Raw genomic sequence first — 288,358 nt, 5'->3', positions numbered from 1 at the left:
AGTACTCTGTCGGGCAAACGTTACGGAAGCCGCTTAAGCCTCACTCCCTCTTATGTACAGTAACAGTCTGAGTGAGACTTAAAGAATCCCCCTCGCCCCCGAGTGCAGTCAGGACCTCCACAACTATAGCTGCCCCGTCATCCTTATATTGCAAATCTAACAGCAGCAGTTAACGCTCAGACAAAGGAATGAGACCCCGTACACCTCCTCTACGTTAGTGAGGAGCAGTGAAAGAATTTATCTGGAAGGACACATCTCATGGAGCCCAGGCTGGCCTCAAGCTCACCGTGTGGCCACAGCTGAACTTGAATGTAGCCCAGGCTGGCCTCAAGCTCACCGTCTGGCCATGGCTGAACTTGAATGTAGCCCAGGCTGGCCTCAAGCTCACCGTGTGGCTACAGCTGAACTTGAATGTAGCCCAGGCTGGCCTCAAACTCACCGTGTGGCTACAGCTGAACTTGAATGTAGCCCAGGCTGGCCTCAAGCTCACCGTGTGGCCACGGCTGAACTTGAACTCCTGATCCCTCCACTTCGGTCTCCTGAGTGCTGAGCTTACAGGCGTGAGGTCCTGTGGCCAGCAGAAATAACAAAGAGAATTCCTTTTGTTGTTATTTCATTTTGCTGGCTTAGTGTTTTAAGACAGAGTCTCGTGTAGCCCAGGCTATCCTACAACGTATGGAGCAGAGAGTGACCTTAACACTTGGTCCTGCTGGTTCAGTCTCCTAGGTTCTGGGATATAGGCATGTGCACCATCCCCTCATAAACAAAGGTTTGGATTCCACCTTATTTTCCCCAGCCACCTTTCATTCTATTCCTTCTGAACAAAGGCTGTGGGGACTACAAGCATGAGGTCAGAAGCCATCAGCCCATCCGCTCCACCCTCCTACCTCCACTTTGCCTCCCACGCATACCCTTTAACTCCTCTACGTCCTCTGGTATTGACAAATAACATGCTTTATAGATATTTTTACTTTCTCTTTATATTCCAACATTAGAAGGGACTGACTTCTAAGCATAGGAGGCAAGAAAATCTCTCTTTCCCTGTCCTTTTCCCTCCCTTTCCCCCCTCCCTCCTGTCTTCCTCTCCCTCTCTTCTCTCCCTCCCTCCCTCCCCACCAACCCCTCCTCTCACGTTCCCAGGGAATTGCTCTCTCCTCAGAGTCTGGTTTCCCATCATTTCTGCTCTGAGCCTTATGATATACTGTGATTACATTTCCTTCATTGCACAACTTTTGGGTTTTGCTAAGAAGGAACACATGGTTTTGGTTTGTTGGGCCCCGCACAGATGAGGGGTCACACACAGCACCACGTTATTTCCCACAGTTCTGGAGGTTGCAAGGCCCAGAAGTGAGCTGCGCAGACAAGGGCCTCTTCCGAGCTGTCAGCTCCTGTCTCCCTCATCGGAGGGGAGGCATCCTTTGCGTTAGGGGCGCTCACCTTATTCTCAGAGGCCTCACAAAGGTGCCATGGGTATTGGTGATTTGTTCCTGTGTGAGGGCCGCTTACTCACCTTCGCCCACGGTCACCTGTACTTCAAATGTACCGACTAGAAATTTCAGGGAACAGACACGTAGGCATTTGAAATCGTGCAGTCTTCTGAGCGGCAGGAGGAAGGCTCCTGTGGGCCCGCTTGGTCCATCCCCGGATGTGACTCATCCTTCACTGAGTATGTGCACGCTAAGTTACTCACTTGTCAGTCACACGTGGCAGCTGGATTGGTTCCACTGTTATGACGAAGCACTATTGTGTTCAGGTGGCTAGCTTTCCTCGGTAGTGGCTCTGAAGAGCACAATGTGCTACTGGGAAAGCGTGCACAGTCAGCGAACGGGTGGGTGTTCTGAGCTCAGTAGGAAAACCTGGCAGGAATAGCACCGCCCATGGTTCCAGGCTCCCACTGGGCAAACGCCTCTTACAGATGAGCTTCCAGCCATCCTGACCAGCATGGTCCCAAGCCTCCTGGGCCACTGTGTGGCAGTAAAGATGGAGTTCCATTAAGGGTAGAAAGGACCCTTTCCGGAGAGCAGGCCATGGGGCATCCTTTGTCATGGCTGAAGCGCTGCCGCTACCATGAACTTCGAGACCATGGGTGCAGATCTGTAAAAATGTTAGGATGAGGAGCTGTAAGGGCCAAGGCCCTTGGGAATAACACTTTATGGCATCCCCGGACCAGTCCATCCCACACTTCAGATCAGAGGGAACAGGTGGCCCTGCTACTGCCCTTCAGGATTTTGCAGCCTTCACTGATGTTCTCTCCTTGCTGGGACTGTTGTTGAGACTAATGCTATCTTTGACTATTTCCATGCTCTCTCTGGAAGCCAGTCTGTCCTTCTGAAAGTCCATGATGGTCTTCTTAACTCTGAATCATTTTCTTTCATAGTGGCTGAACTTTACTTCTGAAAGTAAAAACTCATATACCTCCCTTCTGTAAACTTTTCTTTGTTTGGGGGGTATTTTCTTTGATTTCTGGGCTATTTTATTACCCAGCCTGAACCTCGAAACCTCTTCAACTCTCTTCCTTAGAGTTTCACTGTTTTGTCTTTTTGTACAATTATTTCATATAAATAAGCCTTCTACTAAAAATTTACTTTATTCTATTCATGCATTTTTCTTCTCTCTGGATGATCTAATCTGGATTTCTCTTTCTACATGTTTGTTTTGATTTTCTTTGTTCTGCTGGGACTGGATCTGTCAGATGCATCCCTTCTTGATCACTTTCTTTTTTTGATATTTATTGAGCTTTACATTTTTCTCTGCTCCCCTCTCTACCTCTCCCCTCCTCCCACTAACCCTCCCCCAATGTCCTCATGATCTCAATTTACTCAGGAGATCTTGTAGTTTCTATGTAGTATTTCTCATGTAGATTAGATCTATGTAAGTCTCTCTTAGTGTCCTCATTGTTGTCTAAGTTCTCTGGGATTGTGATTTGTAGGTTGGCTTTCTTTGCTTTATGTTTAAAAACCACCTATGAGTGAGTACATGTGATAATTGTCTGTCTGTGTCTGGGTTACCTCACTCAAAATAATGTTTTCTAGCTCCATCCATTTTCCTGCAAAATTCAAGATGTCGTTAGTTTTTTTTTTCTGCTGTGTAGTACTCCATTGTATAAATATACCACATTTTCCTTATCCATTCTTCAGTGGAGGGGCATGAGAACCCTCAACAGAGGAATCTAAAATGGCTGAAAGTCCTTTAAGGAAATGTTCAACATCCTCAGTCATCAGAGAAATGCCAATCAAAACAACTCTTAGGTTCCGTCTTACACCTGTAAGAATGGCCAAGATCAAAAACACTAATGACAACTTATGCTGGAGAGGTTGTGGGGTAAAGGGAACACTTCTGCATTGCTGGTGGGAATGCAAGCTGGTACAGCCCCCTTGGATGTCAGTGTGGTGATTTCTCAGAAAATTAGGAAACAACCTTCCTCAAGACCCAGTAATACCACTTTTGGGTATATATCCAAAGGATGCTCAATCATGCCACAAGGACATGTGCTCAACTACGTTCATAGCAGCATTGTTTGTCATAGCCAGAACCTTGGTCATGTTCTTATTGAGGAGCAATGTGATTGCAATGTTCATGCAAATATATTAGAAAGTCCATACATGGAGTCTGAGGATAGAGTTCACAAAGAAAGCCTGTGTTTATGTCTTCAGTGTTAAGTGTTGTGCTTCATCCCTATATGACCTGGCTTTCTTCAATCTAAGCCTCTGCAATTTCTGTAAATAAGAATCCAGCCTTTTCCAGTCTTGAAGAGGGCTAGGTACCTGGTAACATGAAATTACAGAGAAGCCCAGTGACATAGGTCTCTTAGAGGAATTTTGACTGAGATTGACCACCCTTCCCCCTTGCTTCTCTTCTCCCTGTCTCTCTTGACACAAGTTATCACTGTGTAACTGGGGATGTCCTCAAATCTGTGATGATTTTACAGCTGGGGTCACCACAACACAAGGAACTGTATTACAGAGTCACAGCATCGGGAAGGTTGAGAGCCACTGCTCTAAAGTATGCAGTATCTCTAAGTACTGCTTCTTTTTCAGGTTCTGCAGTGAGCTGGTGTCATGATTTATGGGGGTGCCCACCCTGGCAGGTTCCCCTGCTGGCATGGGGGACAGACAGATATGCCATGCGGAAAGAGCTCAGGTATAGAGTTTATTTGATTATGGAGGGAGGAGACAGATGACAGACAGACAGACAGAGAGGAGAGAGGAAGGGGGAAGGGAGAGGGAAGAGTCTGTCTCTTCAGAAAAAGAATGAAGAGAAAGAGGAAGAGAGGAGACAGGAGATCAACTTGCCTTGGCAGGAAGGGAAAGATTGGGGGGGGGGGTTGGAGTTTGTCTCTTAAAGGGACAGGGTACCCAGGTGACAGGAAAGATCAGCAGAATTATAATTATAACAGCTGGTTGTTTTTCTGTTCCTAAGACCAAAAAGCTGGTTGTCTTTCTGTTCCTAAGACCAAAAGCGACTTAAGAGGAGAAATGGTTTATTTTGGCTTTCAGTTCCAGAAGGATGGGGTTCCCCCATGGCGGAGAAGGTGCAGCAACACAGAACAAACAATGGCTTATCACATTTTCATCCTCACACAGGAAGCAAAGAGAGCAAACAGGAAGCAGAGGAAGGGACAACTCTCAAAGCCCGCCCCCAGTGGTGATGTACTCTTGTCATCAAGGCTCTGCTGCCTAAAGGCTCCACAACCTCCCTAACGCCGTTACACTGCCGTCAACTGGGGACCACGTTCAGAAACAGGCGCTTATGGAAGACCATTCTCATTCAGACCCATGTGTGGTGCTGCTGGATTGCCTGCTTGTGTTGTTCTGTCTACAGACGGTTGGAGCATTCACATCCCAAGGACATAGAGTGGGAACATGGCCAGTGCACAAGCAGGGTGTCTGAAAGGAGGGAGTCAGTCAGAAAACAGTGCTGGTGGCAGTTTTAATAGGGTCGTATGGGCCATGACAAGGACAGGAGGATCCATTTAAGTATAAGAAGACTCTGATAATTTTCGGTAAGGAGTTCTACCGTTGGGCTTACTCTCTTTGGCCAGTATACGCTCCTCTCTTTCTCTTTGTATTTATGAGCTTGATCCTTTCATGGCAATGTTTGTAAACTTTGGGTATAGAATTCGATCAGTTGCGCCTGGCCGGGCTTTCCAGCCTTCTTATGTCAGGATAGGATGCGTGGGACTTCTGGGCAGAGAGAGAAACTGGGAGGACAAATACAGCTGTGTGGGTTTCACCAGTGGACTTGGAGCAAGACATAAAGTCGGATGTGTCCTAAGGGGAAAGGTAAAGACCTGCATGGCAGATTGTAGCTTTAAAAAGTATGGGTTAATTAAGTTATAAGAGCTAGCTGGAAACAGCTATGCTAAAGGTCAGGCTTTCATAATTAATAGTGAGTCTCTGTGTGGTTGTTTGTGGGCTGGCGCTCCTGATGAGAAAGTATTACTGGATCACTTACAAAGCACAATTCATTCCTCCAAGCCCTGAAGTCTAAGATCAAGACATCCTTGGATTGGGGGCCTGGAGAGAGCGTGCATCCTGGCTCATAGTCAAGCTTCTCTCGCTATCTTTACAAGGTGGGAGGAGGAGGAGGCTGCTGTGTTACAGTCACATTCAAGATGTTCTGACTTCATGGTCCAGTTATGTCCTGAAGGCCAACTTCAAGTACTGTCATCCTCATTGTTATGTTCTCAACCTTGGGGTTCTGGCAGGGGTAGAACAGATTGGAACAACGAGCTGCAGTCCTTGAAGTGTAAGGGACTGAACATTCACACACACACACACACACACACATTAAATAAACAATTATTAGAGAAAAAGCAATATGGCAGATATTGGTATTACTCATGTGTAGTTTTTTCTTGAAACTCGGTGAGTAATGATCGCCACTGGATGGCAGAGAGAGTGGGCGGTGTTGCATGAGCAGGAGGGAAGCCATGACTGCAGAAGGCAAGGCTCTCTCTTGTGGCTGTATGGTCGGTTGTGCAGAGGTCTTGGCAGAGCGCCACAGAGTACAAACAATGGTCTCATTACACATCCCTGACACATGAGCTGTCATAGCTCATGATCACGTACAACTGAGCCCACATGAAGTACCTCCCCTCCCCTTCACAAATGCTGTGGTGGGCCCTGTGACCACTGTGACCTGGCAGGGCAGGTGGGTCTATCGGTAGAAGTTTTGCTTTATTTTTTATTAATCTGTAGATAGTTGATGTTCGTATATGTATAGGTTCGTGAATGCCATGGAGTGCGTGTAGAAGCCAGAGGACAAATTTCAGGGGTCAGTTTTCTCTTTCCACCAAGTGGATTTGGGAAATTAAACTAGGTCCTCAGGTTTGGTGGCAGCCACTTCTACCCACTGAGTCTTCTCACCCTCTTTGGGAGTTTTCAACTTCAGGTCAAAATAATAAACCTGGGCTGACCACCTGGACTCATGCAGCTACAGACCAACCATGGAAAAGCTCTTGGTTTGCATGGCGGCGTTTTCCATGTAAAAATTCAAAGTGTTCCAGAGCCCATGTTTTACTGATCTCCCTGTCATCTTATAAAGTGGATGCCCGTGACAAGTGGATCATAAACGTGGATGTTTGTGACAAGTGGGGCTAAGAAAACTCAGTACATTAAGCTCTGTGGATAAAATCCTGCTAAATGTGAGCAAGACTCTCCCGTTGTTTGTGAATCATAGTGCTGTCTGTCTGCCTCCAGACACATATACATATAGGAACTTTGTGTCTACATCTGTATCTGTACCCGTGTTTCTGGCCATAGCTACACCTATATCCATCAGTCTGTCGTCTGTCTATCATCTATCTACATCAGCAGCAACATCTCTTTCTATTATCTATCTATCTATCTATCTATCTATCTATCTATCTATCCATCATCTATCTACATCAGCAGCAACATCTCTTTCTATTATCTATCTATCTATCTATCTATCTATCTATCTATCTATCTATCTATCTATCATTTATTATCTATCTGGCATCTATCTATCTATCATCTATCTATCTATCTATCTATCATCTATCTATCTATCTATCTATCATTTATTATCTATCTGGCATCTATCTATCTATCATCTATCTATCTATCTATCTATCTATCTATATCTTCTATCATCTATCTATCTATATATCATTCATTATCTATCTGGCATCTATCTATCTGGCATCTATCTATCTATCTATCTATCTATCTATCATCTATCTATCTATCTATCATCTATCTATCTATCTATCTATCTATCTATCTATCATTTATATCTTCTATCATCTATCTGTCTATCTGTCTGTCTGTCTGTCTGTCTGTCTGTCTATCTATCTACCTATCTATCATCTTATAAAGGCCCCTTAAAGCATCAGTTTCAAGAAAGAAGTTACTTGACTACACAGGAGCAATAGCAATATCTACCATATTGTTTTTTCTTTAAGAATTGTTTATTTAATGTGTGTGTGTGTGTGTGTGTGGTTTATACACACTTGAGTGAAGGTGTCTGTAAGGCCAGAGGCATCAGATCCTCTAGAGCTGGAGTTACAGGTAGCTGTGAGCTTTCAATGGGTGCACTGGGTCCTCTGCTGGAGCAGTGATTTTCTATGTTCTGTTCTCATTTACAAAACACAATTATTACACAAAATTATCCACATCATTAAACTATAAAATGAAGAAATAAATGAGAATGAAAATGCCCCCAACAGCCTCCTATGAAGAGACCCTAAGGTAACTAACAGGCACAGACATTTTCAGGTTCCTTGGGAATGCGTAAATGTATCTACAAAAAAGAGTCATTATCATAGTGAGAATATACTGAATAATTCTTTAGTTTGTTTTTGTTTACTGCAGAAATTTTGTGGGCATCTTTCTTTGAATAGTCAATACACGTTCAATGGTATATGAAAAAAATGTTTGCAACATAAAAATGAGAATTGAAAAAATCTAAGAGCAAGCAGGGGGCAGGTTCTAAAGTGGTGTGGGTGGTAATTCTGGAGTTGAGGAGGCAGGAAGGGAGGGAAGCAGAGCTGTCTGTCCTTAGTCTTCTCTCCCCTTCTCAAAATTGTGATTTGCCTGACACCCAAGCTCCCCCTGCCAACTAGTCCCTTCTATTCTTTCTCAGTCAAGAGTCATGGCTTCATTTTCTTTTGCTTTCTGGAAAAACAAATAAAAAATATAAAAATCATCAGAGTATTCCATACAATGATAATTATGGTTATTTTCTGAATTTTTTCTTTATTTTTTCATATCCATATATAAAACGTTTTTCATTTAGAAAAGTCAGATGAACAAGAAAATTAAGTTCTTAAAAACTGTAGGTGAGAAAATCAGGTGTTCGAAGGCCAGTCTGAAGCCACAATCAAAAGCAGCTGAGACAGTTCATGATGCCTGAGACAGCTCACAACAATGCCAGAGACAGTCCACCACCACGGCTGAGACAGTTCACACTCATGGCTGAGACAGTCCATGACCACAGCTGAGACAGTCTACACCCATGGCTGAGACAGTCTACACCCATGGCTGAGACAGTCCATGACCACAGCTGAGACAGTCCACGACCACGGCTGAGACAGTCCACGACCATGGCTGAGACAGTCTACACCCATGGCTGAGACAGTCCACGACCATGGCTGAGACAGTCCATGAGACAGTTTACAACCAAGGCTGAGACAGTCCATGACCACAGCTGAGACAGTCCACGACCACGGCTGAGACAGTCCACGACCATGGCTGAGACAGTCTACACCCATGGCTGAGACAGTCCACGACCACGGCTGAGACAGTCCACAACCATGGCTGAGACAGTCCATGACCACGGCTGAGACAGTCCACTACCATGGCTGAGACAGTCTACACCCATGGCTGAGACAGTCCACGACCATGGCTGAGACAGTCTACACCCATGGCTGAGACAGTCCACGACCATGGCTGAGACAGTCCACGACCACGGCTGAGACAGTCCATGACAATAGTTTTCTAAAGGAAACCACAATTATCTGCTTTAGTCTGAGAATCTAGATGGTCAAGTGTATGGCGTGAAAAACCCAGTGGAGCAGAAAAAGTCAAAAGAGCATCGTCCAGAAGAGAATAATCTGGAGTAATTGGTTAAAAAAAAAATCAATCCAGGTTCCTAAAGCCATGGAGTCACTGATCTTTTACAAATGGAGACCCACTGGGAAGCTCACTGAAGGAAAATGTGCATCTTCATACACTTGGCAGAGAACCTGGGGTCACTACCCACAGGGAAGATAGGGACCGTGAGAGTAAATGAATGGAGAAAACCTTCTGGAACAATAGAATCAGTACAAGATTAGTAAGAGAGAAGAGAAGGTTTAGGACTGTGACTCCAAACAGCTGGACGTTAGCAAGTTCAGCCTCAAATCTCCCTATAAAACACCCTGCCTTTTCTTGCCACAGAGGCAGAGGCCTGAGTTAAGTCAATAAGAGTTTGCTAAACGGCCAGGACTTTTTTTCCATTATAAATTCCAAATGATAGCTTACCATTTAGTATTCCTGTTCAGAATTGGTAATTTAAGGATTTAAGTGGAAATATTAGTGGATAGATTTTTTTAAAAATCATTTGCTGAGATTCAAAAATAACACAAAATGCAACGCTGCACTGCCATCTGTTTCCTGGGCATCGGATGCCTGACTTTGGTTCACGATGGGCAGAGGAGTCATGCTTGGGTTTTGGCGGTTGGTTTCAATAGAATTGGTAATGTCACCCTTTTCTCCAAACAAGAAGAGGAAAATTATTAGGGAGGCTGTGTGTAATTATTGCAGACAGAGAGAGAAAAGATGTCAGACAGAAAGCTGGAAACAGGAAGCAGAGAGAGAGAGATCAAGAATGGTAAGAGACTCTGACCAGGCTATGGTTTGTGAAGTTCTTTATTTGGAGTTCAATTCAGAGCGTGGCTCCTAGGTTTTCTCTGTCTTTTCCAGCCAACATTACCTATTGTCTCGAGGGAAAAAAAAACAATGCCTCTTCCTGATTTTAATGGAAAACTAATTTTTAAATTGCTCTTAATCTGCATTTTGTTGTTTTGATGATGATGATGATGATGTTGTCAGCCTTCCCATTTCCCACCCAGGAATTGGCAGAGATCCTCCTACAAGGGGAACAGCCTTCACTACAGCTGCCCAGCACTGGACTGTTTGAATTAATTGCTTTCTGCTCCAGTAGTTTCCAGAATTATGACAAATCATTCCTTTGCTAACATGCTTCTCTCCTTGTTCCTTTATTGACTCTTCATGATCTCATAAACACCCTTTCTGCTCAGAAGTTCACCTGACCCAGGCTCTGTCCCCCAACCTCCACTCTCCCACACTGAGGTAACATGACCTCGTAGTCTAGACTCGCTGCTGAGGTGTTCGCTGTCACGTATGCCCTCATACAATCCGCAGCCTGCATGTAACTGCAGGCCCACCGAGGTTTTGCAAGGGAGATGGTGACGCACATATCCGTGTTTTGTTCGGTGGACAGAGCTGACTCCACGGGTTGAAAGATGGTTTACTCTTTCCCAAGTATTTCTAGTGAGAGGAAGAATTACCTGTCAGAGGCTGGACCTCACCTCTCATTTCACAAATTAACAACAGAGGGAATTTCTTCTGTTAGTGAATTCAGATTCTCCTGTTGCTCTGAGCAACAATTTCCTTTATTATGATTGTTTTGATTTTCTAATTGTTGCATTATTATATAATTTTCTGCTTCTCTTAAAAATAGTTTTTAAGGGATTGAAGAAAATAATTGTAGGGACTGAGTTACAGAAGTTACAAGCACTTGCTGCTCTTCTAGAGGGCCCTCGTTCTGTTTCTAACCTTATGCCAGGCTGCTCAAAACCTGTAGCTTCAGCTCCAAAGGATCAGATGCCCCTTTCCAGCTTCTGTGGGCACCTGCACACACATGGCGTGCACACACATGGCATACATACACGGAAAGAAAGAAAAGAGGGAGGAGGGTTCCATAAATAAAAACACTTTAATTGAAACTGAAATAGTTGCAGATTGTTGCACATAGTACCAAAGGCACCAGAAATGAGGGCCAAACATTCAATCGGCTATCCTGTCTGGTCACATTTTTTTCTATTCAGTTGTGAGATATTCTACAACCTATTATTATTCATAATTTAAAATGCCTTGAAAAAAGATGTATAAGGCATGCTTCCTGTTCTCAGAGGGCTCAAGGATTGACTAAGACTCTACATGTTATAAACTCCTGTAAAGCGAGAAAAACACTAATGGCGCATATCCTTCGTCATTATGTTCGATGGCCACCAAAAGAAAATGTGCAGGAGTCTGAGGTGCAGGGATCTCAGTGGTTTACACAGCACACAGGCTTGTAAGCTCTCTAGGCAAACATATTAGCCTGTCCTCAACCTGAGCCTCCTCTAGCACAGAAGGTTTAGGGAGCTTCAGTAGAAAGCACGAGAGGATGAACAGGAGTCAAAAGTTACGAGGAGCAAGCAGTCGGAAAGGAAGTTTTACTCATGTGTGATAAAAGCCACAGAAAGCTGTCGGACAAATAGCTACACAGCAAAGATAGGGGCCACAGATTCAAGAGGAGAGCAAGCTGGGTCATTTGGACAGGAGAACCGAGAGGAGGCTGTAGCAACCTTGGAGGAAAGGCAGGGAGTAAGCAAATGGAGAGTTGCCTAGGGGTGGATTCCCCAGGTAGCCTGGGGCTCATCTAGAGCATGACTCACTGCAGAAGCAAGAACGAAGGGAAAGTGACCTGACACAGAAAGGAGGGTAGAGGTTAAGGAGAAGCACATTTCTGCGTTATCAGGGTTAAGGCGCTTCTGAGACACTGCGCAGGATCGACGAGGAGCTCAGAAATAACACGTCAGAAGTTCACGGCACGGGTCTTTGCCGAGGATAAAAGTCCTAGTGTCTCAAGAGCTGTGAGCTGAGGTGTTGCTAGTCCACGGTTGAGGGTGAGCTGGCTCTGGAGAGGCCATAGAGGAGAATGCACTGGGCAGGAGTAAAATTTTGGAGGAAAACCAGAGGGGCAAAGAACCCAGTGTATGAGAGAAGCCAAGTCAGGGTGGGGACAGAAGAAAAAGCTGTGGATGGAGAAACTCTTTCCTCAAAAGAAAAATAAGCGTGTCAAGTGACACTTGGTAAATATTTTTAATTTGAAAAAAAAAATGGAGACAATGGGAAGGGCATCAGGTCTGCAGACAGAGGGTCTGTGGGGGCTGTTTCAGGAGCTGGTTGATGGGAGTGACGGAAAGAGAAGCCAGACCAAGGTTCAGTAATCTGGAGTAGCCTGGCGTGGTGGCACAAACCTTTAGTCCTAGTACTCAGGAGGCAGAGGTAGGCAGATCGCTATGAGTTCCAGGCCATCCAGGGCTACACAGTGTGACCCTGTGCCACCCAACAACAACAACAAAACAAAAAGAGGAAAAATAAAACAAAAAAGGGGAAAAGAAAGACAAAAGGAGGAGGCGTCAGGTGAGCAGCTTTGCAGAGAAGCGTGGAGACAGGAAGAAGGCAGGCTCTTTCCCTTTCCTGTTCTTCCTTCATCTCCTCCCCCATTCTTCTTGCTCCTCTCATCCCCCTCCCTCCTCCACCTCTGCGTCTCTAATTCTAGAAATCAATCATTTTAGACCAAAGAAGGGGGGTGGGTCTTCCGCAAGGATCTCGGATTTGGCGTATTATAAACTGCTTCAAGGGCTAGCTCTTCCACTACAGGCTTCCCTGTCTGTAGTGATGCCCCCTGCAGGAGACCCACCTCCATGACGACAGCCAGCAGCAGGACTTCACCTATGCAGGAGGTGTATTTAGAGGCCTGCTCTCTAGAAACCCAGAGGAGGCCCGAATTGAAACTCACTCAGCAAAACAAAAGTCCCTTCAACTCAACGTGCGTGCATGTGTGCGTGCGTGTCCCAGCTACGGAGTTTGTGTGATTTTTCTCTTAATGAGGTTCATTTGATAGTTCAAACAACGCCAATTTCAAATGCCAGTCAGTAATCGCTTATTTTGTTTGCTGCCCAGACAACTCTCAGTGCTGGGAAACTGAAAACCCTCTTCCAAATATTACATTAGTGGTTGGTCCTCTTCGCTTTGATGAACATTTTCCCCTTGAACTCTACACAGTCCCCTTTAAGTGGGAATGTGATGTGCATTATATGTTAAGTTCTGTCAACCGTCCCAGGACAAATAGCTTTTATTCATAGTTTTAGCTGACTACCTAGTGTTTTGTTTTTGTTTTTTTGAGCCCCACGAAAATGAGCTATTCTGACATCTGCATTTTAAAATAGATGTAAATCTTGAATAAAGGCCTAGGACAATAAAGGGTTTTGGTCAGCAAAACCCTTGCATGCAAGCAAGCACAGGGACCTGGATTCAGATCCCTAACTAAGAATCTGGGTCATTGCAGTGTGCATCTCTCATTTAGGGCTTGGGAGATAGAGACACATGCATCCCTGGGTCTTCCTGGCCAGCTAGTCTAGCCAACTGGTGAATTCTAAATTCAGCGATAGACTCCGTCTCAAAACACACAGAGAGAGGGATGGAGAAAGACACACAATGTTGATCTCTAACCCTTATACACTAGGGCCTGTGACCTGCACACACACACACACACACACACACACACACACACACACACACGCACGCACACACATGCATGCACTCACGCACGCACACATGCATGCATGCACCCACATCAATGAAGTGGAAGATTAACACTGGAACAGAAGGGCCAGAGAATCATAATGTGTGCTTCTCCCTTCAGCAACATGTATTTCCTGAGCAGGTGAGAAAGTAAGACGTGAGGCATACGTGAGTTACCCAGAAAGCACCAAGCTGTGTTATCTAAAGGGCACACAGACTTCAGGAGGAAAACAAAGATGAGGAGTAGAGATCTTCAGGAAGTTTCTGAAGAAGGCAAATTTGTAATCGATTTCAAGAATGGTGATTGTACTTCCCAGGCTGTGAGTTTGTTCTCCACAGGCCAAATCTAGCCAACTTGGGTTTTGATCTTAAGCCGGTGTGTATTATGTACTTTCCCCGTTGTCGTGACAGGTACCTGACCAAAAAACAACTTAAGGAAGGAAGGGTTTGTCTGGGCTTATAGTTTAAGTGCATAGTCAATAATGGCAAGGGAGGTGGGAAAGCAGGAGCCGGAAGAGTCTGGCAGCTCACCAGCCCTCCCCGCCTGGCTGCTGGCCGGTTCTCTGATACTGGCCGCTTGATTATGCTGCTTGTCAAAAAAGAAACAGATAGCTATATGGGGTCTCCTGTGTTTTATTCATTAGAGTATTTTTTTATTTGTTGCTTCAGTGTATTTAATTTACTAAATTGTCCCAAATGGTTTTTATATGACAATGCTAACAAAGAAGGAGAGAGGGACCTCATTTCCTTTTAAGTCTGGTGGAAGAGGAAACATTTTTTCTTCCACGTGTCCAAGAGCCATCAATTTTGTCTTTTGAAACTGTCTCTCCCTGGGACCTGGGAGGCTAGCAGGTCAGTAAGCCTCACACAGGAAGCCTACCTTGGCTTCCCTGGCTATGAAGTATGACTTGTTATGTGGGTGTTAGGGATGACACTCTGGTCTTTGTGTTTGGGAAACATTTAGTCCTAACCTACTGAGTTATCTCCTGTCTGTAGATACCAGTCGTGAGGCTTTTGAATAAGGGCCAAGTTTTATAATGACAGTACATATTTAAACAAAGAACTCATGTGTTTTCTTTCTTTCTTCTGCTCTTGTTGTAACTTTCCTAGTTGTTTTTGTTATTAACTAACCTCCAAGTAATTGGCTCATCTGATCTACAGGGGAAGATGGACATGTAATTAAATGGGAAAATCCATGTAAAAGAAACCTTCGCAAACGATTGGGAAATTCTGAGATATCATCAAGACCTTTTTCAACAAAATTAACCTTCCCAAAGACACATCCATTTCTGCAAGATTCTTGCCAGGGGCATCACAGAACCATCCTCTGTCATCAGCTCCATCCTACAGACAGACAAGAGGACAGAATCTCTAGCCAGCCTGCCAAGTGTGAGAAGTATCTTCAACTACACAGCTCAATAGCCACAGAACACTGACTATGGATGATTCACGCTCTGTGAAGTGCTTCAGGTGAGCTGGCCCACTGTGTCCATCCCACCCGAGTATACACAGCTCAACTGCCACCTTCTGGCAGGTGTGGCTTAGATGAACAGTGTCCAGTTCTTTCCAGTTGAGCAAATGTATTTCCAGATATTTAATATACTTGCATCTAAGGGGCCAGCAAGTCTTCTCTGGTGGCCAGTGCCATGGATGCTTGTGAAACTTTGCAAAATTGATCTCAAGTGAACAAAACCCTGGGGTCAGCCGCTGTTTCTCTCACTCTCCTTCCAAATGTGTTGAGTCAGCGCAGCTTAGGAACATCCTTAACACATGGCCACCACGCTCCCAGGGCGGTACATGCAGGTGGTAGTTAAAGAACAGGCTCTAACTGCAGCCGTGCATTTCCTTTGTTGTGTATATTTAGGTCAGACGCTAACATGGCTTTCCCGTATTTTCTTTGTAGTTTAATTTCCTTTGTGATTATTGCTTTTGCTTAATGGTGGTATAAAAATGTCCCAAGGACTGAAAACAAATTGTGGTCCCCTTTAACATAAGCATTAAGAAGTCCTCCACTCGCTTGCCTTGAGGCCGAGATTAAAAGTAAAATTTCATTTCAGATAAAATGTGCAATAAGGTAAACACTTATGTTTTCTTAACGAAACACGGGGAGCTATCTATATCCACACCGTGTTCGTTCTCATCACCTTGCGCCCCATGTAGAACAAACCAGGAATGAGGACATGTGTGTTCACAGTGGCTCTCAGTGTCTCAGACCCGGGCCTCCCTGGAGATGCCACGAGGCGAGACGCCTGCTAGCAGCACCACCCCGCCGTTCCTAACGACTCCCTGGAGAGCTGGCAGGATCCTGGACACATTAAGAAGGCAAGGCAAAGGAAGGGATCCCAGCTCTACCCAAGGACCACCATGAACTTCACAGCAAGGCAGCGGGTGATGGGAATCCATCTCCTAAGTGTTACATTTGCAAAGATGTTTTCATTTCGTGTTTACTGTCCCACCTATTAACGTGTATTTGCTTCTGACACTTCGTTCATTTTATAGCCTGATAGCGAACAGGTTCGATTTAATGGCCAGTTCTTAGTCAAGGTGTTGAAATGGTTGAAATGTTTGCTTCTTAAACAAGACAGATTTTTACCTGTTTGTTCAGGAAGCAGCATACATACAGTTTCAGAAACTGGGCTTTATGAACAATAACGCATTCATCGGGCCCTGATAGAATCTGATTTGATTTTATTCAGAACGTTACTTCATTCTAGCACCTGTATAGATTCAGAACTCTTTGAACTGCATGAAATCGCAGCTGTGCACAGTTGGAACAGCTTTTTGTAGTTGCTCAGAGGGAGGAAATGTAGTCCACTTCATCCCCTAATATATTATACTGAGAACAATAGTTGAGCTTCCACAAAGGAGTCCCCTGTTTGTTCATTAAAATCTAAGAAGCATCAATTTCCTTAAAAAAAATTTCAATCCTGTAAGAAACACACCTATCAAGACTTTTGCAAACTTTCTTTCTATGAACACCACTGTGTGTGAGAATACAGCTGGGTCTGATATGAAAAAGCATTTCTGAAACGAGATGGTGTTGGAATCATAATGTGCAGCTCCTCTTACACTTTGATAAATCAATGGTAAACACATAGATAATTTTAAATAATTTGTCTTAATTTTTAATTGTATGTGTGTGTGTATATGTGTGTGAGTGTGTATATGTGTGTGTGTATGTGTGTATATGTGTGAGTATGTGTATGTGTGTATATGTGTGTGTATATGTGTGTATGTGTATATCTATCTGTGTGTGAGTGTGTGTGAATGTATGTGTGTGTGTGAGTGTGTGTGAGTGTATGTGTGTGTATGTGTGTGTATGTGAGTGTATGTGTGTGTGAGTGTATGTGTGTGTATGTGTGTGTGTGTGTGTGTGTGTGTGTATCTGCCTGGGGGTATAGGTACATGAGCGCAGGGCCCACAGAGGCCGGAAGAGGGTTGTCAGATCCGCTGGAGCTGGAGTTAAAGGAGGCTGTGAGCTGTCCAAAGTGGGTGCTGGCTGCCGAGCTTCCACCCTCGGGGAGAGCAGCAAGGATGCTGCACTGCATGAGGCATCTCTGCAGCCTTCCTTTGTCACATTTAAAGAGCGGACAGCAGAGTTAAGAAAAGCAGTGTGTGATTATTAAACAGTACCCTAAACCGTGCAAAATCATTAAACAAAATGAGATGGTTAATAGCTGACTTTAAAATTAGTAAAAAACCTTTATAGGTTTTTATTTTCTTCCTCAAGGTTACAACCCTAGCACCTAATTTACTTCTTAAAATGCATTATCCGAACAAACAATTACTTAAAAACATTACTACACAGATTCAGCTCTTAATGGTTAAGATTAACAACGCTGATTTTAATTAAAACGTATTTCCCTAGTAAATTCTCATTAGCCTTTAAAAAAAGAAAAGAAACCACGTTTCCACTGCTTCCAAAGTTCTGGTAATCACTCATGCAAATGAAAAATAATGTATGTGTTCCATACATGCATAAGTTGTTCCACAAACATGTGGTAATGAAACCTTGAAAGCCGCTAGACTCCACCGCAGCCCAGGTGTTCAGCACAGCTTCGCTAGAACCCAGCCATGGCCTGCAGTCATTTGTTGCAACTTGTATTGGCATTTTTACGGCCGAGATGAGGGGCAGGGTGATGACATCATGTGCTGGTGCTATAAAGGTGCCGTGCATTCGCCGAGGAAATCCCATCAATGAGTGATTGTTGCTGAAACCGACTTCATTGGTGGCCGCTGCGTTTTGCCAAGTGAAACATCTGGGCACAAAGTTAGCGGCGGCACACCTTGTAAATAACTTAATTGAAATTAATTGCCAGAAGTTTGCAGCACGCTTGGGCAGCCGTGAGCACCGTTTCTGGTTCTGCCGAGGAGGGGTGTGCTGAAGGATCTGTGTTCACAGGTTCTACTGTAGCAAACAGAAGAGGGGGGCACAGAGAACAGGGATGCAAAGACAGGAGCCTGCAGAAAGCAAAACCACACCACAGTGTGGAGAACACCTTAAGGCCTCTTTCACTGAAAGATATTTTCTTTGGAGAAATAGTTTTAAAAGTTATGAATAAAGCAATTTTAAAAGGTAGAGATCTATATTTCCTCAGAAAGCTCTGTTATTTTGCCCATATTATCAATATAGAAGGTAATATAGTAAGGCTTATAAAAATGTGAAATTATCATGTGTTCTGAAGAGATCAAGAGATTGCATTTTGAAAATACTGCAGATCAATCATGAAATACGTGCCTTATTTTTTCCAGAGTCTTACTAAGGTTTAGAATAATTTTTACACAGTCCCTTCTGCCCTCATAAATCCAGAGAAAAGCAATTTAAAAATTATCAAATTGGGTGGGGAGGTGGAAAGATAACTCAGTGGTTAAGAGTACTGGCTGCTCATCCAGAGGACCCGGGTTCGAATCCCAGCACCCACATGGCGGCTCACAACTGTCTGTGACTCTACGAACCGACATCCTCACACAGACAGACATGCAGACAAAACAGCAATGCACATAAAATAAAAATTAACCGATAAACACAGCATTTAACACAAATCAGCACAGCCTTCCCCGGTCTTAGGAAGTGTTCAGTCTGTGGTAATGCTGGTTTTCGACTCCTTTCACTCTTGGGTCTCATTTCTTCTCAACTTTCCCTTTCTTTCTCAGAAAAATTATGTAAATGTAAACAGTTTAAAGAGCTCCAGTATCAATATTGTAAAAAATTTTCCTCTTTCTCTTCCTCAGATTTTGTGCTTTCATGCTTGCTTCCATAATGAATTCCATCTGAGTTCTCTATGTAAATTAGGATTTAAATGATAAACACCTTAGTTTAACATACATAAAAACTACCGGCTGTTACTCTCCCAAATAACGGGATCTAAGGAGCTTGCTCTTCCTAGAGTTGAGGATGTTTTCCTCGGATCCTTTTCTCCTGCTCACTGTAGGAAGATAACCTGCCTTATCCCAGGAGCATTCTGGTTCATTTTCGACAACAGCCTCTGAAGTCCACAGGTGGGGTTTTGATGTAACAGAGGACCCAGCTCTTAAGGAGAAAAGAAAGAGAAAAAGATTTGGCTCCTTTTGCTCAAAAACAAAATACGCTTCCAGTTACGTCCCTAAAAGTCAAGTCAGTGCTTCCCAGCGTGCATTCTGTTCTGGTAGAGTGGGGCATGTGATACGGAAGGGGAGAACAGGCTCTATTATATAAAATCTTTTTATATTATAAAAGTCCTCGCTTTTGTCAGGAACATGCAAAAAGTGTAGGCAAAGAACATCTTTACCGTATGGTTTTAATCTTAACATTGAATCCCCATGTGCTCCCTTGAGGATAATATTTTAATGGTATCAGACCAGATTAAACACAGTGGAGACGGGAGGGAGCCACATGAAATCAATGACAGTTGCTTTGTAATCAGGTTTCTATTTAGCTGCTTTTTGCTACAAATGTATGTATTTATAGCAAGAATATGTAAATCACTTGGGCTTCTACAGGGGAGCATGCATATGATTTTATGATACATCCTAACATATAAGGATCTCAACATTAATAAAAACAGGTATGTTTATTAAAGCTGTGCTACTTCCCAGAAAATCCAGGTGAGGACTTTGTTCATGGATCACTTACCTGACCGTTCTGCAAGGCAGTATAGAGGCAGCCCTGAGCAGCTCAGAAACCACAAACTGGATCAGGCATAGATGCTAGGGTGGCGAACAGAAAGGCATCTCTCAAAGCAACACGGTTTCAACTCACGTTATGTGGTCTGTTTGTTCTTCCAGGGCTGGGGATTGAACCTAGGACCATGTGCGTGACAATCAAGTGCTCTACCATTGAGCCAAATCCTTAGCTTAACCCATGTTCTGATGCAGGATGTATCCTTGCTGACATTCACACCCTGCAGTGGATAGTGACCCAGCTCCTGCTGAATCTACAGCAGTTGAAGTGACCTGGGGAAGATCACGTGAGGACTGGGGTGTCCTGTGCCGGTGGGGTGTTAGCCTGGCATCTTAGTTACTTTGACACAAGGATGCAGGTGGTGCAGGTCGGCCTTGAACTCCTGATCCTTCTACTTGAGGCTCCTAAGGGCTAAGCTGACAGGCGTGCAGCACCTTGCAACCTTAGAAGCTCTCATAATACTAGTAGGCTGTAGGGATACAAAGGAGAATGGGGTCACTGCATTACCCCATTTAATTAATTAATTTAATTAATATAATATTTGAGTTAGGGATAGATTATTTCATTTATATTGGGTAAATTTTCTTTTAGATAATAATAAAAGGCAGAAAACATCAGGAGCCTCTGAGGTGAGGGGGTGCTTTGTCTCTCATGTGTGTTGTTTGCATGAGTTTATACACTGTGTCAGAATCCAATCAATGATATACAGGATTCATGCACCTGCCTAAAATAATAATAAAATAAAACTTACATGAATTGAAAAGTATCAGGGATATATTTAATGTCTACTTAAAGGATATATGTTTATCAGCCTTTCCTAACTTCCCCCAACACTGGTGTTCTGAAAGAGTACATAACCCATTTAACGATGCTCTCCGGGTGACTACTGGTCGTGGAACTGACTTCGGGTGTCTTGTGACTCCCTGGCTAGTCTCTTCCGTGAACACTTTCTCTTTCTCCTGATGTGGCTTCTGGGATCCCACGCGCTCCTGGTTCTAATTATCACACTGCTCTTTCCTCAGCCTCCTCTGTTAGCTCATCTTCTTCCAACCACTTAAGCGTTGGCCCCTTCTCCGTTGTAGTCTTGCTCCCCCTCCTCTCTTCCTCCTTCCTGGGGGATTTGATTCAGACAAATCTTCCCAGTCTAGTCCATCAACGATGCCCACAATCTTGTCTAAATCTAGAAACCCGAGTTCCTGTTCAGATTCCCAATCATCTCCTTGGCATTTGTGCGTAGTGTGCTGACAGATACCTCAGAGTCTTTGCCAACATAAAATTAGTTTTACACTCCAGAAGTCTGATTTTTCTCCTTTGTGTCTGTGGTTGGAATGAGAATGGCCCCGTAGGCTCATTTATGAGTGTTTGAGTGAAACAGCTTAGGAAGGATCGGGTGTGGTCTTAGGCGAGGTGTGCCGCTGGGAGTGGACTTTGATGGGATGTGAGCTCTCTCTTAGCACCCCACCAGGCCTGCCTGTTACCACGCTTCCTGCCATGGTGGTCATGGACTAACCGTATACAACTGTAAACAAGCAGCCAGTTACATGCTTTCCTTTCTAAGTTGCCTTGGTCTTGTTGTCTCCTCACAGCGATATAACAGCAACGAAGACTGCCCACGTCAGGAATCTACCCAGTTGTCCAAGGTAGATGGATTTTTAAGAGGTCTAGAGGTGAAAATATAATACATGCCAGGCAAGTACTCTACTTTTGTGTTACATTCCCAGCCCCTAGATATCTCAAACCATGGTTCCGTTCTCTCTCTTTCTCTTTTAACCCACATGCAAATAAAACATTGCATTTGTTCTTAGTACAGACTACTTCTCAAGTCCTCAAATTAATCTCTTTTGTTTTCAGCTCCAAGACCATAGGCTTAGTTTGGACTTTGATGATCTTTTTCTCCCTTAAGTATTTTCACAGCCCTTGTCTAAGATTTGGGCAGCCTTCTTTCCTTGTGTGCCCTGCTGTGGAAGTCAACCCACTGCGGATATGCTGGATGCAGTGCCATCCCATGGTCCTTTGGGTTTCCTAAACAAATGATGTCACACTATGGAATTTCCCCTTTGTCTTCGAAATTTCTAATAAATGTAGTCATTAACATTTCTATAGCAAGTTAGCTCAACTCAGACCCCGGGGCCTGTTGGCTTAACTATATACATGTCTTTGCATGCAGTAATAGGAGTGTCTATGGGTGGGAGTGATAGAATGTACTGGACCCAGACCAGAGATATTTACCAACTTCTAACTATCAAGAAACAAGTAGTTCTTATTGATAAATTTTAATTCTTTAAGAATATAAATCATGTTAAAAAATAAAATATAACATTTTAGAAAGAATACAACAGAAACATGGAAGACTTGTCAATTCATCATGTGGAGCAAAATCAGATGAAGATCCCACAGCACAATGAAACTAGGAAAGTCTTTCATAAATAGAATACAAAACACCAAGCTAAATAAAATACACTCTCACAAATTAAATTTGAAAATGTATTAGAAAATATTCCAAGACAAAGTAACTTAGAAGATAAAAGATTGGTATATTAAGAAAATTTAGCAGATTTCATCATAGTCCTCCCCAGAAGTAATGACTTGGGTTGCACAATTGCTACCCTGTTCCTCGTTATGAGTTCCAGGCATTACATAGGAGAATCCAAGGACTGCCTTCCAGTCTCAAGGAGATTCTACTGAAGAACAGGACTCGCATGAGCTTTCCAGGGAGTGTTGACATCTGGAGGTCACCACACACTGACGAGTGAGCAAAGACACCCCAGTGGAGGGAAGGGGTGCCCTCGGGACACCTGCTATGGTGCTCCATGCTGTGGTGTTTTGAATAGGAATGGCTCTTATAGGCACATCTGTTTGAATGCTTGGTCATCATGGACTGGCACTACCAGAGAGGGATGAAGAAGCATGTCTGTTGCAGGAGGTGTGGTCTTCTGCAGATTTGGATGTAGAACTCCCAGCTGCTCCTCCAGCACCATGCATGCTGCCTTTCTCCCAGCTGTGACACAATGCACTGAACCCCTGAGACTGTAAGCCAGCCCCAGTCAAATGCCTTTGTTTTAGGAGTTGCTGTTGTCATGGTGTCTCTTGGCAGCAATGGAACACCAACTAAGTTGCAGGTCATAAACTCCCTGCCCTTTGTTTGATCTTCCAACAGTTGCATAAGCTTATAATTATGGCAATAAATTCTTCATACCCTGAGTACACAAAGTATATTCTGTTTTCCAAGCAGATCCCTCATGGCTATAACACAAGAATTATATTTAATAGGAGTCAACATCTAACATAAACAAAAAACAAAACTCATATATACTTTTCAAACATGGCAATATGATTTCCCTCTGTTTTTCTACCACGTTTAATGATGAAACATCACAGACATTCTGTGAAAAGTCAAAAGTATGTTATCAAGCACGATGCACGCCTTCGATCTTTATTCTGTGGATGACAAGGTATAATTACAGAACCAGAAGAAGACACAGTATCCAGTATTGTCATGTGTGAGTCCCTTATTTTACTCCAAAAATCACAAATGAATTAAGACATAAAATCATGACTTTCCCCAATTTTGAAAATAGGCTGAAAACATTCACAATACTAATGCACATTGGCTATGTACTCTTCAGAGTCAGTGAATGAATATGAGTGAAGAATACAACAAAACCCAGAGAAAAGTCTCTGGATGGATGGAAAAGCATAGTTCATGCATCGTAGAAGAATTGGTAGTGCTATGCAGAAAGTGTTGAGAGCTTCTCAAATCACCTTATACATTTGATTGTTGTTTAAATGGAAGTATTAGTGGTGATTTCTAAAGGTTGAAAGAATATTCATGAAATGCTTGGAAAAGTTATGAGTTAAATCATTTGTGAAAAACTCTGTCGATAATTCTTTCAGTACTAAGTCAAAAGATTATAATAAAATTATGATACTACACCCAATAGAGAAATAGATCAACGAGAGGACAATTAAAAGGGGCTGGAGAAGTCGCTCAGCAGTTAAGAGTACCTGCTGCTCTTCCAGAGGACCAGGGGTTTGATCCCCAGCACCCACATGGTAGCTCACAGTCATCGGTAACTCCAGTTCCAGGGGATAGGGTGCTCTCTTCTGGCCTCCACAGGCACTGCCTAAATGTGTCGCACATATATTCATGCAGGCAAAACATTCACACACAAAATAAATAAATATGAAAAAAATTAAAAATAAATATAAAAGTATGAACAGAAACTAGTACACTCAGGAACTTATCATAAAAGCAAAGCTGCAAGCATTTTTTTGCAATTTTTTTCACCAACGTAGCAAATGCCACCACATATGCTTAAGTTGTTTAATAAATAATAACTCACATTCCATCTTTGGTTTCTTTTTTTTTTAATTTTTTTTAATGATTTATTTAACTATGTACATTGGTGTGAAGGTGTCAGATCCTGTGGACTGCATTTTCAGACAGTTGTGAGCTGCCATGTGGGTGCTGGGAATTGAACCCGGGTCCTCTGGAAGAGCAGTCAGTGCTCTTAACCGCTGAGCCATATCTCCAGCCCCATCTTTGGTTTCTTAAAATGTTATATCATGACCACCTAGATTAGCTGCTCAGTGTGCCATTCATTCAGTAAGTGGGCCTTTTCATTAGAATGCTGGTATTTGTTCCCAGCCTCAGAGGCACATGGAGGTTGGAAGAATGGAGTTTAAGATGGTAATAGCAGACAGCCATCTGACAGGGTGTAGTGGTTTGGATATAAAATATTCCCTTGTATTAGTTGCCGTGACAAAATACCAAGACCAAAAGTGACCGATGGAAGGTGTTTGTTTTGGCTGACAGTCATAGAGGTAGAATCCATGTGGTTGGGGAGACACGGCAGTGCCAGCCATGGCAGCTGGGCAGTGAACGGAGAGACTACGTCTTTAATCATGAGCAGAAGAGAGAAGTAAGGGTAGGGTGGGCTATAAACTCCCAAAGCCCATCATCTGATGTACCTCCTCCAGCTAGTCCACACTCCTGAGCATCCCCCAACAGCTACACTCATCAGGGACAATGTGCTTGCATGCCTGAGCCTAGGGGGCCATCACCACCATATCCTTGCAGGCTCATGTCTGAGTACTTAGTCCCCAGCTAGTAATACAGTCTTGTGAGGCAACAGAGTCTTTGGCCATGGGGTTTATAGGCTTTGTCATTCTTCCAGTCTGGTTATCTAGATCTGTATCTACCAAGATGTAAGGAGTTGTACCACAAACCCTTGTTACCATAAATATAGCCAAACACAGCCGGCCTTTCCCATCATGAGAAACTATATTCTCTAAAACTGTGAGTCACAATTAAATTCTCTCTTAATTTGTTTCCATCCATGATTATGTTAGAGTGATGCGATAAGTAACTAAAATATACAATTGATGTAAGGAGATAGATCACCACTGTGGCATCCTGACGTAGAATCAATGGGAGGAGACAAGTCACCACTGCTGTGCAATGATCCTTCTATATGCTATGACTATGTATTGTTCTCATTTGTCAATAATAAAGCTGATTTGGCCTATAGCAAGGCAGAATAAGGCTAAGCAGGAGAGCCAAACTGAAAATACAGAGAAGGATGGAGTCAGAGGGAGATGCAAACCAGCTGCCAAAAACAAGTGGCAAAATGTAGATGAATAAAAATGGGTTAATTTAAGTTGTAAGAGCTAGTTAGTAATAAGCCTGAGCTATAGGCCAAACATTTTGTCATTAATGTAAGCTTTTTGTGTGTTTGTTTGGGACCTGACAATTGAGACAGAAAAGCTCTGCCTCTGTTTACACACCACTGTGACACCCTGACATAGAATTGGTGTATGGAGAGGGTCACTGCTGTGGTCTTGAGGTCTCTGCATCTGGTTTGGAAGTGTAGTGTGGAAGAGCTCTGGACTAGGAGCTAGGGAAGAGTCAGAATGGCATAAACAAAGATTCATTGGCCCTTGTGGCAGGAAGGCCAGAGTGCCAACAGAGTGCTTATAAAAACTAGACTTACCAGGTTCCAGAGGGGATCATAGACTCTCTGAGAACTGAGATAGATGTCACTCGGTCAAATACTAAGACTGTGTTCTACCCGCATCCTCAAATTTTGGGTAAGGCTTAATGAAAAAGTAAGGAACTGTTTTTCTTAATAGAGCAAACTCCAAGAGAGCACAGCAGACTGTGGCACAGTCACTGCTTACTTCTCCATGTAAGGTTTACAATGAGAATTCTGATGAAAGAAGGGAGGGAGATACGTGGCCTTTTGAGTAGAGAATTGTGAGCACATTTGAAGTTGTGGATGAGCCAGGTGGGGGCATGGCTGCAGCTGCTCAACCTTGAAAGCATCCATGGCAAAGTCACACACCTTGCACCGACATAGGAGGAGCAATGAATGACTTGGGGACAAGAGTCTACAAACACACTGCAAATGCCCAGCCATGACCATGAGAATAAATTCGGGAATATTTTATTTAAGAGAGCACTGGAACAAAAGAGAACCCCAAAAGAGAATGCTCCACAGTGGAACAATCCTCCAACAAGGTCACCCAAGGGGAAATCCTTTCCCCAGGTTTAGTCTTCGTGGACTCAATGGAGGGTTACACCTTGAGCCGGGGAGGAGAGTGTGGCACTGTCCAAGCGATGCCATCTTGCAGGTGTGTAGACTGTAAGAGTTGTAATGCCATTGAAGCTTGCACCAAGGCTCATAGAGGAGCTGATGAAATCAGGTAATGTGTAGCAGCAATAGTCCTGCAGAGAAGCCAGGGTGAGCAGCTTTGAGGGTAAAGCCGAACTTGCAGTGGAGATCCCAGGATGTTGGAGACGCAGGAAGTTGGGATGTCTGCAGTCAGGGTGAACTGGTCTGAGGGAGGTTGTGTGTACGTGGCAGGACTGCAGGGGCCACGCTCTGTAAGACTGTTGCTGCCTATGTTACAACCAGATGCTGTACATGCAGCTGTTGGGGTTGCCGTTTGCCTTGTGGTGGTCGGATATTTCCTCACTACCGTCCAACTCCTCCTTTTTGGAATGGGATTATCTATTGTGTGGCATTTTATATTTGAAACAAGTAATTTATTTTTCATTTTGCAGAGGCCTCAGAGCTAAGAGTTTGCCTTGTTGGAAGATACTTTCTACTTTTGGCCAATGATGAAAGTAATACAGCTATGGAGACTTTGAAGTTGAACGAAGTCATAGTGAACTCTAAAATAGCCATGGGGCGACTGGTGTCTGGATAGAAGGACATAGCTGGAATGTAAAAATGTCTCCCAACAGCTCATGTGTTTGACTACTTTGTCTGCTGCTGGTGGTGCTGTGTGGGAGGTTGTGAACCCTGACCAACTTTATGCTACAGAGGTGGGACTTGAGGGCTAAACACTGACTGCTCTTCTGACCTGGTTGTCTGCTTACCTCACTGGGGTGTGATGAACTCTGCCCCAATTTCCTGCCTCCATTTACATAGCCCCAGGTGCCACCCCTTCCCCTACCATGATGGACTATGTCCCCTTAGGCTGTGAGCCATAGTTTAACTCTCCTGTCCCAAGTAACAGTGATGAGAAAGACACTAGCATACAGATCCAATGTGGTTTTTTTCAGAAACCTGTGACAGTTTTATTATCTCATCAACCAGACTAAGGGATGAGGGGATGACCATGGCACAAGGAGATGGCCTAATTTCCTAAGAGTTCACCCAATGTCATGATGGAGCTGAGTTCCTGAGGTATTCCCTAACACTATAGCACACAAAGGTGATTAAGCAAAATCACATTGAGAAATTGTATAAAAGCCTTTCAATTCTAATTTGATGAGACATACACCAAAATATCAACTATAATACCTACTAAAATGGGAGGTTATTTTTATCCTAAATAATTCTATAGGTGTGGGAGGAGGGTAGAGAGAGCATGAACAAATATAGAAGACTCCCCTTGTAGTATATATAGAGAGAGAAATTTAAGGTATAGGATCACCAAATATGAACAAGAACAATTTGATAAGGATCAAGGAAGCAAGGGTCTTGAACTCAGCGAAGTAGGGGGAATTTGCAGTTAAATGTTTTATTGCATAAGAATTAAGTCACTGCCCCTGGCAATGTCATTTACTTAATCTACATAAATGACAAAACAACAGATTACATCAATATAACCCCCAAACTTCCAATTGATTGATTGGAAAAATAGTCACGAAAGAAGATGTCTCCAGTGGAAAAGTTTGCTTCAGGACTCAGCCTCTGGGTTCTGTAAACTTGCAACCGAGTTGAGGAAAATCTGACAATGCATGCAAGCAAGGGTTCCTTCAGAGACTCTGCAGAGAACACAGTCATGTTTGAGGGTGCCAAGAAGTCTGTGCCTTTTCCTATTTACTCAGCAAAGTTACTACTGATTCTCAAGTGTTCTATCATGTTTCTAATTAAAAGAAAAATAATACATGGACTATGGCTGCACTAGAGGAAGGTTCCAACTCTCTCCTTTTTAAGTAGAAATTCAATTTGCTAAAATTAGATTCATCTTAAAATTTTAATCAGTATAAAGGCTAGTAAATCATACTTTCTTTAGTGTGTGAAGCATAAGTCACAAAACAATCCCACACCAGTTTGGAATTATGATTAATAAAAGGATTATTTATTTAAGGGGAAAACTTACAGAAAACCATCCCAAACAACAGCCCTCTGCACATCCAAGAATGAAATCCAGAAGTAAGAGAGAGAGAGAGAGAGCAAGCGCACAACTACCACTGTTTTTTAAAGCAAAAGAGACCACACCCAAGTGGGCTGGTATCTTAAAGGCTATTGGCTGAAGGAGCCGAAGGAGCTCCCATAGCACCTCCCCCTTTTGTTTAAGTAAGAGAGTTCCAAACCCAATACAAAACAATATACATTAGGAACAGATATCAAGTATAAGATTAGAATTACAATCAGCATAAACAATATTAAGCAGGAACATATGCTAAATATTTTAATAAACATTCTATCTTAAGGAGTCTAAATCTTGTGTTGGAAATGACTTGGCTAGATCATTAGGATGGTAACTATGACTATCTAATCTTCAACCCTATCGAAGGCCTGAGAAGGAAGATAATATTACTTGAGCAGGCAGGAAGTACAATCAAGTAGCTTCCAAAGCAAGCAATATATGACAGAGACAATTAGCTACCTGAGCAATCACCCAAAGTCTCATTTTGCAACATTGAAGCAACCAACTTTGGCTATGTCCTAGCATAATTGACAGACCATTTTCAGAGACATACAATTTTTCAAAACCATCTTATCCTGTCTTGGCAAGATTTGACAGCCCTGCTTATCCATTTCTGGATATCATGTAACTTGTTAGTGGTTGAGGCATTGCCAGTTCCTTGCCCAAAGGCCAGTTTTTCCAAGAAAAAAACAAGCTCCAAGTGGAGTGTCTTTGATGCTCAACATTCTCTCAGAAATAGATTAGTGCTGGCAGAAGCAGTCATGTCTCATATCAACAAAACCCTAAGTTATTTAAAGGCCGTGTTCCAGAGATCTTTGAAGTGGTTGAAGATTCCCTATCTAGACAGAATACAGTCTCTATGTATCTAAAGAACCTAATTGATCTGACTGTATGTACAACAAACATGAACAACAATTGACCTCTAATAATTAATACCTGTATAACTTAAAGACTAAAACTTCATGTTAGAATATTAAATAATCTGTAAATAAATGTGCAACAAACAAGGACAATGACCTCAAAATGTAAACAATCTATAAGTATCTTGATCAGAGGTAGGAGTAATATATAATGCAATATGAAAATATATCCTAAAAGTTGTATCAATATACAAAATGTCCTAAACCGAGGTAGAAACATGCATATATACAATCTGACAAAATAGCATTGCATTAGTGTACAAGTGTAAACAAAAGTAACAGATATAATTTGAACTTGTATCAATATACAAAACTATACCAATATAAATTATCCATGAATAATAGCTCACAAATATTCACTCTATTACTATTACTATCTCCCTTCGTTTTTTAAACAAATATAGTTTTCACCCCAACCCTCTATCTAATACAAGTAATAATCAACAACTCATGAACAGTGTTTCCAACACTATGGATAAACTTTTTTGGGATGGGGGGGCATTGTCTTCTAGAATTGCTTCCCACTGTCATGGGAACAATGTTCTCTTAATGGGATCCTGCAAAAATTAAGTGGTGGTTAAGTTCCAAAATTACTGTCTAGTATAGTTGCAAACAATTTCTGAGCAGTCAATAGGATTTTTTTGTTGTTGTTTTATTTTGTTTTTCAAAATTCTCATTTGGAGTTCTGGCCAGAATATGAGAAGGCGCACCATTTCAGCAGGTGGTACCCAAAATGGTCTTATAGTAGCGCTGTCAGCATCATGATGTCATCTCAACCAGGTGGAGTGGTTGCTGTGGGGCCCCATATTCTTCCTGGAAACGTCAAAGATTACTGCAGGAAAAGGATCTGTAGGAAAATCTATGTTCATCATGAAAAAACTTAAACATCATTCATATAAACATACATTCAATGAAGAATATGGCATAGACAAAATAGGCATGGAGAAAGTAAAATTTTTCTTAAAGTCTTTCTTCTGTCCCACACCAGACGGCTCCTGATATGAGACAGAAACTCTGAATGTTCCTTTTAACAACAAGCTGGATTTAGAGAAGTACAGAGTCATTGTCCAACTCCAAAACCAGCTGTGTGTGTGTGTGTGTGTTTGTGTGTGTGTGTGTGTGTGTAAATGTAAGTGTAAACAGTACCTGGATTCATAAACCATATTTTGTTTTCTAGATGCTCCTTAGTGGAAAGTTATTTTTCTTCTGTAAGCATTCAAACATCAAGGGTCTCTTGAATTTTTGATAATGTGTATTTTCTTGTACAGATAAGAGCAGAACCCTGCCTTAACCCTTATGAGCTTTTCTTTCCACCTGTATGATTGTCACCATTGTGGATGTGGTATCATTTCTCTTTTTCAAGAGCTTTCTCCTATTAATTTTGATGGTATCCATAATTTTTCTTCTCCTGTGGAAACAAGAGAGAAACCCCTTCCCCAACGCATTACACCTCCTGGTTTCCATTGTGAGGTCAACACATCCTTGAAATATACTGGTTGATTCGATTCAGAAGTTTTTTCCATTATCCAATGCCTCTCTGCTGCTGATGTTTCTTTCTCATTAGTGTTGAGAAAATTCAAGGTTAATAAAACATTATGCAATCTATTTCTGATGGTATTTTCTGTCCCTTTCTGTTAATGTTATGTCCCTTTCTGTTTGTTCAGCATATCCTTTATAGTACAATTTGACCTTTCTATAACTGCCTGACCTGTATGATTATTTAGTATACCTATAATGTGCTTTATATTATAATAAGCAAAAAAGCATTTCATTTTCTTAGATACATATGTTGGACTATTGTCTGTCTTTATTTGTGCACATATACCTATGATGGCTGTAATCTCCAATAAATGCGTGATTCTCAAATCAGGCATTTCTGAGCTCAAGGCAGTTGCCCATTGAAAACCTGAATACAAGTCTATGGTATGGTGTACATATTTTAATTTACCAAATTCCATAAAGTGGAACACATCCATCTGCCAGATTTCATTCCTTTGAGTACCCTTTTTAAATAAACACTGACTGGCCAGTAGCCAGGCAGGAAATATAAGCGGGGTGGGTCAATGAGAACAGGAGAATTCTGGGAAGGAGAAAGCCCAATCCTACACAGTCCTGTCCAGACACTGAAGAAGGAAGGTGTGACCTGCCCTGCTGAAAAAGGTACTGAGTCATGTTGCTAACATATATAAGAATAATGGGCTAATATAAGTTATGAGTTAATAAGAAGCCTGAGCTAATGGGCCAATCAGTTTATATAGACTTCTGTGTGATTGTTTGGGATCTAGTAGCTGTGGTAACCGTGCAGGACAGAAACCCCAATGAGCAGGCCCTCATGTTACAGTAATTGAGTTTTATCTTCATAAAAATTTGAGTGGACTCCCTGCTCTACTAGAGGTCAAGCTGGCTGCCAGAAGTCCAGGTTGTCTGCTTGCCAATCTACTTCCCACACTCCCTTAATGTCACCACCACCACTGCAAATGTTTTAGCCCCTGACTCAGGTGGAGAACATTTTCACAACAGGAGGCCACACCTGCCATGCTCTGGGTGCTGCCCCACCCTAACCCTCATTGTCAGCTTGCTCCCAGACCCAGCTTGGGTGGAGACCCCCTGCTCAACCACAGTGCACACCAGCCAAAAGATCATAGAGGAAACAGAAACCAAGTGGAGGGATGCCCATCCAACAAAGACAAACCCATATATCAGCACCTAGACATATAATCCTCACAAACCCAGATGCCTAGTTTCCAGTTTAAGAATACAATCAACAACAGTCAGAGAAATATGTCACCACTAGATACCATCTATTCTACTATTCTAACACAGCTAAAGCTTAAGGAAAAGACCTTAAAACCAACTTAATGAAGATGATAGACATCCTTAAGGAGGAAATGAATAGATACATTAAAGAAATTGGGGAAAGGACAAACAAAAAAATGGAGGAAATGATTAAATCCAGTAAAGAAAACCAAGAAAAAAACAAACAATTGAAGGAAATGAATAAAACTGTTCAAGACCTGAAAATGGAAATCTATAAAGAATACAAAAAAGCACAAACTGAGGGAATTCTGGAAATGGAAAATCTGGGTAAACAAATAGGAACTACAGAGGAAAACTTCACCAACAGAATACAAGAGATGGAAGAGAGAATCTCAGATGCTGAATATATAATAGACAAAATAGATAAATAAGTTAAAGAAATTATCTAAAAAAATTCTGACACAAAACATCCAGGAAATCTAGGACACTATGAAAAGACCAAACATAGGCCGGGCGGTGGTGGCACACACCTTTAATCCCAGCACTCGGGAGGCAGAGGCAGGCGGATCTCTGTGAGTTCGAGGCCAGCCTGGTCTACAAGAGCTAGTTCCAGGACAGGCTCTAAAAAAGCTGCAGAGAAACCCTGTCTCGAAAAACAAAAAAAAGAGAAAAGACCAAACATAAGGATAACAGGAAGAGAAGAAAGAGACGAATCCCACCCAGCTCAATGACTGAGAAAATATTTTTAACAAAATCATAGAAGAAAAATTTTCTAACCTAAAGAAGGATGTGCCTATAAAGGTTCAGAACACCAAATAGATTGGACCAAGAAAGTCCACTTGCCACATAATAATCAAAACACTAAACATACAGAACAAAGAAGACTATTAAAAGCAGCAAGAGAAAATAACAAGTAAAATATATAAGTGGATTATTAGAATTATACCTGACCTCTCAATGGAGCCTTTAAAAGCCAGAAGGGCCTGGATGATGTGCTGCAGACTCTAAGAAAGCACAGATGCCAGTCCAGATTACTCTACTCAGCAAAACTTTCAATCACTATAGATGGAGAAAACAAGATATTCCATGATAAAATCAAATTTAAACAATATCTATCTACAAATTCAGCCTTACAGAAGGCACTGGAAGGAAAGCTCCAACCCAAGGAAGTTAACACCCTTGAAAATACAGGAAATTAAATAATCTCATACCAGCAAAACCAAAAGAAGGGACACACACACCACCACCACCATCACCACCACCACCAACAAAATAACAGGAATTAAAGATCATTGATTATTGATATTTCTCATTATCAATGGGCTCCAATTTACTAATTAAAAGACCCAGGCTAACAAAATGGATTAAAAAACAGAATCTGTAGTGAGGAGCAGCGGGCTGTGTTCCCGCCCGGCTCCCGGCCGCCTGGCTAGCGTATACGAAATAACAACACAAGTATTATTCATTTAAATACTGCCTGGCCCATTAATTTGAGCCTCTTACTGGCTAACTCTCTCTTGCTTTAGCCCATATTTAGTAATCTGTGTAGCACCACAAGGTGGTCGCTTATCGGGAAGATTCTAGCCTGCATTCATCTCAGAGAGGAGAGTCATGGTGACTGCCTAACTTCCCTTCTCAGCATCCTGTTCTGTCTACTCCACCCACCTATGTTCTAACCTATCAGGCCAAGCAGTTTCTTTATTAATTAACCAATGAAATCATCAGATAGATAGAAGACACACCTACATCAAGAATCCATCCTTCTGTTACATACTAGAAACACCCTTTAACGTCAAAGATAGACATTACTTCAGAATAAAAAGTTGGAAAAAGATTTTCCAAATTAATGGTCCTAAGAAGCAAGATAGCATAGCCATTCAAATATTTAATAAGATAGACTTCAAACTAAAATTAATAAAAAGAAACAGGGAAGGACATTTTATACTTATCATAGGAAAAATACAACAAGATGATCTTTCATTTTTTAACATTTATTTCCCAAACTCAAGGACACCCACATTTACAAAGGAAACACTACCAAAGCTTAAATCACACATAGACCCTCATACATTGATAGTGGGAGACTTTAATACACAACTCTCACCACAAATAGTTCATTCAGACAAAAACTAAGCAGAGAAATACTGAATCTAAGAGATATCTACAGATATCTCTGAACATTGCACCCAAACTCAAAAGAATACACCTTCTTCTCGGTGCCTCACAGAACTTTCTCCAAAATTGACATCATACTTGGTCACAAAACAAATTTGAACAGATACAAAAATATTGAAAAAGCTCAAGAGATGGCTCAGAGGTTAAGAGCACTGGCTGTTCTTCCAGAGGTCTTGAACTCAACTCCCAGCAACCACAAAGTGGCTCACAATCATCTATAGGGGGATCTGATGCTCTCTTCTGGTGGGTAGGCACGTATGCAAGCAGAACACTGTATACATAACAACAACAAAAAGATAGAAAATTGAAAAAAACCCTGCATCCTATCAGACCACCATGGACTAAAGCTGGATTTTAACAGCAACAGAAAAAGACAGAAATCCTACAAACTCATGGAAATAGAACAACTCTCTACTGAATGGGAACTGGGTCAAGACAGAAATGAAAAAGAAATAAAACTGTATAGAACTCGATGGAAATGAATATACGACATACCCAAACTTCTATGACACAATGACTGTGGTGCTAAGAGGAAAGTTTATACCACCGAGGGCCTACAAATTGGAGGGATCTTAAACTAGCTGCTTAACACCACACCTAAAAGCTCTTAGCAGAAAGAAGTAAGCACACACACGAGCAGTAGGAATTAGGACATAATCGAACCCAGGGCTGAAATCAATAAAATAGAAACAAAACAATAAAAGGAAGGAATCAATAAAACAAAGAGTTGATTCTTTGACAAAATCAACAGGATAGACAAACCCTTTTCCAAACTAACTAAAGGGTGAAGAGAAAATATCAAAATAAAATCAGAAATGAAAAGGGGGACGTATCAACAGACACCGAGGAGATCCAGAGAATCATTAGGTCATACTTCAAAAAACCCGTATTCCACAAAATTGGAAAATCTAAAAGAAGTGGACAATTTTCTCAATGGACACCACTTACCAAAGCAGATAAGCAATTTAAATAGGCTTATAGCTCCTAGCAAAATAGAAGCACTAATTATAAGTCTCCCAACTAATGGGGCCTGAAGATGTGGCTCAGCAGTTAAGAAGTCTCCCAACCAAAAAAGCCTAGAGCTAGATGGTTTTAGCACAGAATTCTACCAGACATTCAAAGAAGAATACTCCAAAAAGCATTCCACAAAATAGAAACAAAAGGAATGTTGCCAAATTCATTTTATGAGGCCACAGTCACCTTGATATCCAAACCATACCAAGATTCAACAAAGAAAGAGAATTTTAGACCAATTTCCTGTAAGAACACAAATCTAAAATCAATCAATAAAATACTCAAAAACAGAATCCAAAAACACATAAAAAAGATATGCAATATGACTAAGTAGGCTTCATCTTAAGATGCAGAGATGGTCCAACATATGAAAATCAGTAAATATAATCTACCATATAAACATATGGAAAGAAAAAACACATGATCATTTCACTGGATGCCGAAAAAGTCTTTGACAAAACTCAACACTCTTTTATGATAAAAGTCTTAGAGAAGCGAGCCGCGCGGTGGCTCAGCTTGTAGGGCGCATGTGCGTGTCCGCGAGTTCGAATCCCGTGTGTCATGTGCTGCTTGTGCCGACCTGGCGCGCACGTGTGTATAATCCACGCCGCGTCTTGTGGGGAAAAAAAGTCTTAGAGAGATTAAGAAGGAGCATACATAAGCCTAGTAAAGGCAATTTATAGCAAGCCTGTAGCCAAATTCAAATTAAATGGAGAGAAACTCAAAGCAGTTCCACTAAAACCAGGAACAGGACAAGGCTGCACATTCTCTCCATGTCAATTAAACATTATACTTAAAATTCTAGCTAAAGCAATAAGACAATAGAAGGAGATCAAGGGTAAACAGATTGGGAATGAAAAGTCAAAGTATCATTATTTGCAGATTATATGATAGTATACATAAGTGACCCCTAAAATTCTACCAGGGAACTCCGATAGATGATAAACTCCTTCAGCTAAGTGGGTGGATACAAGATCAACTAAAAAAAAATCAGTAGTCCCCCTATATATAAATGACAAATGGACTGAGAATAATATCATGAAAAAAACACCTTTATAATAGCCACAAAAATATAAAATATCTTGTGGGTAACTCTAACAAATCAAGTGAAAGACTTGTATGACAAAAACATCAAGGATTTGAAGAAAGAAACTGAAGAAGATAGCAGAAGGTGGAAGAACTCTGATACTCATGGATTGGTAGGTTCAACATGGTAAAAATGGCTATCCTACCCACAACCAATCTACAGATTCAATGCAATCATCATCAAAAGTTGAACAAAATCTTTTAAGGATTTTGAAAGGACAATACTAGACTTCATATGGAAAAACAAAAAACCCAGAATAGTTAAAATAATCCTGCACAATAGAGGAACTTCTGGAGTTATCACCATCCCTGATTTCAAGCTGTGCTGCAGAGCTATAGTGTTAAAATCCTTATGGTACTGGAATAAAACCAGACACACTGATCAATGGAATGAAGTTGAAGGCCCAGACATAAATCCACATACCTATGGAGGCCTTATTTTTGATAAAGAGGCCTGCAATATACAATGGGGGAAAAAAGACAGCCTCTTCAACCAATGGTCCTGGTCTAACTGGATGTCTGCATATAGGAGAATGCAAATGGATCCATATTTATCACCCTGAACAAAACTCAAGTCCAAGCAGATCAAAGCCTTAATATAAAACCAGAAGCACTGAACCTGATAGAAGAGAAAGTGGGGGAATAGCCTTGAACACAGTGGCACAGAAGATAACTTCCTGAACAGAACACTGATAGCACAGGTACTAAGATCAACAATTAATAAATGTGACCTTATGAAACTTTATGAAAAGCTTCTGTAAAGCAAAGGACAATGTCAATAGGATAAAATGGCAGCTGACAGAGTGGGAAAAGATATTCATCAACCCCACATCTGACAGAAGGCTTATCCCTAAAATATATAAAGAACTCAACTAACTAGACATCAACAAACCAAACAATACAATTTAAAAAATGGGATGTAGATCTAAACAGAGAATTCTCAACAGAGAAATTTCAAATAGCCAAGAAACACTTAAAAAATGTTCAACATCCTTAGACAGTAGGTAAAGACAAGTCAAGACTACTTTGAGATTCCATCTTATATCTATCAGAATGGCTAAGATCAATAACACAAGTGACAGCTCATGCTGGAGAGTATGTAGAGCAAGGGGAACACTTCTCCATTGCTGGTGGGAGTGCAAACTCCTCCAGCCACTATGCGAGTAAATATGGTAGTTCCTCAGAAAATTGGCTATCGATCTACCTCAAGACCCAGCTATACCACTTTTGAGCAGATGCCAAAAAGATACTCTATCCTATCACAAGGACACTTACTCAAGTATGCTCATAGCTGTTTTATTCATAATAACCAGAAGCTGAAACAACCTAGATGCCCCTCAACTGAAGAATGAAGAAAATGTGGTACATTTACATAGTGGAGTATTACTCAGTATTACAATGATATCATGAAATTCATAGGCAAATGGAGAGAACCAGAAAAAATCATCCTGAGTGAGGTAACCAAGACCCAGAAAGACAAACATGGTATGTGCTTTGGGATAATGGTCTTATATCCTGTAAAGTTTGATATTGGTAATTGGTTTAATAAACACTGATTGGCCAGTAGCCAGGCAGGAAGTATAGGCAGGCAACCAGACTAGGAGAATTCTGGGAAGAGGAAAGGATCAGTCTGCAGTAACCAATCATATGTAGAGGAAGCACGATGATACTGCCTCACTGAGTAAGGTACCAAGCCATGTGGCTAAACATAGACAAGAATTAGGGGTCAATTTAAGTTATAAGAGCTAATTAATATATTACACCTGAGCTAATAGGGCAACCAGTTTATAATTAATGTAAGCCTCTGTATGTTTCTTTGGGTCTGAATAGCTGTGGGACCGGGTGGGACAGAAACTTCTGTCAACAAAGGTGTGTACTCACTGTAAGTGGATATTAGATATTAAGAAAATGATAGTCATGCTACAATCCACAGACCCAAAGAGGCCAGGTAACAAGAAGAGCTCTAGGGGAGAATTGATGGATCTCCCTGGGAAGGGGAATAGATTTTATGGGTGGACTGGGGTTAGGTGGGGGTGGGAACTGGAAGGATCAGGTGGGGGAGGGAAGAACGGAGGGAGAGAGACCAGGGAGAGATGACTGGAATTGGCCGGCATTTGTGGGACAATGTGGAAACCTAGTGTAGAAGAAACTCCCTGGAATCTACAAGAGTGGCCCTAGGGGAGACTTCTAGTAATAGAGGATACAGAGCCTGAACTGGCCATCTTCTGTAACCAGGCAAGACTCCCACTGGTTGGAATGGGAAATAACCCACCCACAAAACCTCACAGCCTGTTCTTACTGCAAGATGTGCTGGGGCAATGGTGGCTCAGTGTAACACGAGGGCCAGCTTGTTGGGGTTTATTTCCTGCCCAGTTCCCACAGCCAGTAATCACCCAAAGAAAATCACACAGAAATCTACATTAGATATAAACTGATTGGTCCATTAGCTCAAGCTTCATATTAGCTCTTATAACATATACCAGCCCACTATTCTAGTATATGTTAGCCACATGGCTTGTTACCTTTTTCAGGTCACATCTGCCTTCTTCCGTGGTCTGGGCAGGACTGGGGGAAGAGCTTCCTTCTTCCCAGAATACTCCTGTTCTCTTTGTCCCACCTCTACTTCCTGTCTGGTTGTCCCGCCTGTACTTCCTGCCTAGCTACTGGCCAATCAGCATTTATTTAAAACATAATTGACAGAATACAGAATTGTCCTGCACCAGCTGAGAGCTTTGGAGAGTGGCCAACCAATGACTGGTCTTGTAGCCCATGCCCAATGCTGCCTAGATATCCAGGCGCAGGAGACTGGATAGCCCAGGGACTTAGTGTAGAACCAAACATGACTAGAAAAAGAAATCAATGAAAGGATTCCTCATGATGTTCTGTTATACTCATAGATTGGTGCCTAGTCCAGTCATCAGAGAGGCTGCCGCTTGGCAGCTGATGGGATTAGGTTTAGAGAGAGCCCAGGTTGGAGGTCTCCATTGTGTTCCTTGACTCAGCTTGAGGAAACCTGTGGAAGAGTGGGGGGAGGAATTGTGGAGACTAGATAGGTAGAGGACACCAGGAGAACAAGGCCTGTGTAATCAACTAAGCAGGGCTCATGGTGGTTCACAGAGACTGAAACAGAGCAACAATTGAGGAAGCTGCATGGGTCTGTGCTAGGTCCTCTGCATATAATTTATGGTTGTTTGGCTTGGTGTTTTGGAGGGACTCCTGACAGTGGGACTGGGGCATCTCTGACATTTTGCCTGCTCTTGGGACCCTTTTCCTCTTAATGGGTTGCCACACCTAGTCTTGATGTGAGGGGTTGTGCCTGGTCTTACTGTACCTTGTTGTGCCATGTTCTATTGATGTACCTGGAAGGCCTGCTCTTTTCTGGGGGTTGATGGGAATGGTGGTAGGGGTGAATTAGTGGGAGGGGGAGGGGGCTAGGGAATTGCAATGAGTGGAGGGAGGGGATGCTGTGGTTGGGATATATTGTATAAGAGAAGAATAAATAAAAATGTTTAAAACCTAGAGTGAGACTTTCCTTAATAAGAATTGATAAATGAAGCTGTGTGGTAGTGGCTCCTGCCTTTAATCCCAGCACCCAGGAGGCAGAGGCAGGGGGATCTCTGTGAGTTCTAGGCCAGCCTGGTCTACAGGGTGAGTTGCAGGGCAGCCAGGGCTACACAGAGAAACCATCTCAAAAAACTTCAAAAAAAGAAAGAAAAAGAAAAAGAAAGAAAAAGGGAAATGAATCTGCTTGTTCTCTCTCTCTCTCTCTCTCTCTCTCTCTCTCTCTCTCTCTCTCCTTCTCTCTCTCTCTGTCTGTCTCTAACTTGCTTCTCGTGAGCCCTGTGTCAATGGATGATGTCATCTTTCTCCCACTTCAGCTCAAAACCTCAGACTATGTTTTGACTCTTTCGATCTCCACCCCACCCACAACTACTCAGCTTCACTCAGTCAAAATTCTGCTTTTAAGGCGATCTTCCTTCCGTCCTCTTCAGCCTTAAAGTCTTCCGGGATTTTTGAAAAGCCTTTTAATTGATCCCTTTTCTATTGATTCCCTTTCAAGTGATGACATCTTTTAATTAATCCCTCTTTCAAATGATGCCTCTTTTAACCAAACTCGTTGCTGTTGGACGGTGTGGTTTCTTCTCTGCTTGTCTCTTGAAAATCTTTTTTTGTTTTTACTAACTTTTTTGGTTGTGCAAAATAATGTGTGTGTATGTGTGTGTGTGCATATTTGAAACTACTGTGTGTTTATTCAACACCACTCTGTGTGTGTTCACACATGCTCTCACATGCGTGCGTGTGTGCTTACTGAGCACAGCCTGTGTTCCCCCCGTCCCCTTTGCCCTGTTCTTGCTCATCTCCGCATTCCTTACATTTACTTTCATGCCATATATCCTCCCTTATTCTTCCAGCTCCTTTTAGCCTTCTTTCTCCCCCTCATAGACTCTTTCTACCTTCTTTTCACAATGCATATGTACATATGCATATATATTAATTTAAAGATAAACTTCATACACGAGAAAATTCAGGGTTTGTTTGAGTCTGCCTGTGTGCTTGTTTTTTTTTTTTTTGTTTTGTTTTGGTTTGGTTTTTGTCAGTTTGACACAAGTTCAGATCATCTGGGAAGATGGAACCTCGGTTGGGAAAATGCTCCCAAACGATTGTCCTATAGGAAACCTTGTGAACCGTTTTCTTGATCAGTGACTAATGTGGGAGGGCCTAGCTCACTATGGGTGGTGCCACCCCTGGCAGGTGGTACTGGATGGTATTAGAAAGCAGAGCAAGCCATGGGGAGCGAGCCAGTAAGCGGCACTCCTCAATGGGCTCTGCATCAACTCTGGCATCCAGGTTCCTGCCCTGACTTTTCTTGATGATGGACCTGAGAGTTGTAAGTAAAATAAACTTTTTCTTCCCTAAGCTGCTTTTGGACCAGTTGTTTATCATAGCAACGGGGAGCACAGTAGAGCATCCTGCCTAGGTACTGTCCTATTGCTGTGGTAAGACACAATGGTCAAAGCAACCTAGCGAGGTTTTGTTATGGACTTACCACTTTAGAGGGTTAGAGTCCATGGCCAGTATGGTGACTTCATGCCAGGAACTTACATCTTGAGCCATAAGCATAAAGCAAAGAGAGAGCTGCCTGGACGCCTGCCCCTAGGGACACACCTCCTCCAGCAAGGCACACCTCCTAATCCTTTCCAAACAGTTCCACCAACTGGGCACCAAGCATTTAAAAATATGAGCCATGCGGGCCATTCTTATTCAAACCACCACACCACCTTTGGGCTCTTCAATACCCAGTCCATCCACACAGCTTCGGACAAACTGCCTCGATCTTTCTGTGTGTAGAACTGTGGTATAGTCCGTTCATTCCTACATGACCTTTTGCTGTTGGCTCTGTGTCTGCAGCATGTCAAAGATGTTCTCACAGTTTGAGTCTCTGACATCATTTCCCACAACTCTTGAAAGGCTCAAGCTCTTGGGTATTTTGATTCTGCATATACCAGTGGTTCCTTTATCTGCGGGGGAGGGGCTTTCTTTACACTCAGTAGGTACCTATGACGATGGTGTCTGCCCTGCCTGTGATGTCGGCTCAGATTTGAAACTTAGACCTAGCATTTTCATCTCTCCAGCTTCCTGGTACTTTTATGGTACTACTTCTATTTTTATATAGTTCAACTATATGTTTAATTTTTTATTCTCTTTGTAATCTCATGACAGATTTAAAACTCTTGATGAGGAGGATCAACAGATGTTTGAACTTAATGTTACCATTCCCAGTAGGTGCCTCCCGAATCATCTAACACATAATCAGAAACATCTGAATATTCAGGTGTCAGTTGTGTATAGGGAGCTGCTTCAGGGGTTGGGGAGATGCCTCAATAGGTTAAGAGTACTTGCTATGTAAGCATGGAGACTTGAGTTCAAATGCCCAGCACACACATAAAAAGCCAGTGTTCATCTGTAGTCCTAATGTTGCAGAAGACAGAGAATACAGTGGTCTGCTGGCTGCCAAACTTAGCTCCAGGTTCTTTGAGAGACCCTGTCTCAGAGGAATAAATTGAAGACTATTAGGGAAGGTAGCTTATGTCTTCCTCTAGCCTCTATGTAGACATCTGTACACATGTGTGCTTGTGTGCGTGTTCACACACACACACATGCATACAGGGAGGGGAAGTGAAATTTATCCACTTTTAGATAATAGTCTATACTTTTAAGACTAAAAGGGGAAATCTGTTTAATAATCCCAAAATGCGTATCATAAACTTGAAAGTTTGAAGCACGGGATTGTCTAAAATCTCATCACGCAATAAATATATCCTGAGCTGATTGGTAAATTTCTCACCCTTAAGAATTCATTGTGGCGAACACACAGTGAATGTAGTAACTTCCCTAGACTATCACCTTGTGTGCGGGCTGGTTTCCACCTGAATTTTAATTGACCTGTAACATTTATACTTCTTTACAGGATACAGTATTGTGAGTGATAGTAACATGTAACCATTAGGCTGGGTCTCTTACCTTGACTTAAGCATCAGTAGAGGCACTATGTACAGTGCCCTCTGCTGAACCCCAGGGGAATCCAGAGGGGGAAACTCAAGAGCTGAGTGGACTGTGCATTCGCTATGGCCAGCCTGGCAGCTGGTGCCAAACAATGATGTCACATCTGGTGATGTGATCACTTCTCTCAATTGTGTGCTCTCCTGGGTCCACCAATTCTTTCCATACAGGTCATCGGGCGGTCATCAGTTGGTAAGATTTTCCTCTTTATTTGGCCAAAACTGGATCTGGACTTGTCATGAGTCATCCTAAGCCAGGGCTTTAAAAAATGACTTTGCACTTATATCTCACCTGCGTATGTTCCCAAGTGTCATGTGAAAACCACGATAGGAACAGTCTTCCCAGGGTGCAGAGAAGCTAGCACCATTTCGCATATAAATATCTGGAGGATTCTCACTGCTGCAGAGAAGGCCAAAGACCAAATAGGAATCCAATAGCACGAGAATCTTGGCTCGGACTGGCCACACATCTGCTCAAGCTACCATGTTGCCAGATGTGTTCGTGGATTCATAACCACCTGACTAGGGACCATCTCCAGCTGAATCAACAATGAACAGCTTCCAAACCAGCAGGAGCATGCTCAAATCTCACACCTCAGGATGGATCCCAATAACTCAGGCTCTAATGCAGTATTTCACTAATTTCTGTAATCAACGTTGTCCTGGTCCTCAATGATTTTCAGAGAAGTGACAGTTTTCTTTCTGAAGCAGAGATCAGAAATGAAAAGCAAGCACTGGCTTTAATGAAATTCAAATCTGATGAAAATAACCACTCTGGTATCGATGTTTTTACTTTCCCAGTGCAAGCAATTTATTTATCTACAACTTTCTTAAATAGGAATGAATTTTTCTTGGTATTTTTATTGTGTAATTGAAAATTTAAGTTATACCGAACTTGGATGGTTTCATGAGCCAAAGTCTTCAGCTCCTGAGGCAGTTTACTTGTGGATTTACTAATCTGGATCTTACTCCATATTATTTTGCTTCCAACAAAGAAAAGAGCTCAGTGGGAGGCTTCTGAGTAGCTTCTGCTGATTTGTTGCTTCAATGACGGCAAGTGAATTTCTGATTCTGAGAAATTTAACCGAAATACCTTTTATATTCTCTCAAGTGATAAAATCCTAAGTTTCTAATGCTATACATCAAGGTAATACATTAAGTATTACCACATTGTGGCAGCTTGAATGTAACTGGCCCCCATACGCGTATAGGGAGTGGCACTATTAGAAGGTGTGGCTTTGCTGGAGTGGGCGTGGCTTTGTTGGAAGAAATGTGACACTGTGGAGGTGGGCTTTGAGGTCTCACACGTGCTCAAGCTATGCCTAGTATCTCGGACCACTCCCTGTTGCCTGAAAGTCAAAATGTAGGACTCTCAGCTCCTTCTCTATCACCATGTCTGCCTGACCACCACCACGTCTGCCTGCACGCCACCACGTCTGCCTGCACAGTACCACGTCTACCTGCACAGTACCACGTCTGCCTGCACAGTACCACGTCTGCCTGCACAGTACCACGTCTGCCTGCACAGTACCACGTCTGCCTGCACAGTACCACGTCTGCCTGCACAGTACCACGTCTGCCTGCAAAGTACCACGTCTGCCTGCACAGTACCACGTCTGCCTGCACAGTACCACGTCTGCCTGCACAGTACCACGTCTGCCTGCAAAGTACCACGTCTGCCTGCACAGTACCACGTCTGCCTGCACAGTACCACGTCTGCCTGCAAAGTACCACGTCTGCCTGCACAGTACCACGTCTGCCTGCAAAGTACCACATCTGCCTGCACAGTACCACATCTGCCTGCACGCCACCACGTCTGCCTGCACGCCACCACATTTGCCTGCACGCCACCATGTCTGCCTGCACACCACCATGTCTGTTTGCACAGTACCACGTCTGCCTGCACAGTACCACATCTGCCTGCACAGTACCATGTCTGCCTGCAAAGTACCACGTCTGCCTGCACAGTACCACGTCTGTCTGCACAGTACCACGTCTGCCTGCAAAGTACCACGTCTGCCTGCAAAGTACCACATCTGCCTGCACAGTACCACATCTGCCTGCATGCCACCACATCTGCCTGCACGCCACCACGTCTGCCTGCACAGTACCACATCTACCTGCACAGTACCACGTCTGCCTGCACAGTACCATGTCTGCCTGCACAGTACCACGTCTGCCTGCACAGTACCATGTCTGCCTGCAAAGTACCACGTCTGCCTGCACAGTACCACATCTGCCTGCACAGTACCACGTCTGCCTGCATGCCACCACATCTGCCTGCACGCCACCACGTCTGCCTGCACAGTACCACATCTACCTGCACAGTACCACGTCTGCCTGCACAGTACCATGTCTGCCTGCACAGTACCACATCTGCCTGCACAGTACCACGTCTGCCTGCAAAGTACCACGTCTGCCTGCACAGTACCACATCTGCCTGCACAGTACCACATCTGCCTGCACAGTACCACATCTGCCTGCATGCCACCATGTCTGCCTGCACACCACCATGTCTGCCCGTGCACCAGCACGTCACACCATGATGATAAGGGACTGGACTGCTGAAAATACGGGTCACTTCAGTGAAATGTTTTCCTTCACAAGAGCCGCTGCGGTCATGGTGCCTCTTCCAGCAGTAGAAACCCTAACAAGGACACATACGTAATATGTATGAATTTAGACTCAATCTTTGCATCATTATGTATGATGGAGCTCAAAAAACAAAGCACAATTGGACAAAACCTAAAGAAAAGAAGAGTAACGCCTGTCAGTCAGATGTGCGTGTCTCCATAGTACCCCGACATCCACTTCTTCTTTCACTGTTGTGACCAAATACCTAATAAGAAGCAGCCAAAAAGGAAGAGGGGTTCTCAACTGGAAGGCACAGGACCATGAGGCACTGGTCACATGACATCCACTGTTGGGAAGCTGAGGGAGGAACTCTGGTGCTCAGCTCACTTTTTCCTTTAGATTCAGTTAGGATCCGGCCCATAGTACCGTGCTGCACACCTTCATGATGGGTCTCTTTCCCAAGTTTCTGTGCTGTATGCCTTCTGATAGGTCTTCAGGGATATGTTTCCATGGTGATTTTAAATCTACTCGAGCTGATGGTGAAAGTGAAGGCACACTCTATAGTGTGTAGTTTGGGTAGGTCATCCCTATTCAGGCAGAATAATTTCCACTAGCAAGAACTTGCTTTCAGTTCTTTTTTGATATGCCAGATTAAAGTTTGACATAATTAAAGAGGCAATTACCTTTTATAATTAAAATTATTTAAAACCCAAATCCCCAGAAAGACTAGAAGAAAAAGAAAGATAAGTAAACAGGAAGACCGCCCGCTGTTCCCATGTAATACTCTCCCTTTTCTGGTCAACTTGAAAGGGTGATCAGACTCAGGAGAATGCCGCCTGGGGTTCAATCATGTTCTTTCAAACTCCATTTTTCAAACTTCAGAGTTTTCTCATAATGTGTTAATTTTGTGGTATACCAAAATTTATGAAAATGTTTAGTTCAAACTCAATTTATCTTTGTTGCACCGGCAGCTTTTGCCTGGCATGCTGCCCGGAGTACTGATTGCCGAAGCAGGGTAGCAGCTTTGAAAGACGCAATACAGAGGTCCAATACAGGACGTAAAACTCAACTTCTGTCTAGATTTTCCAAGTGCAGTATAAAAAGTAGCCTTCTGCTGCTGGAAGTGTGCCATCTGCAAAACGATTTGTCATTATCGAAATAGCTTGCCTATTAAAATTCACCTGAGAAATAAGATTATTCCAGCACTAACCCTTTTGATTGTTTGTTCGTTACAGTGATATCAGGATTGTAATTAAACGGTGAGGATAGATGGGCTTTGTTTTCTGGGGATTTGACCCAAGGCTTGTACATGCTAGGCGGGCACCGTCCTGTACTTTATTCCTGCCCTCCCTGCCCCCAGTACTGACTTTAGAAGTTTGTTTGCACAGGAAGGACTCATTTCAAGGATGTGATGTGGAGCTCCAGTATAGGGAGGACGCATGTGCCTTTCAGTACAGGGAGGACGCATGCGCCTTCCAGTACAGGGAGGACGCATGCGCCTTTCAGTACAGGGAGGACGCATGCACCTTTTATCTTCAGTCACCATTTTTGTGTGTTACTCAGACATCCCCGTTAAAAGCAGGTGACCATGAAATACATGTTTATTAATTGATGCAACATTTTATAGATGAAATTATGACTTCTCTTAATTTTTTGGCTTGCTTTTTTTTGGAGTGTTTGCCTTCAGCTATCATGTTTTCAGATATCAATTAGGGGAGAGAGTCTCATTCAGCTGGAATTAGGCTAAGTATGTAAACCAAAAGGTATGTTATGAGGACAGAGCTGGCCAACTGGGCAGGGGTTTCTGTTGACCTCAGAGTGAGAAGCTAGGGGTCACATATCCCCTCTAGAATGGTTGTGTGTTGGGCGTAACTCAGAGGGTATCTAGCTGAAGAAAGATCAGAAAAGATCTAAGCCGTTCTCCAGTCACTATGTTCTCCAGCTGTGCACGTCTCTGATTAGTGTCTAACGTCCTTCTCCAGCAGCGCCACACAAAGAGACAGGCTGTACAATGATGGCATTAAGAAACATCTCCTTCTACAGAAGGAAGTGAGCTCCAGGATACGGTAATGGCACTTGAGATACTTCAGCCATGTTATGAGAATTGGTGATGGCAGGTACCTGAAGATAGCACTACTTGACGGTGATGTGGGAGAGTCTTCTGTTTGTGTTGATTTCATTCGTTAATAAAGAAACTGCCTTGGCCCATTTAATAGGCCAGCCCTTAGGTGGGTGGAGTAGACAGAACAGGAAGAAGGAAGTGAGGTAGAGGGCTCAGACAGATGCCATGCCTCTCCTCTCTGAGCCAGATGTGATGAAGCTCAAGCCCAAGATGGATGTATGCTAGAATCTCCCCGGTAAGCCACCACCTCGTGGTGCTACATAGATTGTTAGATATGGGTTAAAGCAAGAGATGTGAGAATTAGCTAGTAGGAGGCTGAAACTAATGTGTTGTCATTTCGGGGCAAAAGCTAGCCAGGCAGCCGGGAGCCAGGCAGGAATGCAGCCCGCTGCTCCTCATAACATGTAGGAGTGCACAGGATAAGATGAAGAGGAAGCACCGCCCAAAACAAAACAAAACAAAGCAAAACAAAATGCTGGATAGACAGCATAAAGGAAGACTGTGGAACCTTGGGTGTGACAATAACACAAGCACCTAGGACTGCCCAGGTTAGGAACAACTGGAGAACTGCCATAAATGGGCTGCCCATGCATGCTTAAGCATTGCGGAGGCATAATTGAGTGCGATGAATCCTTTCTCATCATCCTATCACAAGCAAATGTCATGTGAATCTGGAAAATAGGTCTGATATGCACCTGCTCAATTCTCACCTCTGTACAGCTCAAACAAGACCAAGGGAAGAAGGCAGATAAGGCCCTTCTGTGTTTTAAGGGGATGACAGCTCACTTCAAATATTTCATTTGAAGCTAGAGATACAAAATCCTTCTACACCATCACACGCTTAGGTGTGCAGGTAACAAAAAACTGAACAGATAATAGATTGGACAATCACACAATGTGAAGGTTTTAGAACTGCTTTAATCAGCCCTTAGTTCTCACCTCCTCTAGAGTCTGTGGCTTTGTCTCGCTGCCTGGACCTGCTCTAAGATCTGTTCCCTGTCATGTTCATGAATCAGCTATAAGAACACTGAGACTCATGCATACACTTCTTCATTTATATTCTTGGAAGAGATGAAGTTCCAGCAACCACTGAGAAGAATCCTGATTACTAGTCCATATGATTCTAGGAAGAGAACTGTGTTAATCCTAGGACTGGTATATTCATTTTTTCTCTGCCCCACCAGCTTCACTGTCAAATAAGTTAGGTCCCTCTGGAGAGCCTTAAAGTCTAGCAATCAATACAGCATACACAACTATCAACTCCTGATAAAGAACAAAATGTAGTGAGAGAAAAAAGATCAAAACAACAATAAATATCATCAACTAAAAGGAAGATACCCGAAGACATTATAATGGAGTGAGTGTTCTTGTCACACATGTGACAGGGTCACGGGGACTCCTTGCTGGCTTAGTTGGTAAAGTGCCCGCTATGGTAGCATAAGGACCTAGGCTCAGATTTCCATTACAAGTGTGGAAACACACATCTGTAATCCAGGTACTGGTAGTGGGGCAGGGCTGAGACATGTGGATCCCTGGAGCTCATTGGCTGGCCAGCCTACCCAAATTAATGAGCTCCCATGGAACCTGGATTGTACAGAAACAAGGTGGAGAGAACTGGAGAAGACACCCGATGTCAACATCTGGCCTCTAGACACACACATGTCCACATACACCTGTATGAACACGCACATGGAGCACACACATAATCAGCAGGCTGATTACACTGTTGATGTTTACCTTTTGAAAACTTTAAATCATACTCTTAACTTGTTACCTGCTGCCATGCATGAGGGCAGAGTGATAAGCAAGCCTAGGTATTCCAGGTTTTGGTGCCTGCAGAAAACTTATCCCTCACAAGCACAGCCCAGTATGGGGATCTTCTCAATAGCTCTATGCCATGGTGAAAAGCCAAAATGAAATGCTAAGCATGTGTGTGCACGCACACGCGTGCACACGTGCGCGCACACACACACACACACACACACACACACAACCACCACCATCAAGCTAAAAGTCTTTCCTAAACTCTCATATTTAGACCCACTTGGGGACTCTCCCCTGAACTTTATGCGAAGCCTCACGGGTAACAAATAATAAACCCTTTCAGATATTCTCAGCTTGCACATGGTATCATACGTCTTGAGATATTACATAATTCTGTTGTGATCCTTGTCATTTCTGTGGGTAACACTTAAACCACCATGGTCAGCAGCAGAACTTCTGAACTCCTTGCTGTGGTCTGTTTGTGTTTCCCAAATCCGCATGAAAGTTTAATTCCCTGTGTGACTATGTAAGGAGGTGGGTCCTTTGGCAGATGATTGGTTCATGGGTTTGTCTAGTGTCTTCAGGTGGAAGGCCGGTTCTACTGTGTGAAGTCAAGTGCCATCTATGAACCAGAAAGCACACTCATGAGACATCAGATCTGCTTTGCACCAAGATCTTGAACTTCCCAACTTTCAGAGCTGTGAGAAACAGCATGTCGTCTCCAAGCCACCCAGGGCTGTGCTGCAGCTGTTAGATGGGACTCAGGGCAATTTGGTGTTCTATGGCCGCTGTTTCCAAATGTATCTCCATCCCTGTACCTCTTTAAACAGCTTCAGAACCTGGACCCATGCTCAGATCTTGATCTTTCCCTCTCCTTTGCTGCCTACAATTCTCCAATAAACGTTTTCGCCTTCATGACCACCTTGTTCATAGAATCTCATCCTGGCTACTTCATGTCTGCCAGTTGCTTTCTTCTGCCAGTTGCTTTCTATTTTAGTCTTGGTAACCTCTCTCCCCCTGCTCACCTCTGCTTCAACAATTCCTCCAGACTTGATGAACACACCCCAAAGTTTCCCATTGCCTTCAGAATAAAACTCCCATCTTTCTGTTGAGTTTGCAAAACTCCTTCTTATCTTGCCTCTTCTAGAGACAGTCCTGTTTTTCCTATGTGATCTCATGGTACCCCCTGGTCCCAATGCCATATCTATGTTGAGGATTCTGGGGACTGACTGATTAAAATGTCCTTGGTTATGTAGCGGTGGCATGTTACAGATCCAGAAATAAAATAAGTTTGGGCTGTCTTTATTCCTCCTTAGTAACCATTTACACCCATGTCCACATCTGATCTAACATCTGCTTTTACTGCCAGGTGAGATATTTGAAATGTATTAACATCAGCATTTACTGACCCAAAGGCTAAAAAAGTCGTAACATCTTAAACATATAGGCAGAGACTTCTTTGCTTAGCTGTAACCTGTCTAGCTGATGTTCCCAACAATAAGTTTGGAAAGTGCATTCATCCGCGACCTTCTTTTGTCCCGTGACCATGAAAAAGTTGCACAATCTCATCCATGGTGGAACATGTCATTTTATTGTAGTATGAACCAGTGCTCCCAGGCCATGATCACTTATATTTGAACACCAATACATTATCTTATTTTCTCTGGAATGAAAGCTGTGTTTTACACTTTCCATGGCTCTTCCCCTTTCCCCCTCCCTTCATGTTTGTTTGAAGTGTGCTCCTGTTTCTTAGCTGCACTTCAGGGCTTATCTTGAGCTTTGTATCCAATGAGCAACACCTCCTGGTTAGCCAGGTTGAGAGGAGCACTCAATGGCTCTGATTTGGTGCAGCCTCATTCCTGATTTGATTGCATCCTCTCTCCACCTGGCCTTGAGGGTGTGGACAATATTGCTCCTCTCAGCTCACTATGAGTACTATGGATCTGTAGACCCATGCACAACAAATGTCAAGAACAGGTTCAGGTGGTTGTAGAGGTAAGTACTGTGCTTAGTACTTAAGATCAGAGTTCCAGAAGTGAGGCCCAAAAGAGACGAAAGGCCTCTCCTCTTGCAGGGAGTGTAAAATGGTGGGGAAGAGAATGGGGATTTCTAAAAGGTAGAGCTAGCATGTGACTCAGCAACTAGAGTCTATTCCCTATCTATCCAAGAGGTAAAGGTGAGCACAAAACTGCTAGATGATCCATAGAAGTATTATTCATGTAAGTGGGCTCAGAAAACACTATGCAGAGAGGAGACCAGGCACAGAAGGTCACACGTTGTATGTATTAGACATATCCAGAGGAAGCAAGAGTATGTGACAGAAAGCGGATTAATGTTGCCTAGGGCTGACGTGAGAGTGGAGATGGAGCAAGGGGTGACGGCTGAAGGGCATGGGTTTTCCTTTGTAAGTCATGAAAATACTTTAAAGTGGATCATGGTGCTGGGGGCGTAAGCGTGAGTGTACTGATACACGGTTCCTATGAGGAATTTCAGAGGTGAGAGTCTGATAACTGGGAAACACTGACTCGAAACGTGGAGTGGTGTGCTGTGGGGGACAATGTGGCTTCCCATCTTGCTTTATAGCATGTTAAATTACCCTTCCTGAGTAGGTGCTCTTATATGAGGTGATTAAATTAATATACCTCTAGTGTAGATTTATTGTACAAATTAAGAAAATAGAATTTCATTCTATTTTGGCCAATGTCATAGGCGCACAGAATGCTCTATGCATGTTTCTATCATTACTATTAAGTCCATATAACACTGAGTTTAGGATTAGGTGGGACAGAGTAAGCGTGCAGATGTTTTGATGGAAAGCCAAAGGCGTTAGAGTGGCAGGCAGAAAAGAGAAGACACAGGCTGACAGAAAGGTATTGATGACAGGTTAAGAATGTTTAACTTCTACTACTAGACTGCTCGATCTAAACGAAATAGGAAGCAGCTTGCCAGATGTACAAATGAGAAGTGTACTTGTTGCTCAACAACAATGTGTGAGAAAAAATGTATAAGATAGCATCAAATTTCTGTAATAGAAATACACTTGTTTGCACAAAGAATGGGGCGGGATAGAAAAAGGGTGAGGAGACCTGCTGTGTCTTACTGCACTGTATTACTGATCTATTAGGTTCACAATCAATCAGCCACTAACGGCTTCAAGTTGCCCAGCTCAGTAGAGGCTTGCCAGGATCCTGGCGATACTTCCTGCTTTGAGTTTAGAGATTATATGCGGTTTAGTCAATTTTGTTCAGTGGAAGAGAGAAAAGAAATTCCCAAGATGTTTAAGAATGCCCTTTATATGATGAATATATGTAGTCCAGAGACTCACATTCAAATTCCCAGAGTACTAGACAGAATGTATCCGGCTCACTACCAGATTGTTACCACTTGATTAGTCCCAAGTAAATGGTAAACATTCAATAAAAATTGTTAAGTGAATGTTGTTCAAATCATCGGGGCAAGTGTGCTACCTGTTGGTCATTTCCACCTAACATGTACGACAGTCTACACAACCCTCTCAAACAAAAATCTTTCAAGTATGTGTGTATTCCCTTCAGAAGCTGTTGACTGAAGGCTTTGAGATAAGGATGTCATGACAGCTGAAAAAATCAACTGCCTTCCACAGAGTATGGCTGAACCGTTATAATAGAGCTGAGAGCAGTAACTACAGTCCTAAGGCAGAGATCTTCAAAACCCATAGCAGTCTAGACAAGTTTTTAGCTTAGGCATGTCCAGGAACTTGAGACTTCTGCTAAGCCATTAGGATCAGATGTCACGTCAAACGTGTCTTGAGCCTGTCATACAGCCAGATGCTTTCGGGTCTCATTTTTAGTTGCTTGTAAGCGAAGGGATTAGAATGTTCTTCTCATGGCAGATCCGAGTTCTCAACAGGAGGAACATTCTGATTTGGTAGGTGATTTTATGCGTCTCGCACTAAGGAAGAATGAGAACCTTAAATAGGAGGTAGCTCTTGAGGAAGGTCAGGAAAAGCGCGAGCCAAAGCCAATCTATTGCAGAGTGCCATTATCTGAGGTTCACCCAACTATGAGTCTCTTCCGGTGGTCCAGCCTGCTGAATCCCTGAAAGGAGGAACATTTGGTGAATGGTTTTGTTTCGAATGGAGCAAAAGATAAGGCACGATGCAGTTTCTGAGGATGGTCAGGGCAGTGTAAGCTAGGTCGGTCCATTTCACAGGTCCCTCCTCTCCTCAAACGAGGTTCAGCTGGCCTCAGACTGTGGTCATGTGATGCGCCCAGGGTGCCTGGAGCGCCGCGCGCAGGCCTGGGCGGGCCTTGGTGGAAATCAACTTCCGGTGAGGAGGTCCTGGACGCCGGGTGGTGCGTGGGCAGCCTCAACTTGGATACCTGGGCCCGCGGTCACCGGGAGGGGGGTGCTGGCCCGCGGCCTGGTGCTCGCGTCCCGGAGCCGGGTGTGGCGCGCAGCAGCGCGGGGAGCACTTGGCGGCGGCGGGAGCAGGTAAATGGGTGCTCGCCGTCAGGGTCCGGGTCTCGGCCGCGCGCGGGCGTTCCCGGGTGGGAACGTGGCCGAGCTCCTGCCAGCCCCGAGGCCTCGGCCGGGCGACTCACGGGACCTGGGTCGGGGAGGCGCCCGGCTCCCGCCCTCGCCCGTGCGGACCTGCACCTGCGTGGGCCCGAGTACAGAGGGAACTTCGCGTGCCGGCCGCGCCGCAGTCGTCGCTCGGGCGGAACGGAAGTGCCGAGCCGGCCGCGGTTCCCGCCGGCGCCGAGCGGCGCACCCCTTCCGGTTTCAGCATTGGGCAAAGGCGCCAGCGGCGCCCGTAGTGCGAGTCCTCCGGGAGAGCCGGCCACGTGACACGCCCACGGCGGTGTGTCGGGTTCCCACCCGAGACGAGCACCTTGCGGAGTGCGTGACCTCGGTCTCTCCGGCAGGAGGCCGCGTCTGCACGGCCGCCGCCTCCGGAGGGAGCTTTGCCGCTTTGCACGCGAGTCGTCCGCTGCTCCAGCACCTCTGGGCCGCCGCGGCCGCGGTGCTCTCGACCCTCAGCGCGCTGGGGGCGGGAAGGCTTTGGGTTCGGCTGAGGCGCCTCAGTGCTCCCCAGACTCCTACTTCTTCCTCCACTGTGTAGACACTGACAGCGTCCGCCCCGATCTTTACCTCCCGGGTCGGTGGATGGCTCAGGAACACATTTGCATGCTATGTGGTTAAGGGATTACCATCTTGTCACTGTGTGGGCCAGCAATCATCTCACCTCAGGGTTTAAGGCTGAAGCCTGCAGATACTCACGGGACGGGGTGGCAGCAGCCGTGAGAAGTGCGGAGCCCTACACTTGTGGTCCTCACAGCCACACTTTCTCCTGCTTTGGGGCGGTCTCCTCAGCACCTGTTGGCATAGATAACCCAGGGAGATGCTAGGCCTGCTTGCTGCACCTCCTTGGTGCAGTGTGGTAGTGTGTGGAGAATTGCCTGGTGAGGAAGTTTGGTTGGTATCTCCCCCAGGATGGCTAGGAGGCAGTTCTGTGGGCTGGGTAATGTGAACTGGTTGCCTAGCAACAGCATAATCCACATGAAATAAACATAAAACAAAACGAGAAAGTTAAGTCGTCTCTTTTATGAAATGGAAAAATGGATCGTCTTAATGGGTATTTAGCCCAGGAATTTTGAGTCTTTAAGAAAAATTTTAATCTTAATACTTCACAGGAAAAGAAACTGCTTAGGAAACCTTTCAGAGAAACATTGGTTGTTCTTTTCTGTCTGATCATTAATTAACTTGTCTCAAACTCGAATTGACAGACAAGTATTTGTTTAGTCGGGCACTTTTATGTTGAACACCCAGTTACAGTCAGGTTTGTAAAGTATATAGAATTTTTATGAATGACGAAGACTTTGAAGGGGCTTTTTCTTGACACAAGCCAAATAGGAATGGATTGAGGTGGGTGAGGTGTTTCTGTTTATGAAAAAGAAGGGAAAAGTAAATTCTAAGTTTCACAATCACAGTGCCCACTGGCAACCTGTTCCTTATAACTTATTAAGTTTTCTCATTTCTTGTACAGTGTAAACTTTGGTGACACCATTCTGTATCGTATGTATCCATGTCTTTGTAATGGTTTTTCTCTTTTGGATTTGGAAACATTTGAAGGGCATGGTTTCTTTCTGTGTCTCCTTTCTTACTCCGGTTTCCAGTAACTTGGATTTAGTTTATTTGAATTGGAGTTTGTACATTTTCTCAAAGGACATTTTTTTTTTCACATTTTAGTTTAGGGAGAACCTTCCACTAATTAAGTTAGTATGTCTTTGTATACACTCTGATAGATGCCTGGTCACATAGCGTCACCAGTTTGCTTGTTGGCATCATCCTGGATAGCTACAGCTTTATTCTCTGTCCATTGTTTCCTTTTCTGGAATTGTGTAAGAGGAATGATATAGGGCTACCCGTTGCTCCCACAGCCTTTCACCAGATACATTTTTGGTGCCTCCTTTAAAAGGGGGGGAGGTAGCATTTCCTTGTGTGAGTAGACCACCCTGTTCTCACTAGTTGGTGGACATTTAGGATGTTTCTAAGTTTTGTATTTTGGAATGAAGCTGCTATAAAAGTCCATTTTGGGGTACATTCATATTTAATCATTAAGAGACATTTGTTTTCATTTCCTTTGGTTAGATATGGAGGTGGAATATTGGACCGCGTGGCAGGTGCACGTTAGCCGCTCAGCACTGTTTTCCATGGCGGCTGCTGCGTACAGTACTCCGTACTCCAGCGAGTGAGGATGGGTGGGCTGCTGTTCATCAGTCAGCTTTCGGCATTTTAGCTCCTGCTTTAGCAGGACTAATTTACTTTCCATTTATTTATTTATTTATTTATTTATTTATTTATTTATTTATTTATTTATTTTTTATTAATTCATTTATTTATTCATTTATTTATTCTATTTTTTTGTTTTTATTGAGGTATATGTTTTTCTCTGCTCGCCTCCTTCCCTCTCTTGTCCCTTTTTCTCTCTTCCAAGGTCCCCGCGTTCTCAATTTACTCAGGAGATCTTGTCTTTTTCTACTTCCCATGTAAATTAGATCCATGTATGTCTCTCTTAGGGCCCTCATTGTTGTCTAAGTTCTCTGGGATTGTAAATTGTAGGCTGGTTTTTCTTTGCTTTATGTCTGAAAGCCACTTATGAGTGAGTACATACACTATTTGTCTTTCTGGGTCTAGGTTACCTCACTCAATATGATGTTTTCTAGATCCATTTGCCCGCAAATTTCAAGATGTCGTTATTTTATCTGCTGTGTAAAGGTACCATATTTTCCTTATCCATTCTTCAATAGAGGGGCATTTAGGTTGTTTCCAGGTTCTGGCAATGGCAAATAATGCTGCTATGAACATAGTTGAACACATAGCCTTGTGTATGATTGTGCATCCTTTGGGTATATACAGAAAAGTGGTAATGCTGGGTCTTGAGGTAGTTTGTTTCCTAATTTTCTGAGAAATTGCCATACTGATATCCAAAGTGGCTGTACCAGTTTGCACTCCCACCAGCAATGGAGGAGTGCTTCCTTTACCCCACAACCTCTCCAGCATAAGTTATCACCAGTATTTTTGATCTTGGCCATTCCAACAGGTGTAAGATAGAATCTCAGAATTGTTTTGACTTGTATTTCTCTGATGCCTAAAATGTTGAGCATTTCCTTAAGTGTCATTTTGTGTTCCTCTGTTGAGAGTTCTCTGTTTAGGTTTTTTTTGTTTTTGTTTTTTTGTTTTTGTTTTTTTTTTTTTTTGTTTTTCGAGACAGGGTTTCCCTGTAGTTTCTAGAGCCTGTCCTGGAACTAGCTCTTGTAGATCAGGCTGGCCTTGAACTCAGAGATCCACCTGCCTCTGCCTCCCGAGTGCTGGGATTAAAGGCGTGCGCCACCACCGCCCGGCTGTTTAGGTTTTTTAAATTGGATTATTTGTTTGTTTGATGATCAATTTCTTGAGTTCTTTGTCTGTTTTGGAGATCAGCTCTGTGTCTTTACTTACGTGCAGCCACTGAAGTCTGTATAGATTATTAGCCACATACAATTATTTCCATTAATGCATAGAACTAATACATCCAGCCTTTTCCAAGGGTCTCTGCATGCTGGTGCACGCCCATAGTGCTCTGGTGAGCACGTGTAACTCATACTTAGCCTTCATTTACCACTGTGCAGAGCCAGAGGTGGAGTCTTAGGGCCATCCTAGGTCTTTCTCCAGCGTGTTCACACAGGACCTTGAGTGTCTATACAGCTCTGTGAACAACCTTGGCAACCTGAGTCAGATCAAATGTCGATAAGCACAGGGCAGCATTTCCAGGGAGCAGCTGGATGGTTCAGGAGTGGCAGCTTCTGAGAATGGGCTTTCGGGAGAGTTCCCGGGTTCCTGTGCTTTGAGTCTGTTGGGTTTTCAGGTCTTCAGTGCTGGGGAGAGCAGGGTGAAGGTAGAAGGGGCTGCAGTGTCTCAGAGCCTTTGTCCTTCCTGGCAGCCATGCTCCCTGTTGACTGCAAGCCATGGTTGAGTGTGTGTTAGGAGAGGGTTGGCTGGCACTTTTGCCAGTGTTGTTCAAGTTGTTTCTGGAATGCCTCTAGCAGTCTTCTTCCTTCCTTCCGCTGTGGGAAACATTGTTCTTAGTGTTGATTCCATTTTCTTTATCATCTGTGTGTATTCGAAGCTTTGCGGAAGACATCGTTTGTGGGTTACTCGAGTTCAGCTAGGGAAAGTTTCCCTTGTGTAGTAAACCACTGATTAGCATTATTAGTTATCGTCTTAAGTGCTGTGAGATGAGTCCACAGAATAAAACCTAGGACCGGCTCCAGAGTATGAGCAATCTATAAACGTGGATTTGGTCCCTAGCTGAGTGAGACGTAGATCTGATGAGGTGGTGCATAAACAGTTAACTGTAAACGCTGGCTGCATCCTAGACAAGAGTGTCGCCAGCTAGGAGGTCACACTGTTCTCTGGAACCCAGTTAGCTTACACAGATATTACTACGGTTTCAGGTGTGTGAATTGCCAGTCATTATGCTCACAGGGAAAGTAGCAAACAAAAGACACCATTTATCGAATTGCGTCCTTTGCCTGAACATACTGCTTAGGGAAGTTGGATTTTCTGCATAAGGAATTTCCCCACAACAGACAACCAGAGCCCACATTCCCTCTTGATTTGTTGAATACATCTAGGTGTGTTTTGTATATTTCTGTGTTTTGTTGAAGGTATCTGCTTTTCCTCATTTAATAGGACGTTACTGTCTTGTCGCATCTGAGTGTCATAACGGAACACAGCGCAGACGAGTCTGCTGCCGCAGACCCTTGGTGTGAAGGTGGGGCTGTCCACTGCATGTCTGTGACCTTTCTCATGATCGCCTTTGTAACTGAGGAAGATGGGAACGATCCGCCGATGGGATCTGCGTCCCAGAATGCATTTCCTTCTTCGCAGAGCCAAGCTGCAGCTCTGGGGAAGCAGTGCCATTGAAAACTCCAGTGCCCCCGTCCTGCAGAGCTGGAGGCTGCAGAGGGACTGTGTCTGACTTGTTCTCACAAGGGTCACTAGTTAGGTAGCCCCAGGTGTATCCTTATCTTGTAGTTTGGGGCTAGGTTTTGACTTGTTGATTACCACGGCAGTGCCTCTCCTTTGGCTCCTGTAGTTGTGTAAGGTTCCCTATAAAATATAAAAACACCAACTGAAGATGTACACAGAATTTAAGTAATTTGTATACATAAGGAAAGGATCTTGAGCAAATGGAAATGAGTGTCATTTCTGTCTCCCTGGAGGTATCATTGTTTGACTTTAATTACATTGATTGACTCAGTAGAGAAGCAGGGCCAGCTGGCATGTCTGTAGGACCCTGAGCACTGTGTCTGTAGGACACATGTGTCTGTAGGACACATGAGCACTGTGGGAATCCTGGGCTCCCCAAGGTGTCAGGTGATGAAGACCACGCCTAGCTGCTGCTTTTGGATTGGGCGTTGTCAGAGTTAAGATAGGAAGGTGTATTTCTAAAAAGGACTTCTTCATGTAATGTTTGAGAGTAATTGTGCTCTGCTGGGCTTGGTTTATGTGTGTTGGAAGTATTATTAGAGTTGGTGCTCAATTACTTACTAGGTGTGGAGGTGAAAAAATTACAGGTGATTCATGCTCAAGTCAGAATCACATGAAAAATATGTGCTGAGGATTTGGGTATTTTTAATTCAAGGGGAAATGAAAATTAGTGGTTAGAATACGTTTTATATCATCTTGGAAAAATGTGAGCAGGCAAGTACTTTATGTGTTTCTCTTGGTGAACAAGTCTGTTTTCTTTTAAAGAGACACTATTAGCAGGTCAGACCTTTGGTGAGAATATAGTCGGATCTGAGCGCTCTCAAAGAGTCTGAACCTTTAATAGTGGGAAGCTGAAGGTGTGGAGATGCACAGTTCCCATCTGCGGTGTTTGCTGAGTCTTCACTTGTTGGGGCCGGCCGACTCGTTCCTAGGTTCCTGAAAAGAGGCGTGGGGACTGAGGAGAGAATAGACAAGAGACAGAAGGTAGAGTCGGGAGGGCTTCCAGCAAATACTGTAACTGCCTCAGGTTTATTACTTACGGTTCTTATTTACTCAAGTCAAAAGGGGAGGGTGAAGGACTTCCCTCCCGTGACACAAGGAACAAAAAAGCGTAATTTTCTCCTACATCTCAGAACACATAGCAACCGTGCCCTAAGCCAGACATCCTGCTGTCTGGTCTTTGGCTAGTAAGACATCCAGTATCCGCACCTTTGACCAGACATCCTGTTATTTGTACTCTCTGACCTTTAGTCAAGATGGAATGGATTCAAACCTGTGGGCTCTACATTCCCTTAGGTTTCAGCTCTTAGCACTGCTGCCGTAATTAAACAAATGCAACACACTTTGCACAGTTAAAGTAATACACTGCAGCATAAACAAAGGCAACATACCTTTCACAGTTAAAGTAATACACTGCAGCATAAACAAAGGCAACACACCTTTGCACAGTTAGAGAAATATCCCACAACGCTAGGAAATAGGACGAAACCCCGATGTAGGTGAAGACTGAACCCTAAAGTGCAATGAGTGACCTTCCTGTCCTTCCTGGGGAATTAATTTCTTGTGCCCTCGAGGAAACCATGCTGGGTATGCTGGCTGCTCACAGCCTCGTCACTCTGTCTCTGGGTCTGTGGCTCGGAGCGTCCATCAGCCCCTAAAGGTGAAGTTCAGAGCGTGCCCTGTGAGGATGTGTTGCGCTCTGAAGGGCTGTGCGAGCTTCATAATTTACACAGAAGGTTTAGGTGGTCTGCAGGGTGTGCCCGACGGGCAGAAAGTCAGAGAGATCAGATTCATTGATGTGCAAGTGTTTTGCAGGGGTTCTGCACTCGAGTTTGGGAGGTTAGGCAGAACCGTGGTACTACACCTGCTCCCCCAACGATAACTGCAGCATGGCCCCAGATGCAGTTTCCTGAGCATGTTGGGAATGCTGCACCTGCTGTGGTGTGACGGCCAAGTTGGGGTCTACAGGGTTAGGAGGCGAGAACGTGAGCCTGTGTGTCATTGAGGATTTACTCAACGAGGTGGGGGGTGATGGTACAGGGGAGGATCAAAAGTTCAGCCATCCTAGGCTACATAGGGAGTTCCAGGCCAGCCTGGGCTACATGAAACGTTGCCTGAAGAAAAGACCTACTCCCTGAAATTGTTGCGATACATTTTTTAGGGGAGCCCCGACATCCTGTAAGAACTCTGGTGGTATGTTTTAAGGCAGGACTTACAGTGGGACTTGCAGCCACTGAACTGGGGAACCTGAACACAGCACTTAGCTGCCAAAGATGAGATGTGAGGGGCCACCAGGATGTACAGCAGAGCCAAACAGGTAGAATAGTCTGACTTCTATAGACCTGTGGTCCCGTCATATTGATTTTGGTGTTCCCAGAAGTAGAATTGATCTGCATAAGTAGAAAGTTTCAGGTCAGGTGAGATAAGTTGTGAGCAGAATAATAAAGAGTGCATCCCAGCTCCTGGCGGTCCCAGACATGGGCCGTTCTCAGCTTCTAAATGAAGGGCAGCCCGGGTTCCCTTCAGCAGTGTCCCTCAAACACCCTTCAAAGTTTATACTTCCAGTTTTCCCCCAGTCCTTTCCGAGGGACCAGTGGTCTTTTACAGGCAGCTGTGCTCTGGGTAGAGGACATAATCACACCCAAGCTTACAGAGTTCACTCACTTTACCATTTTCCATGCTTTCCAAAGTCAGATGGCTTGGTAGAATAGTGGAGGGATCTTTTGCAGGCTCAGTTACAATGCCACTTTGGTGACTAAACCCTGAAGTCTCTGTGCAGGATTCCCCAGGAATCTGCCTCCACTCTCTGTTAGCACCTCATATGCAGTACTGTTCCTCCCTGTGTGAGGATCCACAGGATCCAGAGATTAAAGATGGAGATGAACTTGGCTATTATTTTAGTGACCCACTAGCAAGACTTCTGTTTCCTGTACCCATGATCTTAACCCTTGCTGGCCTAGGGGGTCTCAGTTCCTGGAAGAGGAACACTGCTACCAGATTCTAAGGCTTGCGCTGGTCACTCTGGGAGCAAGTGACTCCCCCTGCCTTTGAATCAGTAGTCAAAGGAGAGACTGCGCCTGCCTGGGTGAGTCCTGTCAAGGAGAAACTGATCTGCTATTCTGCACTGGAGGCACAGAGAGACCAGGGTCCAGGTGACTCTCTAGGGTCGCTCTTCACAGTGCCAAGCTCAGTGCCACTGTTATGGCCTTGGCGCTTCAGAAGCAGGGCTTGGGGTGGTCCTGGCAGGTGAATAGTCACAGCCAGTTGGAGCAGTTGCTGATGGCAGAGGGACGATGAATGGGTAGTGAAGACAGTAGCCATCATATAGCCTGTGAGTGGGGGACCACACAGGCTAGGGCTGCAGTTGCTTGTGGGTTTTCTTACCAATCTGTGATGCACATAAAGTGCTGTCTTGTTTTCTTGTTCTGTTGCCTCATGGGGTAACATGAGATATTTTTACTTCACAGTAGTTAAGTCTTTTTGGTGCTGTCATTGTAAGTTACTGGAGTGAGCCCAGGGCCAGAGGACTGGTAAGTTACTGGAGTGAGCCCAGGGCCAGAGGACTGAGCCTCACTCTGGGACTCACCTTCTCTTTCGGGGAAGGAGTGAGCGTGCGTCAGGCTCTGTGCAAGATGGTCGTGTTGTGTTGTGTGGGAGACCTGGTGTGGCTTGGGAGAACGCATACAGGCTGCACCTTCGATTCTTAGCATCATACGTGAAGTTGACTGGTCCATGAGTGCCCTGATACATGGTCCAGTGTTCTGGCCGTGTCTGAGGGTGATTCTGGACAGCATTGCTGTTGCCCTCCCCAGTGAGAGCGGGCCTCATGCCGTTAATGGGAAATCGTGTAGAGTGACGTTGCCCTGTCAGAGGAGATGCCTCGTTCCCCACTGATGGACTCTTCTGGCCTGTTTGTGGACTTGGTCTCAGGCCTGCACCTCTGTCTCACCAGGTCTCTAGTGCTCCGACTGCAGATCCCAGGACGTCTCAGACCTCGTGATCTTTGAGCCAATCTGTAGTCTCTCTGTGTCTCTTTCTGTCTCTCTCCCGCCCCCCTTTCCGTGTCTGGAGACCCCGACTTCTGGGTCGAATTTCCCGTGCTTTCACACTTTTTAAAGGAAACTTCGTAGACTGTTCATTGGATCCTGTGTTATCTTCCAAACAGCGCATAGAATTAGGGTATTTGTCCATTCCCTTCAGAACTCTGCGGGACGTCTGCAGCTTGTCATTTTCACTTCTTCACTGCACGGTGCTTCTGATTCCCTTAGAGTTTATAATAAGTTATTTAGAAGTCTTTTTTTTTTTGAGTTATTTTAGAACTTGCCAAATTTCATCTTTATTGATTTTTAATATATTTCAACTGGGGTAGTGAGGACCTTTGGTATGATGTCAGTTTTCAAAATCAAGTTGAGACTTGTGCAGGCTCAGAATATCATCTGGCTTTGAACACTGTGTATGTCCTTGAGGGCCTAGACTGACCTTGTTGGGTAGAGTCCACTCCCAAAGCATGTTGGCTATATCAGGGTACTGATAACAGTGTTTGCTTTCTATATATTTATTGACTTTTTCCTCCTCCATATTTAATTGACTACTAAGAGAAGTATTCCCTTTGTCTGTGGTTACCACTTACCCAGCTTGTTGGTTCTTCCACACTGTGTTTTGGAGCATGCTGTTTAGGTGAACATGTGTTTGTGGGTAATGTTGATTTCCTAACTTCTGTCCAGTAATGTTCTTGATCTGAAGTCTAATTCCTCTAATATTTATCTTCCATTTCAGCTTTCTCTTGAGAAGTGCTTGCATGGTGTCAGCTCTTTAGCCTTTAATTTTGTCTTCTTTCCTTTATAAAATGCTGACTCTTACAGTGTAGCCTGTAGTCCACAGCGGAGTCGGCTGGTCAGACTTGTGCTCCGTGCACTTAGCTCCCGCTCGAATCTGAATACCATTTTACTGGTTGTTTCCTGTGTTACATTCTGGTTCACATTCTGCCTCTTTCCCTCCTTTTCCTGGCTTAGAGTTATGTTTGAGTTTTTTTTTCCTTAATAATTTCATGTTATGCCTACAATAGGCTGATTTATATCTTTGCTAACTATTATTTAAGTGATACAGATATCTATAGTATACTTTTAAACTGCATATTTTTAATGTACAGTAAAATTACTTACTGAAATATTGTCATTTCGTCTTCTTGTGGTATTGGTATGCAGTTCTGCAGTCTTCAGATTTTATATTCTGTGAGTCAACAGTGCATTTTTATTTTTGCCTTATAAAGCCAGTTACATTTAAAGTGCTTGTGTCTGCCAAGTTTACCATGCTGGCATTCCGAGTTCTGTTAGTTCTGTTTGTGAGGTCCACGTCTCAGTCTGGTTTTATTTTTTTTCTTCCTGGGGAAATGTCTGTGTGCTGAGTGCAGATCTGGGCAGATAATTCTTCCCATTTTGTTTGTGATTGAAGATAACTCCTTCAAGAATTCTATACTGCCATATATTCTCCCCCTAAGTATTCATGGGCTTTTAGTCACCGTGACAAACCCATGGTTTCAGTGTGTGCTTGGTGCTGCCATTGCTGTGGAACTCCGGTGCTGCACACCAGCCTGGTAGCAGGAATGCATGGTGGAGCGCCTCTTGGTGGACGGGGACCAAGGAGCATCTGCCTGTGCTTGCAAGCTGGGGTGTGCCTCCCCAACTCCAAAGCACACATTACTAGTCTCCTTGGCGTTTCCAGCTCAGGTTGACTCAAGATGAACTATCACATGTGACACCTTGGCTTTTGGCTCATGTGGGTTTTGGCAAGAAGTCTGCTTTATTCTTACTTTAATTCTTTGGTGTGTAATGTGTCCCTTTTCTGGATCACTTAGAATGTTCTGTTTTCTGTAAGTAGGCTGTGGGGCACTCTACACTGTTCTATGATCTCTCTATAAGTAGGCTGTGGGGCACTCTACACTGTTCTATGATCTCTCTGCAGGGCCTGGCCTTTTGGATCCCACAGCTTTTGGACTTCTCATTTTGTGTCTTCGCAGTTTTGGGAAGGCTGTCGTTCACCTGTACTCTGGGCTGCTTGAACTTGCTCTGTGCTCTCAGCCTTCTTCCTCTCTACCTCTTTGGACGTCCTCCACTGCTGATTCTGTTTTCCTGACCTGCTGTGTACTTTTCTGACGCGAGTCTGTTGTCTCCTTTCAGCTCTTCCTGCGGTTCCACACACCACTTCACATTTCACGTCTCTCACTATTTTTCCTCCTTAGAGGAACGGAAAATACTATGGTCTCTTTGGTGTGGGCTTTTTGTCTTGAAGCTATGGCCGTGACAATTGTGGTGGTGATTCTCAGGACTAGAAAGGAATCTTTCCAGGTGTGGGCGGCTGAGGGAGCCCCGCCTCACAGTAGCTGTGAGTTGTTTAAAGCAGCTGTGGCCATGGAAGCTGCTGCGTGATTGACAGCTCTGCGGGTCTGCGGGAGAGTGGCAGGCCTGCCTTGCCTGATAGATCGTCAGGAGTGGCTCCAGTGTCAGTCCACAGACCCAGCATTGGTCCCCAGCTCTCTCATGGGCCTTGACGATGTCCCCTCCTCTTGCTCTGGGGCAGTGACGACTGCTGCCTGACACAGAGGAGGAGCTAACAGCTGTTCACCAAGCGGCTGAATTATGTGCGGTTCACAGCTTCATCTGTTATAAGAAAACACCACTAAGGAGCACTTGCCGTGAGGGGTTAGCCTGGCCTGAGCATCCTTTAATGACCATATCTAACCGCCCTTACTCTCCAGCCAGAGCCCTGGGGCTGATGCTCTCATTCTGTCAATAGATGAGTACCCAGCCCTTTCCCAGCTCCTAAGCTTGGGTTCTTGGCCTTGCAAGTCTGACTGTCTGCTGAGAGCCTCCCTCAGCATGGCTCCTCTGTGCTCCAGCCTGAGCTCTGACCTCTGAGCTCGTGTCTGCTTTGTCGTTTGTGTTTTCCCTTTGATTGGCCACTCCAGGGCCAGGTGATGGTTAGGGCTAACCTGCTGCTGATGTGCAGATGTGCACTTTAATATCAGATTCTTTATTCTTTTATTCTTCATACGTTAATGTGCACTTTATAAAAAGCAAATCTCTTCCCTCACCTGCCATTAAATTTTTAAGTGAACAAGTGCTCTGAGAGGTCGGAGACCCCTCATTTGTCGAGCACTGCCGCACACGCACAAGGCCCTGGGTTTAGTTTGCAGCGCAAAAATGAAAAACAGAAATGAAGCAAGACAGAACAGAATTCACCCTTTGCATCCACTGTGTGCTTCTCCCTTAGCCCCTTCTGGCTTTGCTTGGCTTCGCAGTCCGTCTGCAGTAGCCCAGCATCCTCAGAAGATGCTTCCCTTCTGCATGGAGACTGCTTTTGTGCAGGGTGTATGCTCGTGTGTGTAATAGCTGAAGATGTGAATCTCACCTCTGTACCCTCACCAGGCGGGCAAGACAGGCTTCCTGTCTGTGGCCTCATCTCTCCACTGGGTTAGAGCTATAGTTTGTAACTACACTTACACTTGAATGGGTCTTAATGCATTTTTGAGGCTTTGTTCAAGAATAGCAAAGCCACTGGTAACGTGGTCTGTGAAGAAAGGGGCTAGAGATGCTCAGGTTAAAATGGTTTCTCCTGGAAACATTATTTTTTCCATCCTTCCTCTATTTCCTCTGGAACTTGTAAGTGCTCTTTAGAGTTACACAGGCTCTGACAAGCAAGCTCTTCCCACATATCAAAGAGAAAAGTCAGCACCTCCCATGGATCCAAAAAGGAGGGAAAAACCTCTGTGTTTATGGACTTGTGTCACGAACTTGCAAGCATGGTAAAGGATGTGTGGACAGACACATGCGACTTGCGGCTTGTGATGTGGCTGTCCTTTCTTGGGTTCTGCACTCCTGAGAGGAGAGGATGCCAGTTCCAGGGTAAGCTTGCATTTGCTGTTGCTGTGTCTAGTGCCTGCCTGATTTCTACCTGTGAAAGGACTTTTTGCATAAACTCGACATTTGACGCCAAGCAGAGGTGTGGTCCCAGTGGAGCCTTGGCTCCCTCATCCTCTGGCTTCCTTTTCTGGTTCCCCTCTCTTGTTGGGTGTACCTGTTACAAAGTCCAGCAGCTACCCTGCTTCTAGTGAGTCAGTGTCCAGCAGCTGCCCCTGCTTCTAGTGAGACAGTGTCCAGCAGCTGCCCCTGCTTCTAGTGAGACAGTGTCCAGCACTACCCCTGCTTCTAGTGATACAGTGTCCAGCAGCTACCCCTGCTTCTAGTGATACACTGTCCAGCACTACCCCTGCTTCTAGTGATACAGTGTCCAGCACTACCCCTGCTTTCCCTGTTTCCTGAAAAGTCAGTTTCTCTTTTACTCCATCCTCTGTTTGAATGTACCTAAAAATGCTATTTTTACAAGACTCTTACATATTTTTTTATGCTGTTGCCTCCACTGTTGATGGTGGTGTTAGTATTTCAGGATCAGCCCTCCAGATTAAACTTAGATATCATTAGCATTGCAATAGAAACATTGTGTACAGTTTTTTTTAAAGCCAAATCTTAAGCTTTATTTAGATTTTTACTGGGAAGAAAATATTTTTTTTAATCTTTTAAAATTTTGGCTGCTTTTAAAGTAATTTTTAAGTTAGTCTGTAATGGGTTTCTGCTCTGCCCATCACCTTGGGCTCTCTGACCCGATAGAGGCAGTGCTTCTTGTCTGCTTAGGTGACCTCTTATAAGGAAGGAAGGAGGGTCGTGAAGACTGGTCAGGTGGCTTGAAGCAGCGTGTGATTGGTCCCAGCTTTCTAAGGACTCTGCAACTGGATTTACCATATCCTGTATTTGTGAGTGTATATCCCCCTTTTGTATCTTAATAAATCCTTGATACCTCTTAAGCAGGTGCAAGTGGATTTCTGTTAACCTTAGTCTACGAAGTGTAGTGATGAGCAGCCGGCTGTGTTCCTGCCGCCCAGCTCCCGGCTGCCTGGCTAGCTTATGCCCCGAAATAACAACACACAAATTGTATTCTTTTAAACACTGCTTGGCCCATTAGCTCTAGCCTCTTACAGGCTAATTCACCATTCTGTAGAAGGAGCTGCGGACAGGCCTGCTTTTCATCCTGCCCGGATCCCACACGGCTAGCTTTACACCCGAAATAACAATGCACAAACTGTATTCTTTTAAACACTGCCTGGCCCATTAGTTTCAGCCTCTTTCGGGCTAACTCTCACATTTTGATTAACTCATATTTAGTAATGTGTGTAGCACCATGAGGGGAGGCTTACCGGGAAGATTCTAGCCTTGGGTCAGAGCTTCATTGCATCTGCCTCACTTCCCTTCTTCCCAGCATTCTGTTCTGTCTAACCTATCAGGCCAAGCAGTTTTTTTTAATTAACCAATGAAATCATCAGATAGATAGAAGACCCTCCTCCATCAGTGAAGATACAAAGTAATGGGTTTAATTATGGCATTTTCAGTTTCACAGTGTGTCTGTGATGAAACATTCCAACAAAAAAGCAACCTTGGCAGAGAAAGGTTCACTTGTCCTTCAATTAAAAGTTACAGTGTAGCATTTTAAGAAAGTCCAGACATCAGCTCAGTCAGCTTGTCATGTCACATCCACAGTCAGGAGCAAATGGTGAGCAAACACAAGGATCCTTTCTTGCCTTTAGCTTTTTTCTCTCTTACATTGTCCAGGACCTCTTGCCTAGAGAATGCTGCTGCCCACAGGGGGCTGGACCTTCCTCTAGTAATTAGTAATGAAGACAATCCCTTACAGACATGAGCAAAGGTCAGGGAAATATAGATAACTCTGCTGATGATTCTAGATGGTGTTACATTCACACACACACGCCCCAAAAACAAAACCCCTCACACGTGTTATTTGAACCCTCCCTCACTTCCGTCTCTTCCCTTCCTACTTTTGCTAGACTCCTGCCTGCCCCAGTGGCCTCTCCTTCTGCTTCCCTTGCCTTCAGCTAATTCCATATTCACACGCACATCCTGTATGTGTAAATTTCAGCCTAGGGCCTACAGATGCAAGAAGAGATGCCGTGCTTGTATTTCTGAATCTGGTGATGTCCAGTTCCATGATTCCTTGTATGCAGCCGAGCGAACTCCATCCTGTCCAGGCGCCACATTGTCTGTCCGTCCCGCTGTTGATGGAGTCGAGGCTGGAGAAACAGGTAGCCTCTTGAAGCCTGAAGTCCTCATTGCAGAAGTCACTCCTCTTGGTCCTCAGGCCTTCACCAGGTGTGCTTGGTCCAGTGTGCCTGTCGGGTATCTCTGCATGCGCTCTTCCAGCGTGAGGAATGGTTCCAGCTGCAGGCTCTCAGCGCGCACTCTCCAGATGAGCTGTGACCGGGCCGTTTCATTTTGTGCCCGTGTGGTTTCTCTGGGTGGCTTTAAAAAAAAATAACTTTTTAAAAGAGGTGCATTTTTTTTTTCCTGGCAATCTTGTGTATCCTGTGTAAGTATTTTTCATTATTAATAATTTTGAGAAGAACCAACCCCAGGTCAAACATGGTTGCTAAAGCCCCTGTGTTTTATCCAGGGTCATCCCAGAGGGTTTTGTATCTGCTCTGCCAAAGTCTGTTCATCACACACCCCTCCTGTTCTCGCTGTCAACAACCTGCTCGTGGAAATTATTTCTCTCTGTTTTGCCTAAATCAACAACCATTAAGAGAAATTCAACAAGAAGAGGAAGTTTAATTCACTGAACTTGTAGGCTGGCTTGTGGAGGCACCCCCCACTTTTCACACTATAGAAATTTCCATTTCTGGTTCTGACTCGGGCCCGGCTCTTCCCTGTTCTTTTCCATCGTCTTCTTCCTCGGTTGGGCTTCGTGGTTAGGAATCTCTGTAATCGAATTGCAGAGTGGCTCATTCCTGTCATTTTCCACTCCCCTGTCCAACAGTGAGGGTCTGCGTGTGTAGGTACAGGGCAGTGTTTTAATAATGAATCTGGGCTTAAAGAGAAATTGAATTAAATTTTTCAGTTATTTTAGAAGTTCTAACATCGTGCTATTTACATTTCTGGCCACAGTGAAAGTTTTTGTGAAGCTGGGTTCTGTAGGAAAAAGCTTCATGTGTCATCATGATCTTGGGAGAGCTTTGGGGACTTGGCTTGCCCAGCATTACAGCTTTAAATAGTCCTCATAAATCTTCCAGTTAACAAGTGTGCATTATTTCTAATTAGGAGTTAGCCAGAAATCCGAGCATAATCAGAAATAAGACCCTTCGCTGAGAGGAAGCCGAGTTGTGGATGTATTAGGTGACATGCACGATGACAGAGCTTTACAGGAGAGCTGGAACTGGAGCCCCAGGCCTGCCTGCCTGCCTGCCTGCCTGCCTGGCCAGCACTCTCCCACTGCCATGGGCCTCTCCCCATCCTGTCTCTACCAAAACAGGGCTTCAAAGTACAAACATGTCCTTGGAGGCGGGCATGAGCTCACCCACATGCATTTCAGTTTTGTGATGTAGATGAGAGCCAACTGAGGAGTCTGACCGTCTTCCACCTGGACACACAGACAGGTGCTGACGACCTCTAAGGTTGTCCTTTGGTTTCTGAAAAAGCACATTTATGAATGGAGTTTGTAAAGGTTCTCGAGCTATGGAAAAAGTAAACAAGGACTCCCGTGCTGGCCACTGTTACTGCCAGCTTAGCGTCGGCCCTTCCCTTGGTAGGTTCTCTCTGCTTCAGGCATCCAGCCCTCCTTCCCGTGTCCTGTCGAAACTGCCTGTTCCAGCTTGGGTTTATTAGTGCAAATGAAATACCCGGTCCTTCTCTGCTTGAGATTAGTTCAAGGTCAGGCCGATCAGTGCCTCAAACATTTCTGTGGTTTTGCTTCTAGCTTACGTATGTAGCTCAGGTGGGGAGTTCTAGGGAGTTGGAGCTGAGTGCTAAGTCTCTACCCTGCAGTGCGGTGCCTGTGCTTCCAGGAGACGCAGATTGCGTGTTTCTTTGTTGAAGCCTTTTGGACCCATGGGTTTTCTCTGAATTACTGGTGAATATGTCTCCCTGCTAAGGCTTTCTGCTTCTTACAACTTTTTAGTAGAAATTTTTAGAAACCAAAAGGACAATGCCCACTAGATGTGGGCCTGTAGAACCCCGAAAAGACAGATATGGGGAAATTAGGCTCACGGCTGCCACGAGCCACAGTGTGCGGTCTGTCCTCCGCTCTCCTGACCTCACGTCTGTTGCTGATGATCCCCCCAGCCCAGGGAAGCCATCATTGCCTGTTTTCCTGACTTCCGTGACCCTGGACGTGTTTCTGTCTGTACGCTTACCCACCCAGTTTATGATTTCTGAGGCGTAAATCTTTTGATTTAGCATCAGTTCAGTTCTCTCAATTTCTGTTTGTGGTAAGAGCAGCAGACCTTTCGTTTATTGGACCCACGTTTCTGGCGCAGTGCAGTTTGTCTCCGGCTTTCCTGTGCGTGACGCTCACGCCTGTGCTTGCCCCTCTGTCCTGACCTCAGCCTCCCTTGTCTCTTCCTCTGTATCCGTTGGTATCCCTCCCTTTTTTTGCTTATTCTCTCTCTCTCTCTCTCTCTCTCTCTCTCTCTGCCCGTCTATGTGGGTGGATGAGGTGGATGAACATGGACATGCCATGCGGCATATGTGTGGACATCGGAGGACAGCTTGGGGGAGTTGATGATTCTCTTCTTCCACCATGTGCGTCCCGGGGTTGAATTCAGATCATCACGCTTGGTTGAGCCACCCTTACTGCAGAACTGCTTCATTGTCCCCACTCGTCAACATTGTCAACATTTGATGACACTCCATTTCAGTCTGTCTATCTCGCCATTTGTGGGCATGTATGTTGTTTTCATATTTTGACTGTTAGGAACACTGAACCTGGGAGTTCAGGTATCTGTGACAAACTTCAAGGCCTTAATGGAGCAGAGGAAGCAGGGAACAAAAAGCCTACAAAGCGGGAAGTTGAAGCTGCAGGTTGTGTTTCTGGGGAGGGTTGCGGCTCTCAGACACCGGACAGTTCCTATAGCCGAGCAGTAGAGGAACAATGTCCCGTGAGTAAGTCCAGAGCACCACAACTGACAGAAACAGCTAGCACGTGTGAGGGGATGGGAGTCCGTGATAAAGATGTCCATTAGGACTGAACACTCGGTCTCTTTTTCTCAGTACTCTGGCCAGTTGTCCATCTCTCCGTTGACTGCTGTCCACTGCAGAAGGAAGCTTCTCTGACCGAGGGTGAGAGTGGCCCAGGTTCGTGGGTATAGCTGTAAATGTTTAGAAGGCATCTTCACAACTTGATCATTTCCCACAGTAGCAGGCACTACCCTAGAGCCCATGGCCCTACATCTGTCCTACTTACAGTTGTAGTGATCTGCCTTGTCTCATCGTAGATGGAAGTTTCCTGTCTCAGAGCCACGTGGTCCCAAATACCCGGAAGCTACTTTCTAAATTACCACACAGGGACTTAATATTATTTATAAATGCTTGGCCAATAGCATAGGCTTTTTATTAACTAGCCGTTAAATTTTCAGTTAACCCATATTCCTTACTGATGCTCTTAGTACAGAATGTCCATCTCCACTCTCCCTGCATCTGGTTGGCATCTGCATCTCCTGACTCTGCCCTTCTCCTTTCTGTCATCCTTAGTAGCCTATACTTCCTACCTGGCCACTGACCAGTCAGCATTTTATTAAACCAATTCGAATGACAAATCTCTACAGTGTACAAGAGGATTATTCCACAACATTTTCCCCGTTTTGTCTAATTAAAAAGGAAGGATTTAACTTTGACTTAGTAAAATTATATATAATAAAACCAGCTATCAAGTAAGAATTATAATATACAGTCCATTTGTATTTGGAAAAAATTAAAGAAAATATTTTATTCCATCTTACCTTTGTGAGTCCAAAGTTTTATATCTAATTTATCTTTTATGATAACTAAGGAAAACTATAACTATCTAGTCTTCAACTCCATCAAAGACCCCAGAAGGGTGAAATGTTTCCTAATGACAGAGATCTCAAGCTGCCTGGACAGTCACCCAAAGTTCCTTTGTGGCATTGAGGCATCCACCTCTGGCCTACAGTCCTTGCACATCTGACAGACTTTCCTGTGAAATGGGATTCTGAAGAACTGCCCTGCCTTGTCTTGACAGAGCTTGGCAGTCGCCTTTTTTGTTCCTGCTGGTTCAGTTTGGACAGTAACTGTCAGCAGTTGAGGCAAGCTGGCTAGCATTTGCCATAAAGAAAACAAACTCCATATGAAGTTTCTTCATTGCCCATCATCTTCTCTGAAGTAGATTGGTGCTGCCAGGAGCAGATGTGTCTCACTGTCAGGAAAAGTCCTAAGTTCTTAAGCATTTTAACTGTCATATTCTGTAGGTCTTGAAGTGTTTGATATTGCCTATCTATTTGAAATATATCTCTGTATGACCTTGAAAACATGCCTAACATGACTAAATTTGCTAATATAGATGACTATTAATCTGTATTTCTTAATTATATATTACATTTTTAAATGAGCTGCATAAACACAATACCCTAAACAAGTGTATAAATATACATACATTATAACAAAATTAGTTTTAAATTTGTGTCAATAAGCTAAAATCTATACCAGTGTAAAATATCCTGAGATTAATAGTTATTTTGGATTAAAGTAGACTCAATAATCTATCCTTTTATCATATCATTTCTATATCCTATCTCTCCTTTTTCCTTTAGAAAGAGATCTTTGAATTTAACTTTTTTGTTTGGTTTTTATTTTATTTTTTTAATATTTTTTAATATGACCAATAACAATTTGTAACTAAACCTCCCAAACAATAAAAATCATCCATAACCATTTTTTTTGAATGTGGGCATAGTTTTCTAGATTACTTCCTGCTGATTGGGCCTATGGTAATCTTTGGGGGACCCTGAGAAAATTTAGGATTGCAGTCAAGTCCTGACTGGAGTATTCTTTGGGGGCTGCATCACCTCAGCCAGTCACCTTGAAGGTGACTCAGAGGAAACGGCAACGGAGACTCTCTCAAGACATTCGATCATTTGGGCCATCCGCTTCTATTGGAGATTTTTCAGAGGGTCTTTCTCACCCAAACCTGATTTTTCTTAACCCAGAATAAGTCCACAGCCTCTCATTTCCTATGGAAATAAAAGCAGAACCTCTTTCACAAATTAACATATCTTTTGGTTGAAATTTAGAAATCAAGATATTTTTAAAATATATAGGTTGCTTTAATCTAGTGGCTTTCATATCAGATGTCTCTCAACTGTCATTATTTGCTCATTAACAGTCAAAAACAGTCTAAAGACAACACAATAATATACATAATCCAGACTCTGTATTTTTCATTGTCATGTAGATTATTAAATTTTTTTATTACTGTATTCCTTTTTTAAGGACTTTCTATCCTTTTATCTCTCCCAGGCCTACATATATTTTTTTAATACACTAAAGTGTTTAGAGGTTTTTCTTTTTTACGCACTGAATCTGTCTTTACTGCACATCTCTATCCTTTTCTGATCACGTGACCTTTAAACTGCCATGCAGGCATGACCAGGACCAAAGCCAGGGCTTTGGCAGTTGGCTCCGCCCCATTCCTTAGCTTCCTAAGAGTCTGGCTTCGGGCTGGAGGTACCTACAGGAGTCATGCTTACCACTCCAGCTCTGGGAAGTTTCTGAGTCCATGCTGCTAATGACTAGTGTGCCACCTGCAGCTCACAAAGTCATTTCAGTGTTTGGTGGCCGGGGCTCTTAAGAGAGCCACTTGGGTTTTGCTGTTAATGCTGAGTCAGGAAGCCACCTCTCAAAGGATCACTGCCTCTGCTTGCCACTAGCAAACAGCCTATCCAAGAAAAAGCAGTGACCAGACGCTGGGTATGGATCCATTTTTGTGTGTTCAGAATCCCTTTTAAAGCTTTTTCAGGCTTTATGTGGAAATTCTTGCTGAACATTTGGGCACCATGTGTACATGGAAGTTTCCCATCTCAGAACTGGTTGGTCCCAAGTACCCGGCAGCTGCTTCCCAAATCGCCACACAGAGGCTTACTATTACTTTTCATATGATTGCTTGTCCAATAGCTCAGGCTTATTATTAACTAGTTCTTACATTTTAAGTTAACCCTTATTTGTTATTTACACTCTGCCATGTTTGGGACTTTTTCTCAGTACGGTGTGCCCATCTTGTTCTCTCTGTGTCTGGCCGGCACCTCCTGACTCTGCCCTTCTCTTTTCCGTTATCCTTGGTTTGGTCACCCCACCGATACTTCCTGCCTAGCTACTGGCCAATCAGCATTTTATTAAACCAATTTGAGTGACAAATCTTTACAGTGTACAAGAGGATTATTCCATAGTACACTATGACTATGAAACTTATATAAAATGAAGCATTTAGGTAGTGGCTTGCTCAGTTTCAGAGGGTTAAGCTCATGCTGTCATTGTGGGAAGCATGACATCCTGCAGACAGGAATGGTGCTGGAGCAGTAGCTGGAAGGTTACACATTGATCCATGGGCGGCAGGCAGAGAGTGTGACTGAACCTGGCATGAGCCTTTGTAACCTCAAAGACCCCCTCTAGTGACACACCTCTGCCAGCAAGGCCATACCTCTTAATCCTTCCCAAATAGTTCCACCGGCTGGGAACAAAACATTCGGATGTATGAGCCAATGGGGGCCATTCTCACTCCATGGGCTTTGAGTAGGATAATAGGTACCAAGCTTGAGATCCTTCCCTACCCCTGTGGAGCGGATATTAAATGCAGTCAGAAAGCGACCAGTTTCCCTAAATGCTGTGCCACTCTTGGCCCTGTAAGCACATCTCACCTGGCAGGTCTCTGTTGGATCATGCAGAGTATTTTGATTTCTTTCAAAGGACTTTGTATAAAATACTTTTAGGTTTTTAACAATCATCTTCTTGGAAACACAAATCCAAGAGAGGAGCTTTTCTTGAACCTCCATTCTCACACCAGGGTCAGGTTTCCATCTCTTACTGTGAAGGGTTATGTGGAGAGGGGCCACTGTCAGCTGATGTTAGAGCCTTTGTGATGGGTCGTCTCTGGCCATGGCCATCCATCCCCAGTCTCCTCATGAACTGTGACCCTGAGTTCAGGGGTCATCCCCAGTCTCATCATGAACTGTGACCCTGAGTTTATGCAGACGTCAGGTACATATGGCTCAGTTCTTCCTGCCCTCTCTAAGAATTGTGGTAAAATATTCCTTGCACACAGCTGATGGTTTTCGGGTTCTGAAGTGCACACACCGTTGGTTGTAAGTGCTGTGGTACTGCTGTCATGGTCATCCATCTGTAGAGCTCACCTTGTGAATAGAACCTCATTTCTTAATTTAAAAGCATTTTACAAAGTGAGTACAAGCTCATTTGTCTGGTGTTTAGGCCCAGTAATTTAGTTTATGTAGCTTTAGGGTAGAGGAGGTGGTCATGAAAATGGTGTGCGTATGACTGAAAACATTTATATTCTACTCTGGATTTTGGGCCCAAATCTTTTAGCAGGGGATAGAACGCAGATTGGAATTCGTCCCCCTTCCTCCCACCTTCTTGTCTCCATTCCCTTTTCTGTTTCCTGGTACTGAGGGTGAACCACGGGCATTGTGCATGCTAACCTGCTAGGCAACCATCTCCATGGGCAGCATCTCCAGCTAATGCAGCCTTTTGACGTCTTTCGATGTGTATGGGGTTCGTGTCGTGCTTAGATGCTAGGAATACATAAATCAAGAGACCTTGATTTATATTTTTCACTAATCAGTATCAGTAGAATGTAATTGCCGATGGCAGTGGTTGTATTTTAAATACAACAGTAATGAAAATGCTCTCTTGTGATTGGTACTGGCACCTGCTTCTGACATTGCCAAGAGGAATTGCTTTCAGATGTGAATTCCACTATAACCAAAAGAGATCCTTCTCTCTAGGCAAAGAATGGTGTTTCCAGTGACTTGTAAAACATTGTTATTGAAAATGACTCATTAAATTTCTTATGTATTTTTATTCTATTACATGATTCATGGAAATAAAATTATTTTTTCTAGCCATTGCCTTTGTTCCCATTTTGTATATTTTATATTTGAAGATAGAGGTGTTTCATGTGAAAGTTTTGCTTAATTTTATATAAAATATAAAATTATATATTTACATGTAGACACATAAATATATAATTTATTTATATATAAAGTATATAAGATATAAATTCTCTGAGTGGTTGTATAAAATTAAAATTTTTATTGTCAGGAACCTAGCGGCAGGAACTGAAGTAGAGGCCGTGGAGAATTGCTGTTTAGTGGCTTTCTCCCAGGCTTTCTCAGCTACTTTTCCTAGACAGCCCAGGACCACCTTCCCAAGGGCAGCATCATCATGGACATGACCCTCCCACATCAATCCTGGATCAAGAAAGCCTCCACAAGCTGCACCTGGGCCATTCTCGTACAGGCATTTTCTGAGTTGAGGTTCTGTCTTCCCAGATGACCTTGAGTTTTTTGACAAAAATCTAACCAATGTAACTTTGAAGAGAGTGAGATGGGGACCACCTGCCTTTTCTGTACATGAACATGTGGAGACTCAATTTCAGAGAATCATACACACACACACACACACACACACACACACACACACCAGATACACACTCACTCCGTGTCTGGACCTCAGGTTGCATTGCTGTCGTATATAGCGCACCATTTCCACATGGAAAGACCCAATAAAAACAGCGTGCTGAATGCAGCAGGTCAAATGTACATTCTTTGGGTGAGAGGCCTTTAGCGACTCTGGTAAGCAAGCCGTGGAAAAAGAAAGATATTTGTATGGAACTTAACTTTGGGGTAAGAAATACAAACAGTGCATCGATAAAAATATTTTCAATGTCGAGAACAGACAGGTTTAACACCTGTTGTATGTGGACAGGAAGGAAACAGCAACAGAGGAAAATGAACAAGAACACAGAGAAGCAAGCCTACAAGTCCAGCAATGGAGAAAGATGTAAAGACATCAGGCTTACCAGTGACTGGTGCACTTAGCCAGAGAGGGAGGCAGGGAGGAAGAGGAGGGAGCAGTAGGGTTTTAGTGGCAGAAACTGAGGAGGAAGGTTATTTTTATATTTTGCTCTTGGAAATGTGGATTAGTTGAGGCTTTATGGAAGGTGATAGGACACTAGCTATAAAAATTAAAAATACATATGCCAGCTGACCTGGTACTTCCATTTATGGGCGTCCAGCCCGTAGAAACATACTCAGCATGGAAGGGCTTCTGTCTGCAGGAACATAACTGAACACACAGTCTGTCTGTGAGTCGGGAATTGTCAAATACATAGGTTTACATCGTAGGTTTGCATAGTGCCTTCTTCCTTGTCTGTGTAAAGAATAAATCAGGCAGATGTCCCAACTAGGACACATTTTCCTGCAGGAGTAGCTGTTAGAGAAAAATGTAGGATGATGAAAATGTGTGTTACTTTAGGACCCTGCAGTGTCAAAGCCAACATGTGTGTGCCGTGTGTGTGTGTATGTGTGTGTGTGTGTGTGTGTGTGAGAGAGAGAGAGAGAGAGAGATTTTAGAGTTGTACTATGCATACATTTCTGTATTCTCCCCCCTCCAAAACCTCCCATATATTATTCCTCCACTCTATTTTAAATTCACAATCTCTTCTTTCATCAATTGTTATTGCATGCATTCACACATGCACACATCCACAGATACAAGCACACTGCATGCATTTACATGCATGCACATCCACAGACACACACACACTGCATGCATTGCGCGTTCATGCTAGCACTCCCAAACACACACACACACACACACACACACACACACACACACACACACACACACGCACGTTCTGAGTGCTGACTGACTGGCACTCTATGACCACTGTGCCTACCTCTCCTGCTCCCAGCTCTTAGCTCTGACTTAAGGTCCAAGTGAACATTGATACATTTGAAAGGATTTAAAAGTTGTGTGATAACAAAGTTTAGTTTCTTTGGAAACTTAGTCACATGATCTGTCAGGCAGCCTATAATTTTTGGGTTAATTGATCAGTATCTGGGAGTTTACATTAAATTTATAACCTAAAAGAAAACAAAACTAATGTGTGGAGACATATATTTAATAATTGGCACAAAACTAAATTTGCATACTGATGGAGTATTGGTCAGTAATAGAGCCATGCACATAGCCGTTGTAAGGTCATTAGAAACTTAACCCTGTGTTCTGTGATGCAGTGGACGGGTGTGCAGTCGGGATGTGTTTCTGTGTGCCAGACAGATGGTGGAACGCCGACAGAAAAAGCAGGCTTATGGTGAAGGGCTTCTGCATTATTTTGGCAATAAAATTGGACAAAGAATTGGCAACGTTTGAGAACAAAATTTAGAAAGCTGTAATATGTATGTCTACAACTCCACAGTCTGGATTGTTTTTAAGGGGAGAATGTGGTAGGACAGTTTTGTAATTATGTCTCAGGTGTGTGCGTGTGCGTGGGTGTGGGTGTGCATGCGCGCGTGCCTTTGCCTGCGTGTGCATCGCTTGTGATCCGCTTTGCCTCTGTCTTTACTTTCCCTCCTCTTTCACACGCCTCGCCAGTAGCTCCGTAAATGCCTTTCTTACACTGTGGCTTTTGAGTCACTGGCATTTTCCACTTTACTTTTTCTTACAGTTTTCTTCTGCCTCTTATAATCCTTATGCATTTATCTGTCTTTTCATTGTGTTTTCAGATTGGTTCCATTAAAAACGTTTTGGGTGTTGGCAAGAATACTGAATACTTAGCAGGTAAAGCTGCTTGCTCCTGAGTTTGATCCCTGGGACCGATGTGGAGAAAGTGGAGAACCAGCTCCTGTACCATTTCCTCTGACCCCACACTCTTGCTGTGATACCCATGTGTGCATGTAAACACACACATGCATGTATGCATACACACAGACACGTTGCACACATACAGACACACACATATACACATGCACTCATACATACCGTATACCACACACACACACACACACACACACACACACACACACACACACACACCACACACACCGAGAATGTAAAACAGAGTCCTCCTTCACTATTGTATCCATCCACTCTCTGGGTCTGCCTCATCACTTTAATTTTGAACGTTTTTCATTGTTATTGTTGGTCTTATAGTTTATATCTGTTACTATTTTATTTACTTCTTTTACTGTTTGTGTGGGGAAGTTTTGCCTGCGTGCATGTTTGTACGCCACTTATGCAATGCTTCTGGAAGCCAGAAGAGGGTGTAGATTGCTGGAACCTGGAGGCACAGGCAGTTGTGAGCCACCTTGTATGTGGGCGCTGGAATCTGACTCTGGACTCTGCAAAAGCAGCCAGTGCTCTAACCTGAACAGCCCCAGCCTAGCCCAGCCCATTAATGTTTTTGAATGATTGAGATAATTTATGGCATGAAATGGCATACCTTTTCTTACTCCAGATGACTGGTGTTTCTACAATAGACTGAGTTTATTGGAGAAATACAACCACAACACTAAACCTTGCTCACACACGTCTGACCTCATAATCACTACCCCAACAATCTGACCTCATAATCCCTGTACCCCAACAATCTGACCTCATAATCCCTGTACCCCAACAATCTGACCTCATAATCACTACCCCAACAATCTGACCTCATAATCCCTCTACCCCAACACATCTGACCTCATAATCCCTGTACCCCAACAGTCTGATCTCATAATCCCTCAACCCTTAACACATCTGACCTTATAATCCATTTACCCCAACAATCTGACCTCATAATCCCTCAACCCCAACAATCTGATCTCATAATCCCTCTACCCCAACAGTCTGACCTCATAATCTCTCTACCCCAACAGTCTGACCTCATAATCCCTGTACCCCAACAGTCTGACCTCATAATCCCTCTACCCCCAAAATCTGACCTCATAATCCCTCTACCCTAACAATCTGATCTCATAATCCCTGTTCCCCAACAATCTGACCTATAATCCCTCTACCCCAACAATCTGACCTCATTATCACTCCTAGTTGTTTGTTTGTTTTCCAGGAAAAACCTAGAATTTATCTCCTCCCTAACTTGGTAGAACCCAGATGCTGTTAGCTCTGCCCTATTACTGTGGCTAAGATTTCAACTCATCTTTGTGAATTAAATTAGATAAAAAAGGAAACAGAGACCCATAGGATGTAAAAGATTGAAGTAACATATTGCTCAGTGTATATAAAATCAAAACAATAAACAATAGAAAAATGAGAGATTAAAAGTGCTAACAGGAATAATGTTAATGACTGTATACCAACTGCTTAAAATAAGTTTTCTAGAAAAAATATTACTTACAAAAACTTCTGGAGAAATTACAAGTCTGAATTGTCCCGTAATTATGAGAAACTGAATCTTCCCACAAAGCTAGCAACAGGCCCAGAAGATTTGCTAAGCAACTTATTATTTTTTCTTCCAAAATTCTAAGAAATAGATTATTCCATTCTGATGCAACCTCTTTTAATTACAGTAAAAAAGGAACATTTTATACACAGTTCTGAGAGCCCAACTCCAACCTGATCTCAGTCAGATGAAGATACCGTGAGAGAGGGGCTAGTCCAGCTCCAGCCTGATCTAAGTCACATGCAGAACATGTGATGGCTCATCTATGTGAAGGAATGGGGGACTGGGAGGGGCCCACAGGTGTCCTCAGCACTGCTGTGTTCACGTGTCTGCTGCAGTGACACAGTAGTGTGTTTTTCAGGATGCATTGGCATAGCTTTGCTTTTCATTGTGAGGACTGGGATAGCACAAAAGCTGTCGTCATGTTTCCTTCAATGCAGAAACACAGGGTTAGACATGGTGTTAGGAGATTTGGAGCAGAGACTGACAAGGGCTTAGAAGATTTTTCTCATCAGTCATCATTCCCAAAGTACCAATTAAAAGCATTCTCTGAATTAATAGTCCCGGAGTTGCCCATGCAAGATGCTAGGCAGTAAAGTCCACGCCCAGTCCCCCTGCTCCACATCAGGAGTTCCCTAGCCAATGAGCCAACCACTCTGCTCTCAGGCCACGAGAATTGCAATGCCACAGTCTTTGCCACTGACCACATTTGTTGTGTCTCTTCTTCCTCACCTGCTTTCTTTGGAAAGTCAGATGGTAATGAAGATCTCAGGCAGGCAGGGATGTGATCTGTGAGGGGCTGGCCAGCCTTTTCCTATAAATGGAGTCTGCACTTGGTTTCCTGGCAGCCTAGACCTGAATAATCACACAGAAACTGTATTAATTACAACACTGTTTGGTCAATGGCTTAGGCGTATTCTTTGCTAGCTCTTACATCTTAAATTAGCCCATTTTTATTAACCTATGTATCACCATGAGACTGTGGCCTACTGGCAAAGTTCCAGAGTTTCTCCTTTAGCGTCATGGCATCTCCCAGACTCTGCCTTCTTTCTCCATTCAGTTTAGTTTTCCTGCCTAGCTCTGTTCTGCCCTGCCATAGGCCAGAGCAGCTTCTTTGTTAACCAATGGTAATAAAACATTCAGATCACGCAGAGGGGAATCCCACATCATTTTCCAGTTGGACAGTGATTGCCTTAGGCGCTCTTGCCCATGGTCCAGAAGGATTTCTGAGACACCAGGAGCCCACACGTCTTCTCTAAAGGTTTTTTTCTCTGTTGGGCTTCCTGGTTGTCTTCTTTTGAGCAGCTCTGATGTCAGAGATGTAGTTTGTGTGTGAATACTTGCAATGTAGAACTTGTAGCAGAGGGATATAAAAAAAAATCCAATTTCTTCACTGATAAAATGCTATCTTAAGGCATTTATGCAGCACTTTAGTTTCTAAGAGAAACAAGCCTGCTTTGCCTTCTTTGTTGAGTCTTTTGATGGAAATGCTAGGTAGATTGGATAAGTTGTAAAAGGTGTTTTCCCGCGAGGCAGCCTTCATCTTCTCTGCTTCCTTACACTGCCATGGTTCCCAGGGGCAGGTGCTTAGACAGGTGTATCCAAACTCCGTGCTTATCATGGCTGCGTCTTGATCTTTCCATTGCAGCCTCCCCGCGCTCCGCTTACTCCCTCTACTCTCCGTGGTCGCACGGTGACTTTGGTGCAGTTGGCCACTCAGTGTCTACACATTGCAGTTATGCGTTATTCAGTTTATTTCTCTTGTCCGGCGTGTTGGCTTCTGTTTTCAGCTGACTAGCACTGAACTTCGTAACGCAACCCTAAACTTCCCTGCCATGTAGAAAGCTCCCCTCACGATGGGAAGCCATATGAGATGCTCTGTTAATTTCTTTTGCTTGCAGCACTTCCCAGGAGTGTTCTGACTGTCTGGTCTTGGATGTTCCCGACATGGAGGCGGTTTACCAGCCTCAGTCTGAGAGACGGTATTCCCTAATCTCGTCTTACGCTCTTGCTTTCCATGATTGGCTTTTGTCTTTCTGTGGTACTGGGAAGTGAACCCAGAACCCAGGGCCTTGTGCATGCTAGGCAAGCACTCTGCTCCACAAAACATTTTTAAAACTCATGCTGTGGTGATGGAGGAGGGTCATCTGTCTATGTGTTACTTTCATTGGTTAATAAAGAAACTGCCTTGGCCCTTTAATAGGACAGAAAATTAGGTAGGCGGAGTAGACAGAACAGAATTGTGGGAGAAAGAAAGCAGAGTCAGACAGACGCCTCAGTCAGATGCCATAACTCTCCTCTCCGAGACAGACGCAGGTTAAGATCTTTCCCGGTAAGACACCACCTCGTGGTGCTACACAGATTACTAAATATGGGTTAAAGCAAGATGTGAGAATTGGCCAATAAGAGGCTGAAACTAATGGGCCAGGCAGTGTTTAAATGAATACAGTTTGTGTGTTGTTATTTCGGGTGTGAAGCTAACCATGCGCGAGCCGTGGGTATCGATATGACTTTATTCTTTCTCGAGCTCAGTGAGTTATTGGTGTGGCTGGTTATAGGAATCTGTGTGGTACATGGTTTCCCCTCTGAGTTTTAAAAGCCCCTCACTGCTGCCTTCTGTCTTCCTGCAATGCTGCATGAAGCCTGCATGCTTGGATGAAGCCTGTCTTATGCTTCAGAGGCTCGTTGGATGCTCTGTGCATTGTGCTGTGCTCTGGTGTGTTTTTTTTTTCTTGTTTTCTCACTTACACTGTACTTTTATAAGAGAAAGTTTTCTTAAATTATTTTGCTGATGACTTTGTAGTAAGTTTCTTATGTTTCATTTTCCTATTTTTCTTTTATGTGCTTTATTTTTAAGGGAGTTTCCCTTTATTTTCCATTTTACAGTTCTTCATTTCTACAGTCGTAATTTAAATTTCCAAGACCTTCCAGTCTCAGATCCTCCTTTCCGCTCCCCTTTCCTCCCTTGCTCACTTGGGAGGCCCCGTTCTCATGTCCTGGTGTCATTCCTCGTGTCTCGCTCCTGTTGATGGTTCTCTGAGGATAGGTGTGTGCTTGAGAACCTGCTCACTCTTCCGCCATCTGCCTGCGGTTGTCTGGTCTCTGTGTCCATTCTGTTACTCCCTTCTCTGGTTGTCCTTGATGGAGGGATGGGCTCCTATTCCAAGTGTCTCATTTCTGTTTTAGCTTATTTAATCTCTTAAGTGACCCCTGTAGTGACAAGAATATTGAAGCTACATTGTCCACTGTTACACAGTGCTTGTCAACCCTGGGTGGGATTTGAACCGCAGCAGCTAGACACCATCCTTGAGTCCTTTTAGCGTATATGCTGGCCTGTCCTTCATGGAAGTCAGGAGCTAAAGGGTTTCTCTAGATCTGATAAATTCTGTGTCCTGCTGGGGGAGGAGCTGCAAGTGACTGGCTCTGTGGATTTTGAGAGGGGATTGAGGTGCAGCTTTACTCCGGTTGGATTTTGAGTCTCCCCTGTAAGCAGCTGCTGGTTGCCCATTCTCGAACCTTCTGTGGCCAGCATGAGGGAAATGGAGCTGGGCCTCCTCTCCTCTCCTCACGGGTGCCAGCGCCTCTTCCCCACCGGTGTCCACGGATGCCAGCGCCACTTCCTAACCTCTGCTGCGGGTGCCAGAGCCTCTTCCCCACTTCTGTGGATGCCAGCGCCTCTTCTCATTTATCTTATTTGACTTTAAATCTTGTTTGTAGTTACGAGCAAACACGAGCATTTTAATGTAGCATTTTTTTTTTGTCATTTAAAGAAGATTTTTCAGTGGAAACTTGGATAAAATATAGTTTTTAAATGTTCTATTTAAAATCTCTGTCCAGTCCCTTCTGTCTTAAAGGTCCCCTGATATGTTCTCAGCTAGATAGATCCCCTCTGAAGTCATCGCCCCCACCCTGGTCCGTTTTCTCTCTTGTTGATGGTGCCTTTCCGTGGACCTGTGCCTTCCTCCTCCACCATCTGTGAGGCGGCTCCAGAGGGCGTTTTGCCGTCTGTGTACATGTTTACTTTCTGATCGGTTTTCCTCACACCATTCTTTAAAAGTACCATCAGTCTGTTAGATACTGAGGATGGCAGAACGGGGGATTAAATAAAGCAACAGGCAAGGTTAATTTGCATAGATTTGCATATAGTGAGTTCTGAGATTGTTGAACCTAGATATTGTAGAAGGAGCAGTGGGCTGCGTCCTGCCACCCGGCTAGCTTTACCCAAAATAATTACACGGAAACTGTATTCATTTAAACACTGACTGGCCCATTAGTTTCAGCCTTTTATTGCCTAATTCTCACATCTTGCTTTAACCCATATTTAGTAATCTGTGTAGCACCACGAGGTGGTGGCTTACCAGGAAGGATCTTAGCCTGTGTCCGTCTCAGAGAGGAGAGCTATGGTGTCTGCCTGAGGTGTCTGCCTGACTCTGCTTTCTTTCTCCCATAGTTCTGTTCTGTCTACTCCGCCTACCTAATTTTCTGTCCTATTAAAGGGCCAAGGCAGTTTCTTTATTAACCATTGAAAGTAACACATAGACAGATGACCCTCCTCCATCAAGATATTATAAAGATCTTTAGTCTTGGTCCCTGAACTAACTATCGTAGCTTTGAATTAGAGTCTCATCACTCAGTGACTTAGGTGTCCTTTGGCGTTGGCATATTCTGGGGCTCATTGCCCTTCTAATGGCGATAACACAAAATTGTCGAAATACTTTACAAACCCTTATCACTATGTGCGTAGCTAAAACCAAGGCTTGTGACAGAATCCACAAAGAGCCTCTACTATTTCCTCCCTAGAAATTATTTCTTAAGCCAGGTGGTGGTGGCACATGCCTTTAATTCCAGCACTTGAGAGGCAGAGGCAGGAGGATCTCTGTGAGTTCTAGGTCAGCCTGGTCTATAAGAGCTAGTTCCAGGACAGGCTTCAAAGCTACAGAGAAACCCTGTCTCAAAAAACACAACAAACAAACAAAAAACAACAAAAAACCTTTTTGATCACTAATTTTTGACTCAGGCTCTCTTGCTGAAGCCAGAGCTGGACAGTCATGCTATTCTAGTGGCCACCTCGCTCCAGGGTTCCCTGTCTCTGCCTCCCAAGTGCTGAGATTACAGAAGGACTTTCACATTTGCTTTGTTTTTCTATGAATTCTAGGGACCTAAACCATGGTGTATATACTTGTGTGGCAAATGCCTTACCTATTTAGCTGTTTCTCTGACCCCTGTAAAATTGAGTTTTTAAAGCCAGTGCTGTTGAGGCCAGGCATGGTGGCTCATACCTTTAATCCCAGCATTCAGGAGGCAGAGGCAGGCAGAGCTCTGTGACTCTGAAAACAGCCTGGTCTACAAAGCAAGTTCCAGGCCAGGCCAGTTAGGGCTACATAGTGAGACCCTGTTCCTAAAACACACACGCACACGCACATGCACACACGCACACGCATACGCACACCCACACCCACACAATCAGCAGCAAAGAGCATCTGTCGTCTTTCTTCTCTTACATATTCAAAAGGAAACTGTCATAAGGTTTGAATCCAAATTATTTGGAGAAAGGCTGTGACTTTAAAATGGTGTCTCTGTAACGCCGTATCTTAAGCTATCTAGGACACATTTATTTACTGATAAATAAAATACGTGACTACTTTTTTGACAGTATAGAAGAGGAAGAACCCTGTCTTGTCTCATCCGGTGTGTAGGAGTTACTGGAACCCAGAGTGTAAGTGGTCACCATTCTGCTGTTTTGTGCAGCTCAATCAGAATTTAGGAATCTGCCCCCTTACCACAGGCGAACACGCTGGATGCTTGTGTTGTGGGCTCCCTGGCACCCTTCCCGCCCCGTCCTGTGTTAGGATGTGCCTTGTGAGAACACAGGAGCATTAACTCCGGGTACGCCAGTCTTTAGAAATGAGCACCCGAGCGCGTGTTCATAGATGCTAAGGGGAGTTTGTAATTGGCTCCGGAGGTTGTGGTACCCACGTGAAGGGGCGGCTGTGGTGATTGCAGTTTAACTGTTGGTTATCAGGGTGCCTGTCGTTTTCTCCCGTAGTTTCTCCTCAGTTGAGATTAATGCGACGTCATTTCAGATTAACCGCCATCGACAGTTCTTAGAAGTCTGGCCTATATTTTCTAGGTGCTGGCTACAGATGGCTGGCTTAGCTTTAGTTTCTGAGTTTATAAAGAGAAGTACATCTTTTGGGAAATGTCGCCGGACTGTGAGGCTGCGAGCCAACGGCGGCGGCATTGCTGTCCCCACTGTGTTAGCAGTTCCAGGAACTCAGTGCCATTTATAAAACTATCTTATTTCCGTCCACGAACATTCTTTATATTTTCTACTCTTTGTGAAATGAATTTGCTTGGCTTAGTGAAAACAGTCTGTTATTAGCATATTTCTTTGTTGTGACTTTTTGAAGTGGGTGGAGTTTTCTCGATGGAGTTGTTGGTAAGTGTTTCTCAAGAAGCCCAGCATGGCTGCTGCCGCCCTGGATGTAGCCAAAGCCTAGTCTGCCTTCCTGTTCTCAGTTGTAGGGAGAGAGCATTTAACATAGGTAGCGACTCAGGCTTTCTCCTTCCTGCTGTGAGCCAGAGCCTAGGTGCTAAGCCTTGAGCCTTGACCCCTCTGTAATGTTCTTAGGAAGAAACACAGCACAGACTCTCCCCTGCCTCCGAAGTGAAGGTGTGAAGGATCCAGGGTATTCTCATGTTTTCTGCCTTGTCTCGTGAACACACGACTTGATTTACCTTGACCAGCCAGTAACTTGCTCCACATTTTTCCAGAAGTGCAAAGCAGTTTCAGCTAAAAATACACATATCAAATGCTCCAGAAGTCGTGGCCACAGCTCAAAAATGCTGATCAATTTTGAAAATCTAACTCAGCCCGGCCATGAAACCGAGGGAAGAACCTTTGTGGTGGGGACAGATTTCCAAAAATTCACCACAGTCCTGTTCTTAACTGGAGTTTGTGCTGATGCTGCCAGACAGCTGAGGAGTAGATTCGGAAAGCAGGAAGCATTACTGATGGGGCCTAGCGCCACTTTGGGAAAAGCAAATTAAAATGTAAAAGAATATTTTTCCACTCCTGGAGTCTCAACAGAAAATGGCAAAATGCATTGTTACTGAAAAAGTTCCAGAAACTGCTAATTTTGCCAGAAAGTAAAAGCCAATTACCAGCTGTTTTTTCTAACGTGATTAAAAAATGCACCCATAGAGTTGAAGAAAGCCTTTCATGATCCAAATGAAACAGCTTTAGTTTACAGCTCAGGAGTGTGTGTTCCGAAGTCCCCGGGGTGCTCCTCACAGGTGGCTCATCTCAGCTGCTCTGTGTTTAGTTTACAGCTCAGGAGTGTGTGTTCCGAAGTCCCCGGGGTGCTCCTCACAGGTGGCTCATCTCAGTTGCTCTGTGTTTCAGGTGCTGCGGGAGGAATGGACGATGACGACTTCGGTGGCTTTGAGGTGTGTATCGTGTGTTTGGCTCCTGGTGACAGTGACCCACTACAGAAATGTCCTGGTCTGTTCTCTGTGTGTGTGGCTGCTGCTGCCTGTGCCACGCGAGTGCCTGCAGCCCAGAGCGTGACCACGTGGGTCTCCTCTTTCGCCCTGTTCACTCTACTTTTTAAAGACAGGGTCTTTCAGTGGCCTGGAACTTGTCACGTAGGCTCTGCTGGCAAGCCTCAGGGTTGACTTTCCTCGCACTGGGGTTACAGGCGCACGCCACCATGCCCAGTGGTCCTGTAAGGCAGACAGTTGGCCAACTGAGCTATTGTCCTATCTTCATGATCTACTCTTAATCACTCTGAAACAGAGGCTGAAATGAAGGAAAATGAAGAGGAGTCAGCCACCCAGACACTGACAGGGGTCCTTACTGAAGCGTTGATCTTGCCGTGGCTTAAATCAGGGTAATTAATGTGGCTAGCGAGGCATCAGGAAGAGCTCAGGCTTCCAGCAGAGGATGGGGACACAGCTGTCAGATCGTGCTCGATGAGAGCCCTGACCGCCACAGCCCTGCTCCCGTCTGCAGTGATGGGCGCAAGGATGCCCTGTGTGAGACACATGGACCTCCAGGGTTGCTGGTCGGTGCTGTGCCGCGAGGTTGCTCTCTCAGGTTTCGGTGGACGTTTGTAAGTCGGCGCTGTCGGCTGAAAATGGAGTGTCTTTTTCTTGGTCCTTTCCAACATGTGTTCGTTTTATTGGAGTAGTTTATAACCCAGTTATTTTTTACAGAGCCAGTATAGTCTTGCAGGAAAATCTCTGGGTTAAGAGTCAAATGCCAGGGCTCGAGTCTTAGAACCTCCCACAGGAGGACTCTCTATTCCTCTTTGTTAAAGTCGCTCACCTAGTTTGGACTTGGTAAAGAGAACTGTACCAGTTAGGGAGGTAATTAATGTGAATGGGAGAAGCGCGGGTTACTCAGGAAGAATAACGCGGTTCTTTTCAGCAGGAAGTCGTTTTCCTTCTGCCTTTCGGAGCTGCCAGTGTACAGGCAGGCAGTGTAGACATGTGTGTTCTACATGCGCAGGTAGTAACTACTGTAGACACACGTGTTCTCCATGTGCAGACAACTGCTATAGACACACATGTTCTCCATGTGCAGACAACTATAGACACATATGTTCTCCATGTACAGTCAACTATAGACACACATGTTCTCCATGTGCAGACAACTATAGACACACGTTCTCCATGTACAGTCAACTATAGACACACATGTTCTCCATGTGCAGACAACTATAGACACACATGTTCTCCATGTGCAGACAACTATAGACACACATGTTCTCCATGTGCAGACAACTATAGACACACATGTTCTCCATGTGCAGACAACTATAGACACACATGTTCTCCATGTGTACATGACTATTCTAAGCACACATGTTCTCCCTATCTAGGCAGCCACTGTAGAAATGTGTTTTGTATGTGCAGGCAGTCATACATGCATACATACATGCATTCCATGTTTCATCCCAAACTGGTTTTTAAAAATATCACTGAGTGGGTCATGCTCTTGTTTTAATAGTTTGTGTGTTGACTCTAATATGTTAAATGGAATGTTTACAGTTTGTCAGTTTTCCATTGATAGAGGACAAGGGACAAGGTGTGTTTCATTCTATCACGGGCTGCCGTGGTCCTGGGAAGCCATATTTAGGGCCCCATCCAAGCATATCCTTGTGTCTAAACCGTAAGAGATCCATAGGAAAGCCAAAGTTGGTTGTTGCTTTCTCAACAGCTGAACTCAGTGTCCCTCCTGTTTGTCAGTCTTGTTGACACGACACATTAACTGGCCGTTTCACGTGTTCACCAGACGTGCTCACTCTGCAGTTCCGCTGTGGAAGAGAGGAAGGTCTTCGTTTTCACAGCTAGTGGACAGCACAGCCTTATCCTCTGTGCCCTCTGAGTTGCCTGGCGCTCAGTGCAGAATGGGAATTAAAATGATGAAATTGTGACTCTGATTTCAGTAATAATCTTACTTGATAGTTACCTGAGAGACCGAAACATCGGTGCCCTCACTGTGAGCCTTGTCTTAAGTAGTTGCCACCAAACAGGAGAGCCATTCATTGAAGATGCTGGCTTTTGTAATTCTCTAGTGTTTAGTGAGAGGCCTAAGTAGTTTATTCAAGAAGACAGGCTCACTGCTCTTTCAGATTAGTCTCTAATCTTATGGTAATTTAAGTGATCTTCTTACATCAAAGATTTGCTCAGTCTGTTTTTAAGGAAATGTTGACGCGGATGGATAAATGTGGTGAGTTAAATCAGAACAGGTGATGGAAGGATCACAGTGAAGACGTCATGAAAGATACATGAAATATACATTCCATTGACACGAGGTTGGGATGAGGAAGGGGGCCGTTTACCTGGGACCTGGGACCTGGGACCTGGGCACTGTCGGCAGGGCGTAGTGCAGGGGTAGAGCAGGGAGGTGGTGGCAGTGGGTGTCCAGAGAGTGTGTATGAGCGGCTTGTGGCAGAAGCATGCCTGTGGGGCGGGTGTGTGACCGCTGGTACACAGTACAGCTCTTAGGTCTTAGGTCTTTTCAGGTGGTCTTGTCTTGTCTTACAGGCTGCAGAGACCTTTGATGGTGAACACAATGGGAACCAAGCAATGTCCCCTGCTGTCCCCTGGGCCACCTTTCCTGCAGGTACTACTACCTCCTGATCACTGGATTCTTTTTTTCCTGTATTTAAAGTGATTTTCGCTGTTTTTAAAACCCATTTCTCAAGTTTTTTTTTTTTTTTGATCTGAAAAATATAGTGTCCTAGATTTATTCTGAATCCAACTTTTCTTTTTCCCAAAGTCTGAACTGCATTGTACAGTCTGTGCCAGCTGGAGGCTGGCTGTAAACGGGGATGAGGAGCACTGATCTTACAACACATCGCTCAAATTTACTTTGGTGTAGGAAGGTGTCGAGATGCTTTCTGGGTCACCTGTGCACGACAGGCTCCGTTTTGCGTCTTACTTTGTGATGCTCATCACTGTTTCAAATACAGCAGTTTCTTTATAGTGAAACATTCACTAGTACAGCAAATTAAAAATAACAGTTGACCAATAAATATTTTCAAAAAATGTTCACTATCCTACCCATCTTGAGATGCACGTCAGATCCCCTCTGGGACTCCATCTTATGCTGTCAGGATGCTCATCGTCAGAAAATGAAGGAGCCGCTGGAGGGGATACGAGGGAAAAGGAATACAGTCAGCGTGTTTACGGTCTGGAAAACAGTGGTGGGATTGTAGTTTGTTCGTTATCTAACCAAGCTTGCCTGAAGATCAGAGCGCAGAGTTAAGCCACTAGTTAGTCACAGGGCTGGGCTGTGGTAGTGCACATCTTGCCTCTCAGCACTTGGGAGGCAGAGGCAAGCGGATCTCAGTGATGTCGAGGCTTGCCTAGTCTATGAAGCGAGTTCTAGGACAGTCAGTGTTGTTATACAGAGAAACCCTGTCTTGAACCAAGATATCACTGCAATTGGATACTGTAGGGTGAGAGGAAAGAGGAACTCATAGCTGCTGCTGAGGGGACACAAGCTAATGCAGGCACTCCCTGACGTCGGGTTTGAAGGTTTCTCAGGAAAGTACAAATGGAACCACCATATTCCCCAGCCCTACCACTCCTAGGCATATATGCCTTAACTGCTTGGTGTCTCACTGCCGAGAAGCACACATCCATATAAGATGCTGTAGCTTGGTGGGTTGGCTTGGGCACTCACAGTCAGGGAATAGAAGAGGCAGAATTCTGTGAGGTGGTGGGGAAAGGCTCCTTCAGTGCCTGGACATGAGAGGCAGTTTCCAAGAGGCTCTCGTCCCTGGTGTCAGAGACTGTAGACTGTTGAGCCAGAGACTTCTGTCTTCCCACTTCTCTCCTTCCGTTCCTTCCCCAGAAAAACCTCAGATCTGAAGATGCATTCTTCCAGTTTCTTTATCGGTTTGCAGAAATGACATTAGCAGGCCTGGCTACAGGCTGACCTTCGCTGTGGTCATCTCCCTCTGGCTGCTGCTGCTGCTGCTGCTGCTGGATGCAGGCTTCAAGATTTATCTGCATTTCCAGGAGGGTGGTGTGAGGGGTGATTAGGCATGACGCTCCCTTCAACACCAGACCTGTCTATAATCTGTACAGACAATACGTTTTCAGGGGTATGTCTTGGAAAATAACTCAAACATTTGGTTTAACTTTTAGGTATTTTGGGGAAGATGGGAAGGTTCATTTTCAGGGTCAAGGCAAGACTTTGGTTAAGCAGCGACTATAGGGTTTGTTATCCTAGTGCGTGTACAGTCTCAAGACAGGGCTAGATGCCAGTTTCTAAACACACTGAGGATAATTAATGTCTCTCTTGACATCTTTGAGGCTCCAGTACCTCAGGATGTGTCTTCTGCGTAAGTGCTCATGGACAGGCAGCACTGACGGTGGGATGGATGACTGGCGATATATGTACCGTGCCCTCTGTGCACACCCTCTGTGCACACCTTCTGCCCCATCCTCCTCATTCCTTTGCAGGCTCTGACCGTTGTGGCTCCTTTTCTTGTGATCACATAGCTGATAAGAGACGACTTAATGGGGGAGGGTTTATTTTGGTCCATGATTCGGGTGATACAGCCCGTCATGCTGACAGGAACGGGAGGCAGCTGTCGCGTTGCATCCAGAGGTAAGAAGCAGAGAGAACCATGAATGCTGATGTCCAGCTCACTTCCTCTTTATGTTCAGCCTTGAGACATCCGTGCATGCGATGGCCCCATTCTCTCCTGCCCTGTCCTACACACAGGATGGGTTTTCCCTCTTTCGTTAAACCTCTCTGGGAACTCCCTCACCCAGAAATGGGTCTCCTCAGAGATTCTAAATCTAGCCCAGTTGACAGCGAAGATTATCACATAACCTCAAATGCATAGTTGATATGTATGGCATGGAAGGTGTAATTGAAGGTGGTGACCGTTTCTGCAGCCCACAGCATTGCTGTTGTTACTTCATTCCAGGGAGAGCCGGCCAAGGGGAAATGCTACCTTCTCTGGGACCGTTTTCTAGTTCCGTTGTGATAACTGAAGCACCGTCAGAATGCCATTTTATTCCACCTGCTCAGTGCTTGGTGCATGCTAATTCATATTTGAAGATGGTAATGAAGCATGCATCTTTCTTATCTTAATGTATAGGTTAGTACTGTTGTCTTGTACAACTGACACCGGTGACCTTCCCTCTCCCTTCTCCTCCATTCCTGGAAACCACTGCCGTGCATGGGCTCTCCATATGGTGAAGCCTGTAGGGGCGTTCATGGGCGATCGCTCAGGCTGATTGCTGTGCCTGGCTTTTCCCAATCAGATCAGTGCCCTCAGGTTTCATTCCTTGTTCATCAGCTGCTCCGCTTTCCTTTTTCTTCAATCCTAATATCCCAGTTTTTATTCATTTTTGTGGACACTTGGGTTCCTTTTGCCTTTGGCTGTTCTGAATGGTGATACCATGAGGATAGTGGTTACGTGATTTTAAACTGTAATCTCATGTGTGACATCTTTACATGCCTGCTTTAGTCTTTTTAGGGCAGGAAAGCTGCTCTGAGATTCTTGATGACTGTTGAGTAGATTTACTGCAGTTATCGCTTCTTGGTTATTTTCAGTCCAAGGTGAATAATTAAGTAGTCTTAGTGAGATGATATAAGAGCAGAAAACTCAACTTTGCTTCAAAAATATATCAGCCTTGGAAACCTTCAGTAATTGCTAAGAGCTGGATGTGTGTGTGTCTGAGTTAAGTGTTCAGAGGACGTTCATTTCAGACGCATGACCTGGAAGTGGTGATTGATAGGTGACCGAGTAGTCATGGGGCTGTGACCCGGCTCAGCGAGTAAAACACCCATCCCCTGACGGCTGAGTTCCACCTCCGGAGCCCTGGTAAGAACAGAGGACCAGCGCGTGCAGTGGTCCCGACAGACACGCCATCCGCATGCACACGTTCACGATGGGATCTGTTTCTAAAGAGTGGCCACGGATGCTCAGAAGCACCGAGCCGTTAATATGCTGAGCTTTTCTCATGTCTCCCTGGTTTCCCTGCACGTTAGAGCACAGTGTAGCTCAGTGCAGGTTCAGGAGCGATGGTGGCTGCATCTGCGCCCTGTGCTTCATCGATCACTTCTGGAAAACCATTCAGGACTCACGTGCTGGATAATATAACAACATTCAGAGTGGCTATAATTTTTAGAGAAGTAAAAATTTTTGCTAAGAAATCTTGTTTTATGAAATTATAATTATTTTTTATAAGATCTAAAAAGGAATGCTGTTCTCCTTTCATTTTTCTGAAATTAATGTTTGTCTGCTGATAGTAGACATGTGCAGGTGAACACACACATGTGAGTGTGAAAGCTTGTGTATATTTGGAGACCCTGGGCTATGGAGTCTCCCTCGACTGCCCCTTGTGGAGACCCTGGGATATGGAGTCTCCCTTGAGTACCCCATGTGGTGATGTCTTCCCTGCACCTGCTTTACCCCCTGTGTCAGTTATGCTTGCTCCTCCCCTCCCTTCTCCCCCTCCCCTGTGCTCTTGAGACAGAAAGAAGTGCTCATCTGTACTTGACTTTGTCAGTTCTTAATATTTCATTAGGCATCTGTTTGCCTGCCTGCCTGCCTGCCTTCCTTCCTTCCTTCCTTCCTTCCTTCCTTCCTTCCTTCCTTCCTTCCTTTTTTTTTTTTTTTAAATTGTGCCTCTTCTGGTAGCAGAGCCAGAGTTTCAGAATTCATGGACTTTATTGAGGTTATTTCTGTGTTCACTGGGGACTCACTCCTTTGCCGTAGATGCAGAAGGCTCTTGCAGCGCCTGGCACCCAGGTCTGTGAGTTGCGGACTGGAAGCTGTTGCTAGGAGGACAGAGCGTTTCCCCAGATGCGTTTTTTTTTTTGGGTTGGCAGACCTTCTGCCCCCAATGTGAGCTTCAACTCCTTGATAGTAGCTGCCTACAGTGAGTGCTGGGTCAGGACGTGTTACGGAGCCATTTTGTACAATGTGGGTGGCACAGTTTTAAAAGGCAAAGGAAAAAAGAAAGACGGTTCACTTTTTGCCTTTGACCGTACAAATGTAAGCTGTGTGGAAGCGAGGTGGGGGGCACAGACCTTGAGCAGTGTCCTCCCCAATAATGCCTCCGAGTTCCTTGCCGCTCTGCACAGACCACATTAGAATTCAGTGACCATCAAAGGGAAAACAAGTGGTCCGGATAGATACTTTAATCCAAATTAGCTCCTTCAAAACAGCTTATAAAGAGGGCAGACTAAACTGTCTGTCACAAGCCGGCCCTGCAGAAGGAATGATGGGAATTGGACCAGCAGATGCTGAGGCGAGCGACTTAGATGTGGTTCCTCCGCATCTGGAGCTATTTGCATACAAAGCCAACAGGAAAGCTCAAACATTCCTCCCAAGACCTTGGCAGAGGGGAACCTGGAAGACAGATGCTTTTTTGATTTCATGGTTCAGTCTTTCCGTTCTCCATTCTCCCGGCCAGGAAAGCCTAGGACAGCAAATTGGTCGTCCTATTAATCCCCTGCCTCTCTCCACTAGCCCTGCTCTCCCAGGGGGATCTGTGGTACGCATCTCCAGGGCTCAAGACTCGAGCGTTCACATTTGCACGTTTTTCACGTGGTAGTAAAAAGCACAAGATTCACTGGTCGGATCTGCGTCTGTGGTAGAACTGGAAAGTGACTCCTTGCTCGCTCAGTACCTGTGTCTTACAGGCAGTGTAGCTGGCCTGGCAGGTGACATTTTCAAGAGACTCTCATGTCTTAGTCTGATCGAGACGGGTGAAGTAATGGGCCCTGAAGAAATGAGATTTTCCCGGAAAGTTCATGCTGAGAGGAGGAAAAAGCAGGGGCTACTTGTTCTCTGGAAAAAGATTTCACAGTTCTGACAACTCCTCAGACCCCCTGTCAGACAGACTGGAGCCCAGGGGTGAGCGGTGGGCGGAGCCACTCCTTGATCAGCACTGCTGAGCTGGCCTTTCCTGGGCCCTCTGTTTAATCTTTGTCCCTCTTCCCAGTGTGGCCCCATTGAATATCGTTCTCTCTTCTTTGCTCTGCTTTTAACTTGACTCCTAATTGCCTTAGTGAGGATGTGTGGCTGGCCCTGACCCCCACACTGGATGACAGCAATGTGGAAAACATTTAAAACTTCCTCTGCTTCCTGCTTCCTGCCCATTTAGAGATTCTCGTTAGATCAGACCCTGATCTTTCTTTTCCATTTGTTTTATATATGTATGCGTTTATTGCCTACATATAAGTCCGTGTTCCATGTGCGTTCATGGTGCTTGTGTAGACAAGGCGGGGCATCAGATCTCTTGGGACTGGAATTAGAGAAAGTCGTCAACTGCTATGAGGTTCTGGGAATCTTCCTCTGGAAGAGCAGCCAGTGCTCTTAACTGTTGACCCACTGCAGACCGTAGATTGTCATTGTATTATAATTTTGCTACCTGAGGGAAGGTTGCCATATGGTTTCTTTTTGCTACTTAATGCATTTTCTTCTCAGGCCAAGGCTATTCACGTACCTTACCGTTTGTGATGTTCAGGGCCAGTCTTCTTAAATCGCACTGAGGAAGACAGCTCTGTAGAGCCGTGAGCTGGTCCTGCAGTAGCACACTTGTCTTCTGTGTGGCTCACGTCTTGGTTAATGTGTACACCAGGAAATAGACCGACTTTGCCCATGTGCTCTGCCGTGTGGCTGTGACTACCCTAGTTGAGTTTGTTTCCTGTTGCCATGGTAAACATCATCACCAAGAGCATCTTGGGGAGGAGAGGTTGTCTTATGGTTGTAGTCCATTGAGAGACGTCAGGGCAGGGACCTGAGGCAGGAGCTACTTGCTGATCTGCTCCCCGAGCCTTGCTCAGCTACCCCTATGCAGTCTAATATTGACACTGCCCTCAGCAGTCTGGGCCCTCGTACATCAATGAACAATTAGGAAGATGGCCCATAGACATGCTCTGAAAGAATCCACTAGGGAATTTCCCAGTCAAGCGTCCCTTTTCCAAGTGTATCAAGTTGACAACCGAAGCAGACTATGGCAGTGACCCTTGGTCTCCAGCTGTCTGTGGCTGCTCTGAAATTCTGTCAGACAGTGTGTAAACGGAAATGCCAGGCGACCTTTGAGCTCTGAGCTATTATTTTATTTTTTTCTTATTATAACTCTGTAATTTACAAAGCTTATTCTAGATGAGTTGGGGTACCTGGTTTAAACTACATGGGCCGAGCGAGGTGACACTAATGTCACGACTGTATTCTTTCCAAACATATTATACACTTATAATACAAGCGCTACCATGGAAAGTTCCAGTACTTAAGAGAAAGTGATCCTGTTTTATATGTTTTACTTTTCACATCTGGTCCAAAGCTGCTGCTGTGGATTCTAGAGACCAGGGCCGACCATTGCAGCAGACAGAATCATCTCCTTCCTCGCATTCTTTGTTTCCACACTCTTGGCCTCTTACAAGCCTAGCTATAGATAGATAGAAACAGTAAGTTTTCTGTAGTGGGAATTCTTAAGGAGCGAGGTGAGAGGAGAGGGAGGTGTGAGGCCATCTGGCAGGGGTGCCCTGCGTAGCCGTCAGGGCCTAGCATGATTGTTCTTAGTTGTCAACTTGAATACATCTGGAAGGAGCTACAATCTAGAAATGGAAAGCGCACCTCTGGGGTATTTTTGCCCCGTGTGAAGTGGACGGATCCACTTCTAGTCGGGGCCTTCGAGGTAGGAAAACACCCCCTTTAATCCAGATCTTGGACACATCTTTAATCGGGGCCACACCCTCCGCTGGAAGCCTATGTAAGGACACGCAAGAAGGAAGCTTTTCCTCTTTGCCTGGCTAGCGAGGCCTTGCCTTCGCTGCGTTAAGCCTGCTTCTTTGGGATTCCAGCTGAGACATCAGTCTTGCAGACTGAACAAGTCCTGGATTCGCAGACTTTCTGTTCATTGTCAGCCATTGTTGGATTAGCTGAACCTCAGCCTGTAAGTCATGGTGATCAACTCCCTAGAAAGAGAGATTCATTCTCTGAGTCCTGCTACTCTGAAGAACCCTGACTTAGACAGAACTCCAGCTCTCTATTGTTACCCCGTGTGCTTGTCGTCTTTGCTGATGTGGGTTTAAATCAGCTCTCACTTTGTGCCACAAGGTTGAGTTTTCAGGCTCCTCTTGCTTCCCCTCAGGTCTCAGAGCTTCCTGTCTGCTCTTCCGTGGCCCTGGCTTTTCCACTGGTGAGCTGGCCTCATTTCCCGAGTTTCTGGAATTCTATAAACCATCCCTGTCTCCTCAGTGTGGATCTGTCCCGCACCTCCTGTGCCACACCCTGTCTGCTCTGTGTGACTGTCCTGCACCTCATCCATCAGTTGTCAGCCACATGGGGCAGCCCCTTTGGTTTCTCGACCTCTGCCCACTGCACCAGCAAAGTCATCACCACGCTGCTGCCAGGTGACCACGACCACTCCTACCTGCACCCACGCTGGTTTCCCGTGAGGGCTGAGTGGGCTGGGGCTTACATCTGTGTGTTGTTTGTGGACTTTTATTTTAAAGTCTTTTTTCCTTTTATTTTTGTGGATTCTAAAATACTGAAGTAGAAGACATTTAGCTAATGATTGGTGATTATAATTTGACCTATTTTTATGATATTCCTCCGAGTGTTTTAGCAACCTGTGCAGTGTATTCAAGGCTTGTACCTATAATTACCATGTTCTTCTGAATAAGTCATATAAACTATGCAGTTACAAAATCTCACTTGATTTAAGTATCGCTATTAGGCCTAATAGAAGCCTTTTGATCTCACTTTTGACTTCTGTATTAATTTGCTTGATGCTCTTGCCTTGCAGCTAATAACTACTAAGTTTTTTTCTTGTTAAAGCTTGGCTGATGTGAAGAGGTAATCATTTCACATAACTTCTGAAGCTGGGCTTGATGGCACAGGCCTAGAATCTCAGGTGCTCCAGAGGGCAACGAAGGAGCATCATGAGTTCAAGGCCAGTCTGGGCAACTTAGCGATACCCTGTCTCAAAAAGTGGAAAGAGGACTCGGCATGTAGCCCAGCGGCTGGGCACTGGCCAGGCATATGCGGGGAGCCCAGTTCACCCCGTTCCTAACCTGAAAGTTCCCTTCTTTAGATTAACATAGAAAATATGTTGACCTCCCTCCCTCCCTCCGCCCCTCCTTCCCTCCCTCCGCCCCCCCGTCCTTCCCTCCCTCTCTCTCCTCCCCTTCTCTTTCTGTGAATTTACTGAAGTCTAGTTTTATTATCTATAACTTCAGATAGATTGTTTTTGGCTAACTGGGCCATGCAAAGTAATTTTAGGATAAACAACATAGAACTTGCCTAATATACTAAGAAAATAGGCAGGGATATGTGTGTGTAGAGATATGTGTTTGAACTGTGGAGAAATAATGATAATTTTACCCAGGCTTGGTTCTACAGAAGTGTTTACTGTGGGCAGTTTGAAGTTTCAGCCATTCTGTGCCTAAATAGTAGTAAGACGTTCTGGAGTTGGCATGCATGCTGTAGTGCTCACACACATCACACACACACAACATCAGTGTCACGCCCCCCCCACACACACACACGTCAGTGTCACGCCCACACACATACAACATCACACACACACCTACACGCACATCACACCACACATACACATGCTTTGCTTACATTTTTGTGAGACGTTCTGTCAGTTTGGAGAAGATGCCACTTGAGCTGTAACTGACAGCACAGGCTGGAGAGAGCACTGTGGTCAGGGTCACGGGGCATTGTCCAGCAGTGTTTATTAGCAAGGACCCCAGCAGACTCAAAGGCTGCTGCTTCTAACATTCTCTTAAAACTAAGCATGGAATACCTTTTTCTTTCATTCAGAGGAAGTTGTTGCCGATAGAATCGTCAGTCCCTTTATTGAGTAAGCATTCAGTGACTTCACCAGGGCTCCTTCTGATCTAAACAGCGTTTGCTTTCCTGGGGTGTGTTGATGACGCTTACAGGTTTTACTCTGGCCTTTCTAGATTCTTGCTGGTTCTTTGCCAGTTTGAAGCAAGGGTCCCCACATTTTCTCTTAGGTTGTGTTTAGCACAGGTGGACAGTGAGGAACTGAGAAGAGACCTTCTGTCTGCCTCACGGAGCTGGTAAAACAGGCCCAGATTAAATGTTCACAAAGTGCTGCTGGGTTATAGAACTAATGCAGCTTTCAAGGCAGGAACAAGAGTCGGGGAAGCCCATCAGGATGGAGAAGGGTGTGGGGCTGCACTAGATGAGGGCTGTTTCTCTTCAGATGCAGAGCTAATCAGTTCAGGGTAAGCAGGGGGAGGCTCTGGTGCTGAGAGAGGCAGCCTGGTCGCTTTCATTTATCATGTGCCCTTCATATTTAATCTGATGTAAAACTTGTTTATTGAGTTATTAGTATTTTGCTTTCTCTTTTTATCTTTCACTGACCCCAACCCCCTCCTGTCCTCTGCTCCTCCCCCTCCTGTCCTCTCCTCCCCCTCCTGACCTCTCCTCCTCCCCCTCCTGACCTCTGCTCCTCCCCCTCCTGTCCTCTGTTCCCCCCTTCTGACCTCTGCTCCTCCCCCTCCTGACCTCTACTCCTCCCCCTCCTGTCCTCTGCTCCTCCCCCTCCTGTCCTCTGCTCCTCCCCCTCCTGACCTCTACTCCTCCCCATCCTGTCCTCTGCTCCTCCCCCTCCTGTCCTCTGCTCCTCCCTTCTGACAGGTTCTCATCTCCTTGCTTTCAGGTCACGTTCACCTTGAGCTCCACGTGGGTGAAGGAAGTATGTGGCTAGTTCCTACCTGTTTCTTTTGTGCACACTAGGGCCTGAAAATCAAATTGAGGTTTACAGAAATTGACAAAATTTGTTCATCTCTCTTTTGTTCCTTTGCTTAGTGTTTTGCTTGAATATTTTTCATCTATGTTCAGTTTTGTTGACTTAAATGCTTTCTGTGAGTGGTTTTGCTCCGTACCAGCGTTCTGTTTACTGGAAAGAAAAACAAGAGAGCCTCTACCAGTCTGCTGCTGCCTGACCTGCATTGATTTTGCAGGAAGGGAAGAGGTGCTGCTGTGGAAACAAAGGAGAGTTTCTCTGCACAGCCTGGGCGTGAGTCTCAGCCGTGCCACTGTGTATCTGCCTGCAGGTCACAGCTGGGGACCGTCCCCTTAGTGAACGAGTTCTAGAGCTCTGTGTCTGCAGACCTTGTTGTATCTCTTGGTTGTGTTTAAGAACTTTCTGTCTTTCTGAATCGAAGTAACATCAGTCCTCTGCTTAAAGGGATTGCATCGTACGTGTTTGCCCTCCTGTTCTGAAGAAGAGGCTTTCCTGTTCTAGGAGGACACCATGGTGTGAATGGCTTGTGGTGAGCACAGGTGTGAATGGCTTGTGGTGAGCACAGCTCCTGGCTTCTGTAGTGAGGAAGACTCTGGTGTGAATCTCTTGTGGTGAGCACAGCTCCTGGCTTCTGTAGTGAGGGGGACACTGTGGTGTGAATCCCTTGTAGTGAGCACAGCTCCTGGCTTCTGTAGTGAGGGGAACACTGTGGTGTGAATCCCTTGTGGTGAACACAGCTCCTGGCTTCTGTAGTGAGGAAGACTCTGTGGTGTGAATCCCTTGTGGTGAGCACAGCTCCTGGCTTCTGTAGTGAGGGGGACATTGTAGTGTGAATCCCTTGTGGTGAGCACAGCTCCTGGCTTCTGTAGTGAGGGGGACACTTTGGTGTGAATCCCTTGTGGTGAGCACAGCTCCTGGCTTCTGTAGTGAGGGGGACACTGTGGTGTGAATCCCTTGTGGTGAGCACAGCTCCTGGCTTCTGTAGTGAGGAAGACTCTGTGGTGTGAATCCCTTGTGGTGAGCACAGCTCCTGGCTTCTGTAGTGAGGGGGACACTGTGGTGTGAATCCCTTGTGGTGAGCACAGCTCCTGGCTTCTGTAGTGAGGGGGACACTGTGGTGTGAATCCCTTGTGGTGAGCACAGCTCCTGGCTTCTGTAGTGAGGAAGACTCTGTGGTGTGAATCCCTTGTGGTGAACACAGCTCCTGGCTTCTGTAGTGAGGGGGACACTGTGGTGTGAATCCCTTGTGGTGAGCACAGTGCCTGGATTCTGTAGTGAGGGGGATACTGTGGTGTGAATATTTCTTTTCTGCAAAGTTTTTTTTTCTTTCCCTGCTCCCACTAGATTCCTGTACACACCCTGGGTCACCTGAGCATGGCTGAGGGTGCACTGTGACCTTGGCCTTGCTCAGTTTGATGACAAAGTCACCCTAGTCCTGCTCAGTCTTGGGACAAGTTAATTTTAGTTTTTCTCAAAGTGCACATTTTCAGAGTTTGAAAGTACAGAAATTTAGCTGGCTAAATTTGCTTAGAAAAGCAGTAAAACATTTATTCATTGTTCATCTGTTAAAAATGCTGGTGCAGACTTTTGTACTGGGACAGTCTTCTGTAGCACGGCCCATGCTCGAAGCCCTTCTGCGCAGGTTGAAATTTATACGGGAATTTATATCTTAGAGGACCACGTACAAATCTCTTATGGATGTCATTTAGAGAAATTTCAGCTTTTTGTTTTAGAATTGTAATTTTGTAATTGTTTCACTTAGCTGCTAGATTTACTGGAATTTCACGTTCAGAGCTGCATCTCAGTTTCCCTTAAGCTAATTAAAACCGCATTTCAAGCCTGTGTCTCACAGAGATGGCTGCTCCTATTTGTAAGTAATATTAACATTTCTCTACAAGTTTATGCAGACTCTAGATATTACAATTAATATTTTCAACCCGAAAAAGCCAGTATAAAAATACAGTTTTACCTGACTGAGCCAAACACTTCTTTTCTCTGTAGTAATGGAGCCCTTTCGAGTTGTGTATGCCACGTGGACTTTCTGTGCACAGCACAGCCTTTGAGGTGGTGTTGTGGTGTGACTCCTGGTGTGCAGCAAACAGACTGTAGCCTGGTGGTAGTGTCGGTTGCTTTTCTGTTTCTCGTCTCAGCCCCTGTTGTTTCCATCTCTGCTACGTTCCCGTCCACAGAGCATCTCATCTCCTGCCGCTGACACCTGCACCCCAGCTTCTTTGTCTGCAGGCGTCACGGCGGGTTTTTTTTTTTATGATTAATAAAATGGTCATTTATTTAAAGGGAAAAACTTACAGATCACCATCCTAGACAACAGCCCTCTGCACAACCAGGAAAAGAGTCCAGTAGCCAGAAGTGGGTTCCAAAGCACGAGAGAGAGCACACTGCTACTGCTGCTTTTTCAAGCCAAATAGACCACACCCAAGTGGGCTGGTATCTTTTTTTTTTTCTCATGGTTTATTTTTTTATATTTAAAAATTTCCATCTCCTTCCCTCCTCCTCCCCCTTCCCTCCCATCCTCCTCCCCCCCTCCCTCCCCTCCCCTCCTTCTCTCCCTTCCCTCCCCTCCCCTCCACCCATACCTCCCCTCCCTCCCTCTCAAGGCCAAGGAGCCATCAGGGTTCCCTACTCTATGCTAAGACCAAGGTCCTCCCAACTCCCCCCAGGTCCAGGAAGGTGATCGACCAAGCTGAGAAGGCTCCCACAGAGCCCGTCCATGCAGAAGAATCAGAGCCCAGCGCCATTGTCCTTTGCTTCTCAGTCAGCCCCTGCTGTTGGCCACATTCAGAGAGACGGGTTTGGTCGCATGATCCATCAGTCCCATTCCAACTGGAGTTGGTGATCTCCCATTAGTTCTGTCCCACCGTCTCCATGAGTGAACGCACCCCTCACGTTCCTGACTTTCTTTCTCATGTTCTCTCTCCTTCTGCTCCTCATCAGGACCTTGGGAGCTCAGTCCAGTGCTCCAATGTGGGGCTCAGTCATTTTCTTCATCTATCGCCAGATGGAGGTTCCCTCACGGTCCTGACTTTCTTTCTCATGTTCTCTCTCCTTCTGCTCCTCATCAGGACCTTGGGAGCTCAGTCCGGTGCTCCAATGTGGGGCTCTGTCATTTTCTTCATCTATCGTCAGGTGGAGGTTCTATGGTGATATGCAAGAAATTCATCAGTATGGCTATAGGAACTGGCCTTTTCAGGCTCCCTCTCCTCAGCTGCCCAAGGAACTAACTGGGGGCGTCTCCCTGGAAACCTGGGAACCCCTCTAGGGTCAAGTCTCTTGACAACCCTCAGGTGGCTCCTTAAATTAAGATATATGCTTCCCTGCTCCCATATCCACCCTTCCTGTATCCCAAGCATCCCATTCCTCCGAGCTCCCCCCCATTCTCCCCTTCACACTTTTCTCTCCCCATCTTCCCTTGGCCCAGTCTTGCCCAACCCTCAAGTTCCCAATTTTGCCTGGCGATCGTGTCTACTTCCAATATCCAGGAGGATTACTATATCTTTTTTTGGGAGTTCACCTTCTTATTATCTTCTCAAGGATCCCAAATTTATAGGCTCGATGTCCTTTAATTATGGCTAGAAACCGATTATGAGTGAGTACATCCCATGTTCATCTTTTTGGGTCTGGGTTACCTCACTCAGAATAGTGTTTTCTATTTCCATCCATTTGCCTGCAAAATTCAAGATGTCATTGTTTTTTACCGCTGAGTAGTATTCTAGCATATATATATTCCACAGTTTCTTCATCCATTCTTCCACTGAAGGGCATCTAGGTTGTTTCCAGGATCTGGCTATTACAAATAATGCTGCTATGAACATAGATGAGCATATGCTTTTGTAGTATGATTGGGCATCTCTTGGGTAGATTCCCAATAGTGGAATTGCTGGGTTCTGGGGTAGGTTGATCCCGAATTTCCTGAGAAACCGCCACACTGCTTTCCAAAGTGGTTGCACAAGTGTGCATTCCCACCAGCAATGGATGAGTGTACCCATTACCCCACAACCTCTCCATCAAAGGTTATTATTGGTGTTTTGGATTTTAGCCAATCTAACAGGTGTAAGATGATATCTCAAAGTTGTTTTGATTTGCATTTCCCTGATAGCTAGGGAGGTTGAGCATGACCTTAAGTGTCTTTTGGCCATTCGAACTTCTTCTGTTGAGAATTCTCTGTTCAGTTCAGCGCCCCATTTTTTAATTGGGTTAATTGGCATTTTACCGTCTAGTCTCTTGAGTTCCTTATATATTTTAGAGATCAGACCTTTGTCAGTTGCAGGGTTGGTGAAGATCTTTTCCCAGTCAGTAGGCTGCCTTTGTGTCTTAGTGACAGTGTCCTTTGCTTTACAGAAGCTGCTCAACTTCAGGAGGTCCCATTTATTCAATGTTGTCCTTAATGTCTGTGCAGCTGGGGTTATGCGTAGGAAACGGTTCCCTGTGCCCATTTGTTGTAGAGTACTTCCCACTTTCTCCTCTATCAAGCTCAATGTGTTCAGATTAATATTGAGGTCTTTAATCCATTTGGACTTGAGTTTTGTGCATGGTGATAGATATGGATCTACTTTCATTCTTCTATAGGTTGACATCCAGTTATGCCAGCACCATTTGTTGAAGATGCCCTCTTTCTTCCATTGTGTACTTTTGGCTCCTTTATCAAAAATCAGGTGTTCGTAGGTTTGTGGTTTAAGATCCGGGTCTTCTATACGATTCCATTGGTCAACTTCTCTGTTTTTATGCCAATACCAAGCTGTTTTCAATACTGTAGCTCTGTAATAGAGTTTGAAGTCAGGGATGGTAATGCCTCCAGAAGTACCTTTATTGTATAAGATTTTTTTGGCTATCCTGGGTTTCTTGTTTTTCCATATAAAGTTGATTATTGTCCTCTCAATCTCTGTGAAGAATTTTAATGGGACCTTGATTGGGATTGCATTGAATCTATAGATTGCTTTTGGTAGAATTGCCATTTTTACTATGTTGATCCTCCCAATCCACGAGCAGGGGAGATCCTTCCATTTTTTGGTATCCTCTTCAATTTCTTTCTTCAAAGACTTAAAGTTCTTGTCAAATAAATCCTTCACTTCCTTGGTTAGAGATACTCCCAGATATCTTATGCTATTTGTGGCTATTGTGAAAGGTGATACTTCTCTGATTTCCCTCTCTGCTTCCTTATCCTTTGTGTATAGGAGGGCGACTGATTTTTTGGAGTTGATCTTGTAACCTGCCATGTTACTGAAGGAGTTTATCAGCTGCGGGTTCAGTATAGTCTGTGTTTTGTGTGGCGGCACCATGTGCCTGAGCATACTCACGGTCATGCTTGCTGTTCTGATGGCTCAGAATTGTACAGTCGGGTCCATAGCTCAGTCCTGGCGTCTTCCTGCATCTGGATTCTGTTCTGGCTGGCTCTCTCCCCTTCTGGAATGTTCTGCATCTCTGCAGTGCACCTCACACTTTTCTTGGTCCTTTGTGAACTGAAGTCTCCCCCCCCCCCCATGCCCTGCCTCCCTGTGCATGGGTCAGCCTGGGGAAGGCTCTTCCCTGTGCTACCCCGATTTTCCTGTTGTTTTTTGTGCTGTCAACTGAGTTACAGGTAACACGCCACAGCCTGCTTCCCTCTGCCTCCCCGGCTTCCCCCACCCCATAAGTCCCTTTATCTTCCTCTTGAAGAATTGTCTTTTAGAGTTTTTCCTTGACCCTTCTACTTTTTACATTTATTTATTAATTATTATATTGCTTGTTTCTGTGTGTATGTAGCACAGGGCATGTGGAGGTCAGAGGACACCTTATGAGAGTTGGTTTTCTCCTCGTACTGTAGAACTTGCGAGGCTCAGAGGTGCCTTCTTTACATGCTGAGCCCTCTTGGCATGCTGCAGACTCCTGTCTTCTTGCGAGGTTCGGAGGTGCCTCCTTTACATGCTGAGCCCTCTTGGCATGCTGCAGACTCCTGTTTCTGTCTTCTTGCGAGGCTCGGAGGTGGTTCCTCCACATGCTGAGCCCTCCTGGCATGCTGCAGACTCCTGTTGTCTTCAGTAAGTTGCTGCCTATGCCGTCCTGAGAGCTCGTGGGCTTGCGAGTGAGGCAGCTGATTCCTGTAAGAGAAGCTTGGCTGCTTGTAGACTTGCGGAGGAATTCATCAGGTGTCTCTGGCCTGGCAGAGGACACACACTGGATGCTCATCGGCTGACTTCACCTGTGTGTTTCCCAGCCCTGGGTGACAGCCGTGCAGCGTTCGCCTCCCTTGTGACTCTTGGAATGCTCGCACAAGGAGGAGTTTCTCTGCAGCAGACCTCTATCGAGGAACCTGTAGAATGGTGTCTCAGTTGCCTGGCACCCTCCCAGCCTTGGGCAGGTCTTGGGTGAACCGATAGCTTTGCTTTATGAAAAGCTGTAAGAGCTTCTGCTCTTTTTCTCTATGAACCTTCGCGGTGCTGGATTGAAAAGTTTTCATCGTGTGCTGTCTGTCCACATATATGTGTACCGGGCTTTTTCTTGGGCCACCAACCAGCTCTTAGTTGTGAATGCTTTTTACCTTAGGCTCATTTCTGGCTATCTTTCTTTAAATTAAATCTACGTTTTCCTGCGGGGCTTTTTACTTTACTTTCTATGTGTCTGACTCTGTCTGCTGACTGGTGGCTGCCTAGGCTGACTCATCCTGGGCTTCTCCCGCTCTTTCTCCCTCGCTCTCTTCTCCCTTTTGTTTTTCTGATCTTAGATTTCTCTTCCTATTTATTCTCTCTGTCCACCAGCCCCACCTATCCCTCTCCTGCTGAGCTATTGACCAGTCAGCTCTTTATTAGACCAATCAGGTGCCTTAGGCAGGCAAGGAGAAACAGCAACACATCTTTTCATAAACAAATGTAGTGTAAATAAATGTAATACACTTTTACACAGTTACAGTAATATTCCATAGCATATATGTACACTTATATCATACACACACGCAGATACACAGATGTGTTTATATATTCAGTTCTACACTTTCATCTACACCAGTTGTTCTCAACATTCTAATGCTCTGACCCATTAATTAAGTTCCTCATGTTGTGGTGCCTTCCAATAATAAAATTATTTTCATTGCTACTTCATAACTAATTTTGCTGCTGTTATGAATCCTTATGGAAATCCCTTTGTTTTCTGATAGTGTTAGGCAGCCATGGTGGAAGGCTGAGAACCACTGATGTGCACAGTTAAGGCTTGGCCTAAAACACCACACGTCTCTGCCCTTTTTAGCATGTTACTTACCACCTTTATTTGGGTTGTTGTTAGGAATGTGGAGACGGGTGTGTGGGTGTAAGTCCTTGGGTACGGTACACCTCCAAATGCATTTCTTTCATAGCTCTGTTTCTGGAGACACTGACCCTCTCGGGCTTCCGTTATTTCAGCAATCCGAACGTGGACCAGAACACAGTGTGTGTTTGTCCTTCTCAGGTCTGCCCTCTGCCTGGTCCCCCACACGAGAGAGAGCTGCAAGAACGGAGAGTAATCTACACTTAGCCATATCCTTCTCCCGCGGTTGCCTGTCCGTTTGGTTTTCCATATCCTCTTCTCCTCCCTCATGCTCCTTTGCTTTTCTCTCAGTGTTTATTTACTGTGACTCTTGCACCAAAGGCGCACAGTGACAGTCTGTCCCAAGTAAAGTGTGTTAGTGCCCCACCTTACAGTAGGAGTATTTATTTACTGTGACTCTTGCACCAAAGGCGCACAGTGACAGTCTGTGTCCCAAGTAAAGTGTGTTAGTGCCCCGCCTTACAGTAGGATTGGGGTTTGTCCTAGCTAGCTTCAGTTGGGAAACTCTCTCCATCAGATTTGCTGGTGGGGTTGTCTGTGGAGTGTTTCTTGGTTAGTGATTGATGTTGTAGGAGGGCCCAGTCCACTGTGTGTTGCACCATTTCTGGGCACATGGGCCCAGGTTGAGTAAGTCAGAGGAGTCAGTACGCAGCCTTCCTCCATGTGCTCTGCCTCCGTCCCTGCCTGAGGCGCTTGTCTTTGAGATCCTGGCTTGGCGTCTGTGTAAGCCAGCAAATCCTTTCCTCTCTAGATTGCTGTTAGCTTTTTACTCTTTTTTGGCTTTTTGGGGATCCCGCCATCAGCTCCCAGATTAATCACACACGGAGTCTTATTCTTACTTATGAATGCCCAGCCTTAGCTTGGCTTGTTTCTTTCCAGCTTTCCTTAAATTATCCTGACTACCTTTTGCCTTTTTCCTTTTCTTATTTCTGTGTATCTTACATCAACTTTTACTCTGTGGCTGGTTGTGGCACCTGGTGTCCTCCTCACCCTGTTCTCATGGTACTACTTCTCTATCTAGATTTCTCCTTCTATTTCCCCTCTCTGCCTGTCAACTCCATCTATCCTTGCTCCTGCCTCATTATTGGCCATTCAGCTCTTTATTAGACCATCAGGTGTTTTAGACAGGCAAAGAATCACAGCTTCACAGAGTTAAACAAATACAGCATAAACAAAAGCAACACATATTTATATCATTAAACCAATGTTCCAGAGCTTAAACAAATGTAACACACCTTAGAATAACATTCTGCAGCAGTTACAGATTTACTACCATGGCAGAGAAGGGACAGGGGCAGCCATTTGCAGTATGATTAGCTCCCAGTCTATCTTAGGGTTCAGCCCCCCATTTCTGGCAAATTATATTGCGTATGTGACATGAAATGAGGTTCCAAAGCCCCTAAAGCTGACGTTGAAAGAGACTCATGCCTTCACCTTCTCTTGTTGCCATGGCATTCCCACAAGCTGTCTGCTATCAGGCCCAGTAGCTTCTGTTTCTTCTTTCTGCTGGAATCTCTGTTGTATTTTTTCATCTCATTTGCTTAGTCTTTCAATTTTTTGCTCAGTTTTAAGTTCTTTACATATTAGGAATTAGGCTTTTTTTTTGCATATGTCTACATTTTAGTCTAATTTTTATAAGATCTTATATTTTAAAGATTATTTAGTTTTCTACTTTGTGTTTGTGTGTGCATGCACACACATGTGCAGGTGCCTCTGTATGCCAGAAGAGGGCATTGCATTCTCTGGAGCTGGAGGTAGTTGGGAGCCACATTATGGGTGTTGGGAATTGAAGTTGGGTTCTCTGGAAGATCAGCAAGTGCTCTTAACTACTGAGCCATCTTTCACCCCCTAAACCTTTGATTTTATGAGTTCATTTTGTGTCTTACCTCTTCTGTACATATTTCCCAATGATGAGTGTCTCTTAGGCTGTTCTGATCTGCTTTGCTGCTTCTTCATTGGCTGAAGTTTTGCTGTCTTTCATTGTAACTTCATGCAGGAGTTTTCTGTGGCTACCTCTTTCTGTGGTCTGTAATGTCCATCTCTTTTGCCCCATTGAAAAGCCTGTTAGTCTGTATGGGGATCACACGAAGCCTGTACCTTAACCAAGGAAGGATGGACCACTGGATGGCGTTGAGGTCTTTATGATTGAGGACTGTCTTTGTCTTGGCCTGAGCTTCTCTTTGTGTCCTTTGTCACGGTTTCCCTCACGTTGTTTGCTGAACTTACAAAGTGTTCTATCTTGTTTACAAACTCAGTGTGTCTTTCATCATTGTTCTCATGAGGTATCCAGCCATTTGACATTGGAACAGGACGATTCATTCATATTGAGGTTTCCTTTAATTTTTATTTTAGAGTGTTGGGATTATATAGGTTTGGCCCTGGGTTAAAAAAAAAAAGGCCTTGTGATGTCATTGGAGCTTCATGCTTGTCTATAGGTTATTGCCTATGGCTTAATTTCCCCCAAAGAAAAGCTATATTCCTAAAGAGACCTGTTCTAAAAACTAAACAAGTCAGCTTCATAAGTCGTATTTCTTTAAGCATTTGCCATTTTAATGAAAATTTTAAATTAATTATTTAGAAGTTTGAAGACTTAAAATGAAGAAAATTTCCCAATTTAAAGCTCTGATTGTTGCCATTTAATTGTTTATATTCGCACGTTGCCCATTTTATCGGATTAGCTACTATTATTCTTAGCTCTGCTTTGAACCCAGAATTTAGAAAATTAGACCAATTATTTTACAGATCTTTTTTAATACCCATATTATCTTTTGCAGTTCCCTCATCCCACTCTAAGTTCTCTTTTCCATTTCTTTAGTTTGATCAGAAAAGTAATTAGTTTTTTATAAAAGTTTCTAGATTGTATATGTATGTCTGTACATCTGCATTCCTAATTACTTCTTTACATATAGTGCAGATTCTGGTAAGTAATGTTTTAAGGTCATTTATTTCTTAGATAATATTCTCAAATGAAAGCAGATAATAGATTTACCTTGCGAGTGAGCAGATAATGGGGCTGGTGGAATAATGCAGAGAAGCTGCTCTTCAGTGTTGTGGCAAAGAACACAGTGCGCTGACTCCGTCCACTGCTGTGTGCGCTCACACTCCCCACCCCCCCCCCCCCCCCACGGAGACACGGAGAACACAGCGCTCTGTCCACTGCTGTGTGTGCTCACACTCCCCGCCCCCGCCACGGAGAACACAGCGCTCTGTCCAGTACTGTGTGTGCTCACACTCCCCGTACCTCTGCGGAGAACACAGTGCTCTGACTCTGGCCACTGCTGTGTGTGCTCACACACCCTGCACCTCCATGGAGAACACAGCGCTCTGACTCCGTCCACTGCTGTGTGTGCTCACACACCCTGTACCTTCACGGAGAAGTGCTGTTTTCTTTCAGCTCGGTCAGGCCTTTGATTGTGAGCTCAAGTTGCCTGTTATTTCCCACCTTTTAAAGAGGAAGCCCTGACTGAAGAGTCCGTGTAACTTGTCTAAAGCTGTCCAACAAGGAATTGCCCGTTGTTGACACTGGAGCCAAGTCCGACTCTTGGGTTGGCTTGTGTTTGGAGTGGCACTGTGATGTCATAAAGGCCCTGGGCCGTGTGACAGAACTGTAGATGCCAGCAGAAGTGTGACTGCATGAGGTGGCACTGGCCTGGCAGATCCAGTGTTGAGTTAATGGAGAGTGAGCCATGAGGCTGACCTGGGAGGTGTGAACTGGTAGACAACTGTAGCATGCCTGCGGGACATCTAGATGGATCCTTGTGGTAATCAGGTAGGCACACGGCCAAGAGGGCCAGGAGCGTACGGCGAGAGGGCCAGGAGCCCTCAGTTTCCATTGCTCTCGGGCAATAGTGGGACTGGGAGTGACTGAAGGAAGGGCAGGCTGTGTGTGTGCACTGAAGGGGTCCAGAGAGCAGAGCGAGTGTTCAAAGGGCCAGTAGGGCCTTAAGTAACAGCTGCAGGGGACTGGCCTGAATGGGAGTGAGGAAGGTGGAGATGGGCTACCATCCGCTGAGGAAGTGTGGCTATGAAGGGGAAGGTGCTTGTGGGGGGGGGGGGTGCCTGTCTGAGAGCCAGGCCCTCCTCTCTCCTCCTACTTTTCCTTCTGTAAGCTCCTCTCCTCATGCTCTCTCTCTTTTTACTTTCTCCTTTTCCCATCCTTCAGCTTTTCTACCTAATACTGTCCCCTCTCCTTCCTTCCTTCCTCCTCCCTCCTTCCTTCCTTCCTTCCTCCTCCCTCCCTCCCTCCCTCCCTCCTTCCTTCCTTCCTTTCTTCCTTCCTTCCTACCTTCATTCCTTCCTTCCTCCTCCCTCCTCTCCTCTATCCATCCTTCCTTCCTTCCTTCCTCCTCTCCTCTCTCCTTCTTTCCTTCCTTCCTCCTCCCTCCCTCCTTCTTTCCTTCCTCCTCCCTCCCTCCCTCCCTCCCTCCCTCCCCCTCCCTTCCTTCCTTCCTTCCTCCTCTCCTCTCTCCTTTCCTCCCCCCTCTCCTTCCTTCCTCCCCCTCTCTCCTTCCTTCCCCTCTTTCCTTCTTCCTTCCTTCCTTCCTTCCTTCCTTCCTTCCTTCCTTCCTCCCCCCTCCTTCTCACCCTTCCTCTCTTTCTTCTTTCCTTCCCCTCTCTTCCTTTTTTCATGAGATGAACTTGGGTATTTGGTGTTTGAAGAGTTTCCCTCAAGATTACGTGGCCTCTTGTTTTAAATCATGACCATAGATGTGATCGCCAAAGATGGTGAAATACCCAGGCATTAGGGCTGTCTTAGTTAGGGGTTTCTACTGCTGTGATAAAACACTATGACCAAAAGAAATCTGGGGAGGAAAGGGTTTAATTTCAGCTTACAGACCGGTACCACAGTCCACCAGTGAGAATCAGCGCAGGAACCTGGAGGCAGGAGATGATAGAGAGGCCATGAAGGAAGTGTTTGCTGGGTTGTTCTCCACGGCTCACTCAGCCTGCTTCCTTATGCCATAGAGGATAGCAAATGCGGAAATGCACCACGGGCTTGCCCACGGGCCACTCTGGTGGGGGATTTTCTCAGCTGAGCTTCTGTCTTTCCAGATGACTCCAGCTTGTGTCAGGTTGACAGAAAGCACAGGGTGGTATTGCTGAGTTTGTTCCTGAACACATTTTGTCCAGGACATTTAATATCTGTGACAACCGCAGTGTGCTAAATGCTTTCAAACCTGCTTCGTAGTTTTGTCAGCTTTACCGAAGACACGGAAGGACAGAAGGACAGGCTGCTCTCTGCTGTTCTGCGCTTTGTGTGACATTGTGGTGCCAGGCGGTCCTTTGTTCATGGCTCTCAGAGTTCATCATAATAATGTTTTAACCTTTTTAGACAATTCACTGTAACCAAATATAGGGAGGATTGGGGAAAATTCTGAAAAGTATATATTAAGTTCAAACTTGAATTAAAATTCTACCTTTTTGTGTTTGAGTTGAAAATTTGAAGTACTCCTTTGTGCAGCTAGACACACAGACACACACGCATGCACATAGGCACGCACGCACACAGACACACCTGTGCACACTGATTTAAGTTCAGAAAGAAGCTGATTCTGCAGCTCAATGATTTCCTTTTTTCTTAATTTAATTTTTCTTTTGAGATTTTTGTGTGTGGTTATTATATTTGCATTATTATATTTTTTATTAAATTATATTTATCTCCACTCTCTTATTCAGTGTACACATTTTAGAGACAATAAACTTTTACATAACTAAGCAATTCCTTAAAATAACAATCAGAAATCTGTGCATTTAGCTCATTAGAATTTACTGCCTTCTGTGTGTCTTTCCTCAGGGGAACACGCAATCTCCATTGTGAGCCACCTTCAGAGTTTGTGATAGGACCCGAGGACAGAGCTACCGATGCCAATGTGGAATAAAGGTCATTGCAGTTAGGCCGCTGGGTGTGGGAATGAGGTGACTGCCGAAGATGGCTCCTTACATTCCAAGGCAGATTAGATTCAGTTGACTCCTTGGGAGCATTTAAAATAAAGTAATACAAATACCTGTTTTTTCCTCATTTGTATTTTTGTCTTTTTTTGTACTTGTCAGTCAGCTGCTTCCTTAACCTTCTAGTAAGAGCCTTAATTACAGTGTAACAGTGGTTTATTATGGATCTAATAGCTAAACTGTCCTTCAACATTACTTTTGTGGAAACAGTCCAGTAAGTGAAGATTGACTTTACATGAAAACTTAAAAATAAATTTACTACGAAAGAGGAACTTGCAGGCTTTACAGCAGCCCCCTCCGTCGTCACTTTGCCGCAGAGAATGTTTAGCTGTTGAGCCCTGGTGTGTCGCAGTGTCTCCCCATGCCTCCTGCCTTTACTCCCGGCCACACCAGTACTGTGTGTACTGTGTTGTCAGCTGGACATTTCCTCTGCTGGGAAATGGACATCTCCAGTGCTAGGCTAGTGTGTGTGCTAACGACTTTAAAACATGTTGTGTGTGACCCGTGGAAACGTCACTTGTAATTCAGAAACACTCCTTTGGATGTTAGACGTTAGCCACACAATGTTGGTTTTACACCTCTACTGCTCTACCCCACACCGTCCTAGCCACCATCCCTGTCTCTGTGTTGTCTTCTAACACGGTTCTTGTGCTTCTGTCTTCAGTTTCCGGAGTGCGTCTCTCACCAGCTTCTCCGGAGCTCATTCTGGACCATGACCACTCGTCTCCGCCCTCTGGCCGCCTCCCTTCCGATGCTATCATCTCCTCACCAGATGACACGCGTGCAGACAGCGGCCTCGTGAGTCAGACCATCCCCAAGGCTCAGGTGAGCGCTGGGCTTTCGGAAGGAAGCCTGCACGTAGAAACTTAGAAACTGCATCCTACCTTAATTCTGCGCTCAGGTGCTGGCATTTCTGTCACAGAGGTTGATGCTTTACTCCGATAGACAGCTGTGTGAGTCCATTACAATGGACTTAGCTTTGCATATGATATCTTGGACTTAAAAGGAGAATAGTGAATAAAAGAGAGAGTGATTGTTTTTGCATTTCAAACTTAAACTTCAAAAGGGGAAATATTTATTAGAAAGAATAGCTTTTTCTTTCCTGGGAGTATTAACATGTTTTTAGGGTCAGGAGCATCTATTTCAGTTTTAGGGTAAAGCCCCGAAGGAGAGCGTCATTGCAGTGTGTGCATTAGGGTATCTGTAGGCATCATGCTGGGCTTTGGAGACAGGGTTCCAAATCTCAGTTCTTAGTCACCAGTCAATTTTGCTAGAAGTTGATAAGTTAGCATCATTAATACATGTGAGATTCTGAGTTGCAGTTTAACTATAAATCAGTCCTAAGTCAGTGTATACATTTCAGACTGGGCACGTCTCAGATGTATCGACTCAAAGATCAGGCTTTTGTAATCATGTGAAGTCTTCTGTTGGTTCACTTGGGGGGAAATGATTTCATTGCTTACACGCCAGCTTATTTCTAACTGTGGTTTATGATGCCCTTTGAACATTTCCTTGACGGGATGGTCTAACCCTTCTCTGTTAACATGGCCTAGATTCAGCAGTCAGCACACACACATCTGAATATCCCGCTTTTCCCGCTTGGCCTAACGGATGAGACTAGCCATGGGGCGATTTCGCTGGAGGATGACCCTGAGGGCCCTGGAGCCGGCGTGTCCAGCGCACAGCTGCAACAGAAAATATCCAGTCTGGAGACCAAACTCAAAGCGTCCGAAGAAGAAAAACAGAGAATCAAAAAGGTGTGCGCACACATTTGCCCGGGAATGTAGAATCGTATTTGCTAGCAATTTGATATCCAGTTCAACGCAAAGTGGATTGAAAATTCATCAAAGAATGTATTGTCTTCCTTGGGGTGGGGTTCAGGTCCGTCACATCAGACACTCAGTGGAGGCGCCTTACTAGAAGCTGCCGGTCAGGGGCTAGAGAGATGGCTGGCTCAGTGGTTAAGAGCACTTGCTGCCCTTGCAAGTGGATCCGAGTTTGGTTCCTGGTACCCACACGTCAGCTCACTACTGTCTATAACTCCAGGTCCACACCCTCCTCTGGCCTCCAAGGGTCCTGTATGCATGTCATGCACATAGATACATACATGCAGGCAAACACACATCAATAACAAAAACGAAATATACCTGGAACAGGTCTCTAATCAGTGGTTAGCACAAGCCATACATCCAGCATCTGATCCAACCAGCCAGACACTGGAGACACTCAGGGACACCCTTCTCTCTGCTGTAGGTGCTTGTTTACAGACCTGCATTTCCTGTTGCCACCAGCAGCACAGTGGTTTTATAATTTCCGTTGTGCATACTTTAAGTAGCTGAAGATAATTTAGTGTATATGGTATGGTAAGTGTAGGTTATAAGAAAATATCATATTGTTTTTTATAAAGAAGTTGAGCATCCTGAGACTTTAGTGTCAGTGTGGACCCATATGAACTCAAAAGTTGAATGCAGTTCTAAGGCATGCTCAGCTTTTTCTGGGGCTTTTTGTTGTTATTTCTTGCTCCTCTGTAGGCAGTGTTTTACTGCATGTATGGATTTCAGGTTTGATGTGTTACCTTCTACCTGTGGGAGGTCAGGTACCCTCGGGTATTCAAACACAGCTGTTCAGGGAAGGGAGTGACATATGCTCTCGGCTCTCTTCTGTCCTTCCATCTGTCTGTCTATCCATCTACCTATCTTCTATTATTTGTCATCTGTTATCTATCTTTTCTCTACATCCTTCCGTCTGTTTCCATCCATTTGTCCACCCATATGTATGTCTGTTTATCTTAGCCCGTTCATCAAAAGCACTTATAGAGATTGGGTTCTGTTCATAGTACTCTTTGAGACACTCTTGTTCTTATTTATTTCTTGTTTTGTGTTTGTGCTGTGTACCTATGTACATGGTTACATGCATGTAGCAGGACATGCCCATATGTTCTCTGGAGGTCAGAGGTCAGTTCGCGAAGCCTTCATCTATTGCTCTCTTCCTGACCTGGAGCTCACGTTTCCACTGAGGTGGTTGGCCGGGGGACTCTGTGGATACCCCAGTCTTTGTCTCTCTGTTCTGGAGATGCAGATGCCTGTGGACAGTGTTGGCTTTGTGTGTGTGTGTGTGTGTGTGTGTGTGTGTAGGTGTGGGGGGGGTGGGTGTGTGGACGGTCTACACTCAGATCCTTCATGCTTAGACAGCTAGCACTCTACCCTCTGAGCCACCTCCCCAACCTCTCTCTTGCATATTTATTAGTTTTAATGTTATGTCAATATTCCATATTGGCCTAGAAAATAGTTAACTTTGGCAAATTCATACTTGTGTAATTCTTAGACTTTCAAGCTATTTTTCCTGATGTTTACTGAGGTGTTTTATGCCGTGGGACGTAGCAGAGCTTGTGTTTGTGTGTTCCTTGTAGGATGTGGACTCACTGATGGAGAAGCACAGCGTCCTGGAGAAGGACTTCCTGAAGGAGAAGGAGCAGGATGCCCTGTCTTTTCAAGCCAGATACCGCGAGCTTCAGGTGAGCAGCAAACACGCTCTCGTTTCCAGACATGCGTGGTGAGTGTGCTAGACAGCGCAGAGAGTGGTCCCCTGCTTTAGTCTGGGATGAACTGGGGGTGGCATTCTCTGTTGCCATGACTTTGTGTGATGCAGGCATCATATCACTGACTCTGCGCTAAAGCTTACGGAAGGTGATCGCTTGCAGACAGAGGTCTGGAGGATCTGGGGATGGAGTTGGTTCGCTTGTTAGGAGTCATCGTAGGGAGGAGCATGTCAGACTCTGGGGTATTCGGACCGGGAAACACCTGCCGTCTCCGTGCCTGCTGCTGACTTGCTGATCTTAGTCCTGGGTTGTCCTGGGCTGGGTACTCACATTTCCTGTAGAGTAGGGTGGGCAGCCCATGCTTTTCTATACTTAGCTATCTAACGTGTGCATCTTCTGAGTACATCCAGATAAGAAAGAGGAGCAGCATCTCTCGTTAGGATGAGAAGGGTGTGGAGTGCTGGCTGGGCCTTTGCAGTGGGTATATGAGTGGATCGAAAGCCCTTCTCCAAAAGAAATGCCAGGGTATATAGTTCTAAAATAATATGCTTATTCTGGAAAAAAAATGGGCAGTACAGAACAAGAAAACTCAAATTCTTATTTATCACAAGGAAAATTAAAAATCTTTTCATGTTTTCAAACATTCAGTTTTTAATTGTCAAGTCTGGGAGGAAACCTGCCCTCCTAAGTTCAGCATGGGGCTCACACTGGCAGGGGTTTTCACTGCCCAAGAAAGTGAATAAAAATGGAATGTGTGTAAAACTTCAGCTGACTTTAAAATATAAGCATTGCAGAAAGTTCTGTTATTTTTGCGATGGGCCAGGGAACAATAGGAACACCTCCCTCTCCTGCCGCGCCTAGGGTGTGCAGGCCAAGCGGAGGGAGCCCGTGAGTCAGCTGACCTTGCTAGAACTGAGTGGAGCATGCCTTACCTCTCCCCACGTGGTCCCACAGTGGCTCCAGGTGAATTTCCTACCTTCTCAGAAAGTAGTCACATGGCTGATTTTAAAACAATAACAAACCCAGCCGGTTCCTAAGGCTTCGTTTCTAGCAGCTGTCAGCTTGGGGAGCCGTGGCCAGCTCTGCACCCTCAGTGGAAGCCTTGAAAGACCAAGCTTGCTGCCTTTATTCTGTGATGACCAGTTTCACGTGAGCGTGCACTGATGGCCTAAATTATGACCCTGCCGCATCATGAGCCTTCATTCTGATCCTTCCCCATTCATGCTTTTACAGAAGTGTCCCGTGGTTACAGGAGGTGGAATATTTTCTGCCTAAGAATTAAAAATCAATCAATAAAAAACATACGGAGGCTGTTAGGAGAAAGTGAATTGGATTTTGCAGCATTAGGCCACCACCTGTGTTCTCTTCCTGACTTCACAGACCACGCTAAACTCCAGGAGTGGAGATAATTGTCACACCGGTCATGCTTTATATCTAAGTGCCGAACGCTTGGGCTCGGCCTGACTGCTGTGGTCACAGCATCTTGAGGTGCACAGGAACCTGAAAACAGCACATTTGCTTCGGAGAAGCCATTAAACGTTCAGAGCCCAGTGCACTATTGTGAGAAGGTAGAAGGTATTGCTGAGAGCAGCGCAGGCTGCGGAGCCCCTTACACATTCTACCGGGGCACCCTGTGTTTGAATTAGGAATGGTTGGAGTGAGACTTTGGCTTTTCCGGGACAATCACTACTAGTCAGCTAAGGGTGCAGAATCAGTTGTGTTTAATGTAACATGAGGGGGCTAGCTTGTTGGGGTTTCTGTCCCACCTGGTACCCCACAGCCGTCAAGCCCCAAAGAAAATCACAAAGAGATCTCTATAAGTTATAAGGCTCAAGCTTTTTATTAGTTCTTGTAACTTATATTAACCCATTATTTTGATCTATTTTAGCCATATGGCTCGGTACCTTTTTCAGCTGGCAGATCACATCCTGCTTCCTTGGTGGTCTGTGCAGGATTGGGGGAAATCAACTTTCTCCTTCCCAGAATTTACCTGTTCTCGTTGTATCACCTCTATTTCCTGTCTGTTTTTTCCGCCTATACTTCCTGTCTGACCAATTAACGTTTATTTAAAACATGATTGACAGATTATAGACAATTTTCCCACACCAGTTTAAGAAGAGACCAGCACCGTTGAGGTCAGTTCTTTGGGGAATTGATGCCTCAGCAGGATCAGCGCACGGAATCTGACCCAGATTGGGCTGTACTTTGTGCTGGTACATGAACTTGGTCATGCGTTTCAAGACATAGAAGGGGTCGGAGTCTCTGAAGAGAGCGCCCAGGGGCTGTTGGTGGAGGTGCCGCACAGCAGCCAGCAGCCAGCGCTGGCCCCACACAGTCCCACAGTTAAAGTGTAACAGCCATGGTAAAGAGGAAGCGCTCTGTAAGATGAAAATGAGCGCCCCAGTAGGGGTCTGCCTTACATCGAGGTCTCTAAGTTCACGTGTGATTCTGTATGAAGTCTCTGGAAACGTAGATTCCGGCTGTATATTCACGTAGTCTACAGTTCTCAGTGATTTAGGTCACAGGCCGCTCAGGGCTGGCTGCAGAAGCTTCCTGGTCCTTTAACCCAGGACCTCTTGGGATTGATATTCCTGTAAAGATCCGTGCACAAACATCCCTGAAAACGACGGAGTTGTAGTCATTGATGGGGGTTGGAGCTTTGCTCCATAAGATAGCATAACTTTTCGAGTTGGCCCGATAATACATGATTGACAGCTACTGTGTCTGCTCCGAGGGTCTGTGTGTCCAGTGTCACCTTTCTTCTGATGTGCTGTGTGTCATGGCGAAGCCTCTGGTGTGCAGGGTTTTCTCTCAGTCAGTGTTGTTGGGAAGTGTTGGTAATAGGTTGTTTTTTATTGTTTAACAACATTGCCACAAGAGGAAAACACGGACTTGTAATAGATAAGCCTTGTTCTCTCCCGGTGGCAAAGGAACCTGTTATTTTTGAAAACGCCAGTTCGCAGTCTCTAGGGAGCTCCTGCTCTCTTTCTCTACTTCTCTGAGGTCAGCCTCCGACCTCAGCCATTCTAGAACAAAGCCACAGACCTCAGCAGCCAATGTGGGGATGAGTGTGGGACAGATCTCATAAAATTCATATCGTTTACCTAGCGGCTACACCACAGACTTCTCCTCAGTTACAGAGTTTTTTCATATAGAAGAAAAGATGAGTCTGTGTCCACTGTCAGAAGAACACAGTAAGATGTCACTCCCAAGCTCATGTATCTGAGAAAATGTTGGGACGGGCCAGCTGTTGCCCAGTGCTGTGTTTGTGTTATGACCATTTGAAGGATTCTCAATTTCTGACTTTTCTCAGTTGTAGACATGTAATGGGGAAATAGTTGAAGAATATTTTGCTGTGTTTGGTTTGAGGTGCTCTGCCCTCTACATGTTCGCTGTCGAGGAGGTATTATGCCTTAGCATGTCTGGGAGAACACGGGCATTATGGGAATGAGGAACCACCATTAGAGGGTCATTATTTAGGTCATAGTAATCTTGCAGTTACTTCATGAGACAGTGTTTTTCCAGTGTCTGACTAAGGCTGTCGTCTTCTTCCCCTTTTTCTGCTCCTTTCTTGAAAACTCAGTAGAATCTTGTTGACATAGTCACTGTTTGACTACTTCCTGCCCTGTAGAGTGAGTGAAGTCTTCCTTGACTGTGTTTTGTTGGCATGAGCTGGCCATGTCACGGACCCTGGAGGAGGAGCAGAGAAGCCTTTCGTTGGTATGGGAGTTGGAGTCTGTGGAAGATAGGTGCAAGTGGAGTCTGGAGAGTGGGGCCCTTGTGTTGAGCCTGGAGAAGTCCTCAGCAGAAACTCACCATGCTGCCCCTTTGCTCTTGTACTTCCAGCATCTAGAATTGTGAGCTATTAATGTTTGGTATTTAAGCTGTCCAGTCTTTGGTGGTCCATTAGATTGCACAAGCAGCCTAAGAAACGGGTTGAGAAGTTGGTTTTTAAATTTCAGATTATATTATAGTTGTCCATTTAACATACCCCATTTATCTGTGCTGGGCTTGGGTGACGTTAGTTTTGAAGTAGTTCACAGTGTAAGCTAACCGAGGGAATTTACAACTCATGTAATTTTTCTTTAATATTTATTTTTATGGGTATTATGGGACTTTTGTCTGCATAGGCCAGAAGAGGACATTGGATCCCCTGGGTTGGAGTTGCACACAGTTATGAGCTGCCATGTGGATTCTGGGAGTTGAATCCAGGTCCTCTGGAAGAGCAGCCGGTGCTATTAACTGCTGAACTATCTCCTCAACACCAATTTTGTGATGGAAGCATTACTAATGTTTATTTCATTTCAAGCCAGTATATGCTATTATATAACACCTTCCAAGAAAGTAGTATTTGCCAGGAACTGTGGATACAGTGCAGTGTGGAGTGAAAGCAGGATCAGAGTTCAGCAGGTCTGAACTCTCACCGGATACCGGCTGGCCGCACCGATGCCATCCACAGAGCGGCCCCCAGATCAGAGCAGGCCTTGGTCCTCATGCACACGCTCTCCACTGAACAGGGCTCCACCTGTCTGGCTGTTAAGTCTTCACCCAGGACATCACCCACTTTCATGGACCCCTACTCCCTCACTGCAGACTTGCAGCAGAGGAACCCCCACTAGTGGGAGAACCACTCTTGCTTAGCTGGTCGGCAGCGTCCAGCTTCTGTACTGTTTTCGGTGTATGTACTTTCTAGATGCACCCGGCACCTACTCTGACTTCATGATCCTTTTCTTCCACATTATACATTTTTGGCACACTTTCCCAAAACTGTTTTTCTAGCAACACAGTCTATAAAAGTCTGAAGGTTGGAATATGAAAGATCCTGTGGCCTCCCACGGGTGAGTGGCCTCTTGTGGGCAGAGACTGTTCATTACCCCAGAACTTCATCTACGTCACACCCCAGCCAGCACATGCAGGGGACCCTGCCTTCCATGTGCTTGTCACACCAAACATACGTGACTTTTTTTTCTTATAGTCACTGACTGTTTACATTTTCTGCATTTCCCTTGTCTCTTCTTTCGTTATCTCTATCTTAATTGATATCGTTCACAAAAACCTCCATGTGTCAGGGTTCTCTGTGGCTCTCAGTGCAGTATGGATAGTTTTAAGTGTTCCTACACCATTGTGTTAGAGCTCTTCCTTCCTATACTGGATGCAGGTGTCTGTTGTTCTCTGGCGAGTTGCTCATTTTATACAGGTTCTGACTCAGCTGCATTTCCTACAGGCTGCATAAGACAGTCCCAGCTACTCTTCTGTCCGAATTCTGACTGGTAGCTCTTAGACTGTTTGCACATGCACACATACTCCCCCCCCCCCCCGCTGCTCCCTAACCCCGTGCCCCGATTTGGGTTCTCCCATCCAGCACCCTACCATGTTGAGCTCTGCCATCCTCTCTCATTCCTCGTGTTCACGGGGCAAGGCTCCTGTGTTGCTTCAGTGACTGTCGTGTGGCATATTTAGTTATTTAGTGTTGTTATGTGTCGCTTTCTTGGCTATTCTTGCAACATTGATTTTGTTTGAATTTTGGTGAGAATTATGGCAGTGAGGTCAGTGTCTGCTAGGATAGACTTGCTCTGAGCCCTCCAGCCCGGGACTGTTGACTTTCAGAGTTTGCGTCTTAGCATTCTGATTTTTTGTTGTCTTGGTCCCATGAATTCTAAAGATTGTTCCCTTTGCTTCTAGTAATGGCAACAAATTTAGAAATTAGATTTCCTGTTATCAACCAGAAAGGCTGAAAGTCTGCTAGCACCTCAGATTGCTGTGAGTTCCTGTATCCTCCCATAGGCAGTAGCAGCATGTAAGGTCATGCATGTAGGAGTCCATGTGCATGAAAGGTGCCCTGCTCTTTGTGAAGGCTTCCGACACAGACTGGGAGAAGCCATCAGCGGAGCTTCTGGGCCTTCTAGACTACCAGGAGCTGACTGAAGGGGAGTGGAATGAATGGCACCCACAGCTGCCATGTGCAGTTGAATAGTGAGGGTGTCTGTCTGTCATGTCCATATGGAATCTGATAGGGTGGGAACTGGTTAGGGACCAAATCAGAAGAAGTTAGAGCCTGTCAAAGATGTGCTTCTCTTGCTCTTTGAAGAGACAATTGTTTGGGTGAGTCTGAGGGGATGCCACAGTCAAAGATAGTTTTATAGATTGGGGAGACTACTCCAGGATTGTCACCAGGTGTAAAGAATGGGAAATAAATAAAAGTTGAGGTGATGTAATTGCAGAATTTTAGGCAGAAAATGAATTTGAGCAACTGTCAGAGAAGGAAGGAAAACACCCAGAATGCCTTTGCCTTTCAGTTTATGGCATTTTCCAGGCCTTTCCCTGTTAATCATTTCTGTTGAATGTACATTTCATAACAATAGTGATGGATTTCCTTTGATATATATATATAACGTATTGCAATGGAACTGCAGGGTGGAGGGCAGCCAGACAGCACTACCTGCCTCAGGTTGTCCCACCCTGCACATGTGCTCCCTGGAGTCCCAGCCTCTCTCTGAAGAGCCGTCCTAGGTGGGTGACAGTCACCTCTGCAGGTGCCCAGACTGAAGGCACCATGGCTCTCTGATCATTTCTCCTCTGATGTGAATCTCTCCCTCGGGTCTCTCGCTTTCAGCATCCCTCCAGTCTCTCCCTTTGCGCTTTGCTCAAACAGGAATAGCAGACTTAGCGACGCTCCTCTTTGGCTCGTGGTTCCATGACCGTGAAGTAGTGCCGGGTGGACTTCCGTCCTTACACACCCTCTGCCCTGTGTTTCACTGATGTTTAGTATCCAACACCCCTTCCAGACTGTAGGAATACTAGGATTTAAAATGGTGAGTGCTTTTTGGTTTCATTTTCAGGACTTAGCACCGAGTATCATGTATGAAATGCCTCTTACCTTGTAGTCTGTGATCGGATGTCATCTGGGAACACTAAGGAAGCATTTGGAAGCTGAAGCAGAGGCTGGATCACACTGGAATATACTAAAAGTAGTACACATTGTTAGGCGAAGGGCCGCTGCGATTTGTGCCTCCATTGTATGATGGGGCCATAGAAGTATTTCCTGTGTTCAAATGTTGTATAGAGGCCACTTGTTGGTTCCCAGCCGCTCAGCCCCAGAATAATCACACAGAAACTGTATTAATTAAATCAGTGCGTGGCCTATTAGCTCTACCTCCTTACTGGCTACCTCTTGAATATTAATTTAATCAATTTCTATTAATCTGTGTATCGCCACGTGGTTGTGTCTTACCAGCTAAAGTTCTGTTGTCTGTCTCCAATGGGGCTCCATGGCTTCTCTCTGACTCTGCCTCCTTTCTCCCAGCATTCAGTTTAGAGTTTAGTTTTCCCCGCCTAGCTCTGTTCCCCTATAGCTCTGCTATAGGCCCAAAGCAGTTCCTTTATTAACCAACAATATCACAGCATACAGAAGGGAATCCCACATCATTCGAAGGGAGGTGTCAGATGGAAAGCAGAATGGCCACTACTGCGTCTGAGCAGAGCAGAGGGCCTTTTCCTGGTGTCTGCCCAGAAGCCCAGGGCTTAGGGTCTGTTGGTAAGTGAGACACAGGCATACCTTCTTCCGCAGTAGGTGTGAGGTCAGTTGTAGCATAGCCCAGAAGCAGCTTTTGAGCAAATTAGAATCATGTGTGGGAGTATTTGGAGCATTCCCTGTCTATCCATGCAGCATTATGTAGGTTAAATATTCAAAGTGTCTTTCTGTGTATTCCAAAATGCATTAGTAAAACTCGTTCAGTTTAGTGCATGCTCCTTGTCTGTATGGTTTTAAGCCTGACCATTTGGAGTTGGAAAACTGATGTGTCTTCCTGGGGAAGACTGTTTCTCTGACTGTCAGCATTCCTACTGCCTGTCGTTCTTTGAGAAGGGCTGAGGCCCCGCCAGCTTTCCGCCACCCACATTAGCCTGTTTAATGGTGTTGTCCTTGTTTGGCTCACGTTTAGTTATGTTGGTGAGACTTCGTGGATTTAGCTTCTGACATTAGATGGAGACCATTACAGAAAGCCACAGCCAATTGAAATGCAGAGTTGTGGAGCGCAGTCCCAACTGAGCCCTGTGCAGTACAACTCCTGTATGGAAAGCTCAGGGAACATCATTGCAGGGGAGCAGGGTGGAGAGCACCTGAGAGCCAGAGGACCAGGGAGTTCACTCTGAGGAATTACTCGTAAAGGCGTTAAGATATAAAATTAGCAGATTAAAAACACTTTTATTTGTATTTATAAGTTAAAAACAAATACCTTCTTAGCTATCTTTTAAAAATTCCTCAGTAATGGACTATTTAACTGAAAATAAATGTTTAAAATAAAAATCCCTTGTGTAGAGTTCTTGAATAACCCTCAGATAGTCGAAATGAGGTGTTTAGGAAACACTGCAACCCATTTACCTCCCACTAACCCTGTAAAGTATGTCTTTTGGAAGATAAACATGTATTTTTTTTTCCTACCTGGACCATGCAGTGTCTTTGGGGAATAAAGATGCTTGTTTGCAGTCTTACTGCAGAAGCTGCCGTGGGAAACAGCTGCCCATTGTACAAAAGATGCTTGAATTGTGTGGGGCTTCCAGGACCAAGAAGTTTCGTGGAAGCAAGGTGTTTGGATTGGACTTCACAGCCTTTGTCCCTTGGTTGACTCTCCTTACTTCTGTTCATCCCAGAGTGATTTATAGTGCTGCGGAGTGAATTTCATTTCCACTGAATCCTTCCTTCTCCGCCACACCCTGCAGATGCTCCATCGGGCAGAGCCCTCTCTACCAGCCCTGCAGATAGGATCTCTGACTGCATTGCTTTCTGTGGGCAAAACCCTCACCACATACTTCAGTGTACTGTGCTTAATTATTCTTTTCGATACAGGGTCTTACTGTGTATTCCCGGTGACCTGGAACTCTCAAGAGAGCCACCTGTCTCTACCTTGTAGGTGTTGGGATTAAAGGCATGCACCACCATGCCAGGCTCCCTGGTGTTTAATGTGTCATTGCTTGCATTTCTGTTTGGCGCACTTTGCGTTTATATAGGAGGAGATTTATGTATGATTAGTGCTCACAGGACTGTCAGAGCGGGTGTGTGTGGATCGTGTAAGTTTGCAGAGATGTTCCAGAGTACAGTGATGGGAACAGGGCTAGACAGCGCTCACAGGCCCTTGCTCTCTTGGGACTTACTTCTTCCCAGTGGGAGACGGGTGCCCCGACCTTGAGGCAGAGTAATGTCCATAGCCCATTTTTAGCCTTTACACAAAGGGAAGAAAATGAATCTGGTTGTTGTGCAGGAAGCCTTCTGAGAAGGTAATCTCTGTTTCTTGAGTGAGCCGAACACCAAGCAAGCCTGCTGCTCTTCTGGATTTCTCTCCAATAAAAAAAAAATTCTTGCTCTCAGATCAGAAATTGTTTTCAATTAGACTTCTGCGTTAAATGCAGCTTTTGGGATTGTAATCTAGATTCTTTGACATCTGTTTAAAAGATCAGGGAGCAGTCCCGAGACAAAGACAGTTAAACACGGATCTTTCCTTAGCTTTTATTTCACTTCCACAACATAAAAAGTGATGAGCTACACAGGCCAAACTGCATCCTGACTCCAAAGACAGAGTCCTATCTTCACTCCAGGCTTGTGGTTTCTGGTTGTCCGTGGTCTCAGTCTGAATATCCAGCGCTGCGTGTTTGCAGCCAGCACAGCTGTCCCGACAGAGGTTCACACGAGGAAACGAGTCCGGCTGGGCTAACGTTACGGGGGCAGGAGAGGCTGGAGCGCTGTGCTCTGGGGAGGTGGTGATGATGCTGTAGTTTGTGCTGCGAGCTTTTTAAACATTGTGGAAAAGCCACAGCCCTTGAAATATGAGGCCTCTTCCCCTTCTTCTGAAGCCCAGGACATTATGGCAATGACAGTCATAACAAATTAGTCTATTTTTGGAATGATTACTCTGTAGGGTTCTTCACAAAGCTAGGAGACAGTTCACGGCTTGTCTGCAGTAATGTTAGCCCTCCAATCAGGAGGATTCGTGGCAGCCACATGCGCATATTAGGAGAGGACATGTACACAGTGTACGGCTAAACCGTTGTCGATTCTGTCAGCACACTTGTGACAGAAGTCTTGGTAAGCCAGATGCGGGCCTTCCCGCTTCAGTAATGAGCCCTCAAATGAGCAGAAATCAGCGTGATAACAGGATAGCATGTTAGCTTGTCAAGAAAGACAGTCACCATCTTGAGCGAGGGGAGGATTGCTTCCATGTTTACTTCCTGCAGCTTGTGTTTGAAAGAAGGTTGTGAGAACCACGCAGAGGGTCGCGACCCAGCTGCCAAGAGGATGAAGGGAAGGCATGGCCTGCAAGTCTCAGGAACTTGAGCTTGACATTTGAAAGTATTTGTTAAAATGGCAGTTGAAAGTCCTTTTCTGCCTCTTTATTATATTTCTTATAAAGCAATGAGAGGAAGCCCCTGTTCAGAGTACCTCTGTTCATTTTTATTTAGAAAGTTTATCAATGTTTTGTGAACTTGAATGAATCCTGGGAATGTTAGTGGCTGGTTACTCACAAAGTATTGCTGGAGCTGGGGAGATGAGCGGTCACTCTGCACAGCGTGGAAGGGTCATGAGGAATGTCTCAGCTGGGAGCGGCACCATGTGCTGTAGTCGCAACACCACGAAGGCAGAGGCAGGAGAACTCTGTCAATCAGTGGGCCAACCAGCTAAGCTGAATTGGTGAGCTCCAGGTTCAGGGAGAAACTCTTCTTCAGAAAACAAGGTGGCGAGAGACCAGGGAAGATCCTTCACAAGCTCCTCCTCAGTGTATAACCTGTTTTATGTGCCCTCCTGTTATGGCCATCTTGCTTACGGTATACTGTTGATGTATTAGCCCTGGCCCAGCTGGCAGCAGCGTCTAAAGAAACCTGGCATCAGTATTTTGTGCTTTACCCTGCTGGGACTAATAAACACAAGACAGCCCTAGGGACCTTAAGGGCCACCGTGAGCAGTGACATCGTCAGGAACAGTGCTAAATGCTGAAAATACCACGGAAGTGTCAGTTGTTCATAATGCTACCATGGAAACAAAATTGTCACTTTGTCGTAAATGTTAGGCCACACCACATTTTCTTTTTGTTAGAGATTGGCTTTTTAAAATAATTGTGTGATTTCTCTGTGTGATGTGTGCACATGTGCCCACAGAGGCCAGAATCAAGTGTCATCCCCTGGCGTTAGGAGGTTGTGAGCCAACTGACATGGGTCCTAACTGGGGTCCTTTGCAAGAACAGTACATGCTGGTTACTGCCGAGCCATTGCTCTAGCCCACTGAAGTTGGAGGTTTCTCTCCCATCTACCAGTTCCCAAATAGCTACTCTGAAGCCTAATATTAATTACAAACTGTTAGGCCTATTAGCTGAAGCTTATTATTAACTAGCTCTTACAACTTAAATTAACTCATTTCTATTAGTCTATATTTTACCACGGGCTTGTGGTTTGTCACCTTACATCTTGCTTTTGGCGACTGCTGGCATCTCCCTGACTCCGCCTTCTCCCCCCCCCCCCCCCCCCCCCGCATCTCCCTGACTCCGTGTTCTTTCCCGCTGTATTCAGTTTGTCTTTCCCACCTAGCTATATTCCGCTCTGCCATAGGCCAAAGCAGCTTCTTCATTAACCAGTGGTTTTTACCAGTTGGTTTTGGGGTGATTATAGAAGCTCCTGGTATGTTGACCTGGAATTACAGATGATTCCTGAGCAGGCAATCATATAAGGACTCTGGTCTGAGAGGACTCTGGGGCTGGCTGCTGCTTGGCTTTTGTCCTCGCTTTTACCTTTATGTGTTGGTGGAAATACCCTTCAAGGGTCTCCTGCTTCCTCATTCTCTCACACTTTAAAACCTGTTCTTTACTACAGCTGTTAACCCTGACAGCATTAGCCTTCCCTTACCTCAGTTTACACACAGTCCCTGCACAGTTTCATGAAGCCTAATTCCAAAGGCATATTACAGGTTTGTCAGAATATTTCTCTGTTATGGATACATTACTGTGGGGCCTTTTCTGTACTCAGCCAGTTCTTAATATTCACATTGTTAATTATGACTGTTGTGAAACCATATTGAAGGGTTGGGAAGGTGTAGCCCGGTGGTAGAGCATTTCCCTAACACATGTGCACCTGCAGGCCCTGAGATTGATTCCCAGCCTTGATAAAACTAGCACTAAAGCATATACCCAACGGCTTGTTGTGGTTTACTTTCACATGTTTAATTTTTATGTTTGAGAGCTGATTCACTTTGTAGTGCAGACTGGCCTGGCACTGACTACATGGCCTGGATTGGCCTTGGTTTTGCTGTGCCACCTGTCCACACCACTGTCCCCAATTGTGTTTCTAAAGGCAGATGTCAGTGCTTATGGTTTTTGAAGTTCAGTGATGTCTGGGGGGTCGTGCGTGCGTGCGTGCGTGCGTGCATCTCAGTAGGGATGGAACTTGAGAATGTCGTTTAACAAGGTCTATGTGGAACCCTTAGTGGACAGATATTTTGTTAGAAGAGCTGCCTTTCCACATTTAGAGTAGAGTGTATTTTTCTTTATCTACCTTGCTGGCCTTGCACAGTTTGAAGGAACAGTTTTAAGAGGGAAAATGGGTTTATTTAAAGCAGGTATTTCCCAGCGCTCAGTGACAGGCATTTTTTCTTGGAATTACAGATAAATCCTTCCTTTTGTCCAGGGGTTCTTAAAAGTCAGGCTTTAGTCCTTCCCCTCTTTTCCTAGTGTTTGGGCTCTGAGCAAGCCAGTCAGCTCCCTGTCAGGGTAGTCCACAGAACTGTAGGTGGGCATTCTGTCCGCACACACATTCTGGAGAACATTTTTTTTTTGACACACGTGTTTAGTTCTTAGGATATTTTTTTTAAACCTAAGAAATAGATTTCTAAGTTACTAGTCTTTGGGTTTGCCTAATGATGTAAGAAACTGCATCCAGTTCAGTTCAGTGGTATCCGGGAAGTGGCTCCCTGGCTTTAGCGTGATGGGCCGTAAGAGGCAAGAAGTCGGGTGTCCCTGTGAGCAGGCAGGTGACCAGCCAGAGCTTCAGGCATGGCTGTGACTGAACAGCGGGGCTCATTGTGACAGCAGTCAGTGCAGAGGGGATCTCACCACCGTTACTTGCTTAGACAAAATGCCACACACTAACTTTTCCTTTATTATTTCGTTTAAAAGCCATTTTGTATTTTCTTTTCTTTTCTTTTCTTTTTTTTTTAGTTTGGACAGAACTCCAGTGTAAGACAGGCAGCCCTCCATTTGTCTTTACTGGTTTGAAAATGGATCAGACGTGCCTGCCTGAGTTGGGAGCTGCATCCATCACTCCAGCCCTCTGAAGCTGGAGGTTTCTCTCCCACCCACCAGTTCCCAAACAGCTACTCTGAAGCTTAATATTAATTACAAACTGTTAGGCCTATTAGCTCAGGCTTATTATTAACTAGCTCTTACAACTTAAATCAGCCCCTTTCTAGTAGGCTATGTTTTCCCACGGCGCTTGTGGCCTGTCACCTTACATCTTGCTTTTGGCGACTGCTGGCATCTCCCTGACTCCGCCTTCTTCCCCCCTACATTCAGTTTGTCTGCTATATTCTGCTCTGCCATAGGCCCAAGCAGCTTCTTCATTAACCAGTTGTAACAAAACATTCACAGCTGCTGTGGCAACACTGCTTTCTATAGGAGACCCAGAAGAAAACCCGTATGCGCACGTCTTGTGTGTAGCAGAGATGTCTGTCAAAGAAATCTTTGCTTTCCTATTGATAATTGGCTTATTGTTAGAGAACAAACTTGAGTTACCTTGAGGGGTGGATTATAAGAACAAAAGTAATTCCTTCTCTCTTGCATTTTTCACTCCCCATATTCCTTTCCAGGGACATAAAAATAGACTCTTTGATCTGATTTCTTAGCAATAAATGGAGAAAATAAGTAGGCAACTCCCAGTCACTCAGTCTCTAATTCAAAAGAACAGGCAGTTCCAGCCTGGTGTGCTGTGAGCAGAGTGTGCTCGCCTGATTGGCAGGTGCTGTGGCAGAGTGTGCTCGCCTGATTGGCAGGTGCTGTGGCAGAGTGTGCTCACCTGATTGGCAGGTGCTCGCGAGTGTGATTGCCTGATTGGTAGGTGCTCGCAGGTGCAGAGTTTAGAAACCCCACTTCCTGGGAGGTACTTCAGAGACTGTTTTCCTTCAGCTCTGATGGGTAAACAAATTTCCATGGTGAGTTTTGGGGATTTCAGCAATGGTTATATCGTGATGACTTGTGTAATTGTGGTTGCATTATCTCTAATGGGAACTTAGAAAGGCTTACCACGTCAATGTGAACATTTGATTCAGGCCAGCATTTGGCTGGGGTGGCATAGGTGCCGTTTTCTAAAGTTTGTCCAGAGTCTCTGTGCTGCTTCTGGGGTGCACAGCATTTTCATTTCGAGAGGCAGGCAAGGGTTTGGAGAATGACCATGTGCGAGGACACAGAAAAGGAACGCTGCTGGTCTTGTTCTGTAGGGTCCTGTGACCCCTCCTGCTGACCCTGGAGTCGCCCTGCTCCAGTGGGTGCAAAGGGAGATGAGAGCAAGCCTTACCTCAGCGGTTTGTGGGAAAAATCTTTATTTTTCTCCTTAGATGACAACCTGACTACTGTCCTATCTTTGAGCGTGCACAGGGGGTTTCAGTCTGGTTTCTGCTAATGAAGGTATTTCCCGTTTGCTAGACTGTTTACAACTTCTGCTCTTTTGGCTGTGGCGTGCTCTATTCACACGCTTGTAACACAGCTTTCCAGCTCACCGCTGATTGCAGCTCAGACTCGGTTGGAGCTGTTCCAGGCCAGTTGTCCTCAATTTGCAGTGGTGACTTACACTATTTTTTTCAGTTTATGGCATAATTTCTGTGGTAATGTTGGCCCTGGGAGATTTGTCCTTAATGCCAAGGGTCGGTATTATCCCTCATGTATCCCTAGACACCAGCTCCGCGCTTGGCTCCTTGTCCTTAACGAATATTTTCACTGTGGTCTGATCCATGCCTTCCTATCTGCTGTTCATCTAGCATAGCAAGCATTCCTGTTTCCTTGTGATACAGCCATCACTTCGGCAGGATTCTGTCGTGGGAATGAGCCCTTTCACATCTGGTTTGTTTTGTTTTCTGCTTTAAAGCCATGCTCCTGCATTGCTGGTTTCTTCTGCAGGTGATGGTGATTGGGGTATGGGGGGTGTTAAACCCAGCACCTTCTGTCTGCTGCACAGACACTGTGCCCCCCAAGCTGCACCCTGAGCCTGTCCACGCTGTTTGTCAGAAAAGCCCAGGTAGGGGCTGAGGAGGTGGTCTCGTGGTTGAGAGCAGTGTTCTTAGAGAGGATTGGGGTTTGGTTCCCAGCACCCCTTGGTGCCCCTCTTCTGGTCTTTGGGGGCACCTGGCACACACATGGCACATGTACATATGTCAGGCGTGAAAGAAGGAAACCTAAAAAACTTTAAGAAGAAAAAAAATCATATTTTGACTTACAGTAGATTGTGTAAATTATTAGAATTATTGCTGGGCCAGGGGCTGGGCAGGTAGATACAGGACCGTATAGACAGCTGGGCATGTAGATACAGGACCGTATAGACGGCTGGACGTGTAGAAACAGGACCGTATAGACGGCTGGGCGTGTAGATACAGGATCGTATAGACGGCTGGGCGTGTAGATACAGGACCGTATAGACGGCTGGGTCGGGGCTGGAGGTGTAGATACAGGACCGTATAGACAGCTGGGTCGGGGCTGGAGGTGTAGATACAGGACCGTATAGACGGCTGGGTCAGGAGCTGGAGGTGTAGATACAGGACCGTATAGACGGCTGGGTCAGAGGCTGGAGGTGTAGATACAGGACCGTATAGACGGCTGGACGTGTAGATACAGGACCATATAGACGGCTGGACGTGTAGATACAGGACCGTATAGATGGCTGGGCGTGTAGATACAGGACCGTATAGACGGCTGGGCGTGTAGATACAGGACCGTATAGACGGCTGGGTCAGGGGCTGGAGGTGTAGATACAGGACCGTATAGGCTTCATGGACGGCTCAATCGGGTGACTTTGTCACTGCCTGCTCCCTGTTCTCAGCATTAGCCCATTTAAACTGCACTTTAAATGACTCATCTGGAACTTAGAAGACAGTGTTATTAGCTTAGAATTTGTGAGCACACGAGTGCTGTGTGCGTGCGTGCATGTGTGTGTGCACACGTGTGTGTGCGCGTGTGTACGTGCGTGTGTTGTATGCCTAGGATGTTATTGATCAGTGGCAGGTGTGTGTGTATGTGTGTGTGTGTGTGTGTGTGTGTGTGTGTGCGTGTGTCCATGCGTGTGTTAGACACCTAGGATGTTATTGATCAGTGGCAGTTGTGTGTGTATGTGTGTGTGTGTGTGCATACGTGTGTCCGTGTGTGTGTTGTACGTCTAGGATGTTATCCATCAGTGGCAGGTGTGTGTGTATGCGTGTGTGTATGTGTGTGCGTACGTGTGTCTGTGCGTGTGTTGTATGCCTAGGATGTTATCCATCAGTGGCAAGTGTGTGTGTGTGTGTGCGTGCATGTGTTGTATGCCTAGGATGTTATCCATCAGTGGCAGGTGTGTGTGTGTGTGTGCGTGCATGTGTTGTATGCCTAGGATGTTATCCATCAGTGGCAGGTGTGTGTATATGCATGTGTGTGTGTGTGTACATGTGTCCATGCATATGTTGTATGCCTAGGATGTTATCCATCAGTGGCAGGTGTGTGTGTATGTGTGTGTGTGTGTGTGTATGTGTGCGCGTACGTGTGTCCATGCGTGTGTTGTACGCCTAGGTTGTTATCCGGCAGCTGTCATCCTCTCTCGCCCTCCACCTACTTTCTATGACAAGATCCCTCACTAGACTGGGAGCTCATCTGTTTGTCCGGGTGCCGCCAGTCTCCACCGCTCAGCACTGAGTTACAGATGCTCATGCATGTGTGCAGTGGGCATTTTACCGAGTAGCTGTCTTCCCAGTCTCTGCATTGGAGGGCAATTTCATTTTTGAAACAGGTTTGTAGTTTTCAGCTGCTCATTGCGCAGTGAAGACAGCCAAGGACAAACAGACCCTTGACATCACTACACTATAGAGGGCAGTGAGAATTTCAGCAGTGGGGATTGAGCACAGAGCGTGGGACAGAAGGGTTTGAATCCCATGTGGGGTCCCAGGTTTGCATTGCAGGGAGTGGGGAGAGGAAGCCTGTGAAGACCCCGAGGTAATTCTGTTGGTGATACCACCAGACCCAGGACTTCTGGGAATCACACTGCATCCACGGGAGAAGAGGACAGTACCATGTCACTGGCTGTTTGGGTATTGTCCTGGCTTCAGAAGCTCACGAAGGGTCTAGGGGTGTGGTAGATTTCTGTTGCTACTGGAACAGCTGACCCACTGACTGAGACGGGAGGGATTCAAAGAGACTGAGGGAGTGAGCTGGGCAGGGAGGTTCCACACCATGCACATTTAACCCTCTAAACAAACAAAGGTCCTGCAAGCTGTCTCCCCTGCAGGGAGAGTGCCGAGAGAAAACAGGGACTTAGAGAAAAGGGCTCCTCATATTTCTGCCTTTTACCTGTAGATTTATCTTCTTATAAAATACTGTAGAGGAAGGAATTTGGTTTTTGTCTTTGGTCTTCCTCTTTCCGTAGTTATGAGATATTGCACTGGTTTGTTAGCAGATTTTGCAAACGGTAGAAAGTTACAGGATTGTCGTCTTGTTTTATCAAAACCGCTCTCTTGGCAGAACGCTACCTGGCCTTTTCGGTGCATCAGGGACTCCTGGTCCTTTCAAGGTGGACGCCCCCTGTTTCTGCTCAGCACTTTCTGTGTTCCTCTGATGTTAACCTGAGAAAATTGACCCGTGTTTTCTGAGAGCCAATGCCTGTGTTGATTTGTCAATTAACAGTTGTGAGAGGGAGAACATTGCATTTACGAGATAGAAGATATACTTTATGTCACAAGTAGTTCCTTCTGGTAATTAATTTCATATCAGAAAGTTATTTTATTTGGAATAAATAGATATTTCCCCAAAAAAGGAAAAGAGTAAATTTGAAATTCTAGGGGCTGTAATGTAGGGAATCTTCAGTTACACTAAAAATGTAATATTTGAATAAAATTGAGTTTAACAAGTTGCAAATATTACAGAAAATAGGTAGTTTGGAATTTAAAAGCAATTTAGTAATCTTTTCTTGACTTTTAAAAATTAGGGAATTTAATATTTTATGGCAGCAGACACGCTTGACCCTTTTGTCTCTTTTTAGCATGATTAAACTCCAGTGAATACTTCTTAGTCGAGCTCCATGTCTGGCCACAGACAGAGGAGAAGATATATTTTCTTGATAGCATAGACTCTCCCCATTTTGATGAGTTATTTTCTTCCTGCATTTGAAAGCCCAGATTCTTCAACATATGTAATATCCTTACTCACTGTCAAACTGTATTAGAATTTGTGGTCTTCGCTTTGAGAGAGCTTAATGAAATCTTTTTGATTTATGAGTTTCTAATTTTCCTCAGAAACAAAAGGAAGATAGATGATAAGGCAGACTGGTGTGAACTCGCCTGGTCCTGCGCGCGGCTCTGGGGCGCGCGCGGCTCTGGGGCGTGAGCGTGTGCTGCCTTCACAGTCGGTGATGCTGTATGGGTGTAGACCCACGAGTTGCCCACTCTTTTTCTCCTCGGTGCCCACGCACTCCAGCCTTGCTCACTTGTGTTTAAGGTCAGGCAGGCGCCCACACCGACGGTCCTTGAAGCTGGGACTGCTGCTTCCTCAAGCTTCCTTCCTTCATCCCCAGCCTTGGGGTCGCCGTCGTTATCGTTAGAGAATTAAGTGTGGTTTCTAAGACAGACAGTTTCACTTTATTCTTTATAAAGTCATCAGCCTTCAGAATGAAAACAGACTTGCATAGTTCAGACTGTGGAAGGCTCTGTACACGTGGTCTCCTGCTCATAGTGTCTGTTGCCTGCCCTCCTCCCAGGACCCTGCCCATGGGAACCATTTCTGTGAATCCCCCCATGATCTTTACTAACATTTAAGTACACCATGTGTTTGTTAAGTGTGTGTGTGTGTGTGTGCGCGCGCATATGGAAACACATTGCTTATAAATTGTTTCCTGCCCAGCAGTGGATTGTAGTCCCTGTAAGGTGTCTACCACTGTGTGGTGGAAGTCACCCGCACTTTATTTGTCAATATCATGCTCTTCATTTTCCTCTCTGACCTTCCCGGAAGCACTGTTGCGTTCACGTCTGCACCAACATTCAGTCTGTTAAGGCATTTTTACTTTAAAATGAGGCCTTTGCCCCCACGGTCACTTCTGCTTCAGCCCTTTCTCCTTGTCACTGTATGGAATGTGTCACAACACAGCATTCTTGAGAGCAGTGCCGGCTTCCTTCTCTCACACCCTCGTTCTCCCGACCTCACCCATGCAGCCATTCAACAGCCACCTCTGCAGGGCCAGGTCTTGTTGAAGGCTCCCGTGGAAGGATGGTGCTCCGTGTTGTCTGGTTATGGTGTGACTGTCTCCACTTGGTCTTCCCGTGGAAGGATGGTGCTCCCTGTGGTCTTCCCGTGGAAGGATGGTGCTCCCTGTTGTCTGGTTATGGTGTGACTGTCTCCACTTGGTCTTCCTGTGGAAGGATGGTGCTCCATGTTGTCTGGCTACACATGACTGTTCTCCGTGGAAGGATGGTGCTCCGTGTTGTCTGGCTACACATGACTGTTCTCCATGAAAGGATGGTGCTCCGTGTTGTCTGGCTACACATGACTGTATTCCGTGGAAGGATGGTACTCCGTGTTGTCTGGCTACACATGACTGTATTCCATGGAAGGATGGTGCTCCGTGTTGTCTGGCTACACATGACTGTTCTCCGTGGAAGGATGGTGCTCCGTGTTGTCTGGTTACACATGACTGTTCTCCGTGGAAGGATGGTGCTCCGTGTTGTCTGGTTACACATGACTGTTCTCCGTGGAAGGATGGTGCTCCGTGTTGTCTGGCTATAGCACGACTGTCTCCACTTGGTCTTCGTTGCCTCTCAGAAGCTCTGCCTCACGTTCGCTCCCTTTCCCTAGCAAGCATCCCAGCAGTTGCATTAGGGTTTGCACTAACTCCAGGATGGCCAGATCTTATCTCATCCAGGTGTAGTCACACTGGATACAAGAATGATGACTCAAACCACGTCTTTGGGGGTGGGGTCATTGCCAGCCACTGCAAGTATCAAAGCTGGGATTGTAGATAGAATGTTGAAATACATGAAGTGTGGTGATATTCTCTTTGTGATCTAATGAATAAAGCTTGCCTGAAGATCAGTGTGTGGAGCTAGCCTCAAGTTAGCCTTAGAGATGAGGCAGTGGTGACATACACTTTTAATCCCAGCAGTTAGGAGTGAGAGGCAGATGGGTCTCTGTTGAGTTAAGGCCACTCTGGGCTACATGAGATTGATCCAGTCTAAAAGAGAAACAGAGGCAGGGGTAGCTCACACCTTTAATCCCAGCACTAGGGAGGTGGAGACAGGAAGGGATGTTGCTGCTTCTCTGATCTTGCAGCTTTTACCCCCTAATATCTGACTTCAGGTTTTATTATTAAGACCAATTAGAATTCACACTACAATGAAGCCAAATGATAATATTGTGGGCAGAAACACCTGATACAGAGCAGCGGCCAAAGCATGAAGAAGTGGCTTTTCTTGATTAGCTACTTTATAACGACCACAGGTTAACTATTTGGAGAAACTTCCTGGGGTGCTCCTGCCATTGAGGTTAAACTACAGGAAACTCAGAGCGTCCTCACCCCTGGAGAAACCATGCTGCATCATCACAGCATTTATAGTGAAGTTTGTATCCATAATGGTTAGAGTGACTTTTTAGGTGTATTGTGTGCACAGGTATTTGTGTGTGTGTGTGTGTATATATGTATTTGTGCACATGTGTATAGAGCAGAGGCTGATGTCTGATGTCTTCCTAAATCACACCACACACACTGAATTTGAGACGATTGTCTAGCAAGCCCCAGCTCTGGGATTGTGGGAACGTTCCAATACAACCAGGCTGTAATGAACGCTGGGGCTTGAACTTTGGTCTCATGCTTGTGCAGCAGAGGCTTCACCAGTGAGCCACCCCCCTGCCTGGGGACTCTGCTCCCATGTTAATTGACTGAATGCCACCCTCTGATCCCCTGGCAGGGAGGCCTGAAGTTGCTCATCCCTGCATCAGGAGGGAGATGCAGCTTTCCTGACATCACGGTGACTGCTGCACTGTGCCCCCTTCTTTCTCAGCTTTCCTTCCCCCCTTTCCCCCTTTCTCCCATCACCATCCCTTCCCCATTTGCCTCCTACATCTTAATGTTCTTTCTTTTCTCATGGCCATTTCCATCCCCTCCTCGCTTTGCTTGGCTTAAATTAGCTTTAGGCTGTCTTCTCAAGGATCCACCTTTGAAGAATTTAGCACCCCAAGTGGTGCTAACGTGATACCCAGTGAATCACACTATGATAGTTATGCAAATGTTGCTGCTGACTGTACAGTTCCTCATGTATGCATGTATTTGTTCAGTAGCTGCTCTTTGAATCCCCAGCACATCTGCCTCTGAGGTGCTCTGAGGAGGGAGTGCCGGATTGTGAATCTGATACCCTCAGGAGCCCAGACTCTGGCACTCCTGTGAGGACCCTCTGGACATAAGGAACTAAAGAATGAGTGTTGCTCGATTACCAAGTGTGATCAAGGTGTTTTATTTTCATCATAAGGAATAATGGAAGACATAAAATCCTGCATATTACTGAATTTTGTGCAGAAAACAAACCTGATTTTGGAGAAAGTACTCAAATATGTCCTCTTTTTAAAATTTTTTGAAGCAGAATCTCTCTGTTCGGCCCTGGGTAGCTTGTCTTTCACTGTGACAGCTTCAAACTCACACAGAGCCCCTGCCTCTGCCTCACAAATGCCTCCATCCCTCTCTGCTTGCCTCTAGATGAACTTTTATCCAAAAAAGTCAAGCCAGCTAATCTGTTTCTCCTCGATGTCACCTGCAGACTCTGTTCTTCAAGCCACGGGGTATAAAAGGAAAGGTGGTCACTTTATTACTACCCCGGCACAAACCTGGAGAACAAATTATAGGTACAGTTTCCTTTTTCCTTTCTAGGAAAAGCATAAGCAAGAACTGGAAGACATGAGGAAGGCTGGGCACGAGGCATTGAGCATTATTGTGGATGAGTATAAGGTAAGTGCGGGAGTTCTGCTACCTTTGCAAACCCAGGGAAAGCTTTACTCCTGTGCATAGAGAGCCACACACAGGTCATATAGAACCACACACAAACACAGGTCATATAGAGCCAGACACAGGTCATACAGATCCACATACAGGTCATATAGAGCCAGACACAGGTCATACAGATCCACATACAGGTCATATAGAGCCACACACAGGTCATATAGAGCCACATTAACACAGGTCATATAGAGCCACATAAACACAGGTCATACAGAGCCACATAAACACAGGTCATATAGAGCCACATAAACACAGGTCATATAGAGCCACATAAACACAGGTCATATAGAGCCACATAAACACAGATCATAAAGAACCACACACACACAGGTCATATAGAGCCACATAAACACAGGTCATAGAGAACCACACACACACAGGTCATATAGAGCCAAACATAGGTCATACAGAGCCACACACAGGTCATATAGAACCACACACACACAGGTCATAGAGAACCACACACACACAGGTCATATAGAGCCACACACACACAGGTTATAGAGAACCACACACACACAGGTCATACAGAGCCACACACAGGTCATACAGAGCCACACATAGGTCATACAGAGCCACACACAGGTCATACAGAGCCACACACAGGTCATACAGAGCCACACACAGGTCATAGATCTCTCATACAGCTTTCCGTGTTTGTCAGCCCTCTTCACTGTTGTAGACACTGGCTCTGCACAGCCTCTGGGAGGAAGGGTTTATTTTTGGCTCATGGTTTTGGAGGTTTCCTTTCCACAGTCTGTTGACTCCTTGCTTTGGGTCCATAATAAAGCTGAGTGTCATGGTGAATGTGCGTGGCAAAGATGTTCACTTGATGGAAGCCCGGGAGGTGATGTGGGAGTGTTTTCTATCTATCTGTTGCTTTCGTTGGTTAATTAATAAAACTGCTTGGCCTGATAGGTCAGAACATAGGTAGGCGGAGTAGACAGAACAGAATTGTGGGAGAAAGAAAGCAGAGTCAGGCAGACACCTCAGGCAGTCGCCATGCCTCTCCTCTCCGAGACGGACACAGGTTAAGATCTCTCCTGGTAAGCAACCACCTTGTGGTGCTACACAGATTACTAAATATGGGTTAAAACAAGATGTGAAAATTAGCCAATAAGAGGCTAAAACTAATGGGCCAAGGCAGTGTTTAAATAAATACAATTTCCGTATAATTATTTTGGGTAAAGCTAGCTGGGTGGCAGAAAACGGCCCTCCGTTGCCATTCAACAAGGAGGGGTCTTAGAAGGGCATGTCCCCAGGGACCTACTTCCTCCAACTGCCTCCCTGAGGTTAGGTCCACCATGATGAGTCATTTCCAGAAGATCTCATCATCTGTCGCCAAGGTTTTCACATACGAGCGTTTGTGGGACAGTTCAGACCCCACACACCTTGTTTGGTGACCAATCCACTGAGTGTAGTAAGTGACCATTGAAAGTGTAGTCACTGATTACAGAGTCACACTGAGCATTGAGTTACATTTGTGAGCCTCAGAATATTTGAGACTATCGGCAGGTGAAGTGTAATGCAAAATACTATATAATTAGTTAATTGTCTAGTGTTTCTACCTCTGATGTGATTTTACCTGTTGTAGGAAAAAATGTTATAATATTTAAATGAATTTGAAAAACTTACATGCTTTTTAAAAGCTAGCTAAAAGATTTATGTATGACAGCCACATATCTCCTAAAACTGGAGCTTCCGGTGGCTGTGAGCAGCCATGTGGGAGCTGGGAACTGAACCCAAGTCCTCTGCAAGAGCAGCCAGTGCCCCTAACTGCAGAGCCACCTCTCCAGCTCCACAATATCCCTTCTTTAACAAACATGTTTGTATCATTCTCAACACTGGTAATTAATGAGATAATAAATCATATGCATTTTCATAATACTCTTTACCAGTTCCATTTTTGAAGAAGGCTGGCTGAGACCTGCTCGTTGTATCTGCTTATCTACCATAGTCACGGTTTAACCTTCAAGGATGACTGAAAAGTCCCAGTCTGCTCCATCGTGATTTAATGAAGAGTTGGGAATTAATCAAATGGCCTACAGAGTGACGTTGAATTTGTCATATCCTAGATAGTGAGTTTCTGTTCAGACAGCATAAATTTGTTCCATGAACTGCTGTGGGCTGTGTCCACGGGCTTCTTCCACGGGCTTCTTCCTCACCGACTCTCTGGTAAGCTCCTCATCTAGCACAGCAGTGTTGAGTCCCCCAGGAGAAACAGTGCAGATACGTTGGGACTGTAGACTCTTCCATCAGGCGCACTAGAAGCACGAGTGTAGCCAGGCTGTGTTATCGGCTCTTCCTTTGAGATTGGAACCTTAGAGAGCCCTGTGAGTGCCTCTGTGGTGCAAATGTAAGTCCTGAAAGGCCCTAGAGTCTGGTACCCAAGATTCCCACGCACAGTCAGCAGAAAAGCTTCTCATTTGCTCATTCGGTAGTCGTGGAATTCTGTTGTCTTCATAGAGTGCTGCCTCAGGACCAGCGGTTCTGAGAAGCGCAGAACCTCTGCCAGGGACACTGATACTGTGTCTGCCTTTCCTAACTCAAGTGGCCTTGATACCCTGTGCTTTTGTTTGAAGGTGATCTGAGCAGTTGTCTACGAATCAGAGCACTGTGACACTGGTTCTCAGATTTTATAGGGCATGGTAAATACCTTGTGTTGCTTGTCAAAGGCACATATTCTGGGGTGGGTATCTTCTTGGGAAACTAAACCAGTTGGTGTAGCAAGGGCCTGTGTCTTTCCCCAAAGGACCTGTGTGCCATGACTGTTTCCACTTGCATTTCCTTGTCTGTGACTGGGTTTGGCTTCAGCTTTCTGTTGTTATTTTCTGTGTTTTTTCCTGTTGATTGAACCATAAGGGTGTGCATCCACTTGTATGCACACATGTGTGTATATACATATGTGATTTCACAATGGGATAAATTCAGAGAAAGTGAGTGTAGAGAGGACTGATCCTTGTTCTTGAGAGTTAAGGGGAAGGAAGCATTTGAGTTTTAATTGTAGCTCAGCGAATAGGATTTGATTTACACAAAGATGGTTTCTAACAAACTCCAGCCTTGTGTTTTTGGAGTCAGAGAGCTCTTTATGGAGGAAGGCCAGTGTACCAGCCCAGGGGAGAACCGAGGAAAGTCATGCATGGAAAAAGGACAGCATTTACTGCCACAGAGGGACTGCGTGGTGTCTGTCTCGACTTGTCTGTAGAGAGAGCACCTTCTGCACAGAGCTCCTGCTTTCTTTTGCTCTCTTCCCAGTTTCTCACACCGTAGTCTAGCACAGCGCCCACCAGTACTGGAGGTAAGGTAATTTTCAGTGCTAACCGCACCTCAGAAACGGTTTTTCTTTTTTCCCCAAGTAACTCTTGGAAGAATTTTCCAGGGAAGTACTTAGTTGACTCAGTGTGTTGAAATCCAGTCTCTAGCTTGTTCTAATAGCGTTGGGACGGTCTCAAGCCACTCAAGTCCAATGTGCTGCTTTTATTTATCTCACTCGAGCTCGGTTCATTAAAAATTCCAGCTTGACACAAGTAGGATCTGAACATGTTCTTTTGCTTAAAATGTTTGTTTTGCTACCATATAGAGGATATTTTGTTCAGTTGCAGCCCCACCCTTTCCCACATTATTTTTTTGTTTTTAACTTAAACTTAGCGTAGGATTTACTTAAAGAGCAGTCATTTTGTAAAAGACTTTTCTTTTGCTATTCTTAAATACAGACTTAGAATTTCGTTCAGTAGAGGTTTATAAGTAGTTTTCTTGTCTAGCTCACCTTGTTTAATTTTGGAATTAAAGTATACTCTTTTGCTATTGTTTAAATCAAAGGATTTAGAGGACAGTGGGCTATCTCAGTGGTTTGCATCCTACCCAAAAGCATTTAATATCTTTTAATTAAAAGGTTTGGTCATATTTCAGATCACATTCGACAGAAGTGTTAAAACCTTGACTTTTTACCTGCTTCGTATGTGAAAATACAGAGTTTGGTTTTTGTATTTCTTCAGAGATGATGCTTAAAAAGTTACAACTGTAAACGTGTATTTTTTTTGGCTTATTTTTGAGTGGCTCAACATTTTCTGTATCATTTTTTATTTTTGTGACATGAAAATGAGATGCTGGCCAAACATCAGGGACGATTTTTGTGCCTCCAGTGCTGTTACCTTTTCCTTCCCCAGTTTATTGTTGGCTTACACTTGGCCAAGAAGCAGTCATTTAAGAAACTCATTTTCTCGCTGGGTGTAGGAACACTCAGGAGGCCGAGATAGGACAGTTGTTGAGTTCCAGGCCAGACTGAGCTGCATAATGAATTCAGAGCCAACTTGGACTACTTACTGAAATCTTGTATCAGAACAAATGTCCAAATCAACAAACCAGCCAGCCAGCCAGTCAACCAACCCACCAATTGACCAACTAACCAACCAACCCACCCACCAGTTGACCAACAAACCAGCCAGCCAGTCAGTCAACCAACCAACCAACCAACCAACCAAGTAATCAGTCATCCAACCAGCAAGCCAGTCAGCCAGCCAACCAACTGATCAACCAGCCACCATCCAACCAGACAGTTCACCTACCTTATGGTATCTACACACTTGAAGATGTCTTCCCCATGGGCACACAGTGCCACTTTTCTCCTACCATTTAGTTTTGAAGCTCAACTGCATGTCCACCTTTAGTTCTGTCTGTAATGCAGAAGCCAAACTTCACTCATTACTGAGTGCATGAGCTGTACTTGTAAATACTGGACTTCTCAATGAGAAACAAGACATGGGCAGAAATCTTTTTCTTGCGATGCAAATATTCTGATGCCCCCCCCCCCCCCCCCCCGCACTCCCTTCATTATTCAGGCACTGAGTAGACGCACTGAAGTTTAGGCACAGGCCTTTCTGCCGCTTAACAACAGAAAAGTGTGAGGTTGCTTGAAGCACGATTAGTAAAACCCAGAAACAAAGATTGGGGTTCAACCTGAAGGTCAGAAAAGCAAAGCAGCCAATCATTGGCTCTTACCTCAACCTCTGTCCAAAATGGTGATCCCACCTCCAGGAATCGCAGAATGGGACTGAGTCTAAGAGCTGTCTCCTCCTGTTTTATAACCCTCTCTAGTTCTGGGATTAAGGGCGTGCACCACTACCTAGCCTGGTTTCTATAGCAAGTTTATGTGGCTACTGGGATTAAAGGTGTGTGTAATTGCTGCGTGGTCTGTAAGGCTGGCTTTTACTTTTCTGATCTTCAGGCAAGCCTTGTTTATTAAACTACAAATGACATGCCACTACAGTTGCTACATAAAGTTGTTCTGAAATAATCTCAGCTCAGTCTTGGTATTCCAGTTTCCCATAGTAACTAAACCATGTTTTGTGAGAGCATTGGTCTTTTGCTTTTTTTTTTTTTTGTTTGTTTGAATATGCCTTAAATTCCTGTTGGTAAGCATCGCATTGAATTCTATCCAGCCAGTGCCAGTTGTGTGCCAGCCTAGAGAATCACATGATTGCTACATCCATTTTTCCAGATCCTCCCCTAGCTGGTGCTTTATTTGAGCTCATGAGATTACTGTACCGTTAGTAAGGGGGGGAAGATATTGCATTTAGGAGACTTTTTCCCAGGGTGTACAGTTACTTCATATTATATAAAGCTCTTTTCTAACTGGAGAAACAACTTTGTTTTCTCTTTGTTGGGTAATTTCCATTGATTAGATGTTTCTGGGTCTTCATCCAAAGATGGGAAAAATAAAATTTAGGATACTTTTATTTGAATCTCACTATTCTCTTATTCCAAAGGTATGAAATAAATTTATAGCTTTTAGCTATTTGATTGAGCAGGGACTCTCATAAATTCCAAGTTTTATCATGTGATCAGGTTTTTCCTGGACGCTAACATTGTTTGCTGTTGCCAGCCAAGTCTGGCCCAACAGCCTGCTGCTAGATAGGAGTGACTGGATGGGACTCGGGCCTTGGCCTGTCTTCCCCCATCCCTCCCACCAAGCTCAGCCTCACTGGAAGTCTGAAGGAGGTTGAGTGTTGGAGAATGGCTCTCCTGTGCCTCTGAGTTTGCAGGACTGAGCCAGAACTCCACATGCCAGGCTATTCTCGTGGCTTTTCTAGCCAGGCCAAAACCGAAGGACACTGGGAACGTTGGAAGAAACTTTGTTCTTTTATAGATGAAGGCTTGGCCTGTGTTGTTGGTAAGTAGCCCCTTGGTAGTGGGGCAGGGGGGAGACTTCCGGATGAAGACGCCAACCTTCTCACTCTCTCCTTCCTCCCCAACTGCTCCTCCCCCTTCTCCGTTCCTTCCTCCCGCCTCTCTTGCCATCCTTTGCTGATCTTCTCCAGGAAGAACCCCAGGATAATAAACTTGAGAATGACCCACATTTATCTGCTTCTTGTTCCCCGAGTCCACAGCACCTGCTCTCCCCACACTGAGCCTTCACTGTACAAATCAAAGTGTTCATGCTGTTCAGTGTTGAGCATCTGATCTGGCCACTGTCCCTCTTGCCCTACCAGATAGGCTAGGATGCCAGTTTCTGCTTATTTCCCTGCAAATGCTCTTAGAGACGTAGAAGGGCAGTGAATCCACAGGTCCTGCCCTCCCTTTCCTCAGTCCCAGAGTTGAGGCCTGGCGTGTTCTGGTGGAGTGGACCGCCTGAATCCGAGCAGGTCCAGTGGTGTCCATCTCAGCTCACGCTCGAGGAGAAGCAGCTGCTCAGTGATATCCGTCAAAACATGTCTCCCAGCAACCCCATCAGTGTCCGGTGTCATTCCTGCAGTCTTGGCTCTCACTTGTGCGGGTCTGTGGATCAATGCCTTCAGAAAGTGCCTGAGAAGCAGTGAGTGGACTGGACAAAGAATGGACATGCTTGTAACACAGATGCATTTACTCGTTGTTGGAACAGATGTCATGGCTGCCACCAGGAGAGAAAAGGGACACAGGAGTTTGACATCTCACTTTAAATTGAGTTCCTGAGTGCGGAGCAGGTGTTGATAGGCAGCTCTGCAGAGGCAACCATCTACAGGAATGCATTTCTCTTTTACGTTTCTTGCCTGTTTGACCAATATAGAGAGAAGTGATTAAATTTGTTCTTTATATGTGTAATAGATTCTGAGTCTGGACAGACAGAGATCTAATGATCCAAGAAATCCTTTAACTGTCTGTCTTGTTTCTAACTTAGTGTAACTTACGGTCAAGATCAGAAAGGGTGAGTTGTGTTTGTTCTTTCTTTCTAGCTAGCTTTCTGTGTTTTCCCAGTGTGAGAACATGAAGTTATATGTATTTTATATATATACATGCACAATTATATATATGTATGTGTGTATAGATACACACACACATACACATACACACAGTGTATGTAATTATGTATCACCAAAGGGTTTGTCTTACCAAAGCTACTGTTATTTTTGGACATACTCACATACACAATGAATAATTTTGAAAATTTGAAAACAGGTGACTGCCTTTTTAGAATGTAAAGTCCGTCTGATTTGTGTGCAGCTTGCTGTGTAGCAGAGGGATTTCAGTGGAAAAGTCACCTGTGGCTCCTCTCTACTTCCCGTTATCAGCATACTTTGGTTTCGTGATTTTTGTGGGAGATCCATGTGCCCCTCCCCCATTTGGGGTGTGTTGATGGCAGGGCTGCCAGGCCAGCTCACACTGTTTATCAGTGAGATTCTTCCACGCCAGTCGGTCCCAGTCTGGTTTAGACACGGAATCCAGTGTCGCTGTCATGTCTGTGTGGCCTGCTCCGTACCCTGGGCAAGCCTGAGTTCTGGGGAGTAGCTCTTGACTTCTAAGAAGCCAGCAGGTCTTACGGATTTCAGATATTGCCCCTCATGCGGTCGCTTTTGTCATATGTTGTCACCTCATGACTGCAAACCACCTGTGGGGGTGTCTTGTAACTTTGCTCCTCATGAACTAAGACATCAAGGCGGTGTGTCTTTGTGCCACTCCAGTGAGTTGATTTGAGTCCAGCCTCTCAGCTCTCGGTGCTGGTAGAGGTTGCATGGGAGGCACCCTTTCTTCTCTCCTGAGACACCTGTACTTCATGAGTTGATCCCACCAAGTTGGAAAGAAAAATAGTAATGATTTTAAATCTAGCGGCTACTAAAAGTAATGTTGACTCCAGTTTTTTTTCCAAGAGTCTACTTTATGTATACACAGTGGGGACTTTAAAACACAAAACAATCAGGAAATTGTTAGAAGAATCCCATTTTAGAATGCCATCAATAAGAGCAAAGCCACCGCCATTATAAATGAGAACATTGTCACCAAGGGGGAAGGGTCAGCACCTCTTCCCATTTACCACTGCTGATACTGGGGACACAGGGACCTGTATCGATAAATGCAGGTAAACAAACAGGTGGAGGAGGAGTCATAGTAAGAGCCAGGCCCTCCTGTCCTGATGTAGGGCCGGCCTGCCTATGCTTGGGACGTTCAGAGCTGTCTTTGCTGATCCCCCCCACCACACACACACACAGCACCTTCTCCCCAGTGTCCGGCTTCCTGCACCAGTCACCGAGCTCCATCTCATCCTCCGGGGACAAGGAGGCAGGAATTGCTCTCCTTTCCTCTCTGTGTTCTTTCAGCTGAAGCCATGGCTGTGACTCCAGCCACAAGGACCAGGATGTGGCATCAAAGAGAGAGGCTGGCCCGTGTGGCAACTTTTCAAAAGGTTGAAGTATCTGGAAGGCAGACACGCACACCCTCTGTGGTGCACTTAATTTTAGAAACTTCTTAATTTTAATGTGTTGTCCATGGCACAAAAGACATTTTCTCTGGGAGACGTGTGTGGTGTTTGAGGTAGCAGCTCTTACGTTACTAGAATCCTGTAGCAGCAAGGCCAGCAGGAAACTCTCCCTCTGTCCTAGAGGTTTGCTTTGGCCTTCGCAGCCCCTAAAGCACTTTATACCATGGCTAGACCATATTGAGTTCCACTGAGATCGACGCCCATCAGCTGAGATTTCTCTTTTGAATTGTGTATTAATGCGGCACTGGTCCTCAGTGTACAGAAAAGTCTGAATGCCAGCCCTCTCCTTACCCAGAAGGTGACAGACATTGCCTGCAGCCTCTGTGTGACCTTGCTGGCACTCTTTTTTAAAACAAGGGGAAAAACGAGAAACCTTTGATGTCTCAATTAAGTTGTTAAAAAACTTAAGACAATAGGGTTTGTTTTTTTTCTCTTTTTTGTAAAATGAAATAGAATCTCCCCAGATACGTGGTGTTCACTCCTGAGGTGGGGATTTCATCTTCTTCCCAGAGGTGAGCATATGGGGTCAGAATGGCCTTTTCCTGACTGGGTCATAGGGACTGCACATTTGAACTTGAATCAGGAGCCAGGGTGAATTAGAAATCTTAAATTCATACTTAAGCCTTTGTCCCATGCAATTATCTATAAGTATAATTACAGAAGACAAGTTAGGAATGTTAATATTAATGTACCTTTTTTGACTTAAAATCCATGCCTGTTTCACTATTTGTTTTATATGATTCTACAGGAAGCCAGAAACACGACTGGCTACTATGAGCATGTTTTTGTGTCCACAGTGTAAAACTGAGATGGAAGGGTGGCTTTGGAGAGTTTCCTGGACTGAGGCACTAACCATCCCAGCATTGAGTGAACTGAGGAGGTCTGTCAGGGCTTGCTGTGGCTCCCAGGTCTCCTGCCTTTGCCTCTACTCTGGCCTGGTTTCCTCATACCAGCTGTTGTGCCCAGCCCACAGGCCGGCCTTGCCATTCTCACACACACACACACACACACACAAACGCACACACACACACACACCGAGCCCACTGGCAGGCTTTGACATGCGCACGCACACACACACACACACACACACACACACACACGCTGAGCCCACTGGCAGGCCTTGACATACACACACACACACACACACACACACGCCGAACCCACTGGCAGGCCTTGACATACACACGCACACACACACACACACACACACACACACACACACACGCCGAACCCACTGGCAGGCCTTGACATACACACACACACACACGCACACACACACATGCCGAACCCACTGGCAGGCCTTGACATACACACACACACACACGCACACACACACGCCGAACCCACTGGCAGGCCTTGACATACACACACACACACACACACACCAAGCCCACTCCCAGGCCTTGATATACACACACGTGTGCACGCACACATACACACACACACACATATCAGAGAGTGCTTGCTTTCTGTCTTTCGGCATTCTGGGGTCTTTAAAATGGAATGTGCACTGTCTACCTTCCTTGCAGATAGGAGGTTGTGTGCATGCAGCTGGGATGTTGGCCTTTTCTTCTCTCTGAACAAGAGACCCATCCTCCAACGTCTAGTGCTCAAAAGATTAGGGATGGTGTGACTCCGGAGGCTGTTCAGGTGATGTCTCCATAGTGTGAAGAGACTGTTTTATTGTTTCTCTTTCTAAGAACATAACTGACCAGAAATTAAGAGCCATTTGAATTTGGGATAGCTTGGGACCACAGCAAGTAGGGAGTTGAAAACAACTCTGAATTAAACAGTTCTGTCACATTTCACTTCCAGAAGAGAATGACAGTTTTGCCAGGCATGGGGATATACACTGTCCTCCCAGGACTTGGGGAGTAGGGACAGGAGTATAACCTAGCTACATAGCGAGTTTGAGTGCAGCCTAAGCCACTTGACACCCCATCTCAAAACCAGAAGGCATTCCTTATGAAAGACCTTCATTTATTCGAGAAAATTGTCTGTGTCATTCTTTAATGAGATTTTTTATGTCAATCGTGCCCAGCAATTGAAACACAAAGGTAGGTGGATCTTTGTGAGTTCAAAGCCAACCTGATCTACAGAGTGAGTTCCGGGCCAACCAAGACTAAATAGTGAGATTCTGCCTCAAACTAACCTCCAAAAAGAATTTTTTTAAGCTAACAAAAAAGTACTAAATTTTGCCATAGGAAAATTAGATGTTTCTGGTCCCTTTCAGAAGCTTAATTTTGGTTTCTCTGTCCATCACTCCTTACGTTTCTCTAGGTTCTCAGCTTAGGACTGAGGCCACTTCTGGAGCAGTCTCACCATGGGTGAGCACTGGTCTCTCCCTCTGCTCGGCCAGGACCTGATGTGCAGCTGGGACAGCAACGTCACAACCCCCATTGCGAAAGAGCCAGTTCTCTGAGCATCTGAGACTTATCCAGAGGTTTAAAAAATATTTTTAGTTTTCTTAAAAAAAAAATGCCTGCCTGTTTATTTAGGATTTTGATGCCTGTTGTTTCCAACTGAATAAGTCTATTTTCAAAACAAAGATTAGGAGATTTGGCTCGCTTTTCTTTCGCTGGCAAATATGCCGGAGGTCTGTTTTCCATAAGATGAGTCTGCCTTGAGTTGCTGCTCCGCCTGTGAGTAGTTTATTATACCATAGGCTTAACAGTGGAGTGTGTGCTGAGGGGCCCTTGTGCACGTTTAGGATGTTAGAGTCTATAAATAGCACATAGATATCACGGGAACATGGTAGACTCACACAGAGCTTAGAACAGAAAGGGGAAAAGCTGGCAGTCCTTTGAGCATGTCCAGGAAGGGGTACTTTGGCACCAGCACTGGCTGACTGGACTTTGTGGGAGCGGTAACATTGTATGTCCCCTTCCGGGCTTCCGGAGTCCACGCTATGCAATTTCGTCTCACAAGCCCTGCTACCTTTTATGAATACCGCTTTATGGCTGACTTAGACCTACCTAACCTCCACCCTTTCATCTTAGGGGCACGAGCATCCTGGGGGGCAGGCTTTAGTGTCTCGGTTGCTCAGAGCCACCATCTGCTTCCACTTGCCTTGTGGTCTCGAAGATCATGCTTGGCCCGTGGGTACTACAGCGTGTCCAGGGGATGTGGAGTTTTGTCAGCCAGTGAAATATGTCTGGCTTTTTTTCCTCCCCCCCCCCCCAATCAGCTTTCATTCGCTCTTCATCCTGTGTGGTCTCTACTGAACGGAATTTCTATTTAGCGGAGATATTTACCCTCTTTATCATTTTCTATGACTTGACTTTTTTTTTTTTTGTTTTAAGGAGAAGGTGTGTAGAATTTGAGCCAAAAAAGTGTAGTATCGGCAGCAGTAAAACCTAAAGATAGACGCTTAATGTGCCGTGTCAGTGCGCCCCGCTGCCGTGCCTGTGGGTCCCAGAGTGCAGCTTGCCCTGCTTGAGATGCCGAGCTGTCAGACACTGGCACGACAGGAGCCAGCTCCAGGGATTGTCGGAGCCAAATAATTTTCTTTTTTTGCTTGTTTGTAGGCACTTCTACAGTCTTCAGTTAAGCAGCAGCTAGATGCCATCGAGAAACAGTATGTGTCTGCAATCGAGAAGCAGGCTCACAGGTGTGAGGAGCTGCTCCACGCTCAGGTACGGGTTGACCATGTACCCTGCGCATGCCAGCGCTCCCTCTGCCTCCCTCTCCCTGGAGGGCTGTCACACCCCATCAGCTGCCTGCTTGGAGGAGAAGTGCACCGGAGTAAACAGCTTGATAACTTTATGACAGACTCAGGATAGGGCACAGGCCTACACTGTGTGGGTTTCCCCCTAATCTGTGATTACTCGTGTTTCCATTTCTGGGTTAAATTAAGCTTCACAAAGTCACAGAAGCGAAGAGATTGCCCAGTGCTTCAGAGTCTGAATGGCTGTTGTGACAGTTGTTGTCAGTGATGTTCAGGTTGTAAAATTGCAAAATAAACAGAGAAAAACAGAATATATCTACACTAACAGGGAGGTAACCTGTCCATTCTGGAGTTTTTGATTATTTTGTATAAGTACTAATTTCTGTTTGAACTTTGTTTTTAAAAGCCAAACCGATATGCTGCATTAAGCCATCATTAAGTACAATAGTCAATAATGTCTGTAAAACACTTCTTGTAATGCTTTATAACATAAAACTTGTAAAATGAATATGGAAACAGCTTTTTTTAAAAGTCCCATTAAATAGAATAGAAAGAAAATTAACTACAGTTTAGGAAATAAAGTATAGAATTTGATGGAGATTTGTGGATAAGCTAGACTCAGATAGGAATCTGTTCTGTTAAAAAAAAAAAATTTCTGCCTCTGCCCTCCTGTACAAATTTGTAGTCACCTGTAATGTCAGCCCTGGGGACTCCAACAGCTCTGGCCTCTGCAAGCACCTGTACACACACACACACACACACACACACACACACACACACACGCACAATTAAAAACAATAAAAGACAAAAGAGAAAATCAGGGCCAGAGCATCATTTCGGGTAGCACATAGTGTCTTTGGCCTCTCACTATTTTAGAATAGTTTGCTCTGCTTACTAAAGGGAAAGCCAAATGACAGTTGTCTGCATTTCTGTACACTGTACTTAGAATTCTCAAATTAGGGGAATTATCCATGTTATGATGGGCTGAGGGTGCCTGAAACAAACCCCGTCAGCCATGGGTCGGAGAATAGAGGACTTCCCACATGGTCTGACACCTGCCAGAGGTGACCTGTGTCCATGTTTGTCTCGATTTCTATATAAATATCTTTTACCTAATTCAGTCCCCAAAATATTTTCTTTTAGATGTTCTGTAATTTGGAAGTATATAAGTATATTGAAGTCTATCAGTTTAAACCGATTTATGTATGTGTTGTTTGAAATCAAACTGTTTTTTAATTTGTGAATACATATCTTAGCTGGGGGTTTATTGCCGTGATGAGACCATGGCCTGGCCACTCCTATGAAGGAAAATACTTAACTGGCAGTGGCTTATAGTTCAGAGGTTTAGTCCATTGTCATCCTGGCGGGAAGCATGGTGGCAGACAGACATGGTGCTGGAGAAGTAGCTGAGCGTTCTCTGTCTGGGTCCTCAGGCAGCATGAAGAACAAGCGAGCCGCTGGGTCTGGCTTGAGCTTCTGAACCCTCAAAGCTCACCTCTTGTAATGCAGTTTCTCCAACAAGGCCTCTAATAATGAGAAACAGTGCGTGCCTGCAATCGAGAAGCAGGCTCACAGGTGTGAGGAGCTGCTCCACGCTCAGGTACGGGTTGACCATGCACCCTGTGCATGCCAGTGCTCCCTCTGCCTCCCTCTCCCTGGAGGGCTGCCCCACCCCATCAGCTGCCTGCTTGGAGGAGAAGTGCACTGGAGTAAAGTACATGGCTTTGTTGGAGAAACTGCGGGGTACCATTTCACTCAAACCACCCCAATACGCAGCTTTTCCAGTTTCTTTTGCTGAAAGATGATAATCTTCCATATTTGAATCTCCTATATGTGTTTGTCAGAAAACAGTTACCATGTATGTGTGGACTCAACTGCCCTCTGTCCGGTTTCCCAACCTGGGCAGATGCTGTGTTTTCTTTATACGGGTGTCCTACTGGTCTTGAACCAGGAAGTGCAAAGCCCTCCACATCGTTCTTATAGTCCAGATTTGCCTGGCTACTTGACTGATGTCCTAGGTTTCTGAGTAACGTTGTTAAGCCCTGTGAGTTTTTATAACAAAGCAGGCCGGCATGTTGATAAGGACGGAGTTAGGCTTGGGATGTGATATGTTGGCTGCAGTGGGTGTGCCCGTGTGTGAGCAGGACTGAGTGTGCCCGGTGTGAGCAGGACTGGGCGTGCCCATGTGTGAGCAGGACTGGGTGTGCCCAGTGTGAGCAGGACTGGGCGTGCCCGTGTGTGAGCAGGTCAGGGCATGCCAGTGTGTGAGCAGGACTGGGTGTGCCAGTGTGTGAGCAGGACTGGGTGTGCCCGTGTGTGAGCAGGACTGGGTGTGCCCGTGTGTGAGCAGGACTGGGTGTGCCCGTGTGTGAGCGTACATCACCGCCTGTTCAGGGCATTAGGTTGTTGCCCCACTTCTTTAGTGTTGAGGACCTGTACACTGGTTTCAGTTCAGGCTTTTCATTATTGGTAAGCCCCCCCCCTTCCCGTTCTCAGTTTTCCAATCTGTAATGATCAAATATTGCTTCTCAGTTTTAGCAAGTTTTCTGCAACAAACCCGTGGGATTTCTGAGTATAAGGGAGACACTTTTGCACCCTTCCTTTTGTCCTTGACGCTGTCATGGCTGCTGTCCCGTCACTGTGAGGGACCACATCCAAGGCAACGTACGGGAGGAAGAGTTCATTCAGGATTTGGGTTCTAGAGGTTTAGAGTCTGTGACGGAGGACAGCTTAGCAGCTGCAGTAGGAAACTCACCAAACTCTCAAACCCTAAACACAAAGCAGAGCCAACTGAGAACGAGGAATTCTTATACTCTCAAAGCCTGTCCCTCTCCTGATATTTCCTGCAGCAAAGACGTACCACCAAAACCTCCCCCAGACAGTGCCACCACCCAGGGACTGCTGGCATTCAGACCACTTCAGTGGCTTCCTCTCCTCAGCTTGCCAACTGAGGTTCTGTGGTGTAAAGTAGAAGATGGGGAAGGTACTGCGTGGCCTTCGAGCGTGTGGCCCCAGGAAAGTGCCGTTGTTCTGACCTTTGGGTGTAAGTCTGGCTGTGGCTTCTCTTGGCAACGCTCTCTGCAAACCTGAGCTGTTTTCTAGTAGGCGCTTGTATTCTAGAAATAGATGCTGGATTTTATTAATCAATTGACTATAACAACATTTCCTTTGGATAAGTATATTTGTGTTTAAGCTTTACGTAACATTCCCTTATTATCCTTTTAGTGATGTGAACATTTTGGTTATGTCTCTTGTGTTCAGATATTGGTAATCTGTGTCATGCTTCATTTTCTTTGTTGATCTATTAGAGATTGATCAATATTTTGGAATTTCCCAAGGAAACAACTGATGAAACTTGGTTTTATTGACTTCCATTTTTTAAATTTTATTATTTACTTTTTTATTTCTGTGTAACTATTTTTTACTCTAAAATTTACTATTTAATGTTTCAGGTTTAGTTGGGTGCCAGTTTGCATTCACTTAGGTATTCCAGGTAGGGCTCTCAGTTGGAGGTCACTATCAGTGGATCCTTGTTAACTGCTCTGTGGACCTGCTCTAGGGGCAGGCGGTTTATTTTCAACATCATCTCAATTAAAATGACTTTAATTTGTCTTGTAATTGGGTCTAGAAGTATTTTGTTTCTTTTCTAGGTATTTTGATGTTTTGTAGATATATTTATTTTATTGATTATAAGTCTTATTCTGGTGTAGTGAGATAAAACACTTCATGTGGTTTTGATATATTTGTAAGGTCTGTTTGATGGCCCAGAATGTGTAGACTTTTTTTATTTTAATGTCATCATTTAAATAAGTCTTTTGGTTGTCCTGTTCAGGACTTGTGTATTATAATTGCCTGTCTGTCTGCCTGCCTTGGCAATTGTTGAGGAAGATACTGAAACACTTGACTGTGCTTATAGATTTGCCTAGTTTTCTGTGCTTGTCTGTCAAGTTTTAACCTTTTCTAGAACTTTTGGCATACAAACAGCTGAGACATACACATGAGGAGTCTTACATTGTCTCCATGTAGTTGGCCTTTTATGCTATGACATGTCCAGCTCTTATTCTGGAGATACTGCCTGCAATGAGATATGTAAATAACCTACTTTTATTTTGGGTATTGTTAGTTGGGTATGTTTTCCTCTATGTTTTTTACTCTAGATGAATTTTCCTCTAATTATTTCAGATAGGTTTCTTGTAGGAAGCATATAGTTGCATCTTATTATTGAACCTATAATACTTCCTGGTTTCTACTTGTGTTTGAAGATTCTTAAATTATTTTTTCCCAGTCAATGTTAACCCTCATTTCTTGGGCTCTATTTAGGAATAACCTTAAAATATTATTTGTTTGTAAAGTGAATTTTGATAGGAGTTTTTTAAAGCATGTTATTGTTAGTAAGTGCCTAGCCATGAAATAACTATAAGTATATTGGTAATATTATGTAAAATCCTATTTGTGACATGGTTTCTCATATGATCTTTGCACACATAATAGATAAATATGTAAATATTATCTTTGCACATGTAAATTGTGTTAAGTGAGCTGATTGTATACTAAAATTACATTTTAGTACAGATAAAAATTTGAGTTGAAGATCACTCACTACCCAAAATATCTGCTCTGAAACATGTTTTTATATTCAGTAATTCTGATCAATATGTGAGGTGTATTTCTTTTTCAATAAATTTAGCATACTTTAACTTTTGACATATTTTATGGCCAATAAATGGCAAATCTGGTTCCCAGTATTACATACCAAAAAACCCTATTTTGATAAAATCCTCAATATATTTTTATATAATTAACCTCAAACAACAACTTCTTCCTGTTTATTTTGTGAAGGTATGATATAATTTATCTGGAAGCACTAGCAAGTTTTGTAAATCATCCTTACCTAGAAACTCAGCTTCGTGTGTCTTTACCTTTCCTTCCTGTGCTGCTGTGTGATGGATTCCAGGACCTGTGCCGTGTAGTGATGCCGTAACCATGGTAACATTGCAGCACAGGGTGTCACTCGTGAAGTTGGCGGTGATGCAGTTGGTGGTGTGAACAACATCTGTGGTTGTGCCCAGTGTGTAATATTTGTTAGCCACTGGGCACTAATTAATGTGTCTGTTTTGCTCTGTCATTGAAGAGTGCCTTGTCTGCTCATCAAAGCCTGCACCATCGCCCAGAATACTGTGCCATTACAGCAGGAGCTGCCACATCCTGTGTTTACTTCCTCTTGATGACCAAGTCTTACTGTGAGGTAGTTGATTGTGTGCGCTGTGCCTGTGCTAAGCCACAGTGACAGAATCACACAGCAGGATTCTTTTCTCAGAACAGCAGCCCTTATTAGAAAGTCCTTTGGTGTCGCAGTTTGAATTATGTAGAATCAGTGAAACTAAAGATGTGTCAACTTCTCCACTCCTTGAATGACACTCTCCCGTTTGTCTGCTTTGAGATCTTCTGTCGGTGGATTAGTGCTTTTCCTATTGCTGGTCATGCAGTGCACAAACCAGAAGTTTGTAAATGAGGACAGGTTTGTTTGTCTCCAACTCTGGAGCTACAAACATCTGGGGATGGTGTTCTTGCTGGCAGAGTCCTACAGCTGTTGATAGGACCCTTACTCGGAGAACATGTGTGCATGTGTGTCTGGTGTCTTTCTAGTCTTGTAAAGCCAACAGCATTCAACCTTCCTGCCTTATCCAGTCCCTGTCAGCCCCCAAGTGTACTACCTCTGGATAGCACAGTGATAAACGCCTTGTCCTCTAAGGCCTTATTGCGTAGGATCAAACGCCAACATGAATTTCAGAGGGGACAAGGAATATGCACAGATTTGACCATATTTGATATTTCTATGGTTACTTTATGCTTTAGTGTGAGTTCAGTGGTATTTCTTATTAATTTCCAATTGTCACCTTCTAGGAAACATACTTCTTTTTGTTGTTGTTAATGCAGACCTTGTATCCTATGGCACACTTTTATTAGTGAAGAAAGAGATTAAACTGGCTTTGGAGATTGTGAGTGGTTTTCACCATAGGAAGCCATGTCATTTTGAAGTCGAGTGGTTTCTTTCTGCTACACGTGCTGTCTTCCCCCAGCCTGATTCTGGGTAGTGTCTCCACAGTGGCACTGCGGAGGAGTGTCTGTCCACCAGAACAGTATGTTTTCACCATCTTAGACATTTGACTTCATCTTCCTGAAAAGCAGCACCTTCGGTGCACGTTTCTCCCGTTGGGAGCCTGTCACCTAGCGCCAGCTCTCGACACTGGCAGCTGCCTTAGTACCCTCTCCCTCTGGATTCTAGTTTGCCCTTGAATGCCTTTTCCTTCTCTATTTTGAATTTTGGATTATTAGGTGCTGACTGGCTAGTCTTTTTCTCCCGTGGTCACTTTGGCCACCAGTAAGATACTGTCCTCACCCTCCACTAAATACAGTCCTTCAAAGGGTAGGTAAGTTTCTGGGTTCTTTGAAAAGTAAGTAGGTGGGCAAACAAGGCATCATTTTCTGTCAATACAATGTTGGATAGTTGGTTGTTAACTGCAGTTGATGTAAATACATGTGTGTGGCATACATGAAAGTTTGCACATGTGTGCATAGTTGTGTGTTCCTGTGTGCAGAGGCCCAAGGCCTATGTTGGGAATCTTCCTCTCTTGTTTTCCACCTTTTTTATTTTTTTGAGTGTGGGGGTGTTCTTTTGAGGAGGTCTTAAACCATGTAGCCCTAGATGTCCTGGAAAGCTTTCTGTAGACCAGGCTGGCCTTGAACTCACAGAGATCCACCTGCCTCTGCCTCCCGAGTGCTGGGATTAACAGCCTGAACCACTACATACCTGGCAGATGTCATTGTCCTTGACTCTCCTTTTACACACTGCCAGTTGGCCGCGGTGTAGGCATTGGTTTCTCAACAGGTAAGAACTTGAGGAAATAAATATTGATAAACAAGTCCAAATATAAGTCAAAAACCAAGGAAAAGGTAGACTTGTATTGTGACAGCTTTCTTTCCTGAAGTAGATTAATTTTGTGAAGTACACATTGGGGAAGCTTGTGTTCCCTGACAGCTGTGACCTCAGTAGATTAGACTGGCATCAAAGCAGATAAAAGGGTATTTCATTACTCGGTTCCTCAGACAGAATGTGTTTAGGAACTTGAGACAAGTGGTATTGATAACCATAGAAAAATAAATACTATATGGTAGCTTTTAAGTGTAGTGCTGCAGAGGAAATTCATGAAGGCTGAGAAGGCAGAGGAAACATGGAAGGTTCAGCAGCATTTGAGCTGTGACTTAAGCAGTGGTCATTTCCAGCGGACAGGAAACTGCTGCTGTCAGAGCTCTCTCCAGCCTCATGGTCCAGAAAGACAAGCAGGGTGTGCACAGAAGCAACAGGAGACCTGGGGAGATGCGGTGTGGGAGAGGAGGGTGAGGTTAAAGCGGGGGCGGACGCGTGTAGACGTGCTGAAGGAAAGCAGTCGGAAAGCTAGCACGATGTCACATCCTCCCTAAAACCCACAGTCGGGTGAAGGTGTTAAGTACTTTGAGTTCCTAGTCCTCTAGCAGGCCCTGATAATAACATGGTCCTTTGGTGAACACCTTCCTTAGTGATGTTGCCCACAAGGCTCTGCTTATCTGCCTGTGGTTGAGATGACTGGCTAAGAAGGCTTCACCAAGGCAGACGCCATAGCTCTCCTCTCCGAGATGGACGCAGGCTAAGGTCCTTCACGTTCGCAGTGTGGCCCCGTGAAGCCTGCTGGGCACTGGCATCTGGAAGAAAATGGAATGCAGCACCAGGAGCCATTAGAGGATCCACTAGAGAAACTGTGTCCCTGACTTAGGACAACCTTGTCTCAGAAGACTTGGAAGACCGAAATGCTAAAACCTATCCCGCAATCCAGAAAGCACTGAAGTTGCGTCTAATTTTCCCTTTCATCTGATTGTGACTGAACACCTGCATCATAAACAGAACAAAATAAAGTAAAAAGGAATTCTGATCCAAAAAAAAAAAAGAAGAAGAAGGTTTCACCACATCCGGGGCTTCTCTGTCTGCACGCATCTGTGCTCCTGTCTGCTGTATCTTAGGGATCCGTCTGCAGAGTCTCACCGTAGCATCGTCTAATGCCCAGTGTCTGTCCTGGGGTCTAAGTGGAGAAATGACTTCCAGTGCTGGACTCACTCGGGAGGTGGAAGTCTTGCTCCAATTCCGACTGCTTTATCTAACTCCGGGCCTCGCTTTGGTTGCTTCTGTGTACTGATACTTACGTGGGCAAAATGGGGTGAAACTGTTGGTGTCATAGTTCTGACTTTTTGAATACTGTTTAATAGCAAGTTTCACTAGCTCATTTTTTAAAATTTTTTGTACAATGGTTATAAAACAGCAGTTTTTGTCTAAGTTCTGCTGTTCTTTTTGTCTGTTTTTAGCTGTCAGGATCACTTGAGTCTTATTCTCATAAAATAGGCAGATAAAGCATGCCCCAAGACCATTTGTCTGCCAGGAAAAACACATTTTATTACCTGCTAATTATTGTCCCAAATGTATACATAGGGATATGTGAGCGGATTGCGGCTAGCCAGAAGACTGTTTCCTCACCGCATACTTCGCCTTGCTTTATTCTCTACATATAGTAAATTTAAGAAATTTAAGAAATCATGATTTTAAAATGAAGCCTTCTCCACTATTGAGACACTTGTCCCCATTTCTCTTGAATGCATTCTTTGGGAGAGATGAGTTGCTATCCTCCTAAAAACAATCTGTGAAGAGAAGTCAGGGTCCTGTTATAAAGAAAGTCCGGACACAGTACCATGCTCTGTGCTCACATCAGGAGAGGATGCAGAGAATGAGCCTTCTGCCTACCCTTTCTGGGAGTTTCTTCACTGTTGAGTCTCTCTATGAAAAGATGGATTCCTCTTAACAGTGGATTTCTTCAGAGAGAGCAGCAGCAGGAATATCTAGGGGGCTTTTTATCAGAGAACTGACATAGGAAAACAGGAACATGACCAGCAGTCCATAGGTGATCTGAAGAACGGCCTCAGTTCCTGCATCTACTCATAGACGAGAACCTTCTTCACTTCCCAAAGGAACATAGTTCAGGCTGGTCCCTGTAATGATTATTATAGGTGTTGTATGGCACTATTCCTAGGGAAATGTAAACAGATAATCTGCTCGCTCCAGATCGCGAACCAATGACAGACCACAACATGGATACCACCCAATTCCAGTCAGTCAACCAGTGACCCCTGTATGGTGTAGGAGGTCCTTCTTTCTATGTGTTGCTTTCATTGGTTGAATAAAGAAAATGCCTTGGCCTTTTGATAGGGCAGAAACTTAGGTAGGTGGGAAAGACAGAACTGGATGCTGGGAGGAAGAAGGCAGGCAGAGAGCTGCCATGAAGTCGCCAGAGTCAGACATGCTGAATCCTTCCTGGTAAGTCACGGCCGAACTCGTGGTGTTACACAGATTACTATATATGGGTTAAAGCAAGATGGGAGAGTTAACCAAGAAGAGGCTAGATATAATGGGCCAAGCAGTATTTAAATTAATACAATTTCTGTGTGGTTATTTCAGGGGTTAAGCTAGCCAGGTGCTGGGAACACAGCCCGCTCCTCCCTACAACACATGTATATAAACTTGGGTTATTTACAGGAACACAGGTAAGGGGTTACAGGAGCAGAAATGACTCGGACAGATGCATCACTAAAGCCCACCCAGCGTAGGTGACAGCTCACAGACAGCTGAAACTTGGACCACAGTGCATAACTTGGAGGCAGCTCAGCAGGTTGGAGACACTGCCTCCTTCAGGCAGCTGAGGTGATTTGAGCTTCTTCAGGCTCGTCTGACCTCTCCCTTGGCCAGCTTTACTGTTGTATAGGAAAGGGCTTCATGCACCATCGGGTCAGTTTCAGGATTGACTGAAGCTTTGTAGTTGTGTACTTGGTGAGCCTAAGAACTTCCATGAAGGATGGACTCTTTCACCTCCTTTAGGACATCCTGTATCTAAGGAGGGTTCCTCCAAGATGAAAGGTTTGACAAGGGAAGGCTTTATCCCAGAGAAAATAACTGTACAATACTAGAGTAATTGCATAGTAAGCTATAAAAGAAGGTTTGAAACTAACTGAAGTTGCTTTGCTAAGGAAATATACCTTGACTGATCTGAACCTTTTGAGGGATAGAGCTGGGCTCATCAGCCTAGAAAATGGGCTAGGGCATATTTGTACTGCAGTCAGCTCTTCCACAAAACCCTGTGGTCAGAAACAGAATGTGTGAGGAGCCGGAGTTAAAGGAGCAGCTGACCACTAGCCACTGAATGACTCGTGTGGATGACTGTCAACTGGAGTGGCATGAGATTCTTAATCTCAGGGCTATGGGTTTGTGCCCCATGTTGGGTGCCAGTTTGTTGCAAGGAGGGCTGCTTGTTGGTTCCTGGCTGCTTAGCCCTGAAATAATCACACAGAATTAATTAAATCACTGCTTGGCCAATTAGTTCAAGCTTCTTATTGGCTAACTCTTACATATTAATTTAACCCATATCTGTGTATTGCCATGTGTCAGTGGCTTACCAGGATAAAGATCCAGTGTCTGTCTCCAGCAGGGCTACATGACATATCTCTGACTCTGCCCTTCTTTCTCCCAGCATTCAGTTTAGTTTTCTCCACCTAGCTAAGTTCTGCTCTACTATAGGTCCAAATCAGTTTCTTTATTCATTAATGGCAATCAGAGCACACAGAAGGAAATCCCACATCAGTGGGGTCTGCAGTGAAATCAGCAAGCGTGTGTCCTCATTATGCTCAGTGTCTCATGAGTGGTTGGGGAAGAGAAGGCTCATTCCTATGTTGTGTTTAGCACATTGGAAGTCTTTAAGACAACAGCAATGCAGCACTGTGTCTGAAGTGTGATTCAGGGGCACGAGTTTTGGGGTCTAACACTAAAAACTTCTGCATTAGTAGAGGGTTAGGAGGCAGACTCAGCCATGCTGTGTGCAATTAATGTTTTGGCTTTAAATGTCAAGTCTTAGGAGTTAAAAACACTAATTTAGTTTGATGTTCCTGTAATATTAATTTAGTTCTTAAACAATCCTAGTGATGCCAAGCTTAATCATGTCATAGATTGCAGTGTCTTTCGAGGGTGGCGAGTACAGTTGGAGGAATGAGTCAGTGTAGTGTGGAGAACGTTGGTGTACTGAAACACACTGCCTGTTTGGAAACTTGTTATGTAGGAAAAAGGCTTGTTAGATTATTCTAGAATTAGAGTTAAACATGCTGAAATTGGGAGAGAGAGACATTTCCACTCAACATGGAAATACAAAGTTGTCTCAGGTGACCCTCCTATTACATTGAGAGACATTGGCCACATTTTTCTAATTTCATATAAAAAATAGTGATCTCATATCCCCCAGCGTAGTGTAGAGAAAGTGTGTAACAGTTCCCTAGGGGCAACAGCCCCCTCCCTGTGGCAGAAAAAAGGTGACCCCACTGATGGTAGGTTGTTGCCTGGGTCTCTAGCATAGTGAGTGATAAGATGGTGATGGTCATGAGGTGGTGATGATGATGGTGATGATGGTGATGATGATGGTGGTGATGGTGATGATGATGATGGTGGTGATGATGGTGATGATGATGGTGGTGATGGTGATGGTGATGATGGTGGTGATGGTGATGATGATGGTGGTCATTCCCTCCTCTGTTCCTCTGCTAGGAGTATTTTTTTTTTTAGGATCTTGTTGTTTTTACATTAACAATATAGGAAAATCCCAGGACTTTGTATAAACCAGTGTCTCCTCAGCAGACTATATTTGTTGGAGTGCTCCTGTGTGTGAGATTAGTACTTGAAGTAATTTGTTGTGAAGTGCTTATTAGCTTTCAGCGGGAAAGTACCAAAAGTAAATCATAGAAATTCAGTGTAATGGCTGCTGAGCTTGGAAGTTGTCTTGGGAGGTGATTTCTTATCCACGGAGTCTCCCTTTCTCTGCCTGCAGGCCCTTGTTGATCACTATTGTGATGAAGAGGCAGGAAAGTCTGCATTGATGGATTCCCTGCCAACAAGGGATTAGAGTTGGTTGCTATGCTTGGTGCCATGTAGTCCAGAATTCATAAGGTTGTGTTAAGATGAAGCCTGGTTTTATTATTTGGGCCCTCTATTTAAAGAAAGAATTGATTCACTGTACACATGGCTCCTCTGAACCCTTTGTCTGTATATGCATGGCTCTGCATACACCTTAACTGGAAGAGAAACTATGACATTTTGATGTATCAGCAAAGGAGCAAATTGATAGGTTAAGTTCAAATTGTAGAATTATCAAAAATTATGTGTGTTCCGTCCAGAAAAGTATATGTGTTCAAAGCATTTTGTGGCACTAACTCATTTAAAATTCATGTTTGCTGGAATACAACAAATACATCAGACAACCGAGAACACATCTCCCTGACTCATTTACAGTTCTGCCCAAGATAGTAACACCATCAACTCTCCTCTGAGTGAAGAGGGACTCGGAATAACAGAAACTTCCAGAATACCACCGGTTTCTATCTGTGCCCACGCAGTTTTCTCTGTTTACTCCTGTGTCAGCTGCCTGGTGCCCACCTGGGGGCTGGGATCATCTCCTGAGCTTACAGGGACCAGGGATTCTGTGACTCTAAAGCAGGGTTGGCAGAAAAGGTTAAATTTCCAAAGATTGATCATCACAGAATGGTCTTGCAGTCATTTGTCCAAATTCATAAGACAAAACCACTGGGATAATTTAACCCAGGGCTTCACAGGTCACTGTTTGCCACCACCTTGTGAGATAGGACACCTTGTAAGAATGACACATTGTTCTGATGCGTATACCCTAGCCAGGTTTGGCATAATTTTCTGCTTTACAACTAAAGTGTTCTGTTAATTCTGCTCTCTGTGATGGTTATCAGCAGGATTACTTCTCTCCCCTCTCTGCCCTGCTGTTTCCCCCACTCTCTCTCTCCCCCTCTCTCGCCAGCTCTGTCTCTCCCCTTCTCTCTGTGTTCATGCACATACTTATAGATGTTTGTGTATGTCTGATGTTTAATTCTCCACTCTAGCCTCTCTCGTCTTCCTGGGGAACAGTTTTAAAATGTCTACTGTGTTTGTCCTTTTTCAAATCCGTAACTCGCAGTGTGTTTTATTATATTTCACAAAGTGATATAGAACTTACTTCCTGTTTTCTACTAGACTACCCTGAAAGCCACTGAAGCTTGTTTTTAAAACCCTGGACTGTTCCTGAGGGTGAATGCACGCTGTCCCCTTACTATCTTCTGCTGCCGAGTAACTTTCATAGACTTGGGTCTGAGCTATGATTCCCTGTGTTCCCTGACTTCCCTATAGTGTACGGACATTCATTTTGTCCCCTTAGCCTCTCACGAAGCTTCTGTGTCCGTATGGTGAGAGGCTAAGTTAGAAGATGGAACACTGTCTACTAGTGACCCCTTGGTCTCTCCACATTCCCCTTATTACCTGCCATCCCTTCTGTAGGAAACTGCAGGTGCTGGATGCTAGATGAGTTCCCCATGTCTGCGGGGGCTGCCGACTCAGTCCTACACCCTCAGTTGCCCCGACGCTTAGCATGATCCAGTGGCCCGTATCTCATTCTGTTCACGATGCCTCATTTTCCGCTTGAATTCATTGTGTCTGCTGACTTTGGGGTCGAGCCCTCCGTAGATTTGCGTTTTGGTAGCACTTTCCACATCGAAGCCCACCTTTTCCTTGCCATTTTCAAGCGTTCTTTGTGAATAAGACATATGAATCACTGTTATTTTTACCTCTGTTCGATCATCCCCAGAAGAAGGTCATTTCATCTGCAGCTGGTCCTGATCCCCTCCACTCCTCGGACTTCCTAGCCTCTCAGTGCTTTGTTTGGTGTGTCAACAAGAGCAAATTAACAGATTAAGTTTAGATTATGAAATTATCAGAATCACATGCGTTCTATCAAAAAAATGATATGTGGTTGCCTTATACAGTTTGCAAAAAGCATTTTGCTACATTAACTCATTTAATTCTTTTATTAAAATATTACTGGTTACGAATTTCAAATTATAACAACTTGATTGCTGAATTATTAGCAGTTTCACACCATAAATTGCTTTTAAACTTCAAAACTTGTCTTGGATAACACCTCTGAAGTCCAGACTTAGAAATAGGGCATTGGTGCCATACTGGTTTGGAGTGAAGCAAGAATGGAAATTTCTAGAACTCTCCCAGACAAACTGTGACGACTGTTGGTACAGTCTGCACTGCCTCAGACCTGGCTGGTGTGACTCCGTGTGAGGAGCAGGCTGTGTGTTACTGAGGCCATCACTCAGTTCTTCCTGTTCATAATTATCTCACTGTGTGTCCTCAGATTATAAAATACTTTTTTCTGTTCTTTTTATTGTAGTAAAGAAAATATTGTGACTGAAGTCCCCCTCCCCTTTTATAGCTAATGCATGTTTCTTACATGTAGAAGAGAAGAGACAGTGGGTTTTGTTGATGTTTTTGGTTCTGTAAACCGGGGGCCTTGCACTAGGCTCTGTCCCCTCATAGAGCTACACCTCAGTCCCAAGGTCAGTTTCTGTTTTCTCCCTCTACGTGAACATACGATCTTTCAAGGAACGAGAGGGCTGAAAATACTCAACAACACTAATGTGTTTGCCCCTGTCAAAGCTAGTAAAGACATAAAGACAGAGACGTGTCCAGCCCTCCCAGGACAGTCTTACCGCAGTCTGCACATTCTGACCGTATAAGAATAGCTCATGCTTCGTGACGTCCCCTCCCTTCCTGAGCCCACGGCTGTCAGCTCAGTGTTGAGGAACAGGGAGGCTGGTGTGTAGATCTTTTTCTTGGTCCCGTTAATGTACCTCTGACCTGGTTGTTCCCTGAGGTGGCCATTTAGTGTGTTACTGGTCTGTGTAACCCTTAGCCACAGCTCTGTCCCAGGGTGGACTGGGTAGCGATGTCCCCTTGGGAATGTTCTGGACCAGCTGGTTACAGACGCTCTCTGTAAGGCCTGTGAAGCCTTGGTTGAGTTAGGGACTTCCTGTTTAGTTCACTCCCCGCTGTTTCTGCGCAGGATTTAGGCGGGGGCTGGCCGCCTTTTCCTTTCATTTTGATTCATGAATAGCTGGGTGTTTTTTTTTTTTTTTTCCAATCAAGAATTAACCTAGTTCTCACTTGTCTTGAGTTATTTTGGTGGTCACATTGATATGCTAAAACTCATCCACAAACTTGTCTGTATAATTTACTCCCAGAACTTTCAATGCAGCATGCCCTGTACTTTAAGATATAGGACGTTCTGTTTTTCTAAGAAGCAAGTATGCCGTTGAATTTGCTATAAATGAATTACATAAGTGTTGATCCTATTTCATCTTGTGTCAGGACTTCCAACTGGTAGGAAATACAAGGAATAGGAACCACAGTCTGCAATCCCAAAACTGCAGATGCCAGAGCAGGGAGGCTGCAGGGTCCAGGCCATTTAGAGCTACTTAGGGGGTTCAGGAGCTTGAGCTACATAACTAAGCCCTGTCAGAAATGAGCTAAAAAGCACAAGCTTTTTACACCTCTTAACTATACTTTAGTTGTGTGGTTTAATGAAAGTAAGGCACTCCTAAAGAGTAAGTTGATGGCTTTAAGAAAGATTACATTAGACTTAGAGTGGGGGAAGGCGACACTTAGGAGTGCTTACACTTTACAGAAAGAATGTAAGTATGTCTATAATTAAATGTTCATCTAACTTCATCTTAAGAACAGCATTAATATTGCGCTATAGTTTTGTATAAGATAATAGCACCTATCATGTGGGATTCATTCTGCTTTGTTAAGATCGTTCTCAGGATGTCCTCCTGCAGTTCCCCCTGCAGTTTACTGAAAACAGGCCCTTAGGGAGCCCAGGAAGCCTTGTGAAGAGTCGCAAGGTTCTGAGTGAGGGCGCAGTGATGCAGTGTGCAGAGACAGTACCTGCAGTTCCCTCCTGGATGATGCAGTGTGCAGAGACAGTACCTGCAGTTCCCTCCTGGATGCTGCAGTGTGCAGAGACAGTACCTGCAGTTCCCTCCTGGATGATGCAGTGTGCAGAGACAGTACCTGCAGTTCCCTCCTGGATGCTGCAGTGTGCAGAGACAGTACCTGCAGTTCCCTCCTGGATGGTGCAGTGTACAGAGACAGTACCTGCAGTTCCCTCCTGGATGGTGCAGTGTGCAGAGACTAGTACCTGCAGTTCCCTCCTGGACGGTGCAGTGTGCAGAGACAGTACCTGCAGTTCCCTCCTGGATGGTGCAGTGTGCAGAGATAGCACCTGCAGTTCCCTCCTGGACGATGCAGTGTGCAGAGATAGCACCTGCAGTTCCCTCCTGGATGGTGCAGTGTGCAGAGATAGCACCTGCAGTTCCCTCCTGGACGATGCAGTGTGCAGAGATAGCACCTGCAGTTCCCTCCTGGATGATGCAGTGTGCAGAGACAATACCTGCGGTTCCCTCCTGGATGGTGCAGTGTGCAGAGACAGTACCTGCAGTTCCCTCCTGGATGGTGCAGTGTGCAGAGACAGTACCTGCGGTTCCCTCCTGGATGGTGCAGTGTGCAGAGACAGCACCTGCGGTTCCCTCCTGGATGGTGCAGTGTGCAGAGACAGTACCTGCAGTTCCCTCCTGGATGGTGCAGTGTGCAGAGACAGCACCTGCGGTTCCCTCCTGGATGGTGCAGTGTGCAGAGACAGTACCTGCGGTTCCCTCCTGGATGGTGCAGTGTGCAGAGACAGTACCTGCGGTTCCCTCCTGGATGGTGCAGTGTGCAGAGACAGCACCTGCGGTTCCCTCCTGGATGGTGCAGTGTGCAGAGACAGTACCTGCGGTTCCCTCCTGGATGGTGCAGTGTGCAGAGACAGTACCTGCGGTTCCCTCCTGGATGGTGCAGTGTGCAGAGACAGTACCTGCGGTTCCCTCCTGGATGGTGCAGTGTGCAGAGACAGTACCTGCAGTTCCCTCCTGGATGCAGTGTGCAGAGACAGTACCTGCGGTTCCCTCCTGGATGATGCAGTGTGCAGAGACAGTACCTGCGGTTCCCTCCTGGATGGTGCAGTGTGCAGAGACAGTACCTACAGTTCCCTCCTGGATGATGCAGTGTGCAGAGACAGTACCTGTAGTTCCCTCCTGGATGGTGCAGTGTGCAGAGACAGTACCTGCAGTTCCCTCCTGGATGATGCAGTGTGCAGAGACAGCACCTGCAGTTCCCTCCTGGATGCAGTGTGCAGAGACAGTACCTGCACCTGCGGTTCCCTCCTGGATGATGCAGTGTGCAGAGACAGTACCTGCACCTACGGTTCCCTCCTGGATGATGCAGTGTGCAGAGACAGCACCTGCAGTTCCCTCCTGGATGGTGCAGTGTGCAGAGACTAGTACCTGCAGTTCCCTCCTGGATGGTGCAGTGTGCAGAGACAGTACCTGCAGTTCCCTCCTGGACGGTGCAGTGTGCAGAGATAGCACCTGCAGTTCCCTCCTGGACAATGCAGTGTGCAGAGATAGTACCTGCAGTTCCCTCCTGGATGGTGCAGTGTGCAGAGATAGCACCTGCAGTTCCCTCCTGGACGATGCAGTGTGCAGAGATAGCACCTGCAGTTCCCTCCTGGATGATGCAGTGTGCAGAGACAATACCTGCGGTTCCCTCCTGGATGATGCAGTGTGCAGAGACAGTACCTGCGGTTCCCTCCTGGATGATGCAGTGTGCAGAGATAGCACCTGCACCTGCGGTTCCCTCCTGGATGATGGGCCTGAAACCGCACCATACTGAGATCTCCCAGGAAGGCAGAGGCTAGCCAGCCCTCCCTGTGCTGCTTATAGTCGTGACATATGGGTGCTATTCCGTCAGCTTCACACAGCCTACCCAGCTCCGGCTTTTCTATGTCATGTCTGTGTGTCTCTTCTTTCTCCCTATTACATTGCCCCCATCAGGTCTCCAGGATCAAGCTGTGCAGGATGTGCCAAAGTCCTGAAGGAGTTCACAGTCTAGAACTGAACTGTTATCTCTAGCTCCCCTCATATGTATGCGTGTGTGTGTGTGTGTGTGTGTGTGTGTGTGTGTGGTGTGTGTACATTCTACGGAATGTTCTATGTTGTGTGCAGATGTGTTTGTGTATACATGCGTATTTTAGAAAGAAAACTCAGAATCATGAGATGAAGCCGGTGAGGTGACCAGCCAGCCAGGAAGAGTGTATGGGGCATGATTATTGTCATACTTCTACTCGTATGTTGGGTACTTACGTGTGTTTGTAAACATGCTTACCCTGTCGCAAATCCCCCCCCAAAAGAACAACCACCCCCAATAATATCTTTAAAATATGGATAGGATGTTTTTTTGGTCTTTGTTCATAACTGGCTCATAATATTGTCTGTGAACACATAAGGGCATACATCCCATATGTGCAATACTGAGTTTTGACATGTCCTCACTCCTTCCTCTTACTGACAGCTCATGGTAGCTCAGAAAGTGTGTATGTCTCAGCTGCTATTCGTGGTATGTGTCTGTTAGCCCAGTGCGCTGGGGCCAGATTGTGTCAGAGACCGACATTCACAGCCTGGTCAATCATGGGAGAGGGTCCTGGGGATTCGTAATTATGTAAAACCCGTGGCTACAGTAAGGAGAATTTTTAGTCAGCCTCACACCTGGTCCTCTCCGTCTTCCTCTACTCTTGCAGAGCTGTGTTGTCAGGACATCCACATCCACAGTCGAGCTGTACTCCGGCTGTCACGGTTCCGTGGTGCCCCCCCCCCCCCGCCCCACGCGCACCCCGGGAGCCATCAGTAGAGACGTCTGTGTGTCAGATGTTTTGACGTTTGCTTTAGTACCTCACTCTCACCTGCTGCTCCCCGTACTTCTGTGTCGGGATGAATTCCTGATGGCCGGTGGATACCTGAGCCGCTCTTTTCACTGATGGGGTTTTGTTCTCGTGGCTGTTTCTAGGTCACAGAAACTGCAGGGTTCCCATCTGCTGGTGCTCCCACTTGTAGTCCGCTTTCCCAGTACCAGCACCTTTGTTACGGCCCATGAACCATCCCTGCGCTACACAAAGTGCATAGTTCCCCTCAGAGTTTACTCTTGAAAGCGCACATCGCAGAGTGTCCCTAGATGTGTAAGGGCCTGAATCCAGCCCTGCCCAGCTCTGAGACGCCTTTTCTAGTCTTCCCTGGTGGAGGGACAGAGCTTGGCTTCTTTCTCTTAGCTGAAAGGCTTCAGGATCGGACACACCTCCTTGCCACTGCTGTGTATTTTTCATAAAGCCCATGGTTTAAGCACTCCAGGGTTTGTTTATCTGTTCTATACCCAACAGCATTTTGGATACTTGTAAATTTTAGCAATTGGGTATAGTGCTGCACACTCCTGTGTCCAGATCTTTGTGTGGACTTGGGTTTTCATCTCCTTAAGGTCTGTTGTAGAAGGTGCGGGCTCTTTGTTTCATCCCAACCGGCTAGCATACACCCGAAATAACCACATGGACATCTGTTTTAATTAAATAGCTGCCTGGCCCATTAGTCCTAACCTCTTATAGGCTAACTCTTACCTATTAGTTTAACCCATCTCCATTAATCTGTATCGCCACTTGACTGTGGCTTACCAGCGTGAGTCTAACCAGCGTCCATCTCTGAGAGCCATGGCGTCTGCCACACTGCCTTCTTCCTCCCAGAATTCTGTTCTGTCTACTCCGCGCATCTAAGAGCTGCCCTATCAAAAGCCAAGGCAGTTTTCTTTATTCAACCAATGAAAGCAACACATAGAAAGAAGACACTCCTACACCATGTCCCCTTTTTCTGTTTAAACAAAAAAAGAAAGGCTTTCACTTTAACATAGTAAAATTACATATAACAAAGCAGTTATCAAGCAAGAATTGGAGTTACTATATATATATATATATATATATATATATATATATTATCTTTTATCATAACTAAGGAAAGCTATATCTATCTATTCCTCAATTCCATCAAAGACTCCAGAAGGATATAATATTACCTAAGTAAACAAGAAGTAAGCAACTTTCAAAACTCTAAAAATGACAGAGACATCTCACTGCCTGGCTAGTCACCCAAAGTTCCTCTGTACCGTTGGGGCATCCATCTTTAGCCTACAGGCTCATAGTGTCCAGCAGACATTTCCACGAAGCAGGAAATATCAAAGACAGTTCAGTCACTTTCTGCTGTGTCCTGCAGAACGTCTCGCAGACTCTTTCATGAAGCAGGAACCTTGAAGGATCATCTCACTTTTAGGCAAGTTCAGCAGTCCTCTCTCAGCGGGTTCCGCATGTCCAGTGAAGCAGTCCAGGCAAGAGCATTTTCTTGCCCAAATGGCTAACAAACTCCATAAGGAGCCTCTTCAATGCCCATCTTCCTCAGGAAGTAGATTGGTGCTGCCAGGAGTAGACGTGTCTCATTGTCATGAAAAGCCCTAAGTTATTAAAACATTAAATGCCATATTCTGTAGTCTTTGAAAGATATGAAGAATACCTATCTGAAATATATCTATGCACATCTAGAAAATCTAACATGACTACAAACTTGACTAGTATAGATGATTATCCATTAACTTACTTACAAATTATACATTACATTTTTTAAATGAACTACACAATCACAATACCTTAATCAAGATTAGAAATATATATACATATATAAAATTGACCTTAAATTTATATTAACAAAGCAAAATTTATACCAATGTAAATTATTCATATCTATATCAAGGTCAGGCCCAGGAAGCTTGATTGACAGGCTTATGAGGGGGCCATGTTTAGCTTTGGAAGATGTTGCCAGACACACTGCCACAGTGCTTGCACTATTTTGCACACTTAGTCTGCCTTTAAAACCTTCATTTCTCTACTGACTTAAGTCTTATTCTAGCTGGTTTAGGGATATTGCTATGTAAGATATGAAAGTGGGGGTTTGTCAGATGAGCGTGAGAAATGAGGCCCGGCTGCCAGTTGGTTTCTGATAAAGCCTTCTGGAGTTAGAATCACAAGCTCTTTACGCCCCTCAAGGAAAGCTCCCGCTGAATGCTGAAAAGTTCCGCGTGGAGTGAAACCTGGACAGCTGTTTTACTGTCCCTCTACCTCCCCCACTGCCATAGGGGATGGGAATGCCTTCTAAAATGTAGTGAGGAGCTGCGGGCAGGCCTGCTTTTCGTCCTGCCCGGCTCTCGGCCACCGGCTAGCTTTACCCAAAATAATTACACAGAAACTGTATTCTTTTAAACACTGCCTGGCCCATTACTTCCAGCCTCTTACTCACATCTTGACTAACCCATATCTAATAATCTGTGTAACACCACGAAGTGGTGCCTTACCGGGAAGTTTCTAGCTTACGTCCATCTTGGGCTGGAGCTTCATTGCGTCTGTTTCCTCCCTGAGGAGAGGCATGGCGGTCTGTCTAACTTAGGAGAGGCGTAGCATCTGACTGAGCCATCTACCTCACTTCCTTCTTCCTGTTCTGTCTACTCCACCCACCTAAGGGCCGGTCTATCAGATGGGCCAGGCAGTTTCTTTATTAATTATCCAATGAAATCATCAGATAGATAGAAGACACACCTACACTAAAATGCCTGTTACAAGGTAATTCTTAGCAAGGCAGTGCTGAGAACAGGGCCTGGAGGAGCTGGCTGGGCTTTCGTGCCTCAGTTCAGCCCTTAGACAGTGAGAACACAGCCTTGAAGGCATGGCATCACTGTGAGACCAGGCTGGCTGCTCTCTCTACAGACTCTGCAGTATGACCTATTAACCTCCATGTTCTGGGGTGTTTGTCACAATCACAAACAGGATTCTAAGATGCAAGGTACTGTCTGCTGGGCATGGTGCCTACAGGAGTCGTTTCTCAAGCCCGTGGTCACTGCTGTGAGAGTTTAGGTGACTGGAATAGGGGTGAGGTGAGTTTTCAAGAGCTGTTTCATTTAGGAGTTGTCGAGACAGAAAACTGCTTAAACTCTGAAGTGTGTCAGATCCTTTGATTTTAATAAAACAACTGCCTCGAGATGGAGCCTGCTGCAGAAGTGCTGTCTGGTCTCCTGGTGCACGCTTCATTTCTTCACTCTGGAAAAGTGAAAAGCCTGTCTAAATCGGAGCCATGTGTTCACCGACGCTCTCCTGCGCTTGCTGTGAGCGTGACTGTTGGAGGTGAACCTGCTAGTGGAGGCATAGAATTATTCAGGATAGAAACACAACGTCCATGGCTTTGTGAGATCCTCTAGATGAAACCTCAGTTGATCTTCTTTATGGCTTTCCCCAGCTTTTAAAGTGTTGGCCCATAAATGACTGTAACTGTAGTGTGGGCTGCGGGCGGGCCTGCTTTTCATCCCGCCCAGCTCCCGGCCACCAGCTAGCTTATGCCCCGAAATAACAACACACAAACTATTCATTTAAACACTGCCTGGCCCATTAGTTCCAGCCTCTTACTCACATCTTGACTAACCCATATCTAATAATCTGTGTAGCACCACGAAGTAGTGCCTTACTGGGAAGATTCTAGCGTATGTTTATCTTGGGCTGGAGCTTCATCGCATCTGGCTCAGAGAGGAGAGGTGTGGCATCTGACTGAGCCATCTACCCCACTTCCTTCTTCCTTAGTGTCTCGCTCAGAGAGGAGAGGTATGGCATCTGTCCCAGAGAGGAGAGGCGTGGCATCTGACTGAGCCTCTACCTCACTTCCTTCTTCCTGTTCTGTCTACTCCACCCACCTAAGGGCTGGCCTATTAAATGGGCCAGGGCAGTTTCTTTATTAATGAATGAAATCAACACAAACAGAAGACTCTTCCCACATCATGAAACTCATATTATAGTGAGATGCTTATTAAGTTACCATGTGCTTCCGTTCATATCACACAGAAATATGCATGTGAACACACACTTAAGATTTCCTCTGGATTATTCGGTGTGTGCGGGATCAGAGACAGTTGTACAGTATATGCACCACCCCACCCCAGACTCGGAGGAACAGTAGGAGGTTGCAGATGTGTTAACTGTAGGCCAAGCGCACCGAGGTGGCTTAGTCTACATGACAGTCTACAAGGGCATCACGTGTGGCAGGAATGTCTTCTGAGTGGCATTCACATTCCAAGGAAGAAGAGGGTGTTTGTTTGTTCGTTTGTTTTCCACATATTCAGGATTGGGTGAAAACCGCAGAACCTCTGTATCTCCAGGGATGCTTTTCTCTTAGGATGAGTTTTCAGGGAGGTGAGGCATTCTGTTCCAGGTGCCTTGCGTGTTGCTTATCTTTCAGAAGATTGCTTTTGACGCCCTTTCACCCAGCTTCTACTTGAGTTAGAACTTATTTCTCAAACTGCATAATTTTATGACTCTTTTATTTTTATATTTTCATGTAAAATACATATAAATTTTTTATTAAACTTGCACTGCAGTTTTAAAAAGCTATATAGTATCTTAAATAAGCAAAATGTAACAAACCCCTCTTGGATGAGATTAGCTGGGATAGTTTCAGTTAATTTTCATAATGTCTTTTATAGGGCTGTAAAGCCAAGTCTTGTTAACCAGAGCAATTGGGGAAAGCCATCCACATCACCCGTTCCAGTGAGAAGCAATAGAGTCAATCCTTAACCACGCTGCTGGGTGTTTGGTGTTGCCTGCACAGCCCTGGGCCTGCCGTGCAGACAGACATCCTGGGCCTGCCCTGCAGACAGACATCCTGGGCCTGCACAGTGCCCTGCAGACAGATCCTGGGCCTGCACTGCAGACAGACAGACATCCTGAGCCTACACAGCCCCCTGCACTGCAGACAGACAGACATCCTGGGCCCCGCACTGTCTGCACTGTAGACAGAGAGACATCCGGGCCTGCCCTGCAGACAGACATCCTAGGCCTGCACAGCCTTGGGTGGGGCTGCCCTGCAGACAGACAGACATCCTGGGACACTGCTGTATTTCAAAGCTCTACTAATAAGTGAATTCAACCTAGTTTTGAACATTACCTTGAGCCAGGTTGTAGAAATTTATAAGAGAAACAAAGATGTGTTTTTAAGACCCTTTGTGACTGCTTTATCCACAGTAGAATGGGTAAACCCACTGTGTATTTATACGAAAGAATTCTACTTAGCCATGAAAATGAATCAGTTAGTGAGGTAGTACTCAGCATTGTAGGGAGGGCTTTCTCCAAGTGGGCAGCATTTCATGTTCAGTTGATTGGTCAGTGTGACGTCATTTGTAAGCCAGAGCTGGAGCCACGTGCCTTGCTGAGCTTGAGAGTGACAGGATCTCTAGGATGAATGGAGGCTTGCCAGCTCTGGTTACCTGGGTACCGACGGTCTCTGTTCCTGCTGGGTGATGGTCAGAGCCATAACAATACCTCAGGTGTCTTTCCTTGTAGCATCAGAGGCTCCTGGAAGTTCTTGACACCGAGAAGGAGCTGTTAAGGGAAAAAATCCAGGAAGCGTTGGCCCAGCAGTCGCAGGAGCAGAAGGTAAGGCCACGGCGGGAGAGGCGCTTTGGCCTTGGGTGCCCACAGCCACGACAGGAGAGGCATGGGTGGCCTTGGGTGCCCACAGCCACGGCGGGAGAGGTGCGGTGGCCTTGGGTGCCCACAGCCACGACAGGAGAGGCATGGGTGGCCTTGGGTGCCCATAGCCACGGCGGGAGAGGCATGGGTGGCCTTGGGTGCCCACAGCCACGGCGGGAGAGGCATGGTTCTGCTGCCATCCTCCCTGCTGTCTTCTGCTTTGTAGGAAACACTGGGAAAGTGCCTGCAGGAGGAAATGCAGAGAAACAAAGAGACGCTGGCGTCAGCTGTGAAGGTAGGTGCGCCGTGCAGAGCGCTGGCATTCTTTCCCATTGACAGAGGAACACAGTATGGAAAAGGCTTCATGACAGAATTCCACTTTCTCTTCACTTCTTTTGGACTTTCTACATGACCCTTCATATTCCTGTTAATTCATATTCTATAACATGATGGCATTGAAAGACTTTGCAACGTAGATTATTAGTTACTTATTTTAAAATAGTTATGTTAGGACAGCGATATTTGCCTCTAGTACTGGAAGGATGGATGGATGAGAGAGAGAAACAGATATGCTTGTGATTTAGAAGTAGGTTCAGTAGCCATAGCAACAAATGTAATCTCACTTTGTTGAGGGTGGTGATCCTAAAACAATTATGATTTTTGTGTTTTCTTTATGGGACCTACAGTTGGATAAAAAAAAAATCTGATATATACCAACAAGGAAATGAATAGTTAAATATTATGACTATAAAAGTTGTATGTCCACACCTTTGAAGTGGCTAGTCTTCTAAACTGAGTTGGATTCGAGTCTGTAGCCTAGGAAGATGTGTGGGCTGTGTGGCTTAGGCTTGGCACGCTGGAAGTGAGCATTGGCTTCTGGGAAATAGGAGGCTAGACCCAGGAGAGCACTGGTAGAGAGACAGTAAATGGACAAGTGTGGAAGTGGCTCTGAGGTGAATTCAGCACAGCTATTAGAGGCGGCTGATGAGAGCCAAGTTCTGAGCCCTGAGAGCAGATCCGGGAAGAACGAAAGGTCAAGCCGTTTGCTTGAGTGGAGACTGACAAAGGCAATAGTCTGGGGGACCCCGTTTGCTTTCCGCTTGAGTGGAGACTGACAAGGGCAATAGTCTGGGGGACCCCGTTTGCTTTCCGCTTGAGTGGAGACTAACAAAGGCAATAGTCTGGGGGACCCCGTTTGCTTTCCAGGATGCCGGTGAGAGTGGTGGCTGGACGGAACCTGTCGGGAAACAGAGTGCAGACTTCTGGAGAAGCAACACAGTGAATCAGTGTTTAGATTCCATGTTCAATTACAGGAGTTTTTGGGAGTACCGGAAAGGGTTGTGTTGTAACAGACCATGAAAGACATACTTCAGTTTACTATATTTTCCTTATTGTAAATAACTTTTTTCTTTTATGTGCACTGGTGTTTTGCCTACCCTGTATGTCTGTGTGAGGATGCTGGATCCCCGGGAACTGGAGTTGTAGACAGTTGGGAGCTACCGTGTGGGTATTGAGCCTGGGTCCCGGAAGAGCAGCCAGTGCTCTAAGTCACTAAGCCATCTCTCCAGCTCCCATCTTCTAAGACCTCCCTTTTGATGCCGGTCGCTTTAAACGAAGGCTTGATTTCTTTGAGGTAGAGAATGTCGGGGTATAAAGGGAAATCTGTATCAAAATCATTGAGTGTGCTGTGCCTTTGCTTAATATACATCAAAACTGTGATGTTGGGACTGTGTGTGCATTCAGTTTCGTGTCTGGAGTTTGAACTTATTAACTGTTCCGTTTGGCCCCTCCCCTCCCCTCCCCTCCCTCCCTCCCTCCCTCCCCTTTTTTAGCTTGAGAAAGAAGTGATGAAAGATGTCGTCACCAAAGCAGTGGAAGAGGAAAGGAAAAATCTGGAAAAAGTTCATGCTGAAGAGCGGGAAATGTGGAAGACAGAACATGAAAGAGATCAAGAAAAGGTAGCGGAGGCCATCCGGGCTGCCGTGCAGGAGCAGCGGACGCTGAGTCAGGTAAGTCACCCAGCAGTGTAGCTTCCGAGGGTCCCAGTCCAGGGAAGGCTCCTTGCTGTGCCACCTTTCTTGACAGGGTCCGGTATTGTATGTTTATCACACTTTTCTGTTTTGACCTTTTTTTAAAAAAAAATAATCTATGCTTGTTTACCTTCCTGGTATTAAAAATCCTACAACATATTTTATGTTTTGCTTCTATTTAAGGAAGCTCAAAATCCGTGTTTCTATCTTATTGTTGTAACTATATTAGGCACCCCACATTCATTCACTCTCTCATTCTCCCTCTCCCCTTTCCCACCTTTTGTGTGTACATATGTGCATGCGTGCAGGAATATGTGCACATTCACGCAGTCAATGATGTAGTTTGATTCCAAGAAATTAGTCTGGCTTATATGCCTCTGTGCCTTTAGTTGGCAGCAGTAACTGACACAGCCTCATAGGTATCCCATGGTCCCTTGAGAGATGTGCAGTGACCCGGTCATGTTCTCCACACAGAGTAGCTTTTGCCCACTGACCCTCCCAGACTTCATTTCCACAGTTGAACCTGCATGTTCTGTTTTACAGTGGTTGAGGCTTTGTGTGGGTAGAGGCACTTAATAAAGACATACATAGAAGGTCTAAAAAGACAAAGACAGCCTTCATGGAAGCTGTTTTCGCTGCTGTTTGTCTGACTTCTATATGGTATAGCAAAATATGCCATAGTCTTTGAAATTTTTCTCCTAAACGTGGGCATGGTGGTGCCCACCTGTAATCGTAGCTAGGGAAATAGAAGCAGGAAGATCAGCGGTTGAAGACTAGCCTCAGCAGTGGAGCAAATTTAAGGCCAGTCTGGACTACAGGGACCTTGTACTAAACCAAGCAAAGCACTAACATCTCAAAATGTGTCCTGTGCACGTTGAGAATGTCATGGAGGATCTTAGAAATGTAAGGTTGTGCTAGAACCTGTGTGAGTGTGAACTTCTTTGGTTGCACATGGTAGGGAACACTGGGCAGAAGTGGCTGCAGCGGGAGCCGTGTGAGTGACCTGGCCTATCAGGTACAGTCAGAGTATTGTAGTACACAGCTCTGTTCCACAGGCTGATCTCAGTGTAGTCAAACAACTGTTCTGTTACTTAAATTCAATGCTCCTCCTCAAGGAAAATGGCTTTTTTGGAAAGCTCTGTGAAGGTCACATCTCTCCTGATTATTTAGAATAATTAAATAAGTAGCTACAACCAGACTTACTCTTTACCGTTGTCTTAATAAATAAAGTGGCTTTCTGTTTCTCCCAGTGTCTTTTTATTGTTTTAGCTATGGCAGTAGAAAAATAGTAACCCAGCCTTTTTAAAGGAGACGGGCGGGAAACTGACAAAGCTGTCATGTCGAGTGTTGATAGTCATGTCAGCTGTTTGTGGTCATGTCAGGTGTTCGGCGGTCAGGTCAAGTGTTTGGCGGTCACAACAAGTGTTTGGTCATCACGTCAAGTGTTTGGCGGTCAGGTCAAGTGTTTGGCATCAGGTCAAGTGTTCGGTGGTCAGGTCAAGTGTTTGGTGTTCAGGTCAAGTGTTTGGCATCAGGTCAAGTGTTCGGTGGTCAGGTCAAGTGTTCAGCTGTCAGGTCAAGTGTTTGGCTGTCAGGTCAAGTGTTTGGGGGTCAGGTCAAGTGTTAATGGTCATGTTAAGTGTTTGGCGGTCAGGTCAAGTGTTCAGCTGTCAGGTCAAGTGTTTGGGGGTCAGGTCAAGTGTTAATGGTCATGTTAAGTGTTTGGTGGGCATATCAAGTGTTGGCATGGGGAAAACAAGTCTGCAGAGGTGCGAGACACTTGCTGTGCACAGGAGAGTGCTCCGGAGGAGAGCAGAGAAATGCCTGGTTTGTCTGAAACAGAGCTGTTGTTTAAGACAGACAGACTGGGAGGACATCAGAGTAGGCACCAATCCAGAAATACCCGGTCCCTCCTGGGATAGATAGACCAGGGGCCTTCTACCCACCCACACTTTGAGTCTGTATTCCCTGGAAGGGGGTCTAGATAGTCTGGGAATTTATTAAAATTACACAAAACTGTGCATATGAGCAGATTTTTCTACAAAGATAATTTATACTTTTATTAAATTCTCCAAAGAATTTTAATTAGGAAAGCTTTTTAAAATATTGCATTTGGCTTCCCATTGCCTTCTGAACTTCATGTAAAGTGTATTCCAAATTGACCAAATACCTAAATTTTATATTTTATGGAATTAGACAAATATTAACATTCTTTATAAGGAAGGCTGAGCAGGCTGTTAGGGTGATGGATTAAGTACCACCAAAATCAGCGTCATAAAAGTAGGAAAATGTTAGCAAAAATTATCAAAGTCAGGTTTTTTTCCACGTTCTTGTACCCATCCAAATGTTTATTCAAGAAAAAATAATGGTTATATATGACTAAGTTATCTTCCTGAGGTTCTAGCCAGCCTCCTTACCCTGTTCATCTCCTCAGTGTAGATTTGGACAGGGCATTAACTGAAAGCCCAGCCTGCAGGGCCCACTGACAAGGTGCCAGGTTTGCAGCCCCACAGAAGCCACACACCTAAAGGATCGTTACTGTGACCAGCTCTGCAGCTTCTTGGAAAACCCGCTCTTTAACGTAGCCCTTCAATTGTTTCAACACAATATTTCTATTAATTCTTTGAGAATTTCATTTGTGAATCCAGCGTGTTTTGATCATATATCCACTCTCATCTCTAGCTCCTGCCAGATCCACCCTACCCCTTGGAAAGCCAGCCCTGTGTCTCGGGTGTTAGTCAGTGAGAGAATAGTGATGGTCATTGTCTCAGCTACAGAAACGCCTGGTGGGGTAAAATAGGGGCTGGAAAAAAAAATCTTAAGAGGAAAAATCTAGGGGGAAAGCTCATTTTCCATAAATGCCTTTGAAAAGCTCAGGCTTCTTGAAGGTCTCACACACACACACACACACACACACACACACACCCTGAGAAGGGCCTGTGAACCTGCCGACCGCTGTCTAAGATTCAGAACGCGGAGAATAAAGACAAAGATGCAGAGTTGTAATTACCATGTCCAGGTTCCCACAGCAAGGGAACCTCTGGAAATGGGTGGGAAATGTCGTGATTCAAAACAGTAAGGAATCTGCCTCTCCCCTTAGCAGATTAATCATCTGAGGCCCTAGTGAGAAACTACGTGAGTAACTGCAGCCGCATATGCGGGAGACTGCAGGCCTTGCATAATTAAGCCTGAAAGGTTACTACATGGAACAGCACTAAACGAGCAAACTGTATCTGAGCGGTCAGATGGTGGTAATAAATGTAGAGGAGCAGAAGAGACCTGTTTCTGGGTCGCTCTGTTGTTTTATTTTAAATGTGCGTTGTTTAAAACAAAAACAATAATTCAAAGAAATAGGAAAATTAGTCCACAGATAGGCAGAAAATCAGTAAGAAATATCCAATAATGGGATAAAGTACTAAGACTTTACTCTGTGTTATAAAGAATTCATATGTTTCCTTTTGCGTTCACAAACTCTTGTATATCACAAGTGCCTGGGCTCCTCAAGAACCACATCTCTTGAAGGCTGCTCATGAGCTTTTGGAACGGTGCCTCTGTTCACCTGCTCCATGTGCCTCTTCCTGCTCCTCCAGAGTGCTGTCACCCAGATCACGTGTCCCCCACAGTTACTTTCTCTCACAGCCTGTGTTTGATTCATGTGTTTGCACAGTCGACTGACCTGACTTATTTGAGAGCTTTGTCTGTGACCTCTGCCCACCCCCATGTCTCCTAGGAGGTCCAAGCAGTGCCTAGCTCACCATATATGCTCCAGAAAGCATCGCAATCTGAGAGAAGGCGGGAACTGAAGTCTCATACATTAGTCCCATACATTAGTGCACATCTGATCTCACACATCTAGTGTAGTCGTCAGTGGTACCATCGGCTTCTTCCGATGGCATCAGAGACCACGTAGAGATTTCGTGTGGAAGTGTCACTGTCTTCCACAGCAGCCAGTCATGAGCACAGAAACGCCCTTAACGGTGTCCAGTGTCGCTGAGTTCCTGATGTCCACTGCTAGTTTCAGACACAACTGTTTCATCAATTCTGCCTTAGCTCTTGCTGTTGTCTCCTCTTCTGAGTCACCAAGCTTTCTATATTAGCCAACTGTATTCTCTTAGTCTTTTTATGTGAATAGGTCTGGGATAACCAAGTCATGTGACAGGCCATAGAGGTGCTTCTGAGACATCCGTACAGAGTGTCCTATGATTGCGGACCACACTCCCATCAGCACTGCACACAGTTCCTGTCTCTCAACCCTTTACCTAAGGCCTGTCTTCCTTCAGTGCCCTCCTGCAGGGTGAGGTGGGTTCTCCTTTAACTCTTCTTTCACGGACCTGGTGTCCATTTGGATGGATCCTGAATTCTCTGTCTGATTAGGTACCCATTTCCATTCATTAGAACGGATTTCAGATTTATTTTGTTCCTTTGTCTGGGACCTGGTTCCGTGTTAATTTTTCATTTTTGAGTTTATTTATGATTAATAATACCAGTTACCTTCCCTATTCCTCCTCGGTCATAGCTTAATCAGAGATAAGCACAGCCTCTGAGACCCTCCTTATGACTCCTGTTGACTCTGTCTGACATGTGCCGTCTAACCTCATTGTCTCTCCCTCTACCCCCCCAGAGAGCCCTGCGAAGGCGAAGCCGCAATGCAGCTCTTCGCTCCCATGAAGAAACCATGAGGTTCTCTGACTGGGCAAAGATGGGATGGCTCTTGTGCTAATGTAATGTCACCTGCCATCCTTGTTCTTACCTGCTTCTTCAGGTCTCAGGAATAGCCTTTCTCATGCCTTGTCATTGTTGACAGGCGAGAGGGAGCCCAGTGCCATGAGCACTCCCAGGAAAACCGATGAGGGTGTACAGCCCACCCCCTTTTCCACAGCAGAACCTTCAGGCAAAGGGGCTCACTGTGGCTGTGTCCAGGCAGCTTTGTGGCTGGCTCCATGCTCTCCCAGGGACAAAGAATTTGTGTGTGTGTGGCTTCTCGTGTGCATGTGTTGCTATTGGCTCTCTGTGTTCATGGGAAGAGATCATCAGGGCTTCCTTTCCACTCTTGCTGGCTTCATCTGATCTGATCATATCTTGATTTTTTTCTAGAACTCACAATATAAAGGGAAAAGTAAATTAATGAATTTAGTTGATGAAATAATTAAGAGAAATAAAATTATTATAGGTGTAAAATACCAGCTTAAAGAGACATTTAGAAATGACACGCAGTACCTGCCGCTGGAGAATAGATGTTCTGGAAGCTCCTTCCTGTGACCTCCTTGTATTTAGAATTTTATGTTGTTTCAGAGACAAGGCCTCATACACAGAGCTGGAATCACACTCAACAAATAGCTGAGAATGTCCTCAACTCCTGATCCTCGCCTCCACCTCCTGAGTGCTGAGGATCCAGGCACATCCGTCACACCTGGCCTTTTCCCAGATTTCTGAATAAATTTGTAGGCGTCACTTTATGAATTAGTTGCATCCCCCAGGGAAAACTAGTTGAAAAAAAAAATCAATGAGTTATTATAAACTGCCCTGAAAATTTTCCCACGAACTAAATTAATTTTCCTAAGTGAGTTATGTGGCTAGGCCAGAAATATAATTTATAAATAGACTTCCCCTTGGTTTATTAGTGATAGGAATCTAAAGTCTTGCCCCTGCTTTCTGTTCCTACCCTGGAGCGCTGTAGCTATGAGCTTTAGACGCATAACTAACATCCCTGTCATCCTTTGGAAAGTCCCTCCGACAGGAAGTGCTACAAACGTTGACAGGGCATTATTGTATCGTACAACAAGAACAGTAATGGGCTTCAAGTTCTGGGGTCCTTTGGGAAGCTTTGTCCTCCGGGGTTTTCGTGGGCTGTTCTAGACAAAGAACACTTTAAGGATGGGGGGACTGGTAGATGAAAGGCTTCCTGTGGAAAGTAGACTCCTTAAGAGGACCTGCTTGTGGTTGCCATGACATCCGCAGTGACCATCACAGCCCATGGCTCCGTCACCTCCGGTGAGTGGTAGGCACTTTCTAGTTAGTTACTAATGTGGCCAAAGTTGACTTTGACTTTTTTACTATGTTCTTGCTTGTTAGCTACATCATGAGGCAGGTGCTGTTATTACCCCCAGTGTGTGTGCTGCTTAGGTAGGTTCATGCGTGAGGCAGCTGGAGATTAGCCCTGGGTGTCCTCCATGAGGCTCATCATTCTGTTTCTTTGTCCCCACAACACACACCCTTCAAGATGGACTGTTTCCTGTTATCTGGGCTTTCTCCTTAGGCCTAGAGCTGCTGTGAAGGGAGCCCCCAAGATGCTGCTATCTCTGCTCCCCACAGGCTGGGATTTCCAGCATACGTTATTATGCTCAGATGTTTACCTGGGTTCTTCAGGTTGACCCTCAGTAAACCTTAGGTCCTCAGGCTTAGCAAGCATTTTACTGGCTGAGCCACCTCTCCAGCACACTGTGCATTACCACTACAAACAGGTTCTGTAGCTCATCACAGTGGATGTCTGACCTTGTCAGGGCCAGGCTGCCTATCTCCAGAGGCATTGACGTTTGCCACAAGTGTCCCCACCCACCCCACATTTCCCCACCCCAAGGTTCTCATCTTAGTATAAATACAGATTTGTCTTGGATAGGAATAGATAATTCGATAAGAAAACCTGTAGGTAGGCATTATTCTTCTGCTAACCATTTATTCTGAGCACATGTTATCACTTCTAGAGAAGGTTTTGCTACACAGGCTGACCCCTGTGAAGTATAAGATCAGTTGAGAAGGAGCCATAGTAAACAAGCTAAGCATATGTAGTGCTGTGGGCTGTGTGAGAGAGAGAAGCACCACACCTGTGTGTTTGGCAGCTACTGGGGGGGGGGGGTGGCATGGGGAGGGAGTTCCTCGGATACAGGAAGGAAACTAGAGTTGGGGAATTACAACACATGACGTCCTGGGGAGAGGGAATGTTGTGGTGGGAGGTACCCAGTGGTTGTGAGGCCTTGGGAACATCTGTCTGCTGATAGCATGAAGTATGATGAACTAAATTGTGGTGTTTCATTTGGCCAAGCCTATCAATCATCAGAGCCATTTCTTAGTAAATGGTGGCTTTTAAGAACAAATTCCTATTACATTAAAGTTTTGAGAAAGGGTCAATTTTTGTTGGAATTAAAAACGTGTTTTGTTTTAAATATCTGATGCCTGTTGATAAGCCTAGAGAAGAGACACAGGCCTATTACATCCTGCTACAGAGACACCCGCACACCCCATGCCCATTGACTGTGATGAGCACAAGGAAGTGGCTTAGCCCTGGTGTCCTTCAGCAGATGGTGGGCAAGGAAATGTATATAAACACAGTGGACTTCTACTCGGCTATACAGATGAAATTTGAAGGAAAACAGATGGATCTAGGAAGTAATAAATGAGGAAACCCAAACTCAGGAAAAAAAAATCAGCCTGTCACCTTCTCCCTCGTGTCTGGATCATATGTGTGTTTGCATATATGTGAGCAGGAGGAAGTGGGGTTGAAACGTGAAGAGCATCGTAGAGGCCACATGTGGGTGAAGGATGCTGAGGGGTTAGGGAAAGGGCAGAAATGGCACGGCTGGGGCACCGGAAGGACACGGCTGGGGCACGGGAAGGACACAGCTGGGGCACGGGAAGGACACGGCTGGGGCACGGGAAGGACACAGCTGGGGCATGGGAAGGACACGGCTGGGGCACGGGAAGGACACGGCTGGGGCACGGGAAGGACACGGCTGGGGCACGGGAAGGACATGGCTGGGGCACGAGAAGGACACGGCTGGGGCACCGGAAGGACACGGCTGGGGCACGAGAAGGACACGGCTGGGGCACGAGAAGGACACGGCTGGGGCACGAGAAGGACATGTAGAGGGAGTGACGAGGCGGCACCTTTGAGATGTTAGTATCTTTGACTCCAGTTTACACTTTGTATGCTAATTTTAAAATTCTCGGAAAAGAAACTGGTGTGAGGTTGGGCACCTTGTTAGTGTTTGGAACGGATAAGACACAGGTGCTGTTTAAAGCACGGATACTTTCTGGACAGGCCCTGACATTGATTTAGAGTGTGGCCATCTAACTATAAATAACAGGGTTTGCTTCCATTTGGCTGTGATAGTGGAGGCGATTGATTCCGCGCACACACTTAAGCTTCACAAGGGATAACGTTTGGGTGCTCGGAGTTTCTTCTGTGCACAGCTGAGCAACAGAGGCCAGTACTGCTCCTGGCAACTCCCTTAGCAGTACCAGGCAGTGTGTGGGCCCCAGAGGGTGGCCCAGATTCTGTGTCGCCCAGCCTTTTAGATAAACACGGAGACACGAATGAGCCGTTAATAGACATGAACATCTTCTCTTGACTTGAGTGCAGACACAAGGGTAGAACATGAGAGAATGGGCCCTGTGTGTGCAAGCTCGAGGGCCAGGGCCACCCCAGAGCAAGGGACAGCACGGAGCCCCTGCGCTCATCCGGCATCACCTGGGGAGACGGGAGCACATGGGCGGGAGACATGCCCACCAGTCCTTAGACCTCACCTGAGGGCTGTTTCCATTTGGCCTTCTTCCTAAGTGAAGACACATTATGTTGTTACGAGGGTACCTTTCTGCGATACTACGGGAAGCTCTGTACCTCAGGTGTATTTTCACATTGAGTTAATCTGAGATCCTTCAAAGGAAGGGGAGTGTGTTTGTGGCTGACTCCAGGCACAGATGGCAGGGTTCATTAGCGTGGCTGTTGTGGCAGAGCTTTTGCAAGGGACCCCATCTGATGCTGCAGCCAGTGTTCATCATGGCCACAGATGCTATAATTAGGGCTTAAATTTTCTTAAAAAAAAAAAAATGGGCATTGCCCCCCACCCTTCTTGAAGGAAGTGACATTTCTGTCCAAGCTTTCCAGGCCGGAATCTTTCCCAATCCCAAACCTGTTCTCTTCCGATATGTAGGGTTTGGATTCGGTCATTTTGCAGTTTTTACTGAATTATTTGATAGGTACCTCATTTGTAATGGACAAAGTTTAGTGACATTCTTAATTGTTAAGAATATAGAATCCAGAAGGAAAGATTAGCTAGGGTCCCAGCTTGCCTTCTCTGCCCCAGTTTTTCCCCTCCTGTGTGGCTGCTACCCATTTCTTTAAAGAGAAAGCCCTATTTCCTTATGCATACAGAGGGCTAGGATTTATCCAAGATTGTCCCTATGTTACCCTCATTTCCATGTCTTTTAAATCACCAGAACTTTCCCGTTGTGCCTAGAAAGTAGTCCATTGAAAATGAAAAGGCTTAGCCTAATATGAGGGTGTCTACGTGTAGTCCTGTAGCGTGGTATGGGTGCACACCTGTAGTCCTGTAGCATGGTGTGTGGGTGTCTACCTGTAGTCCTGTAGCATGATGTGTGGGTGTCTACCTGTAGTCCTGTAGCGTGGTCTGTGGGTGTCTACCTGTAGTCCTGTAGCGTGGTCTGTGGGTGTCTAGCTGTAGTCCTGTAGCGTGGTGTGTGGGTGCACACCTGTAGTCCTGTAGCGTGGTCTGTGGGTGTCTACCTGTAGTCCTGTAGCGTGGTATGGGGGTGTCTAGCTGTAGTCCTGTAGCGTGGTGTATGGGTGCACACCTGTAGTCCTGTAGCGTGGTATGGGGGTGTCTACCTGTAGTCCTGTAGCGTGGTCTGTGGGTGTCTACCTGTAGTCCTGTAGCGTGGTATGGGGGTGTCTACCTGTAATCCTGTAGCATGGTGTGTGGGTGTCTACCTGTAATCCTGTAGCGTGGTATGGGGGTGTCTAGCTGTAGTCCTGTAGCGTGGTGTGTGGATGCACACCTGTAGTCCTGTAGCGTGGTATGGGGGTGTCTACCTATAGTCCTGTAGTGTGGTGTGTGGGTGTCTTACAGCCTGATATGGTGGTGCACACCTGTAGCAACACATGGGAGGTAGAAGCATGAGGTCGGGAGTTGACCATTGTCATCTAGGCCAGTGGTTCTCAACATGTGGGTCGCCACCGCCATCACAGGGATTGCTTATCTGATGTTTACATTACGATTCATAACAATAGCAAAATTACAGTTATGGAGTAGCAATGAAGATAGTTTTATTATTGGGGTCACCACAGCATGAGGAACTGTCTTTAATATTGCAGCTTTAGGAAGGTTGTGAACTCCTCTAGTACATGTTATAGTTATAAAACAAAAACAAAATAAATGGTAAATAAAAGGATAGACTATTATCTTTGTATACATGTATATGCCGATCCCTCTTTTTTACAATTTTTTTGTGTTCTGGTGTTTGTTTTCATGTATGTTTATTCACCACAGGCCTGCCTGTTGCCTGTGGTACTTCTAAGAGGGTCTTGGATCCCCTGGAACTTGTGAGCTTCCATGTGGGTGCTGGACATCAAACCAGGGGATTCGGCAAGTGCTGGTGGACATGTGGGCAGTGAAGACTGTCCTTCACTGTCCTCCCCGGGTTCCAGGGTCCCGGGTGGCGGCAGGAGGCCTTCAGAACCGGGCTGGAGGTCATCATGCTGTGTGTTGGCTACATTCTGCCAGTGTCCTGAAATTTTGAATGAGGCCAAATTGAAAAGTAGTAACTAATGGCAAGAGCTCAGTGTTCTTGGTGATACTCGTGAGGTAGCCTTGCAGGTGCGCACCCTACCAGAGAGTGCTACAGATGCTTTCTGGAAAGAGCTGGATATTTAGCACGCAGGAAGACAGCCTCCTGGCTCATTGTATGGCAGCTGAACTGGTGGAGCGGTGGACAAATAGGCATTGAAAACAAACCCGGACAAACGTTGAACAGAACAGACGTGGTCACTGGAATGCGGATGAAGCCGCATGACTCTCCGAGCTGCGTTTTGGCTGGGGTTGGAGTGTGGCTGTGTTGGAAATGGTTAGAACTGTAGAAGTCGCGCACCCCCACTGAGAAGAGCATGGAGAAGATTCAGCGTCATTTTCCCCTTCTCAAAATTCCAATCCAATGTGGACACATCTGAGAGACTTTCGTGATGGTGGCCCACGGGGAGACTGCAAAGAGGAAAGCTTTGGACTGTAAGAAAGAAGGCGAGGTCTCTGAGTCAAGAGCAGGCGCCCCTCTGAAATATAGCCGTTCTCCTGAAGTGCAGTGGGTCAGCAGAGGTGAACGCCCTGAGCTGAGCATTGAGAACCTCACCCTTCCCATCCACCCCGTCTCAGCTCTCCATGCTGAGGCCATGGGAACTGGAAGATGCTTTTTTCTGAGGAATCTGGGGAGCCCAAGATGAAAGACTTAAGTACATTGTTATAGGAAATGGCCCCAGGGGAAGCGGCAGCCAGATGGCTCTGTTCTCGACCTGGGCCAAGGGCTGTAACTGTTGTAACTGTTGTCATACTTGCTTTAGTGTGGGACTCTTCAAGAACACAGAGAATAAAAGGAAGATTCGGGGGCCTTAGAAGTTATTAAAAGCTATCCTTGATTCCTCAGAAATAGCGGCATGCGCACCAGACAAAGCAGAGTCTGTGCTTTTAAGTTTTTTAAAATGTATTTTATGTGTATGGGTGTTTTTCTTGCATGCCTGTCTGTGCACAAGTATGTCTGGTACCCAGAGAGACCAGAAGAGAGTGTTGGATCCCTGGGACTGAAGTTACAGTTTTTATGGGCATGGCCATGTCTGTGCTGACCATTGGACTTGAGTCCACTGGAAGAGCAACCACTGTTAACTGCTGAGCCATCTCTCCAGCCCAGGAGGCTGTATTTTTAAAGCAAGAGAATAGGAACATATATCAAAAATATCAAACTCAGGAGTTGTAAGTGTTCTCCAGAGAGATGTAGCCCATCCAGTCCCTCATCCCGCCACCATCAGCAAACGCACCATGACCTGAGTTCCTCCTCGTCCTTGAGGCATCTTTGCTGCATGAGGCTCTCTTCCCTCAACAAATAATAAGCCTCTGTTGGCAGCAAATGGGGACCATCACTGGAAACCGCAACTGGGCCCAAGGCAGAGGTGGGCAGACTGAGCGCCCAGCCCCAAGGGATGCATCTTTACCACAGCTCCTTCATTCGTGGCGCAGGCAGCATTGTGGAAGAGGGGGTAGAAAGATTGTAAGAGCCAGAATTCCATGAATCCTGATGTAAAATCCGTTTATCCCAGAAGTGGCCACATAAATAAGACCAGGACAGAAGCATTATCAATAGCTGTGCTGAAATGGAAGGCAGGAAAACCTCATGGGTCCCACCCTAGACCAAGAACTACAGGTAACTAATCATTGATGGTGGAAGAATTGGGCCCTCTCAGGAGTGGGCCTTCTTACAGTGCACAGACAACACAAACAGACTCAGCAGGGTGTGTGTGTGTGTGTGTGTGTGTGTGTGTGTGTGTGTGTGTGTGTGTGAGTGTGTGTGTGTGAGTGTGTGTGTGTCTGCCTGCATGTAAAATACACAGCTGTGGTAGTAATAAAGAAAAAGATGTTGTCAGTTTGGCCGTATAGGGGGAATATTTGCAAGGAGGGATCCTGGAAGGTGCTGGAGGGAGGAAGGGGGTGGAGGAAGTGATCTACTTTAATTTAAAATGTATAAAATTTGAAAATAGAAATTGCCTTGTGATAATTTAAAAGGCTAAACTGAGTCATGCAGATACAGAAGAGAGCCAGGCAATCTATCAGAAGGCCCCGCCCACAGCTTTGTGGAACTCAGATCAATCAAAACTCTGTACTAATTCCTCATGACTTTTATGAAATCTAGAATTAGAAGGTATAGCTTTCTAGATTATTAGGACTCATGTCTGGATATGCTCGTAACTAGATTCATAATGCAACTTTTGAGAAATGAAGGAAATATGTTAGAATCCAGCCAGTGTGTCCAGCCTGTGGCCCATAGACCCCACTGCCCCAGGATAGCTAGGAATCGGAGCTAAATACAAAATTGTAAATTTACTTAAGGAGCTGAATGGTTTTTACAATTTTTAGAAAACTCAAATGTCTGATTCTTGAGTAGCCTCTGTAATACAAGGTGTTAGATTGCCAAAAGGTAGCATGCCAGTGTGCCAGTGACCAGGAACTGACGTGGGGTTGTGGGAAAGCCAAGCCAGTGTGCTAGTGACCAGGAACCGACGTGGGGTCGCATGCTCAAGAGTGTTTAAAACTGGAATTTCCAGCCTAGAGCTCCAAATCACCAGCTATGTGACGAGGTAAAATAAAACCATTTTCAGACAAAGAAGTTGCCCAGGCAAAAATCTCCCAAAGGAAATAGCCAAAGGAAGGATCAGCCAACGAAAAGCAGTTTATTGGTCTAGAATCTAGAGATTCTGGTGTAAAGAGAGGCGTCACTAAGCTTCCGAGTTGACGGAGTGATTGGTTTCCTGGGTGGCGTTTCTAGGATCTCCTGTATTCTCTTGATTTCCTTTTCCAATCATTGCAGGACAGATTAACGACTTCAAAGTCAAGATGGCCTGAAAGGCTGTTGCACAGTACATGGGATTTGAAATGCAAAATTTTCCTTTTGCTGCATTAGTGTCTAGACTCTAGAAAACCCTTTCAAATCATGGTTTGAGCTTCAAGTTTGTGTGGAAATGGAGTGTTGACACACCATGCGTGTGTGTGCGTGTGCACGGTGTAACTGATCCCAGAAATTGTGAAAAAAAAAAAGAAAAAGCAGCTCGCTCCTGGAGCTGACGTCCAGGAAACGGTGCTGTCATTTGTTTCCAGGCTCCCGGACTGTGTCGCTCCAGGTCTGTGGCAGAACAGCAGGAATTACCTAAGAGCACACGGTGCGACAGGAAGTGAGGAGTTCGGGGACTGGGCCTGCAGAAACAACACAGCCCACCAGAACAAGGCTAGTCCCCTGTAGAATTCCCAGTGATATAGGGGCCTCCATCCGGCCCCACCGCTTAGTGCCACAGCAGAGACTCAGCCTCCCCTGCATCAGCACTGTGCGTTCCAAAGCTTGCACACACAGCTTTTGTTAGAACTAAGGCACCAAACCACTGAAACATGTGTGTTCCATGCACTAACAGAGTGAACATCTAACTTCAGGCAAGTCCATTGTCTGCATTACATACTTGGCTAAGTGTGGATGCACACTGGCCCTTGTTTGCAGTAAAGGAATGAGAATTCACCCACACTTTGCTTTTCTCTGTGGATAATTAAGAGTGCATTCGAAGAGTGTTGGGGAAGATCGGGCAGATGCTGACTTTGGGGAGAAGCTGGGGTGACTGTGGGGAACTGACCAAGCCCACGTTCGCCAGCCCACGTGGCAGGAATGGAAGCCAGTGCACTAGGATACTTGAGCTCTGAGCCAGGTCTGCCTGGCTTCTCCTCTCCCTTTCCTCTCCACTCCTACAAGAGCTGTCAGACAAATGTATCCATAACAAGCATCCAGTGTCCAGCAAGCACCTCTCAGAGACCACAGCCTGTCTTCTCTTAGAAGGGCTGTGCAGACATGAGACGTCTTTCCTAGCATTGCCTAAAGTCAGGGTCAGCACCACCCATTGGCCCTGGTGTCTTTCGCAATACCTTACTACACTGTTTCTTCTCTTTCTCTCTGTTCATGTCCTGTTAGTGTGGGTAAATTACAGCTCATTAAGTAAGAGAAGGAGATAGGAGGTTCTAGGACCTGGAGCTGTGTTTTACACATCCTTACTGAGTAATTAGTAGATACTTTCACAAATGAACACATGAGCGGAAGGCTGCCGACCACAGACGAGAACTCTGGTATCTGTGCCTCTTCTAATCACTCGTTTTCTATGCCTTTCTGCAGCCATCTGTAACTTTTAAAGTAATGCTTAATTATATTTAATATGCATAGGAATAAATATTGAATTGTGCACTTGCATGATAAATGTGGTTTATTAAGAACTTGTAAAAGTAAGTTATTGTATACTGTATAAAGGAATATAAATCATACTATAATGAATATAAGAACTTAATATTCAGAGTATGTTTCAGCTGAAAACTTTCAGAGATAGGAAAAATATCACAAACAGTGTAATCTTACCTCTTGATGTCCAGCTCCTTCCTACTCTGCCCTATTCTCTGTGTAGATTTGCATGTTTACACACTTGCATGTTTACACATTTGCATGTTTGCACATTTGCGTGTTTAATTTGCATGTTTACAGTTTTATGTGCGTATGTTTACACATTTGCGTGTTCACACACTTGCTTGTATATCACTGTGTGCTCATGCTTTCCTACATGCTACAAAATTTTACTGTAAATAGACTTTTAATAGTGAATCGTTGTTTTATATTTTCTGGGTCACATATACATGTCTAAAGTGGTTAAGGAAAACATAAGAGAAAATACTTGTAGACTCTTTACAGTTGGAAGAGCCCTCAAGAGTCAAAAGTGAGAATACTCATAGCTGGTGTTACCCAGTGGGAAAGGCCCAGCCAGCATCTGTGGATAAAGGGGAGTTAAGTAGTTGTGGTTTATAGCATTCATTTCAGTCGGGTGCTATTATTTATTTTTAATCAAAATGGATAAAGTTCTGTTTCTGCAGAATGTATTGTTGCTTTCTGAGAAGTTTGTCTTCCTTGGAATATTACCTGCCCACCCGCTTTCTGTTTATCTGCTGTTCTGAAATCCCTCAGGTTTCTGATACCCCATTGAGGAAGGCAGTGAGTTCCTCTTTCCTCTCTCGAGATCTCATTCCAAATAGCAGCTAACAGGGTGGAGTTTTACCTGGTGTTCAGCTCTCAGCATTTTGACCTGACACGAGGCCAAGGTGTCTATAAACCTTAGCTACCCAGACCTCATTTGATGATTGTTGTGACAAAATTCACTGTGAGTGAGGCCACTGGAGCGTGAGACGCTCTTGGACGAGCAGGCATTGCATCTGTGCGGATTCAGAGGACAGGAAGGCAGTCTAATGGAAACGGGTGACCGGTTGCCGAGGAGTCAGGTGGCATCTGCTAGGCTCGTCACCTCCTTCAGTAAGTGGTTAGTTCCCTTCTTTTCTCCTAAAGCCCCTAACCGTTACAAATCTTTTCCAGGGGTGCATTCCAAAGATTGGCCTGGAACAGAATGATGCACCCCGAAAGCCCCCCTCCCCCGTAACCTCAGTGGCACAAGTGACCAGGCTTTCCATCCCCAAACAGGAAGCTGTCAAAGCAGCCATAATAGAGGAACAGAAGAGAGGCGAAAAGGCCGTGGTGGAGGCGGTGAAGAGAACGAGAGAGGAGCTGGTGGAGTTCCTGAGGGAGCAGAGAAGGGTAAGTCCCCGCGCGGGTCCGCCAGACAGTTCTCTCTGCACAGCGGTCAGGCAAGGGCAGAGCAGCAGTGAGCTTCTGACCGGGTCCCGTAGGCAGTTCTAGACTTCGGGGGTTGCGTGTGTTTGTAGAGTCCTTCAGTTCCCGTAGACACTTGCATGTGCTCTTCAGGCTCTCTTTGTTAGCCTGACTGTGGTTCTAACGGATTTCATTACAGTCCACACGTAAATACCACACTGCTCTGGTTCTGTTTCAGAGCAGGTCAGAACATGCTGGTCAGAATTCAGGGACGGAGCTGCAGGGGCTGAAAGCAGAACGACATTCACTCACTGTCCTCCCACAAACCTTTACCATAAATGATAGGCAGTGTATGAAGAACAGGTCACACTAAAGCATTTTAGTATGTTTTGTTTACATGCCTATCATATGCGTGTAAAGTACAGTAATTCCTATGTACTGCATTCAGATACATACTATAGTGTCAGGTGCTCTACACCATAGCAAGCAGACAAGCGGAACGGTGAATATGAAGTGCGTGGTATCTAAACTTGATTGTTGGCTGGATGGCAGAGCGGAAAACGCCAGCTGCTGCCCCGTAGTTAGCAAAATGCTGAGAAGGCAGTGAGGGGCACCACTCAGTCCCGTGCTCCCAACCTAAATGGCGCGAAGAAAATTCCCAGTCTCTGTGATTCCTGTCAGCAGATAGTTTGTCACCAGAGTACAGAATCGGTCAGGGACGTTTCCACAGAAGTGGGCAATCCACAGGAGCACTCTGTGTGTGGCTACATCTTTGAGCACCTTGCTTTAAGGGGGTCTTTATTTTCACCCTGATTTCTGATAGATTTTTCACATTCTGAACCCGAAAGTGAAGTTGGCGTTTTAATTGTGTGTCGGTGTTTCCCACAGAGGTTATTTCAGATAATCTAGTTTATGAGCTGTGCCCAGAGGAATGGCGGATACACACGGATTATTTGGAATAGTGAAGAAATGCAGATAAAATAAACTTAGGGGTTTTTATGGGCCCCTCCTTTCCATTGTTTTTTCCTCTTAATCTTTCCCTTGGTGGTTACAACAACCCTTGGCATGAAATATGCCCCCTCGGTAGTGTGGTAGTGTGGCACCTCTGAGGTGTCCTTGCTGACTATAGGTGCTGTGTTGTAGAGTGGTCCAGGGGAGGTTATTCATCATTCTGACCAAAAGTGCTATTAGCTCATTAGTAGCCTCCCCTTTCCCCTCCCCTCACCCAGCTCTGTGAATTGGACCAACCGCTGTGAGCCCCACCGTGAGCAACTCAGCAGAACAGGATGCTCTCTGCTTCCTTCCCTAGCATGATGCCATCAAGGCTCCTGAGTGGGTCACAGGGTACACACACTCCCTCTGCAAGGCTGAGTGGGATGTTGTATGTGTGCGTTTTCTTAGTTCGTCCATTGACAGATGTTCAGATTGTTCCTCCATATTTAATATACTTTCCTGAATCAGCCGATCTATAGATGAGATGTAAATCTGCACAGAAATTATGACAATTTTATAAAATCATTTGGGCGTGTATACTTTCTATAGTATGTAGTTACCATAAAAGCATCTTGTAAGAGTAAGGATGGCTCTTTTAGGGTCCTCCAATCCCTGGATGTCAAATTAATGTCTCAAAAGAACTAAATTATGGGCTAGGCCATTTGACCTGTATTCCTCCGAATCCTTTTAAAGGCCTGTCAGTTACTGTTTGTGAGAAGTAGTCTGATTGACAGCAGAGACAGTGAGAACACAACAGAGCCAGGCCCCGTTCACACTGTCTGGTTCTCCCAGCTTCCTTGTTACACGGAGCAACCCACGTCGTCGTCGTCGTGAGGAGTTCGGGATAGGATGCAGCAGCTGGAGCAAGGGTGCACACCTGTGCAGCATCAGTACGTGTTCTGAGCTCTGTATTCAGCACCTTAGTAAAAATACCCAGAAGCCACTTGTTGGTAGGCAGGTTTTGCTAATTTTGAAGTGTGTGTTCAGAATAGTGTTGGCGCTCCTGTTTACATGGTGACCCCACGCGTTTTACTGATTCCCAGGAGGTCACAGCCCTGTTCTCGTCCCTTGCAGGTGTGTGGGGGACACTGGGGGACACTGGAGTGTCTGGACTGGGGGACACTGGAGTGTCTGGGCATTTTGTCTTCCCAGAGAGAAAAGCTGCCTTTGAAAAGTTGGTGAAAACACCCAAAGTGAAACAGCAATTGCTAACATCTCTTTTTATGTCACTTTTGAAAATTTTAGATTTTTAATTCTGTATTTCCTTCTTCTTCTAAAATACTATATATACTCACTGTTTCAAGTTAATTTTAATATATTATCTTGGGAGTTAAAAAATATTTGGGGAATAAAGGACACCCAGAGATTGCAAACCAACTTAGAGGAAACATTTTTCATTTTGCTTTGTTTTAGCTAATTCCTTTTATTCTTGTCTCTTTAAAAAAAAAAAAACTAAATTGGGGCAAGTCTTCTCACTTCTTCCATTGGAAGATAGTTTTTGTTTTGCTTTAATCAAAAAGCACATTTTCAGGATGTTTCCTTTCCTTTAGCTCTCTCTTTTTTTTTTTTTTAAAGAAACTCTGGATCAAGCTTAAGATTTTCAGTTCAGACAGTAAGCAGCCTTGTAGACCGTGGTTCCAGCTGGCCTTGTATTCCAGTCTGTAGAGTAGCCTTGAAGCTTTGAGACATCTGTGAAGCAAGGCCTTGCTCTGTGCGTCCCTCGGCATCATCAGACCCTTTCCCAAAGCCCTGAAAGTTTGAAATGAACACTTCACCCCACATTTCCCCTTCTGCTTTTACTTTTAAAGGACTGAGAAAAAGTGGAATAGAAGATTCAAAATGGTAAATTTCTCAAATTTATTTTTTCCCCATGATATAAAAATTCAGGTCATCATAAGAGGAAATAGCGTTTTCTAAGTGTCTAAATCAGTAACCATCCAAGACTGGTGGATGTTAAAGGTGCACCCAGGGCACTGGGATTGATACTGGACTCACACTGTGAAAAGTCCTCGTGGCATATTTTTTGTTTTATTTCTACGAGCGCCGTCAGCAGAGGTGTTGTTAAACTCCGTGTACAGCTGTCATTCATCTGGCCCAGACTCCGGCAGGGAGAGCTACTATATATGTACTAGTTAGGAAGTCCCAGTGTGTACTCAGACTCCATCAGCACCAGTCACGTGATACTGCATTGTTGGTCCACAGCACAAGAAAACTGTATAATCAAAACATCCTACTAGTAAAAATGTTCATGATTAATCAGGAAAATAAATTAATAATGAAACAGTTTGGGTGTTTAAAATAATTATAAGTAAATATTCAAGCCACTGGGTGGTGGTGGCTCACACCTTTAATCCCAGCACTCAGGAGGCAGAGGCAGGCAGATCTCGGTGAGTTGGAGGCCAGCCTGGTCTACAAGAACTAGTTCCGGGACAGGTACCAAAAATACAGAGAAACCCTGTCTCAAAAAACCAATCAATCAATCAATAAATAAATAAATGTTCAAACAATCATATTTTTTAAAATTCCTCTTCTAGGAGCACTGAGCCTTGCTTCATGCTTCAACAGCTAAGCTGAACACCTGCCTTATGTTATTGAAGCAGCACTGACCAATCAGGTGTCAGAGGGCCCCCAGTCGGTCCTTTAACACTCCTGACCCCTCACCATGGAACTAGGCAGTTGGCATTCCCTTAGTCTTCTGCAGAAGTCTTTCCCTTGTCTTATAAGCGGCCAGACCAACCGTTAGAGCAAGCATCAGTAGTGCCGCATGTAGCGCACCGCGCCCCCGTCTCTGCGTTCGGTGTGCTTGAACCCTGTTACCGAGATTCGGGCAAGGGGCTGGAGGTTAAAATACACAGACACACACACAGACAGAGAGACAACAACACGGGAAATCCTTGAATTCCCCCAAAATACCCCCTTTATTGTGTTCAGGGGCAGATTATATAGAGATAGCCACGCCCCAGCCAAATCCACCAGAAACCACTCTCCTGCCATCAGGAACTCCTGAAGGTCTCGTGCTCAGAGCAGCCGTAGGCACTCAGATCAGGGTATTACAAGAAATTCAGGAAATGGGGTCTCACTACTTCCAACAGCCGCAGGCTGCAGAGAAACGAGTCAGGAAAGACCACATCCCAGATACTTCCTGGGGCAGGGAGAATTTGTGGTTTGTAACGACCAATAGCCCTTGGGCTGGAATGAGTAGTCACAGCCCATCCCATAAGTTCAGACTGTTACACAGGAGCTCGCCGAGAGGGAGGGAGCGTGAATAGCATCCGGCACGCAGCGGCTCTTCACAGCCAGGCGGTGATTCCTAAAAATAAAACCTCATCCAAATGTAATAAAAGATTATTATTTTTTCCTCTTAAGAACCAGAATTACGGCCTGTGTTTTCAAAATCATCTCCAGGAAAATAACCTTCACTTGGGAGGATTCTTTTAATTTAGATTTTTAGAAGGGAGCAAGGAACAATTATCTTTACTTCAAAGGTCTGAGGCCAAGACATTGTCAGAATTTCTTAATTGTAACCGGGCTCTCGAAGGCCAGCAATGCTGCAGCCCCTGCAATTTCACTTGCTTCTTCAGCTGCTAAAGGCAACAGTGTGAACGAACGTACATTTCTTCCGATAGTGACCGTTACTGGAACTACAGACAGCCCTAGAGAGCTGTCCCATCGCCGTTGCCTTGTTTCGTGTCTACTGTGGTGGCGTGTTGCGGCCCTCCCTCCCCTTCACAGTTGTGACATTCCACCGAGAGTGCAAATGGCTTCTTCCTTGACCACTGCCGAGTATGTCCAGGGCTTTTCGGTTCCTGGTGTGCACTGGTTGCATCCCAAGAGTTATCCTTGACCTCGCTTACACACACCTGCAGAAGCAGCCCTTGACCTCTCGCACACACCTGCAGAAGCAGTGCCATTTCTCTGCCGCCCACCCCTGCTCCCTCATCCTGATCAGTCATTTCTTCTGTGTGGCCTGGCCCAGCTGTAGTCAGTAAGGGATGAACTGAGGGACGTGTCAGTCTGGGGCCCACAGGACCCGCTGGGTGTTTGATTCGGATGTCGTGTTTGAGATTGCTTCTCTAGACTGAGACACATGAGGACCGTTCCCTCATGGTTGTACTTTCTGGTCACTTGTTTTCATTTAAACCATCAGGATTTTACATTCCAGATCTGTAACATCTCGTGCATGTCAGCTGGCCCTCTAGAAAACTGTTGAGAGTCAGTGAAGCCAGCCAGTTCGAGCTGCCTTGCTAAGTGGCCTCCAGTGAGCACAGCTCCCTAAGTGTGGAGCTTAGAAAATTTTATCTAGAAGAAAGCTTCGCAAAGCCAATGAGCTGTGAGGTTTTAAAGGGTCCTTTCAGCTTTTAGTATCAATACAAGTGGACCCTAAATGCTGGTTGCTGTCCTAAATTCTTCCTTGAAGGTTTATTTTATAAAATATATTTTAATGAACCTACCTCCGCTTCGCATTTCTTGACCTTCATTCTTGACCTAAAATGTCATTGCGTAAGAAGACTCCTGGGAATATTCCCTGACATGTGACCAGAGGCCATGCTAAGGCATCTATCCATCTGTCAGACCATCACATCAGGACAGGCACACTGTTATCAAAGGCTTATGATTTTGATGACATTATTTTGAAATGGTTCAAACAGGTGAGTGTTTTACTAACAATGGTTAAAAGTCTTGTGGTATGAGTAATGGATCATGAAGAAGGAAATCCAAAGTCACTGATGACTGTGACTATGAAGCCGTTTACATCATCTGCCGGAGTCAGGCACTAACATAAGAATGTTACAGAGGAGCGGGAATGTGGCTGTGCCTCTCAGCCCTCAAGTCACAGAGACAGAGAATTACAGTCTGATTCTGAAGTCCATGCTTCGACTTTTGGCCAAACCCCCTCGGTGGGCAAGATGGAGACAAAAGAATGAAGCTACATACGTGTTACACGCCTGTAATCCCAACCTGTTGGAGGGGGAGGCGGGACGATCAGGAGTTCAAGATCATCCTCAGATATACACAGTTCCAGGCCAGTCTGAACTGCATAGTTGGTACTGGAAATACAGTAAATATAAACTCTTTCTGGGTGGTCTTCTCTGGCTTTATGTCCTGAGCACAAGGCTCAAACAAGAAAAAAAAAAATGTGTTGATGATGTTGCTAGCCCAAGCTGAAATGGAGAAGGTGGATAAAAGATGCCTGCTCTATGAATACAAGCAACATGTTGTTCTCAGTAACATGACTTTAGTGAGGATAGCACAATGAAGGGTTGAGCTGTGTGTGTGTGCGTGTGTATGTGTATTTCTAAAATTAAGACTAGCTAGCAGAAAAATGAACCTGATAAAATAAAGCCATCATAATGAATTCTCACCTCCATTGTCCAGCCAAAAGAATCTGAATTTCACGTACCAAATAATCTTGAGAACTACAGCCCCAGTCTATCAAGAATGTAGAAAATAATGGAATAAAATCTGCTATGTTAACTTTTCCTGGGGAGACAGATGCACTTCTAATCAGCCATGGTGGGCACTGGTGACAGTCTTACCAAAGTCCGGCGTGGTAAGACCGAAGAGTTTGTTGGACTCGATTGCAGAATGCGGGTGAGGGGTTTCTTAGAGAAGCCTGGGTGACCCCACAGACAGCGGCATCATCACAGCGTCCACCTGATCGTGAACTGCAGCCTCGAGGAACTGTGTCATGTATTTGTGTTTTTTTTTTTAAATTTATTTATTTATTTATTTTTATTTATTTATTATGTATACAATATTCTCTCTGCATGTATGCCTGAAGGCCAGAAGAGGGCACCAGACCCCATTACAGATGGTTGTGAGCCACCATGTGGTTGCTGGGAATTGAACTCAGGACCTTTGGAAGAGCAGGCAGCGCTCTTAACCTCTGAGCCATCTCTCCAGCCCCATGTATTTGTGTTTTAATCAGCCTTTTGCTTCCTATATTCCCTAGCTTCCACAGGACCACGGGCAGCTGGGGAAGAAGCGATAACATGGATTCCATGTCAGAGTCTTCTGGGACTTGTGAGGAGGCTCAGGAGCTCCGTCACCAGTATTGTAGATCTGACCCTCACCATATGCTGCTAGCTGCCATGGAAGCTGGGCAAAGACCAAGGGAGGCAGAGCATTAGAACCCCGGGAAAGGCCGATTATAACAATTTGTGCATGTAGATTTGCTCACTCCTGTAAGAGACCAAGTCCTTTGCTTTCACAAACTGTCCTTTCCTTACTCTAAAGGCAGTTCAGATTTATTTCCTATAAATAAATCAAGTCAGAAAGCCATGGGCAGTAGCCCCTGGCTTCCCAGCAGCTGTGGCCAGAGCCTTCCCTGCCCTCTGCCTGCCAGTCACTGCCCCCAGGCTTGTCTTAGCCTCCCATCAGGATGGGGGGAGAGTTCACTCAAAGCCTCCAATAGACTGCACACTCTTCAGCGCTTTCCTTCACATAGGCTCGTGCCAAACTCCCTTCAAGTCACGCTTCCCTTGGGCGTTGAGAGAAAGGAGAACCTAGCGTGCCAGGGCCTCGCTGGTCTTGACGCGTGTCCAGGCACACACGTTGTTATTGAGAACATGGCTTTGTTTGTAGCAAGTTAAGAAAACTGAGTCACGGTCCCAGTGTGCCCTGAAAGCCATCCGTTTCGTTAAAGTTTGAAGTTAGGTTGGCTCAAGAGGGCATTTCACAAACAAAAACTTAATTCTCCTTCGTGGCTTGGAGGTGAGCAACACAGCACCAGTGTCTCCTGCTGTCAAGTTCTGTTTCTAATGCTCTCACTGTTAGATCTTTCCTTCTCGCTAGAGATACCAAGCTGTTGTCGAGAGAGAGAGAGAGAGAGAGAGAGAGAGAGAGAGAGAGAGGAGAGAGAGAGGGAGAGAGGGAGAGAGACAGGGAGAGAGAGGGAGAGAGAGGAGAGAGAGAGGAGAGAGGAGAGGAAGGAGAGAGAGAGGAGGAGAGGAGAGAGACCAAGTTCTAGGCATTGAGCTAACTCTCACCAGCGCTCCCCACAGAACATCTAGAAATACAATAGCCTTTGTGATGATGAGTGTCACAGGCTTGGCCACTAGGAACTGGGTGTGTGGCTGAGCATGTGACCCCAGCGGGTCAGCACTCTTCACCCTACAGCTGCATGTTTATGGAGACTCTCACTCACCTCTTTGCCATTAGGAGACCCGTGGGGTCTTAGCCAGGTTCTCCTTTTTGAGTGTAGGTCCTGAGATTGTCATCTTCTTATTTTCTGATTTTCAGTGGAAAGAAGAAAGACTTCCTGGCTAAAAGACACTTGGTAATGTCTTAATCTGCTTGTTCTATCGTGCCATTATTTTCTGTCATGTGTATCTCCACAAACATTCCCTTCCTTTGAAAAAATAGCCAAAACTAATAATAACAGTTGTAACTAATATTGTTTTGGAAACATCTCGAGAATGTCCTCCTCTGAGGGATGTGGTGTTTCTCTTCTCCTTCAGAGACACAGCAGCATTCCTGCCAGTTGTTTGCTGGAGATTCTGGGTGCTCCCTCCTAAAGGAAGGCCAGCCCGTGGAGAGAGAAGGGAGATTGCTCATCGCCTACCGCCATATTGTTTTTGAATGAAGTCCATGAGTTGTGGGTGTATCCTAAGTCTGGCTTTGCCTCCGGCTAAAACTTCAGACTGTTGTTTGTTGTTTCTTAGGCAGGGTTCTAACTGGATAGTCTCAGGGGGGCCCCTGCAGCACTGATCATTGTTGGGGTGATGGTGCCCTGCACAGCTCTCTCTGGTTGTGGGTGTTTCTCATAGCTGCATCCCTGTCCTAGTGAGTTCTTGTTTTCTTCCCTTATTACCCGTTGGTTCAGCTGTGATTCCATGAATCACATTGCTTTACACCCTGTAAATTCATCTTAAATTTTTTCTTTTTATTTATGCTGTGTCTGTGTGAGCTTATGTGCTAAAAGTGCCCATGGAGACCAGAGGAGGGTGTCGGATGCCCCTGGAAATGGAGTTGCAGATGGTGAGCCACTCTGTGTGAGCGTTGGAAGCTGTACCCAGGTCCTCTTTGACAGCAGTACCTGCCTATCAGCATTGAGCTATCTGTCCCGCCCCTAAAACTAACTTATTATAAATCTATGCATCACCTGAGATGAAATTCACTTAAGATGAAGTTGCTATGGTCCATTTGAAAACTGCATACACACACAAACGTTTATATTCTCACTGAAGTTTTGAGAATGACTGGGGGGGAGATAAGCTGATTGAGAAGAGCCATCTGTTGAAGGATTCAGGTGTGACTTTTAGAAGCAAAGCCCAAGGAGGTGGAATAGGTCTAGCCACCATTGCTGCCTTTCCGAGACTCACTCCCCCATTAATGCCCCTTGTGGGAATCACAAACCCTACTCCACACCCTCATTCTGTGTCTCTCAGAGCTGAATTACTGTCTGACACCCTCAGCAACAGAAAGGATCCTCTGAAGGTGTTATACCCTCAAATTAGCCGTCCCACACTGAAGTGTTAGAATCACTCTACCGGAGACACAGAGGAACCCAACGTGACTCTTCCTGTGGACTTCTCCATGAAGAGACAGAATATGTATTCCTCAGTACTGATTGCTTTGCTTCCCACCTGCAGGCAGAAAACTACAGTGTTGTGTCCTGGAGTCTGGTGCAATATAGTGAGCCCTAGTGTGAAATACTGTAGTTTGGTAACCCTAAGAGAAAATGTTTCCATGTCTTCTGAGAGACAAGCCTGGGAGATGCATGAAAAGCATTTGCCACATTAACCTCGCATGCTGGATGCTGAGCTTTGGTATCGAAACTCATCTGAGTCATTGTGTAGCTAAGTATCCCACTGTTGATGCCCCTTCATACCCCTGTTGACTAAGTCCGTCCCACCAGGTCCCCCAGCCGTTTAGTCTCAAGAAATCACACAGAGGTGTACATTAGATTGTAGACCTCAATCTAATTGGCTCATTTGAGAAAATGTTGCTACCAAGAAACCCTGCTTTACTCTTTGTTTTCTGTCAAGAATTCCTTCCCAAGCTCTCTCAGGCTTTCTGTGGATGCAGCTCCCCAAGTTGGGTGCCATATGTTGCAAGGAGAGCCAGGCCACTTGTTCAAGCCCTGAAGTTAATAATTTGTCCCAGACTGCTTTTGGGCTGCACACTTTACTTGTTCTCTCTGCAATGTCTCCTGGGTAACTAACCCTACAGATGCAGAGAACCAACCCGAGGTCCTTCTTACTCCTCTGAGTTTCTAGTTTTTGTTCACACAGAAGCCGATGCCAGCGGGTGAACACCAACAAGGATTATCAGAAGGACAATGAGTGGTTAGCCATGGAAAGCTAGAAACCAAGGTTAAGGCCAAATTCCCGTAGTACCAGAATCTCCTCTATAGAACGGGCTAAAGGTAGCATTTCCTTTGCCGCAGCTGTGACATGAGGAATCACAAAAAACCACCGCTCTGCTGAGTTTGCCACACCCCACAGACAGAGGCCTCTGTTGCCATCTTAGAACAGGTGCCTGTGCAGAGACCTCAGTGCTTGTGTCTGGCTTAGAGTCCTGTTCATGTGACCAGTAAATGGTGTCAAAGGCGAGCAGGCCAGATGACCGAGATTGCTCAGTTTGATGTAGGGGAATTGGACTTCACGGGGCTGGGGAGTTCCTCAAATATAGGAAGGGTGTCAGAAATCAGAGCATTACAAATTGCCATCACATACTTTGGGAGTTTCTTCAGGTCACCATGGTTACTGCAGAAATATTTCTAGTTTTTTTTTTCTCTCAGCTAATCCTCTAGCTGGTTCTCTGAAGTCAAGCTGGGAGTGGGGGTGGTCTCATTCTCATTAAAACGGAGCTGTAGTGACTGCCAGGCATCCTAGCAAATGTTCATCTCTTGGCTACCACGATGGCGTTCTTTCTTTAAGTAACCTGAAATTTTCTGTAGCCGATGCCTACATTGTGTCTTCCCGTCCAGAGGCTCTGCAGTGTTTGGTAGATGAATGGGGAGCTGGATGTTGTCACGTGTCTTGGAGTCTGCTGTTGCCTGCGTTGACAGCTGCCACACCGCTGTAATTGGGGCTGTTTGGTGTGTAGTGGTCACAGCAGTCTTCCTCATTGAGGGGTCACCACAAAGTTCTGTGGGATAAAGAGCTTGGCCAGCTGCCTTCCCACAGAATGTGCTAGGGTAAATCCCAGCATGTTCCTTGGGCCCTCCGCACATCTCTGGTCTCTGTATTTATGGCTGTCAATCAGGGCGTCTCTTCTTTCCTTTTCCATGTTCTTGCTGTTTTAAACCTGTTACCTAGGCCGGGACACAGCTCAGTGGTAGAGTGCTTGCCCAGCGTGCCCAAGGCCAAGGGGTCAGCAGACGGCCGTAGCATGGCAAAGCATGACTAATAAAAGCCTGGAGACTGATAATGGGGTTCAGCCTGAAGACCTGAAAAACAAAGCAGCCAGCCACTGGCTCTTACCTCCACCTCAGGCCAACAATGGTGACCCTGCCTCCAAGAATCTCAGAATGAGTCTGAGACTGAGAGCTGTCTCCTCCCATTTTATAATCTTCTCTAGGGCTAGGATTAAAGGCGTGCACTACTCGGTTTCTATGGCAAACTAGTGTGTTGCTGGGATTAAAGGTGTGTGTTACCACTGCCTGGTCTGTAAAACTGACCAGTGGGGCTGTTTTATTCTTATCCTCAGGCAGGCTTTGTTTTTTTTTTAAACACAAATGAAATGCCACTATGGCTTGGCCTCCACTTTCTCCAGCACCTGCGTGAAATTGGACAGAGATGAGACATAAGGGCCCCAAGAGGAGCCTGGACAAGGGTGGCTGAGGTAGACTTGCTCACTGTCTGCTTTCCCTGGACCTCACTGGTTGGTTGATCTGAAGGTTAACAGCTCCAGCCACCGTGTTAACTCATCTTCAAACACAGAACCTTCCAGTCCACTTGTGTTTTCCAGATGTTGTCTGTTCATAGAGGTTTTCTTAGTTCTGTATTTGAAGTAAAATACTTTGGGATAGATCTTCCTTTTGGCCATTGAAATGGCCCCACTAAACCCACTAATAGTTGCCTGTTTCATGCCATTAATAATCTGTACTAGAACATTTGAATCTCAGCTTCCTTGCTGTCTGTCAAGAACTTCAATCTCTCTCTTTTTTTAATCCATCGGTGAGGCCTTCAGAGTAACCATATTGCTGACATTTTTCTCTATCAGTCAGCTCGCCCAGCTCTCTTCAGATTTAGTGTGACTGTCATTGTGTTCACTCTGTTTCCATCCTCAGCGTTTGTCCCTTTTCTGTGGCTCAGTTTTCCTTTTCATGAGTAGCATATGTTGAAAGTGAAAATATCTTGTCTGGGGTGGAGCTGAGCCGCGGGACTAACACATGTTCTCTTTCTGTTCTTAGTTGTCTTTATTGGTTGCTTTAGAATCCGGTCTAAAAAACGGAAAAAGGTTTTATATATACCTTTTTCATTGTATACTTTCATAGTTAGTAAAAATTTCTTCCTGTTTCCTCTTACCAGACCGAGTACAGTATGGCTTCCTTTATACTTAAGACTCCTGCATCAGTAATCAAGAGGAAGGTGAAACTCGCATAAACATTTAAGAATCAAAAGTTCACTGGTCAAACAGTTTCTAGTGCTCAGTATCAGTACTAGCTATCCAGGGCAAGTAAGAGGAAGCCCCAGTGCACAAACACTGTAAGCTGACTGTGTAGAGTCTGATGTATCATAACAAGTCACATGATTGACTCTAAGGTCGAGACACCTTTCCAGGAAGTCGGTGGGAGTGTGGTGGGAAGAAGAATGGCACACAGCGATGAAATCATCAGGAGAGCACGGTCTCCATTAGCTGCCCTCTCCGGAGCAGTGCTCGCTCCGAGGAGCGACTGTGTCTTCTCTCTTTGCATACCACATGCCACTGTCTGAGATAATGTTAGTACCATTGTATTAGTTCATCATTCCGTGAACGGATACCATCAACACTAAGTCACCTGAACCAGATTGGTGTGGGAGGTCCTTCTGTCTGTGTGTTGCTTTTATTGGTTAATGAATAAAGAAACTGGCTTGGCCTATAGCAAGGTAGAACTTAGTCAGGCGGGGAAAGCTAGGCTTAATGCTGGGAGAAAAAGGAGGCAGAGTCAGGGAGAAGCCATAGTCGGAAACAGACACACTGAAACTTGGCTGGTAGGCCACGACCTCGTGGTGATGCACAGATTGATGGAGATGGGTTAAATTAAGATATGAGTTAGCTAATAATCTAGAGCTAATGATCCAAGCAGCAATTTAAATAATGTGTCTGTGTGGTTATTTCGGGTGTCTAGGCAGCCAGGAAAGGAACAAGGGGCCTCCTCACAACAAGGTATGCTGGTCAGCAATGTCTGGCCAAAGTGCACCTTACATGTGCACCCAGAACTCAAAGCCAGGATATAGGTAGAGGCTCCGATAGTAGCCACTAACTAAAGCTAAGGAAACAGACTACACTCAGAAGTAATTGAATACATAAAGTTCCGAGTGTGTTTGTGTGTGGTTAATTAAAATGGAAAATAGACAAGTTTGCAAAATGAGAAAAGCCTGGCATGTAGTTTATTAAAAAGTGGTTGACATTGAACTTGCCCCAGGGAGGAATGAGCTAATAATGCTTTTATATAGGAAACAGGGAGTCCTTATGTCTGCCCTTCATTCCCACACATTCCCCACAGGGGGTAAAGGTGTGCACCTGTGTATGCGTGCACCTGTGTGTGTTCATACCTGTATTGTATGCATGTGTATGATGTCTTTGTGTGTGTGCACCTGTGTGTGTTCATACCTGTATTGTATGCATGTATATGATGTCTTCTGAGTCTCTACATACTTTACATCTTGGTATAAAAAGCACCTGCAGAAATAGGAACCTTGTGTATTCTTTCAACGTAAACAAGGGTGTGATACCAATACCGGATGTCCACAGTGTCATTCTGGAAACCACAAAGTCCCCACTAGATCAGCTCATTGCTCCTTTAAAAGCATGATCGTTAATACCTAAAGTCCTTCACAGCCTTGGTTTCCCGACTTCCCCTTAGATGCAGATTGGCTCATTGGTAGAAGACAGTGACCTGGAATCATCTGCCTCCCCATCAGCAGGAGGTGAAACACTCACTAGGAGAAGGATTAAAAATCTCTATGCCCTCCACAAAGCTAGTACTACTTTTTTATGATAATCATTTGCTTTTACACATTTAATCTTGACAGTTTTCCTTCAACCTTTTTTTTCTTTCTGCTTGCTTGTTTTTGAGACTAGGTGTTATGTATTATCTCAGGCTGCCTCAAGACACATTTTATAACCCAAGCTGACCTCCAGATCCAAAAGAGCCCTCCTTACGATCTCAGGTGTGCTGTAGCATGGCGGCTTGAACACTGGCCTTGAACTCCTGGAAGCTCTTTATGCCCAGGTCTCCACAGAAATCAATCAGCGCCGATCGTTGACACCTTGGGCCCCTGGAAGCTTTGGAGGAGGCTTGCGTTCCTTTGCAGATTTTGCCCAGGTTGATGTGTGTTGGGGCTGAAGTGAGAAGCAGAGCAGTAGGTGGTTGAAAATGCGGAGATGTCACCAATATCACTTCCATTTAATTTAGTTCAGCATTAATTAAACAGTCGATCTGGAGACACCGCCGCTCAGAGTCCTGCTTCTTTGCTCTCAAGTGTTAGAAGCTGGACCAGCCAACTCTAGGATACAGGATCTACTGAAAGACAGCCGACTTGATTGGCACCTGAGAAAACGGAGTGAGATGCCTCGGAAACTAGAGGCAGCAGCATTGATGGTGACTTCCTAATGTCAAGTGGGAATGGACACAGCTAGCTGCCGCCACTTCTCTGGAGTCCTGATTGCAGTCATGAGAAAGGAGGAATTCCCCAAATGAAGTTGGAGTTGCCACTAGATAGCGAAAATGAACCGTGGAAGTAGCAAGGCAGTGGTGTTAACACAGCTGCTGTGCGTTTGGTGCTTGTAACTCCCCAGAGACCTTGTTTGGAAACATTGTCCTGTTTAATCCTCACCACAGGCCTCGAGTCAGCTGGGTAGTCTTCACCCTGGGGAGGGAGCGTTCCCAGCCGACTCCTGTGGCCCTGTGGTCTGCTACCTGAGTCCAGATGCAGAAGTGGTCCCTACGACAGTGGCTCAGTGACCCTTAAGGCCTAAAGTATCATGTCTCTCCCTCCACAAACATTTGCTGTATGCAGATACACAAAATTACCCCCTCCTCCGGGACTTGAGCCTTTAAGCTGTGAACCATAAGGTGCTAAACCACAATCCTGGAGAAACTAAATCCACATGATGTGGATCTACTTCTAACTAGGTGCACCTTCTTTATCTACCAGTACCCAGTACCGCTCAGATTATAATCCACCCACAAATTAATCCATTCATAAGGTCAAAGTTCTCAGGATATTCTTGCTTCCCCAGAATGCTACCTTCAGACACCAGAACTGACCCTTCCCACATGAATAATGCAGCAGGACAAAACTTCCCACATTGGAGCATTGCATCAGGACCAATGCATGCATATGCTTTTTGAGGGACGCTTCATATCCAAGCCATAGCAAGCACCTAGACATCTAGTTTTCTAGATGTTGACTCACACAGAGCCTAGACAACACTGCCCCAGCTGCGTCAGGGCCACTGAGCCACGGAGAACTCTAGACCTCAAAGTCATGGAAAGGAATACACCGGAAACTCTGTTTCCTTAGAGATCTTCCATACGATCGACAGAAGCAAATGGGATATTTTGAGATGACACTGGAAAAACCAGGAGAGTGAGTGAGTGTTGGGAGGGAAGAGTGAGAGAGGCTTTCTAATGAACCGAGCCAGCATCTTCTAAGAAGAGATGTGAGCGGAGTGGCTAAGTCCAGAAGAGCATCCTAGACACAGGGAATATGAACACAAAGGCATGCTGTGGGCAAGCCTTTGAGAGGCCCAGGCAGACACAGAACAGGACAAAAATTGGGCAGGAAAGTAAGAGCATCGAGTGGTATCAGAAAAAGTAAATGATGGAGGTTTGAATATTGTAAATGTGTCAAATCAAATGTTTTAAAAACTGAACTTTTAATTATTGTAATATCTAAGTTTTTGTTGAAGGCACTCACATATCATTTTAATCCCTGGGAAGAATGGATAGATTTACGACCATAGCAGTTATTTTTTAATTAAAATGAACATCCATGTCCGGGATGTAAGATAGAATCATCCCCTGGCGTTTTATGGCTAAGATAGAATATCAGACATGAAAGGGGGCTGGACGACACATACAGAGTTCATAAAGAGAGCACTGTAAATGTTATGTATCTTCAGAAAGAATATATTAGCCTATTTTTCAGTTGATGATGGCAGGGTGTAGATAAGAAACATAGAAGAGTAAAGGTTTCAGTCGTGTGAAAAGCACCGTGGGATGGAAGACAAGGTTGCAGTCGTGTGAGAAGCACCAGTGGCTGGAAGACAAGGTTGCAGTCGTGTGAGAAGCACCAGGGGCTGGAAGACAAGGTTGCAGTCGTGTGAGAAGCACCGTCGGCTGGTAGTCCTGTACTTTGAAGAACTTCTCAGAACACATCCATCAGCAAATTTGCTCTTTCTACAGTTCTTCACTAACACCTGTAGCTATGGGTCCCCTGTGGCGTGTGATGATTGGTTGATGATGGTGGCTCCAGGCCTGTATTTCATCTGGTAATTATATCCATGCATCTCTGTAATAGTCAGAAGCCACACTTCGTTTGTAACCAAGGCACGTACCTGAGCTATCCATTAATTAGTTCACGATGTTCCGGTCCCATATTCCAATTGGCCCTGCTTTGTTAACGATTTGTAGAATTGTGCCCAACTTTCTCCTTGTCAGGATCAAACTCTTGTGGTCAGAATTAGAAGCAGTTCTATCTGCAAAACAAACAGTCTTCATTTTTACGGTAAATTTGTTAATTTTCTATGTATGGCTTGGTTGCCTATAAAATACGTTCTTTAAATACTTCAGAACTCTATTTAGGGTTTGTCTGTTATCAAGTAATTTTAGTAGTTGGTCATCCTTAAAATCTTTGTCATTTCTTACTAGTTTTAATATCTTATTTTCTAAATGTATCTCTCAAATGCACTTCTTTTATTACCTAAGGTTATATCTTGAGGTGTGTGTCATTTAGAAGTTTATGTTCAGAATAATCCGGCATTATAATGACCCTGATATTCATTATGTTCCCTACTTCTTGCCTGTGAGGGGTGCTGAAATAGTGGAGATCTGAGAGCAGGTTTGAGAGCGCTGCCTTTCAGGGGTATCATCATCGTCGTCATCATTATTATTATCTGTGTTGAGATGTTTTACTCAGCCTTTTCCGTAGTTTTAATGTCCTGACAACTGACATCCTTTGTAGTCTTTGTCATTTAGGAGTGTTAGGAGATATTTTTCTGATCAATTTGTTCATAAATATTTTCATATGCTTTAAAAATTATTGATTTTATGTGTACTGTGTATCTGAACATGCATACACACACACACACACACACACACACACACATTGTACTTACAGAGACCAAAATGGGGCATTAGATCCCTCCCCGTGGAACTGGAATTGCAAGTGGTTGTTAAGTCATCATGTGGGTGACAGGAAATAAATTCTAGTCTTCCAGAATGGCCGCACAAATTGGTGAACTGTCTTTCCAAGGTCTTTCATATACTCATGCATTTGGGGAATGGAGTAGTCTTTTGCTGTGGTACGCATCTATTTTTCAGAACTAAATGAGCTTCTTTAGAGAGGTCACTAACCAGCTCTTTTCAGTGGGACTGCATGAGGCCAGACTTTGCTGGTTCCCAGACGAGGACCCTGTGCGGCTTCGCTTTGATCTTGGAGACACTGTTTTACTTTGTAACCAGGGCTGGCCTCAGACTCACACCAAGGCCCCTGCTTCAGCCTCTCAAGTGCTGGGTTTGCAAGTGTGCCACCCGGCACACTCTCAGATGGGGCCTTTCCAACACTTCCGTCTCAGTCTGTCGAACAGGAAGGTGGAACAAAAGACCCAGTCTGGTCACTGCTTCCCTTCTCTTTCACCTTCCACTGAAAATAGCTCCTGCAACCGGGCGCTGAGTCCACTCAGCCTTTGTGAAGGGCTCTACATCAGCTCTGGCGGGGCCCTGGCATTTCCATCAAGGAAGCCTTTGGAAAGGATCGTGAGACCGTGATACCGAGTCAGTCTCGAAAAGCACAGAAAGGCCAGCCAGCTGCCTGTGGCTTCTGGGATGTAGCCCATCTCTGACTCGGCACTAGTGACCTCATTTCCTCTAAACGGGATAGTTTAGAGTTCCTAACACTCTCGGGATCCACGCCCTTCCCCTGAGCAAACCCCAAATGCGTCTCAGCTGTAGGCCAGGACTCCCGGGAGAGTGAGCACCATATTGGTGCCTTTTAGGCTAAACTATGGATTGCTGAACCTTGGTCACCCTGCCTCTTTACTCCCACGTTTGAAGGAAGTGCCTTAGCAAGTGCTCTCTTGGGTGAGCAGTGAGGCATGATGGTGGTCTTCCTCCCCAGACGTTATCCCTGCTTTACCCCATTTCTTTTATACCTAACCCAACTGGGCAAGGCTAGACGCTTACTTTATTTTCCTCTAAATCCCTTGTATGTATTTGTAAAGTTTGGATTCTTAAACATGCCCTCTGCAATAAACTTCTGTACTTTCCTCAAAGAAATACAGAGCCAAGAAGTGGGAACTTGTTAGAACCTCTTTTACTAGGTTTTCCTAAAGGAGTAGATGGGATCCCCAGCCGCCAGAGACTGGAAGGCTAGACTGGCAGCTTGCCATGTTTATGTTGAGCAGATTTTAATGTGTGTGGCTCTGTTCTGCATATTGGCCTTTGTCTTTAATTCAGAAGAACCCTGGAATGTACCGCCAAAGCCATCATTAGTCTGCATCCGGGCAGAGCGGCACTGACACAGTAAAGGACCAGTCTTTGAAGGAATCACATCATGGCGCTTCTATCTGGCAGTGGTCTCTACGTGACTCGCCCCATGCCCTTCAGATGAACCATCGTAGCACGAATTCTAATTGGTATTATTAATAAAAACTCAGATGCATATATAGGGGTTAATGTTGAAGATCAGAGGAGCAGAGCAACCAGCCACTAGTTCCTTTACTTCTACCAATGCTCAGACCAAAGAGGAGATCCTGGCCTCAGACTGCATCTCCAGAGTTCCCATCTCCCTCCACTTTATTTACGTTCCTCTCTCCGCCCTGCCACATCACTCCTGTCTCCACCTCCCTAGTGCTGGGATTAAAGGCATGTGATATCAAGGACTGGGATCACCTTTGTGTGAGCTCTGTTTCTCTTTTAGACAGAGTCAATCTTGTGTAGCCCAGGGTGGCCTTGAACTAACAGACACCCTCTGCCTTTCTCCTGAGTTCTGAATTAAAGGGGTGTGCCACCACTCCCTGGCCTCTAGTAATTTAACTGTGCACTCTGATCTTCAGACAAGCTTTATTTGTTAAAACACACACAGAATATCACTACAACTCACCCCTTCCATTCCGCGCGTGATGTCATGTGTTTACATTAAGAGGGAAGAAGAGTTTCTCTCTTTGCTCTGTCACCTTAATTAATTGTGTCCTTCCAGAGTGAACTTGTACACACAGGCAGTAGTGACCCGAGGTGAGGGCTTGGCCTCTCATTTCCCAGAGGCAGTATGCATTTCATTTCTCAGAAGGCATATCCCTACCCCTTATTAATTTTATCTCCTCGTCCCAGTGTGCTAGAATGTTGGGAGAGCTTGGCTGCATGCAAAGGTTTAAGCAGTTTTGCCAGCTTTTTATAAAAGACAAATGGGGATCTGATCACCTGAGAATACGGTGGGGGGGGGGGGCTAGTTTTGTTTGTTTTGTGTTTTTAAGGAATGTTCTTTATAGCTTGTTTGCAATGCATAAAAATCAGACTAGTAGGTCAGAGCTAATTAGTTGACAAAGAAAATTACTGAAATAGTGAAAGTTACATATAGAGTTTCTATGCCAGGCTCACCATAGAGCCATAAATCCTAACCTCCAAACTGTCAGTTCTGCTTTATAATGTCCAATAGACGTATCTTCATGGCCTCTCCCTTAAGTTCCTTTCCTGACCTCCCTACATGAGAGCCTACAACTGTAAGCTGAATTAAACATACAGGTTGCTTTTGGCCATGGTGTTTATCACACAGACTAAGACATAGAGTAACCCAAAGATGTGTGTGCTTTTCCTAGAATTTTCCTTAAAGCCTGTTGATGAAGAAGATGAGGCCTTCTGCCAAGGCTTAGCAAGTTTTACCACAAACCCTGCCTGAGCAGGTGCTGCCCTGTTTCTATTTCTGCTTTTTCAGTATCATCCACGTTTAGCTTGGAGAGAAAGCGAGCCTCCTTCACTTGTGCTGGACAGATGGAGGGGTTATTGTTTCCTCCCATTTTCAGGGCTAGCTGGGAGGCAGCAGCGATTCCTAGAGGGACCACAGGGAAGGCACTCACTTCTTCCCTCCATTCCCTTGGGAGCAGAAGTCTGTTTAAAATGTACCAGGTGGTTGGTCTAGTTGACAGTGATCAGATTTCCATGATCGTGTACACACTGTAAAATCCCTGAAGATGAAGAATATTTCAGAGGGGGAAATCTCTCCACAGTTACCTTTCATTCAAGTCAGCAGTGCTTTGTGGGGTACAGTTTTGGGCACTAAGTAAGTAGAATTCCCGTACCAAGTGTGCACCGAGCACATGTTGGTCCAAGGCTGCCCAGCCTCATTACTGGTACTGGACATGCAGGAGTGGGTGAGCAGAGGTCACCCAGGCTTCAGGTGGCTCTGCACTGCAAGGCTCGCTTGGTACCACACTGTACAGGTTGAATTAAAAACCTTTGTTTCGTTAGAAGCTGGGGTAGGAGGGAGTCTCATACTGTTTTTCTGTATAGCCACTGACATTTCCAGATTTTTTTTAAAGGCAATGTTTCTTTCCAGGGTGTATTTAATAAGCTGAATTTTCTTTAAATGCTTCTAGTGTGTTTTCAGGGACCCTTTTGTGTGTTAATTTCTGAAACATAGTGAGTACTCTGTGGAAGGAAGATGATTGCATTGTTTAGTAGCTGTATCTTCCAGGGTTTTGGCACCTTGGCAGGCTTTTGCACTTGGGCAATGCAACGTAAAGAACCCCTATGCATTTATAACAAAATAGACCCTGTGCCAAGGCCCCCAGCCATGACTGAAGCCCTTATCTGAGAAGGCTGTACCGTGCTGAGGTTGTAGGCTGGGCTTGGGTGCCACACACACCTGGTGCTAGTCCCAGCTCTTCTACCTGGGCAAGTTATAACCTCTCTAAGCCTCAATTGTCCCATTCATACAGTTGCCAGGAGAATACAAACATGGCTTAGGGGTAGGCTCGTGAGACAGAAACACCCTGGGAAGCTCTGTCCAGCTCCTCAGACACTCAGGAAAGCCATGTCTAGCTTCTCAAACACTCCTGGGACTCAGTGTCCAGCTCCTTGGGTCCTCAAGAGACCACATCCTCACCCACTCCAAGTGGTAGTATCTAGATCATTGAGCCAGAGACATTCTGGGAAGCAGTAGTCAGTTTTCCTCTCTATAAGTTTTAAATCCATGGCCTTACTTTTTGGTTGTGTTGGAATTGCCATTGGCAGCGCGAGAGCTGTTGGAACCAGGCCTCTCATCAGGAGCCATGTTCTTGACACTGGGCATACTACCTGCCAAGACCATGTCTACTGCGGGCCTCTCTGTTCCGGCCAAGCATTACTGCCGAGCCCGTGGAGTTGAACAAGATTATGTGCTGATGTGTGTGTAGATTCTAGAGTGGAGAAGTGAGTGCTTTCATTCCCCGCGGGCTCTGGTGGTTTGGGATAGAAGGGCCAACTGCTCAGATGTGAAGAACTCAGTTTAGATGGTTCGAGAACAGAGACGCTGAGAAGAGAGAAGCTTTTACCCCAGACATCTTAAAACGAAACAACAGGCCCTCAGTTGTGGCCAGCGCAGTTTAGACTCCTTGTGCCAGCTTACCCGCTTGTCATTTGCTCCCAGCGAACATCTGTAGCCCATCTGGAACACGACTTCTTTCCGTGGTGTCATCCTCAGATGTGGACTGTGAGTGCCCTGGTGCAGGGGCCAGACCCACACACTCCAAAGTTCAAGGTGAAGGCAGCCAGCACTGACTCGGGTCAAACCGCTGCCCAGGCTGTTGAATCCTTCAGGGTCTGATTTATTCTAAGCATATATTTTATGTGACACTAATTTCCCCTGTTGACTCAAGGTCCCTATCAGCATGGTTTACAGTAACATCACAGATACGTTCCCAGAGAGGGGCCCTGCGTCTGACCTTTAGCTTTGCATACAATGTGGACTCTCACATCAGACTTACTTATCTAAAAATAGAGAACAATCTTTTCAATAAAGAAACAACTCAGAGCAGGCGTGGCCATCGTGATACAGTACCAGGGAGCCCCCGTTAAAGCAGCTAGACGTGCTGTAGACAAAGTTGATTGTTTTTCAGCTCCAGTGAAGAGAAACAAGAGAAAGGAAAGGTGGCTGTCTTCATCCCGAAATGTCAGAGCATCACACTGCAGACCACACAGAGGGAGATCCATGTCTTCATGTTTATCAGCCCTTTGTGAATGGCTAAGAAAAAGTCCAGGATCTTAGAGCTGTGCGTGGGTGTGGTGTGTGTTAGTGTGTTAGCATCTAAAGTCAGAATAGGGTACTGTATCGTCATCCAGAGCTTTTCAGTGTCTCTCTGGCCTTGGAGCCTCTGAAAAACCTATCCCATCAAAAACAAAGACAGAAGACTCTCCTTGATATACAACGGCCAAACTCAAATGTGTTTAAATGTCCTTTTAAGAGGTGGGTGTTTGTTTAGTGCGGAGGACTATTGAGAATGCAAACCTGGACTCTTAACTACTCAGCTTCAGTTTTCCATGCCGTGTGCTGTGATGGGGGGGGGGGGGGGTCAGACCGAGCAGTTAAGTTCTGTCACTGTGCAATCCCAGGAGCAGTCAACCACTGTTCTCCGTGGACGCGTAGTTTGTGTGTGTGTTTAGGGTCTAAAAGAACAGTTTCAGAAGGAATAAGATCATTCACAGGCATTTTTTTTTTTCAAAATCTGTTTTATACAGACATGGGATATAATGTTTTAAAAGTCAGGGAAATAAAATAATGAAAAATAATAAATGAATAAATAAACAGTCAGGGAAACATTACCTGTTCTATAGGCATTCCGTGACATCTTCTCCTGGTTAGTTTTAGCCAACTTGGTGCAAGCTAGAAGCATTTGGGAAAGGGAACTCACAGTTGAGAAAATGCCCGCATCAGATTGGCCTGTGGGCAAGCCTTTGGGGCATTTTCTTACCGATTGTGGGAGGGGACCAGCCCACTGGGTGCAGCGTCCTGGGCAGGTGATCCTGGCGGGCATGAGAACAAGGGTTGAGCCAACCATGAGGAGCAGGGAGCAAGGTTCCTCCATGGCCTCTGCTTCAGCGCCTGCATCCAGGTTCCTGACTTGAGTTCCTGCCCTGGCTTTCCTGACGATGGGCCGTGACCTGAAAGAGTAAAGTGAATCAGTTCTTTCTTCCCCAAGGTAATTTTGGTCATGGTGTTTTATGGCAGCAATAGAAAAGCTAAGACACCTCTCAAAGACTAAGTAATAATATTTAAAAGGAACATTTTATAAACATTTAGGAATAAGCCTAACCAAGAAAGTGAAAAGCCTCTACAATGAAATGTTTAAGACCTTGAAAACAGAATTTGAAGAAGAAACTAGACCATTGAAACACTTTCCATGCTCCTGGGTTAGAAGAATTAATATCATAAAATAGTCGAAGGAACACAAACGACCAGCAAGTATTTAAGTGCTCAGCATCCTAACCCATCAGAGAAATGCAAATTAGAGCTACTTTGCTCTTTTCTCTCCTTCTAGTCGGAGGGTCCATCTCGAGGTTGGTGGAGGTTTCACAGACATTCCTGACCATATGGCCTGTCTACGTCACACCCAGACACACATCCTGAGGCCGCTGTCCCCCACGAAATGTTTACACACCCCTGTTTATCCCCACTCTGTTCACGGCAGCCAGAAAGTAGGGTCAACCTAGATGTCTGTTGACAGTGGATAATGAAAAAAACATGTATATCCACAATGGAATCTTATTTAGCCATAAAGAAAAGTGAAATCTGCAGGATACGTGGATTGGCCTGGAAATTATTATATGAAGCAAAGTAACCCAGACTGAGAAAGGAAAGTACCACATGTTCTCTGTCGTGTACTCATCCTAACAGTTAATGTTCAAATGTGTGTGCCTCTGGGACTGTGGGGGTAGGCCGCAAAACCAGACCAGGGACCGCAGACTGGGGAGCAGAAAGGGGGTGGCAATGAGACATGCGTGACGCGGACGTGGGGGTGGCCAAGGGTGGGCGGTGGGAACTTGGCCACTGTTGGGTCCTCTCATGCGGGACTGGTGACCTGGTGACTCACTCTGGGAAGCAGTTTGGTCACACCTGTTACTACCTGAGTAACCAGCTTGTATGCCATAGGAATTCCACATACAGACTCAGTCCAGAATGGTCTGAACATCTCATCTGAATGGCATACGCTTGGGTTTTAAATTTGCTTATTGCTCCAAATACAACTAAACAGCGTGTATGGGGGTGTGGGTGTGTGTGGGTGTGCGTGAGTGTGTGTGCGTGCGTGTGTGTGCGCGAGTGTGCGTGCACGAGTGTGTGTGTGTGTGTATGCACATGCCCTGCTTGTGTTAAAATGCCTTTTTAGCATCCCCACTTCTGGATGAAGCTGGGCCTCCTGTTGTCTAATTTAGGATACATTGGCCGTTTCCCTGTAGATGCCTCAGCCCTTATCGGGCTTGGGCACAGATCAGTTCATCGTCCTCAGAAATCTCAACAAATGTTCAACATTTCCAGACTTATTTCTAGAAGCCGAAGACACGGTCATTTGAAGGACTAAACTTAATGGTTCTCTTATTTATGATCCTATGAGTGGGAGGAGTGTTTGTTTTCACAACTATCCAGAGGCACCATACAACAAAGGAAGAGGAAAAATGTTGAGAGGGAAAGATGAGCCAGAACTCTGCTATCCATTTATGAAAACCTCAGAATCCCGGAATCGAAGGGAGTCTCGTCCAGCCCGGTCCTCCCATACAGCTGTTTTGCTACATTACCTTCTTTGCCAGTTGATTCTTGAATCCTTTGAAAATTTTGTCTTCTAGTTTTTAGTCACCCTGAATTTCAGTGGATTATTAAATGCAGTTCGGTAGAGACTCTCACTTGGATTTAGGGGTGCCTATGGGGAGGGTATGGCAGGTTTATATTTAACCCACGGCGCCCTTTTGAAGGCTCCCTCAGCTTCTCACTGTTAACGCATCTCTTTCTGCTCCGTTAGCAGTGCTATCGCCGTCATCCAGAAAGCCGTCATACCCTAACTGTCTTTGCGGAACCTGGTTTTTTACTATTGCATTGGTTTATGTTGACCTACTAAAATAATCCTAACTTAAAATCTCTTAATAGCAGAAATAGATCACACAGGTTTCAACATCAATGAGTATTTTTTAAAGAATGATTTTGTGCTTACTTATGTGTGTGTGTGTGTGTATGTGTGTGTGTGTGTCTGTGTGTCTGTGTGGCTCGGGCATGTGCATGTGGGTTCTCTGAGTCCAGGGAAGGCATCAGGTCTCCAGGAGCTGGGGTTACAAGCAGTTGTGAGCCTCTCTGTGTGGGTCCTGGGGACCAAACTCTTGGCCTCTGCAAGAGCAATGCCTGCTCTTGACCCTGACTGGTGAGTTTTCTCTCCAACCCCTCCAGGCCTCTCCAACGCTTGACTAAATTGAGAGTGTCACCTCATTCAGCTTCCCTCCTGACTCCAAGCGTGATGTGACTGATTTTCTTTCTGTCCTGTGCATCGGTGATTTTGATAGGATCTTTACGGTGTTTGATCTATTTTTTAAAAAACAGCATGTTTTTACTTACATTTTATAAAATCATCCTGAGAGTCTGCACACAACTTCTCCAGTAACTGCAGACCACAGCCAGCTGTGGGAGTGTGAAGTCACTCTCAGATAACAGGCCAGCAACAGGCATTGCACAGGCAGACGGTCGGGAGTCCCACTGGGCTTTGAATCCTCTCTCACAGAAAGCCCCCCTGGTGGGTCTCATTGGCATCGGATTAACTGTCCCCCAACTGAAGTTTCTCTCTCTCTCTTCCTCTTTGTCAACCATCAACAGCTGGACCAGGTCACCCGCCAGCGCAGTCTGTCCAGCCTGGAACTCTTCCTGTCCTGCGCCCAGAAGCAGCTGAATGCTCTCATAGCCACAGAGCCTGTTGACGTGGAGTAAAGACGCTGGCCACCGTCCCTGTCATCACACCTGCCTACTCTGACGCTGTTCCTTGCCTGCACCCAGAAGCAACAGAGCGCTCTAGCGGCCATGGAGCCTGTTGACACTGAATAAAAGGAACGTGACAGGCTACCTTTCCTGGCCGTTGTGTCTGTCACTGGACTGCTGATAGATGCTGTGACCTAGAAAGAGGCTCTTGTTTTCTGTGTAAGCAGTTGGTTTCCAGGTCAAGGACGAGCCAGAGCAGTATCTAGAAGAACCATCTATTCTTATTCTCTGTTATTTCATTACAAGTAGCAGTGGAAGAATATATATGACCTAAAGTCATGGGGAAGTGGCGTGCTATGCAGAGTTCATGGAGGGAACAGTACAACTTCAGGTGGCCTGGTGACAGTCTGGGTGAAGGATTACCTTTCAACTGCCTCGCGGTGATCTGTGTAACTGCACATCTGCCTGTTTCTGAGAAGTGGAGTGGGTGGAAACACTGACGTGGTCGTCGTTGTAACTAACCTGACCACTTCTCTAGAGGTGAATCTGTGGGTTTTTGTTGATTTATCATATCAAAAATAAGCAGCACTAGTGGCCAGGCTTGGAATAGCTGCCCCAGTTAAACGTGGGGCACAGCAGCACAGACTCGCTTCCTGCCCTTCCTCAGAGGTTCTGAGAATCGTGTGTCATAATCTATTCTCTAGAAAGAATGTAACTGGAACTTCTAGACATCTATGGGAATTTAATGAAAATCAGACATAAGGGGTCATCAGGGTGTTCTTAATCCATGAGCAGTGTGCTCCAATATTAATCATAAGCAGTTTCCGCACTGGGACTAACAGCAGGGACCTGTGCAGATGTGTCTCACTCTGAAATGCTTCCATGCTCAGTGGCTCTGAGCTTCTCTGGGATTCCTCAGTGTAATAAAAGAAGCTCCAAAAATTCACTTTGTTGCCGTGTTTTCTCTTTCTCTTTAGTCTTCCTCCCTCGAGTCAGAGTTTTGCTGTGAGTCCAGCTTTAAAAATCAGAGCCATCCTCCTGCCTCTGTTTGCTGAGAGTTGGGAAAAGCATGGCCCTGCTATGCAGGGTGCAATCTAGAAATTCATTACAAATGTTTATTTTTCAAATTTCTGCACCATGAACGTGTTTTGTGAAGACTTCCCCTTAAATAGTGACAGTATTTTCCAAGAATTTTATGACTCCTCAATTATCATAGAAACTTAGACAAAGTTCAGAGTAAGCAAGCCATTGGCCTGACTTGCTACACATGAACGAGGAAGGGGAGCTTTGAGATTACGAACAAGCCAGTAAGTCTGGGGCCAGCATTTAAGGTCACGTGACTCTTTGCCACTACACATCACTCAGGTGGGCCAGCCAGTCCTAGGTTAATGTAGGGTGTTGGTCACAGTCGCTAAGGTCCAGAGAGAGCAGCAGTATCAGGCATGGGTCTAGGCGTGTTTCTGCTCCACCCCAACCACCACAGAATGCGCTCTCCTTTTCCTTCTTGGGTGTCCAGCTTCGTTTTCTATACAAAGTAATTGCTCACTGAAATAACTTGGAATCAGTTAGATCTGTCAGCCTGTGAGTGCTCGGGACACCCACCAGTTCTCATGCTATTCCACTTGGATTGTTGTGGTCCCTTTTCCATGGGGATGTCCTTAAAAATGGCTGGCACTCCATTTGTAACATACGGCGTGTGTGTAGAGATTCTTGACACTGAATTAGCTAATAGTGTTCAGTGACATTAAGTTGTATTTCCAATTAAATGTATTGTGTTTTTGGCTCTGGTTATCCAAAGAGTCTAGACCACCTCTGGTTGCATGCTCCAGGAGAATTAGATGATCAAACACTTTTTACAGCAAAGGTACAAATCCAGCCTTGAGGTGTGAGCCCCACCTAGTCTCAATTCCTCAGCTGGCCTCATGGCTCCTTCACACCTTTGAGTTCAGGTGAATGAAGACGTGAACGGTTGAAGCCGATCAGCGAGGCCTTTTTGACAGGTGAAGTTGTTTAAGTTACAGGTGGTAAAAGCTGAGAGATCATAGAAGCAGAGCAGTTGGCAACTAGAAAATTCTTATTTCTACAAATGCTCAGATTGAAGGGGCGGTCCTGTCTCTACTAATCCTCAGACTGAATGCTGTCTCTATGAAACCTCAGACAGAATCTTCAGACTGCCTTATATTCCTCTCTGCCCCCAGCCACATCCCTTCCTGTCTCCACCTCCCCAGTGTTGGGATTAAAGGTGAGCCGCCATTGCCTGGCTATGTTTGTCTTTGAGACTAAATCAATCTGTGTAGCCCAAGGTGTCCTTGAACTCACAGAGATCCCTCTGCCTCTGTCTTGATAGTGCTGGGATTGAAGGTGTGCGCCACCACTGCCTGATTCTATGGCTAACTAGTGACTTAGCTCTGCACTCTGATCTTCAGGCAAGCTTTGTTAGATTACAGAGTATCACTATAGCCCCCATCTTCGTAAGCTCTGTGCCAAATATTTTCACATGATGTCAGTAACCTTGGCTAGGGTTATATTTATTAGAGGAACAGACTGAGTTTCTCATGTGGGACTCAACCTTTGGCCGTTTAACACTGGGCTCTGCTCTTTCAGGCCGTTAGAGGCCATGCTCCCTCCAAAGCCAGAACCTCAGGTGCTTATCCTGGCTTAGTATTCTAAGTTGGACTTTTAGACACACAGCCTATCCCATTAAAGGCTCAGTTTCTACATTTATGATTTAAAAATATGATTTTTAGACTGGGAAACATTGCTGGTACTCTGTGTATGAGCCTTGCTGGTATGGCCATCAATAATATACCCATATAAAACAGGGGTGACAGCCTTGCTGATGTAACCATCAGTGCACAGGGATAATACACTCCCACAAAACACTGGTTACTGCCACAGGCAAACAGTCCACAAAACAGAGGGGTGACTGCCACAGGCATGCAGTCCACAAAACACGAGTGACGGCCACAGGCACACGGTCAACTCCTTGACTGAGGGACCTGACCCTTACTGGGACTCTTGTGAAAAGTTAATTGGTAAGTCACCTACTGCACCCTTGAGAGGCAGCTATTTCCATTCCAAGGTCAGCTTGCTTGTTCCCCATGTTCTGAGTCTTGGACTCTACAATAGAACCCGGGTGTTCTTGAACTGTACAGGTCCCCTTTCCCTTAAACTAGACAGAGCCCATGTGAATTACTTGTACCAAAGAAGCATCCATGAAGGCTGTCCAGAGAGCCCAGCCATAGCGCCTGCTACCCAGCACCTGGTTTGTCTGCACTAGAAGCAAAACACTCAGATTTTTTTTTTTGTAAGAAATGTTGAATACATAATTGAACCAATCTCTCATCTGACAAAACTGAAAAAGTCGCAGACACCTGAGACTTGCAGACAGTGCCCTGCTTAGACATTTGCTGTCAGTTCAGAATCAGTGGTTGAAGGTCCAGTCCTTTAGCTAAGTGCTGACTCATGTTAAAAGTCCAAGGAGCTGACTCAGCAATTGGCCTGGTGTTAGACTGCAGAGTCAGGTGTCCATAATAACTTATGAATGTTTTTATATAGTTTTACAATTAAACTGGATTAAATTAGAAAATGCTGTGTTTAAACAGTAAAAACAAAAGCACTGTTCACTGAAAAACCAAGAATTTTATATATTAAATTCCAAGGGAGGAAGCATATGTATAATCCTGAGAGGTGTTTTTGAAACCAAGGGAAGAAGAAAGCTGGGTCAAAGCTCTCATACCAGTAAACTACTCTGCTGTGTCCTGAAGGCTGCTGATAACCCAGAAAGCCAGTGCACCAAGGACCCACAGGCCATGGACCAAACTGCCAGCATCACAGGCCCTTACCTTAGCAACAACGCCAGCATCACAGACCTCTTAGCAACAACAACAGCATCACAGGCTCCCTAGCAACAGCGCCAGTACCTCAGGCCCTTTACCTTAGCAACAACACCAGCACCACAGACCTCTTAACAACAGCAACAGCATAACAGGTTCCCTAGCAACAGCAACAGAACCATACGTCCCTTAGCAACAGCCCCAGCACCTCAGGTCCTTTACCTTAGCAACAATGCCAGCATCCCAGGCCCCTTAGGAACAGCAGCAGCATCCTAGGCCCCTTAGCAACAGTGCCAGCACCTCAGGCCCCTTAGCACCGGTGTTAGCATCCCAGGCTCCCTAGCAACAGCTACACCATCCTAGGCCCCTTAGCAACAGCTACACCATCCTAGGCCCCTTAGCAGCAGTGCCAGCATCACGGGCCCCTTAGCAACAGTGCTGGCATCACAGACTCCTTAGCAGCAGCATCAGGAGCTCCTTACCTCAGCAACATTACCAATGTCAGGCAGGGGGGAGAAGCAGTTTGTGAGAGCTCACAGCTAAGATGAAAGGCAGACAAACTACAACTGTATTTCATCTTAAAACAAACACATTTTCACACACTTGGACCCTAACAAAGGCCTTTTGACCTCAGTTTTTGGTCTTTGTGCACACGAGGGAAAGGCACTGGTTTTGCTCTCATGGCTTCCATCAGCCGACTCCCAGTGCTCTAGAGGGTTCCATCCCCAGTAACCTGCCTGCCATCCTTACCACTGCATGCGTCATGGGAATCATCTGAATAACTAAATTATTCTGATTAAATGCGGTTGTTACTAAGTTCAGAGGTTGTATCCTTTCTATATCAGGTGTGTGTGTCCACAGGTGTGTATGCAGGTTGCACGAAGGCCAATGGAGGACATCAATGTCCAGCCTGAGCACTTTCCTCCTTATTCCCTTTAGACAGGGTCTCTCTCTCTCCACTTAGAGCTGGGCTGGCAGCCATCCTGCCCCCTGCCCCCCCACATGCATGCACACACACACGTGTGTGCACACATGCACACGCATAAACACACACACGCACACCACTGGAGTTATAAGTGCATTTGAGGACATACCTGACTTGTACGTAGGTACCAGGGATTTGAAATCCTCTTCACACCTGCATACCAAGTGCTCATGTGTGCTGTCTGTCTCCCAGTCCCTACTCCAGTTTCTGTGTTGCTTCTGCAAAGCTTTTCACAATGACTGCTTCTAGCGACCTCAGTGGTTAGTGACTTAATAACCAAATCAATAAGTAAAACACTCCACTTTCAGAATGACCAATCAGTTAATAGTCAGCTAATAGATCCTGATTACTAATTGATAGGATTTAGCTAAAATCACTGTATTCCATAAGAACCTGTAGCCAGCCTGTGGTAAATCACAGCCTGTGGTAGCTCACAGCCTATGGCAGCTCACAGCCTGTGGTAGCTCACAGCCTGTGGAACATCACAGCCTGTGGTAGCTCACAGCCTGTGGCAAATCACGGCCTGTGGCAAATCACGGCCTGTGGCAAATCACAGCCTGTGGTAAATCACAGCCTGTAGAAAATCACAGCCTGTGGTAAATTACAGCCTGTGGTAGCTCACAGCCTGTGGTAGCTCACAGCCTGTGGTAGCTCACAGCCTGTGGTAAATTACAACCTGTGGCAAATCACAGCCTGTGGTAAATCACAGCCTGTGGTAAATCACAGCCTGTGGAAAATCACAGCCTGTGGTAAATCACAGCCTGTGGCAAATCACGGCCTGTGGAAAATTACAGCCTGTGGTAAATCACAGCCTGTGGAAAATCACAGTTTGTGGTAAATCACAGCCTGTGGTAAATCACCAGGGCCTGGAAATTCCAAAGCAAGATTTTTACTCCCACTGTTGTTCAGTGACTAAAAGTTCACAAGGTGGTGTAAGAGAATTGTCTATATTCTGTCTGTCAATCATGTTTTAAATAAATACTGATTGGCCAGGCAGGAAGTATAGGCAGGTCAACCAGACAGGAAGTAGAGGTGGGGCAATGAGAACAGGAGTATTCTGGGAAGAAGGAAGCTTCCTCCTGAGTCCTGTCCAGACACTGAAGAAGCAGGATGTGACCTGACCTGCCCTGCCGAGAAAGGTACCAAGCTATGTGGCTAACATAGACAAGAATAATGGGTTAATATAAGTTATAAGAGCTAATACGAAGGCTGAGCTAATGGGACAATCAGTTTATATCCTAATGTAGACTCTCTGTGTGATTTTCTCTGGGACTAAACTGGGGGACCGGGTGGGACAGAAACCCCAACAAGCCGGCCCTCATGTTACAACAAGGTTGTCCGAACCACGAGTGGGGAAGTCTGTGGGAACTTCTATGTAAAGTAGTCTTGGGGTGTGGGGTACCTGGCTGTAAGAGCCAGGGAGCATCTCCCTTTGAGAGACTGGGCTGGGTGCTCACCTGGTGTGAGCAAGGAGGTCGAGGAGTGGTGGTGGGAAGTCTTCTCATCCAGGACTAGCAGGTGTGAGTAGGAAGGGGTGGGCAGGTCAGATTGGAACAAAAGATACACAAGCGCTGCTAAAACAGAGGCTGATCCTAGACGGGAGCTCCATCCCCAGATGGGATGCAGGCTGGCCTTGTATGGGGAATACACAGAAAGTGAGAAGCACGCTCATTCAGAAGGTAGGAAAATCTGACTCAGTGCTGGCGAATGTTCAGTTGTCGGAAGTCTGGAAGCTGACTTAGAAATAATAATAATACAGCCACAGAATGTACAAATTGCTGACTTTAACACAGCTTACTGAGGCAGATTCTAGAAAATTCTTTGTGGCGAGATATGTATGTGATGAATGTTGAGTTTTTGCCCATTTGATCGAGGTATTGTTTTCTAAACATGTTAGTAACTCCGGCTGTGGGGACAGCGCAGAATTTTTTTAAGCTGTTTTCACTGTAGTATTTTTGGTGTTTTATTTCTCATAAACTCCAAAAAATATAAATGTTGAAAGTCTACAAAAATGATGGCTACTTTGTTATTAAATTAGTAAATTCGTAGTTATTAGTGTATGATGTTCATCCTGCTGTTCCTACGGAATGTCTGATCCAAGCAACTGAAGGAGAGAAGTGTTTCTTTTGATTCACGGTATGTCATGGGAGGGGAATCATAGCTAGGGGGATTGAGACGCTGGACACAGCATGCCCACAGCCAGGCAGCAGAAGGAGACACTGGGGCTCAGCTCATTCAGTCTGGACCCGCAGCCCGTGGAATTGTACTGCCCGCAGTTACTATGTGTCTTCACAGGCCACTTAATCTAGATAATCCCTCCCAGGCATGCCCCAGGCTTCTGGGTGATTCTGGTTCTTGTCACATTGACAGTATTAACTTTCACAGGGAGTTTTTAAAATTCATTACATATTTAGGCAAGGTTTATGTTTAGTCATTTAAGAAGCTAAAATTGTCAACATTTTCTTGTTTCCTCTATGTTCTTACAAGGCAGAGGAAAGGCATGCTATATATTAAGTTAGATCTGGAATATGCTACCAGCTGTAGAGAATGAGATGAACTTGGTGGGTATCAAATCTGCGATTTTAGGAAATGATCTACCTGCCTCTACACAGCTCAGAACACCTTGCCACTGAAGAGTTAGAATCACTTCAATCTTCGTCTGTGCGAACCCTGTGCCCTGGTGCCAGGTCTCTACAGGAAGAGGGTTTGCTCTCAGAAACGTGCTTTGTGTCTGTTGCAATTACAAGACGTTCTCCATTAGTACGTAATACAGTCCACAGTGAAGCCTGAAAATCCCTCATCACCCGTAAGACAGTGTTGTGTGGACTCTAACCCCAAGTATCGCGCTGGTAGACACATCCATTTCTTTCATATTTTTAAAGATTTATTTAGGGGTGTGTGTGCATGCACACAGAGCCAGAGCCAGAAGAGATCACTCCCTTGGCTAGCTACAGCCTCCTCACAATTGCCCTGCAAGGGCTCTGTGCCGCAGAGCCACCTCCCCAGCCTCATTCACCTCCATCCTTTGGTGTACTGTGTTCTTAACTGACGCCATGCTAAAATGCTGTCCATATGATGGTGGGCCACCAAATCTGTATCTGACTGCGTTCTCCTCTCCTTCTAGTTCTGGAGCCCTCCGTTTAACTGCCTGCTTCATATGGCCAGTGATGCTCACCATGTCCAGAGCACAGAAGCCCTGGCTCCCGAAGCCCTCAGCAGGCAAGGATCTGCCACCCATCCCAGTGTGCCAACAAACAGAGGGGAAATGGTGAAAAGCAAACTAAAGGGATTTAACTAATATGTTTTAGCAAGAGGGATGGATAAAGATGGCCCCAAGTTGACAGTCAAGTATTGGCATGAGCTATAGACTTAAAGAAATGTGACAGAGGACAAGAGGTAGGTGTGTGGAATTAAATAGCCATTATAGTCTGGCCCAACACTGGTTCAGTTCTATGCTGCAAAAGTGGGCTGATAGACTGTTAATCTAATCACCGTCATCTCAGAGGGGGGCAGTTTGGTCCTGCCATGGGTCCTGCTTCCGACTGCAGCCTTTCCAACACAGACTGCTTTTCCTATCTAGGGAACAGTCTGTCCTGTAAGGATGATCTTCTGGAACCCAAGGTGACAGCAGGTTTGGGATGATTAACTGTGTGCCATTCAGCCTTAAATGGCAAAGAGGAGTTAGGCAGGCTATTCATAGTGATTGTGTAGATCCAACAGGAGTCTGGCCCAAAGAAGAAGAGAACACAGGCAGGTGACAGAGAAGCCAGCTTCACCCTGCTCTTATTTCTGTGTGGGTTCAAGCGGAAAGTCACTGCCTGTTTCAGTAAAAGCAGGGTCCTAAGGACCTGCTGTGTTGGCTTTGAGGGCTTTCCTAGGACTTAATCCGAAATCACCCACACAACTTGTTTTCATCTCTCCATGTTGGGGAGGCTGACCAATCCCTTGTCTGAGGGGCGTGGCCACTCCAGAGCAAAAAATACCTTTAAAAGAACCGGGTTGGGTAAGCTCCGCCCTCTTGGTTCCCTGCTCTTCGCTGGAACCTTGGCTCTGTAAGTTTGCCCCACTTCCTTCCTTTATTAAAGCTGATTATTTCAGACAAGGCTAGTCTTGGTTATTTCCCATTGCCGCCCGACCGCCACGCTGCAACTCCATAGTGCACACACACACATACACTTTGTTACATCACTCCATAGTGCACATGTGCACACACACACACACACACACACACACTTGGTTATATCACTCCATAGTGCACACACACTCACTTGGTTTTATCATTCCATAGTGCACATGCACGTGCACAAACACACCCACACACACTTGGTTACATCACTCCATAGTACACACACACACACACACACACACACACACTTGGTTACATCACTCCATAGTGCACACACACACACATACTTGGTTACATCACTCCATAGTATACACACACACTTGGTTACATCACTCCATAGTACACACACACACACACACACACACACTTGGTTACATCACTCCATAGTACACACACACACTTGGTTACATCACTCCATAGTACACACACACACTTGGTTACATCACTCCATAGTATACACACACACTTGGTTACATCACTCCATAGTACACACACACACACACACTTGGTTACATCACTCCATAGTACACACACACACTTGGTTACATCACTCCATAGTACACACACACACACACACACACACTTGGTTACATCACTCCATAGTACACACACACACTTGGTTACATCACTCCATAGTACACACACAGACATACATACTTGGTTACATCACTCCATAGTATACACACACACTTGGTTACATCACTCCATAGTGCACGCGCGCGCGCACACACCCACATACACACAATACACACACACACACACACACACTTGGTTATATCACTCCATAGCGTAGCCTGAATTATATACTTCCTCAGCCATCTTATTCCCCCTTCCTGCCCCAGACTTTCATGGTCTCCGCAGGCATTCGAAGAATGCAGGTGATCACTATTCCACACTTGCCCCAAGAATCCCCTAAGTAGCATGATTGCCTGAGAGCTAAGCTAACATCTCCAGAAAGATGTGTTTATTACTTCTTCATCGTGGCCTGTTGGGTTGTGGATGATGAAGAGTGCCGGGCATGGGTGGGGCCTTGACTCTAGGATATGTATAATAATGACAGTATGTTGACCAACCATGAAATGACACCTGGGCAGACAAAATTGGTAAATAACCAGCTAAGAGTCCTACAAACCTCCAGTCAGTATATGGGTGGTCTCTGTTGCTGGAGCATCCTGTCCCCTTTTCTTTTATGGGGTACAACACTGAATCTGCCTCCTTTTTCTTCTCTGTATTCCTCCCTAATGAGAGTTTCTCTCCCTTAAGCTTCCTGACAATCAGAATTCAATGCCATGAGTTCAATGCACTCACACATAGATCTCTCAGAGACGACACAAGGGCTCACAGGTTGGTTGTTTCCCTTGGAACAGGGAGAAGGTGAACTCTTAGGGGCCACCCTTCCACTGTCCTTATCCCTTACCCAGTGGTGACTTGTACAGCATTGTGAATCTGGCCAGGGAATGCGCGGTAATTGGGCTATGGGAGTTGAAGTGTTCAAACATGGTTGTGAAGGGTCTTTTTTTCTTTTACGTTTATATACATTCATGGGATATGATCATACCAACAGTGTCAGGATGGAGGTGTCCTTTTCTAGGGACACACTATCTGCTATAATAATACTTTGTTAGATTGTGTTTCCTTCTGCTACCATTTTTTGTTTGATTTGACTCAGGGTCTTGCTGTGTCGCTCTGGTCATACTGGAGCAAAAAAGAGGATGAAAAGTTTCCTCCAGACGACCCCTGGGGTGAGCAGTGTTTTAGCTGAGACTCTAAAGTTGGAGGAATGCATCTTTGGTGAACAAGTGCCATGGGTTAAAATAAATAAGCAGAAATCTGTGCACTGTGGTACATACCAGCAGTACCAGTGCCCTGAATAGGTGGAGCAGGAGGCTCAGAAGGTTGAAGCCAGCCTCAGCTACATGGTGAGTTTGGGGTTAACCTGGGCTACCTGAGATCTGAGATCTCTCTCTCTCTCTCTCTCTCTCTCTCTCTCTCTCACACACACACACACACACACACACACACACACACACACACACACACACGAAGAAAAAGGGAGGGAGGGAGGAGGGAGGGGGCAGAGAAATTATAACTTTAATGAACACTTTAACTTACACGTAGAGTTTTTATGAATGCAAAATAATGTCTAATAAATTGTAACTATTCAAAATTATTTCACTTATGATCATTCCCTGCTATCTTGGTCTGTGAATAAATCATTTCAAGTTAAGGAAGGAGCCAAGTGACCATTTCAGCACTGACGGACTATTAATTTTTGACCAAGTTTGCTTTATGGTTGACCTATCTGTTCTGATGGACAGTCTTCCGGTAAGCCATAAATAAACTTTCTTGAAGATCACTGAAAACTAGATGCCACTAGTTTCTAAGTAAATGTTTTCTAATATCTGCTCCTATGATGTGTTAATATCTGTTAGCACGTTCACACTGAGTTTGGAACAGTGCTTTTCTGCAGCACACATGCACACACCTAGAACTAGCGTTCTGGGATTCTGAACTGTTTTCTTCCCTGAATGCTTATCTAGAAGGTGTTGGACTGTGCACCTCCGGCTGCAATGCTCCCTCTGCGATGGTCTCTGCATTGAGACCAGGTGTGTCCAACCTCACCAGACTCAACAGCATCCATCTGCATTGAGACCAGGTGTGTGCACCTCTGGCTGCAATGCTCCCTGCTTTGATGGTCTCTGCATTGAGACCAGGTGTGTCCAACCTCATCAGACTCAACAGCATCCATTTTTTTCCTCTCTCTTCCTTCCCTGTCTGCTGGATTCCTGTCTGCCCCCAAAGAGTGGTGACAAAGTCTAATCTGAACTAGACCACAGTCAGATGCAGTCTGATTGAGGACTTGGACTCGAGTCAAACCAAAGCAGAGTGGGAGGGTGGAAACTGACTGTCTTGTAAATAGCAAAACCACCCAGTGTGTGAACCTGAAAACATGTAACTAGCGGCAAGTCCCGTCTGCTATATTCCTCAATTCTGTCATGCTGCCTCTGCCAGCTGGTTTCACCAAGCGTGATTTGCAGTGTTATTTTATTGAAGGTTTCTTGACAATTTGAGCACGGTTCTGAATGTAATATTAAATCCTCTTCTGGCTCAGCCAGTTGCAAAATTGCACACTCTGTCTACACTTCAACCCCAAGGTCTGGAGGGGAATTGCGGGCTTTGCCTACCCAGCACGTCCCAAAGTACTCATTCTGTCTACACATCAGCTTCCAGGTCTGCAGGGGGTGGCGGGCCTTGCCTACCCAGCTTCTCCCAAGGGTACTGCCTTGGAGACTTCTGTGCAGGTGGTACTTCTCTCCTGAACACATCTAAGTAAGATTAACCATGATTAGAAGCCATTTTACTCAGAGGCAAACACGAAGCTTGACTTCAATTTCTTACAAATCCATAGGGCCTTTTTTTCTTGCTCAGGACATCCAGCAAGTTCCAATGGACAGAAAGAATCCTGAGCTTAATCCCACTTCTGTGGGTGGAAATTGGAGAAGATAAATGATCTTAGCAATTTAGGTCTAAATTCCTGCTGTTAACTTTATATGTTAGGTGCAGGTTTGGTCAGTTTCATTTTTGTTTTTCAGTCCGTGTGAGATCTAGTTTTGAAAATGTCCAAAAGACTCAGCACTGTAAAAAAAAAAAAGAACATTAGAGAATCAACTCAGTTCTCAGCCTTTGTGTGTGTGTGTGCATGTGTATGTATATGTATATGATATGCATATATGTGTGTGTGTTTCTATTGTGTGTGTTTGTTATGTGTATATTTGGATGTATTGCCTGGCTCTGTATGTGTGCATATGTGTGTGTGTGTAGTGTGTGTGTGTATGCATGTGTGTGTACATTCATGTACATCTGTGTGCATGTTTATGTGTTCAGATGCATGTGGTGGCCAGATATTTTACTCGGGTATCATTTCTTAGGTGCCATCTACTTTATTTTTTATTATATAGTCTCATTGGCCTGGAGCTCACAGACTAGGCTAGTCTAGGCAGCCAGCAAGTCCTAAGGATCTGTTTATCTGTGTTTCCACAGTGCTGGGATTGCAAGCAATCCATAGGCTTCCTTGTGTGCATTCTGGGGATTGAACTCAGGTCCTTATGTTTGCACAACAAGTCCTTTACTGACTGAGCTGTCTCCTCTACCTTTTCACATGTCGTTTGAGATGACCACCGACTACCTTAGACTAAGCTTAGCTTTGGCCTAGTGTAAATACAAATTATCACCAGAAAGTTTTCCCAATAGTTCCACAAGAAAAGAATGTAACTTTTACTTAATTAAAAATCATTCACCTCCTATTCCTGAGGTTTGCATGTCCAGCAGTGGAATGGCTTCTTCCTTAGAGCCATGTATCCACCACTCAGCACCAAAATCTCCATCATCACAATTTCTGTTGATTCCAAAAGTCTTTATTCAGCAGTAATTCATGGAAAACAGAATGGTTTAATATAGTAGATATAGAGTATATAAAGCTTATTTATAATAAATTCATATTGATGTTAAAGGTAACCAGTTAGGTAAAACTGCACCCAGACTTCAAGCTCCACCCTGACAATCAGCATCCAAGCCCTGCTCACTACATGTACATACGTGATTTCTCCACCAGTTCATTTGTTCTGCTCTCTCTCCATAAACAGGCTGTTGTCTGTCTAGAATTTCCTTGGAAACCAATGAAGTCACGGTAGTAAGTGTAGACAGAAGTTTCTGTCCCATCCAGTCCCACAGTGATTCAGTCCCAAAGAAACACACAGAGGCTTATATTGATTATAAACTGTTTAGCCTCTTAGCTCAGGCTTATTACTAACTAGCTCTTACAACTTAAATTAACCCATAATTCTTATCTATGTTTAGCCATATGGCTTGGTTCCTTATCTCAGTAAGACATTCTCATCTTGTTTCCTCTGCATCTGACTGGTGACTGACTCTCTGCCTTTCCTCTTCCCAGGATCCTCCTAGTCTGATTGTCCCACCTATACTTCCTGCCTAGCTACTGGCCAATCAGTATTTTATTAAACCAATGCAAGTGACAAATCTTTACAGTGTACAAAAATGCTATCCCATGCAAGTAGAGATTCTCAAGTCTCATCATTGTGGTTCTCCCCTACCTGTGGGACGTACAGTAAGTAGACCCTGTCCCACTGCTATGGCAATTAAAGTCAGTAGTCACAGGCACAGAAGTGATGAGCATGGTGTCCAAGTCAGAACACCCATCACTACCAGTTCCACCAGCCCCAAACCCCTTCAGCGTATCAGCAAGAGTTTTGGCGTGGAGACTTTGGAGATCAAACCAACACTACAGGGTGCCACAGAGACAATGGTCTCCAACCAGCATTGCTGTGGAGTGGTGGCCACTGTAGTGCTAATTCTTTGGGAATATCACTGTATGATTCATGGCCACATCAACCTCAGTAGTATTGTGTTGGGTGTGTCATGTCTGCAGGCACAGTACCCCATTTCAGGGATGAGAAATGTTGAGAATGTGCCCCTCTGCTGTATCATTGCCTAGAAACACTTACTCAGTTGTGTTGACCATCCTCCATGATGAGAGTCCTGCTGAAAGATTTTTACGTTATGGAAGATGATATTTTGAAAGTAGAAGCAAGGTACACAAGATCATGCCCCAGTCCCAGCACTTGGAATTGAAGCAGGAGATTGAGGGCCTGACCCCAGCACCCTGGAATACAAGAGTGAGACCTTGTCTAGAGGAAAAAGAGAAAGAGGAAGGGGTAGAGGGGGGCAACAAGGAGGGCACAGGAAGAGTGAAGAGGAGATAAGAAAATCTGGAAAGAAAGAGGAAAGCGGAGTGTGCACACACAGCTACAACGTTACACATCGCCTGCTGGCCGTCTTTATAAATGTTATATACAAATACTCTTTTGTGTATATGGGGCAGCCTGTATATGGCAGTTCTGTTGAACTTGTCCATAGGCCTCTTCCTCAGGAGGGTGCCAGCTCTCATTACAGATGGTTGTGAGTCACCATGTGGTTTGCTGGGAATTGAACTCAGGACCTTTGGAAGAGCAGGCAAGTGGGGAGCTGGAATTCCAGCACCACGTAGGCATCTGCCGTTGCTCCTGTTGTGCTCCTCTGGCACTGCGATGGTTTCTAATGCACACTGTCTCCGTCTTCCCTGCATCTCTTCCCTGGAGAGGCTTGTGGTGTCCTGTTCCATTCCAGGAGAATGAGACGTGCACACACACTTCCATCCACTTGCCCGCTTGTCCCCACAGCTTTGCATTATGAATATAAAAAATTTCTCCTGGACAGTAATCCTCTCTGTGAAACATTCATTTAAAATGTCGAGGTTTTGAATCTCTAGATTACTTTTGGAATCGCCATCGTTACTTGAAGGAAGGTTTGGGGGTGTTGGCCAGTGTAAGTGTTGCAGCTATGAGGGGAACGCTTCCCAGTGGACACATTACAGCCCTGCTCCAACATGGAAGGTTTCCCCCAAGTGCTGTGCTCTGAAGGGAAAGGTATCCTGGTAGTCAGGAGCCAAGGAATACCGCAAAGTCACATCACACTGCACAGCAGACATCACACAAGAGATTTATTGGGTGGGACACAGAAGGGTGACTGCCTCTGCTTGGGAGAGAAGCAGCAGAGAATCGAGCAGAAGACAGTGTTCATATAGGATTTCTTGAGAGCAGACCTTCCCGGGTGGAGATTTTTAGGATGCGGTTTGGTGGGATTTCAAGTCCAGAGCTTTTTACTCTGTAATGTGGGGGGCTGCGTCCAGCCATTAGGATGTGTTTTGTGGGTGGAACCTGGTGGTTGGAGGTGCTGAGGGATGAGGCCTGGCCACTGGTAAGCCTTGAACAGCTTAGAACTAGGGACCCCTGCAGCAGATTTTCCTGGGTGCTACCCATCCCTCAGCCTCCAAAGCACAGTCTTCTGAAGAAGGCTTCCCTCCAAACGCTCCAGATGATTCTAACACAGGCTGAGCACTGCTCCCGGATACGTATTTAAAGATCCTACCCGAACAATGGAGGGCATGTGTCTAAGGCGACTTGGACTCTCAAAAGAACACATCAAGACTCTAATAATAACGTCATCACCACGTCAAGAACCTGATAGGAGAACTAAGCTTAGCTGGAAGCAGAAACCGGACAGAAGTGATAGAGAGAGAGGTGACGGGCTAAAAGCTGTATCTGCCGTGTGACTTGAAGAAGCACCAGACTTGGTTATACAAACAGGTTCATCATGAGGTGACCTAATGAATGAGGGGAGGATGGAGTAGCTGTGGAGGGGGAAAGGAACAGCCAGCGTTTCTCTTGGGAGTAAGTTTCCATCGATCTTGCACAGACTGTGATTTTAGGACTTAGAATTTCCCAAGAGTGTCAAGTGCTTTTGCCACCAGGAAAATGCTCAGAAGCTAGAGCGATGGATGGAATTGATTTGATTTGATCATTCCCCAAGGATAATATATATGGATTATCATATTATGTCACATAAACATTCACAACTGTTGTTTTGTTGATTCAAAGTATCCCTTAATTTTAAAAATATGATAATGTTATAGGGGGAAAATCAGCCAAATGAAACATCTATTTTGTGGTTCAAAAGTTAAGACACAATGTGGAAAGACAGCTTCGGGAACATAAAATCAAGATTCATCACTAAGAGTTCCGTGCTGAGGAAGACTGGACGTCAGGAAAGCCAGGCAGATGTCCTGGGCAGCTCAGTAGGGATGTAAAGGGCAGGACGAGGTTTGGAAACAGAAAACAACCTTTGCACACGCTCCTTTAATCAGGAGTTAAGCAGTAATATCCTGTTTTGCAGTTAAACTTAAGTCACAGCTGTTCCAGAATTGCCAGAGGTCGGTGGGTTAGTCAGTGGCAGAACCACCCCTGTCCTGGTGATAGACAGGGCTGCAAAGCCAAGGTTTTTCTCCTGAATTACCCTGCCTTCTCTTTTGTTGTCAGCTTTCCAGCTACTGTCATCCTTTCAAGGGTCCCCTCTCTCCCTGGGTCGGTTTGAGTCAGAGCAGTGGGGCCCAGTGACCACATTTGGGTCTCTGTGCTGGTCTCACCATGTTGTGTTCTTCAGAATAAGCTTAAAATGCCGAGTTCCAGTCAGTGGCGTGAGGATGCTTGTGTTTGCTCCTTGTGTATTCTCCCTCTGTTTCCAGAAGTCGAAGCTCTTTTACCCCAGAGAGAATGTCCCAGGTTGATGCAGCCCTCCAGAGGGGAATGGGGAGAGTCACAGGATCAGGTCGTATCAAACAGGTAGCTGAAAGCAAGAGAAATCTGTACCCCTTGCCAAGTCATTTGGAGGCAATTTACAGGCGCAGCCGAGTGCGGTCTACATAAAAGTCAGACTCTGATTTCCATGTGTCATCTGCAAGTTGCACAACCCCGCAGTTATTCATAGAAACAGAAATTGGGAAAAGGAGGCAGCCTGCAATCCACGGTGAGTATGGGGTCACTCGGAACATGGCCAGCGCTGGATTCCAAAGTGTTTTTATAGAAAACACACAGATGTGGAGGAAAGGTATCTTCCGCAGTACACGAAGAAAACAGGCACTTGGTGGTGGCTGCGGAGGAGATGGCTCAGTCAATAAAATGTTAGCCATGAAAGCCCGAGGACCCATGCTCAGATCTCCAGCCCCTGTGTGAAGAAGCCAAGACCAGCAGTATATGCTTGTATGACAGATAGCACTGGGGAGGTGGATACAGAGATTCTGGAGCTCACTGGTGGCCAGGCTAGCCAGCTGCTCCCCTGCAGGATCCACGAGATACCTGCCTTGAAAAGTTAGGTAGTAAGAAATGGATGAAGACACCTGATGCCAACCTCTGCGCGCTCTCTCTCTCTCACTCTCTCTCGCTCTCTCTCTCTCCCCTCCCCCAGCACACACACACACACACACACACACACACACGTGTCACAGACAGAGACAGACTGGGGTAGAAAGAGGCAAACACTCACAAGCTTGGTAAGTGGTGTGACCATCAACTCCTGAACACCAGGGGAAGCCGTTTCCCGGCTTGGCCTCAGTGCCAAGCCTCTCCTTCCACATTACAGCCTCCTCCCCTCCAGTACCTTTTGCAGCTAAAAGCACTGGTGTCAGTGTTCTCACTCCGTTGGGGCTATAACCCGTCCTAAGCTCAGCCTTAGAAGATGGCTCTCTTCTCAGAAAGTTCTAGAACTGCCTTTGGACTTCCCCCCTGAATTGACCTAATTAAGTTCCTAGACAAATGTCTTTCCCAGCTGAATTCTTCCTCCTGCGTCTTCTGCAGATTGTGACAGGCTGAAAAAAATGCACTTCCCTCCCGTGGACCACTCAGTGCCAGATGCTCAAGGATGCACAGACTGTTCAGAGACAACAGCATGCCACAGTGGCCCTAAATAATTCCCCCAAAGTTCTGATGACTGGGGGACAAGGTTTGAAAGAGCTGTATTCAAAAATTGAAGTTGTTATCGTTTAAAGTAACAGCTTAGAGGGAACACATCTTCCCACTTCTGTGGTTTCCCAGAGGGAACTTAACAAGCCACCTTCCTTGGTCGCCCGGGGGGCAGTTTGGTGGCTAATTTGGCAGAGTATGATTGAGATGAACAACTGTCCTTCCTTTGGGAGGGAGTTGCCATCCCTGTATCTCACTCTCTGTCTCTGGGAAAAGATTTTCCCTCCAGGGGAAGGTCCCCCATGTGGCTCAGCCACCTCAGACCACAAGCAATGTCTTACAGTTCACTCTTTGGCCATTCAGCCTTTTGCCCTGTTCCTCCTGTGGCTTTTCTTCAAACTGTTAATCACAGAGAAACGAGAAAGCATTTGTCAGGCCCTGTCCCTCCCAGAGTGAGTCCCACAGATGTAAATACTCCCGGGAGTGAGCATGGGACTGTACAGTGGGAGCAGAAACCACACAAGAAGTATCAATTGTTTTGCAGGGAGGGAGCAAAAGTGCGAGAAAAGTCCTTCCTCCAAGGAGCTTGTCACAGGCCAAATGACAGAGCAGACAGCATGGTGCCACCATATGGAACACCAGAGGGAAGAAGCTAGCTGTGTAGCCTGGGGAGGGGGGGCTAAGGTTTCAGCTGAGCTTTAAGGAAAGGGTGTGCGAGCATTCCACAAAGGGCAGTGGTTGTATTAATGGAAAAGTAAGCACATGGACGGCTTCTATTGCAAATAAGTGTTGGTAATTACATCCTGTATGTAACTAAAACGCTATCATCACACTGGAAAATGTGGAGCCTGCTGGAGCTGCCCAGGGACAGTCAGGAGCATGCAACCTCAGCTGTGCCCTCTCTCTGCCCAGACAGCATCATCACCGCCATGCTCACACGGGGCCCAAAAAAATCCTGCCAGTCAAAACCTGATAATTAACAGGAATCTTCTGGACGTCGATGCAAAACTCTGTTGTAACCTCCATAACAAGCACGCTTAACAAAGGCTGACAGAGGGAAAGTCATTCAGGTCCATAGGGGAGCCAGCCTTCTTAGCCCCTGGACAGACCTGGTAGGAGCAGGGAACCAGCCTTAGCCCTGGGGTTTTACCTTGCTATAATTTATTATTTATTTTATTGTCATGTGTCTCTGTGTGGGGAGGAAGTGCCTGTATATGATCAGAAACCAGAGGTCAACCACAGGACTCTACACCTTGTATTTTGAGACAGGGTCTCTTGCTGGCCTGGAGCTCGCTGACTCAGCTAGGATGCCCGGCCAACAGCCCCGCAGACCCTCCTGACTCTGCCTGAAGAGCGCTACCACAGCTGGGTAATTTTTATGTGGATTCTGCAGGTCACAGTCAGGTCCTCATGTTTATGCCGCAAGCATTTTACCAACAGAGCCAATCCCCATCCTCACAGCTTCTCCTCAATACCGCTAGTTCATGTGAGTAAAAGGAGTAACTTGGTCTCTGTCTTCTCAGCGTTATAACGCTGTGTGCCAGCACCCCGGTAATCCTGCCCCATCTGCTCTGTGCCCTGCTGAGCCAGCCTCCTGCTCCAGCTCCAGGTCCCTGTGACACTGTTAGGCACCCACCCTGCAGTTGGCAAGAGTGCTTTCTGTGGTCCTCCGACACAGATGTGACCGCTAACACTAACCTCACAGTTGGAGACGTCACGGAACCCTCATGTGCTTTGTCATTTAGTCCTCAAGTCACCGCAGATTCTCAGCACAGTGGGAAGAGCCTTTGAGAGCACATCTGGTGCTCTCCCTCCCTCCCTCCCCTCCTCCCTCCCCTCCTCCCTCCCTCCTCCCTCCCCTCCTCCCTCCCCTCCTCCCTCCCCTCCTCCCTCCCCTCCTCCCTTCCAGAGTTCTTGGGACCCATAGCTAAGACACCTGGCTTCTCAGCCCGGGCCTTTGCAGTGATGTAGTATTTCTTTTAATGATTGATCCACTCACTTCATCACACGGGTGTGTGGGCACGGCAGGGGTTAACCTTGGCCTGCTGAGCTCTGGCTGGGATAACTAGAGACAGATGGAAGGAACCCCACTTTCAACTAAACCACACGCATTAATTACTGAGACAGTTTGCAGCTAAGTGGATATAACATGACATCCTGAAGACGGGAGCCCCGCTTCCCTTGACCCCTGGGGTGTTTTATTTTTCTTTTAAGAATGTCAGCAGATTTTAAATGCGTGATATTTCACATAAATATCCAAAATTTCTGATTCTCTTAAAAATATTTTTTTAAAAAAAAAAAACCCACTGCCCTAGTAACATGACATCAATTAGCTGACATGAACTCGTCACTAGATTGTGCAGGTCCCTTGTTGAGTTGGATACTCTACCATAAGGAATCTGGCCGTGTGTCTGCCTGTGTGCAGGTGTGTGTGAATGTGTGTGTGCACGTGTGTGTGCGTGTGTGCATGTGTGTGTGCACGTGTGTGTGCATGCGTGTGCGTGTGTATATGCATGTGTGGTGTGCATGCTAGTGGAGGCCAGAGGTCATTGTCGGGTGTCTCACGTCTCCGCCATCACACTCTACCTTAGTTTGTGTTACAAGGTCTCGCATTGAACTTTGAACACATGCGTGTGGCTACATGTGGCTACTTTGGCTGGCCAGCACATCTCGGGGACCCTCCTCTCTCTGCTTCCCCAGCACTGGGATGGTAGCTGTGTGCTGCCATGCTCGACTTTCCCATAGGTACTGGGGCTTCAGCTTGGATCCTCATGTTTGCACAGAGAACTTTACCACCGGGTAATCTACGTATATTAGGGTGTCTTTCTGTGTTCTTAACTCATACTCCCAAGATGGCACTAGAACCTTTACCCCTGTTGAGACTATTAGATGTGGCATTGCTGATGATGTCCTCTGGAGCAGACGAGAAATCACAGGGACTCAAAACTGTCCCGGACGATACCTCAATCGTGACCCTTACAGCTAGAAAGACAGAATCCCCCCTCATTCTTCCCAGTGGCCCAGGTGGATAACTGGTCACTCCCTGAGGCTGAAGCCACATCCAACCCTTGCACAGTGTGCTTGTCACCCAGCCTGCTGTTGGTCCCTCTCCACTCTCTGCAGCCTGACCACAGCTCTCCTCACTGTTTTCTGAACCATACAGCAGACTCTCACTTATAAAGAGCCGGTCACAGGAGAGGCAGCCCTTCCTCCTCCCCTCAGCTAGAAGCATCTGCTGTGCCTCATTCTCATATCAGCATTTTGAGAAGGACACCCTCTTCCCAGCTGGTTTAAATCACCTCCATGCAGCATTCCCGAGTGGCATCCCCAATGCCCTGAACAGGATGCACTTCCATACACATGAGCTTATTTGAAGTCGTTTTTCATATCACAAACTCCCCAAGTACGCAGTCTTTACCCAGTAGTCAGATGGTATTATATTCACGCCAAGAATTTGTTTCATCTCCAACCTCATCCCTTTTGATGAAAAGAAAAAAGCAGAGCTTGTGAGTGATTTCTCAGAAGTGCTTTCTTTTTATGATACAGATTCTAGGGGTTCAGACAGGACTTTATGAGACCACGTGGGAGCCCCCAAACTCAAGGGTTAGCATCAGCTCTGCTGCCTTCTCCACACACATAGATCTCTCAACTCAGACCATGTGAAGCTCTCTGATGGGTTATATACATTATATGCGGTCTTGCTGGCTGATCATATTTCTCTTCCCTTGGGTCCTGGGAATGGGGAGATCCTATCATGAAGGGCAAGTAGAAGTAATGATGGCAACATAGCACAAAATGCAAAAATTGTATGTCATGAGGTGGGGAGATGACCCAGTGGGTACAATGCCGCTGTGCCAGCCTTAGGTCCTGAATTTGGGCCTCTGTCACCTACTCATTTGCACAGGAGACTGAGACCACAGGCCTAGAGAGATTCAAGGCTTGTCTGATGATAATAGCTTGGATGTGGTCATGTGCACCCGTGCACTCATTCCCGGTTTGTAGTTGGCACCTCCATGTTTGTGACCTCATACTTTGAGGCAAATACTTCTGACGGGATAGACTAACTACTGTTACTGCTAGCAACCAGGTACCTGGTGCTTTAGATGACACTTGTCTCAAGGAGGCCCTGTGCCTGGGTGATCAGATCAGATTACCATCTGAGGATCCTAAGAACTGTTCTGGGGAAGGGAAGCTACTACATTCCCTTCTACAAATAAAGTTGCAAAGTGGATTTCAGCCCCTGTATCACCAAGTGCATATCCCGAGGGCAGTGGGAACATGAGCATATACCATAATTGCAAACACTGATCCCACAGCAAAACACAGTGAGAATGGCAGGCGGCAGAATGTGGCCTGCAAATAGCAGTGCCAAGTGGTGAAGGTGGGTCAGTTCCTGTCAGTCCTACTGACAACATGAGAGTGGACCCCAGAGCCCCTGGCATGGCTAGAGAGCATTAAGTGTGCCCTGGCTGGGGCCATGGCATCCCTACAAAAGACTCCATTGCCAACTGAATGCCACTTGACCGATGCTAGCCAATGAGATGGGACTCATGCCCATATAAGGGGGCACCCTGGGTCCTCTCTTAGACCCGTATTTTCCCTCTTCCTGGGACATGGGGGAAGGCTTGGCATTGGGAACTGGCCACCTACCCTTGAGACAAGAGCTGCAAGCCTGTGGGAATCAGGGAGGGAAACTCTGGGTCCTCACACTGAAGCTGCCTTCTCAACTCTACAGGACCTGAGCACGTTGTGTGTCCGGAGAGGGGCTTCTGTCTCTTTGAGCAGCAGTCATTACGGTAGCCAGACTGTTTCCTAACTATTCTTGTGTTTACTTTCATAGCCTGGTGCGAATCAAAAGAAATAATCTGCCTTCATAGGCTTATAGGGCAGACCCTCGGCATCCCAGCGGTGATGCTGTCTTGCAGAATTCCCTGGTCATGTGGGATCACCAGTGTGGTCTTACGGCTCTCTCACTTGGTAGGAATCCCCAGATGGGACCTCTGCCTGGCTCACATTCCCTGTCAGTGAGTGCACAGGGCTGGGTGCAGCCTTTGCAGCTCCTTCCACAGCCGCCTCCAACCACGTCAAGGCTCAGAGGCAGCTCGGCACTGAAGATAACCGACATCATGTATCAATAAATCTTCAAAATTATCATCTTTGCTTAATAGTAAATTTAATACTAGTATTTAGGGGCTTATGTTTGGGATTTTGTATGTTTAAAACAAAGTTATTTACTACTAAGTATGTCTCGAGGTATTTTGTTTCTCCTCTGAAGCATGTGAGAGGTTGCAGGCTAGTGAGCCACGAGCTGAGACACCGCTCATGCCATCGTGGGTATATTTCCTTTTCAGGCTACCGAGGGGCTTTTACGAGATATGTAAGAGAGATACAGAAGCCCGCCTTTCTCTCAATCTTCCCTCACACACTCCCCTGCCTCTCCACATAAAGTTAGAGGGCCTTGGCACTTCAAACAACCCTTAGATATTTCTGGATGTGTCTCAGGCCTACTTAATGCTACAGCTTCATCTCCGAAGCCATTTCTAAGTTAGACGGGTCATATTATAAACAGAGTGAAGGGCAGGCGAGTGTCTTTCCTCATCACTCAGGCATAGTGTGAACCATAGACACCGTGGAGGTACAGACGTGTGCTATGTGTGCAGGGCTTTACATACTTGTCTTTTCTACGGTGTTTCTCTACATGTTCCCCCTCTTTTCAACATCAGATGCTTTGTTGGAACGCCTGGGTGTTCATCCTCTGACCTCCCCGTCCCAGGTTAGTGTTCTTCTCTAAACCTAGAGGTCCCTGTTGCACGCGTCCTTTTTATCAGTTACTGAGCTGCTGTGGTCTTTTTCCTGCTGTCTTCGACGATGCCGGGGTGCTCCATGTCTCTGTGACGAGCGGGCGTGATGAGGGCATGAGATGGTGGCGGGGAGGAAGCTACCTTTTTGATGATTAAGCTATGTTACTTACAGTCATGTAAGGCGGGCGAGCAATCACATGACACAGAAGGAAAATAAGAAGTATTAAGCCAATGACAAACTGCCACTCACTTTGGTGAAGGTATTGCATTTGCCTCAGGAAGTTCGTAATCTACAGAGTGGCCAAGCCGCGTGGGCTCACAAAGCTGCCAAGGGCTGTCATAGGATAAATCAGGGATGAGAGGCACAGATAATAGCGGTGCCCAAACGGGCCTTGGGAAAATCCAGGAAGCTTTCTGGAAAATGGGGCATTTAACTGAGATCTGAGTAGCAGTTGCCTGTGCAGGAAAACAGGTAGAAATTCCAGAGAGGAGGAGATACGACTCAGCAGTTCCACACACGTGCAGCCTGGGGCAGCAGTCGCGGTGAAATAAAATTCAAAGCTACGAATAAAAGCAGGAGTCAAAAAAAGCATCCAAAGTGAAGGTCTCGGGGAGTGGTGGTGAGAACAAGGCAAACAGAGTAATCACGCTGGGGAGAGTCCACTCGGAGCAGCCCTGATGTGTGGGGCTGGCTGGACAGAAGGGAAGGACATCCAGCAACTGCAGTTCACTGAGGTGCTGGACGCTGACATCACCTTAATCCTCACGCAGATCTGTTCATGGTGTCACAGCTGAGAAACATAGCAGAGGAAAAGATAGCCTAACAGGAGTCAATCAAACCCAAGGGAGCAGACCTGTTCGTGGTGTCACAGCTGAGAAATAGCAGCAGAAAAGGTTGCCTAACAGGAGTCAAGCAAACCCAAGGGAGCAGATCTGGGATTCAAATTCAGGTCTAGACCCAAACCTGTGTTCTGTCCACTCTCAGCAGTGCCAACAGAGTAAGATGCTACCTGAGAAAGGTTGATTTTTTTAAATGGACTGTGTGGCACCCAAACAGCCTGACTTGGGCTTTCTGAAGCCACAGGGAGGCAGGGTAAAGGCTTACATAAGACTTTCAGGGAGTGGGGTATGTTTGGAAAGACAGACTTCCCAAGAGGTAGAGCATGCAGTCGCAAGGTCAAAGTGCAGAGAAAAACAGATCAAATGATCCTTCCATGTAGAAGTTAACCAGAATATGCTATAGAAACAACAGAAATGGGAAGACTTGAAGAGAAGGGTTCCAAAGCGAGAATGTAGAGCTAGGAAGAAAAGTGTCCTGAGGAGCCAGGGGAAGTTCCGATGGGGAGAGGGTGGAAGCCTGTGGAGCACGCAATCTAACACAAAGCCAGACAGCTTCACTACTGAACACTATTTCCTTCATTTTCCTGTAAGATGTGTCACCACCTCCATCTCTGACCCACACAGGGGCAAGAACAGGTCCAAACAACAAGAAGAAAAATGTTCAGAATGATGGCCCCACAGGGTCCGTAGAACACTCAGGATACGTGGTAAAGTCCAGGAGTCCATAAATGGAGTGGTCAGGTCTCTGGGAGACACGGCCAGGGACGGCTGTAAGCACTCTGCACACACATCGGAGGTTTCAGGGCCTCTGCAAGGTTGTTAAAGGGCAAGCCACTCGAGGAGAAGATACTCACATAAGGAATGAGAACTGAGAGCACTCTCAGCCAAATCTGAAAAGGGCAAGATGACCTCAGCTGCCACCAGCCTTGTGAAAGGAGCACGTTTCTAACAGCTGCTCAGGGATTAAACAGGCGACCTTGGTCAGCAGGAACTTTTCTACCCCTTATGGTATCGAGGCAAAGAGAACACACACCCCAGTTTGTGGCTCAGCCTGGCAGGGGTGCAACAGAGTGAGTGTTCCATAGAGACAATGTAACCCCACCAGCTCCCAAAACTGAGCGTCCGCTGGAAGTTAGGAGATAAATCATATTAGCAAACAAGACCTGGATTTGAAAATGTAAACCGAAGCATGAAAGTGATTCAGAATCCGCCCAGCTGGTCAAAGGTAAACACCAAAGGGCGGGAGAGAGGCTCCCCCCCCCCCCACCTTTCAGGCAACTTCAGGTTCAGTTGAAAAAGATGATGACCTATCACAGGCTGACCCATGGCATCCCGGATTACTTCACTCAGGCATCCTGAGATTTGCTCTCAGAACTGGTGGATGAACAAACTCCTCTCAATGGACACCTGCCAAGGTCGGAGGTCATCTGTTCAGGGTTCCTTGACCCTTGAGATCCGTGTCTGGGCCTAAACGTCCTGTGTGTCCTGCTCAGCAACAATGCCCAGGGGACTATCGGTGCCCTGAGGCGCAGCTTCAAAGGAAAAGAAAACAAAAGTGTGTGTGGCCGTGGGGGTGCGGTGTCTGAAAAACACAGATCCAAGTCGTATGCCAACAGCATCAACAAACTCTTCTTCCTGTCTGTGTGTTCCGTGTGTCCTTCATGTCTGTGTGAGCTAGCTGGAATATATTATGGGCTTGTTCCTCAGGGTGACAGGTTAATGTGACCTTGCAGAGTCAGGGCCTCATGAAAGTCCCAGTTAGCTGCAGCAGGTGCTCCCTTAGAAGGGACTGTAGGACCACAATCTCCTCTAAATACAGCCGCCCCTCCCCGACACACTTTCACCTTTGACATGGTTCTTAAGGACCTGGCTCCTCAGATTCTGTTTTAGATTTTCTAAAAGCACCACTTTGCACCCCTTTTATTTAAAAAAAACGCAGAAGCTGAATAACCTGCCCTTTTTTCAGTAGCATTAGTAGGCGTTCCATTCTAGCCATGAAAAGCTGGCCATGTTCCATCTCCAAGGACAGGATGTACAACAACATCTACAACACGGATAAAAATATTGTGCTGTGTTTGCTACAGAAACATTTCTAGGTTCTCTCTCAGAATACTCATAATACAGAACATATACTGAAATGGAAGCTTAAATTAACACACTGTTTTGCCAAAGCTCAAACTGTTTGTGTCAGCTGTGGATGAACATAGTCTATGAAATTCATATTTAAACCATGAATAATGAAAAAGAAAACAAAACATATAGGGTATTTGCCTACATACCTGTGGTTTATGGGAAGAGTCACAGGTCACCGAGGAGACAAGAAACCAAAGCCTAAATAAACCTGGAATAGATCATAGCCATGGAAGAGGACTTTCAACCTCAAAGAGCTTGTGATATTTGAATTAATGATGCAATGTTCCATTTGTAGCCGGTATAATACAGAAGGCAATCTTGATGACTCTCAAACTGTCCCATGTGTGTATCCTACACAGAGAAAAACTAACATAGGACTGGGGCCAAACACACCTACATGACAGTTGAAACCAAGGAGAGGTAACTGTTCAGCCCTATGCATGATTATAGCACACCAGATCACATTCTAGCTAGCCCTGCCTTTAAGAAAGTTTTTTTAAAAGCTGGGTGGCAGTGGCACATGCCTTAAGTCCAGCACTTGGGAAGAAGAGGCAGGAGAATCTCTGAGTTTGAGGTCAGCCTAGTCTACAGAGCTAGTTCCAGGACAGCCAGGGCTATACAGAAAAACCCTGTCTCATCTCCTGCCTCCCCCGAAGAAGTTTTTCTCTCAAGAATCTTTGATTTTAATAGGGTCTTGTATAGCCCAGAATAGTCTCAAATTTACTACATGGCCAAGGATGACTTTGAATTCCCATTTCCCTGCCTTCTGCCTCAGAGGTGCTGAGATTACAGGTGCACACCACCACACCCAGAAAGAAACTAATTTTGGACTTATGAAAAAAACACATTTCATTTCAAATTAATGAAAAGTAAATAGCTATCAATCCTTTTAGTTAACACTTCCTCAATCCTCCTTTAGGCCAGGCCTGGTGCTGGGTATGACAGATATATCTAAGAGGCTGCTTACATTCTAATTTTCATGCACAAAAGACCAGAGCACTATAAATCAATCGCTGAAGTGCATCCTGGCATATTATGCCTGTGGGTCTACTGTGGGGTGTTGAAAAAGACATCAACGCAGAGGAGGCTAAGCTAAGGACCTGAGAACTGTCCTGTTTTGCCACCTAAAAGACCACACCCAGTGCAGCCTGGGAGGGATTGTCTAAATTAGGTTGATTAAGGTGGTAATACCCACCTTAGCTGCAGGTGGTACCATTTCATGGACTGGAGTTCCTGGCTAAATAAAAAGTATCAGTGTTCATCTCTCAGCTTCCCGGCTGTGGACACAATGTAACCAGCTGTCTTGTGCTGCAGCTGCGGTGGTTCCCACCAGCACAGGCTTGAACCTTGAACCTTGAGCCAAAACAAAACTTTCCTTCCATTGCTTTTCTCAAGGTATTTTATTATAGCAGCAATAGTGTAACTAATACACAAAGAAGAGGATGTCACGGTAGCCTAAGGAGGTAAATGCGGCCAGGATCAGGGTCATGTGTTGCTGTCCCAGCTGTGCAAGAGTGAGCTCCTGGTGTGACTTCAAGTGCATCCAGCAGGCACTGCATTTCCGACTGGTTCCATTGGGCTAACTGAAGACAAGCACCATGATGTACAAGTCACCCTCTCCAACATAGTCAGGGCGCATTGGAAAGGTGTGACCTGAGGCTGCACAAGGACCCGTGCTAAGAACTTGTGCAATAGAATCCATGTACCTGTTAGAGAAGGGTAAGTCACTGCATTCTCAGATCCTGCCGCAGCTATGCCAGTAGAAAGACCAACACTTCTTGGTCTTAAGATGAATAGCCAATGCAACTTTTGCATGAAGGAAAGAGCAGAATTTTGTTCTAGACAGACTCCACTTAGGGTTGCATTTAGCAGGAGACGGGCTCTGATTCTGGGAGCAGCTTCAGGAATGAGAGCCTCCCGGATCCATATTGACGATGTAGGAGCATAAATTACAAACAGACTTTTGCAGGTAGCGGAGCAGTAACAAAACAGAATAAAGGCACCCTGTGTTTGCTGGACAGACACATTGTTCCAATGAGAAGAATGCTGTGTGCCACTGCCTTCCATAGGCTCCCTCTGCCGACTCTGGCGTCTTTCATTCCTGTGCTTTACTCTGTACCAGCTTCGTGGCAGCTCCTGCTATTTCTGTCCAAAACTCATTCCCATTTTATACAGTCTATAACATTTCTGAAAGGTGGCTGGGCTTTTGCTGCAAAACAGCATGTCTTAGATTCTTTCCACTGTCCCCCATGCGTAACCCAATCTCCGTGGAAGGAGAAAAGAGTAAACACGTTTGTGTTCCATAATCTAAATGTTTTATTTTGATAATCCAAATGTTTCCAGTGGAATTTTAAACAGCTTTATAGTCTGCTCTCATTAAAAAGTGATATAAAGTAAATGTGTCTTAGCAAGCAATTGTCCATCAGACACTGTAATTCCTTCTCATGTTCCCTGGTGGATTGTTTGCTGTCTTTCAACAGAATTCTTTCAAATTCAGACTCAATAATCTTCTTTATATGTTATCCAAGGTTTGAAATACACGAACCTGTCTCTACTTACTTGAACAATGACCTCTATTATAGTATCTTTTTCTTTAAATCCAAATATTATACTCAGCATTTTAGAATTCCCTGTCTCAAACACAGTCAATTAAATTGTCTATAAGTTTCTCGGAGCTCCAGAAAATGAAAGGAAGTAGAAATTTGTACTTTGAAATGAGTTCAAAAATGTGGACCATTTGTCAATGTTGGTCTCTGTCAAATAGTCCTCATTATCTCCGGGCTCTTCTGCTAACAGACAAGATAATCTGGCACAGACGTCTCCACTGAAGACTTTTCCTTCCAAGAAGAAAGCAGGCCTCGCTCAACAACCGGGAACAAAATTCTCAAGTTTAAAGATGGGAGGCACAAAGGGATAATACCTCCAGGTGCCACCATAGCTGGGCATAGCATAAGAGCCAGGGCAGACATGGGCACCGGTGTCACTAGAGCTGATGACCAGGAACTGCAGGAGAAGGAACCAATGGGAACTGTGGGCAGGGCTCAGATGCAAGCTTCCCCTTCCAGCCTGGCCTCTTTGAGATCTTCTCCCCTTTCAGTGACTGTTCACCTCCTTTCTAATGCTGGTTATGACAATCCTAAACTCCCAGGCCACTGTGGGTTTCTAATCACCTGTCTCAGAAGGCTTAGTAACACAAGGAAGTGGGCAAATTATACCAATCTGTAGAAGGGCTGAAAGAGTGGCCATAATTTAGGATGAACATCCTGGAGAGCAACGCACTGAGTCGCTCCTTTTCTAAGGCAGAAAGTCTGGATTCCCAGAGAGTTCTTTTGTCTCCCTCTCCAGGTCAGTCTGCTTGGCTGAACCCAGGCGGGGCATGCTGACTGATGCTGCCTCTCTCTGAAATGGGAGTCCTGACGGATAACTGGAGACGAGGCTGCTCTGTCTTCACTTTGTCAAAGTTTATGATGGCAATAGAAGTATACTGTCTCCTTTGTCGCCGACTTGGACATTCTGGAACAAGGCTTCCTAAACTCTGCATTTGTGACCACCCAAGAGATTTGTATGCAACCCTGGGTATGCCAGCTATACATAATCTGTAGCAGGTCCTTCTTGTCCATCTTTCTTGACCTGCCAGCCCTCAGATAATGCTATGGAGACTTATTAATTATGAAAGCTTGGCCTTTAGTTTAGGCTTGTTCCTGACTAGCTCATATACTTAAATTAGCCTGCTTCTATTCATCTATGTTCTGCCACCCGTCTTTTTACCTCTCCTCCACTGTGTGTGTGTCCCCCCACCTCTGTGTCTCACTGGTGTCTCTCACACCTAGAGGTGTCACCCCAAGTTTCTCTCTCTGCCCAGAAGTCCTGCCTTACCTCCTGCCAGCTATTGGACATTCAGCTTTTTATTAAGCCAATCAGGTGCCTTAGGCAGACATGGTAAAACAATGGCACATCTTCAAACAGTGTCATAAATATCCTGCAAAATATCTAATATTTATTGATAATAAATCATAAACCTATTCACCTTAAAATTTGATAGTACACTGGGAAGTTTTACCATTTATTAAATAAGATCAAATTTGCATGTCAATGAGATAGACATGCTTATTTATTTTTACATAAAAAATTAAATCCTGGCCAAATATTTGATATTGAAGGAAACAGACCATCTTAAACATTTCTCAGCTGAATGCCTGGGTTTTATGATTGTTAATGGCCCAAATACTATTTTGTATAATAAAAAGGACTCTTGTCTTAGTATCAAGACAAAAATCCACCCAACATTTTTTATGTTAAGTCAGCAATCCAAAGAGCTATTTTCAAAGCCCAACATTCGAACACAGTGTGATCCAAAGAGAATGATCGGGAAATGTTAAGTCTTGGTTTTTCTGTAATTGGGTCATTGTGCTTTTGTAGGACCCTAAGTCTTTGCACACACAGCAAACCCTACGTGCAGTTCACAGCCACCTGGGCCAGGAGCCGTGATGTCGGGCAGTTTCACTGGCACTGCGTGGTGTGATAACACACGAAGCACAAAGTGTGCGTGCATGTATGCTTAGAAGTCATGTGATACAACACCTTCCATCTCTGCCAGAAACACCCCAGATTTATGATGCACCTGACTGCGGTCTTCAGAAGCCCTTACCTGTCAAGTGGTGTGAGGTGTCCTTCTGTGTAAGTGTTGCTTTTGTTGTTTAATGAATAAAGCTGTTTTGGCCAATGGCTTAGAGTAAAGCCAGCAGGAAACAGAGAGCAGGCGGAGTAAATGGGACGCCATGTCGCTGACGAAGGAGAAAGATGACCAGAGCCTTTACCAGTAGCCACAGCCTTGTGGTGATACACGGATTAATAGAAATGCGTTAGTTTAAGATATAAGAGTTAGCCAGGAATATGCCTAAGCTACTGGCCAAGCAGTGTTGTAATTAATATAGCTCCTGTATGCTTATTTGGTTCTGACCAGCCGGGAAATGAAATGTTGCCTCCATTTACAGTCAAATTTTTCATGAGCCCCACGTTCAGTGACAGCATCTCCTATGGGGCCGAGTCCCACAGTTCTAAGAGCTGGATCCCAGAGGAACTGAAAACTTCCTTCCCAGTCAGCCTCCGCCCTCCGCTCATTCTGGCAAGCCTCTGTTAATCTGATGTTAACCCCTGTGTCCAAGTGATGAATGAACTTTGAAACAGCTGCTCCCCTGGGAGGCGGTTAGGCCATTATGAGGGTTCCGGAGTTCTCACAGGTTGACAGGGAAAAGCAGGGACTTTGAATCCAAGTCAGTGGTCAGCTCAGAGAGTAGAAAGCAGGACCAAGTGCAGACCCTGGAAGAATTGGGAGTGAGGAGGTGAGGAGGCTCTGGGCACCTGAGCTGGAGCAGAGGTTGGGGGTGTTGAGGGGAGAAGTGAGTGCCCAGCTCCTGGGTGTTATCAGAATCAGGTAAACAAGTCAGTGAGGATGCTGTGTGCTTCACTCCCGGCAGAATGCTTCTTTGGGACACTCGAAAATGTTTTCATTCCCTTTTCTCTTCTTCTTCTAGAAGTTTCATTCCTGTTGAGCCCCCAGTCGGTGTGCCATTGTCTTTTTTTTTCATACCAATCCCAGTTACCCCTCCTTCTCCTCCTTCTGTTTTCCCCACCTTCTTCCCACCCTGCCCCCCATCTATTCCTCAGAGAGGGTAAGGCCTTCAATGGGAATAAAAAAAGTCTTTGAGGCAGGACCAAGGCCCTCCCCTCTGTACCTAGGCTGAGCAAGGCATCCCTCCATAGGGAATGGGTACAAAAAATCCAGTTCATGCACCAGGAATAAGTCTTGATCCCACTGCCAAGTTGCTCCACCAACTGCCCCAGACACACAACTGTCACCCACATTCAGAGGACCTAGTTCGGTCCTATGCAGGTTCCCCAGTTGTGAGCTCCCACTAGCTCAGGTCAGCTGTTTCTGTGGGGTTTCCCCATCATGATCTTGACCCCTTTGTAGATGGCTCAGCAGCTAAAGGCTAGGCTCACAGCCATGGTCTTTCTAATGTCAACCTTTTCTAGCTGCGCTGGCTTCTCAACGCACCTGCAGCTATTTCCTCAAACTAAACGTCACAGTTCCTGGTTTGGATTCCATGACACTGTGGACTTCAGCCCCTTTGCAGGCAGTGGCAGCTGGCTTGTAGTGAATGTCCACAGTCCGCGGACTGTGTGTGTGTCAATGGTCACACACGTTAAAACCCGGCCTTTCTCCTTTCAAGGGACGTTGCATTTGTTTTCCCGGGACTCAGTGCTGTATCTGTGGAACGTCTCCCCTGCCCTCTGACTAATGGGAATAGGCTTGATGGTGTCTCCAGGAACAGATCTTTCTGTAGTGTGTTCATCTCATGGGCTATGGACCTAGAAACTTCTCTTCGGGAAAGCAACAGCAAGCCGACTTGAAACATATCTGCCTTGTCAAATAGCGTAGACTGGAATACTTACTGGGCATAGGGAGTGTAAAGATAAAAGCCGTGGGTCTGGTGCCAGCTCTTAGTTCCTGGACACACTGCATACTGGTCTGTTTGAGGAGAGGCACCTTATCTCTGTGAGGTTTGCCACGTGCAAACAGAGGTGAGCACAGTGGGATGTTAACCGAGCCAGGACTCACTAATGTGAAGGTTCCACCACCCCACACCACCACCCTTTCGTAATCTGACTCCTTAACTTCCTCTCGTCTATTGTCCTGAGTTTCTAGAAACATTCAAGTAAGACATGGCGTGGCCCGTGTGTGATGGACGTGTCTCCTTAGTCTTAGATCAGTTTTCTGAGGGAAGCAGGCCCTTAGTTCACCCATTGCACGGAGGTTTACCCAAAGGCAGCATTCATGAACAGAAAACAAGTCAGACTCTAAACACCATGCTCTTAAATCTAAAGCCTCCTGTAAGAGAACACACACACACACACACACAGTCAGAAGGCAGTGAAACCACCTCTAGTCACATGTTTATGAACTCAAAACTTTCTAGAGCAGGGCTGAAGCGCTGCCTTCAAATGCTTGCATCAAAATAAACAGTGCTGAGAGACATGACCAACGTCTCTGGCTTTCATTTTGTCGGTGGTGGTTTTTATTTTTCTCCTTAGTCCGGGCTTTTATGATGAAGTTTCCATGAGGAAAGAGATCCTGTGGTCATATAAAGTAATCAACGCGAAGAATGTAGAAAGGTTGCTGGTAAGCCGTAGGAGGAAATGAGGAAATCGCTGACAAGATGTTTGTCTCCGTGCTAACGTCCGCATCCAACAGGCCTGCCTCCCTCCGTGTGCTGTTGGTGGGAAGCTGCCCCTAGAGGGCACCAAAGGGATCACCGTGTCTTTGCTTTTCTCGAGGGTCTTTCTGTAGATGCTTTGCACACCCTGCACCTCTGAGGGTCTCTGGGCGGTCCTTTGAAAGGTCCTGGAAGCCTTCCTCTGGTTTGCAGAGTGGGTCTGGGTCACCTAGAAAGTGAAGTATAGCAGCTAGGTGATGAAGGCCCCATGGCAAACATCTTTCCAGCTCGCCACAGAGCCACAGAGAGCATCTTACTGGACCACAAAGAGGTTTTCTAGGACAGGGCTTCATAACCCTTGGAAGGAGACGCCAGGCGTATTCAGTCTCCACTTCACAAACCTTCCACTTTGCATGAGGAAAATGCTGACATCCATCAGGTTGAGGTCACTTGAGCACACCCTTGCATGGAGGCGGCGGAGGGCAGAGTTGTCGTGTCTGGGTTTCCAGCACCTGAAGCCCTGTGACAGTTCAGCCTGCCGATCCACTCATTTACCAGAAAGACTTGTAATGAAACAGGCTAGTGCTGATGGATATTAAGTCATAGACAATGAGAGAGCTGTGCAATGTAATGCATTTTTTCCTAAGGTGCAAGGAAACACTCCGCTTTAACCAGAGTTCTAAGTTTTGGGGAGCACTCAGCAGCCCTTGCCTGTCTTTGGGCTTGACGTGACTCCTTTGAACAAATGTCTTGTATCGAGGTGACCATGTGGAGGTCACACAGAGCCAATCGCTTCTCTTAACCAGACAAAAGTAACTCTGTCCTGAAGAAATTGAGATTCACAGTATTAAGACCCTGAGGTTTTGTTTTTTTTTGTTTTGTTTTTTTAATTTAATAGTATCTCCACTGCTAATTCTCCTCGCTGCTTTTGAGCAAGAAATTGAGGTAGTTAGTGGCTGGTACTGGCTGATGGAATCCAAATTACATGAAAGGATGGCTTTCATGATACTGTTCAATTTAGGGATTTCTTTCATTTCAAAGGCAAGATTAATTACCTTTAGAAAATGCTAAGCAATTATCCAGTAATAATAGTGGGGTAGTGGTGAGGACGCTCCTGGGCCTGTCATTTCAAGGCAGTGGGGGAGAGCTGGGTGATAGAAAGGCTCGGAGATTTCAATTAAGGCAGAAGAATCAAAATCATGTTAACATTTCGAAGACCTTCATGAGGAAAGGCAAGACAATTCCCGGCCCTTCAGTGGGCTTGGATCACAGACCGTGCCCTTCCTTTTTCTGTTTTGTTTTGTTTTGGTGCAAAGTCCTTGTTAATGGGTATTTTATGTGATTCCTATTCTAATCTCTTGTAACCAGTGGCTGGACTCTGGTAACCTGAGAGGTGTGAGCTCTTCATGACAGGTGAGGGGTACCACAGCCTGGGGCTTCCCAGGCCTGCAAGAGATTCTCAGGGTCACTCTGTTAATCAGGAGCCATGTTACCCTAGAATTCCAGAACTGAGTAAGGCTTAGACCCTTCTCTCTTGTCAGGCACCACCCACCGCCCACCCAACCCCCATGCCTCATATACAAACACACACAATCACACACCTGAGAAATAGCTGTGACACTTGACCCAAGAGCTTCTCTCTCTCTCTCTCTCTCTCTCTCTCTCTCTCTCTCTCTCTCTCTCTCTCTCTCTCTCTCTCTCTGTTTTTTAAAGACAGGGTTTCTCAGTAGCTTTGGAGTCTGTCCTGGAACTCGCTCTGTAAAGCAGGCTGGCCTTGAACTCACAGAGATCCTCCTGCCTCCGCCTTTCCGAGTGCTGGGATTAAAGGCGTGCACCACCACCGCCCGGTTGACCCAAGAGCTTCTTTGTGTGTGTGTGTGTGTGTGTGTGTGTGTGTGTGTGTGAGAGAGAGAGAGAGAGAGAGAGAGAGAGAGAGAGAGAGAGAGAGAGAGAGAGAGAGAGAGAGAGATTCTACGGGAGCTGTGACAATCAAGCTGGTATTTGTGGATACTAACTAATCCCCAAGGGAAACCACTCAGGGGTTTGTAGTTCAGACTTGATCTGAGGGCAGCACAGCACTGAGCCATTCATTCATTTCTTTTTTGTTTGCTTTGACTGTCCTTGCGTGTGTGTGTGTGTGTGTGTGTGTGTGCATGTTCCTCTGTGTGTGTGTTTGTATGTTAATCTTGAATGTCATTCCTTCCTCAAGCAATATCCGCCTTGTTTCTTGATACAGGATCTCTCACTAGGACCTAGACCTCTCTGGTTGGGCTATGCTGGCTGCTAAGCCCCAGGGGTTTACTTCTCTCTGCCACCCCTGTTTTGGGGATGACAAGTGCATGACCCAACACCCATCTTTTTCATGTGGGTTCTGGGGTTGAACATCGGTCTTCATGTTTGCATGACAAGAACTTTACTACTGAGCCATCCCCCACCTTCTATTCATTCCTTTCCCCGTCGAGACATCCAGAGACTACTGTGGGTGGTGCCTGTCAGACAAGGGTGAGTGGGACAGATGCATCCCTGGCTCTCCGGGAACCCATAACTGAGTGAACACTGAACAAGCAGTTACAGTGAACAACGGACAAACGCACCTCAGCGCTTCCTCTTAGGGTGTGGTGGGACATTGGCTTTTCCCTTGTTGAGGGGTACAGACCCACCTTCGGAAGGTAGTTCAGTGGCTTCTCTTGTACCCCCTGACCCTGTGATGTGGGGAATCACCCAGCACCCTCCACGGTGTGACTCCTCTCTGGGTTTTCATAAAGGTGAAAAAGCTGTTTATAATCATCCCACGCTAGACCCCAACTCTGCTTTTCAAGTCTTTGTGCGGTGTCTGGCCTAACCTTGGCACATCCTGCACTTTACAGGATGTGACTATTCTGAAGACCCCACTCTACTCTGCGTAGAGGTAACAACCAGAGTCCATCAGAGCACGTCCTTACCCTAAAGCACAAGTCTGTGGAGTCACCCTTGCACACACAGGTACTGAACTGCCCCTGGAAATGTCATCGTGTCTCCCGTTATGTTAGGACAGTAGAGTGGTTTTTCCAATTTGTAAATAAAAGTCTCCTTTCTTTTTTTATTAACTATGAAGTTTTGTTTCTGGACAATCTCCAGCACAGGTAAATGAAGTGCTGGCGTGAGCGGAGACCTGCCCTGGTCCACCTCTGTGACGTGGAAGAATGCCTTGATGGAGTCACCTGACTGGCAGTCTGCCTGTGATGGTCTCTTGATCTCGTGATGACCCGAGAAGATGACAGTAAGCAAGAGAGAGCAGGAGCCTCCACGAGTGTGGGCTGCGCACTGTCCTGCTATTTCCAGACTGGACAGTTCTGGGAGCTTATGTCCTTTTCATTTGGGTATAAAAGGACACGGTGTGGATTAAAGCCACAAGGAAGCACCCAAACCTCCGGGTGGCAACAGGAACGCGGGGCAGTTAGGGGACGCGTCCAGGATTCGCAGCGGCAGCGTTTCCTCCGGGCCCCGTCTGTGATTCCTTTCTTCCCCCGAGGCAATGCGGAGACACTGATTGATTCTGGACATCGGGGCTAGCTCGGGGCTTACTACGCTCAGAAGTTTCTCAGTGTCTCTTTGGTGCTGTGATTATTAATACTGATTGTCAACCTGCCAGTCTTGGGAACCGTAGGAGACGCACACCCGAGTGTGTGTGTGAGGGTGTTTCCAAAGAGGCTTCATTGAGGAGGGAGGGAAGTGAGTGGCACCTCCCCCTGTGGTGTGATTCTGGAAAGCCAGCTCAGCTGCAGCATTCACCCCACTCTGCTTCACAACTACAGACCCAATGCTAGCATCTGCCTCACATGCTGTCTCCAGCAGGACAGGGTTTGACCCTCAAACTGTTGGCTAAAGTAAACACCCCCTTCCTTGTTACTTTTGTCAGGATTGCCTCTCCAATTTTATTTTTATCTCTCTCTCTCTCTTTCTCTCTCGCTCTCCCTCTGTGAATGTGTGTGCATGTGTGCCTCTCTCTCTGTGTGTGTATGTGCACTCACACATGTGTGCATATGCATGTGTTCATGTGTGCGTGTGCCTGTGGATGCCGGAGCTCCATATCGGGAGGCTCCATCAACCACTGCACCTCGTTCTTTTGAAAGCAGGTTCTCTGAACAAATGTGGATCTCACCAACTTGGCAGGTGTGCCAGCCAGTGTGCTCCACGGACCCTTCTGTCTCTGCGTCTGCAGCGCTGGGACTGTATGTATTTGTCACCAAGCACAGCTTTGTGTGTGTGTGCGCTTGACCCAAACTCAGGTCTTCTATCTAACACTGTAAGTGTGTGGCTGATTAAGTCCCATTGTGGGCCTTCCTTAAGCCTGGTGGGGAAATTCCACTTGTCATAGAAGAAGTTTAGCTTGTGTTGCCTCTTCCTCTTGCCCCTGACTTCTTTAAAGCCTCACTTCTCCTGAAGTCCTGGAGGACTGAAGACCCTTCTGATCACTAAGCTGGCACTGATGTCTGGGACTTCCTCAGGTCACAGTAGTAGCCTCCTACCGCTATGTGTGACCTTGTGTATTTTCTGGGGTTTGGGTTTTTTGGAAGCTGCCCCACATATGAGGTCAGTTTTCCTGGTAGCTGGATGAGATGACCAACCTGCCTTGCCAAGTCCTCTAAATGGTCTCGCATGGCAGCTACTTTAGCCGGAAAGGACTGGGTCCTAAGTTTGAAGTTGGCACAGAGAAGAGCATGGCTCTGTAGCCCATCGCAGGAGCCACCCAGATTCTCCATGACAGTGTGCATCAAAGCCTTCTAATAAACCGCCCCACCGGTCTTGGTGCCGGTTCAGTATGTTCATGTCAGTGATTACGCGATGCCGTCCTGGCCAGCTGGGCCGCAGGCTGTTTCCCCAACATCTCTCATTGGCCGAGTGAAGCTCATGGTTAAGGGGAGAGCTAATCTATCGCAGCCTGCCTGGCTGCAGCATGCCAGGGAGCTCGGTGTGTGTTGTGTTTCTCTCCACTCCTTTGGTGAGGCTGTCTCAATGCTGCAGGAGAAAACAAGTATAGCTCCATCAAGTCAGTGACCACGGCAGCTGCAGAGAACCATTCTCCAAACAGCCTCTTGACCTGCTCCAAAGGCAGGGACTCCCCTGAGTCAACAGTCACCAACACACTGGATACTATAGGAGTCTGTGTACAAATATTTAAATATGTGTATTGCTTCAGGATGAATTTTCCGTATATTTTTAAAAAGAATTGTCGGTTGACATCCTGTGTAACATTGTTTCCAAATTCTCATCCTCTGACCACCACGCCTGCTATTTGCTTGTAAGGGGACCCGGTGGGAGAGCTGGCACTAGAGAGAGGACTGAAGGATTCCGGACCAGTGGGCAGAGAAAGAAATGAAAAAGTTCGATTCCCCTGTGGTACATTCGAGGAGCCAAAAGGCAAACATAACTGATCAATTTTAAGAGAGCCCTGTTGATTTAGCTTTGAAAGCTGGGGCCAGGGGAGCAAACACATTTGTCAGCAACTGAGCATCTGGAATGTTCTGGAGGAGACATGTGCTGTGGAACTGCCCCTCTCTGCAAGACTGGTGAGGGCTCTGGGAATACACCTCCGTCTACACCCCAGCCTGTCCACCCCAGCCCATCCTCCAGCTTTGACTCTGAGAGTCCCCCTCTGCTGCTTTGTGATTTTCAGGCATCAGCTACCTTTGGTGGCTTCTGTCTTGGACTGTCTTGGGAGAAGTATTCTGTCCCCTGCTCCAGTCACTGGGGCTCTTCCCCAGGCTGCCCTCTGTCTGAGCGCTTGTATCCCTGTTCAGGCAGCAGGTGTCAGCTCAGCACCAGCCGCTCCCTCACTCCGTTCCCAGACAACACAGAACTTGGTGTTTTGTTTCAATCTGATTCTCTCCTTGTTCCCCACCATCACCCTCTTGCTGCCATTTTGAAATGAAATCTAGTGCTTACATATTTAATAAAAACAAGCTGACACATATATGGAAATGCAAAAAAGTAAAAGATACCTAAAAAAAAAACTTTAAAAATTGATTGCTTCCCCTCCCTGTCCCCAAACACTAAGGGATATCTGTCAGAGGAGGTTGAAGGAGGGTGCCGGGGATTCCACCTCTTATCTGTCACCCAGAAGTGGTTTCATTGGCAGTGGAGCTTGTGATTATGCCTTAGGGCGCTTTGTGCCAGCACTGCCTACAGATCTAAAATAGCCACATATTCACTTTATTTTCCAACAAGTACATTTTTAAAAGTAGAAAATAAAATGGAATTAATTTAAAGGTCATATTTTGATTAAATCAAAACATCCTCATTATAAAATGCCACATAAAATTATTAACAAGACATTGTGCATTATTTTATTTCATACTGAGCCTCCTAAACGTCAATTAAAGTGCTGCATTTTGGATAAGTGTAGTTCAGTCCTCTTTTAAGGGAGTGACGTCAGCACAATGGTGGAACAGGACATCCATGTCCTTCGTTTGTTAACAAACACATGTTTATTTTATTTTTTTTTTTTTTTTTGGTTTTTCGAGACAGGGTTTCTCTGTAGCTTTGGAGCGTGTCCTGGAACTAGCTCTTGTAGACCAGGCTGGTCTCGAACTCACAAAGATCCGCCTGCCTCTGCCTCCCGAGTGCTGGGATTAAAGGCGTGCGCCACCGCCTCCCGGCCAAACACATGTTTAATAACATGCAGATGGATATGCATAAGAGACCCATAATCCTGATCCGCTCCTGGATCAGCCACATTGAAACAAGCAACTGTATTCGCCCCTCTCCCCGCCAGTCCACTTAGCGGTGTCCGAGGGAGCATGCCTCGGTGTCCCTTCCCCCTAGTACCGTCACAGGCAGGTTCCCATCTGGGTTCACGTGCAACACTGATGCGACCAGCGTAGCGGCGATGCCATGCACAGCTGCGCAAGTGCGGAAGGACTCATGCTTTGTGAAGCTGACGCGGGTCTGAGATCAGGTGACTCGGCTTCTCCCTCAGCAGGGAGGGGAGGGGAGGAGTGCCTTCCCAACGTGTACCAATTATACACCAGTGAGCTGATCTTCGTCTTACTCCAGTGAGAGCACAGGCGGGCACCTTTTATTTTCTATGTGTTTGAGTGTTTGCTTGTGTGTATGTATGTATGTATACCATGTACATACAGTGTCTATGGAGGCTTGAAGGCATCTTTCCCTTTGGACTGGCATTCCAGACAATGGTTGTGGGTTCTGGGAATCAAACCAGGGTCCTCTGCAAGTGTAGCAAGTGCTCTTAACTGCTGAGTCATCTCTACAGCCCGTCTTCCCCATCTTTTTTTTTTTTTTTTAAATCAGACTTCCTTATCACACCTGTGTCCAGGCACAAAAGACAGGGGCACCTTCTGTCTCTTGCGTGGTATAGCAAAATTGGGAGAAGGTACAGGATACAACAGTACATGCCAAGTGGGGAGAGGAATAGAGTATGCTCTGACATGCCTGTGGTGCAGATCAGCGGATCCATCCGAAAGCAAGGAGAGCAGGGAGGAAGGAAGGGAGGGAGGGAGGGAGAAAAGGAGGGAGAGAGGGTGGGAAGGAGGGAGGGAGGGAGGGAGGGAGGGAGGGAGAAGAGAGGAAAGAGGAAGAAAGAAAGGAAGGGAGGGAGGGAGGGAGGAAGGAAGGAAGGAAAGGAAGGAAGGAAGAAGGAAGGGCAGGAGGGAGGGAGGGAGGGAGGGAGGGAGGGAGGGAGGAGGGAGGGAAGAAGGAAGAAAGGGAGGGAGGGAGGGAAGAAGGAAAGAAGGAAGAAGGGAGGGAGGAAGGAAGGAAGGAAGGAAGGAAGGAAGGAAGGAAGGAAGAAGGAAGGGCAGAAGGGAGGGAGGGAGGGAGGGAGGGAGGGAGGGAGGGAGGGAGGGAGGAAGAAAGGAAGGAAGGAAGATCTTTCTAATTGGGGACCTATATACATTAGTCAGTGAAGACAATCCACACAAAAGTTGAGAGGCTCCACCAATCTTCAGCCAGGCTGGTAGGTGAAGACCTTCCCCTACTGAAGACAACCGACAAGACTGTCAAAGGAAGCTATTATTGAAATGAACAGACGTCCATAAAAAACACAAAAGCATAACAACCAAAATTCACTTAAGATGATAAAAAAAATGGCCGGGCGGTGGTGGTGCACGCCTTTAATCCCAGCACTCGGTCAAGACCAGGCCTGGGTCTACAAGAGCTAGTTCCAGGACAGGCTCTAGAAACTACAGGGAAACCCTGTCTCAAAAAACCAAAAAAAAAAAAAAAAGATGATAAAAAATGTCTAATAACCAATACTAAAATGGAGATCTGTGAAGTGACTGGCAAGAATTTGAAAATAACTGTCTTTTAAAAGCTCTGTGAGATACAAGAAAACACAGACATAAATAAAACCAGGAAACAAAAGATGCAAAGATTGAGAATATCACAAGTGAAGGACTTATAAAAGAAGAATGCTGGAGATAAGAAACTCGGTGATGGACCTGAGAAAGCTCGCTGGAGCCATGAGGAGGCGTGCTCAGCAAGGCAGACTTCTGAGGGTTGGGTTTGTGGGTCTGTTCCATCAAGCACAGCTCAGATAGATCTACTTTTAAGAACACAATATGTCACATGACATCTTTGCAATTTCTTTTAATATGTTTGGGGGGAAAACCAAGAAAATAAAGTAAAATATTAATAGCATTTTACCATCCAGTGGGAGAAAGGGTGTGGGTTGCTTTACTATATTTTCCAGAGATTTCCAGAAAGGACAAAAGGGAGGGAAGGATGAAGGCAGGACAGAAGGACCATGTAGTGTCTTTGATTATGCAATAGTTGAAGACTCTCTGAGCCTGGAAAGTCAAGGAGACTCTGGAAGATGCATGGCAGATGTGAACCTCAGCTACCTCCTCTATCACAATGTGTCTAAAGTAAACAGAGCTCACTGTACTTAGTAAAGCAAAGCCAAAGTTTTGGTTTGTTTAATTTTTCTTCCTGTCTTTTTCCATTCAAAGCCATGTACTCAAAGGAATCTCCAATTTGAGTTGCCAATACGGTACCACTTTTATATTCCAAAGACTCAGGGGAATAATATTTCATATGCCTATTAAACATGTTAAAAGTTCTTTTCCATTGAATTATATTACACAAGGTCATGGCTCCAACTTAACGACTGATACACAAGAATGGGGAGGAAGGGGTGGGAGTGGTCCAGAGTGGCTAGTAAAGTAAGAAGCCCGGCTGCATTTCTATTGCATAACTTTACTCACAAGAAACATTTGCTATAAACCTTGCATAGGTTTTCATGATCAAGTAAGCAGGCAGAACCGAGAGGTTGGAGCTGATCCCAGCTCATCAGCCAAGGCCATCTGCTGCATTTGCCATCGTCCCTCAGCTGTCCTGAAGGAAAAGTGTCACCCAGAGTCCTCTGCAGTCTTGAGAAGGCTCCTGCACCCCAGTGTCACCACCCCCACACACACACACTGCTTGCTCCGCTGCAAGGGCTTCCTGGTCCTTGGTGTAGCGTGCTAAACTACAGCAACTATGCATTTTTAGAGCACCCACTGTGTGTCCACTAGGAGAGAGAGCCTTGCTCCAGTGGCCAAGGACATGGGGCCCTTGGAAGAATGGGGGTGAAGGACTGGAAACTCAGTAAGAGTGTGCTCACTAAGGAGAGAGAGTGGACAGAGTTGCAGACATCCCTTTCCCTGAATATAGCCAGCACAGGCAAAGACAGGTGAGATCGACACAGGTCAGTTATTGCAGTGAGCCCCAGAGGGGAGGATGCTGACGCTGAGTGCCGCCTGCCCCTGGACCAACAAACAATTTGTGTCTGCATGTGACACAGATAAAGTACATACTATAACACATATGCAAACGTAGTTACTGAAGTTTGGATTTTATTGGGCTACTGTTCTAAGGCTGGACCAGGTGGATCAACCACCATGGTATCGCCACATACCCATCAGCCTGTGCTCAATCTCATTTGGCAATCCCATGCTTACTGTCAAGACCACCTACAGTTTGTGCACTGCCTTCCTCTAACCAATGCTGGTTTTAGTTTGTTGTTTTCAAAAGCTGCATTTTCAAGGGACAGAACCCAGGTATGACGGTCAGTGTTTGCTGTCACCTTGGCAGGATCTGAAATCCCTTGGGAAAGGGCCTCTGGGCATGTCTGTGGAGCATTATCTTGATTGTATTAACTGAGGTGGTTAAACCTGCCCAGTGCAGGTGGCCTTATTCCCTGGCTGGGATCCTGGACTGGATCTCAGCTGCAGAGAGTGGCAGCTGAGCCAATGCATGTGTTTTTCTACCTGTCTCTGCTTCCTGGTGGTGGATGTGGCGTGTGACCAGCTGCTTCAAGGTCCTGTTGTCTCGACTTCCCTGTTGCGGTGGACTGTACCCTGGGAATAGAAGCCAGAATCAACTCTTTCTCCCTCCAGCTGCTTTCGCCTTTCTTTTCTCACAACATCGGTCAACGAACCAGGACGACATAGATTCAGCGCCAACCAGTGTGGAACTCACGCTGCCTGCGGCGAAGCTGCACCAAGCAACGGCGTTTCTGATCCACGATTTTCTTCTGCTGGCAGCAGGGAAACCGTAACAGGCTGCCTTGGCGGCTTGTCAACAGCGTGAAAGGTCAGACTGTTAGCTGACCGTGACAAAGTATGTCTCCATCTTCATGGCTGGGATGGCTTCCTGGCGCTGGGGATGGGTTGCGTACATAGCCTTCAGACAGGGCACAACCTCTCTGTGTGTGTTCCCGAACCCTCCCTGCATCTGCAGAAAGAAAGAAAACTCGCTGCCACTCAGTGACACAGTTGCCTCACACACTTGAGGTCCCTGGTTCCACCCAAGCACCCCATCTTCAGGAAGAGGTACCAGGCGGCTAGTCGCCACCCCCAGCCACGTCTGAACTCCCTGCTCATCCACGTGCAAAGCCTTTGATCTGCACTCTTCGTTACTCCAGTGTCTTATGGAATCAGCCCGAATAGTCTGACGCGAGTCCCTCACACTCGAGGTCTTGATATTGGAACCAAATGCCCTTTGCCAGGGACTGGGGTAGTGGTATCACTGGCCAGGCTTGTTTCCTTTCCTCGGGCTTAAAGTAGTTGCTGCTGTCATTTGCCTGTTTGTTTATTTTCCGTTCAGCTTCTCTTCCTTCCTCTGATTCCTGAGTGGCATTCCTTTAAAAGTGTTGGTTTGCTGGACTATATAATGTGCACATTAGAAAGTAAGCACATTTTTGCTCAAATCTCTTATGAGTTGATTTTCTGCAGCTTAATACTAAGATAAAAACATTTTTGGTTAAGCAAATTTAAACTATAAAAGGAATATATGGCGCTAAATGGAACGTTTTTTTCCTACCCTCCTGCCATCCTTTGTTCCCTCTTTGCAAATACATCATTGCTTTCTGTGTAGTCTCCAGCTTTTTAAAATTAAATTCTTCTCTTTCTTAAACATTTTGGCCTAAAGGAGAGGAGCCTCTACATACCTTGATACAATCGTTTCTGTCCTCTTTGTGTCGTTTCTTGGTTGTCTTTCTAAATGAACACATTGGGTTCAATCTGTATGTTGTGTGTGTCTTCTTACGTCTGGGAGCCAGAGCACAGCAGGATAGAGACGTGAGCACCTGTGCATGTTGTGTCTGTGTCTTACCCACCTGCATGAGTTAAACTTCTGGGCCAAGGGATTTTGTGTTTGGAAAGCATCGTAAGGGCGTGGCTTTGATTCACCCTTCCCTGGGGTGAGGGACTGGAAGACTCATGCCTGAAACGGTAAATCATTCCCAAGAGGCCAACACACAGGGTTGGATGGGTGCAGACAGAAGCCGCTAGATGGGCGCAGATTTTCACACAAGAAACCTCAAAACATGAAAGAAATGAGGATTTTCCCAAAGAACAAGAAGAGTTGAAAGAGCTGAGGAGAGAAAAGGGAAGGGCAGGGAGATCTGGCTCTCGGACAATGGACACCCAGGGAGTGGGGTCCAGAGACAAAAGCCAAGAGAAAAACAGTGTCTGACTGCCATGCTTGCATTTCCTAAGAAAGGGAATGCATCCCTTGTGAGTCATGCGCATCCAATCAATCACAACAAATACAAGGTGAATCTAATTTCTCCAAATGGAGAACAGTGGGCTCCACATGTGCCAGAGGCAGAGCTCACCTCCTTTGGAAGATTGTGAGGACTGGACAGAACAGGAGGGAGCTCATGGGTGCCAGAGTCTGGGTATTTAACCTCTGCTGAAGCCCTTTCTTCAGGGGCAGGATGAGGCTGTGTTAAATGACCCCTAAGCCTCCATTATACTATTTTTCCTTAAGCCAATGTGTATTGTTTACTTTCTACTGAGAATTCTATCATAGTGTTTGCTGTGAGTTATCTCATGTACCCTCACTAAGATTCTGAGTGGACAAGAAATGTTATCACATGAGCGTCCCACTTAACAGACAATAGAACCACAGTTGAGAGCTTTGTTTTGTTTTCCTTTTCCTTCAGTGATTAATAGAAGATTTATTTATGCAAGAATAGAATCATCATTGCCAAAGTTAATAGGAGAGGTTAATGTTTGGTATGATTTTCCTTCCTGGATAAGTCTTTCCTTTCTGCCCTGTCTGTTTTGAAAACTTAATGCCAGAAGACAAGGATCCCACATGCCACCACAGCTCCTAAAAGTGAGTTAGTTCTTGGGAGTGAGTCTGAAATTAGGATAACTATTTGTGATCCTGCTTAGATCTGAAGAATCAAGGCAGAATCTTCAATATGCAGTAAGCGTTTGGGGGTCATCGTTCTGAAGCAGACGCCATGGTTTAAGCCAGGCTCAAGCCCTCGACCTCACCTTTCGGTTCTCCAGAGACCTGTCAGACTCAGATGGGCCAAGGATACTGGGAAGAGTAGCCTGGGGCCGACAACTTGCCTCTTGTTTTGCTTTTTAATCTACCCGTCTTCTCACACTTTCCCCCTGAGGTCCTTTGGCCTTAAATATGGTGGGTCACAGATGCCCCCATTTGCCACGATGTTCATTATAGGAAGATTGTAGCTTGAGTCAGCTCTCTGAAGGGAAGAAGGCAGAATTCTCTTACAATATACTAATCAATACCTACCCTGATTGGATACTGTTCAGGGTGCTGGGTACAGCACCATCTACACAACCCAGGCCCAGACTGATGGACAGAATAGATGCTTTAACAGCAAGACTAAGTAGCAATTACCTGGTCAGACATTAATCCAAAGGGTCATACTCATGTTTGGGGGCGTTGAGAGAACATTCTGGAATAGGAGGATGGAATAGGATGACTCCAAAAGTGAACCGGCATGAGCTTTGCTCGCTGAAAGGGGAACCGTGCCTCAAGAAGGGTATTCCAGGGGAAAGCAGTGTAGCTGTAGCTACACTGTTGGCCAACAGCCATTGGTTTGGTTTCTCTGGAGGATAGTATAGGAGTGGCCGTAGAAGCCAGGTCCAAGTTGGGAAATCTGCAGGACCTTTCATGGCCTCACTAATGAGTTTGGATGTTTTTCCTGAGAGCAACGCTTGCTTAACATAATAACTGTATTATATGTTTGTAACATAAAATCCCAGTTATGCTCTTCATCCCAACAAGAGCCCCCTTCATATGGGAGTTACTTTTGAACATCCTGCATTGACCTAGCAGCTGAGAGCCCAATTCTTTCTGCAACTACCTTAGCCAGGTGAAGAGTCACCACTTGTGTGGACATCGATGCTGTAGGAATTCCTACCACCAGTAGCCTTGAAGTTACCCGCCCACTTGGGCGTGGCCTCTTACACTATATATGCCCAAGGAAGGCACATCTGACTTCTGTTCTGACTGCGGGATTCAGTTGCTGTTCCCCGTTAGAGCAGAGGACTCTAATCTATGAGTCTACCCCTAAATAAATAACCCTCTGTTATATTCAATTCTGAGCTAGTGTGGGATTTCTTTTAAGCATTCATCTTCACATTGACTGTACCTTTTAAGACTGTCTTACCAGTCTTTGGTGAGAATATCAAAGAGGTCAGGGCATACAGCAGGAAAGGCTCCTGAGAAGGAACACTCCCTCACCATTCAGGCAGTACCTGGGCTCAGAGTGAGCAGGTCTGCGGAAGGTAAGAAGTAAGCCCAGGAAGCACGAAAGGTCAGCTGTTGCATAGTTGTGGATAAAGCGCACCCTAGAATCCTCATTCCCTGTGGGGACCAAGGCAGGAGAAACAGACCCTGGTTCCTCTGTCATAGACTGCCCCCAAAGGGAGACCCTACATGCCACACCTGGGCACCTACTCCTGAGCAATGTTACCCCAGGAAGGACAGGGTTTGCAATGAAGAAAGCTAAAGATGTATTAATCTGAATTCATGGAGGCAGGAACCTCACATCTACAGGACAGTCTCTAAACAGTTCCAAAATCTGTGTGTGCTTCTCCCAAAATAAGGCTCTACTGAGTAGAGAGCTGGTTGCTTATTCTAGGTGGCTTCTACGGAAGCATGTCAGGCAATGCAAGCATTTTCCTTGCCTGCTGATTTTATTATTTTTAAAATTATGCTTTTTACACCAGAAATTTATAACATCTGCTGACATTATCCCACACTATCTTAATCAATGACTTCAATTGGGAGACTGATGTAGATTTATACTGACTTCACAAAAAACACTAGATTCTATCTTGGGCTCCATGGTGTTCATAGGAGTATAAACAGCATAAACAGGCTTGTCATGGACAACTTTCTTTATAAAAATATTAAATGTTGCAGTGATGATGGCCCTGTCCAGCCTATGTATGAGGAGAAGCATTCTCTCATTACCCACAAATCTAATATGTGTTAAATAAACAGGAATTGCAAGGTATCACACTGAAAGTAAAAGTAGGCAGGAAGTGGTGTGTTACTGACTTACTTCCTCTAGCAAGGCTCTGCCTTCTAGAGACTCAACAACTTTCCCAGTCACAAGCAGGGACCAAGTGTTCAAACACATGCACCCATGGGGGAAATTTTGGATTCAGATCACAGTTCATCTTTGGGGAAGGGTTGAATTTGACTGAGTCAAAAGGGAAAAAAATCCATGTGTCTGTATGCTCTATACAAATATAAAACATAGTGCACATATTCATATACAAACATACTTGATTTAGCATGAGGGTGAGGTCAAAGAACTAGAGACAGATTGCAGGGATGAAGGGGCCAACATTTTCTACATGTTTATTTTTATTTATGTTCTGTGTGAGTGCGTATCACCAAATGTGTGCAGTGATTGCAGAAGCCAGAAGAAGGCGTTAGATCCCCCTAGAGTTAGGCTTACAGCAATGATGGACTGCCTTGGTGTGGGATCTGGGAGCACAACCCAGTGAGTCCTCTGGAGAGCAATAGGCCCCTTAACTGCTGAGCCATCTTCCCAACTCCAACAACTTGTAGTCTTTCTCCCTTTTCCTGAAAATAGTTTTTTTTCTCTCACATGATATTATATCCTGATTACAGTTTCCCTTCCCTCTACTCCTCCCGGTTCCTCCCCACCTTTCCTCCATCTGTATCCACTCCCTTTCTGTCTCTCATTAGAAAACAAACAGGCTTTTAAAGAATAATAATAAAGCAAAAACTAACACATCAAAATTGGACAAGAAAGAGGAAAAGAGCCCAAGAGAAGACACAACAGGGTGTATTAGTTTCCCAGAGCTCACATAAACTCTAACAAAAAGCATGTGGCTTGAGCAGCAAACATTAGTTCTCTCCCAATGCTGCAGGCTAGAAGGCAGAGGAAGACACCGACCAAGTTACATCCTTTTGGAATCTCCCGTGGAGACTATGCTCTGTGCTCTGTGAGCTGCTGGTAAGGACCACTACCACACTGGGGTTCCCTAATTTGTAAACCATCGCTTCTACTTACCCTTTCGTCTTCTCAAGCATCTTCCTGTTGACTTCGGGTACACTGCCACTCCTGTTTCTTCCCCATCTTCACGAAACAGTTTTCTGGTGACTTTGTGTTTCCACCTGGAGGTAGTACTGTCGAGTTCTGGCCAGTCCTCCTCCTCTACAGCCTTATCTTAACTTATTCCATCTAAATTAGCTTAGTTCTGAATAACATCACATTCTAAAGTTCTGGGAATCAGGACATATATATATATATATATATATATATATATATATATATATATATATATATATATCTTGGAATACAATGCAACCCATAGCCTGGGTTTGGTGATGATCATAGGACCCAAAGCAAACCCGTGTTACAGATGACAATTGAGAGAACCCTTGTCTGCCTCATCTAGAATCTGAAGCTCTTGGGGTCCTCAATGATCCATGGAGAGATGAATTGCCTACCACTGTGTATTCTTAGAGAGTCCTTAGCTTGTGATGACTGTGGGCCTGGGTGTTTTCTGTATTGTGGCTGCAGAAACAGGAGAGAATAACAAACAAAAATATGTGGAGGAAAGGGAAGAGGAGTGGAAAACCCTGTGTTGACACAGCAGATGTGGTACCTGTTCAATCAAAATTTACCATTGCAGTTATATCTGTAAGATTCCATGAACATAGGGCATAATCTACACTTAAAACAATATGGAGGAAATTCTCAATAAAAATCACTGGAAACATTTCAAAAACGCTCCATATCGCATTATAAAACTTAAAGTGAGCTTAGAACTTCTTTTCTATGATATCCTAGTACGATATCCTAAACTGCTCAATAATATTGGATATTTGGCTTCCACCACGGCTGCTCCACTGTTGCAAATGCAGTAGTTCTGTAGTGAGAAGCGGCGGGCTGCGTTCCCGCCGCCCAGTTCCCAGCAACCGGCTAGCTTTATCCGAAATAATTTCACGGAAACTGTATTCTTTTAAAACACTGCCTGGCCCATAGTTTCAGCCTCTTATTAGTTAATTCTCACATCTTCCTTTAACCCATATTTAGTAATCTGGGTAGCACCACGAGTTGTGGCTTACCAGGAGAGATCTTAACCTGCGTCCATCTCGGAGAGGAGCAGCATGGAGACTCCTATGGCGACTGTCTGAAGCGTCTCTCCAACTCTACTTCCTTGTTCCCACAATTCTGTTCTGTCTACTCTACCTCTCTTAAAGGGCCAAGGCAGTTTTCTTTATTAATTAACCAATGAAAGAAACATAGACAGATAACTCTCCTCCATCATTTCCCCTTTTTCTGTTTAAACAAAAAAGAAAGGCTTTAACATAGTAAAATTACATGTAACAAAACAGTTATCAAGCAAGTATTACAGTTACAATATTTAAATCTATTTTATCTTTTATCATAACTAAGGAAAGCTATAACTATCTATTTATTCTTCAACTCCATCAAAGACTCCAGAAGGATACAATGCTACCTAAGTAAACAAGAAATAAGTAACTTATAAAACTCTAGAAATGACAGAGACAACTCGCTGCCTGGACAGTCACCCAAAGTTCCTCTGTACCGTTGGGGCATCCATCTTCAGCCTTTAGGCCCATAGTGTCCAGCAGACTTTTTCATGAAGCAGGAAATTCCAAAGACAGTTCAGTCACTTTCTGCTATGTCCTGCAGAACGTCTCGCAGACTCTTTCATGAATCAGGAACCCCAAAAGGCCATCTCACCTTTAGGCAAGTTCAGCAGTCCTCTTTCTGTGGGTTCCTTGTGTCCAATTTATGCAACAGTCCAGGAAAGAGCAGTTTCTTGCCCAAATGGCTAACAAACTCCATAAGTAGCCTCTTCGATGCCCATCTTCCTCTCGAAGTAGATTGGTGCTGCCAGGAGCAGACGTGTCTCATTGTCATGAAAAACCCTAAGTTATTAAAACATTAAATGCCATATTCTGCAGTCTTTGAAAGATATGAAGAATGTCTATCTAACTGAAATATATCTCTACATATCTAGAAAATCTAATAACATGACTACAAGCTTAACTATTATCAATGATTATCCATTAACAACCTATATTTCCTAATTATACATTACATTCTTTAAAATGAACTACAATCACAATAGCTTAATCAAAATCAGAAATACATATACATATAACAAATTGACCTTAAAATCCATACCAATGCAAATTCATATCTATATCATAGTTCCTAGTAAGCTTCCACTGCCCCCACTTCTAACAGGAGCCCTGCCTCCTCTTTCTGGTGTAATGTATGTGCTAGGCCTTCAGTTTTTGTCTGCAAGCCCATGTGCACAGTATGAACCATACTGTTGCCACATTAATATAAATGGAACATTGTGCCGGGCAAGAAGATTTCATCATGATTCACTAATCCATGATCAGAGGGAGCTTTTTATGTAAAGCGGCTCACAGTATTAGGAAGTGCTCAGCTGAAAAAGATTGAGCCAATTGGAATCAACTTCATGTCATGATCTGCGCAGCAGAAAATAAACATTAATCAGTTAAGGGGAAGTCTACTCATTATGGCAACTAATTGGTCTACATGGTCATGGCAAGAAGATGGCACTTAGGTTGAGCAGAGAAGAGAGAAGAGGCATCTGCTCATCCTGCCACAATAGAGCAAAGCCAGAGTGATTGGGCAAAAGAAGCACCAGCCTGGGTGTGCTGGTGTCTCAGTCCCATGTGATCTGGCTCTTCACTGGTACTCTGTCCTGGGTTCAAGCAGACTGGCTTAGCTGTCACTGTTGACAGCTCTGTCAACCACTGCAACAGAGGGCATGACAGAGACAGTCAACTGCAGACCTGGCTTCACCCAGACTTCACCCAGAAAGATCATAAAAACAAAGTGATCGTTTGAAACACTTGCCAGTTCACTGGAATCCCAGTAAAGTTTCTGGTTTGTAGCCACAAAACTGAGTCACAAAATAGAAATTATATTACTGAAAAGGAGAATCAGGAAGAGTGGAGGTGGTCAAGGTGGTGGTACGGAAGGGGAAGTAGTTATGGCAGTGGGCAAGGTGTTGGTGGAAGTGGTGGGGATGGTGGTGGCTGTGATAGTAAAGACCCATGGTAGTGGTGGCTATAGAGTAAAGATGGTGATGGTGGTGGAGGTAGTAGAAGAAATGGCGATAGAAATGGTGGTGGTGGTGATTGTGGTAATGATAATGGCGGTTATGATGGTGGTGGTTGTAATGGTGGTGGCGGTTGTGATGGTGGTGGGGATGGTGATGAAGGCAGTGATTGCCGTGGTTGGGATGAACTGGTAAGGGTGATGGTCAGAGTTGCTGGAAGCAGTGGTAGAAGATACAGCAGTGAACCATGCCAGATGTTCTGGTTCTAAGAACTATGATCATCACCACACCTATAGCCATTGTCACAACATTTCTCGGAGCCATTTATGATGTGTACGACTTTTCTGGTTCTCCCTGGAACCATCTTATTGCAAACACGGAAGGCCACAAGTGTCATTGTTACAACCAGAATCTTGGGGGCTTTTCCACTTACCCAGATATGATTTGAAGGTGCTGTGTACTTGATCTTTGTTGGGTAATGTTGACTGCTCTGGCTTTCTTGATGGTAAGACAGGAATACTTCTGACCCTGGTCTTGGCATTCATGCATGCAGATCCTGGAAGCTCAGGGCGTTACTGCTCCAGAGCTAACCTTGGCCAAGCTGGGATGTGGGCTGTTAGGGAAATAATTTCCCGTGACTTCCCCTGGCAAACCAAGCAGATGTGCGTTTTATAAAGTTACTTTAGAGCTTTTACAAGACAATTCTTTTTTTCTATTAGTGGTAACAAAGTTTATCTCCTTCTCTGATCTATTTTATTCCTGCCTTTTATTACTGTATCTTAAAATCACATCCCAAATTAAGAGCCTAATCACAAGACCTTGTTCTGCGATTTGCTTATAAAGACATTCAGTCTCAAGTAACCTGACAAAAGACAGAAACCCTATTTGAGAAAGAGCTTCATAGAATCAGGTAAATTAGGTTGGTCATCCATGATTCAGGTGACCATCATTTTATTTATCCATGTATTATAAATTTGACCCATGGAAATTTAGATTCCAAAAACAGCCATAGAGCCTCCAGATTTTCACATACTGTCTTGCAGGAGTTAGGTATTCCATGAAGCTCTATGAATAATTCAAAGATAATTTTGAAGCCCACCTCTCTCTCTCTCTCTCTCTCTCTCTCTCTCTCTCTCTCTCTCTCCCTCCCTCCCTCCCTCCCTCCCCCCCCTCTCTCTCTACCTGTCTCTGTATATGAGTGTGTGTATGTTTGTATGGATTGATATACACTTTTTTGTATGTTTTGAAGCAGGATCACATTAGCTCTGAATGGTCTGGAACTAACTGCGCATATGAGAATAACCTTGGATTTCTGATCCTTCTGGCTGACATCCATTTATAAATCCAAGTTGAAATTACAAAATCATTTTAAAATTCCAGAATTAAAACAGAGCTGGACAATATTAGAAGCATGTCATGCAGCAAAAGCTGACAAGGGGCCAGGAGTGTCCAGCCTTTCAACATGTTGACATGTTGTACCTACAAAGTTCACATCCCAAATTTCATAATGTTTAATAAGGTTATGGTTTTGCATTGGTGTGCACTCATTGCTCACCTCAGCCTCATGCGGTCCACATGTCATAGGTTGGATATTTCTGAACCAGCCAATGGGGAGTTTGGCACAACTGCTTCTCTGAAAACGTTATATGCCTTAATTCCCAAAAATATTGTTGGAACTCCCACGGTGTGCCCCATGTTTTTCCCACTGTCTAGCAATGATATTAAGGCCTTCAGTCTTATAATTCACTATCCTCAACCTTGGCTACACACTCAAGTTATCCTCATTGGCCTTTTCTTAACGACAAAATGATTCCAAATCACAACAAAGGATTCAGCCCACCTGTCCACATTGGTTCTTAGATCATTCTCTACAGTCTGAGATGAAGCTTCACTGTTGAGTCTTTATTATCTATTTTTATTATCTTATACCAATCACCTTCTGCTGAAGAACATAAATCCTGCCCTTTTAACTTTTAAAACTTTGCTTCATGAATCCCAAGCAACCCCTACTGGACCTCCTTCCTCACCCCAACTCTTTAATTAATATTCTCTCAAAATTAATGATAATTGGTAAAGTTACAGTTTTAAAATTTCCATTTGGATTTAAATTCAACAAATTAAAATAAATTAAAAATACAGGTTGATATTTTTGGACATCTTGGTATTTGGCCTAGGATGACCCAGGACACTTAAGACTGCTGGTGGCCACAAGGCCACATCTGTGAAATACTTACCTGTCCCATAGCTAATGTTCATTCTGGCAGAGTGGAAAGGATTGATGTGACTTGTATGTGTTGAGTTAGATTTCATTTATTTCTCACAATGTTCTCCCTAGTCCTTCTTTATTGGATTGCAGAGACAGCCAGTTTACCATTCTACCTTCTTCATTGCCGGGATACTGAACTGTGGAGAACAGACCAAGCCTGAGAATGGAACCTTAAAGACCCAGCTTCATGGCCATTGATTAATCAGACACTATTGACCGTTATTGCAGAGGGCTGGCTAGGGTAACTGGCTATGTAGCTTGGAAAGTGAATGACTGATCTCTCAGACTTACGTCAGCCCCAGCTGCTCACAACATGAGCCATGTCTTGAATTCTTCGGTACCTCCCTTCATCCATTATACAATTCCTTTTGGTAGTATGCACAGCTCAAAGCCTTGATTTCCCAACATGTCCTCTGTTCCATTCAACAAGGTGACTTGAGTGTGACCAGTTGGATGTATGAAGGTTGTCTGTTTGGAGTTGAATGAGGAAGATCAGTGTGAGGAAATGAGGACCGTGGGAAGCTCAGAGTCTGACCGTGAAGTAAGCAAGGCTGCTCCTGAACAAGAAGTGTTTACTCTGTTTCACCCCCAGCTGCTTGCTTGTGTCTGTCTGGGCTGTGCGGTGTCGTGGGATAATCTTTTTGTACACTGTAAAGATGTCTTTCTGCCAAGGCATCTTCTGATTGGTTTAATAAAGAGCTGAATGTCCAGTAGCTAGGCTGGAGAGGATAAGCAGAACTTCCAGGCAGAGACAGGAACTCTGGGAAGGAATAAGAGAGGTGGAGATTTGCCAGTGAGAAGCAGAGCAAGTAGAACACATGGTACTGAGAAGACGTAACAGACTCCCTGGCAGAGCATAGATTAATATAAACAGGTTAATTCAAGTTATAAGAGCTAGTTGGGGGTGGGGGGCTGGAGAGATGGCTCAGTGGTTAAGAGCACTGCCTGCTCTTCCAATGGTCCTGAGTTCAATTCCCAGCAACCGCATGGTGGCTCACAACCATCTGTAATGAGGTCTGGTGCCCTCTTCTGGCCTGCAGGTGTACACGCAGAAAGAATAGTGTATACATAATAAATAAATAAATATTTTTTTTTTTTTTAAAAAAAGAGCTAGTTGGGAACAAACCTAAGCTAAGGCCAGGCTTTCATAATTAATAAAAAGTCTCCATTTCATTATTTGGGAGCTGGAAGTCCACAAGAAAGTCTGACCACAGTGATGAGATCAGATCTTACTGCAGTAGGAACCCAGAGAACACAACACAGTACAGACAAGTCTGATGGCAGTGAGATGGGATCTTACTGCAGTAGGAACCCAGAGAACACAACACAGTACAGACAAGTCTGATGGCAGTGAGATGGGATCTTACTGCAGTAGGAACCCAGAGAACACAACACAGTACAGACAAGTCTGATGGCAGTGAGATGGGATCTTACTGCAGTAGGAACCCAGAGAACACAGGACAGCACAGATTCTGCCCCATCTTGCTTTACTTCTAGTCTGTTACCAACTCTAGAGCCCAACGGGAGGGAGGGCGTCTCCCCAAGACAGCACTGGAAAACGTAAACCAGCCCTGTCCTTTCCTTCCCTTGTTCCCCTCCGTGTTCTCCTAGTCCCCCTCCTTCGCCTTTACATCTTCCTCCCATCTTCTACTTCCTCATCATCTTCCTCCTCTTCCTGGTTACCTTCTACTTCCTTTTCCTCATCTACCTTCTCCTCTTTCTTTCTTTTCTTCTTCATTTCCTGTTCCTCTCCTCTCTTTTTCTTACCTTTAAAACCTCATTCCTACACTTGAGAAATCTCTCTGTGTCCTGGTGGGAGGAAGAAAAATCCAAACACCAATTCTTCATTTTTCCCATTCTTACCAAATCCTTCCCATTTGTTCTCTTGTGATTGGAATTGGAGGCATATCAAGTGGGAAAGGCCAAGATTCCTGCCCAAAGCAATGGGAGTGGTGGCAATAGCCTCTAGGGCAGCAGGGACAACTTCTGAAGACGTTCAGCCTGTTAATGCAAACTGTAGGGCGTCCTCAGCAAGAGGGCGGTGGATGCCTGTGCAGAGAACGAGGATGGATTTCACTCTGGACAGAATGCTGTCAGAAGACAGGGTGAGTCCGTGACTGCGTGTCTCAGTGACAGCTTACAGATGGGAGACGACAGGAAAATCTGTCTGATCAATGGAGTATCAGTTTCTGTGTGACACAGGGAAGCATGTTTGGTGTTGTCCTACGATGAACCTCTGTGATGTCCGGACCACAGTGTGGATAAAATGGCTTTGCTGTGATAGCCAGCAAGCTCGTAACGCCGTTGAGGCCAAATCGTGCCGGTTAGGCTTGCTTCCTGGGTTCCATCCTCCTTCACAGGACTCAGGGCTGACGGAGTCCACGGTGTGAGCTGTGATGTGACCCCTTGGTGCTCTCGTCCACCTGAGCCACGTTTCGCATTGTGATTCTGATTGTGTTTATTTTGCATCCAGGTCTTTCAGTGGGTTACCTGATACCTCACAGGTAATTATTTCCCTCCTTAAATGATCCAGAATATGCTAAGATCTTAGCTTCTTAAAAGGTTGTAAACATTGTATTTCTTTGATAGCAGAAACTTGAAATGCTCTAAACTGGTTAAAGTTAGAACAGCACAGGCAGTTAATTTCTGTTATGTTTTTAAATGCTTTTTGTTATTCTAAATCTCTGATCGTATGATTTTGGAAAACCATTGATCTTTACACGAGTGATGACCCCTGGAAGTATCCTGAGGACCATTAAGTCTGATCTGGTGAGTCCCGAGTCTCCAAGGATGTCCTGTCACTCCACTGTGACCCTTAGGTAGATGCTACACCTCGTACAGGAAATAGGTGTCACCCTAACAGGGACAAGTTCTTAGCCAAGTACAGTGGTTCCCACCTGGAAAGCCTGCACTTGGGAGGCTGAGACAGGAGCATTATGTGTTTGAAGTCAGCCTGGTCTATATAGCAACTACCAGATCAAAAAAAAAAAAAAAACCACTTTATAAAAAACATGCAAACCCGACCACTAGCAAAAGCAGTTCATGCAAAGCTAAAACTTGGGACTATAAGCCGCCATTGGTAAACCTGGGTCAGGATGTGATTTGCAATGACTCTCAGGGGAGAAAAGAATTCACAGGCCATTCAGTGTGTCTAGAACCTGGGAGTGGATCATGTGTGAGGGTAGAGTGTCTATTCAGTGTGTCTAGAACCTGGGAACGGATCATGTGTGAGGGTAGAGTGTCCATTCAGTGTGTTTAGAACCTGGGAACGGATCATGTGTGAGGGTAGAGTGTCTATTCAGTGTGTCTAGAACCTGGGAACGGATCATGTGTGAGGGTAGAGTGTCCATTCAGTGTGTCTAGAACCTGGGAACGGATCATGTGTGAGGATAGAGCGTCCATTCAGTGTGTCTAGAACCTGGGAATGGATCGAGTGTCCATTCAGTGTGTTTAGAACCTGAGAACAGATCATGTGTGGGGATAGAGTGTCCATTCGGTGTGTCTAGAACCTGAGAACAGATCATGTGTGAGGATAGAGCGTCCATTCAGTGTGTCTAGAACTTGGGAACGGATCATGTGTGAGGATAGAGCATCCAGGGGTCCAGGCTGCCGGCTTCCTGAAAAGAATAAAGCAAACAGACAAGAACCTAAAGCTAGAAGAAAGACTCCTTGGAACCAGACAGATGAATCCCTTCTTTATCTGGGGAACACAGAGGTCCTGAGGGTCAAATGCAGGAAACTTTGGGCAATGCCATTTTACAGATGGGAGAAGAGACTCAAGAGGCTGAGTCATGTGCTCATCACCCCACAGTGACCTTGGAGCAACAGTGACTGAGCTGGATGAATTAGGGGAGCATGATCTTCATTTGACCTTCAAATCTCGCTTTGAAGAATAAAGGCAGATGGGAGCTGGATACCTCGGGGTAACATATGTGGAGAAAATATGTCTGCCTGGTATGTGCCAAGTTCCTTGCACCGTGGATCACCAGACCACGGAGGGAGGTCACTGGGTGTGAAGGACACAAAGCCAGGCTCAGGGGTAAAGACCAAGTTCTCAGAAATGGAACACTTTTCAGTTTTAGGTTCCCTTCACAATGCAGTGAACACACTGTAAAATTGGGTTTTCCTCTGTCATCCAAGGTGAGAGCATCAGCCAAGAGACAGACGCATTCTGACCGAGAAGCCTCCATACAAGGGCATGGCCAGATGAAAGACGACCTCCACTCAGCTTCCCAACCAGCCAAGGAGAGGAAGACATGGACCTGGTCAGGTCACCACCCACCTTCTGCCTGTCTTCACAGCTTCCTCAATGCAGATTTACAGTATGGTCTGTCACCCACAACACCTTTGGTAAAAGTGCTCACCAGTTCCTCAGGGCTTACTATGGGAGATGGCTTCTAATTATCTCAACCCATCTCCGAAATGCCCTCCTGAGGAAAGTGGTGTCATTACAGGGGGAGGAAACCAGGGTGTAGAGATGCTAAGCCCCTTCCCCATTGTTCACACAGGCTTCCAGGAGGCTGAACCAGGCACCTACCCCAGATGTTCTGGCTGCAAAGTACCTGCTCCCAACTCTGTCTCTAAACACTACTTCCCTTGATGTGGGACACTTCACAGAAATGAACCTGGCAACCATGAAGACAATATTCCGTCTTCATAACCCACTTTGACTCAGTTTCCCCTCTAATCCATCTGGGTCTCTGGATGCACACTCGATGTTTATAGCACACTTGGAGGCCCATTAACTGCTCAGTAAGAGGCAGACAAGGGAAGACACAGTCTCGGCTTTGCTCATTGATGATGGGAATGATGCTGGCGTTTCCTCCTGTGATGTAGGTGTGTCTTCTATCTATCTGATGATTTCATTGGTTAATTAATAAAGAAACTGCTTGGCCTCATAGGTTAGAACATAGGTGGGTGGAGCAGACAGAACAGAATGCTGGGAGTGAGGCAGATGCCTCAGGCAATCGTCCTGCCTCTCCTCTCTGAGACAGATGCCATGAAGCCAGCCACCAAGTCAGACATGCTGAATCTTTTCCGGTAAGACACCACTCGTGGTGTTACACAGATTATTTGATATGGGTTAGTCAAGATGTAAGAGGCTGAAACTAATGGGCCAGGCATTGTTTAAATGAATACAGTTTGTGTGTTGTTATTTCAGGGCATAAGCTAGCCAGGAGGCTGGGAGCCGGGTGGGAATGTAGCCCGCAGCTCCTCACTACACTCCTGAACTTTCAGTCTTCCTCTGGCTCTCTGATATTTCCTCGGTTCCATTTATCTAATTCACTCATGGAGAAAAAAGTATTAAAAAAACATAAAACAGGCGTATGAAGTCTCCCACCTACGTTGTCAGCCACTGGCAATGAACTTCCTCAATCAGATGTAACACTCCTTTTATGATTAATTATCCTTATTTAGTACCCTTAAGGGGAAAAAGAACCAAATGAAAATATTAAAGTTGGAGGTAGCACAAACTAATTTGATAATATTGCCATGATGACCGAGTGAGTGAATACATGCCACTTCCCTTGAAATATTTTTTTCCTGTCAGAATTTATGTCTTTCCTAAGCGGGGGTGTTTTTCTTCATGCACTCTGTGTGAATGTAATGGGTAAATGTTAGCTTTGTGTCCTCTTTGGGCCCATTAGAAATTATAGGCCACAGAAATCTACAAACCAAAGGGTGACTACAATCAGGGCTGAAAGGTATTTGACAAATCAGAAGAAAATGGCAAATTACTTGTAAGATAAAACATGGGCACTGGCATCGCCACACTGTACTTTAGAAGCTACATCACCCTAGAGGAGTGAGGGGTTTGTCTCCACTGGCTGTTATCTCTAAGGACCTGCGCCACCAGCCTTCTTTTTTCAGGAGATGGAAACACTGCCTCTGGACTCACTGAAGTAAGAGCCAAGCCATAAAGGACCCCCTGAAAGAACTGGCCCTGGCAGGCGTGGGCAACAGTGAGCCCCAAGGTGCAAGCTGTTTGCAAGGCTTTCTGCAGCCCAGACCTGGGAGGAGTGGAGGCAGGCTGTCTGCCAGCAGAGGGGGGTCAGTTTAAAAGGAGAGCCGACAAATAAGGGGTGGGGGTGGGGTGGCCCTCAGCAGGACTTCTCTCTACCCCCAGTAGGAAAACAGTTGCCCGAACTGGCATCCTTGCAATTTAGAAGCCTGGTAGTTCCTTGGCTTTATTTTTCTGCTTCTTTGCAAAGGTAGGCACAGACTCTAGCTGCTGCCCAGATTCCCCCCAGGCTCAGGGGCGGGACAGTTTTCCTTGGTAGGGAAGTTGTTTTCCTGTGAAGCCATTTTGGCCCCAGGTGAGGAGTTTTCACTTGGATGGCAGTGGGGCCCTTCTGATGTTTATAAATGGAGCAATGTACAGTTGGAACAGTTATTTTAGGTTATAAAAAAATGTCAATTTCTTCATGCAATCGGGCACTCTGTGTTTGAGATAATTTTTTTAAGGCTTCCCAGTGCACAGAAACCCCCCCCACCTTGCTTCACAAGGTCCTCAAGTTGAGTTTTGATCATGACAGCTCTCTGATTTCTGGAGTGCCCTGAATGGAGGCCCACTGAAAAGAACCAAGAAAGATGGACTAGAACTTTCTGCTTCACACACAGGGCGGAGGAGGGACAGACCTTTTCCAGGCAGAGCATCAGCTGGCAGCTGAGACTGGCTCACACAGCGCTTCTCTCCCGAATCGGAGCCCAGGTGTGGGGGAATCCGAATTTCCCCACACCTGGGCTGTGCCTCAACCACATGCAAGGATGTCTCCAGCTCCAATTCTGTCTGCCCAAAGGCTTTCATGGCTACTGCTGTGTCCAGGTGAACAGGCTGCCCAGCGTCTTTCCCTGAATCAGTCCCATCTGTGACTGTTCAGCCCCTCTGAATGCCTGACGTTCTTCCCCAATCGAAACTCCTGTTTTCCCGTGCACTTCCTTTCCAAGCTGTTCAATGTGATCCTCAACCAAAGTCTCACCACCTGGAAACTCGACAGATTTCAGCACAGGGCTCAGGAGCACCCATGGAATCCAGGTTCCCCACAGGAAGATGTCAAGGAGACCCCATTGTTAGAACTCCAGGCTTCTTGATGGGCTGGATGGTGGTGGCACACACCTTTAATCCCAGCACTTGGGAGGCAGAGGCAGGCGGATCTCTGTGAGTTCGAGGCCAGCCAGGTCTACAAGAGCTAGTTCCAGGACAGGCACCAAAGTTACATAAGAAGCCCTGTCTCAAAGAACAAACAAACAAACAAACAAAAAAAACCCCAGAATTCCAGGCTTCTTATGCCCATAAACTTGTTCCATAAACTTAAGTGTCTATCTTTAGGTAGATAAAAAAGAAGTTTTTATCTTTGTTTCCTAACCCATTTGTATGTTATGAGGGCTACTACATTTTTATTATCTTTTTAAATGTTAAATAATTTTATTTTCATAAGATCAGTCAATATTGTAGCAGGCAGCACTAAGAGAACTTGGTGGGGTGTATGAAGTTGGAGGGGACTTGGGAGAAATGAGGGGGCAAGTTGGGATACAACGAATGTATACACGTGTGAAATCGTCAATGAATAAATAAAAAAAATCTACAATTTTCCGCATACTTTTCCCCCTCAAGCTTCAGCACTTAGTTCTTGCTCATGGTACAATGCAACATTAGATACAACTGTGTGACACTCTTGACTTTGTGTGCATCATAATTTTTCTTCAAAGAGTCTCTTGGCGGGGATCACTGCCATTTACTGGTGACTTATTTCCTATTTTGTGGTATCATCCCTGGGTAAACACAAAATTCTGCAGCCGTTCAAGTGCAGGTGTGAAGTGGCACAGTGCTTGTGTGTAACCCGTGCATACCCTGGACAACCACGGCCTCTCCCGATCACGTCTGCTACAGGGTGCAATTGTACTGCTTCATTTTTTGTTAACCTGACATAAGCTAGAACCATCTGGGGAAAGAGTTTAATGGAAGGGTGGCCTCCATCAGAGGGAGGTAAGGCCACGAACTGTTTTCCTAATCCCTGTTCTATGTTGGAGGGCCTCGCCCACTGTGGGCCATGCCACTCCTGGGCAGCTGGTGCTAGGTTCTATTAGGGAGCAGGCTCAGCAAGCCATGAGGGGCAAGCCAACAAGCAGTTACTCCTTGGTTTCTGCTTCTGTTTCTTCCTGGAGTTCTGGCCTCTTCTCTCAGTGAGGGACTGTAACCTGTCAGGTTCTCTCAGTGAGGGACTGTAACCTGTCAGGTTCTCTCAGTGAGGGACTGTAACCTGTCAGGTAAGATAAACCCTTTCTTCCCCAAGTTGCTTTTGGTTATGATGGCTATCACAGTAGCAGAGAGCACACTTAGGTCAGTGATGTAAATAGTCAGTGCTATATTGTTTAGGGGAAATGTTTGTGTGCCTTACGTTTTTCACTGACTGATCTTTTGACTGGGTGAATGGGGACTGCACCAGATACACATATGTAATTCTCTCTCTCTCTCTCTCTCTCTCTCTCTCTCTCTCTCTCTCTCTCTCTCTCTCTCTCTCTCTCTCTCTCTCTCTCTGGGTGTGTGTGTGTGTGTGTGTGTGTGTGTGTGTGTGAGAGAGAGAGAGAGAGAGAGAGAGACAGAGAGAGAGAGAGTGTGTGTGTGTATGTTTACACAGGTAAGTCCTTTCTTGGCCTGCCAATGATAACAGTGGGAATACTCCTGAGGAAAATGGGTTATTTCCTCTCTCTGGGTCAGCAAGGATAGACCAAATTTCACTACAGTAACAACCACCACCACCATCACCACTCCTCCCACCCGCCCCCACCCCCAAATCCCAGAAACATGCTGTAACAATGTGTCTCTCTTGCTTAGGGTGTGTATTTACAATGGCCGCTTTAGGACCTTCGCTCCATGTTATTTATGGAAATCTAGCCATGGCGTTTTAAGGCACTCATGAGAACCCCATGAGGTGTGACTGACCTCATGGCCCTTGTTGGATGGTGTGTACTTGAACTCTGTATGGTGCTTGTATAATCCTACCTATGCCCAGCTCCTTTTTGCTGCTCTTCTGTTGTTTGGAGTTCTCAGGTTGAGTGAACTATGGGAACTCCGTATCCACGCTTCTAAATAAATGTTCGTGTGTCTGGAGAAGAGAGAGCTCAGCTGTAGACCGTTTCCTTCCCTCCCCCTTGAACAGGTTGACAGATAAACAGTGCATGGTGTATATATGTATACAGACACAGATATCTAAACAATGTATGGTGCATATACGTATACAGACACAGATATCTAAACAATGCATGGTGCATATACGTATACAGACACAGATATCTAAACAATGCATGGTGCATATACATATACAGACACAGATATCTAACAAGGTCAGAAACATAGGTGCCTGGAGTGCTCAAAGAATACTCCACTGCGATGGGTATTTGATCATCACTTGAAATGTTTATGACTATTTCTGTTATTATCTCTTCTTAAGCTTCTATTTCTCTGTGAGATAGAACTTCCTTTGCTGAATGTAATTGTTTAAAATTTGCATTAATGTGTTAACGAATGGTGGAACAAAGACAAAATGATGCAGGCACGTGTAAGGTGGTTCGGGACTGTGTACTGCATGGGTAAGGCTGGTCCACAACCATGTGCTGCAAGCCCATGCAAGGGTGGTCTGGGACCATGTACTGCAGCATGGGTAAGGCTGGCCCATGACCATGTGCTGCAAGCATGCAAGGGTGGTCTGGGACCATGTACTGCAGGCATGTGTAAGGCTGGTCTATGGCCGTCTGCTGTAAGCGTGTAAGGCCATCTGGGACCATGTACCACATGGGTAAGGCTGGTCCAATGTTGGAATTTTATTCAGTTTTGGATTATGTGCTGCATACTGCATGGCTCCAGGGACTTGGACCTCACTGGGGCAAGTGCGGAAACGAAGAAAAGACAGACACAAGGACACACAGACAGAAGGTCATGATTCAGTGAATTGGATCTTTGAGGAAACACTCTAGAAACTCAGCACGTTTATAACACAAAGTTGAGCAGAGAGCTGAGGTTGTTGCATACAGCTGAGCTGTAGGAGGAGGCAGGGCTTTACACACAGACAGACAAGGAGGCCAAGGTTTGTGGTGTGCAGCTGGATGGAGGAAGCAGGTTTAGCTAATCTCAGTGGGAGCCGTCCCTGTGGGGGAGCAGCCTTCAGGCCATTACTGTCTCAGAGTGAGAAGCCTACGGTAATCAGGTAGTCATTTTCTGAGCACGCTGTTGGCACCTGCAGTCATACCCCTGGGAAGATTTTGCTGTCTCTCTGAGTCTCATTTTGGGAAATTTGCCATTTTTACATCCTCCTGAGGCTATGGAATCCTTGCTATGGTCATGGCCATGTCAACAGTGTACACTCGGGGCCTCACACAAGGTTCCCTCACTCCCTGAACACACCTTTTCTTGCAATAATGCACTTGGCAGCCTCATTCCTTCACCTCAGTGCTCTATGAACACACACTCCTTTCCATAAACCACTCCTACTGACCCCAGAACTCCCTTTGACACCCATCCCCCACCCCGTGTCTGGCTACATATACTCCCATCTCTGGACTATGGTACAAGTTTCTCTGCCCTTGATAGCAATGAGGTTTAGACCGTTTTTATTCAAGTGTATCCAGGCGTGCAGACTAGCACGGCTTACCTGGGTGCCTTGCATAGTCAAGGAAAACTGTGTCGTCCTCCAGTCACCTTTTAGGGAGAATCCCCTGTTTATAATTTCATGCCTACAAGTAATTGGCTGTCCATATGTTTACAATCAAATGCATTGTGGGAGGGGGCATGCAAAATAGAGAACCACTCAGACCACACCCTGTAGTAACAGCCTGACTTCCCTTGGATGGAAAAAACCGAGAGTCTGTGTTCTAGGCTGTATCTTGGGGCCCCTGAGAACACACTCCTGTGACCACAATTATTCTTGACACAGTATTCTTTAGTCTGTACTATTGCTTTGTTCAGAGTGAATAAATGTCTTGATTCTTTTGCAATTCTGTGTGAGCTCTCATTTTTTAATTCTCTGTGTAGCAGACCAAATACCTGAAAACACCTTGCCCAGATCAGCAGTAACAAACTTTGTCTAGGATCAAGTTCTGGCCCATTTTCTAT

The 288,358-nt window shown here is 45.4% G+C and overlaps 1 protein-coding gene across 5 annotated transcripts; it reads left to right on the top strand.

Annotated features, from left to right (window-relative positions):
- The first annotated feature begins 53,689 nt into the window (after nt 1–53,689).
- On the top strand, nt 53,690–222,777 carry Ccdc91 (coiled-coil domain containing 91). 5 transcript variants are annotated; one of them, XM_038319703.1, is made up of 13 exons: nt 53,690–53,876; nt 88,630–88,673; nt 91,278–91,356; nt 115,405–115,565; nt 116,303–116,497; nt 118,150–118,254; nt 140,386–140,463; nt 152,770–152,877; nt 177,212–177,304; nt 177,567–177,635; nt 179,173–179,349; nt 195,409–195,522; nt 221,733–222,777. In XM_038319703.1, exons 2-13 carry the CDS (start codon nt 88,644–88,646, stop codon nt 221,841–221,843), a joined length of 1,320 nt encoding a protein of 439 aa, XP_038175631.1. In that variant the 5' UTR covers nt 53,690–53,876; nt 88,630–88,643; the 3' UTR covers nt 221,844–222,777. The 5 variants fall into 5 exon arrangements, with proteins under 5 accessions (XP_038175631.1, XP_038175630.1, XP_038175628.1 ...); XM_038319702.1 differs by having other exon boundaries at nt 116,300–116,497; XM_038319700.1 differs by having other exon boundaries at nt 116,294–116,497.
- Nucleotides 222,778–288,358: the final 65,581 nt, after the last annotated feature.

This window comes from Arvicola amphibius, chromosome 2 (genome assembly GCF_903992535.2).
Source record: "Arvicola amphibius chromosome 2, mArvAmp1.2, whole genome shotgun sequence".
NCBI lineage: Eukaryota > Metazoa > Chordata > Mammalia > Rodentia > Cricetidae > Arvicola > Arvicola amphibius.
Note: the sequence above shows the minus strand (reverse complement) of the source record. Positions and strands in the feature narration are given on the sequence as shown.

Excerpts from the sequence above, each read along its gene's own strand:
- Ccdc91 (XM_038319700.1), top strand. The coding sequence starts at position 88,644 with ATGGACGATGACGACTTCGGTGGCTTTGAG. Across the intron at positions 118,255-140,385 it reads CCAGATACCGCGAGCTTCAG|GAAAAGCATAAGCAAGAACT; the intron begins GTGAGCAGCAAA and ends TTTCCTTTCTAG. Across the intron at positions 179,350-195,408 it reads AGCAGCGGACGCTGAGTCAG|GAAGCTGTCAAAGCAGCCAT; the intron begins GTAAGTCACCCA and ends ATCCCCAAACAG.